Genomic DNA, 240,279 nt, shown 5'->3' with positions numbered 1-240,279 from the left:
AATTCTAGCTGATGATGCTTCTTCAAACTCCCGATTGTGCTCCCAATTATGCCTCTCTTGTGGGTCCCTCCAAATTTCCTGACACTTATGTCTCCCCCTACTCCTCTGGGCTCTTTTGGAAGAAGGAGCCAGGGTCCCAGTGCCATGTAGCATGGGGTTAAACAGTGAGCAGGCACCTCTCCTGAGCTGGTCTTGACATCCTATAACCTCACTGATGAGCTCTGGGTGAAAAGGTTGGAAGTTAGAAGACATATGCCAGTTGGGGTGTCCCTGTGGATCAGAAGAGCCTCCAACCCCCAAAAAAGAGAAACACTGAAAGTTGTTTCCAGATACTGACCCCGCCTTCCCCCCACCCCCCAACACCCACACCTGCCTTCTTGCCTCAGGATGATCTTCATGATCCCTTCTAGTACTCTCTTCCTTGTTTCCTAGGAAATAATTGAATAAACTCAGTCACCTTGAGTGAGAGAATTTGAGGGCTGGAAGCCTTGTCACCCTGAAGTCATGGAAACTGAGGCCAGGAGGTTAAGTGGTACATGGACATCACTTAGCACCACTCCCTGCCCTACCTGCCTGAGAAGAGACTTCACCTTGGCTTAAAATGTTTTCCTCACTAGCCCAGAAATTCCCACCATTAATCATACTTTGGGGTAATTTACAGCATCAAAGGTCACCATTAACGCAGAAGCTGTCTGGAAGAGCCCCCTACAGGGCTGTTGCCTGTACCAGGCACACCTCACCCCTGTGGAGTGCCTCCAAGTCTCCAAGCAGGCCATTTCCCCCTCACAGGCCCTCAGGGGGAATTGGGAAGGATGGGTTCACAACAGAATTTTAATATTTATTTGAAATAATGCTACCATGGAATGGAGTCATAGATTTTATTTGGGATAAATCTACAGGGCTTGATGGAGAGGGGATTCAAAGTGGTTGGTAGGGCTCAAAAGGCTGAGAACAGCTGAGAGAATATTTTTGTACCAAGTTATTTCCTGAAGTGGAATTTTGGGTCAGCAAGTCCTAGTTAAAGTATTTTCATGGTGGGGGGGGGGAGTGGCGGAGGAAGGGTAATGTTGGGAGGATTTCCGGAAATTTAAGTTTGTTGTTTTTCTTTTTTTTTTTTTAAAGATTTATTTATTTATTTATACAAGAACCAGGGTACAGGCCAGATTTGCGGGAGGGTGGAGGATTCACCAGAAACAGTGGGGAACAGAATAGGCAGAAATACACTGCTGAGGGGAGCAGCAGGCGTGACCCAAGAGGTCTGCCGCAACATGTAGGACCCTCGCTGGCCTGCCAGGCTCGAACTGGCGCTGCAGAGGCTGCAGGCAGCTTCACAGCGCAGTGCTCAACTGCCTGCACCACCAGGGAAGGCCCCAGAAATCTTAGTTTTATCCTTGCCCAGGTGAGAGCTGTAGGAAAGGTGTGTGAGAACCTCAAAAGTGCTAAAGGGCAGAACTTTAGTCCTGTCCGAGAAACTTTAGTCAATCCTGGATTTCTCACTCAGTTGACAAAATAAAACAAACATTGCCCAACACTGTCCCATGTGCCAGGGCCCAAAAAAAAATAATAAGTGTGTTGAAAAACAAAATTCAAAATATATATAATAATAAAAAAAGAAAAACAAAATTCATCTGGGTAAATTTTAAAGATCTCATTGCCTTTACTGAACACTTTAAGAGCTGGGCAGTGTCGAATCTCAGGATAGAAAGGACCTGTGAGGCGCTGTACAGAAGTAAGGACTTTTATAGGCCGGAGGGGTCAGGATGAGGAAGCTAGATTAGTGAAAATTGGATTGGTTGTGCCAAGGTCACTTTCCTTGGGAACAACAGGAGTCTGTCAGGAAGATGATCTCACTGCTGCTAACCAGGTAATGCCAGATTGTCTGGTCTTAGATTTCATTCCTGGGAGAGGCTACAATTAAGTTAGGGTTGAATCTCAGTTTGGTGACATGGGGCTTAGCATGAGTGACTCCATTTTAGATGCCAGACCTCACTCAGTGTCTGTTTCCGGGGCACCAAATGAAACACTAAAAAGTCACTCACTTGAGGAAAACAGGTATCTGAGCATATTTTTTTTAATCAAAGACAATCCATTCATTTCAAAAATTGCTCCAATCTATTGGTTTTATAAAGGTTGTGTTCTCTGGATATCAGTATACTGGGGATTCCACAAGGCACAGCTCTAGAAGATATCATCCCGTGGAATCTGGGTGAATGGGACTCCCGGTGTTGTGTAGCCTTATACCCTACAAGAGCCAGCATGGTGGCCCTCTTTGATTCTGGTTCTGAATGAGGAAGTTAGAATATGGGTACAGGCAGTCATTTAGGGTCAGGCCCCAAACCCAGGCACCCCAAGTCCATTTATCAAACTAAATGAGGAACAGATGGTTGGAGTCAACCCAGTGAAAAATTGAATGTTCAGAACACCAACACAATAACACAATGCCAATGCAATGGGCCATAGCTTGTTCTGGGAAAATAGACCGGGTAACCTGGGAAACTCAGTGGGCCTCAGTAACCCAGAAGACCCATGGGCCCAACCAATCAGCAAGAGACACAACGCTGAGACACCTAATAGCAGAACCCCCATTCCTTGCCTGCTATACCCATATAAACACCTGCTTCTTGCCCCCTCAGTGGCAACCCATTTGGGCCCTTTCTCTGCTCAGAGAGCTTTCCTGTTCATCTTATGTGTCCATAAACGTCTTGATTTTCTGCCTAATTCTGGTCTCAACGTTGAATTCTTTCCTTGCCAAAACAAGAACCAAGAGCTCCCTGGGTTCCTAACTCCGGCTCCTGGACCCCCAGGCCCGGTTCAGTTCCACGTGAACAAAGGCTTTGAAGCTGGCGTCCAAAGATTTTCAGTTCTCTCTGGCACAGTCTCAGCTGTTTGTGGCAACAGGAAAGAGCCTGCCCTTCCCCCAGCCTGGACCTCTGCTCCTCACTGGGGAGGGGCTGCCCAGTAGACATGCTGCCTCCAAGCTTGTGTGGATCTGCCTGTGGGAAGTTCTCTGGGAAGAGGATCTTGAAGGGCAAGGCATGCCGTCACCATGTGTGTCCCACTGGGAAGTGACTTTTTCTTTGTGTGTCTGGTTCTGAAATGTAGCGGTACAGTGGGAGCTGATTGCAGGCACCCTCCCCACACCCATCCCCTAATCCTTCATGACAAAAGGTGATTACCTGGGCAGTCAGCATGAATGAGTGGATGAGCTCACAGTTCTCTCTGTCGACCAGAGTCTAAGGGACCAGAGAGAACAGAGGTGGATAAACAGGAATTGCACGTTACCATAGCAAACACGGAAACTCGTGTGTACACAGGCTGTGATTGAAACCACCGTATTATTACAGTCTATGAAACAAACAGAGATGAAAGGTCATCTCTTTCTCTCTTTCCAGTGCCATCTTGGAGGGACTCCACCAGCATTTATCTTCATGATTTTTGCAAACTTCTTGTTGCCAGAAACTCCATTTTCCATACCTGGGAAAATATTCTCTAAGGTTGTAGAACAAGCACATGAACCTCCTGGTGGTTTATAATTTGAGATTTGATTGTTCAGTCTCTGCTCTTTTTTTTTTTTTAAGATTTATTTATTTATGTATACAAGAACTAGGGTACAGGCCAGAGATGATTCATCAGAGACAGTGGGGAGCAGAACACGTGGATCTACTGAAATACACTGAGGGGAGCAGCAGGCAAGAGGCAGGAGAGGTCTGCTGCACCATGTGAGTTGCTTCCTGGCTGGCTGGGAATCAAACTCATGCTGCAGCATCTGGCGATAGCTTCATAATGCTGAGTCTTTAACCCCTGCGCCACCAGGGAGGCCCTGCTCTTCTTTATTTTTAGCTATTTTGGTTAAAACAATACATACCCAGAGTAAAAATAATCCTAACAAGACAAAGAAGTATAAGAGAAGCAATTAAGAATCACCTGAGATCCCGCCATGTATAAATGACAACCTTTAATATTCTGATGAACATCCTCCTGTAAACACACACAGTGTGTGTTAATAACTGGATGTAATTTTGCTGCCCTGTCACCCTGATTGATTTGCTCACAGTATGTCATGGCAATGCAGTCCTTGTTATTCTTCAACCGTATGTTGGTATCACCCACTACCTAAAACAAGAAATAAATGATCCTGCCATTGTGAGTGACAGCTTGCATGTTTATAGCTCTTTGTAGCTAAAAAGCAGCTGTCCACCCTTGATATAATATGAACCTACAGCTAGAAGAAACTCTGGGGAATCCATCTTTTTTGTGTGTGTTGAATTTTAATCATTCCTCACACTTGTGTTAGTACTTTATGACTAAGAAAGCACCTTTACATGATTCTAATTGATGATCACATTGAGGAAATCAAAAGTAAGGTAAGTAGTTAATGCAATAATAACACATTGGTAATCAAAACTATATTTCCATCTCCATAATACATTAATAATACCTATAATTCTATAATACCTCTAGAAATCAGTGTGTGTGCTAGGCTCTGTGCTAGTCATAATGTGCATTGTCTCATGTAATCCTTATTAGCCCCACTTGGGAGATAATATAACTCAGGTTTAGAACAATCAAGTAATTTGATCAGATTTCCACAGTGAACCCAAGTGGAATTCTAGTCGGAGTGTGTCTGACACTAAAATTGTCTTAAGCCACTGTACCATACCGCTTCTCATAACAACTATCTTTCAAGCAGCACTACAAAACGCCCTAACACATATCATTCTCTCCATTTCATAGATGACGAAACCAAGACCAGAAAGTTTTGACCATTTGCCTAAAGTCTTCATGGAAGAAGGTGGAAGTTAACCTAAGGAGGAGATAGGGAGGGTTAATAGGTTCTTAAATTAGAGGTGGGGAAAGAGAGGATTATCAAGTCCTTACAGAAAACCAACCCAACCCAACCCCAAAGCAATAAATTCCACAAAGTAATTCCATCAAAGAGTAATATTTAAGGACAAGGCTTGCTCTGGAAAAGCGCAGCTCTTGCCGTGAGACTGCTGCCTGTTCGTGTCATGCAGGCATCTTCTCTTAATAAATTTGAAAGGAGGGCCTCCCCTCATGGCACAGGTGGTTGAGCACCACGCTGTGACGCTGCCCACAGCCTCTGCAACGCTGGTTCGATCCCGGCTGGCCGGCGAGGGTCCCACAGACCCTCGTGGCAGACCTCTCGTGTTACGCCCACTGCTCCCCTCAGCAATGTATTTCATCAGTCTGCTTGTTCTGTTCCCTGCTCTGTCTCTCGTGAATCCTCTCACCTTCCCGTAAATCTGGCCTGTACCCTGGTTCTTGTATTAATAAATAAATAAATCTTTAAAAAATAAATAAATAAATAAACATAAAGGAACAAAATTAAAGAAGAAATGAAAAAAGAAAACAAACTTGCCATGTGCTGCAGAGTGGAAATTATGCCAAATTCGTTCTCAGAGGGACCCAAGAACTCCACTCATTGAACCCCAATAGTCTGTCAGAATTTTTTTTTAAGATTTATTTATTTATGCATACAAGAACTGGGGTGTAGAGCAGAGGTGCAGGGGGTGAGACAGAGTGGGGAGCAGAGCAGGTGGATCTACTGAAATATACTGCTGAGGGGAGCAGTGGGCGAGACAGGAGAGGTCTGCTGCGCCATGTGTGTAGCTCCTTGGGCGAGGATCGAACTCATGCCACAGTGGCTGCTGATAGCTTGATAGCGCTGTGTCTTTAACCCCCGTGCCACCAGGGAGGCCCTAAGTCAAAATTCTGACTGTTTTGGTTCTACTAAGTCTGCTGCGGTTTCCGAGACACTGTTTCAGCCTCTTTTCACTAAAAGTGTTGGGTATCAAAATTCTCCTTCCAAGTGTCCAGAGAAGGAAGGTCTCTGAAAATCTTTCAAAAATTTTTTCCTGCTGCAATGAGATCTCTTTGGTCCTTATTTAGAGGGAACAAAGGGCAGCTCTTCCATGGAGACCATGCTCTTTGCCACGTCCCTGCATGAATTGGAAAGAGACAAAATTTGTGAAGCTCAAAATAGATTCAGATGATCCCATTTTCACAGCTTCTTGTGCTTTTGGTGGAGGGCGGAAGGGGTCTGCCCACTCTTTCCTTTCAGAAAGGAGGGGAAGACAATGCTTATTCTGAAGATACAAACCTGGAGATGATGAAGCCAAATGGCATGACATGCAGGGGAAACCATTTAAGTGCAGGGTGAGAGGAAGACACACACAGGAATTCAACAGCATCTTTGACTATGTGGCAAAGAGCTGGTTTGTGGATGCAATTAGGCCATCAAAATTAATATTTTCCTCTTTAAAGATAACAATTTTTATTCATAAAGCACTCCTTGCTGGAATGAGCTCAAAGCATTTAATGGGTGCTGGCTAATTACCCCACCCCACAAACAATCTGGCAGCTGGAAAAGAGAGAGATAATTATGCCCATTTTATAGGTGGGGAGACCGAGCCACAGATGAGGAGAGCCTTGCTCAAAACCAGCTCTCAAAGTGCTGAAAATAGAAGGCAAGCCTCCTAATAGCACCCTTCCAGCCCCCATGCACAGGGTTCCTGTTTCCAGACACCTCCTGAGGAAACGCAGCCCCGTCACTCCTGGAGAACTACAGCTCCCAGCAGACACCGAGAGGAGACAGGGCTGTGCCCCTGGTGCCCATTCCAGATTCCCAAATATGGAGAAGGACTGAGTTTTGGAAGAGGAACAGAATGCTCACCCTTGAGAGAGAGGGAGAGAGAGGGGGAGGATGAGGTAAGTTGGAATCCTTAACTCTATCACCTAAGCGCCTGCCAGGTCTGTGAAATGTAGCAGCCAGAGTCTTGCTCTTTCAATAAATCTTTCTAGATTTCACTTTTTCAACCAAGCAAGTTGCTTAGGGGGAACCCTGTTTTCTGCTAAGATAGGTATGTGCTGACAGGGGCAGCTGCAGTCCTCGGAGGTCAAATGCCCTTTCCTGATTTCAGCCAGCCAGGAAAGGGATGCTGTCCGTGGTGGGACAGGCTTCTGAGTGAAGAACATTCCAGAGGTGGAGCTCACTGAACCAAAGGGTCAGCAGCCCTGGGAGGACAAGAGTTACTTTTTTATTTATTTTTTATTTATTTTGCCTTTGGTGGCTGCTGAGCCTGCCCGGTGGGAAAGGCATGAAGAGCTCCCCCTGTCCCACCCCTTTCTGCTTTCTTTCTGTCAACAAGCATTTTTTTTTTTTTTTTAAGCACCTACGCTCAAGGCTAGATGCTGACGGGGCTACAAACCAGGTCTCTGTCTGTCCTCAGGACTGGGCAGTGGGGAGGTATGAAAGGGAAGCAGGAACAAAGGGAAGGAGGCAGGCTTGGCAGGACAGTGTATTATTTACACATTTCATACAACATTTAGATACCGGTCACCCACCGTACGGCGGGCTCTGTTCAAGCCACCAGAACACCGAAAGCCAAAGCCTCTGCCCTCATAAATGTTATGTTCTGGTTGTTGCTAGAGTCTGGGGGAAGGGCTCGCCAGGCAGAGGAAACAGCAAATGCAGAGCCTTGAAATGGGTATGAACTTGGTATGTTTAGGAGCAAAGCTGTGCTGCTAAGGGGGAGTGGATGAGGGTAAGAATGGAAAGTCAGAGAACTAGACTGGGGTCAAATCTCACAAGGCCTTATAAGGATATAACAAGTGTGAATTTCATCCTAATGGGGAGCCATTGCTGTCAGACCATTGTTTGCTGTGATCTCATGTAAAGGGCCAGATGAGGGAAGCAGGCTTCTGAAGGACGTTGGAGAATGTAGAAGTATGGCCTCGGATGCACAGGGACGGCTCCTCAGTAGGGTGGGATGGGCTGAGCTTCGATGATCAAATAGGATTCCGAACTAGAAAGCAGGCATTCGGCTTGGGAGGAGGCCCAGGAGGCAGCTGTGCAGCCAGGTGGCACGTGGCAGGTCCAGACCACTCATCTGCTCAGATGTGGGCATGTGGGGGAATTTGTGGATGGTGAGAGTGAAGAGAGAGGACTGGGGGATTTCAATCCTCTATGTCAGAAGGTTTTGAATCTTAAGAGTAATCGGGAGACTCATATACAAAGGATTATTCAATGTCTACTCCCAGATCCCATCAGATGGCCAACATTTTCCGCTAAGAGACTTGTTGCTTTTTTTTTTTTTAATGCATATAAGAACTGGGGTCTAGGTGAGAGGAGCAGGGAGTGAGAGGATTCACCAGAGAGAGTGGGGAGCAGAACAGGCAGATCTACTGAAATACACTGCTGAGGGGAGCAGTGGCTAAGACAGAAGAGGGCTGCTGCACCATGTGGGTAGCTCCAGGGCTGGGGATGGAACTCATGCCGCAGTGGCTGGCAATAGCTTGATAGTGCTGAGACTTTAAACCCTGCACCACCAGGGAAGCCCATGTTGAAGTGAAGGCAGCTGAGCCATACCCCTGCAGAAGACACCGCTCACATAGAACCGTTTGTGAAATATGCCCTGTAGCACGTGGTAAACCACAAGGCAGATGTGCCCGCCGCAGCTGGCGATAGAGGTGCTGATTAACATTCGGGTGGGTGAAGTGCCAATCTGCCATCAGATGACAAGTGGTGCTCTGAGAAGCTTCTGTCACCTCTAGGACCCAAGCCCAGCTGAACTGGCTGAGAGCAGGAAGAGGAGAGGGGATGGAAAGACTGGGTGAGAGAGAACTAGAAGGGAAAATGCAAGAGAGGGGGTAAAAGAGGAGGCAAGGGAGGCAGCACTTAATTTCGGTCTCCTTTTGTCTAATGAAATGTGAGAAGGAAGCAAAGGACCGGAGAGAAGTGGTGGCCAAAGGCGAGAGCAGCATTGCCCAATGCTGTCCCCAGGGGTCAAAGCAGAATAAACTCAAACGAGGACATTCCCTGCCGTGGCTGTGGCTGCTTCTTCCCCCAACCCTGAAGAGCCAAACAGGGAAGGGCGCAGGGGGAAACTGTGTGTGGAATGCTCCTGAGGGGAGGGCGGGGGGGGGGGGTTTGCTTGGGATTGGTGTGATTGCCACCCAGTAGGGGCCATTTAGATTTTCAGTAATAGAAAGGAACATTCCTTGGGCTGCCTCAGCCATGGTAGAACAGCAGAGTCACATTCCCAGATTCCAACAGTATCGCCCTCAGCTCTCATTTTTCCTCCCTCCCCACATAGTCACTGCATTTGGGGCTGCGTTGCCCTTTATTTCTTCCTGTGCTAAACACAACTGGCACACCACTGCCACCATAGCTGCTGTGCCCTGCCCCTGCCTGTTAATGCCCATTTTCCAGCAGCAGTGAAGAAACTCCTGGCTTCAGCGTGGGAGTCTCACCCTCAACTCCCCTGGCCCATCTGTTCTACTAAAAGGTTTGCCCAGCATCTCAGTTCAAGTCACAAAGCCTAGGACTTTGAGTAAATTATCCCCTCTTCTTGGAAGCCAGTTCCCACTTCCCAGACTGGCTAACTCCTTTTAACGCCCCAGGGTTCAGCTCAATTATCTCTTCCAGAAGATTTTCCTGAGTCCTTTCTACCTCTCTTGGGTAGAGAAAGTGCCCCCACTTCTCCCTATTCCTGGAACACCTTTAGTTCCTGGACCTGGCTAAACATCTGTTGACTTAAGTGAATCCTCCCCTAACTATTAACTCCTTCAGGGTAGAGAGTTCTGTGTTTCCAAATCCTAATTCAGTGAAGTGATCTGTAAATATTTGTTGAATGAATGACTGGTCAAGATCCCTTGGCCTAATACTTAACCAGGGCGCCAGGAGTGAGGTACAATAAAGGACCGAGGCCACGATGTCAGTATTTCAGGTCAAATGCCTGCCTTAATAACTAACACACACGCTGCCTGGAAAATTGCCTTCTCCACCCACCCTCTCAAGTGACCCTTTCACCTTCCCCCAGCCCTGCCCAGCTGTCACCCCACATCTTGCCACCATCTACCCTTAGACTCCCCTTCAATATTTGTCAAAGAAAACACGAGGGTCTTTCTGGGTTACCGAGAAAGAGCACTGTGTGCTCTTAGGCCTAAGTCCTCCTTTTCCCTTTCCAGAATCAGAACATTGAGGGCTTGCCTTTGTCTGGCAGCGACGGGTAAGTCTCTACCATCCGCTCCCACCTGAGCTGAGGAGAGAATACAAAAACTCGGAGAGGGTCTAGAGATGAGAGTAAATTCAATTTGAAAAATAAAATTTGTGCAAGCAAAACATAGAGGCTGAGATGATGGACATTTAGCCAGGAAAGCTGAGGGGGGTGTTGGTGGGACTCTCCTGGTCAGTCCCAGAGCTCTCTTGGGCGGATTGGGGAGAAGTCTGGAAGGAAAATGAAGTTAGTTATTAACTGGAGCCTCCTTGACATACTCAATGTTTTCACAGCTTCCCCTGCAGGGGGTGTCAGCTCGGAGTCAGGGTTGGGAGCGAGTACCAGACCCCTGGAGGCCCTTCCCTTCCTGGAATTCCATGCTCAGGGCTGGCAGTGTCCTTCCTGGGACCCAAGTTCCATTCACTGAAGCTATTTTTGATTGGCAGTAAGTTAGCTAGTCCAGGGAGGATGGGAAAGTGCCACTCCTAGGGAGGCAATTCATTAGGTCAGGATGCAGGATGCCCTGAGGCAACACTGTGAGCCCCTCAGATCCCAGAACAATGGTCTGCAGTGTTCAGGGTGCCCTGGGTTCAGCAAGTGACCTCCAGGGAGCCTGGCTCTTCAGCAAAGAGGAGGCAGGGCCTGGAGCCTCAGATAAAACTACAGAGGCTTCCTAACTCCCTGTAATAGCAGCTCCTTCTCCCTTTTCTAATGTCAGCCTGTGAGCCAGGCTTAATTACACCAACAATCCTTCCAGGTGGTTATTACTGTCCCATTTGACTGAGGTCAGAAAGGCTAAAAAATGTGACCAAGTTACCAACTAGCAAATACCAGAGCCAATCAGTCTACCCCAGAAATATGACACCAAAGCTTCCACACCAGCCACTCCGAATCTGAGGGTTCCTCCCAGAGGGACAAATTCTGTGCGCATGTTTGGAGAGGGGAACAGGGACATGACTATCATCTGGGCTCCATTCTTCTCTTCCCAGATGGGATGTGAGCGGAAGGGAGAACTCAGTCCTCCATGCCCTTCACTCATGTGATACATCTGAGCACCAACATGTGAAGCTCAAGGTATCCAGTTTTCTAGCTGGGGCAATTCTTCCTAACAAAGCCAGACCTTGAAGGACTGTGCAAGAAAAACTGTTGGAGGAGAGTCTCTTCTGGTCTTGAGAGAGTCCAAGCCAGGGTCCCAACATCCAGGGTCTTTTCTGGCTAATGCACAGTAAGTTCCTTACCTCTGATCTTCAGTTCCTTTATCAAAGAAAGGCATGCAGGTAGAATAGAGGTGTAGGATGAACAAATGCCTGCTGTTTTGGCCTCACTAAGTAATAAACATAAAATGCAATTGCTGATATAATAGAGCATTGAACAATGTAGGGTATCACAGGAAGTCAATAGGTAGTCATGCTTTATAAAGATGCTTAAGTTCTTTGTAGAGTTGAATCTCCAGCTCAAAAGGTTCTATAGATACTCTCAGGGTATATTTTTGGTGTCCAAATGACTCAGTCTAAGTATTGAGCCATACAAGGATTCTTTGTGATTCTCATTGGTCAAATCACCCAACCTCATCAAGAATTTGACAAAAACATTCTCTGCCCAGGTGTCCATTCTTGGCATCAACACCTCTATTCCACTTTTCTGAACAAGTCTTAACTTAAAATATTAGGTCTGGGGCCTCCCTGGTGGCGCAAGGGGTTAAGATGCAGACTTTGAAGCTGTCCGCAACCACTGCAGCACGAGTTTGATCCCCAGCTGGCCAGGGAGCAGCCCACATGGCACAGCAGGCCTCTCCTGACCTGCCCGCTCCTACCCCTCAGTAGTGTCCTCCAGTCAGTCTGCTGGTTCTGTTTCCCACTCTGTTTCTGGTGAATCCTCTCCCCCTCCCCACCCCACCTCTGGCCTATACCCCAGTTATGTATGCATAGATAGATAAATCTTTTTAAAAAATCATACACATGAGTGCACCATTTAAAATCAACACAACATAAAATGTCTCGAAAACTGCTCAATATTCTTCTATAACCCAAACTTAATAGCTATGTAATTTTCCCTCAAAAAAAAAAAGGATATTAGGTCTAATATTCCCATCCCCATGTCTTAGGTGGGCATTCAAGAAAATAGACCGTCTCTTATTCATATGAAATCTTCAACAGTTCGCGCAGCATGTAATACACAGCAGCATATGAGTTTCCCTCCGGTTCCTGCCCTGTCCCAACTTATTTTTTTATTGCTGTTGAGATGATCTTTCTGACTTCATCCTCTGGGAATACCACAGAGATTAGCTAATTAATGAAGACAAAGCTCTTCTTTATCCTTATTAACACTTTGTGTTAATGTTTAACAGAAACAGCTGGAAGTGCGGTGACCCAGCAGATGACATCAGACTGTCCCTATGTAGCTGTCCCTGGTCTCCTCCCACTGTCCAGACACACAGTGGGAGACCTGACCCTTGATCCTTACTATTCCCTAAGCTCTGCTCTTTCTCTTGCCAAGGCATACCCCCACTATCCAGCCAGGAGACTTAACCCCACCCCACCATTTCCCCGGACAGCGCCTCTCCCTCTGGGGGATTCTTCCTGCAGCTCTGGAACAACTTGACCTCTGGAAGCCCTACAGCATCTGGAGGCCCCAGTCACCTAACTCTGGCTCCTCTACCCTTGGCCCCTTCCCCAGGTCAGATTGTGGGGGTCCAGGAATATGAAGAAGGGCCATTGATTTGGTTCTTCCCTATGATGGAAAAATGGTGTACTCTGGTCACTGGCAGTGAATAAATCAAAGCAAAAGACCCATGCCAGCTGGAGACCACTGGGAAAAAAATCATCAACTCCATGAATTATCCTGTTTAACACCAGAAATAAACTGATAGTTTGGGCCTTTACTTAATAGATTGTGCCAAAATTATAGGCCATTCATGAAGACAACTGCATGAAGCTGTTTTAGCCCCTCCTTATTCATTGAAGCCTTCAGGGCCAAGGAATCATCCACTCCATGCCAAGTCTCACTATCATCCTGAGCAACTTCAGTGTCCAAACAGACAAATTGTTTACAAACTAGGGATCACAACCCATTAGTGTGTCATGAAATTGATTTAGAGGAGTATGGCTAAGGATTTTTTTTTTTTAAGGAACAGAATTGAAATGAAATATCAGAGTACTTCCACATGCAGGAAGGAGGGTTTTGTGGTAAGCCATCTACTTCAATAATACATGTGATTTTATGATAACATGTTATTTCAGTTATAATACATACACATATACTAGCTCCTAATATCAAATTCATTGATCAAGGGCCATAATTAAAAGTTTAAAAGAAGCAAGAGTACCTACAGTAGCATTCAGCCTTAAAAGGAAAGGAAATTCTGACACATTCTACAGAGAGCCGAAGCTAGAGGACATGGTGCTAAATGAAAGAAACCAGTCACTAAAGGACACAGATGCTGCAGAATTCCACTAATACGTGGTACCTTCAAAAATCACATTCATACAGACAAGAAGTAGAATGATAATCGCCAGGGGCTGGGTGAGTTGGGTGGGGGGGAGAGGAATAGGGAGTTAGTATTTTTATTTATTTATTTATTTAAAGACTTATTTATTTATGCATATAGAACAGGGGTATAGGCCAGAGGTGTGGGGGCGGGGTGACAGGATTCACCAGAGACAGAGTGAGGAACAGAAAAGGCAGAGCTACTGAAATACACTGCTGAGGGAGCAGCGGGCAAGACAGGAGAGGTCTGCTGTGCCATGTGGGTATCTCCTTGGCCGAGAATTGAACTCGTGCTGCAGTGGCTGCTGATGGCTTCATAGCGCTGTGACTTAACCCCTTGCACCACCAGGGAGGCCCCAGGGAGTTAGTATTTAATGAGTACAGTTTTACTTTTGCAAAATGGGGAGTTCTGGAATGGATGCTGGTGATGGGAGCACAGCGATGTAAATGTGCTCAGTGCTGCTTAATACTCTCGCTGCACTTGATGCAGTGCCCTAATACATCCCAAGTGTGAATACGTTGTGTGTATTTCACCACAATGTCTTAAAAAGCTGTATGAGAAGCCTCCCAGGTCCCAGCCCTCACCTTGGTAGCTTCACCTCCCCTTCCAGCTTCCGTTCTCAGGCCACACCTGCTCCTGGCCATTGTTGAGAACTGCTTATCTCCCCTCTATCATCTCAACCTCTTATCTTTCCAGTGTTCTCACTCTTCTAATTCCCACTGAACTGATGCCTCTGCCTCACTGCATCATTTAAACTCTGGGCTGCCCTACCTTTTCCCCTGATTTTGCCATTCTTCGCAAGACCCCTGCCCCTTCCATCCATGCTCTAACTGCATTAGGAGTGGCTTTTCAAAAACTTCAGTCTGGTCTTAACACCACCTATTTCATCTCTGTGGCCGTCTGGTAAAACCCGCCCCGAGGGAGACAAGCCAGTGGTGACATGGCGTCTGGTGAACAAGCCTCCGTTCTTTTGCATCCTGCAGGGCTGTGCTCAGCATTTTACTTTACTAGCAGCACTTACTTCAAGTTCACCAAACTTTCACTTGCTTCTGAATTTTTGTAACCCCTGCTCTCTTGGCCTGAGTCCTCCCCATCTCACTCTTAGGTCGCTTGCTGACGACTGTTAGTACTCAAGACTGGGTTGGCTATGGCTTCCTCTGAGAAGTTTCCTAGTGAGGGTAGACCTCAGTAGGCTGGACTGGGGGTCCTTGAGTGAGGCTTGGTAGGACCTTCCATGGGACAGATCCCAGCACTTCACCCTGCTGCACCTTCATTGGCCATTCGCTTCTCTATCTGCCTTCCGAAAACCAGGGGCTGGATCTTATTGTCTTTGCACTCCTGGCCTCTAATACCTGCCACATAGTAGGCACTTGCTGGGGGATGAGTGGGTGGCAGGACAAGAGGATACTCCAGTGCATGGGTTTCCCAGGTTTTGAAATTCACGCCTGGGAATCCAGTTCAATTAATACTTTCAGCTGGAAACACCTGTAATCCAGCCTTAAAGAATGGTTTATCCAAATTAGTAACAGCTACCATATTTGTATAATAGTCAACATTTATATAACACTGTCACTTTTTATATCTTATTTGATATATTTAATAACCTAAGAAATATGAAGGAAAGCCGTTATCATCACTACAATATAAATGAGGATATTATGGGTTGTTTGAGGTCAGTAAATAACAGACATGACAGGTCCTCGCCCCTCTTCTTTCCATTCACTCTGTCATTCTGCATTTATTCTTAGGAATGGGAATAATCAGAATAATTATTCCTGAAATCAGGGCTTTTAAAAGACCAGCAGTATGGACTTTTCTGGCTTCTACAGGGCCCTATCCAGTTCATAGATATTAGCCTATATTGACTAGCCCCACTGCAGCGAAATCATCCCTGATGTACCTTGCTTTTTTCCACATTTTCCAGAAAAAGCAATAAAACCAAGCACCATGGGGGCCAATGTCTAACAATTTCCTGGGTTTTTTCATTATCTCTACCTTCCATTTCTACAGTGGTGAATCAAACCCAAATTCTTTCATTTGATTCTCAGCAGAGAGAAATAAATAAAGCATGAATATTATTTATGTCCCATCTATATCCAAAAAAGAAGAAAAAGAAGAACTTATCACTCTGTTTTGTATAAATAGCCTCCTCCTAGGCCACCATTGGTCTAAGTTAAACAGCTCTTTTTTTTAAGATTTATTTATTTACATATACAAGAACTGGGGTACAGGCCAGAGGTGTGGGGCAGAGGGTAGGTGGGTGAGAGGATTCACCAGAGACAGAATGGGGAGCAGAACAGGCAGATTGACAGAAATACACTGCTGAAGGGAGCAGCAGGCAAGTCAGGAGAGGTCTGCTGGCCAAGTGGGTAGCTCCCTGGCCAGGGATCGAACTCATGCTGTGGTGGCTGCGGATAGCTTCATAATGCTGCGTCTTAACCCCTTGCATCACCAGTGAGGTTCCAAGTTAAACAGTTCTAATTGCATTTTGCATACGATCTACTTTCCAACAGTTCACTCATTTTGTTTGTTTTTCTATGGGCCCTGTCTATTTGTTCCCAGTCTCTTTTTCATTTTTAAAGCCAAAAATGGACATGGGTCATCAGTAAGATCCTGGTTAAGCCAAAAATAGTGGGAAGATGACTTCACGGGCTGTGGCCACATGATCACTTAGCGCATGTCAGGCACAAAATATCCAGCCAGGTGTGTGCACAGAGCAAGGTGGGTACCCCAAGACCCATCACCCAAGGGAGAGGACAGGAAAATCATTTAGATGACAAAGCATCCTTCCTCTTCCAATGCACCTATCACTGTCATTTTGGCTTCTGTCTGGATCAGTCACCTGCTGATAATGCCTTTTCAAAGGAAAGCAGATCAAAACCTGAAGCTCTGATTTCAGGGACACGGAGACAGCCTGGTGCCTGTGTCATCACAGTCCTAGAATTTACAGAATTATTCTGATCTGAAAAGTCCATGCTGGCTTGCCACGAGCCATCCAATTATCCTAGAGATTCCAACATTTCTATTTCTAAATTACACCTCAGAAGAAGCTTCTGACATCTAATACAATTTTTTAAAGCTCTGTTGGCTGATGCATCCAAATGTCTTATTTAAAAGACATGGTCAATGAATCCAAGCTTTTCAAAAAGCAGCATCCCACTCTGCTTCCTCTCACCTACAACTCCAGCTCACACGTCACTCTTTTTATCTTAAGGTGTTGTCAGTGCTACTAGTAGGCAAATATTCCCGGGAGAGATGCTACTTTAAACTTGGATCAGTCATTTATCACTTTGTGGGAATGCATTTTAGGTGCTTTTGATCAGGAGAGAAAAGGAAAGGAAAGCAAGAACGTGCGCCTAGGAGCATGCTTTTTTTGTTGTTACCACTCCCTGGAAGAGGGAACACCTTTTTCCTAATCATCATTCTCCCCATGAAATTTTAATACCATAAATATACCAGCTTGTTCATGTATTGTGTGCATGTCAGTGCTTTAAACATAAAAAAAGAAGATTTTTTTTCAGTCCTCCAAGAACCATTTCCCTGCTTGGGGCCATATTGTTGGACACTGAGAATGCAAACATGAGCAGCTGTTGTCCAAAGGGAGATCACACCTGTCACTAAGAAGTTGGGGACCCCCATGTCAACACTTCCCTGCTTTGCTTTCTTGGAGCACGCTGCCTCTCTACACCCCTGACTGCCCTTCCCACACTGCAGGAGCAGAAGTCAGCCGATAGAGAGTCTTTCTTCTGTTTTGGAGGTCCCCTGACAGTGCCAAGATTAATGGGCTCCTAAAAAGAGGCTACGTTACTGGCCATGTAGACGCCAAGTGGGTCCAGGGTCAGATGTCCCAGAGGGTAGAGACATCCAGAGGTCAGTGGAGCTGGGGGAGATGGTCTGTGCTTTTCATCCTGTGGTGGAGTCAGAGCCTGGCAGCAGGAGACAAGACTGGCAGAAAGGGACGAGGAATATCAAGTACCATCCTCCCCCAGGAGACAAGACGCTGCAAAGAAAAATCATCATAAAGTGTTTATCCCGAGTCAATGTTGGCTATTTTATTATTATTATTAATACTAGTTACTGCCTTGGTAACTAGAAATTACAAACTGATTTTAGAAGAGACGCACAGATGAAGGCTAAGCAAAGAAAAACAGAGGGATTAGAAATCCCGGCAGCCAAGAGCAATAGATAAAAGGCCGCCCCCCACCAATGCAAATCTAGATGGAGAAAAGGTAAACAAGATAATGCCAGTTAGGGTTGTCCAAGGAAACCAGAAGGATTCTATAAATAAAACCAGAAAAAAAACATTTGTCTTAGCTGATGAGATCACCGCACATGGCTCATGATAGGGATCTTTTGTTACTCCCTTAATTGAAGCTTGGAAGAGAGCAGAAATGAGAGCAGAATCAGACTACTGCCCACAAGGACTATGTTCCAATAAGTCATTCCACTTTTAATTAAACGCAGCTGAAGTCATTAAGACTCGATACCATCAATCTGGACCATGGCCTATATTTTCATTGACATGCCAGCCCCCACCCTCTCCACCCACTCCCATCGCCAGCACCAAACCGGCAGGTGGCTAACCCCACACTGAGAAAATGGGGTCAGAAACAGGAAGAAGGCAGGTGGTCAAGGGTTGGACACAGGCCTAGGGGAAGAGAAAGGCTGAACAATCCCGGCCCCCAGGGACGTCCTTTTTTCTCTGAAGAAAGTCACTGTGCAGGGCAGGGCAGGAAGAGTGCTGAAGTTCTCCACAAATATTCTGGCCCTCTACGTGTGAAGAGTGATACAGGCATAGAGAACACGGCAGGCAACAAGACAAGTCCCTACCGCAATGAGCTTACATATAGGACAACAGCGGGGTGTTAGAGACAGACGACCTATATAACGATTATATACGATGACTCCACATGTGGCTAAGGGTCATGCAGAACATGCAAAGGACATAGAGAGGGCCTGGCGGGATTCTTTATCTCAGGAGGAGGACAGACTTGCCTGGACAGGTGTTGCTAGCTGTGGCTTCAAAGTAAGGAGCAAAGACATGACAGAGGAAAGTGTTCTGGGAGGAATCATTAGAAGGGCAAGTCATTGGGTCATAAAAGAGCTTGGCATGTGGAGGGTACACGAAGAATGCCCGTCGGGCAGTGCCACGGGGACAAGCGGGGATGCAGGGGCAGGCAGGGCTGTATGTAGGGCATTGTAGGTCACGCAAAGGGACAGGATTCTGGAAAAAACTTTTTAAGGGGATGAGTGCTATGATGCAGTGTCTATTTTAGAAAGATCACTCAGGCTGCTATGTAGAGGCTGGACCAGGCCAAGAATGCAAAAAGATTAAGGAGGGGCAGTGGTCCAAGGAAGAGAGAGAATGGTGGCTCAGAACTAGTGGGAGGCATGGGGCAGTTGGCTGTGGGCCCTTGTGAAATCATCTTGAAGGGAATACAGAAAGGAAGCTTCACCATGAGATATAAGAAATAGCAAAGACTCCTAGATTTTTGTCATGAGTAAAAGGGTAAATAGTGGTATCGTTTAATAAGACAGAAGAGGGGCCTCCCTGGTGGTGCAAGGGATTAGGCGTCAGCACTATGAAGCTATCCGCAGCCACTGCAGTACAAGTTTGAGCCAGCTGGCCAGGGAGCTACCCACAGGGTGCAGCAGACCTCTCCTGCCTTGCCCGCTGCTCCCCTCAGCAGTGTATTTCAGTTGATCCGCCTGTTCTGCTCCCCACTCTGTCTCTAGTGAATCCTCTCACCCCCTGCACCTCTGGCCTGTACCCCAGCTCTTGTATGCATAAATAAATAAATCTTTTAAAAAAAAAAAATGACAGGAGACTAGGAAATAAACAGGCTCGGAGTGGGAAAGAACCAAGGATTCCTTTTTACACCTATTCAGTTTAAGATGCTTCCTGGACTCCAAGAGGGAATACACAGTAAGACCTAAATGTGAGTCTTGTGGCTCAGGTGGAAAGTCAGATTAAATGTGGCCATCATGACGTGTCTGTGACAACAAGAGGAAAGGGGATGGGAGAGGGAGAGGTGGAGAGACTGAAGACAACCGGAGAACAGGAGGAGAAGGACAGTGAGAGCCACAGGAGCTGGAGAAGGAGCAGCAAAGTGGGGAGGAAAATGCAGGGGGATGCCTAGAAAAGAAAGTGCTGGAAGAGAGAAGAGTGATGGCCTAAGTCAAGTCCTGCTGGAAGGCCAAGGGCAATGACGTGGGATCATTAACCATTGCCTTTGGCAAGATGTAGATCAATGGTCAGCTCCCTGGGAGCCATTAGGGAGGATGGGTGGAGATAGGAGCCAAATGGAATAAGATGGAGAGAGAATGCCAGGGTGAGGAAGTGGGGCCCTTGAGGATAAACCGGAGGCCTCTGCACTGCTGCTTGGGCTGCGCTCACCCCGCCCACACCCTCCTCCAACGCTCATTATTCGGTGCATATGGGAAGAGCTAATTGGTGAAGATTTAGGCAGAAAGAGAACCAGCAATGTCACGCTGCAGTCCAGCCACATCTTTCTCCCCTGACAATGGGGCCCACATTCTTCTTGCCCCTGGCACAACAGAGCAGCCCGTCTGGCCATTAATAATCATCAGCCTTGTCTGACTCTGAGGCCAGACTTCCTCTGAGGCCCTTAGGACCTAGCCCAGCCAAAGGGTCCTAAGAGACTCTACTGCCTCCATAAGTGGCAAGCTGAGGAGTGACTGGAGAGACTTGTGGCTGAACCCCAAAGATGTTTTCCTTGTTCCTTGTGGTGTTCCAGACAGAAGAAGCCAAGACTTGATCAGCGCTGGCAAAGTTATTTTTTAAACTGGAATTGCTGGTAAGGCTGCTTCCCTAAAAGGCAACTCAGATCCTGTCTTCTGCCTGCCCTTCCTGGAGCCATGGCTCCTTGCCATCGTCCTGCTGCTGGGGCTTCTCAGACTCTCTAAGGGATCAGCTTCTTCTGGTCCATTCTCCCCCATCTCAATCCCTTAACTCTGTACTCAACTTACCCTCAGCCCGTTGGTGATAAGAACTGAGTGTTTGGAAAGCATTTCCAATAATGCTGTAGAAAATAAAGTGCCCCTTGTTAAACTTACAGCCCACACTGGGAGAGTGAAGGATCTCCTGGAGTCACTTCCCCATGGGACAAGCCCACTCCAGCACACTTTAGATCCGACCTTCTGAGATATGACCTCATTTGGGGAAGTCACTGGCGTGTCAGATCACTCACAAGTCGGGCGAATTTGGCTCTTCTCCCTGTCCCTTCCTAGCGATGTGGAGGTCATAGAGAAGTTATCACAGCCTAAAACAAAGATGAGTTCCTAGAGTTGTGTCTATCTCCTTTGCCCTGCCCACTGCAAAGCAGATTTATGAAACAGAAGGGGGATTTGCCCTCCTCAGAGCTTCCATAAGGTCTGTGGGCCTCAGAGAAGAAACCCCATCTCCCCACTGTTCTCACTCTGCTTGCTGCTTTTTTTGACTTTCTTGCCATTTTTTCTTTCTTATTTTTAACAATGAAAATTTTATTGCTTTACAACAAACACCATATGCACTTCGGGGTTGAACTGAATACTCCTTGCCATGCCCAGGGGCGGTAGCAAGAAACAGGTAGGACTTTAAAATCCCCATAAACATGGAGCAACATAGCCCTTGGAGTATGAGGGCGAACAGGAAGGGACATCCATTAAAGGCGGTGTAGAAAGGGAGATGAAGATTGCAGGGTTGAGAAAGCAGATGAGTAAGAGGAGCAGTGTGAGATAATAGGGCTGTGAGGAGTGTGTTCTAATAACAGAGCCCCACTTGGTGATTGCTCTGTGCTCGGGGGAGGGCAGAAAGGCCCTTGTCTGCCTTTGGGTGGACGGGACTAGCATGCAACAGCTTCTAAGAAGGGAAGAGGAAACTCTCCGGGCACTGCAGGATGCCCACAGAGTGAGGGAACGTGGGCAGCAGTGAGAGCAGGCGGGCGCACAAAGCATGTCTGTTCTGGTCGTTGCTGGGGCCTGGTGTGTGGTCCTAAATCTGTCACTTGCTTCCAACATCCTTAAATGGTGGCGATCTGACAGCGATGTGTGTTAAATATGCCCAGACCCTAGACTTCCTAACACCTACATCTTCCCTTTAAAGAATTCCCTAACACCTACATCTTCCCTGTAAAGAATTCAGTAGGAGACTTGACTCTAGGCCGAACATGCACCAAGTTCCAGGATATTAGACACTTACTGCGTAGGTGATTTTAAAATCATTGTCCTTTGTGGTAAGGGTTAATGCAATATCAGAAAGGTGTAGCGTTTCCTAAGCATCATTTGTGGGGAGATGAGCAGAATAATTAACCTTCTGAAGAAAGGTCTCCGTTTTAACTCATTTGGCCCTTCAACTTGGTCTGTCTGTAGCTGCTTCTTTCTACAAATGATTATGTGATTTTAACCCAGTTGGAGGCCCTTCTAAATGCTGCCTAGGTAACACCCAATCTGTGGCGGTTATTCTCTTAAGACAATATGGCAGTGGCACAAGTTTTCAGCAGCATGGCTATATTCATTCTGAGACTTACCAAATCCTTAATTTATAGATTCACAGACAGTGAGTGCTGTCATGGAACATAAAATATGATGGAAGGTGGGGGGCAGGGAGAGGAAGAACTAGAGTCAAAATAAGGGGGTTGGGTGTAATTGTATGAGGAATATAACCAAAATGAAAATGCATACATTGTGCAAAGATGAAAAAAGATGTAAGAATTATATTAAATAAAATATTTAAATAAAAAAAATATGATGGAACAGGGGAGGAGCCAATGTCACTTACCCAAGGGCACACAGCAGACGCATGGCAAGGCCAGGATCTTTATTTCCACTCAGTCCCACAGCATTTCAGGCTAATTTGCAGATTCCATGATAACATGTAAGAGTTGAGTGATTGTGATGAAATTTGACTTGTAGAAAAAGTACATAAAAATAATTGTGGTTCAGCTTATCTAGAGAGAAAATGGCAGCCTCTCTCCCCCCCCAAAAAAATTGTTGTCAATAAAAAAATGGATTCTTTTATTGGGTATCAGTGGTATTTGACAAGTAGTAGAGGTTATGAAGTGGATGTCTTAGAAAAAGACAAAAGCTCATTCTGTGACCTTAAAAATATGCATTGAATTGTGCCAGTATTTTTAATAGTTGACAAATGTCCTTTTCACCCCCATCAGCAGGATGTGTTACATCTGTCCCTCTACTTTGTAGTAATGTTTTTTTTACAGGGTTTCTGTTTCTAGTATTTTTAATTAGTCACTTTTTAAATCCCATTCTATCCTTGAGAAAGATGGTGAGTGAAAATAACTGTGGGTGTCTTGGTGGTGGGCGAAGTGTGGTAACACCACCTGAGGGAGGAGATCCTTATGCTTCTAATATACAAACCGAGGTTATAGCAAAATAATAGTAGTAGTAATAATAATAATAATAATAAAATTAAAAAGTCAAGCCCTGGGTTTAATGAAACTGGCTTAAGATTATACAAGAAGCAAGTTGTGGGTCATAGTCTGGTAATAGGCTAATGTAATTGTACAGGCCTCAGGCCCGTGGTAGCACTAAGACTTCAGAAAGAAGTAGGAAGGGTGGAGGGGGATAAAGAGAGAAGAACAATGAGGGGGAAATTGTTCTGCTTCTCCTGGAGGCCTCCTAGTGAGGCCACCAGCCACAAGCAAGAACAGTGTGGCAGAGAATGCGCAGGACCAGGCAGACATGTTTTTGACTCAGGCACGTGTTGAGACTAAGGATTTCCTGAGCTGCTCCACATGTCGAGTGACACAGTTCTTACTGAGTTTCACCTTCAAGAGCTTCTCCTGCCCTGTCCTGCACCCCCAAACCCTGAGCTCTCCTGGACTCTGCCTGGCCCCTGCTTCGACCTAAGTAGCCCTTGGTGCCTGCAGGGAGAAGAAGAAGAGCTTCTTGTTTCCTGGGCCCTTGTGCTTCACTCGCAGGAGCTGGGAGGATAGGAGGGTGGGAAAGGGGTGAAGAGTAGGACAGGAGGAGGGTTTCCTTTCCCATCAGAGCACAGGCTCTGGTGAGGAGAGGGCCAGTAGGTGGAGTCTTACTGTTATTTTTCTGTGTCGCTGCTGGGGACGGGGATCTGGCAGCTGGCTTTGGCCTCGCTTTGGCCTTTGTTTCCCTCACACTCCTCTTGGCACCATCAGAAGCTTTCAGTGTTGTGCTATCAGGATCACATGGTTAAATCTTTGCACAGCTGCCAGGGGAAAAAGAGAGTGAGGGAGAGACTGAGACAGAGGGAGCACCCGTTCTATTCTTACCATATGTGAGGCTAAACAATTATTATTGGCATGACTAAAAGCCCATCAAAGCATTTTCTCCCTGACCCTTATCCCCAGTTATATAACAAACCTCCTCTCACTCTACTTCTGAACTGTTCACACCCATATCATCCTCTGCCTTCTACACACAGGCTTTTACCAACACATCAGTTCACTCTCCTTGAACATGCGCGTGCACGCATGCACACACACACACAACTGGCCTTCTCATATCACTTTAAAGTTTATGATTTATGTCCTTAACCCCCTCTTTTCAATATAAACTCTGAGCTCCAATGTTGTTTTCCAGAAACGCTTTGCCCTCCCTATCTGTAAAGTTACCTACTGTGATAGACTTACTAGTCATTTTGTTAAATCAACCCAAAGTCTACCTATCACACCCGGAGGAAGTTTTTCCCCACAATGCCCTGACCACTGCTCAGGTGTTTCTGGTGCTTTCCGCACCATAGATGACCTTTGTCTGTCACTGTCAGCAGCATCAGCTGATATGGGTAAGGGTCCTGGACACCCACTGTGCTGCTTCAGGCTACTTGTTCTATTTCCCTAGAGTCCCCCTATGAGTGAGACCATCTGATATTTTTCTTTTTCCTTCTGACTTATTTTGCATAGCATAATCCCTTCCAGCTCCATCCATGTTACTGCAAATGGCCTAAGTTTATCTTTTTCATGGCTGAGTAGTATTCCACAACTTTTTGATTCACTCATCATTTGGGGGCATTAGGTTGTTTCCATATCTTGGCCATTGTAAATAGTGCTATAGTGAACACAGGAATACAGGTTTCCTTTCAAATTAGTTTTTTATGTGCATTGGGTAGATGCCTAGGAGTAGAACTGCTGGGTCATATGGTAGATCCATTTTCAGTCTTTGAGAAACCTCCACACTGCTTTCCCTAGGGGTTGGACCAGTCTACATTCCCACCAATAGTAGTAAGAGGGTTCCTTTTTCTCCTTATTCTCACCTGCACTTGTTGCCGGTCTTTTTTTATGAGCCATTTTCAGTGATGCGAGATGGTATCTCATTGTGGTTTTGACATGCATTTCCCTGATGATAACCAATGATGAATATTTTTCATGTACCTCTTGGACATCTGTATGTCTTCTTTGGAGAAGTGCCTATTTAGCTCTTGTGCCCATTTTTGGATTGGGTTATTTGTTTTCTTTTTTGTGGAGTTGTATGAGCTCTTTATAGATCTTTGATATCAGTACCTTATAATATGTATGGTGTACAAATATTTTCTCCCATTCAGTGGGGAGTCTCCTTGTTTTGGTTACTGTCTTTCTTGCAGTGCAAAAGCTTTTTAGTTTGATGTTGTTCCAATTGTTTATATTCTCTTGTTTTCCTTGCTGTTGAGGACAAATCCACAAAGATCTCTCTGAGGCTTATGTCTTAGAGTGTTTTGTCTATGTTTTCTTCTATAAATTTTATGGTTTCAGGTCTTATATCCAATCTTTTACCCCTTTTGAGTTGATGTTTGTGTATGGTGTGAGATAGTGGTCGAGTTTTATATTCTTGCATGTGGCAGTCCAATTTTCCCAGCACATTTGTTGAAGAGGTTTTCCTTGTTCCAGTGTCTATTCTTCACTCCTTTGTCATAGATTAGCTGTCCTTATATGTGTAATTTTATATCTTGGCTCTCAATTCTACCCCATGGGTTTTATTTTTTATTTTTTTAAAGATTTATTTATTTATACAAGAACTGGGGTACAGGCCAGATGTGTGGGAGGGTGAGAGGATTCACCAGAGACAGAGTGGGGAGCAGAACAGGCAGACTGACGAAACACACTGCTGAGGGGAGCAGCGGGCGAGACAGGAGAGGTCTGCAGTGCCATGTGGGATTCTCACCGGCCAGCCAGGATCAAACCCGCGTTGCTAAGGCTGCGGACAGCTTCACAATACAGCGCTCAACTGCCTGTACCACCAGGGAGGCCCTCTACCCCATGGGATTTAAATAAACCTTTATTTAAACAGTCTCTTACTTGGAACACAGTCTCTTACTTGTTTACATGTTCTCTGGGGCTGCTTGCACTCCACAGCCAGTGCAGCTGCAACAGAGACCATATAGCTCATAAAGTCTGAAATATTTCCTATATGTCCTCTTACCAGAAAAACGTGCCAGCTCCTGCTCTGGAGTATTGCTTTTTAATCCCCAAATATCTTTGGGAAAGGATCTATATCGTTTAGGTATATGAAGGCTGAAATAGTGGCTTAAACAAGGGTTTCATTTTTTTTTTCCTCATGTGAAAGAAGATGGCAAATAAACAGACTGGACTTGATCGAGCATTCCTGCTCATCATCAGAGACTGAGGTTCTTCTGTCTTACTACTCTGCCAACTTTATTGCATAGTTTCCATTTTCAAGATAAACTCATGGGCACATAATGGTTACTGGAGCCACAGCCATCACATCATGACCCTGGAAAGCAGGAAGTAGAAGAGGGGGGAGACAGAACAAAGGAGCAGACCCCCCCCCACTGAATTAGCCCCCACTAAACACTTTCACCAGAAGTTGTACCCAAATATTCTTCTTCAATATGACTGAGCAGATCCATTTGCAAAGGAGACTGGGAAATGCTACCCAAATAAAAATCAGGGTTCTGTTAGTGAGGCACAGGAGAAATCAGATAATGGTTAGGCAATCAGCACTCTGTGCCCCAGGAACAAGTGGTCTCTCCATAACCTTTTCAGTCTATACAGCATAATCGTTTCTCATAAACATGAGTTCTTTTTTCTAGTACATATCTTTTTTGAACATACATCCTTAGTATTCTTTTTTTTTTAAGATTTATTTATTTATTTATACAAGCACTGGGTACAGTCAGAAATACGGGAGGGTGAGAGAATTCACCAGAGCCAGAGCGGGGAGCAGAGCAGGCAGACGGACCGACCAAAAACACTGCTGAGGGGAGCAGCGGGCAGCAGGAGAGGTCTGCATGCCATGTGGGACCCTCACCCAGCAGCCGGGGATCGAACCAGTGCTGCAGAGGCTGCGGGCAGCTTCGCAGCCCAGTGCTCAACCGCTGCGCCACCAGGGAGGCCCTACATCCTCAGTATTCTGATGTCTTGTTCTTTTGGAATTATATCTCAGATATACTGAGTCATTTAGTCTCATGAAGTCCAATCACTACTGGTCACTAGAGAAGATGTAGCACCAATAGAATTCAAGACCGGGTCTCCCACTCCAGATCTAATTGTTTTTTCCCACTGCATCAAAGCTTACCCATTCTGATGTCACAGACCCCCAACTGGTCCTTCCAATAGTACCTCTTATCTCTTGTCCCTTCTTCTCCCTTCCTCCCTGTCATTCCTACTACTTTGGCATCACCATGGCCCTAAGTATTTCATGCCTAGGCAGTTATTACAGCGTTCTCTTTCTGGCTGTCTTGCCTCTAATGTGTGCTTTTTTTTTTTTTTTTTTTTGCTTTATTAAGTTTTGTGCTCAGGTAATTTTTTTCTTTAGTATCTTTATACCAGTAATTATTAACCCCCACGAAACACTTTCATTAAGTAATTAATGAATAGTGACATAGCCTTATTCAACCATATATATTAATGTCCCAATATCCAGATACCAAAAAAAAAAAAAAAACAACTTACTAATAAGGATGTCAAACAAATGTGTGGTGTGGCTTTCATTTTCTGCCATTTTCCTTAGCTTGTAGCTAGGTTTATACTCGTTTGAGACTTTTATTGAGGGTTCATGAAACATTTTATTTGACCATAGTAGTATAATTATAAAGTCACTATTCATCTCATTTTATTGAGATATAATAACATATAATATTGTGTATGTTGAAGGTGTACAATGTGTTGATTCAATTCACTTTATGTTGCAAAACAGTTACCAACAAGTGTTAGCTAAAACCTCCAGCACATCATGTAATGAACATTTCTATTTAGTGGTGAGAACAGTTAATATCTATTCTCTTGACAACTTTAAAATGTATAAACACAGTTTTACTAACTAGAATCACCATGTTATACATAAGAGCCCCAGAACTTATTCATCTTACAATTAGAAGTTTGTACTCTTTTCATCTCCCCACTTCCCACCCCCACCCTTTACCCCAGGTAGCCACCATTCTATCTCTATGTTATGACTTCTGCTTGCTAAGATTCCACATATAAGTGAGGTCATCTAGCATTCGTCTTTCTTTGTCTGACTTATTTCATATGGTGCAAAGTTTTCATGGTCATCTATGTTGTCACAAACAGTGGGATTTCTTACTTTTATGTGGTTTCTCTTGACTGATTAATAGATACATGATAGAGATGGATGGATGGATGGATGGATGGATGGATGGATGGATGGATGGATGGATAGATACAGTCTCTCTCAGGCAGCACCCACAAAAGTTTGGGTGCAAATGAGTACAAGCTCCTTCCAGGTAGATACTGATCACTTGGTGGGGGACAGAGGGCAAGGGTAGGGGAGGTATCTGCTGGCTTCCATGGTTTCTTGGGAGGAGAGCAGTTAGCCCTAAATGGATGCTAAATTAGAACCCTGGCCTACAGGCAGCAACTTTATTTTTTTTTTATAAGATTTATTTATTTGTGCACACAAGAACCGGGGTTCAGGCTAGAGATGCGGGGGTGAGAGGATTCACTAGACACAGAGTGGGGAACTGAACAGGCAGACTGACTGAAATACACTGCTGAGGGGAGCAGCGGGCGAGTCAGGAGAGGTCTGCTATGCCATATGGGTTAGCTCCCTGGCCGGGGATTGAACTTGTGCTGTAGTGGCTGCCGATAGCGTCATAGTCTGAGACTTATAGAAGCGACTTTAAAGAGAATAGACGGACCTCACTCAGGGAAAGACTGCATGACTGATAGTTTTATGATAGTGAATCTTCAGATAATAGTGGCAGACATTGCTCACACTTGTTACATCTTCTTTGTTTGCAGTAGTACTACAGGTTTTGAGGTATTATAGATGCAAGCCCCACTGGCCTTCAGAGCTAGATATTTTGGGGGCCCATGTTGCAGGTGAGAATCTTAAAAACAAGGGTGATTTTTGTGGGGTCCAAGCCCTTCAGTCCTCAGGGATGAGCTGTGATTTATGGCTTCTCTAGGTGCAGCGCTGGGCGGGGTGAGATTTTATGGTAAGGGCGTGTCTTGACCTTACCTATTTGTTGCAGTGTAGGTATTTTCTCACTTGTCTGTTGTCTAAGAATCATTCAGCTCGTTCTGAATTTCTGTCAGAGGGAATTTTCCTTTTGAACTGTTCATTCAGTGTGTGAGTGGGAGGAGAAAAGTTTAGAAGCTTCCTATGTCTTCATCTTAAAGACCACTTGTGAGCAAACCTAAATGTATTCTTTGAAGTAATACAAAGTATAAAAGCATATCCAGAAAAGAGTAAGTCTCCTCATCTCTGTCCCAAGTCACCCAGATCAATTACCCAAGACAACTGCTTCTTGAATATCTTCACAGAGGCAGTCTGTGCATTTGCAAGTAAATATGTCTGAATAATATTTTCTTAGCAGAAATGTTAACGTATTAATACAGTGGTCTGCATATTTTCTTACTTAATAGTAAGAAAAGGTTTATTTTATTTATGTATACGTACAAGAACTGGGGTGTAGGCTGGAGGTGTGGGGGTGGGTGGTGGTGGTGAGAGGATTCACCAGAGAGTGTGGGGAACAGAACAGGCGGATCAACTGAAATAGGAGAGTAGCAGGCAAGACAGGAGAGGTCTGCTGCACCATGTGGGTCACCTCTCTGGCCAAGTATGGAACTCCTGCTGCAGCGGCTGCGGATAGCTTCATAGTGCTGAGACTTAATGCCAAAAGGGAGACCCCCTTAATGGTATATTTTAAGGATCATTCCACCTTAGCCAGATCTATCTAAAACTCAGATTTGACCACGTTACTCTGCCACTTAGAAACCTTTGATAACTCCCTGTTCTCCACAGAGTGAAGTTTATGCTCCTTAGCTTAGCTTCAAGGTCTTCTGTAACCTGGCTCCTTCTGGCCCTGCAGTCTTCTCTCCTACCGTTCTCTGTCCTCTTATTTTCTAGTAGGCAAATTGCTGCTCACCTGCCATTATTAGTTGGAATGTAAAGTGATGCAACTGCTATAGAAAACAACATGGAGGTTGCTCAAAACATTAAAAATACACAAATCGTTGGAATCCCACTTTGGGGTACATATCCCAAGAAATTGAGAACAGGATTTCAAAGAGATATTTTCACACCCATGTTCATTGCAACATTATTCACACTCATCAAGAAGTAGAAATAACCTAAATGTCCGTCAGTGGAGGAATGGATAAAGAAAACTTGGTATACACATACAATTAAATATTATTCAACCGTAAAAAAGAAGGGAATTGTGTTATATGTTACAACATGGATGAAGCTTGAGGACATTATGCTAAGTAAAATAAACATGATTCCACTTGCACGAGGTTTCAGATGCAGCCAGTAAGTCTCAAATTCTGGCATTTGAGACTTATACAGAACAAGGGGGAGGGGGAAGGAGAAACGGTGGTCCTGGAAACCCAAGGAGGGGTTGGCACAGGAAACCCTACAAGTTCTCTCTGGCCCAAATGAAATACCAGGGCGGGATTACAGAATTTCTTATATGACTCCATTCTTCCGACTTTCGATCTCCTAGAAAAATCCAAGAAAATATATATCTTGTGCGTCTGCTGGTTTAGGTTGTGTATCTGCTTATGTATGTGATGGGATTGATAAAGGTGCCTCTGCAGAGGCTGGTGTGCGTGTGTGTGTGTCACGCGTGTGTGCATATGCTTTACCTCAGGTCCTCCTTGGCTGTGTTTCTAACACGCTCTTGCTGGCGGGCCGCCAACTGACACATGACGTCAACTATAATCTTGCCGCTCCCCAGCCTTCCTCACAACCCCCTCACCCTGCTGATGAGGGAGAGTATCTCTATTAGACACAGTCTGATTAAAGAGGTGAGACGGTCTCTCTGCCTGCCTTCCAAAGAGGGAACTGGGGTGGGGGAGCCCTGCCAGTGGCTCAGCAAGAAGGACAGGGGTTGTGGGGAGCTAGGCCACAGGCAGCCTGTCTTTTGGCAAATAGGCCTTTAACTCACCCCCACAGACCTTCCTTTCAGTCAAGGTTTCTTCCTAGATTAGAGAAAGGCAAAGGATTTTTTTCCAAAATGGAGGGTTCTTTTTTTGTTTTGTTTTTTTTAAAGATTTATTTATTTATGCATACAAGAGCTGGGGCACAGGCCAGAGATGCAGGAGGGTGAGCAGATTCACCGGAGACAGTGTGGGGACCAGAACAGGCAGACTGAATGAAACACACTGCTGAGGGGAGCAAAGGGGAGACAGAAGAGGTCTGCCTTGCCATGTGGATTGTTCCGCGGCAGACCGGGGATTAAACTTGTGCTTCAGAGGCTGTGGATTGCTTCATAGTGCGGTGTTTAACCCCTTGCACCACCAGGGAGGCCCCGAAAGGCAAAGGATTTAGACAAAGACAGAAGTTTCCACTTTCCTCCAGGACACTCACTGCTCTCAACCAAAAGAACCCACAACTGTTTGCTTTCTTTAAATAATGGCAATAGGACTTCCTGAGGCTCACAGGGCCTTGGTCGACCTCTAGTTCCCATAGCAAGGTGATAAGAGGCCTATTTGGACATACCAAGAAATGTCTACCTGACCTTTTTGGGGTGACTGACCCCACACTATTTACATATTTCTGGTCAAAAATTGAAGAGAGGCACAAACTGATGAAACTATTATTGTTTATTTGCACTAAAATAAAAAGGAATTTATCAATAGTCCTTTATAATTTCATACCACCATTATATTTTACAGCATTTTCAGACGCAGTCAGTTGGTCCTTACATGCTTTTGCAAAATGAGGGACACTGATATTTCTATTCCCATTTGACAGATAAGAAAATATGTGTCCTAGAGAAGTTTATTGATTTGCTCAAGGTTACACAATTAATGGATGGCATAGCTGGAACTCAAACTTCATCTTTCTTATTTTAGTTCTGAAGACTTTTTATTTTATTTTTAAAGGTTTATTTACTTATGCATATAAGAACTGGGGTGTCTGCTAGAGGTGTGGGGGTGAGGGGATTTACCAGAGACAGAGTGGGGAGCAGAACAGGCAGATTGACTGTAATACACTGCTGAGGGGAGCAGTGGGTGAGACAGTAGAGGTCTGTTGCTCTGTGTGGGTCAGCATCCTGGCCAGGGATCAAACTTGTGCTGCAGTGGCTGCCAATAGCCTGATAGTGCTGTGTCTTTAACCCCTGCGCAACAAGGGAGGCCCCTCTAAAGACTTTTTAGTAGCATCCGTGGTTTCATTTATGCTTGCTCTTCTTCCCACTCTACAGCAGGTCCAGATCAGGAATGGAAGATGCGTAGCCCTTTAGGTCTGGCCTCTGTCTGGCTTTGGTCTCAGCGCATTTGACCAGGTCCAAGGCAGAGCCCTGGCTGTTTCTAGGCATGCAGGCTCATTGCATCCAGGTACAGAAGAGTATTGACGTGTTCACTTATTGCTTAGGGCCTAGGAGGCTCTCCCAACCCTTCAAGCCCTACAATAGTGAACATTCACCAGTGTGGGGATTTGTACAGCTTCAGACCATGCTTGGTGCCAATGACTCGACTGCTTACAATAAAGGAAAGGGGCTGACTCCTGGCTGTGTGGGAAACTGCATAAAGGAAGATGAGGTTCCCATGGGCACACCCTCTGTTTCTTCCTACCCTTAGGCTTACTGTGTCTAACAGGAACAGAAGCAAGAGCTGCCAGGCACAGACCTGCCCCCCTTCCACCCTGGCTTGAATATAAACATAGGCAGGGCTGGGTTCTAACCATGGCTCCACTTGACCTAAGATGTCATCATCCGAAAGTTCCAATTAAGCATCTACCTGCAGGTCAGAGACAAAGGAGTGATTTCTGCAACACCATGCCTTTGAGCAGCAACCCGGGCCTGCTTTTTTTTTTGCAATACTTTGGGGGTGGTTCCTATTATCCTGTGAGGGGTGGGGTGGGGGGGGTGACTGTGAAGGAAGTGTTGATAAAGTCTCAAAACTAAGTGTATTAAAATTCACAATGATTTAAAAATAAATATATACCATCTGGCATTTTTAGGGAAAAGGAGAGGGGCTGGGTTTGGGGAGGAAGAATTGCAAAGTGGCACCAAAAAAAACCAGGCTGTAACCACTCCAAACAGATGTGAGTCATTCTAAGGAGCTCAATCTTGTGTCATTCCAAAGCCCTGAGCCAAGCAGAGCTGGTAGCGCGAGCTGGAGCGCGGCCAATCTCAGTCAACTGGGCCGGAGAACAGAAGAGAGCAGGGCAATCTCTCAGCTGGTCTCCGGAGAACAGAGAGAAGCAGGAGGGATAGGGAGGCCTGTCTCCACCTGGTACCTTGCCACCAAGAAAGCAGAAGGCACTTTAGACTTCGGTCCTTCGGTGACTTGATTAAATAAGTACTTAGCGTGTGTAGAAACCTCGCTGCGAGACAGGACTAGTGGTTAGAACACAAAATCGAGAGCCAATGTTAGGTTCATATTCTAGCTCCACCCCTTAAATTCTCTGTCTCCATCTCCTCATTTGAAAAATAGAGCTGAGAGCAGTAACTCCTAAGTAGAGCAGTTGGTGGGATGAACACCAAGAGCTGTGCTGTGTTCTTAAAGGAATATAAATTTGGTTATTGTTAGTTCTGGGGAAGAAAGGTGGTGTTCTAGAGTTGCTGTAGTCCCCAGCACAAACATTTAAGATAGAAACCCTTTCTGAAAATATGAAGCCGTATCAAATGAAATTCTGGCATTTGAGACAAACTGCAAACCAAGTTCAGGTTAGTTCATGGGAGCAATATAGTTTAGGAACTATGACTTATAGCATGAGCACAATACTTCTACCAGACCCTGCAAAAATATAAAGAGAAAATATCTTAGTCCATCTTTAAGAAAAAGAATCATTCAAAATCCACTAAGCACCTACACTGTATAAGATACACTGGTACATGCTTTTGGAGTTAAAATGAAGTAAATGACTTGTTCCTGTATTAAGGACCTTGACATCCCATTGGGAAGTCAAGGTCAATACTAATATTGGTCAAAGCACAGGCTTCCTCTTCTGGAACAATAAGAATGTCTAACATCACACATCTCTCTCTGTGACCAGATTTTGAGCAACCTTGGATTTTAATTTAGTGCCCAAATTAAGCAGCAGCTGACTTTTTACCCAGAGTCTTTCTGGATTCAAGTTTTATTACAAGTTTTGTTTTTACACATATGTATTCTGAATTGTTTGGGGAATCTGAAGGTCCAAGTATTAAAATAATATCTACTGGAGTGAAATAAAGTACAAGAAAATTAATCTATAAAATTAACTCACAGAATCTTTTAGTTAAAGGAATTTAGAAAGCATGGAGTCAACTTTTCTCCCAAACTGGTAGCCTTTTACAAGAACTCTAATGTGTGAACCCCGGCATTTCCCTGGGTACACTTTCAGGCCATTCTCTTGTGAGTCAGCAATGTTGGAAAATTCACAGACTGAGCAAAATAATCTCCTATTAAGCTTCATCCCTAATCATCCCCATTTCTGCCCTATGGTGACATGAGACAATCCCTTACCTCTTCCTTTTTGACAGCTCACTGTAAGCCACCAACTGGGTCTTTCCACTACCCAGAAAGCCAGACTTTGAGGGCCTCCCTGGTTGTGAAAGGAGTTAAGTACAGCACTGTGAAGCTATATGCAGCCTTTGCAACACGAGTTTGATCCCTGGCTGGCCAAGGAGCTACCCACATGGCGCAGCAGACCTCTCCTGTCCCCTCAGCCCTCTGCTCCCCTCAGCAGTGTATTTCAGTCAATCTGCCTGTTCTGCTCCTCGTTCTGTCTCTGGTGAGTCCTCTCATCTCCCACACCTCTGGACTGTACCCCAGTTCTTGTATGCATAAATAAATAATTTTTTTTAAAAAAAAATAGAAAGCCAGACTTTGAACCACAAGAACCACTTTCACAAAGGAGTTAATTCTAGGTGACCATCAAGGGAATCAGAGGGATAAGTACCCTAAGAACTTGTCCCTCAGATTTAGGAAGTGCTATAATTATATAAGGGGGGAGGCAAACCAGGAGGTAGAGAACACAAAGGAAGTGGGGAGCTTCGCACTTCCAGGCCGAGGAGGTGCCGGGCAGTGTAAGTGTCAGGCAGTGTAAGTGTCAGGAGTCAAGGTGTGTGGCTTACCTGGCAGGCGCACCCTCCTCGGGCCATCATCCGGCATCAATCAGCAGGTGTCTGTTTCTGATGTCACTATCCACCCCAAAGGAGTGCAGAGAATTTTTGTTAGGGTTGTAACACAATCAATTTTCCAAGTTTCTGGGTATGCAGATAGAAATGCATTAGGGGCAAGTTAGAGGTAAATCACAAGGAGAGGGGAAGGGAAGTAGTTAGAATTTAATTCTGCTTAGTCCTAATTTTTTGCCTAGGGGAGTTTTTGTTAAATGGAGGGGATATGAGTACATGGACAGATATTTGAAGGTAGGAGTCGTGCCCTTCAGAAGACTCCAAGCGAAACATGCCTAACTGCTGTGGCCCTTCCTTGTGTGCTGCTCAGGATTCTCATCATCTGCTGGTGGATGAATTCCAGTTTACCAAGACCCCTCTTGGAACATGTGCCCTGTCCCACACGTAGTGATGCAGAGATGACTGGCCAGAAGCAGGTACCCCAGGTTAGTCACTCCCTGCAACATCCCTCGCTCTCTGCCTCTGTATACAGTCCCTGAGGTTGCATTAATGGTTTTAGTATCTGCTTCGCACTTGGGCCTTTTACTGAACTTGTGGTGGTCTTCACTCCCTCATCTTCTCTTTCACATAAACTTTAGCTAAATCAGGCCTGTATTATGCAATATATCTCTCAACCAAAAATACAGGTCATTGGATTTATCCATTCTAGGTGGACCATTTTTAATGTTTATCCTGCCTCAATCTGTTCCTATTAGCTCTCTCTCCTAGCTTTCTGTCATCTGCAAAGTTAATCAGCCTGCCTTTAGACTTCAAGATTACTACTAAAAGTCAGGGTGTCCCTGATCTAGTCATTTAACCTCTTTTGACCTCAGTTTTCGCATCTGTAAAACAAGATGACAAGGGATGATCTTCTACTTTCCAAAGAATTTCAACATATGCAAATTCAAATAAATGCAGTTGGTGAAAGAGGGGGAGGGGGAAAGGGAATGGCGTGATCCCTTTCACTTACGCCATAAATTGCTCCAGGAGGTTGTGATGGTTAATTTTATGTGTCACACTGACTGGGCATAAGGATGGCCTGTCCGCCAAGAAGGTATCACTTGATCAGGATTCAAGTCAGTGGACTGAATAAAGATGACCTTCCCCCTGTCCAGTCTGTGTCGTCTATCTGCTGAAGGCCTCAATAGAGCAAAAAGGAGGAGGAAGGGAAAATTCTTTCCCTCTCTCTTCTTGTACTGAAACATCTCTTGTCTGCCATCAGACATGCAAATTCTTGGTTCTAGGTCTTCAATTTAGGAATTTACACTAGCAAACATCTCCCCTTCACTCCCCATATTCTCAGGCCTCAAGACAAATTTACTGTCTCTCAGATTAGTAGATTGTGGGACTTCTCCACCTCCATAACCCTGTGAGTCAATTCTTAGAATACACACATACATACATACATGCATACATACATACCTAGGTCCTGTTGGCTCTGTTCTTCTGGAGAACCCTGACTAGTGCATAAATGTTCTGTGTTCAAATTCATGTATTTCACCTTTAAACCTCAAGCATTCTCTTATAGAAAGTAAGCTCTAAAAGCAACATAGTATACCTACTTCTTTACCTACAGCTCTAATCTGTTGAAGAGAAAAGGTGCAAAATTTTGTCAATTTAATTGCAAGAAATTTTGTTCCTAAAGTCTGTTTGTCATCTAACAGTACTTGGTAAAATATTAGTCTTACACTCTCCTTAGTGAAATCAGTGCTAAACATTATGGTTTTTTATATTCAGAAATGTAATACTGCTCAATAAGAGAATTTATGAAAGCTCTATTGCCACATTGCACCCATTCCTATCAATTTTGCAATAGCCTTTAGCCCTTTAGTCAAGAGCAAAAACCTTCGGCCTAATCTGGATTATAAGGTGCAGTTAAAAATAAATGAAGGGAATAGATCACCTTTTCACCCTGTCACACTTAACTTCTTCGGTGGGGGAATAGCAAATGTTTAAAAGGCTTAAAGATATTACAGGGGGCCTCCCTGGTGGCGCAGCGGTTGAGCGCTGGGTTGCGAGGCTGCCCGCAGCCTCTGCAGCGCCGGTTGGATCCCCGGCTGCTCCCGGGCCACAGGAGGAGGGTCCCACATGGCGCGCAGACCTCTGCTGCCGCCCGCTGCTCCCCTCAGCAGTGTACTTCGGTCCTTCTGCCTGCTCTGCTCCCCGCTCTGGCTCTGGTGAATTCTCTCACCCTCCTGCGCTTCTGACAGTACCCAGTGCTTGTATAAATAAATAAATAAAAATAAATAAATCTTTAAAAAAAAAAAAAAAAAAAAAAAAGATATTACAGGGCCAGTGTTGCTGCCACCTCCACACTCCCTGATGTGTCCTCTCCCTTTTGTCATATCCCCCCCAAGCAGGAAGAGAACCAGCATCAGGCAGGTTTTCCTTGCACTTCGCCTTGGCAGACCATCAGTCATGTCAATCAGCCTTATCTTCCAAGCCTCGAAAGGTCTATTACTCTAGTTGCTTTTCCTCAGAACTCCCCTCATCCAAGTCCAGCCCTCTGTGACAACATTACTAAGTTTACCTAATCTCCTGGTCAGTGCTAAGCACTGAAATAAAATGTGAGGATCGGAGGGAAATCAAGGGCAGCTTTTCTGTAACAGCAATGAAGCTGAGGCTACCAGCTGAGTCAATAGTGAACAAGTTCCAAGTTCCAGCATCCCTAACTTATCAGAGGCCCTTGTGAAGCAGACCAATTCTATCTTAAATATTTAGTCCTTACAGCCTCAGTGTTTAACTAGTTCATAGTTAGAGAACATTTTAGCATAATAAAGAGATATTGAGCTTTTTTTCTGAATAAACAAATCAAAAAAAAATCTGCAAAGAACTAACTCTAATTTCCCAAAGGGTTTGTGAGTAAACAAGGCAAAGTCACGTCAGGTATCAGGAAAGGTATAGTGGGAAGGGACTGTGCATGCCTTGTGGAGGGACAAGTGAGTCAGAAATGTCCCTAGAGAAGAGAATAAGAAAGTTTTAAAATGTTCACACCTTACATAAGCTCCTTCCAAAATGAAATGCTTAGGTATAAATCTAACAAAATATGTATAAGACCTATATGAAGAAAACCATAAAACTCTGATGAATGGACATTAAATAATTAAATAAAAGGAAATATGTCCTGTTCATGGATAGGAAGACCCAATGTTGGCAAGATGTCAGTCCTTCCCAACTTGACCTATAGATTTGATGCACTCCAATCAAAATCCCAGCAAGTTATTTTTTTGGTATCAATACACTGATTCTAAAGTTTATTTAGATAGGCAAAAGACCAGGAATTGTTTGAATCTTATATGATTTTATTTTATTTTAAGATTTATTTGTATTTATTTATGCATACAAGAACTGGGATGTAGGCTAGAGGTACGGGGAATGAGAGAATTCACCAGAGACAGAGTGGGGAGCAGAACAGGCTGATCTACTGAAACACACTCTGAGAGGAGCAGCGGGCAGACAGGAGAGGTCTGCTGTGCCATGTGTGTCAGCTCCCTGGCCAGTGATTGAACTCAAGCTGCAGTGGCTGCCGCCAGATTCATAAAGCTGACAGACATGTAACCCCTTAAGCTACAAAGGAGGCTCCTGAATCTTACATGATTTTATAATGCAGTGTTACATCAATAAAAAATAGAGAAAAATACCAGAAACAGTCAACACAATATTGAAGAGGAACAAAGTATGAAAATTGACAAAACCTGATTCCAAGACTAGCTACAATGTTGTAGTCATCAAGACAGTGTGATATCGGTGAGAATAGACTAGAAGATCAATGGAATAGAAGAGAGAGTCCAGAAATAGACTCACATAAATATAATCAACTGATTAACAAAGGAGCAATACAATGAAGCAAAGATAGCCTTTTCCAAAAATGGTGCTGGAACAATTAGACAACTACATACAAAAAATAGTAATAATAAATCTAGACACAGACCTTACATCTTTCACAAAAATAAACTCAAAATAGATAGTAAACCTATGTAAATTGCAATTCTATAAAACACCTGCAGGATTACATAAGTGAAAACCTAGGGCACGGCAATGACTTTTTAGATATAACACAAAGGCATGATCCATGAAAGAAATAATTGATCATTTATTTATCAATTTAAAACCTCTACTCACGAAAAAACAGTATCAAGAGAATGAGAAGACATCCCACAGAATGGGGGGAAATTTTTGCAAATGGCACATCTGATAAAGAACTATTATCCCAACATATAAAGAACTCTCAAAAGTCAACAATAAGAAAATAAGCAACCCAATTTTAAAAATTGGGCCAAGACCTTAGCAGTTGTTCTACATCTTATGCTATTAGGGAAATGCAAATTAATACAACTACAAGATTCCACTGTATACCTGTTAGAATGACCACTGACAACATCAAATACTGGCAAGTAAGCAGAACGGCAGGAGCTCTAATTTACTACTGGTGGGAATGTAAAATGGTACAGAAACTTTGGAAGACAGTTTGGTAGTTTCTTACAAAACTAAACATACTCTTCACTATACATGACTCAGCACCGTGCTCCTGAGTATTTATCTGAAGCAGTCGACGACTTACAAATTCACAAAGACCTGAAGACAGATTTTTATAGCAGCTTTATTTATAATTGCTAAAAACTTGGAAGTCAGCAAGATCTCCTTCAATAGGTGAATGCATAAATCAACTGTGCTACATCCAGACAACAGAATATTACTCAGTGCTAAAAAGAAATGAGTGATTGAGTCATGAACTGACATGAAACTTTAAATGCAAATTACTAAATGAAAGAGGTCAATCTGAAACGATTAAGTGCTGTATGAGTCCAACAATATGACATTCCAGAAAAGGCAAAATTATGGGATAGTAATAACGGTAAAAAAGATCTGTGGTTGTCTTGGTTACAAGATGAATAGATAGAACACAAAGGATTTTTAGGGCTGTGAAAATTCTCCATATGATGCCATAATGATGAATACATGTCATTTAATCATTTATCGAAAACCATAAATGTGCAACACCAAGAGTGAAGTACAATGTAAACTATGGACTTTGGGTAATAATGATGTGTCCATTTGCAACAAATAAGTCACTCTGATGAGTGATGTTGATAATGGCAGAGGCTAGGCTATGCATGCATCTGGGGAATCTCTGTACCAACCCCTCAAATTTGCAGTGAGTCTAAAACTGCTCTAATTGGAATCTTAGCTCTGGATAACAAAAAAAAAAAAAAAAAAAAAAAAATTGTTTCGATTTTAAAAAATGTTCCTAACTTTGACCCAACAGTCTACTTCCAGGACTCAATTGCAAGGAAACAGTCACAAATATGGGCAAGATTTATAGAAAAATATTTTGTTAGTTACATAGAATCAGTAAAAATTGGAAATTAATTCAAGTACTCAATATGTGTTGATATCATGAAATTTATGTTGCATTTAAACTAGTATTTTTAAAACCTTTAATGGAGGTTAAGGTTATTTTAAACAAAAAGCAGGATACAATGTGTGTGTGTGTGTGTGTGTGTGTGTGTGTGTGTGTGTGTGGAGAGAGAAAGAGAGACACTTTGGTTCATTGTCTCATTTGTATCATTCCACTGGGGCTGCTGTAGCAGACCATAAACTGGGGGTGGCTTCTAAACAACAAATTTATTTCCACGGTTTTGGAGACAGGGAAGCAGGGCCAAGATCAAAGTCTTGGCCAATCCAGTGTCTGATGAGGGTTCATAAACAGCAGCCTCCTCTCATGTCCTTGTCCTGGGAAAGGACAAGTTAAGGTCTTTGTGATTCTTTGATGAGGGCACTGATCCCATTCATGAGGATTATCCCCTCATGACCTAATCACCCCAAAAGGCCTCACCTCCAAATACCATCAACTGAGGACTAGGTTTCAATATATGGATGGGGTGGGCACAAATATTCAATCTATACAGGTTTTTTGTTTTTGTTTTTAATTTTTAAAAGAATTATTTCTTTATTGTAAGATTTTTATTTATTTTGCACAGAACTGGGGTGTAGACCAGAGGCGGGGGGGCAGTGAGAGGATTCACCAAAGTCAATATTCACATAGAGTGGAGAGCAGAACAGGCAGATCTACTGAAATACACTGGTAAGGGGAGCAGCAGATGAAACAAGAGAGGTCTGCTGTGCCTCGCTGGCTGGGGGATCCAACTCAGGCCATTGCGGTGGGCCTTCACGGTGTTAGCGCTGAGACTTAACCACCGGCCAACAGGGAGGCCTCAATCTATACAGTTTTAACCTAGTTTAAAGATAGAAACTGCCTAGGAGGTAATAGAAATATTAATTATGGCTTTCTTTGGGTGGTAGGTTTATGGATGATTTTTATTCCTTTATGTTTCTATATAAATTTTCTAAAGCAAACTTTTTTCTTTTAAAGCAGTGGGGAAAAAAAATCAGTAAATTCAAGGTGGGAGAAATAATCAGTGATTCTGGCTACCCTTGGAAATGTTCCCTAGTACCCATTTGAGCCATACCCACATGGCCTCAAGCCTTCAGTTATCAAAACAGAACTGGGTGGAAATTCAGTCTTTTTACTTGTCCAGCAGTGCGGTCTTACCTAGGCAAATAACTTATCCTTTGTGTTCTTGTTCTTAATTTATAAAACGGTGATGTAAAAATCTCACAGGTTAACAGGATTCTATGAATTAACCCACAAAAAGCCCAGGCACATTGTCAGAGCTGAGTAACAATGTGCTCCCTTCTGTTATGCTCAACTGGAGCAGAGCACCTGCAGAGGTGGGACGACATTAAGGCACAGTGGTGGGATGAGTCCCCAAAGATGAGCTGGGATCACCTCTGAGCCTCACCCCCATCCTGTCAGCTCCACTGTTCACATTCATGGTTACCCAGATGAGAACACTAATTGATGAAATACACAATGACATGATTTAGGACGCACCAACAGGGACAAGCAAGGGCCCCTTGTCACTGAGCCATCAGCCAGGGGTCAGCCCTGTTCTGAAGGTGGTGGCCGGTGCCCTTCAGCTTTGGACCACACAGCTCAGGATGTGCATAGTACTGAGGCCAAGGATCCCTGAAGACATCATAACCTCTGAGGCGTCTTTCCGCTCTGATTATAATGCTATGATTATAATCAGCAAACGCTGATAGGAATTTATTCAAATCCATCCCGTCTTCCATCTGATTTCCTTTAGTGCTTGGCAGATTGCTGTCAAATTCCATGGGCCATAATAATGGGGTGGGGGTGGGGGGATCGTTTGGAAATGTGAGCGATCTACTCAGACTCCAGCAGCAGATTTTCTGGGAGTGAGGAGAGGGGGTGTTAGCGAGTCCTTAGGGGAATTTTTGCAAGTGCACTGTCACCCCAGGGAGCCGAGCACTAATATGCATGTAGCAGGATTCCCTGGGGCCAGGGGCCTGGGTATAGTGCTGGAATTTCCAACCCCTAAAATGCTAGTGTCTGTGTTGAGGAATTGGGGAGGGGGTTTAAGGGGGGGGGAGAGTGAGAGGAAGAGGGGGGGCTGGGTTTGCTCCTGCAGAACAGACCCCCCGGGTGACACCATCAGGGACTCGGCTTCTCTCAGGTCTCCGGGTCTGCACAGATGCCCAGGAGCGCCCAGCACGTCACCACTGATCTCTTACCTTTTTCCACTGCCTTCCCCAGTCTCCGCGGAGTCGCCGCTCCTGGTTTCCACAGCAACCGTGACGAGTCCGCGGCCCGCCCCGCCGCCCCGACTTCTCCAGCCCCAGCCGAGCAGCCGCGGTGAGGACAGACACCCCGGATCTCCTCCGTCCTCGCTGCGTCGCCCGCGGACCTCCGCACCCCGGGAGGGACCTGGGAGAAGGGACACGGGGAGAAAGGGGGGCACGTCCCAACCCCCCGGGGCTGACCTCCTGCGGGCTCCGGCGGGAAGGCGAGGTGCGCGGAGGCTGTGCGCGGCGGCCGGGCACCTGCACCCCCGCGGCCGCTGACCCCCGAGACAGCGCTGGCCACGGAGCGAGGAGATGCCCTCTGAGCCCTAACCGGTGAGTGTCTTCAAGTCTTCTTTGGGTGCACGCATCTCCGGAGCGATGGGGTTATGCGTCTTGATCGGTGCATTTAAAAAAAAAAAAAATCCCATCTTTAAATGGCTATGACTGAGACATATTTTCCTTTCTGGCGTCTTTGGGCCTCTTGGAATTATTATTTTGTCTCCTTTAAGCTATTCCTTTAACCAGCGGGAGCTTCACCTCACTCTCTGCACCTCCGTCAGCGCACGACACCCCACCACAGTGCAGACACCGTGCACCACGGATGCACACCCCTAAACCTATCAGAGAAGCAGCAGGGTTCCCATTTTGCTTTATGTCCATCCATGTTGCCTTCTGCTCCTGTCCCGCAACCAGAGACACAACATCCCCAGGCGAACCAGCGGCGTGCCAGATGTCAGAGGAATGCCAGGAGTTCCTGGGGGAAGCCCTGTCCTCGCTGCTGAGCTCAAGGAAACGAATCCATGAGCTCCACCAGCAGAAACAATTGTTACCCGAGCAGGGACAGCTGCTTCCCCCAGCAGAGGGCGGCGGCGCTCGCCTGCAGCCGGTAAACAGCGCAGGAGAAGCGGGCGCGCGCCTCCAGCCAGTCCCCGGGGCTGCCATGGCCTCCTGCGGCGCCGGGGTTGGCTCTCTTTAACAAAAGGATGCTTACGTTTATTCCTTCCTGGAAGCGAAAGGGAAGGCTCTGATGCCTGCTTGGGGACTGTATCTTGTTTTAGAATCAAAATTTTATGATTTCATGCAAAATACTTTCTGTGTATAAAGTCCTCCCCTTGCCTGCCACAACACTCCCTTCTTCCTTGTTTCCCCACCCACCCCAAAGCCTGCTTACGGATCTAGCACTGCCATCAACTATTAAGAGTTTTCACTGTTATGAAGATTCCTTTCAAGGGAAGATTAGTTTCAGTGGAAGCTAAACCTCTACCCCCAACCCCACCCCCAGTACTATTCTTTGGTTTTTATCCCAAGCTACTCACTAGAGCACCTGGGGGGCTTTAAAAAATACTGATGCCTGGGTCCTGTCCCCAGAGATTCTGACTTCATTGTTCTGAGCTGCAGCCTAAAAGCTCTCAGGTGATTCGCGTGAGCTAGGTTTGCAATCCATTCTTATCAGTCAAGATGACGTTTTTTCCAAGTGGACGTGGTAAAAGCTTAGTCTATCAAATAGGCTGCGGCCAGAGCAGCATCTATAATTGGCAAGAATGGGGGTGCTCAAAGCTCAGGATGAAAGTGACACTTCAGAGGCGGGAAGAAGCATCTCTTGGAATAGCTCCCTCCTCTGAATGAGATGTTCTGATTTGTATTCCAGAACAAGGTGGAAAGGTGATGCCTGCCTTTGCAGTCTTTTTTTTTTTTTTTTTTTTTTATTTATTTATACAAGCACTGGGTACAGTCAGAAGCGCAGGAGGGTGAGAGAATTCACCAGAGCCAGAGCAGGGAGCAGAGCAGGCAGAAGGCCGAAAGCACACTGCTGAGGGGAGCAGCGGGCGGCAGGAGAGGTCTGCGCGCCATGTGGGACCCTCCTCTGGTGGCTGGGGAGCAGCCGGGGATCGAACCGGCGCCGCAGAGGCCGTGGGCAGCTTCGCAACCCAGCGCTCAACCGCTGCGCCACTGGGGAGGCCCTGCAGTCTTGTTATAGAGCAGCCCCGATATTAAACGGGTTCCTGGCTGTGGGTCCTCACCCGCGCGCTTTAAAGGGACTTATGAATACTCTACTACAGACACACACAAAAGGGTTAATAAAAGGTTTATTGACAAGAGAAAAGGAAATAAGGAAAATGTACAACTCAGGGAGAAAATAGGGAAATAAAGTCTTTAATGCGTCCTACCCGATCCGACGACCTGGAAACCCAAAGTCACTCTCAGAGCTGGCTGGACGCTGCGAGCTGGTGGAGAGCCCAAAAATGGGGTCCCCCAAAGCCCACGTGTCTGCCTTTTGTATCCACCTGGCTGCTTAACCCCACCCTCAGGTCCCAGCCACCTTCCCTTTGGTGGTGATGGGATTTGGAGTTCCCAGTGTCTTTGGCTTTGACCTGGGGTGGGGGTGGAGTCCACAAAGCCTATATGGAAATAGCTTTGGGACATCCTTTTCCCCCTAACAGTCTGTAGTGCGAAGGGTAGATGGCCCCGGGTAGATGGGTGGCCTCCATGCCTGTTAGTACTACCAGGGTGATGTGTGTCAGTCACGCCTGCTGCAAGGAGAATGGGCACTGAGGAAGGAGGACCAAGGAATACAGAGGTTATCCTGAGGGAGGAAAAGCAGAATGAGATCATCTAGGAATTATAAGCTGCATCTTCTTTCATCCTAAATCCCTTCAAAATGGCTTGAACTCTAAGCTTCAGGGAAATCCTAAAATCTTGGTTTTCCTGAAAATTCAAAACTTGGTTTTCCTGAAAATTAATCACACTCCAGGTGCTATTACAGAGTTGGAGGGATAACCAGTTGTAAGGGGTTCTTTCAAAGCTTGGCGTCTTAGACTATCTCGTGAATATTCATTAGTGCTGTGAAGCATGGAGGAGGCAGTAACTACACAACCAGTTCAAGTTCCTGGTACCTTAGGTGCTCAGGGACTTCAGGGGAGGCCTTACATGAAAAGTTAGCATTTTATACACTTGGAAGTGTGGTCAACCAACCTGGAGCCAGACTTCACCAGTGGCTTCTAATGCTCTTGTTTCAATTTTGGTTAAATAGAGAACAGCCTGCTTGGGAGAGTGGCATGAAAGTACTATATCTTCTGGAACCCTTGACAAGTTCCAGTCATTCACCTCCTAAATAGGCCAGAGACTGAAGATGTCTAAAGAGCAGGAAGTCCTCCTGGATGTGGATCTCAAAGCCTTCCTGGTGTTCCAGGACCACTGAGGCACCACCCCTGACTCTGCCACCTGATGTTCCTCACCCTCATGCCAGGTGCTGACCTCCACAGGCCCGTTTCCATGCGGCCGAGATAGTTGCAGCAGCCTACATCTTCCCTTTTGTCATTGTGTTCAGACTGCGCAAAGCTGCACACACATTATTCTGTCTCTTCCTGGAGTTGACCTGACCTCCAGAGACAAAGCCTCCGCTTACCAATCTGGGCCTCCCACAGGTCCAGTCCCACCGCCCCTTCAGCATTCCCTTGGCAAAGCCCGGCCTTGGGCCTGCTTCACCTCGCCTTAGCCTCTCTCTCGGCTGAACTAGATCTGCTTTTGGCCTCTCCTACCTCAGGTTCAAACTTCCTTTTTCTATGGGTCACCTCCGAGTTGGTCCACCTCACAGGGCAGGCCTGGTCCACTCTGCGAAGGCTGCCTGTCCACTAGATGGCTAAAGCTGGGCAAGGAAACCTTGTATCATTTCTCAGTGCCATTCTCCACCATGACCACCTATGTAGTCTCTGGAAAAGGGCCCCTTACTTCCCAGTAGTGTCCAGTTGATCTGGTTCAATCCATGCACATGAGTTTATTTTAGGCAGCATCAAAGCTCAGACTAGGAATACTGAAGAGATTGTGATGTGTTTATAAAATCCTACTTTACAAATTGTGGATTATGACTCATTAGTGGGTCATGACATCAGTTTGGTTGGGCATGACCAGCACTTTAAAAAAGAAAAGACAAATAGAACAGAAAATATCAGCGTGTATTCCCTACTATAAATGGAAGCTTTGCCTCCTGAAACTTGTGTTCCCATTCGCCATACAAGTATATTTGTTTGTATGTACCAGCTTATAATGCAAAATCTATTTCTTTCTTTTTCTTTTTTTTTTTAAAGATTTATTTATGCATGCAAGAGCTGGGGTACAGGCCAGAGATGCAGGGAGTGAGAGGATTCACCAGAGACAGAGTTGGGGAGCAGAACAGGCAGACTGACTAAAATACACTGCTGAGGGGAGCAGCGGGCGAGACAGGAGAGGTCTGCTTCCCCAGGTGGGTTGCTCCCTGGCGAGCTGGGGATTGAACTCGTGCTGCAGAGGCTGTGGATCTCTTCATAGTGTGGTGCTTAACCCCTTGCACCACCAGGGAGGCCCCAAAATCTATTTCTTACTATGGGTCATGGTCAAGAAAGTTTTAAAGGTCTTTGCCTTACTGTAAACACTGACAGAAACTAGAATCAAAATTAAATATTTAAAAAGTAATATATACATCATAGGGGAAAGAAACAAATTTGCTATATATCATACTTTATTATAATTTTAATGATTATTGTAAAAAAAGTCAAATTTTATAAGAGCTAACAAAAGAATAATTCAATGTCTTTTATATCTTTGGAGCATTTAGAAACAATAGAAGAATCCATGGCGGGGAGCAAGAACTGTTCATTGAAATGCAAAATTAAAATTTCTGTCAGTGAAAATGAATAGAGTAGAGGAAATATTTGCATTTTACATTACAGATTAAAAGTTAATATCAGTTCAACAAAGAATCCACTTCAGAAAATGGGTAGTGGGGTGTTGAATAGGGTACAACAGAGGGAGCTAAGAACTGACTTGGGTCTATTGAATGCCCACTTCTATAAGGCTTTTCTTCCTGGGTGTGGTGGTAGGAAAAAGGAGTGAGTTATAGCTACAACTTCTGTTCCTCCTACACCAGAAGGCTCTTTTATGATTCAACCAAACCTTTATTAAAGCATTTTGAAAACTACAAAAAGGAAATATTTAAAGGTTTTTAAAAGCTCATTAAAATTCCATGGGTAGCCACACACTATATGATGCCATTGATACAACATTCTGGAAAAGACAAAATGGAAAGGGAAAGAAAACAGATTAACGATTGCCAGGAGCTGGAGGTATGGGGGAGAGGGTGATGACAAAGGAAATTTGCACACAGGAAACTTTGAGGGATGTCAGGACTTTTCTGTAACTGCGTGTATTTGTTAAAAGTCAGGACTGTGTACAAGTCAATTTCATAATCTGTAAACTACCCCTCAAAAAACCTGACCAGGGGGGAGACACTCCATGGATAAATTCATAGTCTCTAAGAAGAAATTCACCTGAGAAAAGGAATGAGCAAACACACAATTTTGTGTTCATCTTGGTTACCAACCAAAAGCGCGGATCATAGCAACACTGTGACGTTGTGATAGTTACTGCTTGCTGATGACAACCAGTTTTAAGAAACAATAGCACAACATGCTATTAAGGGTGTAGAAAATTACATTGTTTTCTGGGAGTTGCATCATAAAATTTGGTCAAATTTGGGGGCGATATAATATGATAATAATAGGAAAAACAAAAACATCATCCCCAGGAACTCCTGCCATTGAAGTTACTTCAGAAAGGATTTTAAGATTCCAGATGGGGCCTCCCCGGTGGCGCAGCGGTTGAGCGCTGGGTTGCGAAGCTGCCCGCAGTCTCTGCAGCACCGGTTCAATCCCCGGCTGCCGGCAAGGGTCCCACATGGTGCGCAGACCTCTCCTGCTGCCCTCTGCTTCCCTCAGCAGTGTACTTCGTCAGTCTGCCTATTCTGTTCCCCGCTCTGGCTCTGGTGAATCCTCTCACCCTTCCACACTTCTGACTGTACCCAGTGCTTATGTAAATAAATAAAAAATAAATCTTAAAAAAAAAAAAGATTCCAGATATATGAAGAGTATCCTGTACCATGAAAAATAAAAGAAATAAGGCCTCCCTGGTGGCGCAAGGGGTTAAGCACCGCTCTATGAAGCAATCTGCAGCCTCTGCAGCACAAGTTCGATTCCCAGCCCACCAGGGAGCAACACACCTGGCGAAGCAGACCTCTCCTGTCTCACGCGCTGCTCCCCTCAGCAGTGTATTTCAGTCAGTCTGCCTGTTCTGTTCCCCACTCTGTCTCTGGTGAATCCTTTCACCTCTCAGGCCTTGGCCTGTACCCCAGGTCTTGTATGCATAAATAAATAAATCTTCAAAAAATAAAAGAAATAGATGATAAGTCCAACCCGTCAGTAAGAACAGTTAAAAATTTTGTGGTATACCTATACATTGGAATATTTTGTATTTATAACCAAAGCTTCATTAATTTCAGAGACATTAGAAAGAAACATGGGAAATATTGATGATAAGATGAACAACGGAAATCAAATAGCAAGCACACCATTTTTGTAACTTTAATCTGTGTGCATGTGGAAAGGCATGTGTGTAAATTGCTGTTAAAAGATTGTAGATTACTTTTAAGTTTTAAAAATCCATTTGCTGTTGCCTGTTGCCTTTTTAAAAGCAAAGAAACTTTAAACCAAGCCTTCAAGACTGGAAGAAATGAATGTGGAAGAGAAAAACAGAAATCATCATAGGGTTCAATATAGAGTATTTTCTTGGCCTAGAAACCAGAAAAATTGTGAGAGTCACAATTACGTCAAATAACTTCAAGCTGTGTGTGGATTTCCTTTCACTCCTGTTATATGCTGACTTTGAACAATCCCGTGCTTATGGCTAGTAGTTTGTGGACGTCTCTTGACTGGGTCTTTTATTTGTGCTTTTCTCAATCACAATCCTAGGAAAACCTGAATTTATATCTAAAGACGCATCTGAAAGCTTAATACTTTCTCACTAACTGTATATTGTAGAGGGATTTAAGTTTTTCCATCACAGAGAACACATCTTTGGGGAATCTTTTCCCCCTATTAAATAGGAATTAAAAAATACTTTAAGTAGGTCAGAGGTCTGAAGGAAATGACAAGTTGTGTAATGAATAGAGCTCTGGGGAAACTTTCTTAAAAATGTGCCCAATGGAGATGTTTAAATGATGAAATTGTCTCATTTGAAGTGGAAAAGGGAATGAGGAGAAGGGGGAACAAAACCAACCACTTGGGAAACCTGTTCTTTTTCTTCCTGGTTCTGATATTTTCAGATCGAATGGTCTAGTATATAACTCCTGGTTCTCCTTAATCTGGGTTTGCTGTGGAACCTCAAGAGAAACATTAGTGTCTCTGAGCCTCATTTTCATATCCTGAAAAGAAATGAAAATGCTTGCTCTCTTTCTTCTCCAAAGGCATGTTGGGTAGAAGGTCTAGATTTGGTGTAGCTTTATGTACCTCCCACGCGCTTTTTCCTAAAAGAGTGTCTGCATTAGGTCTTCCACAGAAGGAGCACAGGCCACAGATGGGGAATAGAGATATGAGGGAAAGTCCCATAAACAAAAAAAAATTGTGTGTGTGTGTGTGTGTGTGTGTGTCTGAGAGAGAGAGAGACAGAGAGACAGAGAGAGACAGAGAGACTGATGTTGTACCTGGGTCAACTCAGAAGCAATGACCTTTGTTTTAAAGTGTCAATTAATTTTGCTTAATTTACTATACATAGATGATTTTCATCTCTAGAGAAGGGACATTAATATATATTAAGTACATACTACAGGCAAGGTACTTTCATATAGATCATCTCTGTCAACCCTTAACAACTCTGCAAGATGAGCATTGGTTTTCCAGTTGAGAGATTCACTGATATTTACATGACCAGGAATTTTGTGCAGCAAGTGGGGAAATCAGGGTTTGAACTAATTTTGCTCTCATGACAAAAACTTCCACTCTTGTCATACCTCCATGTCAGACAGATGTGGGTTCAAATTCTGTGGTACTCACTAGTTATATCACCTCAGGGAAGTTTCTAACTTCTCCAAAGCTCAATTTCCTTATAGTAAAATAGGATAATAGCAAGGCCTAATGAGGACCTTAAGAGGGTCAGAGCTCGTACCTGCTGGGATTTCTTGGTTACGAGCAAGGGCTGACTTGGAGGAAGAGCGGAAATAATCATTAGAAGAATATGAATTATCTCATATAACTAAATGAAAGTATGTTGCCATATCCTGGGAAGAATGAGAACTAGGACAGCTAATGGGGGCCAGAATGTCAAGGTAACTGGTTTCCCTCTTTAGGGTATTGATGATTGAATGAATCAGCTCTGGTTATTTTCAGTTCTTACATATCTCTGTTTAACACTCTAACATTCCAGGAGAGAAGTCAGCTGGGTCTTGGCTGGGCCTTTTCATGCCTATGTCATGGGTGGAGAGCGAGACACCTTCCTGGCATGCCCACCAGACATGCTTGCAGGGGGACAAAAGATATCCCCATAAAAGAAAATGTAGGCGACCTTACCCAGCAAGAGGGCGGGCTGGGCAGGCCAAAGCTGCAGATGGCCACTGTGGCGCTATCTCCTCAAGCCTCCCAGACCAGGAGCAGGCACAGAGGAGTAGCAACATGAATCTGGCTGCTCTTGATGTTCTCACATCACATCCTCAAGGCCCCATAAATGGCAGTGTAACAGTGCATCTGGAAATCCTGGCTTGGCACTCTTCTCTGTGTGTGCTATGATACAGGTCAAGGGTGATATTTGAATGCACCCTGGAGTGAGCTGACAAGGTGCATCCCCAGGACCAGGTTAATTGAGTGACTCTGGCCACTGCTGCCTTTACCCGGCAGCCCTGAGACCTTGACATTGACATGGGGGCATCCCAGAGGGACACCATAGCAGGGAAGCTCAAGTTTGTGCTAGATCCTAATATACCTGCTATTGCCTAATCTCAACTTCACCTGCACCCCTCTCCAGACAGGAGAGTGGGGCTAGCGGTAATGACTGTCAGCTCCTTTCTGTCCTCTCTCCTTAGGGCTTTCAATGTCGGGAATTGAAGATTCAGGAAATAAAAGTAATTTCTTTCCTAGATAAGATTAGGGGATCTGACCCAAGGGGCCTACATTATCTTAGAGGTTTTAGCTCTGCCTGCTTCTCAGTGACAGCATTGATAAAGCCAAGGTGTTTGTTACGGTCTGCTCTGCAGGGCAGTTCTGACTGCACAGTGCACAACAGGGTGGGACCAAGGGCCTGTGGTTGTGGATTTCCAGAGAATCCAAAAGACTATGACATCTGGAAGAGACACAGATGTGGTTCTCATTCCATTTTCTTTCCCTTTTTTTGGGGTGGTTGCTATTCTTTGAAATATGTGATTTTTTTTTATCATTTCAAAGTTTTTCCAAAACCCATTCTTTCCCAAAATAAAAAAGCACAAATAACCAAAAAGAGAATAATTCTAAAAAGCCCTAAACCCCACCCATTCCTCTGTTTATCTAGATTTTTGACATGCTGGTATTTACCCTTTCGATTCTCTTTCTTTCTATGTTTCCAACTACCTCCCTGCTGGGGCAGTGAGATGTTTCTGAAAAGCCCTGGTCCAGCGAGGTAGAAACTCTCTTGTTCTCTGCATGTGGGAACTAGGACAAGAAAAAAAGGAGGCTCGCTTCTTGGAGCACCCTTTTTCTCTCTTTCTTTCGAAAGACCACTCGCCGGCTGCACTGCAAATTTCCTTTTCTATCTGTGTCTCACTTTCCTTGCTCTATTGTCAACTCCTTGAGGTCAGACCTTATGTCTTATTGATTTTGCGGTGCTGTCAGCATCCACAAGTGCCTTGCCCATCATAGACACCCATGATGAATGAATGAAAAGGAATCAGAGTTAAATCAAACAGAAGTTCAACAACCTCAAATGGAAACAAAGCATTTGGGACCATGTGTCCTTACTAGGTGTAGTGCCCCGGGAAAGCTGAACTTGTCCATCTAAAAGCTTGGGCCAGGGGCCTCCCTGGTGATACAAGGGGTTAAGACACCAGCCTATGAAGGTATCCACAGCCATTGCAGCAGGAGTTTGATCCCCAGCCAGGGAGCTGCCCACATGGCGCAGTAGACGTCTCCTGTCTCTCCCCCTGCTCCCCTCAGCAGTGTATTTCAGTAGCTCTGCCTGTTCTGCTCCCCACTCTGTCTCTGGTGAATCCTCTCACCCCCCACACCTCTAGCCTGTACCCCAGTTCTTGTATGCATAAATAAATAAATCTTTTTTTTAAAAAAAGGAAATACTAGAAAAGAATCATACAAACACACAAACCTTTACAGACATGGATGGTACTGAAGGTTACACACAACAATGAAAAATTGGAAACAATTTAATGAATAAAAATGGAGTCAACCTCGGTTAAATAACTTAAGTTATAGCTGTGTTTGCGACTATTTTAAAAATCACATTTTTGGACAAAAATGCAGAGCCATAGGAAAACTCCCTTCAGTTGTTAAGGAGAAAAGTAGATTGCAAAGCAGTTTGATCAATGTTTGTTGAAAACAAGACACATATACAGTTCACAAAAAATAAAGGAAAAAATATATCAAAATGATAACAGTGAGATAGTGGTAAAGATAATGGGTATTTTTTTTTGTACTTTTTACTATTAAAATTTTTAGCAATATGAACATGTATTGCTTTGGAGATAAGAACTGTTTTTTTTTTTTTTCCTTAAAAATAGACTGACTTAACACAATTCTTCCAATGGCCAGATCATGGATTTACATTATTCTCCCTTCTGTTTGGTGTGTGTCCAATTCTTTCTAGGTCTCCTCTAACTTTCCACCTTTCTTCCCAATACACGTGTCCATCTCCCCTACCCCTGCTCTCTTCCAGAACTTAGCCCTATGCTCCTTCTTCCGCGCTAAGGGTCAGGACATATCACCATGAGCTTATACTCTGAACTGGGTGTGGACTCATGTCACACATTCTGAGTCAGGCTGATCCATTTCTCACCAGTTGGGTCTGATAATTATCATCCTTGTCCACTCAGTAAATAGATTTCAACTGTGATACATCAGGATAATGCCACACAACCTGGCAGATCTTTGCACATCATAGGCACCTAATAAATGTTTGAATATATAAATAAAGTGCTCAAATAAGCAGGAATGTTTTAGAGCTCTCGGGGGATAAGACAAGACAGGCAAGTTATGGGAATGAAAATTAACTAGATTGACTAGGGAGGGGTCAGGCCAAGAGCAACTCAGAAGTAGTGACTTCAGGACTGCCCTGCTCAGGCTTCTTAATCAATATTAAGAGTTTAACTGCTCCTATACCATTTTGCTAGTGTGCTTAGTCCAACGAGGAGGATTTCAGCAGTTTAAAAGAATGAGATCATTAGCCCAGCTTATATTATCAGGGCTGTGTTACCATTGTCAGTGCAGCAAGATTTTACTACTAATAGCACATCAGAAACTTCCTGGAATGAGTGGGCAATAGCACTGTTTGTAAATGTTCCTTACTCATGGACCTGGGGGTTATTATATTTCCAGGCAGTAGAGGCAGTTTTTATTTTCTTTTGCTGTTATATTTGCCAGCTGCAACAAAGACAAACTCACCGACAGATTATAAAACTACAAATGATAAAAAGAAAAACAGTGCTTTCCCCACTTTCTAGAAATCTTCCTTGACTTGTTTTCTGCCCACTGTATGTTTTGGTATCATACTGCCTGGATCCATGGGATGGTTTTGCTATTTTGTATTTGTTCCCTTGTTGCTTGTAATTGTTCTTTACTTGTTGCATATAAAAGAGTTGTGTTCACTCAGGAGCAGGGATTTCAGTGGAAAACAAGGCTCCATTAGTTGCTAAGTTGGTGAGCCTTTCTGAGCTCTAGTTTTTTTCCTTGTCTGTAAACAAACTGTTCTCAACCCTCCTCAGATGATTATTTTGAGGCTGAAGTGATTATAGGTAAAAAATTAAATGCAAAACATATATAAGTGTGTGGCATTATTTTTTGCATGGAAGGCACTGGGTTCTTAGAAATAGAAGATAGTTTTGATTGTGGGGTTTTGAAAGCAGGCACTACAGTTAGACCTCACTGTGTGGTTGGGCAAACCAACCTCTCTGAACCTTGTTTTCTTTCCTTTCCAAAACAGGAATAATAACAGCACTTTAAAGAGCTGACATGAGGGTGAAATAATATATGCAAAGTACTTTCAAACAGTACCTAGCACATAGTAAGAGTTTAATTGCTGCTCCGCTGCTGTTGTAAATGACTGAGAGAGGAACATATGTCAATAAAATTGCATATGGGGCAGAATGCATGGAAAATCATCGTTATGGGGTTGCAGCACAGAGTAGAAACTGGAGGTCTGTAAGCTAGCTGCTTGTGGTAATCAATCTGGGAAGGCTTCCTGGTAGACCTGGAACTTTCTAGAACTCTTTCAATAAGAGTTGGAAGATGAGTTATCTGAACAGGAACTGGAGGTATTAGAAAAGGTAGACCAAAAACATGATATACCTTGGGAAAGGGTTGGGTGAGTGTTGAGTGATCAGATGATGGGAGGTTGAAAAGTTCTGGAAAAAGAAGGTGGAGTTGGTCTGAAGCTTGGTAGCCAAATGTAGACCTGGCTGACTGTATAAAGCCCCAGCAGAGAGCAGGCTAAGCCCTCAAGGGATGCTCTGAAAGTCTTGCCTTTGACAAGCAGTATGACTAAAAGCATAATTGGCCATGCATAGTTTCATGGTCTACTACAGACTTCAGAGTGAGACCAGTGCTTTAGCAACTCTAATGTGGACTGACCAGTGGGATTTTTTGCTGAAAGCAGGCATTCTGGAAGGTTCAACAGGTGAATGAATTATTAATTAAAGCTTTGCCTGATTATGTGGAGAAAGAAAGAGGTGGTTAGGAGATATATCATAGTAATAAGGAGATATTTGGAAGCCTACTAATAAGGAGATATTTGGGGGAGGTAAGTCTCCCTCACATAAGAGGAGTGTTCTGCTTTAAGAGAAGAGGGAGCTGAAAATAAAGTTGAATTTCCCTTTACAAAAGGTGGAGTTGGTGCCGTCTGTATAAGGGGTTTGCTGTCACAAATATCTACTTACTTTGAATCAAAGTTCTATTAAGATGGTGGAGCTTCCAAAAGAAAGGCTTTATGCAAATATTGCCAATCCCATACAAAGGATCATAGGGTCACAAAATATAAGGAAGACCATCAGAGATCAATTTTAGCCAATATGATCATTGGATTAGATGGGGAAACTGAGGCCCAGTGATGGAATTAAGTACCCCAAGTCACATACCTATCCGGTTTAATTCTCTATTTTCTTTTAGCTCTCTAATCCAAAAATATGAGGCTTCCCTAACTCTTTCCTGTCCGATAGGATAGGGAAGAAAATCCTAGTTTGGGGGACTCCCTGATGGCGCAGGCGGTTGAGCGCAGCTCTGTGAAGCTGTCTGCAGCCTCTCAGCGTGGATTCCATCCCGGCTGGCCAGGGAGATACCCACACTGCGCGGCAGACCTCTCCTGTCTCGCCCTCTGCTCCCCTCAGCAGTGTATTTCAGTCAGTCTGCCTGTTCTGTTCCCCACTCTGTCTCTGGTGAATCCTCTCACCCTCCCGCACATCCCCGTTCTTGTATACATGAATAAATAAATAAATGAAATCTTAAAAAAAAGAAAAAGAAAAAGAAAAGAAAAAGGAAATCCTAGTTTTGTATTGTGGCTGCTACCCAGCGCAACAAACACGTCCCCTTTAAACGCATCCTCTCTTTGCCCATCTGGCCGGCTTTGCTCTGCCCACCGATTTTTCCATTGGCCATTTCGTGTAACTCCTTGCCCCTTCCAAGAATCCCAACCAATCAGCTCCTCCCTGTCGCTCCCGGGCGGGGCTTTGAGGAATGTACCATCTGGACTTCAGGGGGGCAGCGACGAGGAAGGGAGTGGCCGCCGCTCATTTCTCTGCTGTTGCATCGCACCTGGAGGGTCCGGCGCCCCCTGAGCCCGCAGGTGGCCGCGCCGTCCTGCAGGGCCGGACCCACGCGCCGGCGCCCCGGCTCGTTAGACCTGCGCCCCCCGAAGCCGGGCTCGCGTGGTCTGGCCCGAGGGCCGCAGCCCCCGCCCGCCCATGTGCCCGCCCATCCACCCGCGGCCGCGCTGCTGCCCGAGCTGCGGCGGCCGCTGATCCCCGCGCCGGACGCTGCGGCGGGTGCGCTGGGCTCCAGGCTGCGGGGCTGCGGGGCTCGGGCCCGCGCGGGGCTCGGCCGCCCGGGCCGGCCACGGGGTCGCGGGCGCCGGGGGACACACCAGCATGTGGCGGAGGTGAGATCGGGGCTCCGGGGTCCCGACTGGCCCCAACCGCCCCGCGGGGGCCGCATCCCACCCGCGCCCCGAACTCGGGGCTCCCGGGCTGGCCCCGCGGGCGCTCGGCGTTCAGGACCATCGCGGCCGACGGTGGCCGAGGACCTCCGGCGAGGGCAGCCTGCGCCCCGGTCCCGCCGCGGCGCCGGGCGCCTCCTCCCGGCCGCCCCTCCAGCGCGTCCCTGCGCGCGGCGCGGACCGGCGCGGACCCCTCCCGGCTCCCCGCGGCCGCCCGGCCGCTGCCCTTGACCTCCAGGAGCTGGGGGTTCGGTCAGGCGCGGCCAGGCGGGCCCCGATCTCCCGGGGGGGCTGGCCCTGGGGGAAGCCCGGGGAGCCCCAGTATCCAGGGAGAGAGAGTGGCTTGGGCTGCTGGGGCTGGGGCAGGCTTTGGGGGCGCGGAGGCGAAGATCTGCCCTCGCCCGGGCCGGGATTAGCACTTGGGGCTGCGGTGCGCGCAGTCGGCCGGGCGCCCGGGCCACTGGCCTGCCCCTGGAGCCCAGGCAGGATCCTGGGGCGCACCGTAGCCGGGCGGATCACGGGCCCCCAGGGCTGGATTCCGCCTCCTGCCTTGGCCCGCAGCCCGGCGTGCGCAGGGGGTGGGCTGCTGAGGTCGCCGTGGGCAGGTGTGCGTGAGAGCAGCCCAGGTGCTTGCTTTTCCTTTTATTTTTTTGTCATAGCGGTGGACTGGGCGAGGGGATGGCAGCCGCTACGTCACTTATCATGAACCACCCCATTCCCCGACTGCCTTACAAGGTGACAGCGCTATCGGAGGTCTGCGTGGTACCCTGGAAATTCTTAATTTAAAAACCACCTCGACGTGGTTAGCACAGATGGGAGGCTCGTCTGCTGTTAGCAGAAAGCCAGATGTAGTGATAGCCTCCGCGTTGCAGGTCCTGGCACGGATGGTAAAATGGTCATGGGGTTGTTTGTGGGGAGGAACACGTCTTAGGTCAGGCCCCTCAGGCAAGGACTCTACCTCATCCCTAATTAAGGGGCAGGAACTAGTCCAATATCTCCCCTGATTTTTCTCCAGAGTTTTATGCAGGGAAAGTATTTCCAGGAATACAAACCACGTTGGTGCTCTTTTAATGTTGGTGTTTAACACTGTCAGTAATTATGGTTGATGTGAAATGGGTTAATGCAGTGGAATGGAGGGGAATTGTGAAGTGTTTTTTTTCCTAAGGCTTTTTACTGTTTTCTTTTTGTAGGGTGTAGACAATGGCATTGAAACATTAGGACACCCGTGTGTATTTGGTCCTGAACTGCTCCGTCTGACAGTTTGCTGTGCACACAATCAGTTGGGATGAGGGCTTATACCCCAGGGTGAAGTGAGTTGGATTTTACAGTGAGAAAGACTTACTTTGCTGGGATTGCTGCTGAGGTCAGGAAGCTTTGCCTGGCCACACAGGTACCATCCATTGTTGGGGTTGCTCCTGTAAGCGCATGGTAGAGGTTCTTTAAAAAGATGTTGTAAATTCCATTCGGCCTGGGATGTATTAGCCCCACAATGAGGTTTTTTGTTTGTTTGTTTTTTGTTTTTAACTTTATTAAATAGCTTGAGTTAATTCCAGAATGATTGGAAAAAAACCTGATTTGGTGTTCCTCTTGCAGAGAATCTTTAGGAACTTGGGCCTGGTTCCTAAGCCAAGATTCCTTTTACTGTTCACAACACTAACCGTTGAAATGTCTAGAACGTGACTACCAGATTTTTTATTCCCCCAACCCCCATGCTTCTCATTCAGGGCTGACTGTATCATGGTGTTTTTAGGTGTGGGAGAAAAAAAGGGCTTTGAGGATAATGTATGCAAAGCACTTAGTGCAGTTCCTGGCACACAGCAGATGTTTAATAAACATAAATTTTTTTTTCTTTTCTTTTTGGGTTTGGGATACCTGTGAATGAAGAAATTAGACACCGTTTTGACAGCAGGCGCCCTATTAAGTTAGGACAATTAGTCCCCACCCTAACTTCTAGCATTTACACTGCAATTTTTATGGTAGGCTAAAAATAAAACTCAAACCTCTGACCCAGAAGTTAAAATCAAACAAGGAAAAAATCGAACTCTTCCTCCTGGTTTACTTGTTGCACTTTCTCAGAAAGGAGGTGTGCCTGTGAGGACAGGAATTCCACCGCCCAGTGTAGCAAAGTACATGGTCAGAATTGACCATTACTTGGGGCTGTGAGTAGTCCTGGGTCAGGGGCAGATTTTGGTGGTTGTTGATTTAACAAGTCCTAGTGGAGCCATGAACCTTTGTTAATTTCCCCTGGCACTGGCATCTGAGCGGTGGGCTGGGTACGGGCAGGGCGAGTCTCACTTTGGATAGACTCAGCCTCCAAACTCCAAACTCAGGCTCTGCAGGAACAGCTGCTTAGCTCCTGCTGGATCAGGCTTTACAGACAGATTCAGCGACTGTCAGACCTAATGTTCTTGAAAGAGTAAGAAACATCACATTGTTTATGTTCTCCAATACTGGGTGTGACATTTTAATAATAATAATTTTAATAATAATCATGCTCAAGACTGACTGCTTTCTCTTTGAAGAAATGAAAGCCTTCTCATCAGCTAGTATCTATCTCATTGAGTCTTGCCTCTGAAGTCCTCCAAGTTCAATCCAGTGTATTATTCCCACGTTATAGATGAGGAAATGGAGATGATATGGTTTGCTCTAAGTTATAAGTGAGTGGGTGCTTCAACTGAACTTGCATTGAATTTTCCTTTTTTATATCACATTTCACTGATATTTTTATAGGAAAAGGAAAAAACCTTTTTTTTTTGAAAGCTTAGAAGACTTCGGATACGAGACTGTTGTGTTTTTCTGATTACTAGGCGGCTGGGAATAATTGGCATTTATTGAGCACTCATGTGTGGGAGCCTGTGCTTTGTGTATATTAACCTCATTGATTCCCCCACAACAGTGTACAAGGAAGGATTTATTAACAGCCCCAGTTTTACAGAAAACTATCTAGAGTTTGGGGGAACCCAGGTGGAGGGAGTGACAGAAAGCACTGCCTGCCCTGAAACCTGGGCTCTGTGATTCTGGATCTTATGTCCTTGATCCCTATGTTTGAGTGGTGACTAAGGCATGGACCTTACACCCCCTGACACCTGTTGCTGCTGCCACCCTGGGTCTGACGGGCTGTGGTTGTTCTGGACCTTTTCTTTTTTTTTCTTTTTTCTTTTTTTTAAAAATTTATTTATATAAGAACCGGGGTACAGGCCATATTTGTGGGAGGGTGAGAGGATTCACCAGAGACAGAGCAGGGAACAGAATAGGCAGACTGACGAAATACACTGCTGCGCAGCGGGAGAGACAGGAGAGGTCTGCTCACCATGTGGGTTTCTCCCTGGTCGCCCAGGATCGAACTCGCGCTGCAGAATAGCTTCACAGTACGGCCTCCAACCTCCCGTGCCACCAGGGAGGCCCTGGACCTTATTTTTCATTAAAGGAGAGTTTTCTTACCATGGACTTTTCCTTTGCCAGAAGCATTCCTCTTGCCAGGTGGAGAGTCATCGCTTTAGAAAAAATAATCAGAGCTGAAAAAATGGCTATATTTGGAGAGTGTGAGGTGTTTAATAAGAGCAGATGGGGAGACTAGAAACAGAGAATGGAGGTGGTTTATGGATGGAAGCAAATTGTGGTATTCTAACCCAGGGCCCATTTAACCCAGGCTTTTTAACTTAAGCTGTGGGTTGAAATTGTAAACCGGGACTGAAATCTGTGCGGTAAACACGGCTCTCAGTTTCTACTTTAGATAGCAAAGTCAAAAACTTGATTCCTTTTTGATCTGTTACCATCCGCAAATAATGCAGTACATTGTGGGAATGGTGGGGAGACAGTTCAGAAATTTACCTAAATTTACCTAAGTCTTGAGGACTTCCCCTTCCTCCAGTCCCCCGCTGTGTCATCATTGGTTCTACTTTCCAGAATTCAGCTCTGATGGTGTGGGATTGGGTGGAACAGTAGAGGGTGTCAGATGCCAGGTGCTGGACAGAACAGCACCCCTGCCCTGGGGCGCGGCCGGGTGTGACTAGCTGGCTTCACAGCTGGGCTTTAGTGTACTTTAGGTATGAAGGCTGCTGGGGTCACATGGCACAGAGCTCAGGGAAACTGTCACCTCAACCCCGCTGTTCATTGCCTTTTTGTCATTGGCCAGTCAGGAGCCCCAGAGGAGAGGATGCTGGTGCAACTTGCAAGAAAAAAGAGAGAGTGGTGATCAGATAGAAAACTGGAGAAGCAGGATGTTGGTTTGTGCCTTGGTGAAAAGGGATGAGGAAGGGCAGGACTTTGCTAAGTAGCAAGTTCCTTGGTAGCTACAACTGTCACCCTGCAGCCCTCTGCAGGACCTCCTCCATGCCCCCAGTAGGAAGGAGCATGCACCTTCTGGTGTGTGAGTGAGAGCAGGGAAAGGCGCATTTAGACTTGGAGGGAGGTCTGCAGAGAGCTGTGTGGGTGTGTATCCAGGGAAGGTCCCTCTGGTTCCTGCACAAGGTACACAGCGAAATAGATACCTGGAAGGAGAGGACAGCCCAGCCAACTGGTTAACTAGTAACTTGTATTGACTTTTCCTACTACTTTAAAAAAAATGATAACTGTGTAAAAGGCAAAGTGAGAGGTGGCTGGTTGGTCACACAGCTCTCCTGCCTGCCTCTGTTCTATTGTCCATTTAAGTGTAGAGAAGGGATTTGAGCCCCAGGGGCTTTCCCTGTGTCTGAGTTGGGGCTTGGGGGAAGGGAGCACAGTGATCCAGAGAGGAGAGACCGGGAGCACTTGCAGTGGCCTGGGCTACCACAGGAGACAATACTGGTGCAACTTAGTGAACAGAACGTCAGCGCAGACTGTTCAGCTAACAAAAAGCCAACATATAAAGAGGTTCCTCCCTGTCTTCCCTGCTCCCTCGACCCCCCACAGCTGTGCTGTTGTAACTGGGAATTGCTGAAAAGCAAGAGGAGTGGGGGAGTGGCATCACGGTGACGGTGACGTTGGCAGTGATGGCAGCAACAGACACTTCGAGACACTTGGCTGCATGCCACTCTGTTCTGAGCGCTCACATGTGTGAGCTCATTCAGTCCTCACAACAGCCATAGAGAGCTGGCACTGTGGTTGCCCCTGCTTTTTACAGGAGGAAACTGAGGCACAGAGAACTCAGGGGCCTGCCAGTGTCTATGAGTCGGAAAACGGTGGTGTTCTGCTCCAGACTCAGGTGTGGTCTGGAGTTGGGTGGCTGGCTTGGGTAGACTTATCTCCACCCTGGGGGTCTTCCTGTCCTTTTTGTGACTTCCCCACTTCCTTCACCATCTGAAATGTGACAGGTTAGCTGGCCTAATCCTTTAAAATGCAGACATCTCTTGGGACAGAGTTGGAAGAGATAATTCAAAAGCATTTAGGAGAGAACATAGGCCCAGGTGGACTTTCCAGGAGGGGCCGTAGCACGGTGGAGGGGCCTTCTAGGCCCCAGGAACCGGGCCGTGGGATCAGGAAAGAGTGTGAATTGTAGCTCTGCTCCAATAAGGTGAGGGAACATTTTTCTTTCCCTCTTGTTTACCTTGGGTTTCTGATTCTGAAGACCTTAAGCACACGCAAACCCTATCATTGCCCTAACTCAGCTACTTTATAGGTGATTAGTTAGGTTTTTTTTTTTTCTTTCTTCAAACCAGCTCATCTGTGATCCTAACCACTACTTGGAATAGAACCTTGTATCTAGTTTGGTCATGACTGGTCAGAGTCATTTATTTCCCTGAGAAAAGGGAAGTATTTTCACCAGTGACATGGGCATGTGTTAGTTTGTTTCCAGAACAGATAGAGTTTTCTCACAACCACTTGCTGTGGTAGTGTCATTTTAAGCACCTGTGGACAAGTGCATTGCAGCTGTCACTTCCCAGGCGTTCCTCTATGGAACTGCGCCAGACTCCACGCCAGGAGCTTCACGTGCACACGTCATTTCCTTGTTGCCTTCAGGTAGGTGCTCCCGCTGCTCTTTGACAACAGGGAAACTTACCTGAGAAATTCAGGTCCATAACCGCAGTCATTTGCAGAGGTGGATGACTTCAAGTCCTGTGCAGTGAACCACCTCACTATAGGTGATAATGGCACCTGGATCAGCCCCCGCTGTTTACTTGACAGGCCACTAACAATGTATGCTCAGCCTCAGAGGGCAGAGCAGAGCACAAAGAAGCCCTTGGGTCTCAGCCGCCCCCCAGGGAGCCAAGGAACACAGAAGTCTTGGAATCTAAGAGCTTTAGGAGGTAGCGCACTGCTGTCTTCTAGCACCTAAGTTTGTTTTTTTTTTTAATTTAGGTTTTTTTTTTTTTTTTAAAGGATTTATTTATTTATGCATATAAGAACTGGGGTAGAGGCCAGAGGTACAGGAGGTGAGAGGATTCACCAGAGACAGAGCGGGGAACAGATCAGGCAGACTGATGAAATATACTGCTGAGGGGAGCAGCAAGCAAGACAGAAGTCTGCTGCGCCATGTGGGTAGCTCCTTGGCTGACCGGGGATCAAACTTGTGCTACAGAGGCTGCGGATAGCTTCACAGTGCTGTGCTCAACCCCCTGCGCCACCGGGGAGGCCCTAGCACCTAATTTACTAAATAACTTATACAATCTAAGACCAGCACCAGATGCTAAGACACTATCAGCCTGCAAGATGGAGATCATCCTGCTTCTAAGGGAGTCAGACACAAATGTGGAAAACTGGCGTGTGTTATAATAAGTGACTTAACTGACTTAAGTGAAAAAATGGATACTAAGTGGGGTTCTTGATTCTGTTTTGTTGATTTTGTACACGTAAGCTTGAACAATTCTAGACTTCACCTACCCACTGTGACTATTGTTTCTGGAATGTTTGTGTTTTTGTGAGGATCCCAGGCAGCCCCTCTCCAAGGACCAGCACTGCACCCTGATTGCAGGAAAGGCTGGGGCCACCTCCCCTTCCTGTAGCCTGCCCTTCGGCCGCCACCCCCGTGCATCTGTGGGACTCAGAGAGCTTGTCCTCTCACAGTCGCTGCTGGTCTGGAGATGTGGGTGCTTCAGTGACTGGGAGGCCCCTGTAGAGGAGCGAGCTACTGGCCCTCGATGGGGAGGAGCCAACAGGGGCAGTCCTGGGCACGGAGGAACTGAACCAGTGCTCTGGGGACTTGGTTGACCACATTGCTCTAAGGCTCCTTTCTAACTCTGGGACATGAGACTGTGCCCGCAGGGAGCCTGGCAGTTGCTTTGTAGACGTGTGTGCCAGCCCCGCCGGCTCTTCCATCTTCCTTGAGTGTCTTTTTGTCATATGCTAGAAGAAGCTGATCTATTGTTAAAAAAAAAAAAAAAAAAAAGGCCTCATAGGATCTCTTCTTGATGGAATTGCTTTGTGAGATACAGTCTTTGCTTGTGTTTTAATCTTTCATTTTTACAAGCCCTTCGAATCACTTTGATCGGGTCCATTGAAATAGAAATTGCTTATGTGTCCTGGAAGTAAATTAAACATCTTCCAGTGTCTACTCCCTGCTGTATTTATTGAGTGGACTCAATTTGTTGGAAACATTGAGGGTCCTTTCCTGTGCTGCTCATGCAAGGGTCTCTTTGTCCATGCCCAGTGACCCTGGAGAAGTCGATCAGCTTACAGGTAGCCCTTGCTTTAAGCAAACCTGATGTATTGTGGGGCGACCTCCAAAATATAATACTGTGGATCTGTGCTTCTTGGCTTTAAATTTAATTTTTCACAATAAAAGAACTTTGCAACGGAATTCCTTCCCTGGGAATTTAAAATTTTACTTCTTTCTGCTTCCAGGCGGTCTGACCTCCTTCCCCTTGCTGGAATGACGGCCTGTCCCCGCCACGCCTCCTGCTTCAGAACCATCCAAGTCAGTGGGCTCTGCCTTTGCTAGCTCCCAGGCCTGTTATTTGGGCTTGTTGGCTGCAGGCTGAACCGAGTACTGTCATGGCTGTGGGGCACAGCCTGTCCTGGGTGTGCCTGGCTGACCGGCTTTTGCATGCAGCACTCATGTGCACCCCAGGAATCACCTGAACTGCCTTCATTTGGGCTGCCTCGCTCAACTCCATGTGCCTGCTTTCCTTTCATGCTTGTCTTCAGGCTATTGTCACAGGTTTTTATAAGGTCCAAACACTTGGACATAGCCAGAGGCAGGAAAATCCAGGGTGGAGTAGAGTCTTCCCTTGATGGGAGAGTAAAGGAGGTCAAGGGATTTGACTAAAATCCTCACTTATACCGAACAGTGGAAAAGGAGGCAAAGAAGCCAATTTATCAGGAACCTCCTAGATAAATGCTTGTGCATCCTTACAGCAGTCTTCTGAGCTTACTGTCTGATGCCCATTTAAACACGTTGGAAAGCACGAGACTCTGAGGTTAGATGACCTGCCTGGGATCTCTTGACTGGCAAATAGTGGAGCAAAATTAGATTTTAAAAAAACCACCAAAATGTGTGGTGGCTAGGAGCATGGCCTCTGGAACAAGACTACCTTTCACTGGCGTGTGTGGCCTGGGTGTGGTCTTTAACCCCCGGGCCTCAGTTTCTTCATCTGTGCAATGGTCCGGTTCTACTTCCCTTCTGTGTTCATAAGCACTTAGAATTCTGCCTTTAGTATGAACGCAGAGAGCGCAGAGCCTTCATACTATTATTGACCACTGCTTGTAAATCTCGGCATGGAATGCTGCCTTTGGGTTTGCTCTCACCCGGGAACTGTTTCCAAGGGAGCACAAGTGGGTCCAGGTAGACTGTGAGTCAGGAACAGTTTCTTTGCTGTCTTTGTGCCGGTGAGAGTGGCGCGTGCTGACTTCCAGGGGCAGGTCTCCAGGAACCCCGGCCCCACCCCTCCGCCAGGCCCCTCCCAGGCTGACCCTCTCCCCTGCTTCTTCTAACTGCCCTCATATTCTCCTCCTTGCCCTAGCCCCTCATTGGTTCACTTACTAGCAACTCTTTAGCCCTCAGCCCATTTATTAATGGGTCCCTCCTCCGCGTTCTGATACCCTGGGTATTAGGGCGAGGGGAAGCCCCTCCTCATGACCAGCCTACCTGCTGCAAGGGACAGTGGCTGGGAGAGGGACGACGGGCAGTGACATGCCACAGTGGCAGACAGGTGACCAGTGCTTGAGGAAACAAGGACAATAACTGTTACTTGACTGCCAAGCACTGGTCGGATGCTTGATGTTCTGTGCAGCCCTCCAAGTTATAGCTGAGCGGTGTCGTTCCTGCTTGGCAAGTGAGGCCCCAAGGTGGAATTTACTTGTCCAAGGGCGCACAGCACATGAGTGAGAGGAGCCTGCGGTTGGAACTCCAGTCCACACTGACCCCTGTGGGCCTGTGCGGCCTGCGCCCCAGGTCATCGGTAGAATTGTCTAGGTGAGGTGAAGAGGCGTGGGTGTGAGCCAAGCTTGAGAGTGAGTAGGATGCACTGGGGGGCAGTGAATGGGCCGGCCTGGCGGGGTTGGACTTGATGCAGTGTTTAGGGACAGCTGTGCCAGGTTTTGTCTGGGTGTTGGGAGATGAGTAAGACATGTTCCCTGCCCTCTGGAATCTTACTGTAGCTGGGGAGACAGACACACAAACAGATGATTTCAGCTCGGTGCGGTAAGAGCTATGATGAGAGTAAGTATAGGGTGCTGTGGACGCAGGGGAGAGCAAGCCAGGAAATGCCCCCCGGGTCTTGAAAGGTGAGTTCGTGGTGAGCTTGGCAGCAGAAGGCAAAGAGGGTTTTCTCAAAGGCAGTGGACGGCGTGGCCCAAGCATGGACTTCTGGGCTCTTTTTGTAAAAGCAAGTCTATGCACCCGGTCCAGTGCGAAGTTTATAGGCAACGGGGAGTTGACCAGAGGGCCTAGAGAGCAGAGCAGAGGTGCAGAAGCAGGATTTTGTGTCCCTTCGTCTGACCAGAGGGATGCCAGTCAAGCAAGACCAGTTGTGGAAAAGGAGTCAGCAAACTTTCTAGAAAGGGCCAGAAACTAAATATTTGAGGCTTCAGCGGGCTGTGTTGTCTTTGATGCAGCTGCTTGACTCCGCTGTTGTAGCGTGAAAACAGCCATGGAGAATTCACACAAGATTGGGGGCGGCTGTGTTCCAATAAAGTCTCTTTACAACCCCCCCAAATCTGAATTTCTTATCAGTCTCGCATCACTAAAGTCTTCTTTTGACCCACCCTCCTCCCTGACCCCGTGTTTAGAAATACACGGGGTTCTTCGCTTGCAGGTTGGATTTGGCCCACCCCTGAATGGTGGGAAATAATTCAGATGTGACATGACAAGGAACTGGAACAGGATGTTGGTGATCAAGGGACTTGATGCCAGAGACATTTTGGAAAGAAGACACTGATTAGATAGAAGAGATAAGGAGAGGGGAGAGCCATAGTTAACACTGGAGTTTCAAATTTGCTGCCTTCCCAGCCCCCCTCCTGGTGAAATGGGCCTTGTTTTCCCTGGACCAAGAACATGACTTGATTCTAGAGGAATCAATCAATCCCACCTGAGCTGGCATCTTAGGTGCTCCCCAACTTCTCAGCATTGTTCATCGTTTTGAGGGCCTGCCCCTCCGCCTTGGCTCCAGGTGCTTTAGTCAGGAGGCCCCTGGAGGGACCCTTCGTGCACGTGTGTGTGTGTGCACGTGTGTGAGCATTTGTTGGAGACAGTGGGCCAGTTTCACCCCTAAATACTTCAGTATGGATTTATCAAGGTTAAAGATAACCTCTCCCACAGCCACAGCGCCCTAGTAGACATCAGTAGACAACCCTGAGACAGCATTCCTGGCAGCTATTACAGCTGCTCACGGCTATTGTTTGGGACCCAGCCACCCTTGTAGGTTGCCTGTAGGTTGCCCGCCCTGTGTAAATGATGACGCTGCTGTTCTCTTTAACAGAGTTCCAGATGAAGGTAGGAGGCTGATGGTCTCCAGGCCCCACACTTGAGGCAGCACTGATTCCCCAGCACTTTCCTGGGGCTGCTCAGTGGGGTGTGGCAGGACCTCCTGTGGCGATACCCACAAGGAGAAGCAGCCCCAGAGCCTGAGGACCACTCCTTATCTTGTTCCTTCTCATAGCTCCTGCTGTTCCTGGCCAGCCTGCCCAGACAGCTAATCTCCTAACAGCAGCACGGCCCCCAAAGAGCTCAGCTTTGGTTATCAACACACTCTTTGTTTTCACGTTCCGCCCCTTCTCTCCTCTGCTGCATCTCCGCTCTCCGCCTGTGGAAACTGATTCTTCTAGATCCTGGACCATTTTTTTTTCTAGGCTTGATCTGGAAAATAGAGAAATTCAATTGGAGTCATTTATTTTGGAAGTAAAAATGAGAGGAAAAGTATTCTACTGTTTCTGACTTAAGCTAGCAAAAGGGATTTTCTGTTTGTTACTTTAAAAGACTGAAAGCAGAAACGGGGAAGTGTCCACCGCTTATTCTTTAATTCCGTGTGGGCCGCTGGAGCTTGGTCAGCCCCATGGGAACTGTGGGAAAAGGAACCAGCAGAGTCTGCACCTGATGGGAATGGAGTGAAGGAAGGTTTGTGTGAAGTATGACTCACTACATTCAGTTCCCTGTGACTTAACCAAAGTTCTTGGTCTTTCCCTGAAGCCTGTGTGAGATGCTGTTGCTGTGACCCAGGACATCTGAACCCCAAGTCAGAGTCCCAAGTGTCTTAGGCCTATCAGGCCCTGTTCTGGAGGGGCAGGGCGGAGGGTCACGTGGCTCTGGTGTCTCTGCACCCCCTGCTTCCTAGTCCACGGGCCCTGCATTCAGCCGCAGCTGTCTAGTGAGCGCAGGTGACTCACTCAGTGGCTCTGTGTCACAGTTTTGCTATTTGTAAGGTACAGACACTGGCTGTCAGCCAGTTTAAAGAGACATACTGAGATAAAGTTTGAGTATAAAGTTTGTGGGTGTGTTTGGAAACAAACTGCAAGTACCACTTGCATACTGACGTTGCTGTAGGCGCACCCCTAACGCAGATAACACTGCTTAGCCGAGCCGCAGAAGGCCTGACTGGGCAGGTGCCCCGAGCCGCTGACCTCCCGAACCTTGTAGTTTATGGAACCATAAGGCGAAGCAGACAGACTGAGTAAATATCAACTAAAAAAGTGCCAGGGACATACTAGGAAAGTAGAGATCACAGGCCCTGTTCTGAAAGTTCATAGTTCACTTGGAGAGTTAAGAGAAATAATAAAGAGCAGCTTGTGGAAGATGCAAAACCGGTACAAGCCAGCAGGAGCTTCTCTGATTAGAAGGCAGTTGTTACTATTTCCCTCTCTTCCCTTGCTCTAGTGCCCCTGGGTACCTTGGACACTTTACACATGCCCCTGCCCCAGGGCCTTTGCACGCCCCATTCCCTCTCCCTGAAACAACCTTTTCTAAGATGTAACATGGTCAAGTCCCTCTTCCTCTACCTGTCTTTGCTTAGGTGTTGTCTTCTCCATGACAGCTACTCATGCCACCCAGTTTAAAATGTCAGCATGTCCCCTCCCCCAGTACTACGAATTCTTTTTATCCTGCTTTACTTTTCTTTTCCCCAGAGGACTCACCACCCTTCAGCATACTTTGTTTATTGGGAGGTGTAGTGGCCCCGGGCCCTGGAGCCAGGCTACCTGGGTGTAAGTCTTGGCTTCACCACCCACTACTTATGTGACTTTGGGCAGATTATTTAATTCCTTTAGCCTGCTTTCATTTGTCAGAGTAATACCTAACTCAGGATTTTTATGAGAATTAAGTGCATTCATATTTATGAGATGTTTAGTATAATATTTGACATGGAGTAGGTGCTATATGTGCTGGGTAAATACAGCTGTTATCTGTTTCCTCTAAAATGCAAGGGAGGTCAAAGAACTTTATCTCTTTTGTTCTCTGATGTATCCCCAGCATTTAGAACAGGGCTTGGCACAAAGCAGGTAGTAAATAGTGTTGAGCAAATAAATCGTCTGTGGGTGAGTTGCTCTGGAAAGGGGGGGCGCGAGGTGAGGGCCAGCCGGGATGGCTGAGGCCGGCCTGGGCTCTCGTTCAGATCTGCACTTAGTGGCTGTGGGCTCTTGGACCAGAGTCTTAGTTTCTTCAGGGCCCAAGCTGTGGCTCCGCCGGCGGCGTGCTTAGCCAGAGTGAGCTGGAACAATACACAGTAAGTGCCAAGCGTGGTGTCGGCCTGGCTCGGAGCAGATGGTCAGTGGATGTTAGTTCTTTTCCTTCCCCGGCACCCCTGGAAGAAGTGAGTCAGTGAAGGAAGCGGGTTGGTAGGGAGGAGTAGGGGAAATCCTGAGTCGAGGTGTAGGGAGAGGCACAAAAACAAGCTGTTATTGGATAGAGGTGCAACCATCCTGGGGTGCTTGACCCCAGCTTGGATGAGAATGAGCTGTTCATTGTCAAACTTCGATGCAAAAATGAAGGGTTTAGATTTTTTGAGGTGACTTTATTTTGATAGAATTTCAGGAAAGTGCGAGAATAGTCCAAGTTCATGTTTACCCTTTACGCAGACCCACCTATTGTTTTCCTTCTACTCCATTGGTTTTTTTCACATGTTTCCCTTCTCTCTGTATATTTAGTGACATTGTGCCCTTCGGACCTTAAATACTTCAGGCTTTATTTCCTGGGAATAGTACTGCTCTCTTGGGTGTCCTTAGGGAGCCTTAGGTTCTCAAATAAGGAAGTGGCGTGATTTGGGGGGAAAGAATTTTGGGGAAAATGGGCTTGTGGTCAGGAGGGACTGCGGGCGGGTGGTTGAGAATAACTTCCATTGGAGGGCAGTGAGGACACATGGGTGACCAGAAATGGGAAAGGGGTGTGTGGGGCCTGGAGATGGAGTCTTGGGGATGTACTGCTCCAGGCTGGTGAAGACCAGGAGGAGAGGGAGGGGTGGAGGGAGGGAGTTCTTACTTGCTGTAAAAAGCAGCACTGCTTGCTGGGGAAGAGAGAAGCGTGTATAATGCGAGAAAGCAAATTCAGCTTTAGATTATACTTGGGAAAATGAAACATTACTCCCCACCCTGCTTTTTTAATCCATATTATAGTCTGCAGAAGCTAAAGGTGCACCAGATCCTGGCTGTTGCAGGTAGAGGCTGTCTCTGCTTTCTCAGGGGAGCAGCTGACTCCTCTGTCTGAAGCATCTGGAGGACGCTGATCTGAAGGACACTGCAGTGGCTGATAACTGGGGGAAGTTCCTGAGGCTTTGCCAGCAAGATAAGAAGGAGAGATGAGTGTGTAGGTAGCCCAGAGTTATTGGTGATAAAGACACGTGGTATTAAGGCTCTTGCTAGTGAAGTGGGAGGGAGGTGGGCAGCACGGGGCCTAAACCAGCCTGGGCCGAGGACCCACAGTCTCCTGGAGATGTGTGAAGACCAAAGAAAGATCAAAGGGCGGTTAGTAATATCGATGTAAAAAGAAATGCAATGACGCGTCAGGACCTAACATGAGCACGAAGAGACCCAGGCGCCTGTGAGTAAGCTCCCCGCTCATCTCCTTGCCAGCCCGGTGCCCTCTGGGGCCTGGAGAGGGACTTGCTGGGCTCTGTTTTTTCCAGAGCTGAAGCCAGAACTCTGGAGCTTTAAGGAACTCCCTGTGAATAATGCCACCCAGGGTGCTAAACCAATTCAGACTGTTGAAGGATTTAAAATTCACTTCCCAGCTGCCCAAGTGTTTCTGTGGAAGAAAAACCTCGGGGAGAATTTATAATTTATCAAAGATTTTTGCATTTATGCTTCTGCTGAGTATTAAGACACACCCCACCCTTCATAAGATAACATGTTGCAGGCAAGATTGTGCTGTTCTCTCTCTAGCTTTCATAATTCCCTTCTGTAGAAAAATCTTGTTGTAGGAAAGTCTTGATTCCCTCTGGAATGGCAGCCTTAGGAGGGAAGTAGATACAGGATGACTTGTCATTTCCACAAATATGCTCGTAGCACCAGTTGTGTGCCAAGCACCGGGAGCAGAGCAGTGAACCCCAGCCTGCCAGGGCTTGCTTGTGCCTCATTGTTGGATTTTCAGGAATTTTATGACTTGGTTGTTAAATGTAGCCATTATTAAAAATTAATTCTATAGACATATAACCTATTGTGTTATAAGCAAGGGTAATAAATACTCAAAACTCAGGACTGCAGTGTTTATTTAGCCCGAGCTGCGTGGGTTCTCCCTCAGTGTTGAGGGGTGGCCAGGCATGTTGGCCCCGGGCCACTGTTGCTCCCCAGGCCTGGCCAGTTACACCCCATGCTGCGAATCAGGGCTTGATTTGTTTTGCTCATTGTGTGAGAAAGTGACGGGGAAATGTTCACATTTGCAGTTTAAACATAAAGTATTTTGTTTTCCATCTGTAACCGCTGCATTGTAAACAGCACCCAATGGAGGGAATTATTTTCTCATATTTAAAAGCTAGGGTCTAAGTCAGCAAAGTTGCTAAGATCATGTTTGATCCAGATCTTCCTTTTTTTTCAGTTTTATTTTATGCCTTCAAGAAAATGAAAATATAACCAGTGTTCACCTGTTTATCAGTTCCACCCATAGGTTGGCCACAGATAGGAGTTAGGCAAATGTCTATGAAAGCAGTTTGTGACAATCAGTTGACTAGATGGAACTGACGAGAGAATATTACATATTTTTATTCCTATATACATTGTTGTTAAATATTTCTATATATTGCTGTACTAGTAAATGCTGGTGTTTATTGTCTAATTTTATTATGTGTAGTATTACTATATAATACAGTTTTTTACTGTGTATTTTATTGCTATTGTATACTATGCCTCTTTTACATCAGTAAAATGTGTTATATATGTACGAATGTTGGGAGACTAGGTTGTTCAGTATTTACTAGCACCCCACCATATGGAGTTAAGAGGCACTGTCTTCCTGGGGTTCACAGCTTAGTGGGGGAGATAATCAAAAAGATATCCAGGTGTGTCAAGTACACAGAGAAGGACCCGCACAGAGTCCAGGGGTGCTTAATCTGGGTGGAGGGGAGCACTGGCAGGCTGCCCAGGAGAAATGACACTCCAGGTAAGCACAAACTGCAGGTGGGTGGGGAGCAGGTGAATGTTCCCTGTGGCGGAGGGAACAGCTTCTGGGTGAGGCAGGGCAGGGGATACACGACTTGGGGAGCCAGCATGCACTTCCTATGATTGGAGCATGATGATAAGAGGGAAGAGGGTGGGAGTTCTGGAAAGAAAGATGGGTGTGGGCCAGATTGTGTGGGTACTTGCTGGAGGTTACGTGAAGGTCAAGTTAATAAGGATTCTGTTTTGCTTAGGTTGGCCACAGACATTTAAAGGCAGCTCCCCATTTGGCTGACGATATGTGACTGAAGAAAAGGGATGTGAGAATAATATTTTTTTGTGTGTAAATACTTAAATTTGATAAACATGAATTAGCCACTTACTGTGTGCAGGACTTGGTGCTGATGGTTGTCAAGGAGACATAAATAGACACCAGTGTCCTTGCCTGCTAGGAAGATATTACATGTATTGCCTGTACAATGAATTGTAATATAAGGTAGATTTGAACAAAATGTTGTGGAGGAAGCAAATTAATTCTGATTGTGGGTGGGGAAGGCCATGTGGACAAGGAAGTGGCAGTGATTTACAGTTGTTTACTTGGGGGACCCCAGAAAGTGTCTGTCCCACTTCTGACCAAAGGCCTTCACTATCTTTATTTCCTGGCTTAGTCCCCTTATCAGCTGTTCCAAAGCCTCTGCGTATTTCACAACATGACTTCTGCCTCTAAGCAGACTGCTAGAGAGGGACCAGGCCACACATCCCTTCTGTTCCTCGTGGCTTGACCAGGGCCTTAGAAACATTTGTTGGTTCTTGGTTTCTACCAGCAAAGCATCAAATCTCCAGGGGTAGAGGGGATTTTAGACAAAGACTATCAGCCTCATATTTAGGGGTATATTGCATGCACTAGGAGAAGGGGCACAAGGGGGGCTCCAGTTTCCTGAAGGCCGGGACTGTCTTGCAGAAGTCAGTGAATGCAGGGGAATTCCTTTAAAAATCTCATTGTGCAAGGCATCTATTTTATTAAAAAGTTTGGTGAGTATCTGCTGTGGGCCAGGTCCCGTGTTATTTATGAGAATCCGTGACACATTAGCCATGGTTCTTATTCTCAGAGTTTTTTTTAAGGCATCTTTATTATATAATTCATATACCATGCAGTTCATTCACTGAAAGTATAAAATTCATTGGCTTTTGGTGTATCCCAAAGTTGTGAAACCATCACCATCGTTGTGGAACATTTAAGCAGTCCCCAGAGAAGCCCTGTGGCCCTGGAGTAGCTCTCTCCTGTCCAGCCCCTCCTCCTCGCCCCGTGGCCACTGCTCTGCTTCCTGTTCTAGAGTTTTGCTGTCCTGGGCATTTCATGTAAATGGAATCGCCTAACTGTCATCTCTCGTGCTGGGCTTCTGTGACTTAGCATGATGATTCAGAGTTAATCCATGTTGTAGCTTGTGTCAGAACCTGATTCTTCTTTACGAGCAAAAATCACTCCATTTTATGATGATGGTGTATTTTCTTTATTCAGCTGTTGATGGACATTTGAATTGTTTCCACTCTCGGCTATTTTAAATAATGTTGCTATAAACGTCAATGTACACGTTTTTGTGTGGACATATTTTTCATTTCTCATGTACAGTCATGCATTGTTAAAAGGCGTTTCATCAGTGACAGGCTGCATGCACGGTGGTGGTGATAGGCCCTGCTGGCTGGCCTGAGCATGCAGTGGGCCACACCACCTAGGTTTGTGTGATTACACTCTGACATTTGCACAACTGTGAGTCACACAACGACACATTTTTTCAGAACATATCCCTGTTGTCAAGTGACATATGACAGTGTCTGCATACCTAGAAGTCAAATTGCTGAGTCCAGTTTCTGGCTGTTTTCCAAAGTCAACTGACTGTGCTGTCCCCTACCCTACCAAATACTTTAGCTGTTAATCTTCTTGTATTGTTCAGACGAGGCAAAGTAAGACGTTTTACTGAGATAACCCTTTTCCGTTGGCTGTCTCATTGCTAGCTCAGTGAACCACCTCACACTTCTGTGGCAGTCAGAGCTGCTTCCTGCAGGTGAGGGACCACATGCAGGGGTGCACAGCAGGGCCGCTGTTTGTCACATCACATAACCCACTTGCAGGTGGGATGCTGGATTCTCTTTTGGGGGGCGTGCTTGGGATTACTTGCACATGTGATTTCAGAGGCTCATTTGTTCTGTATTCAATTTAGCTCTCTTGATAAGAAATTCCTATTTCTAACTTGGGATGAATGAACACGATGGGTTGTTTTCTTTGCTGGTTATCTGAACAAATGGGTATAAATTATGTAGCGGGGGCGGGAGATGGAACAGAGGAACAAATGAAGGGCAGAGGAAGCCTGGGTCAGGAAAAGGAAGGATAAGAAGTTTTTTCTTCCCAAGTGCCACGAAGTTGTGGGAATTTATAAAACAGGAAGTGAGTCAAGGCGGGTATAAGACAACTAAAAAATCCCCAGTCTTGTTCATTGTTGACCCTGTGGCATCAGAATGCTTGGACGGCTTCTTAGCAAGTGTCATTTTGAAGGGAAGTGTGGTTCCGTGTGCCTGCATGAATGGAGCGGCCTGTGACCGAGTAGATGACAGTGAATGGTGGTGACACCTTTAGCTCCTCCGTAACTTAGTCTCTTGATGTTCACCAGGAGGACCTGAGATGGACAGTTCTTTCCAAGAAGTCACTTTTGCAATGTTTTTGAAAGCTATGACACTTTGCCTGTGTTGTTCTCCCAGGGAACAGATTTTCACACTTTGAAGATGGCAGTGATGTGCTTACATGTGGGTGCTCAACTCAAACCTGTCACAGTTCTGTCTCCTCCCTCTTGGAATCCTGAGTACACAGCTCCATTCCTGACTCTTCATCTCTAAGATGTGATTGCTTGTGAGGATGAAAATGAAATCTTGTGCAAAGTCAAAAAGCAGCACATAAAATGGTGTGCACCACATGAAAAGCCACAGGAATTGGTCTCTACTGTTAGTGTTGTTCTTTCTGTGAAACAACCAAAACATTATTTTGGGCCCAGCTCTTGTAAATGAAGTGAGTGATCGGGGTATGGAGAGGTATTTTTTTTTTTGTGAAACATGAAGTGTGAAAAGAAATAACAATACAGCAGTTTCCCCCTTATCCACAGGGGATGTGTTCCAAGACCCCCAGTGAATGCTGCAATCGCTAATAGCGAACCCCATACGTCTTGTGATTTTTTTCCCCCAGACATAGGTACCAGTGATAAAGTGACATTTCATAATTAGACATAGTAGGATCTTAACGCTACCTAATATTAAGACAGAACAGTTATAACAGTAACTTGTAATAAAAGTTTTGTGGCTATGGTCTCTCTTTCCTTCAGAATATCTTATTGTACATAATATTTTTGGGCAGTGTTTAATCTCAGGTAACTGGAAGCCAGGAAAGTGAAGCCACTGACAAGTGGGAGCTACAGGTAGTGAGTCAGCACGGTGGGGAGCTGACCTGGGGCGGGACAGCCGCAGGTGCACAGCCTCACGCACATGGCTGTCAAGCTGGGTGCGCTCTTGACTGCCTCGTCACTTTCTTTGTCTGCCTTTACCTCAGGATCCAGAGTTATAGGAAAGTTGTTTTTTGCTCCGCACCTACAAAATCAGCTACTGCTGCACGGTAAGGCCTTGATGGAGCAAAGATGACCTGGACAGAAACCTTTTTTTTGGGTGAGTCTTTGTGTTGTGATGATGGAGCTATGAGAAGGAGGACCTCAGGGGTCTTGCCTTTTTAGAGGGACCCTGATCACCTCTGTGTAAGCCAGGTAGGTGCTTGTAGGTCCTGCTCCCACAGACAGATATCCACAACCTGAACCACTACCTCAGGATGGGGGGTGAAGGTAGAAGGGCGCTGTGCCCCATCCATCAGTATCCCCATGTGGGCTGCTCGGCATGGGTGCAGGTCTGGAAGGCCCTGCCCGTGTCCTGGCCACTCTTGGGAAGGAACATGTTCTCAGCTACATACTCTGTGGACACAAGCCCTTCCCTTTCCACTTGCCCCCCTCCCTGCCTCGCTTTCCCACGCGGTGAGGTTAGGCAAGTCTAGGGACGCCTCAGGTTGTAGGAGAAGTGAGGTAGCAAGTAACCTCTCCTTCACACACACTCTTCACTTCTCCATGTCAAGGGAATGCAACCCGTTGACACGTTACTAGCAAAGGCTTGTATGTAAGTAGGTGTGGGGTCAGATTGAAGCTCTTCCTAAAAGAACTGGGGCCTGCAGGGCAAGGCTGTGGGCTCCATGCAGCCTGCTGTGGGCAGCCCATGTGAGCTTGCAGCAGAACATAGACAAAAAGGCCTGACACCACGGCCACAGGCCGCTGAGCAGCAGGTATGTGCTGGGCCTGGCTGCTGGGTAGGCGCGCCCGCGCCGAGCACGGTGGGTTGCTTTGGGTCTGGCAGTGCCAAAGACTACATACGCCGACGGGTCAGGTTACAGTTGCTGTGGGAACTGTGACCTTTGTATTTCCTGGCTTATGCATGGAATTTCAGTTGCATAATACTACAACAATTTGGATTTTTTCTTTTTTTCCCCTTTCGCCTTCCTTCTTGGCATTTAATTTTTTATCCCAGTGAATGAGATCCATGGCTGTCTGCTTCTTCTATTCTTGGGGCAGACAGGCCCACTCATTTCCCTTCTCGCGAGAGTGTGCCAGGTGGGATACGTGCCCTGGACCCTGGCCTGTGGGAATCTTCCTCTGGTCTCCAGGTAAGGCCCTGGGGATGGGGTGAGCCTCTTAGGGCTGGACTGCTGTATGTCTTAGGGTGGGCCCGGCTGTCCAATGAACCTAGACGTTGATTTCTATGCTGGCACTCTGTTTACACCTGGAGCATCCTCCGGACATAGCTGAGATAAATTCTCTCCCTCCATTTCTGCTTGGAGCTCCACCCTCTGGGAAATCTGTGTTCACATTGTAGCCTAAAGTTCTGCCTTCCAGTGAGCATACATGACTTGACATTTGATCAGATATTGCCACAGATGTTTTCTTGTCTCAACGACTCTGGTCATTTGGGGTGGAAGATGCCCTGTGGTGGTAGATAGTCTGGTTTCTTTTTTCTACAAACCGGATACTAAGATTCTTGAAGGCCAAGATTTTAAGTCATTGTATCGCCTGTTAAGTGATCACGGTGTGTTGTGATTTGTTGGGCATGTGTATGTACATGTTCTCCATGTCCTACCATGAGGCAGGCATTGGGCTGGGGCTGTGAAGATCAGAACAAAATAGGGTCCTTAAGCCCAGATTTCTTCAGACTCCGAGTCTGGCCTTGCATGGAATGGCCTGGTCTGCCAGGTGTCTTTCCTTTCCTAGTGAATTCTAAACCCACAGGCCTTGGTTCCTGGAAGACCCAAGTCTGTTTTCATCTGACCACCTGAGACCCAGAGCAAGCTCCCTAGAACCACTCTTCCAGTCTTAGGCCAGAATCTGACTTCATCACCAAGGCCTTTCCTGACCACCTACACCAAGGAGACCCCTTATGGTACTTTGTCTTAATTTCTGCTGTTCTTTCCCCACCACAAACCTTTTCACAGTATGTAAGTGTGAACTTTGTTATTTATGCATGGACATTTTTATACTAGTTGCTGTTTCTATTTCTGGGGACACAGGAGCCCCAACACAATGCCTGGTACTTTAGTAGACACAGAATAAATGCAAAATGAGTGTGTGTCCTTGCAGACATAGGGTGTCTTTCTCTAATAAGGGATAAGAAAAAACCAAAATGACTAGCAGTTTATCCAGGATGTTAAGCTGCTTTGATTGCTTTGCAATAGATCTGCCTTAAGGAACTACCTAATGTACCACTCTTGAGATAAAAAAACCTCTTTGATTTAGGCGAAACATGTGCTTTTTCTTTTTTTCCTTCTTTGTTTCTCCCCTCTCCCCTCCTTTATTCCCTTTTGATTCGTCTTAGAAATGATTTAAGGCAAGTTGGGCTCTTGATCTGTACTCTACTGTGAGGAGGGTGAAGCAGGACATTTATTCCTTTCTGTGGAATTCTGGACACTAATTTGGGGACCTTTGGGATACTCTCCTATTCTTAAACTCTCAAAATCATTTTTTTAGAAGCAGCCTGTGCTGCTGGCCAGAACAGCCAGAAAAAGCAGAACTTCTTGTCTCATTTCTTCACTGACTCCCCCTGGGCAAATTGGTCTGGGTCTATGCTTTTCCTAATCTTTTAAAGTAGACTTAATATCTCAGCTTCTCTGTGCTGGATACTGTCTACACTTGCCTGGTACAATGTTTAAATAAAGAACCCAAAGGGCCTAGTGAAGTAATGTCTCCAAAACACTTTGTGCTTTTGTCAGGGAAGAAAGAGGTGCTCTGTAAACTCCCAGTATAATTATTAATCATATTTTCCTTCGGTCCACTTCTCTGCCCCGCGTTTGCCTTCTGACTCTGCTCAGCTGCCAGCGTGAACACACGGAAAGTAACTGGAGCAGCTGTCCCCACCCCCTCCTGGCACAGGGGCCCGGACTATAGCTCAACACGACTCTGGGGACCGTCCCTGGTGCGACCATGCAATCTTCTGTCTGCACAGAGATGCAGAGTCCTCGGCTCCTCGGGATTCTCATGTCTCTGCCCACCTTCCTCAAGGCATTTCTGGCTACCAGAACACCCACTTTTCTCAGCTTGGCAAAATTGGGGGCGGATTCTCCTTCATTGGCCAGGCTGGTGGCATTAGGAGTGGACAGCCCATTCTAAATCTCTTTGAGTCCTTCCTTGAGCGAGCAGTTAGCCAGCCAGGAGCCCAAGCTTTGAGGGTCTCTTTCTCCACCCCTGGCCCACTGGCCAGAGTGCTCTTTGCAGTCACAGAAGGCGCCCCTGGGGTCAGAAAGTGGGAGGATGGTCTCACTTGATTTTAAGCTTTAGTTTTCTTAAAAAGCATCACATTTCAACAGTAGTAGCATGCATTTTAAAAAATCCCAAACTAGAATTTGATGATTTTCCCTCACTCCCTCTTCCTGTGTCTCCTTCCTCCCAAGAAGTCCTATTCTTCATGCCTGTAATATTCCCGGCACTCAGTAGGTGCTTTAATAGGCCTTTAATTGGGGTGTTGGGGAGAAGTCCTGAGTCTAGCTTACTTTCTAAAACACATAACTTAGCAGGATTAATAAAAGTATGGAAGAGCTTCTATTTATTATGCCTTCCTGTTTCTTATCTTCTATCTTATCCTCTACTTCAGCCCCACCCCACCTCGAGGCAGTGCTTCCTAAGCTGTGTTCCTTGAGCCATTAAAAAGTGTTCTAAAGAAAATTGAAATGTGTTCTTAATACAGTGAATTGAATTTTACAAATTCTCTTGGTATGGGAGGATTTAGTTATAAAACACTTAAAAAAATGATCATTCTCTGTGACAGTTCATTAAGTCTTTTATCATAAGACCGTTTGATTTTTGATGAATAAAATACACATTTCTCAAAAGATTGAATTTGTTTTGATAATTCAGAGGCGTCACAAAACTGCATCACCAGTCAGTTAAAAAAATTTTGTCCCGGGCCTCCCCGGTGGCGCAGCGGTTGAGCGCTGGGTTGCGAAGCTGCCTGCAGCCTCTGCAGCGCCAGTTCGATCCCCGGCTGCTCCCCGGCCACCGGAGGAGGGTCCCACATGGCGCGCAGACCTCTCCTGCCGCCCGCTGCTCCCCTCAGCAGTGTACTTCGGTCCTTCTGCCTGCTCTGCTCCCCGCTCTGGCTCTGGTGGATTCTCTCACCCTCCCGCGCTTCTGACTGTACCCAGTGCTTGTATAAATAAAATTTAAAAAAAAAAAAAATTTTTGTCCCACACTCATTTAAGTGTATCTAATGCATCTGGAACTCCTTTAGTGTTCTTTTCATAATAATTAATTGAAAACTTTTCTGATCAGGGCCTCCCCGGTGGCACAGCAGTTGAGTGCTGGGTTGCGAAGCTGCACGCAGAGCCTCTGCGGCGCCGGTTCAATCCCCGGCTGCTCCCCGGCCACCGGAGGAGGGTCCCACAAGGCGCTCAGACCTCTCCTGCCGCCCGCTGCTCCCCTCAGCAGTGTACTTCGGTCCTTCTGCCTGCTCTGCTCCCCGCTCTGGCTCTGGTGAATTCTCTCACCCTCCCGCGCTTCTGACTGTACCCAGTGCATGTATAAACAAAAAAACAAACAAACAAACAAATAAATAAAAACATGCCTCTATTAAAAAAAAAAAGATTAAAAAAAAAAAGAAAACTTTTCTGATCAGAACTAATTGGGGGTGCCGAGCTAACACGTGCAACCTGCCTTCCCGTTGGCCTCTTGGACTGTGGCTTGTCCTGGTCACCCTCTGCCCTTGGCACTGCAAAATGAATGACTTATTTGAGCCTCACCTTGCATCAAGATTCCTGTCCAGTAAATAGGATTAGATCTCTGTTTTACTGTGTGGAAAATGTAGACCGAGGAAGCCTGCGTTAATCACGAGACTTGGAGCTCTGTGGAACTCCAGAGTAGCCTGTGATCTTCCCACTGATGTTTGCCCTGGCATCTCTACTGTTCTTCTCTTAAGAAAAAATTAAGTTGGGCCTCCCTGGTGGCGCAAGGGGTTAAGCACCGCACTATGAAGCAGTCCGCAGTCTCTGCAGCGCGAGTTCGATCCCCGGCTGGCCAGGGAGCAACCCACATGGCGAGGCAGACCTCTCCTGTCTCGCCCACTGCTCCCTTCAGCAGCGTATTTCAGTCAGTCTGCCTGTTCTGCTCCCCACTCTGTCTCTGGTGAACCCTCTCTCACACCCCCCCCCCACATCTCTGGCCTGTACCCCAGATCTTGTATGCATAAATAAATAAATCTTAAAAAATGAAGTCATACACATTTATGTAACTTTGGGGGTACACTTTTCACCCCTCCATATGTGCACCTGCTTCACGCACCCTCCACCAAAACTTCAATCCCGCTGCTCTGTCCCTTCCCTTCTCTCCCTCCTCCCCCTCGTCCCTCTGGTAACCAGTACATTTTTCATAGAATTGGAGACTTATTTTTGCTGTGCTTTGCCAGTTTGTGTTCTTTGGTTATTTATATTCCACAAATAAGTGAAATCATCTGGTATCTGTCTTTTCACTTTCTGACTTGTTTCACTTAACATAATCATCTCAAGATCCATCTATTTTGTCCCAAAAGGCACTATCTCGTCTTTTTATATAGCTCTCTATTAATCTTTTGAGGAGCTGTGTACCTTCAGTATTGCAAATCTGAGTTTTGTGCCAAGGTCACTCTCCCTTTTAACCCAACGAACTCACAAAGGCAGGTTCCAGTAGGTTCCAGTACTTTGGTTTGCTGCTCTGTTTCTTTGTTCATGTGAATTCCCTCATATCCCTTCCTGTCCCCTTCTCCATGATGACCACTGCCATCTTACCCCATCCTGCAGGATCTCAACTCCAGCTATTCTTCTGTGAAAGAAGAAAGAAAAACCGACCTGGTTGGTGCCTTTGACCTATTTTCACAAGCATTGCCTTTTATTATAGTAATTAAATTAGTTAAATGTTTATAGAATTGAATTTGCTAGAAGTGAAGTGTGTCATTTCTCCTGAACAGTAGGTGTATGCCACTGATCTGTGTGCCAAGGACAGAGAGAGAGAGACTGACTGCTCAGTGCCCAGTCTTGGGAATCCATAGAGAAGATTCATCCAGCATCATAGCTTGACAGTTAATGGCATCTCTAATGTATATTCTACCTCCTTTTTGGCAGTGTAGATAGATAACTGTCATGATTAACAAAATATAAATTCATTGTCAAAAGTGTTGTCCAATTCATTGAAGCTTTTGATCATTAGGCATTTTTGTTAATCAATAGGTTGTAAGGAATAGCCTGTATCACATAACAATCAAACAGTTATTGATGGTGAGAGGACTCACCATGCCAGCAAAACCCTGGGAGCCGCTGGCTCTCCCATTCCCTTGGCAGTTATGTATTTCTTCTGTGTTCTGGGTAGTTCACGGGTTCCCTGAGTGCTCAGGCAGTAAGCCTTGCGAGCATAGGCCCTTTGGGCGCGTGCCCCTTGGGGTGCTTGATTTAGCCCTCAGGGCCTGTTGTCCTGTTCTGCCTGCACCACTCTGATCCTTTACTTTCTCGAACACCCTTTACGCTTCTCTTCCTGTTTCCACAGTGGACCCCTGGCCTTGGGTCATTTAGCACCAAACTGTAGCTGCCTGCCGACCTCAGCTGCATGGTCAGCAGCATCAGGCTAGACGGTGGGCAGGGATGGAGTAATTCTTTATTGAACTTTTTACCCGAGGTTATAGAAAATGTCTTAGGAATGCATTCTCTCATTTACTTCTACGAAATACCTGATAAAGCAGGTACTGTTTCCCCTCTTTTTTTTTAAAGATCTATCCATTCATGCATACAAGAACTGGGGTACAGGCCAGAGGTGCAGAGGGTGAGAGGATCCACCAGAGACAGAGTGGGGAACAGAACAGGTAGATTGACTGAAGTACACTGCTGAGGGGAGCAGCGGGTGAGCCAGGAGAGGTCTGACGCGCCATGTGGGTAGCTCCCTGGCCGGGGATTGAACTCATGCTGCAGTGGCTGCAGACAACTTCATAGGTTGCATCCTAACCCTTTCCCCTCCATTTCACAGGCGCGTTAAGTGGGAACTGGACTGAGTCAGGAGTCTGGCTTGGTCTGACTCCCAAGCCTGTGCTGAGAGGCCTTCTCTGCATTTGCGCCTCCCAAGGAATTTCCCAATGGGGAAACATACCATGGCAAACAGTAGTGCTTAGAAGTGAATAAGTACTATTTGTATCTATAAATGTACGTGTTTATCTATGTATAGGTGTATACACACACACACACACACACGCATGCATGTGTAAGTGCATAGGCGCTCAGAGTTGGAGGAGCTCAAGAAGGACTAGAGGTGAGGGGGCGCCTGTGTCAGACCCCAGCGGAAGACTGAAATATGGTGGAGGACGATGAGAGGATGGAGGTGCAGGAAACAGCATGAGGCAGGGCCCGAGTGAGGAGTGCATGCTGTGGGCACGGGGGCCGGGCTGGCCAGGGGAGGGCAGCGTGTCTCAGCGAGAATGGGTCTCTGGAGACCCAGAGGGACTTGCCTTCACACAGGTGACGTGATGCAGTGGCTAACCAATAAATCTGTGTAGTTTGGGGCGACACTCGCCAGGATAAAGGTTTTGTTGGAAAGTCAGGAGTTTGGCAGCGGAGGGCAGATTCCTCTTGGCAGCGTGAGCACCTTCGGACCCTTCGATCTGGTTCTTGTTTCTTCGTTCTCTCCTCCCCATGTGCCCTTGAGACTCAGTGTCACCTGTTCCAGTCCCAGGAAACATCTGTCTGCACAGAGGCCCCGTGTTGGCTTGTCAAACCACCCCGAAGTGTGAAGTGACAAAGTGCGGGCTGTGGTGGTCAGACCACGGTTGACTCCTGCAGTTTACTTGCTCCACCAATTCCCTAATCTTTCTTCACCCCCCACCCCACCATGTCATTTACAGGTACTAGTGACTGTTAGGGTTGTTTTGGGATTAAGATGATAACAGCTATAAGTACACAGGCTGTTTGATCGGGCAGTTGGGACTTCCTGAGGTCAGGTGCTGGCTAGATCCCTTGCTGTGTGACCCGGACAAGTTCCTTAACCTCTCTGTGTATCCTCCTCATCTATAAAATCAGGCTGATAATTGTACTTACCTCACAGCGAGGATGATGGATGGATGGCTAGACAGCCCGAAAACAATGCCTCACATGGTAATAAATACATTATAATCAATTAATTGTAGCTGTTGTTAGTAGCATCACCACCACCATCATCCCATTACTTGGTGCGGCTTCTGCCAACTTCAGGCTCTTTTAGAGACTTCAGGTGGTACTGAAACCTTTAAAAAGCCAGTGATTATTTTCTGACATAGAAGGACTCTTACAGTCACAGTTTTTCTGAGGCACAAGTATTTTCCCTTTTTATTTTTTTAAATGTTTTTATTTTATTTTATTTTATTTTATTTTATTTTATTTTATTTTATTTTATTTTATTTTATTTTTATTTATACAAGAACCGGGGTATAAGTCAGATGTGTGGGAGGGTGAGGACTCACCAGAGACAGAGTGGGGAACAGAACAGGCAGACTGACGAAATACACTGCTGAGGGGAGCAGCGGGCCAGACAGGAGAGGTCTGCTGCACCATGTGGGTATCTCTGCGGCCAGTGGGGATCAACCCAGCACTGCAGAGGCTGCGGACAGCTTCACAGCGCTGTGCTCAACCACCTGCGCCACCAGGGAGGCCCAGTATTTTCCCTTTTTAAATGAAAAGTGTGGGGGAGAGGAGAGGAGACTGCACAGATGAGCTTTGCCACTGTTTCCTCCCTGGTCAGAGGATTCCTGTCGCAGCAAGTGGGAGGCGCCTACCTGTGTGGACTGGGTCACCTGTGGAGCTGCCTGGGCTGAGTGGCGCTGAGGTGAGCCCTGCATCCACTTTCTGTCATTCTGTTTTGGAATGTTCCCTTCCCTCTGTCCACGTTTAGCTTTAGGGGTGCAGCACCTTCTTCCTGCTGCTGCTTAAGTCCCCCCAGCCCCCTGTTGTTGAACCAGTGAGTGTATTTGAGTCTTGAATTTATCTGCATGGAGCAATTCTTTTCTTTCTTTCTTTTTTTTTTTAAAAAACAAAACTCAAATCATTGGACCTTGTCCTTTGTAGATGAAGTGAGAGTTGCTTTCTCAGGACTGGTTCATACCAGAAACCAGCTGCTTTTAAACTGCTGCAGATCTTTAAAGGAACAGCTCATTTGTGGATCACATTCCCTGTGCAGAACCTTGTGTCTGAGGGTCCTAGTTATAGACGATGACAGAGTTGAGGTGGGTGACAGCTGACAGAGGCGCATGAGTTTGGTTTGGAGATTTTAATCTCAAGTAGGGTCAAAGTTTTGTGGAGCTAATCCCTCTGCCTCCCTCCTCCACCCCGTTATGGTTGTTTGTAAGTGTGGATATGTGCTGTGTGCAGAGATGGTGAACAAAACCCAAATGGGCAGATGATCAAACAAAATTACAAACTCATCATTTGGGGCCTCTGGCTCTGGCATTAGTGTCCTACGTGGAGCAATGTCCTGGGTTAGCAGTTATTTTGTAAATGGCAGAAAGACTGGCTTGTGCATGTTTGACCTCGACTCTGCAAGATAAAAATGCAATCACAAGGGTGTGATTGGGGAGGGGGGTACTGCTGGAGGAGGCTGGGTGCTGAGGAACACAGAGTGACAGAATGATAGCAACAAGTTGGCCTCCCTCCAGTCCGCCTGCCTTGGATTTTGCACTGGAGCTGAGGAGGAGAGGCTGAGGAGAGGCTATTTTCATTCTGGTTAGAACACAGCGCTCTCATTCCAATGGTAATACCCTTTTTCATTTTCAATATACCCCATTTATAACATTCTGCACATAGGGCTTCAAAAACAAACAGGTGTCTCTCTGCCTTTGGGGAAGAGGAACAAGGAAGTGTCTGTGAGTACCTAGGTTGTTCCTGCCATGGCATTTAAAAATCTGTGAGGGGCTCAGATGTTGCCATGTGTTACAGGCCAGGGTGGGGACTTGGTCTTTAAAATATGTCCCTAGACCTTGCACATATTGGACCCTCAGGTGATTGCCCAATGGATGAAGGGGCACCTGACTCTGAGAGGCTGAGATTCAGTCTGTGGCATTTGGTTTGGGAGTGGGTTAGGGTGGGGAAGGGCAGAAGAGATGTTTGTGGCTCCCAGTGCTGGTGGTTATAGTGAGTTTGTGGGGGATCCTGAGGCTCACAGGGCACTTTGAGAGTGGGAGGGGGCATAGATGAGTGATAAGTCTTCCTCGGTGCCAGGGGATCTCAGAGGTACCCTGCAAGCCTCAGTTGTCCTCATCTGCTCGGGCCCCACAGAGGAACAAAGGTGCTTGGCCATGCAGGTAAGGAATGGAGGCAGTAAGCCCATCGCATGTCAGCAGCTGTCTTGCCTTACTACTTAAGAGGACAGAATTCAGATCCCCCCGTTCATTAAAATACAGGGGTACAAAATGCTTGCCATGAAGGAATGCAGAAAGCTGTTAGTGCATCTCATGCACGTTTCCCTACGAAAAGTAGATAAAGTTAAGCCATGGATTGGAGTACGGACATGCTTGTCAGCCTTCCCAACCTTGAGCAGAATGCAGATAACAAATAAAGCCGGCAGTTGCTTTGTGTGTCTGCTAATCTAATCTGTGTATTCTTTCTTAACAATGTCTTTGGATATTACTTATCCGCAACACATAACAACACATAAAACTATACCTGCTATTGTTGGTGCTCAGTAGTTGTTAAAAGATTTTCTCTTTCTAAATTCCGATTCTTATTGCCATAGTCTAATCTGGTCCCTTTATCTCATGTCCAAGTGGTGGCCCAGGTTTCCTGTCAAGGCCTGGTTGCAATTCCACCTTCCTTGATCCTGCCCTCCTGGCCAGGCTCTTCTCTTTTGAAGGCTGGGCTGCTTCCCTGTATCCCAGATCAGCTCTCCTCCCTGGCTTCGAAAGCCCACAGGGAGCTGCCTGCCTGCCCAGCACCATTTTGCACCCTCCTCCTAGCCCCCCACCCCTACTATGCTAAGTCCTGTCTACACCCTTGTCTATGCTTTCTCTGTACCCAAAGGACCCCCTCTTACCTACTTATCAAATCCTGCTCATCCGTGCAGTGCTAGCCTGCCTGTACCTGCAGGAACTGCTTGCTGTAGCATTTTAGTTGTTTCCCTGATTGGACTGCAAGCTTCTCGTGGGTGGGGATACTCTCTTCCCTGTGGCCATCCTTAGTTAGTTGCCTTGGGAGCAGGTGGCAAAGCTTTTGATTGACAGACTGAGTACTCTCTTATAGTCATTGGCCTCAAAATGATCCGTAAAAGATACGTTCCTATCTTTGCCCATTTTGATTTCTTTTTTTTTTCTGTAGGTCTTATTGTCTGTCTCAGGATCTAGGTTGTATAGATCTGGCTAGGAAAAGTAACTCCAGACAGTTTTTAAAGATGAATCTCACAGAAATGCAAAGTCCCCTTTGCTGTTTGGAAGTTGTGAGCAGGTGGAGGAGAGGTGACGTGGTGGTGGGAGTGGTTTGGCACGGGTTGATCGGCCTTCCTTGCAACAGGAGATGCTCTAGAATGACTTGAGGGCAGGCACTGCTCTGAGAGTGAGCTTGGGGTACAGACCCTCCAAAATCTCTTGCTTTCCCTTATCTCCTGTTCTCTCTCATGCACCCCAAGTTGGAGATATGATTGCCTCCAAGGTAGAGCACACAGTGTGGGGAGTCAACTCAAACAGTTGGTGTGTGTGCTAAGGATATGGGCTTTCGCTTTATCGGGAACGCTGAGGAGCTGTTTTGGACCTGTTCAGGAGTGATAAGGAGCTTGAAGAGCACTTTGGGGGTGAGACCACTTGCTCGCCCCGCAGGGAAGGATCCTGGGGCCAGGAGGGTGAGAAGCGGAGTTGGGGTGAGAGGCTGGATCCAGTGATGGAGGAAGGACCTCTGCCCGGTGATTTTCCTCCCCAGGGGCTGACATTCCTGCAGTGAGGATGACGTGGTGCTGTTGCGTTCATTCCTCTGCGTCTCGTAGGACCCAACAGGAAGGAGGTTCATCCATTTGTTCCTTGGTTAATTCTTCATTTATCTTTTTATTTCGGCCAGCCTAAACCTTGGTATTATTCTCTTTTATTTTTAAGCTTATATTTTTTTTCCATTAGCAAATCCTGTAACTCCACCTTCACATTTTGATTCAGAGTCTGCCCACAACCTGCACTGATACTCTGCCAGGCCAGGCCACCATCACCTAGCCCCCAGGATTTTTGGAGTAACTTCCCTGCTCCCACCCATGAACCCCTAGATCTACTGTCTACACAGCAGCCATCATGGTGATGTTCACACCTTGGCTGCTCTTCTGCCATTCTTCAGACCCCTGTGTGGTTCCCCATTGCACCCTGATGAAAGCTGACCACCCCCAGCACCTCCTGCCCTCCTCCACACTTTATTCTTCACCCCCCTCAGTGTGTATTTCCTTCTGTTATGTCAGGCTTTACTTGTGTGTTGTCTGTTTCCCCAACTAGAATGGAAGCTCCGTGAGGACAGGACTGTGATTGTTTTGCTCACTGTTCTGTCCCCAGGGCCAGGCACATAGGGGGTGAACAGTCAGTATTTGTGGTTTTCATTTATTCTGCATCTTTGTGTACTAGGAACCAGACTCTCCGCCCCACCCCCAGGGATAAGGCGTGACCTGCTGCCCTCCAGGGAGCTCACTGCCTAGTGAGGAGTAAGGACAGCGTCTAAGAGCAGCTGAACTAGACGGGTGTGTGTGGCCAGGGGAGTAAGCCTGTGTGCGAACGGGGAGGGAACTAACCATGCAGGGCGGGGACCTGTCTGTCCTCTGTCACATCTTCTCACTTTCCGAGGAACTTTAGAACTAGCAACTTTTTTAGCCAATCAGTCAATCAGCAAATATTAAAGGTTTTTTTTTTGGGTTTTTTTTTTTTTTTTTGCTCATGAAGTACACTTCCAGGCTCTGGGTACTACTGGACCTTGAAGACAGGGAAGGTATTAGGATTTTTTTCATCTTCATGCCAAATGAGTCTCATTCCTTTAACCTTCCCTTATAAGGTCTGTCTTCTAGCCAGTTAATTTTTTTTCCTGTACCCTTTCTGTTAGCACCGCACCCCCTTTATTTATCTCTGTTTTTCTGTCCTAGAAAAATCAGGGGGAATTTATTTCCTTAACCTACCTAATGCCTCACTAGCAAAACAACTTTGCTCCCTCCTCCCTTCTCCAAGCTTAGGCAATCACTGCCAGTGGCCCCTGCAGCGGCCGCCTCTGGCACCAGGCACTGCCCGGCGCTCGGCCAGCTCCCCCCAAGCCTGTCTGCAGTCAGCTCTGGCCTGCTGGCTGCTGCGTGGGACTGGTGTGGTCCAGCCATGGCGGTCAGTTGACTTGACCTGTGAAGGGTTTTCTTTGGCCTGAGGGGAAGGGGCGTGCCTCGGTTCCAGCTTCCACAGGAGAAGAGGATGGGGGTGAGCTGTTTTGCTGGCACATCAGGCTGCTTTGGAGGGAGGACAGGCCGCACAGTAGGTGCTTTCTTTTTCACTCACTGCCACCGGCATATGTCATCATCACCATCGAGCAGAGTGCACAAGTCAGCCTAGTCCTTACTAGGCATTTGCTTTGGGGCAGCTTAACAGTGACATGCCTGAGGGCCCAGTGCCAGCGGGGGTGAGTCTGAGCCCCATGAATGAGCCCAAGGCTGAGCGATATGCTCGCTACTCCTGGTCGGCCCTTACTACAGGAAGCATGGGGATAACCGTCCCAACCATGAGAGAAGTAGACTGTCCTGGGGTTTGTGTGGTTTCGTTCCCTGAGGAAAATCCACAGGTGATGTCATCCAGGGTCCACCTCATGGATCATTTTACCCTGAGATTGCAGTTATGAGTAAACGTGTAATATTTAATTCCTTGGGGGTGAGCCTCCCTTCCTCCAGACTCCCCGAGAAAATCTCTGCTGTTTAATTAGTAGCAGCATTTGCTTCTTCAGAAACTGCAACCCAAGCTGTTTTCTATAAACAGGCGTCCACTGATGAGCTGCCGTGGCGGGGGCTGTCCTGTCTCCACAGAAGACAGCGTGCCACCTTAACTCCTTCAGTGCTGCCCTTAGTCAGTAAGGCTTCTGCTAAGGTGAGTGGATCAGTCAGGATTAGTGTGGATTGGAAATTACAAAATGCAGCTTGAGCATGCAAACTTCTCTTCTTTATATAAAAGAAGCCGAGAAGTAGGACTCCCACTGCTGGGGTGGCCAGCTCTGTGGCCACTGGACTTCAGTTCCTTCTCACTGTGTAGTTCTGTCCCCAGTAACTGTGCCAGACTCCACTCCGTGGGCAGGTGAGGGTCTCACCTCACTCCCCCCGGCACCTCAAATCAGACATCACTGTGGGAACCCTACCCCTCGCATTTCTGTCTCCAGGGAAAACTCGAGAGCGAGGAGATGGACAGACAAAAAGCTGCTCTCCCAAGTGAGACAGTTCCTTTAAAGGCGTCTTCCTGGAAGGCCACACACCCTGCTTGCATCTCACTAACCAGCACTTAGGAACCATGGGCACAGCTGGCTGCAGGGAACTAGGACACGTGGCTTTGGAACCCAGTGTTATGTTGGCCTGATAAAACTGGGAGATCTTTGCTGTCATCTGACTGCTTTGCTGTTGCCAGTGTGTCTCGTCCATGCTCTCTGCTTCATGTGAGTCCCGTCTCCCTGCCCTGTCTCTGCGGCCATCAGGAAGAGCTGGACATACACATGTAGTCATCCTTTTTCCAGACACACTGGCTGTCCTCGCATGTCCCTTTCAGCTAAATAATAGCCCAACTACAGGGGCTGCATGGAAGCCAGGTGGGTGAGGGTGTGATGTGTTTCTGTGGGTGGCATCTTGGTCAACAGCAGTGGAGGTGAGGCCTGGGCATACCTGGGAGGCTGCTGTTCTTAAGCCTCTGAACTCTTACCCCCTTTCCTTCTCTGAATCCTGTTTTACTTAGAAGCTGTGATCTTGGTGTGCGGCCTACTTAGCCTCATCACTCAGTTACCGTTGCGGGACCTCAGGGAGCAGGCAGTGGGGGAGCACGCAGCAGCTCTGGCGGATTAAGCCAGTGACCTCAGTGTGAGACACTGGTGTGTGTGTGCAGTTCTCTGCAGCTGCATCTTCCAAGAGCCCCGGCCACAGAGCACACACTATCAAGACTTCCTCAGCTCTCACTTTCTCCCCTTCTGCACATATACATTCACTGACACCGATTTTGGGTTTATAGTTAAAAATCTGAAATTCCTAGGTTCTCTGGACCCAAGTCCTTTCAAACACCTGGATCCTGTACTCAGCTCAGTGGGAGAGTTAGAGATCAGCTTGGGACTTTGCAGATATGATCTGTTTCCACCTCCCACCCCTGGCTGAGCTTGTCCAGGATATTGTCACTGACCCTTTGAAATGCAAATGGAATTGTCAGGAGAAGTGTGGGCTTTGTCTCAGAAAACATTCTTCTCAGCGGTGGCATGAGAAGGTATTAATTTGCAAGAATTATATTAATATATTCTGGGATGATGGTAGGTGGAAATAAGTGTGTGCGTGCATGCAGGAGATGGTGCTGGCTCTCAACTTTTAATTGGGTCTCAGCTGGGAACCTTTTTAGATGCCTTCTGTTACCCCTGCTGCTCGTAGCTTCTTCCAGGGCCGGCTAGGCCGGGGGTGAGCCCGAGTGGCCCCCAGCTCCTCAGTGTGATGATATTTGCATCCTCGCCTTAGCAGGGGGACAGAGGGAAGGTTCCCTGGAGATGGGGGGAATAGGTGCGCTTGGATTTCATAGGAACAAGCAGTACTGGGGGTGGGCCAAATGAGGGAGATTTTTGAGGAGTGGGACTTGGGAAAGGAGCTGATTATAGCTAATGACGGCCACTTATTGAGCACTTACAGTGTGCTGGGCCCCTGTGAGTGCCTAAATGCACTGGCATTTAATCCTTACAAGAACCTTGTGATGTGGATATTGAATCAGGAGCAGACGGCAGACCCAGCATCACCGTGGCTCACCGGTAGCTTTTATTCAGTATCTGCCCACCGGGCAGCATTTTCCATAGGTGACAGACAGCCTTTCTCGGTGGTAGGTGTTATCTTGTCCTCAGGTGCATGGTGTGAGCCAGGTCCTCTACCCTGTGGCACTCCTCAGCCTCTCTGGACCTGCCAGCCTGCGTGTGGACCTCTCCCGCCACGCCCCAACCCCCCAACTCCCCACCTTAACAGCGAATCACAAAATCTCAGATTTTTCCAGTGTGTGACTGATTGGTTGTTGAACCTCTTCTTTACATTGGATGTTTTCCTCTTTCTGCTCTTTCACCAAAAGGCACCCGGGTTGGCTTCCTTGTGTCTCCTTAACTCCAGAACTGCAGCCGGTTCGCAACGGCTGGGAGAGTGGAATATGGTGGGAGATTAAGGAGGAGGCACCTCGCTGCCTTTGCATGTCGGAGCTGGTCACTTACTCAAGAGGCGTATTATTATCTAGATGCTGGGATTTCCTTGGTGGCACCTTAGGAAACGAAAACGAGATTGTTGAGTGGTCTGGAGACAGGTGAATGGAGTCCTGGGGGCCACCTACCCTGATTCAGGAGAGCAGCTTTTACCTGTTCTAGAGCTTAGGGGCTGCCTGTTCACAAAAGGTTTAATCACGTAGCTAGCCCAGTCCTGTCTCTCTACAGAAAAGAAATCTGAATCCTTGCCCGGACAAACGCTCATCCAAGGCGGTGGAGGCTTCGTCGTCCCTCCAGTCAAGTCTACCCTGGGTTTTCATAGGTCAGGGAAGTGAGTTGAGTTCTCAGTGATTTGACTCTTCCAGGGCTCCTTGAGGAGCTGTCAAAATGGTGATTCTCTGGAGGGGAATTAGTCGATTGCGCTCTCACTTCCCACAACAGAAACACATCTGACTTCGCTGGCCACCCTTAGTAGTCGTTTCGTTCCTCCACAGCCACGCACGTGGTGTTTGGCCTTGAACACGGCCACGGTTTCTTCATTGAACTTTGAGTTTTTCCCTTCGTGAAAGGAATAATAAATAATATATTCGCAGAGCGGAAAGGAAGCATCACAAAGGGCCTCTCTGATTTCTCAGACTCCTTAAGAGCAAGGGATTTTGTTTTCATAGTACTTGACAGCTTACGAAGCATTTTCACACACATTGCCAAATTTGATCCACACCAACCACACAGAGAGAGAGAGAGAGAGAGAGGGAGAGAGAGAGAGAGAGAGAGGCAAATTGTGATTTCCAGCTCATAAATGTGAGAAAGGGTTGAGAGAGGTCGACGTGTCTTGCCGAATGGCGGAAGCTTGATTCGGGTCCCTGTTCCTGCTTCTGAATCCAGTCTCCTCTGCACTCTGTGTGCTGCGGGGCCTTTCCTTGCATCTGGGCACTCGCTCCTGTTTGCTGAGGGACTTCTTGGGAAGGGGCAGTGCCACTTTGTCTGAGACAGCAGAGGAAGTGACCCCGCCAGGAAGCTGGGCCACATCACCAGATGGCACAGTTGGCGAGACCACTTTCTGGCCCTTCTCCTGGGAGCCCCGTGTGAGGAGGCCAGCACAGGGTGGGGCTGACAGTGGGATTTCCTTTCCTGTTCATTATGGGATGGTAAGGATTTAAAAAATGTCTGAAACATTCTTTGGGGCTATGCCAGAGTTCATGGCTTCAAACCTCTGAGTGTCACCCCGTAGCTGAGCTCCCAGGGCTGCCTTCTGCAAGGTGTTTAGCCCTAAGTGTGACCCTTTTTAGAACAAACTGAAGCTATTCCCTACTTCAAACCTACTCTCAGGCCTGTCAGTGAGGAACTCAGGGCTCTTCAGAGGGAATGCTCATAATCCTTGGCAATCAAGCAGTGATGCAGCTTTGGAATATCTTTATCTTTTCTTAGACAAATATAGACAACTATGCTCTGAATGACCTGTGCATCTGTGCTTCTCTTTGCTTGAGTTCCCTCCCCTCAGGCCCCACAATCTAAAATACTACTCTCTCTCTTCCGGACACTCTACCCCAAACTGCTCCAGTTTTACTCAGTCCTCTAAAGAGTCTCTCTCTGGGCCTCCCCTGGTGGCGCAGCGGTTGAGCGCTAGGCTGCGAAGCTGCCCCCAGCCTCTGCAGTGCCGGTTCAATCCCCGGCCACCGGTGAGGGTCCCACATGGCGCGCAGACCTCTCCTACCTCCTGCTGCTCCCCTCAGCAGTGTACTTCGGTCTTCTGCCTGTTCTGCTCCCCGCTCTGGCTCTGGTGAATTCTCTTACCCTCCCGCGCTTCTGACTGTACCCAGTACTTGCATAAATAAATAAATAAATTTTTAAAAATAAATAAATAAATAGTCTCTTTCTGATTCATTTCTTTTGTAAATCACCCCATACCAGGTGGGCCATAGGAATCCTTTAGGTTCTTGTTGGTCAGCAGCGCTGACATCACTCAGCAGCTTGTTACAAAGGCAGCCACTCAGCCCCCTCCCAGACCTCCCGAATAGCACCTGCATTGAAACAGGATTCCCAGGTGATTTGTGTGTGCACAGAAGCACATTTGCTTATAGGCCTGGCTCATGTTGTATTAATCTACCACCTTTTATACTAGTTAACCATGTCACGATTTCTTTTGCTTGGCAAATTCATCCTTTTTCGGATGGCTTTATGACACCTAATATAATTTTGGCACAGAGCCCGCAAAAATCAGCATCTGTAGCTTGACAGGCAGTCACCATTTATTTAAAAGTTTGTCAGAGCGTGTAGAGGATGTGAGATGTGACATACATACTTATAAGAATTTATTACCAAAAGGGCGGGGGAAAGTGAGTGGACACAGTCAGTTGGCATGTACTGAATGAAGCGATGATCGTGGAGGGGAGATGGGCCCTGGAACCAGCCGACTCCTGGTAAATAAATTCTCCCAGCTCCATGGAGAACTGTCCGTATGTGACCTTGGGGGAGCTGACTATCTTCCCTGCTCTGTAATTTAATTGCTTGACCTCTAAAGTGAGGATAACATTATACTTACACTGTTATTCTGAAGATAATGCCGGGAAAGCATGTACTAAAGTGTTAGGCACATAAGTGCTTGGTAAGTGGTAGCTAGATGCTGTGAAATGAGTGTGTTCAAGGACTTAACCATAACTAGCATTTTTTTTAAAGCTACTTTAATGGGATTCTTGTTCATCTTCGAGATAGATACCTTCTGTTTGATAAAAGGGATAAAATAGACACATCTTACTAAAAGTTATGTGTAGCTATCCCCCCTTGCATTGTTTCAGGATTTCCAGGAGGGATCATAAACTCCTAAGAAACAAAGTCCCTGTCTTGTGTATTCAGTTTCCCAGGAACACCAGTCTCGGGAAGGAGTGTCTGGTATCAAATGATATTTGGCTGATGTGTGAGAACTTGGGAGGAGCCGGGGCTTGACGGAGGCCTTGGAACCTGTGCCCGTCCCCTCCCCCCAGCATTTGTGCTGCTACACACAGATGCACAAAACAGATCACAGAGAGGTGGAATCTGACCTAAATCACTGTCCTGGGAGCTTTCAGGAATATAGTTAGAAAGCCAGCAAGATTGTGGCTAGACAGGAGACATCCTTCCGCCCAGCTCTTGAACTTTGACTGCCTGAGGGAGCTACTTGCCAAAACTTGGTGCAGGTATAGAGGAAATATGACTGCTGTCTTTTTTATTCCCACGCCAGAGCTGGGCAGGAAGGGCTTGGCAAACTGCAGGACAGTTTCTTCTTCAATGGCAGGTGGCAGGAGGGGAGATGGATGGTACAGGAATCTGGTAGATCAGCTTGGGACCTGTTGTGTATTTTCTTTGTTGGAGCAGAGGCTTGAGAACTTGCAGACTTGAAAGTTGAGGTCCTGGATCTATACCATCATTGTTTTTCACTTTTTACTTTTTTTGCTGTGGGACACAGGATATCTGTCTGGGAGAAGGCATCGTATATGTGGATGGATTCACAAATGTTGATTTCTGGTGCTTTGAAGATGAAGATCATTAAGTTAACCAGTTGGACTTCCATTTCCTTTGCTCTTGATTTAAGATAGAGTATGTCTAACTTTTTGCATTGGATCTATTTTGGCTGCATCTGAATCTTGTGATAAATCGTTAAAGATTCTTTTTAACTCTTGAGGGGATTGAAGCTTCTTCCTAGACTTAGAATTTTACAATGACAAGTCAATGAAAAACCAGAATTAGTGGACTTCGCTTTTCAGTTCATGTTGGTGGTTGTGTCACAGCTGCCTGTGTATGTGATACTATGTGTGTTGTTCAGTAATAGTGCCTTATCTTGGCATTTAGGCTGAGGCAGATACCCCAGTGTTGTTATTTTCATTCCTGAAAGGATCTCTTTCCTCTGATTTACCTGCAGACTGGCCACTCAAAGGAGGAATGGTTGTGCTGGTGGGCGGCTTGGCCCTTCAGGTTGACCGGCTGACTTGGCTGGTTCCACCTGCCCACTGGGATGGGAGCTGTTAGACTGATGTGTGCAGTAGCCATGGGCTGGCCTGAAAGAACAAAGAGGCAAAGGTGTGCCAGCCCAGCCATGTGGCTCAGCAGCTCTGCTGCCATCGGTGGACACGACAACAATTTATGTACCACATTTCACTTCCAAAGTCACACTCCTACTTTCTTTGTGATTTAAAAAATTTCTCCCCTCCCACTTTTACTCCAGGCTCTCAGGTCCTTAGCCTTTGAAGTCCTGCGTGTGGAGAGGCAACCCAGGGCCTGTGTCAGGATCTTGTGCTCCAGCCAGAACAGCTTGCTGGAGAGCAAAGGGAGGGCCTTTCCCTGGGGAAGAGGGCAGGAAGGCCCAGAGGCTAAAAATAGGCAGCTCCTTAGAACCTGCTCACCGCTCCCAGGTTAGATGTGGTCTGGCTGGCCCAGCGGGGAGTACAGCGAGTCTTGGAATAAAGGCAAGAAAACAAATCAGACCTCATTAAAAGGCAGAAAGCAACCACCACTACCACAAAATAAGCTTTTGCTGTATGTTCTAGATAAGAGGAGCGCTCCCCATGGCCTGGTGGGGTGGGGCGTGTGTCCCTGTGTGTACTCGTGAGTGTGTGTTCATGTGTGTCCACATCTACGAGGTGCAGGGGTGGTTTGGCTTCCGGGTGCCGAGACACTGGGAAACCACAGGCGTGTATTCTCAAAGAGGCTTCCCCAAGAGAGCTTTCACACCTACCAGGGTAGACGGGCCACACTTACAGGGCAGCTGTCCTTAGGCTGAGTGGAAGACACTGCTGGGGTCCCACTGTGCAGAAAGGGCACGGCCTGGGGCTCACAGGAGGTGCCTGCCTGAGAGAGTCGGGAGGCCAGCTGTGCCAGCTGCTCTGAGACGACTGCAGGCTGCCTCGTTACCCCTTTTTCTGTTCTTTTAAAAAGTATTGGTTACCTCCCCCCCACCAACCACAGCTGATGAAACCTTCTGGTCCCCCGGACTGTAGGCAGACAGTGGAGCTGCCACTGAGTACAGCTGGGGAGAGGCCCGCACCCCAGGGACAGGCATGGAGCTCCAGGTACTTGAAATGCCGCCTGCTTTGGGTCATTTAAACCTGTTCCCTCCTCCTAATATTTAGTTCCCTGCTTTTACCAGGAGTGATTTTCTGGCTTTCCTTTTAGATTAGATTTGGAACAACATAGTCAGGTTGTTGCTTGTATCTCCCTCTGGGCTTGTTTCTGCCTTTTCCTATAATCTGAGAAAGTATCTGTGCTCTTGAGCAAACCACCCCCAGCTCTGAGCAGCCCTGACGTGGCTCGTGGCCGGACTGTCCTCTTGCTGAGCCATAGCAAGTGCTCACGGTATTGGCCTTTATGACTCATTTTATTCCTTTTATATTGGTCAGCTGGCTAAATATAGCCTCTTCTTTCTCTCACCCCTTCCTTCTCCCATCTTTGGGCAGAAAGAAAGCCTGGTCTGTGGTCTTGCATGTGGTGGGCTGGGCTCGAAAAGCATTCTTGGGTGGGTCGCGGCGCACATGTGGAACTGGGGCCCGGTGATGCTGCCAGTGGGCTGGTGTGGAAAGGGCACCCGCTGCCCTCACAGAGCCCCTCTCTGTGGGCGTCATGGTCCTTGACCACCATGTCTTAGGAACAGCTTCTCCAGTAGAAGAAAGCGGTTTCTCAATGTGAATCGTGTTGCTGTTCTATTTGGGGAGATGTGGGAGTGTGGATGCTTGAGGATCTTGAGTTGGTGCCATTGTTTTGGCTGTTTTTCCTGGAACAGGTGCATGTCCTGCTCACAGGACCCATGTGGGGCAGAGGTGCTCAGAGGCCCCCCCAGGTGAGTGAGCTGAGGACCCAGCTTCAGACCAGGCCATGGTGAAGGTGGGCATGAGCCTGCGTTGCAGTGTCCTCTGAGCCTAAGTTCGTATGGACATGAGTGGATGAGAGGAAAGCAGCTCATGTCCTGGGGTGGTTTTAAGAGAGGCCTTGAGCCGGCAGTGAGCTCACTCCACAGGCTTAGCTGAGCCAGGGAAGAAAATACGGAGACAGATGGCACCTCAGCCCCACACCAGAGAAACAACTCTTGGCAGAAAGTAAAGACCGAAATGGCAGTACAAGAGGAGAGTGGAATCTTCTCTCCTGGAAGAATTTCAGCTGACAGCAGACAGCCTGAAAGGTCTAGATTAAGTCTAGCCTAAAGTTTCTGTTGGCGCATATATTTTATTGGCTTAATCTGAAACTAATTTTACATCTAGTGATACTGTTAAAAAATAACAGAACCCACTGCTCCTACTCATTCATATTTAACGGCATCTGATAGCATGTTGGTTGTTGCAGGGATTAAGAACTAAGGGGACCTACTAAACATAGAGCTTCCATATGATCCAGCAATCCCACTCCTAGGTATTTACCCAAAGGACACAGAAACATCAATTCCAAAGAGCACCTGCACCCCTGTGTTTATAGCAGCACTGTTTACAATAGCTAAGCTTTGGAAACAGCCCAAATGCCCAAAAATAGATGACTGGATCAAGAAGATGTGGTACATATATACCATGGAATATTACTCAGCATTCAAAAAAGATAAACACATGCAATTTGCAGCAACATGGATGGCGCTGGAAGGGATCATGCTCAGCGAAATAAGCCAAAAAGAAAAAGAAAAATACCGGATGGTCTCACTCATAGCAGGAATCTAGAAAACTTAAATAAGGGACCAGGAAAATGAATATAAGAAAGTGAAAATCAAAATCAACAAAAAACTATGAACCAGAGACACTTTTTGGGGGGTGGGGGGCAGGAGGGGAAGGATTGGGGTCAGAATGGGGCGTTTGCAATTGTATGGGGGAATATAAAAATAAAATTTATTATTTAAAAAAAAAAAAAGAAAACACTCCAGAATAACACACATGAGACTGGGCAACTTCAGTCAGTACCGTAAGCTATGAACAATGTATCTTGATAACTTTCAGAGCCTGGTAATTTTAAGCTAAACACTCAGATATAATGAACTCTTTGGAAAGAAATCTTCAACCATAAAGTAAATTTATTTTTTAGAAAACAAAAAACAAAACAAAAAAAAAGAACTAAGGGGTATATGGTGATACTATTGGAAACAAGCTCTGGGGAACAGCCCTGTCTCACATAGTGTGGTGGGCCCCCTCAGGTGACGGGAGAGCAGCAGAGAGAACCTTGCTTCTCTCAACATGCTCGGCTGTGTTCTATTTTCATTTAAATATCCAGTTTCTCCTACATGCTTCTCATACCAGTCTGTGAACTGGGGTGTAGTGCCAGTCTCTTGAAACCTGGTCGCCATGGCCTTTCCTTGGAGCTGAGTGCCTGTCCCTGCTGCCCACTGTGCCCGGCGGCCCCTGCCAGTGGGTCCCCAGGAGAGCTGGCACACGCAGTTGCCCGGGCGAACTTCGCATGGAATGCTGCCCTTGTGCCATTAGCAAAGCGGAGGCTGGCTCGGCCCTGCTCGCCCTGCCTCCAACTGTATTGTTTGGGTCTTAATGTAATAATATGCTTGAACAGGCGTAGCGTGGCCTGCAGTTGTAAACAATATTTGCTCTGTGAGTTTTCTCCTTCACCCCTGCACCCCTGGAGCACTGTGCCCTCTGCCACTGCCACCCCCTCGCTCTTGCATATTCTAACCTTGGCTAAGTAGCTTCATTCATAAGATGGTTAATGTTTTCTGGGAGGAAAATGAACTGAAAATAACCAGATTCTGAGAACCTCTAGCTGTCATGCACAAATGAAACTGTTTAGTTTCTGGGTAGAGAGTTTAATATCTGAATAACCAAAGTATTTTCCTTTTATTCCCTACTCAGTCCTTGCCCTGGAACTCTGTTTGACAACACATACGCATGTGCGCAAGTCGTAAGAACCACCTTTCCTAAAACCTCAAGTATTTCCTTGCCAGGGGGCACCGGGGAGTCGCCATTCAGTGTGTCATAGAACAAAGGGTTTTACTGTCATTCTCAGCAGGAGTGGGAGGTGCAGAGGACCCAGGGATAGGTATATGATCTATAGCTTATAACTAGGGAATTTAGGGTGGTGGGTTCTGTCTTTTCCATAGAAAAGCTCCCCCACTCCCGCCCCAGCCCTGCTGCTCACATTCTTCTGTAGTTTAAAACTGGATAAAAGCAAAACCTACCTCACAACCTGCATTTCCCTCTGCAGTTTGACAGTTACAGAGATTGGTGTCAGAGACAACCTGCTCCACTTCCTTTGTGTTGATTGGTGGCTGATTATGTCATGCTATAAAACTCAAATGGCTTGTTTTCTCCATGGGCTGGTCCCTCAAAAGCAGATGGCAGAGATCTTGCTTTTTTCATGCTCTCAAACAAGGTGCACAAAGGTGGGAGCAAATCCTTGACTGCAGGTTGCTTTGATTTATTCATAAAGCTCAGGCAGCTAGAATAGGGTGGACTTTGTTTTTCTTTAGAGATCATAGTACTTTTTGCACTGAAGGGTCTTGGTCTTTCTGCCTTAATCTCGGTTAAGAAAAGGATAGAACCCTTTTCGAAGAAACCATGTTCTTCTGGTCCAAGAAAGGGGTAGGAGGAACTGTTAATTTCAGGAAAATAAATAATAATTAGAAAAAAGTTTACTTGGTTTCTCATAGAGCTTGGGAACCCTGGCTGTTAGCATATTTTCCTCATGGAGGTAGCTTAAGTATCATTGTATAATGACAAGTCTAATACGTGAGTTAAGGGAATGGTGTAAGCTCAGAGTTGTCTCTAATCTAAGGAGCAGCGTTACTTGTGAGACTCTTTCAGGTGCCTGAGGACATTTGCTTTTGCCTTGGACTCTACTGGGCCTACCATGGTGCGGGCAGAACAGCTGGGCCGTCAGTGATCCAGTAGAGCGGGCCTGTCCTGGCCTGCATCTCCCAAGGTGGTACCTATGGGACTTGAACCCAACAGGACTACCAAGGTTGACTTCATGGATTGGGCTCACCGGTACTGCCCAGCAGAGTTACTGGAATTACCTGACACTTGTCACCTGAAGTCAGATGGAGAGGCCTGCACAGGGTTTCTTTTTTTAAAAAATATTTATTTATTTATACAAGCACTGGGTACAGTCAGAAGCGTGGGAGGGTGAGAGAATTCACCAGAGCCAGAGCGGGGAACAGAACAGGCAGACTGACGAAGAACACTGCTGAGGGAAGCAGTGGGCAGCAGGAGAGGTCTGTGTGCCATGTGGGACCCTCGCCGGTGGCCAGGGATCAAACGGGCGCTGCAGAGGCTGCGGGCAGCTTCGCAGCCCAGCGCTCAACCGCTGCTCCACCAGGGGAGGCCCTGCACAGGGTTTCTACAGCAAATAGCACCAGAGGACAGGACACCCAGCTGCAGCTGTCTTTGTCATTGGCGACCCACTGGTCACTGTCTTCCACTTGGTAAGGGCTCCGGGCACCTAAAAACTTTTCTTCTTAAATTTTATACCATCATGGTCAAAAGCCCAAAAAGTTACCTCAGGGCACGGTGGTTTTTTTTTTTTTTTTTTTTTCCAACCAACGTTCATTCTTCAGACACATGGTCAGACCTGAATTAGCTCTGACCTTAATGACCATTTCCAAAAACCTTGACTAGGAAAGTCTGGTAAGTAGAGGAGGTGAGGTATGTCTGACAAGAGGCATCGTTGGAGAGACAGAAGGCACCTCTTCCAGCCCACAGAGCCGTCCTTGCCGGGGCCAGGCTATATTTACCCGTCTCAAAGCACCCAGGTCTTTGATTTGCTGGGCGAAAGGAAACTCTCAGGCTGTCCTAGCAGCCACAGTCACTCAACATATGGCCTTTCTTCACCCACTTGGATGTGCTTAATTCTGTGCTTCCCTGCAAACATACAATCACGGGGCTATCTTTAGCTGTGTTGTGGTGTAACTTCACCCCAAGAGAGACAGAACATTACAGCTGGTTTACATTTTCCTGAACAAAATATACACACTCAGAGATTAGGCAGATCATTTCATTCAGTTCTGTGGAATATTACTCAATTCTTTTGTTGGGCAACTCTTCTTTTGTTATTATTGGTTTAAGGTTGGGAAAAGTAGAGATTTGCCGAATACATGGTTGATGTGTGTAGGGGAGAGTGCCTATTTGAAGGTTAATCGGGCAAATGTGTGCTGCATTTCCAGATTCACCTGTTTCCCAGCCCTGGTGACACATTAGAATAGGACAGAAAATGGGGTGGGGGTGGGGTGGGTGGTGTGCCACACACCTACCCTCATGTTACCCCCAGAGATTCTGATTTGATTGGTCTGGGGTGAGACCTGAACATAAATGCCTTTTCAAGTTTCTAGGTGATTCTAGTAGACAAATAGTAAATCCCAGAATATATATGTCACAGTATAAAATATAGAAAATAGCATATATTTTCTTTTTCCTCCCTCTTATTTCACACACACCAAGTGGCACACATGAAGCACACAGTCATGCCTTTCCCTCATAAAAGTTTAAGTTCCGTAACTTACAATTACCTGAAGTTTATGAACAATGGCGACTTGGTTTTGCTGTGGCCTTTGAGGCTCTTTGAACTTCCATGTTTGCATCTACAATGGATGGACTCCTCAGCAGCCACTGAACTTGTATCCAAGCCCCAGCCATTTTCTTGTAAAAAACAGACTGGAGAGGTGCTTCCAGTGCTTAAGACCTTGACCTGCTGTCGCCATTCTCTTTTTCTTTTCTTTTTTTTAAAGATTTATTTATTTATACAAGAACTGGGGTACAGGCCAGATGCACGGGAGGGTGAGAGGACTCACCAGAGACAAAGCGGGGAACAGAACAGGCAGAGGGGAGCAGTGGGCAAGACGGGAGAGGTCTACCCCCGCCATGTGGAATGCTCCTTGGCCAGGATCGAACCCTCGCTGCAGAGGCTGCGGACAGCTTCACAGTATGGTGCTCAGCCGCCTGCGCCACCAGGGAGGCCCTGCTGTCTCCATTCTCTTGATTGAAAGGCTTCGTCTCCTCTCTTGAGATGACCGTGATTTTCAGTGTGGCTGACAGTAGCCATGAGTGCTTCTGTTCTCTGTTTTAATGGTGGACTCTCCCTGGGCAGAATCTTCTGAATCTTAGAGTAGTGACAGGCAAGAGAGAAATGGAGAGAAGAGCTCTGAGCCTCATACCCTCACTCCCACTCACCCCCAGCAACCAGAATGACTCACTGTAGGTCCACAGGAACCAGCGTTGTGGGACGTGGCCTGTGTTGAGTGAGCACCTGCTGTGCCTGTGATGAAGGGGCTGGAGCAGTACTCCACCTGGCCCCGGGCCCCTGTGGCTCTGGGCACACACAGCTGGATGTCAGCTGGGGGACAAGTGGACAGACCCTTCATTCTCTAGGGCTCTGCTGTCGGGGAGTGTGCATGCCTTTTGACTTGTTTTGTGTGATTTTACTACACCTTGATTAAGTAGCTCTCTGCAGACACTGGACACTGATCTGTCAGAGGCAGAATAAAGACTTTTCCTTTGAGGAATTAGTCCATGGATCTAGAAAATGTTCTTTAACTGCTTGAGTGTTCTTTACTTAAATTTCTACCCCTCTTCAGCCCAGTTTCCGTTCTGCGCTTTCGTATTTAGGCCTTCTGAGTTTATGCTGCCTCTGCCTCTTTCCTGGTCATCAATGTTATTCTTTATCCTTTCACTCCCATGGTTGTTATCCTCTTGGGTGTGTTTTGTATATTCCACCGTTGGACTTGAAGATTTCATGGAACTCGTCTATCCCTGTTCCCTTTGATCTTGGGTTTGGCTTGGCTTTTCCAAGGTGGTATTGTAGATTTATCAGCCTTCATTGGAACAGTACTTTTTTTAAATAGACTGACTCACATAATACATTTCACCTGTAAAAAGTCTTGTTTTTGACATTGTTTTCAGCTAGCTCAGAAAGGACAGATATCCCAGTGGAAGCTAATTGACACATTGGAAAAAAATCAGACCTGGGTCTGCAGTAACCGGGGAGGGTGACATCAGCCACTAGGACTCTGCTTGGAAGGACCACAGAAAATGTGCTTCGGGGAAGAGAGCTGAACCATGGTGCTGTGGAGGCTGGTTGTGCAACTCGGGACAGGTTATTTCATCTCCAACCCCTGTTTTCCGCATTTGCCAAGCACCTGCCTTCCATACTCACAGCATGGTGTGAGAAGTGGGATAATCTTACATGTGAGGGATTTTAGGAGCATGACGTGCAGCCGGCATATAGCAGTGGGGTTGAGAGTGTACACAGATGTCACTTCACTCTCTCTCTAGAGGAGGGTGGCATTAAGAATCAGCTAGAGAGAAACCTCTGAAACGGCTCAAGACTCTTGCCCTGCTTTTAAGTTACCTGCTCAGAAGAGTCTCTGTGACCAGAATATCTAGGACCACCCCTATTGTTCTTAGCCACTGTGATCTGCGTTTCCTTCCTGGCACTCACATTTTGTAATTCTATGCTTGTTTGCTGACGTGTTTGTTTGTGTCCTCCACTGGACAGTCAGCTCCCCACACAGACACTTGGTTTTCATTCAGTGTAAATTTAATGCCAGGCATATGGCCTGACATAAACTGCACACTCAAGAAATAATTTACTAAGTGAAGTAAAAGGCAGCAAGACACATTGGTCTTCTGCCTGGAAAGCAGTTCCCTTGGGGATGCCCAAATCCATGTCTTATTCTTGTGTGGGTGCCCAGATGTGGGGAGTGCGTGCACCTGAAGCTGCTCTAGCACCCCCAGATTCAGGCACTAAATGCCACAGATTGCATTTATGATTCATCTTGTTCTTTGCCCTGTATGTTCTTTTCTGCCCAAGAGAACCTAAGCTCACTGGCATTCAGGTGCACATTCAATCTGGCGAGTCCCTTCGAAAGGAAAAACTCCCTCTGGAGGATGGGACTCGCTTCCAGGGACTTGGTAGCTGCCGGGCAGGGAGCATGTGCCCTGTTTGCTATTTATAAAGTGCACCACCCTGGCTCTGGTCAAGGCCGCACCCTCTGGACTCCCAGCTGTCCCGGGGCTCATGCCAGAAGCTCTGTTGGCTTCCTCAGTACACGAGGGATCGTGTTGACGCTGTTCGTGTGTGCTGTGCGTGCCCCACGGGTTATGCTCTCTCAGGACACTTCAGAGACACCCTTTTTTTATTTATCTTGCTCTCTTCCCCTCCCTTAGTGGTTGTACATGTATGTCCTGTACACTTAAGTGCATAGACCTTAAGTGTACACCTTAAAATTTTTATATATTTAAGTTTCCATGTTTATCTGACAGATTTCAGTTGGGAGCTAAGTCCGCTGAGTTTTGGGGGGGGGGGTAAGGGATTTATTATAGGAATTAGACATAGTTGGGGGGCGTGGAGGTCCAGATAGAGAGGCTGGAGGTGAGAGAGATGTCACTAAGAGTCAGCCTGAAGCTTCACGTGGGTGGACAGGTCAGAGCTCAAGGGAGAATCTGAGGAGCCAGGCACTTTTGTTTCTTAAAATCCTGTGTAAGTTGCTTCAGTTCCATCTTCCAAATCTCATGCAAGTTCCTCTTTTGGCCAGTTTGGGCCTAAAATGCTAACTACGGATCCTGGGACACAGTTCTCAGCCTTACCACATTCACCAGCCCTGGCATTCCCTGTAACCACCTTCCAGATCAGGATTCCAAAGGCTGCCTTGGCCACACACCCCCATCCCATCCCCCAACCCCTTTCTGACTGACTTCGGTGCCACAGATAAGAATTTTGTTTGTTCTTGATCTTTTTATAAATGGGGTTGTGCAATGTGTTCTTTTTCACGTTTGCCTTTTTGGCTCCACGCTGATCTGTGAGTTTTATCCATACGGCCACGTGTTGGGTTAGTTCATTCTTCTGCCCAGTCGCATTCCATTGTACAACTCTAACTGCAGCGTATTTCTTATTTTGCTATTTTTGGTCATTTTGGTTGTTTCCACTTTGGGAGTATTATGGATAAAGCAGCATAACTGTAAACATTCTTGTACTTGTCTTTTGGTTAACGTTGGCATTTGGTTAACGTTTCTCTTGGATGTATCCCCAAGAATAGAAGCACGGAGCTTTAGGGTAGATGTATGTTTAGCTTTAAGAACGGCTGCTGAGCAGTTTTCCAAAGTTGATTGTCTTCATTGTCTGAGAGTTCTGGTCGTTCCATGACCATGTTCTTGGTAGTGTCAGTCTTTACTTTTAGTCCTCATGAGTGTGCAATAATATCTCCTTGTGGTATTGATGGACATTTTCCGGATGACTAATGATATTCAGATGCTTTTGGAGGTTCACATGTCTTTTGTGAAGTACCTGGTCAGATCTTTTGCCCCATCCCAGATGGTTACACCCTTTCCCAATCCCCCAACCACTGTTCTGACTGACTTCTGTACTGTAGATAAAAATTTTTCATTGGATGTCAGTTTCTTACTGGTTGGTACAAATCCAATATGAAATTTTTCTGGATATGAGATTTTTTTCTTGGTTACAGATAGCCCTTTGGCTTGAAGGAAGCATGTTGCTTCTGGAGCAGGGAACAGATGGGGCATCAGGCATGTCTGAGGCCAGAAGTCTGGGGAAAATGTAGTTGTTGCTCCTTTCTCAGGGAATTAATTACAGTGTAGGATTGGAAGTTAACACCCCAACTTACACAGGATTTTAAGAAACAAAATATTGGATCTCCAAGTATTCCTGTTGCATTTTAAAAATACAGTTTATTTTATTTTTTAAAGAAGATTTATTTATTTATGATATAAGAGCTGGGTACAGGCCAGAGGTGTGTGTGGGGTGGGGTGGAGAGAGTGAGAGGATTCACCAGAGACAGAGCGGGGCGCAGAACAGGCAGACTGAAATACACTGCTGAGGGGAGCAGCGGGCGAGACAAGAGAGGTCTGCTTCGCCATGTAGGTTGCCTCTGGTTGGCCGGAGATCAAACTCATGCTGCACAGGCTGCGGATTGCTTCATAGTGTGATGCTTAACCCCTTGTACCACCGGGGAGGCTCCTCAAAATACAGTTTAAATTGAGCAGATAAGGTGCATGTTCACAAACTGGAGACTTTATTCCTTCTCTAAAGGTTTGACTATTACTAGTGTGGTGGCCTCAGAGGAGCGTGGACAAGAGTTCACTTGTATAATCCTTTGTCCTTTGCTAGATTGGCCATGGGTTGCTCTTGATGGAGTCACTCTTCTCCCTGGTGCGTTTCCTCCTCCAAGCCAGGCTGACCCAGGAAAGCATGGTCCTGGCGTGAAGGGGGTGACGTGCCCTCCTGGTGGGCGTTCTGTTCAGTTGTATATTGAGACCTTTAGGTGTCTCATTTTTCTAATTTTCTGGTCCCCCTAACCCCTCGTTGCTTCTTTTTTATTTATATTCTACAACAGATTGACAGCTTTTGGCCACCATCAGCTTTGTCCACAGGTAGCATCCTTTAAGGTGCCTCTGCTTTTACGTTTGAAAAGAGAAAGTGTTCTTCTATCAATTTCATTTCTTCTGTTTGATCAGTTATTTGGAAAATCGGGGATTCGGGAGTCAGGAGCGTTTATGAAAGTATCCAGCTGTCGGAGGGAGGGCTGTGCCTGTTTCACTCTGTAACTGAAGTGCATTTGACTCCTCGGCCCTGTCTCCTCCTCAGAATCTGTCATGGTGAGGAGAGATTTGTGCAACAGTACTACTGAGACACTGTGGGAGATGCCAGGAAAACGTAAACAGAGTAGGGGTTCTTCACTGTCATGTGGGAAACCCTTCTTGGCATTACTTACTTTTAAAATAAAAAAGACTGTAAGCGCAGGCCCAGCCCAGCCGAGTGTTTTTAATGCAGAGCAAGGCAGCTGGGGCTGGCTCTCTGTGACCCCCTCCCTGAGTGCCCTTCATGTTGCTGAACTGGTAGCAACAGGAAATGGATTTGAACTTCTTTCTTCATATCAGTCACCCCCTCAAACCTGACAAAACCATAATCACCTTCAAGTTTGGGAGTTAGTAAAACCCGTCTGGATTGATGGAAATGTTCTAAAACCAGATTGTGGCAATGGCCGCGCAACTGGGCAAATTTTCAAACATTTGCTCTCAAAGCAGCTGACTCTTATATGAATTATAACTCAATAAAGTTGCTCCGAAAAACTTCCTGCCCAGAGGCTACTCTCTGGGGCATCCAGATGGCAGGTACAAAGTCCTTAGGCCTTCTAGCCGGTCCTGCAGGGTCCCCTGTCAGGAATTTGAGTCCTCTCCAAGGCCTCAGCCTCATATTCCTACCTGACCTGGTAGGCCTCTTATTCCTACCTGACCTGGCAGGAATATTCCCCAGGCATCAGCCACACTCATTTCTTTTTTAGGGCCTGAGGCTGAAGTGAGAAACTCACCAGTAACCCAGTTTGCGGTCCCAGCACTTGTTTCCCTCCTGCTGTTCAGCCATTTTATTGCTCTGTTAACGCCCAGGTTATAGGGCAAGCAAGTTTCTGGTGAACTTCAGTCTGCAGTGTGGCCATTTTGCAGCAGCCCTCCTGTGCTCAGCCCAGCGCCCCACCCTCTCTGTTTTGGGCACTTGTGGGAGTGGATTGCCTTCTAGATTCGCTGCTTGAATGATTCTGTATATTCTCAGAGCTTTTTATCTTCTTCTGCTTTCTTGCCATTATATAAATGATTGAAAATAAGATCGAAATATTTTCTCCACCTGTTATTTGTTGCTGCTGACAGGGATAAAGGATTTCTTATGAACACGTGGGTTAAGTTGCCCAACAAGAGGTCGAGCTGTCCGACGGAGAGCCTTGCTTTCTGCTGTCCTCCTGGCCTAATACTTACTGAATTTCCACTGCCCCTCGTTGGAGATGGTAATGCCTGGGATTCTGGTCAGATATCTTCTGAAATACAGGGTTGCTGAGTTAAAGTCCCTTAGCAAAATGTCTGTTTCCCAGTGGCCACTGTCTGCATCAGATACATATTTCACTTTGTCTAGACGTGAGTGACATTTCTAAAGGTGACAGACTCCGTCTTTACCCAAAAGGGGCTGATATGAAACCAGGTCAGCCTGGTCACACTTGGCATTGAGTGGACCTGCGTCACGACTCGGGCCCAGAAAGTGCTTCAGGGTGTGAGAGGACAAATGGCATCCTTGGGTCGCCTTCCTCATGAGGATGGCTTTCCCGGAGTAGAGCTGCCGCAGCACTAAGTCACACTTCATGCTGTCCCCAGGGAGCACTTGGGTTCTCCCAGATTTTAGATTTCAGTCCATACAGCAGGCCCATTTCCTTCTGTGTACCAGAGATAGCAGGCCAGTTTGCAAGCCCAGCCCTATAAGTTAGGCAAGGGTTTAGAACATTGGGTGGGGGCACAGGATAACTTGTAACCCGAGACCCACCACTGCCAACTAAGCAGGATGCCCAAAGTCAACCCTGGGCCCTTGGCCCTCAGGGGTGGCATTTTAGGATGAGGACAGGCTTGCGGCTGTACCACCTCATCTCACTGATGCTGACTTGAGTCAAGATTAGTTTTCTGTGGGAAAACTTTGGTAAATTGCTGGCTTTGAGCCCAGAGTAGATGGACTTCCAGAGCCCAAAGGTCTCGTGGCGGTTGATTTTTGGCAATTGGTGTTCGGCAGAAAAGAAACTACATTTTGGCTGCACTTCAGCAACCCATTGGGCCGGGCCAGGGGTCATCCCCAGTAAGTAGGGGGTGGTGTAAGGAGGGAGAAGTGGGCCATTACAGTTACACTATCAAGAGCCAGCCAGAATAGAGGGGGGGAATTTGCAGTATTCTTTAAACATAATAAAGGAGGAGCTGTTCTTTCCTTTCTTTGGATGTTTCATTTCTAACCAAGTGGGCTCTTCCCTGAGTGAAGGAGTTAGGGATCTAACTCACAGATGATAGCAGCTCAGCAGCATCAGACAAGATTGGCCTCTTAGAGCAGTTGGTCCAGAGAAGACTTTGGTTTCACTGGAGAAAGTGTGCCTGCGTGCGTCCATGGCGTTAAGGCTGATTTGGAAGGGAAAGTGTATTCTGTGGGGCTCATTTGTTTCGCCTTTGGAGAGAACAGAGGGCCCCCCACCCCACCCCCGCATGAAAATAGTTTAAAGAAATCATCACCTCGGAGCCAGCTCTCCCATTCTCTTCTGTGGCCCAGAGCCAAGGTGGATGTCCTTGGTATGATTGGGGACGGGTAGGGATGGAGGGGACACGTCTACTTCGTTAGCTGCCAGCCTCCCAAGACAGCTTCCTGTCACCGCTCCCGTTCCACGGCCGTCTTCCAGAGGAGTGGGCACCTGTGCCGGCTTCAGCTCCCCCACCCCAACCCCGCCTTGCTCATCTCCAAGAACCTGTGGGGCATACAGGTATGGGTACTTTTCCTTTATGCTGTCTACCCCCTGGGAGCCTCCGCATCACCAGCCACTTGGGGATGCTCTGGTATGTGGACAAGGTAAATACCATCTTGGAATGAGCATTGAAAACAATAGTCCTGTTCATAATCGGGCCCTGTCCAGAAACGCCTTAGGGCCTCAGCTTTGGCACTTCCTTGTCTTCTCTCACCCTCTAAATCAATAGCAAGTGAATAACAAAGTCATCAGCGCATAAATGCCTTTTCTCCTCGCCTGGACTTCTATGACATTGGACATGGGGCCCAGGTAAGCCTTTTTTTGAAAAATCTTTTTCACCCTGTGCCGGCACCAGCTTTTCCCGTCGAGTAGGTCCTCGGTGCCGGTCTGAAAGTGACTCACTTCCTGCCAAGCCGTGCTGCGCGGGCGGGTGGGCAGAGCGATGTGGACATACGTCCAGAGGAGGTGGCGCGCGTGGGGAGGGAGGTGTGCGCCCAGGTGGGATGGGACAGGAGGAGGGGGGCTGGGGAGACGGCTCCAGAGCCATCTGAGTGGTGAGTCACAGTCCCCTGTGGACAGCAAGGAAGGACAGACTGAGGAAGGAGAGTGACGTGAACCAAGTTGAGGAGGTGCGTAAAAGAGTGGTTTTCCCAGAAACTGCGAGAGCGACGTGAAAGCGACTTGTGTTTGGAAGTGGAGGAAGTAAGGCCAGAGCTAGAGCTCAGTGGGTTTTGCTGGGGGGTTGGGTGGTTTCCTAAATGCAGTGCAGGGCTATGAGGGGGTCGCATTGGAGGTGGAGTCACCTCTGCTCTTGAAAGAAGCTCCTGGTGCTCCTGTGGAGGGTGGATTAGAGGTGGGTGAAGGCTAAGAGGCTCGTTTAATAGTCTAAGTTAGAAATCACAGGTGCTTCCACAGAGACAACGGCAGAGAGATGGATGCCCTTTATAAACTAGCCTAGAGTTGGAATCAGCAGGACTTTGGTTTGGGTTGATTGGATTGAAGGGTGAAGAGCCGAGAAGGATCTGAGATAACCGTAAATTACCATTGGGTGAGTGGGTGGTGGTGGCATTTGATGACGTGAGCGGTGTGAGTTGGGGGAAGAAAACAGAGAGCTGTGGTGTTTCGAACCCCTTGGTGTGAGCTGCCTGTGCAATATCTAGAGGAAGGTGTGTGGTAGCTTTGGGATCTCAAGGGCAAGAGAAGAAAAGGTAAAAGTTTAGGGGTCACCCAATTTTGTAAGAGAGAGGGGCAGATGACTGAATTGGAGCCCTTTGTGAGAGAACTGAGAGCAATAGGAGCAGTAGTGGGGGCAGCCAGAGACAGGTTCCAGGGAGGGAGAGTTTCTAGGAAGAGCCACACAGAGGGACCGAGAAAGATAAGGACTGAAAAGTGTTGGAGCCTTTCACAACTAGAAAGCCATTGTTGACCTCAGCAGAGTGATGGAGACAGAAGCCAGATGGCAGCAGGAATGAAAATGATGGACAGAGAAGAGCCAGGCAGAGGTCACGAGGTGGTGACAGCAGGCATAGGCTGTTCTTTCAGGAGGCTGGTTTGAAGCAAGGAGCGTGAAGGGTGTGCAGGTTATTGTGGGGGGGGGGTGTGCAAAGATGAAAGAGACTCCAATATATTGGTCGACTGAGGAGAAGACACTGATAGAGGAAGAAGTGTAAAATGTATGGCCAGTGGGTGTATTTAAACTGTGTACTTAGAAATGGTTAAATGGGGGTTAATGTATGGGAGTGGTCGGGAGGCACATTCAGAGGAGAACAGCGAGGAGTGGCTGGACAACCTCTACTGGAAGAAACTTCTCAAGCAGGGGGAGGGGAGAGAGTCAGTGTGGTGATTGGAGAGCAGGAAGGTGAGGACCCCCAAGTCTCTCTTCTCTGCCCTGTGAGAGCCCGGGCATGGGGAAGGGAAAGGTAGGAGTGGAGTCAGGAGCCCAAGAACAAACCACTTCTGCAGGCACCAGTGGAGGTTCCCTAAAAGGATTACTGGGCAGTATTGTATCCCCACCAGTGGCCACAGCAGCCTGCACTGCTGTCAGTTTTTTTTCTAGCAGTTCAGAAGTCACTGTGACCCCATTCCAGGTCTGAAGCCGGCGTGTCGAGTGTCTCGCTGTCTGCCTCTATTTGCCAACCTCCCTCCCCGCCCAGTCTCTGAGCAGCCTTATCAGAAGCTGGTGAGAAGTGAAAAGTACAGCAGCCTTTGGCCCCTGTGTCATCCTGCTTTGAAAGAAGCCCTGCCTTTCAGACGCCCGAGGCTCATGACAGCTTTGTGGTTGTCTGACGCAGGTGGAGCATACACACGCACACCATGGAATTAGAAAAATGATGGGTCCTTCCTTCCCTTATCTTCTGGGGAAGTGGGCTGGGGGCTGCCTCGCAGCATTTCACGGCACTCACACCACTCTTCTTTTCTAGAAACCGGTTTCTTTTTATAGGGGACAGTTACTCTGAAACGATTTGGGTGTTGAAAACAAAGCTGCCTCCAGGTCTTGGCGCCTGGCCTGGCCTCTCCTGCTGGCAGGAACAGGTCCCGAGCTGGGTGCATGGGCTGCTGGGCAGAGCATGTTTAAATCAGGTCCAGAGCTGGTGGTAGTTGCAGAGGAAGGGCAGGGCTCCCGAGGGCAGAAACCACCTGGGTTCCCCTGTAGGATTCTGGATCTCTGTGTTTGTGTTCCTTCTTCCGACCAGGTGACTTTCCTAAAGACACTCAATGCATTTTTATTTGATATGACTACCGCCTTGTAGCCTTAACAGAATTTTGCCCAAATCCCCAGATGTCTGGGCAGGCTGGAGAAGTTTATTTACATCTCTGTCTAGCCTTTATCTGTCCATCCTTCCTTCCAGAAACTGGATGGGTGGTGGTGCCATTGGCTGAGATGCAGGATACTCAAGAAGACACTGGCTGGGCGTGACAAAGGGGATCAAGGATTGGATTTGTGTGTGTGAAGTTAAAGCTGCCTGTCAAGTATCCAGGAAGACATGTCAGATAAGCAGTTGGTCATACAAGTTCCGAAGAGAGGGCATCCATATTTGGGCACCATTACTATCTGTTATAAAATATTACTTAAAGCCTTGGAACTGAAGGAGGTGCTCCAGGACAGAGATTTTCTTTCTTTCTTTCTTTCTTTTTAAAGATTTATTTATTTATGCATACAAGAGCTGGGGTACAGGCCAGAGATGCAAGGGTTGAGAGGATCCAGCAGAGACAGAGTGAGAAACAGAACAGGCAGATTGACTGAAGTACACTGCTGAGGGGAGCAGCGGGGTGAGTCAGGAGAGGTCCACTGCGCCATGTGGGTTTCTCCCTGGCCGGCCGGGGATTGAACTCGTGCTACAGAGGCTGTGGATTGCTTCATGGTGCTGTGCTTAACCCCTTGTGCCACCAGGGAGGCCTTCCAGGACAGAGATTTTCAAAATAGATTGTGTTTCATTAAGGGATAGTGCAGTTAACATAGTGGGGACTAACAGGCTTTTAAAAATTAAATAGAATAGAAAACATCAGAGTACATCTGTAGGAAGGGTAAGTTTGATCTTGTGAAATTTTAAAGAAATATATAAATATATAGAAAGAGATAGCTATGCATACAGTTTGAAATGTTGAAACGCCCCTCGTGTGTAGGGAGTGAATGTGGAGTGAGAAGGAGGTGTGGTGACCCGCAGTACAGTTCTTTCAGAAATTGGAGTGAGCTCGTCAGAGGGGGTGGGACAGGGCAGGGTTTTTAAAGAAGAGACTTATGTTGATGGGAATAGTTCAGTTGGAAGCAGACAAGTCGAGCTGATGCAGGAGAAAAGGTAGACGGGGTTGAGTGAGAGAGAGGGAGGATCGGGTACACAACACAGATGCCTCGGGGTCAGCACGTGGATAGATGTTGCTTCATTGTCACAGGCAGGAGACATTCGAGGTGGGTATAGATTAATGATAAGAACTAGGAGATGAATGCTAAGGGAAGAAACTGAAAAACGGGTCAAAACAGAAATGGGGCAGGCTGAGCAAAATGGGTAGATGGCAAATATTTTGAGGGGCTTTTCCTGAAAGAGGACCTAGTTTTGCTTTGGATACTTTGAAGAGGTAAATCTTGGGCCAGCGGGTAACAAATTCTAGGCAGAATGAATGAGTCTGGTCTTCTAGGTAGGAATTAGGAAGGTAACAGTACAGCTGTTTGGAGATTGGCTTCTTGGTGAGAGTGAACGTTCCCTGCCATTGAAGCCGCTTGGGCGAGTGGACAGTGGATGACGGACGCAAGTGTGGGCTGGCTGGTCAGGTTAGATGGTGTTTCATGGCCCACCCAGCCTTGACCACGGTGTAGCTTGTGACTCACCGCAGTTGGTGAGGCAGACTAGACTGTGGAGAAACTCCACATTCTGTTCCAGGGCGGTCTCTTGCTAGTTGGTATGTTTTGGGCAAGCCTTATAAAGCTTTCACTGCAGGCTTTGTCCCTGAGAGAGGGAGGTGAGGAATATGTCCCAGAGTGCCTTTGTGGGAGCGCCCATTTTCCCTTAAAGATGAGCAGTCTTTAAGAGTTGTTCAGATCCCTTTGGCCTGCTGGAGTTTGGGGATTCTCTGAACCCCTGTGCTGTGCTGGCCCTGGAGGTCACCCCACACAGCCTGCTGGCCAGGCCACTCCCTGCATCTGCACAAATGTGGGTGGCTTTGAAGCCCCCACAAAACCTCATCGAGCACCTACTTGATGCTTGGAAGTGCTGAGCCAAATAGATCGGCGCCGCACGTAGAGAACAGCTTTTGCTTGGGGTTCTCCTTTGCTTGTGCTTTCCCACATCCCCAGGGGATGTCTCCCCTGCCAGAGGCCCTCGTCAGCCCAGGAGTTGAGACATAGCATTGCTTTCATATTAGTGGGGCAGGAAAGTGTCGGTCTTTTGGTCTCTCTGCAAATCAGCTCTTGTACCTTGGTTGTTGGCAGGGGGAGGTTTACTCACCTTCTGTCCTGCCCTGCGTACCCACAGCGATTTGAAAATGTTTTGGGATTGACTCCACAGAGGTGTGCTGATCGCCAGGGTGGTCATGCCTGACGAAGCATGCAGACTGATAAGTGCGGTGTTGGGACTATTTTAGGGGCTTGGCTTTTCAGCCAGGAGGAAGAATCACGGTGAAACCAGACCGCCCTTACTCCCTTTACAAAAGGCCTCCATTTCAAAGGAGCAGATGCAGCAATAAATGGGGGGGGGGGGGTGAAGGCGGGGGCAGGGGGAAGAAGCCTATATTGTGTGTCCTTGCTAAATTTACTTGAATCTGTTTTGGTAGGTGGGCACCTAGCTTCCAGCAGATGGGTCTGTCTGTATTCCTGTTGGTTCTGGTTCCCAGGCAGCCAGGGGCAAGGAGTGTGTAGTTTGCTGAGCTTTTTTTTTTATTCCTCCAGCTGTGGCCAGGGCTTTGCAGTAAGTCTATGCCAAACTGCACTGCGTTTTTGTGTGACCTTTAAACTTTTGTCAACTGCAGCTTCCCTGCCTGTAAAATGGAGATACAGATTCTACTTCCGAGGGTGGCAGCAAAGATGACATGGCAGGTGTGGATCTGACAGCCAGGAACTGCTCAGTTAACTCTTTCCGCCATGACTGATGGAGGTCCTTTTATCTTTCTCGTTTTAATAACTAAGTTTGTCAGGAGCTTACGATGCAGAGTTTATTCCTTTGGCCCCTTTCTCCCTCAATGCTATCACTGCATCTTCTAGAAACTAGAATGAATGGAGAGAACTAGAAGTAGTCTGGAGCTAGAATTCGATGGAATGGAGACGAAAAAGAGGGATGAAAAACAAGAAAAGTTCTGAGACATTTTTCTTTCTTTCAAAAAGCAATGCTATCTGAGCTTTCTCGTCTTGTTATATAAGGAGCCATTTAAGTAGCTGAGCATGACCTTTTGATGCTGGGATTATAAACTTCTAGACAATAATAACAATACTGCCTTTTATTGGTCTTGCTGTATGACTGACCTGCTGGACATTTTACACTCAGGGCCTCAACTCCTGCAAAACACTGTAATTTGTGGCTATTACTTTTACTTTACAAATGAGGAAACTATAAGACGCTGGGCCTCGGGCACTGTTCTTTCTGATTCCTTATTTTTCTGGGTTATTTGGGGGCAGGCATCAGCATCAGCTATTCTGCTTATTGAGTGTTTGGTTCTGGCTTGGACTTTCTAGAGTTTGGGGACAGTCGAAAGGCAGAGGTCGTCATTTCTCACAGGTGGGAGTGGCCTGAGCGGTCCTTGCTGCAGAAACACTGGTCAGGGACCCAAGGCATGTTGGCCATTTTGGTTCTTATCTCTGACACAGAATTTGAAGGCACCTCTGTAACCGAAAGTGCATTAGTCAGCAGACTTTCTTCCTAGGAACATCCCCAAAACATCCCTTCCTATAAGCCTGCTTCAAAGTTCTGTTTAGATAAGCCAGGCCGCCGAGTGGCGGGGAGAGTTTCTTAGATGGCCCTGCTGACGTGTTAATATGCTGCGTGGAGGAGAAACTCACCCAGCTTGGCTCTGCTTCATACTCTCGACGTACAATTCGTGTTTCGTTGTTTTGTTTCTCTTTCCTTTTTTTCTATTTTTAAATATAATTCTCCCTGCAACCCCTCAAATAACCACCCACCTATTCTACGAGCTAGAGATTGAGCGTGCTGGTAACCAGCCATGAGTCAGTGACAGCCTTTTACTCTTGTTGTAAATGGAAACATAAACCCTGTTCCTGCCCATTTCGTAGGCTGTGTCTCCAGCCCTTTCCTCCACAGCCAAGGAATGTTCAGGGCTTCTGAGTCAGCAGTCAGCTGCCATGGGGCAAAGCATGCCGGGTATTGTCAGCGGACGGGACTGGCCCCCATGCCATGGAAATCCGCACCACGTCCTCTTCCTCTTCCCTCCTCAGACGCCTCACTTCCCTTGTTCCTTCCTTCTACACCTTGGCTGTTCAGTCCCTGGAATTTCTGGCACCTTCTGACCAAGGTTCCTGGTTCCTGTGATTATAAATGTTGATTTTCCAGGATCTTAGGGTGTATGGCGCCCAGGGGTGGTTCAGGAGAGGCCAGGAAGGGCTGGTCTTGGGAATTGAGGGAAACGCATTCGTGTTGCCTCAAATGTAGCAGAATGCTGGGTGAGTTCCCTCCTCAGAGGAGACACCCTAGCCCAGCAGGCGAGGGAGCTGGGCAGGAGGCACCCTAGAGCTGCTCACTGCTGCGGCCATTGGGCTTGCAAAGCTGGAAAAGTGAGGCACCCCACGGGAATTCATCGTGCGTCGTCTTACCTTGAGTGCCTGTTGCATTGTTCCGGGAACCCGCTTACCTCCACTATCTGTTGTCATTAGTGACCTGCAGGTTGAGGTCTCCCTGACTGGGCACTCAGACTCGCCTCTCACCTCTCGGAAGCAGGCGGCTGGCGCAGCAGCTGAAACCTGTGCATTCGAGGAAGTGTTTTACCTCCACGGGAGGATTGGGGGCTGGTTATTATCAGGTGTCCCTCTGTGGTGGGGTTTGATTTGAAATGCTCTGTGCTGTGAGCCCCACTGTGGCGGTGAGTTATTTGTTTCAAGCAGAGTGGGCTGCAGCTACTAAGGGGGGGTCAGCTCACACAGCAGAACCCTTTGGAGCTAACTGCCCCGACTCTTTGCGGGAGGGGTGAGCACGTGGTAGGTGTGGCAGCGGGGACGGCCTGTAGGAGCACATGCTGCAGGATCATCCACTAGTTGGTTTCCCAGGAACATAGGGTGCCAAGCACTCCAAATCCTGGCAAGAAGTGGAAGGTGGCTGCTGTTTGGGGAAAAAAAATCTTTTTCTTTCTTGACTCCAGGCAGAGATCAAACCTGGTGTATGCAAAGTTCTGACTGTGGTGACGTACAAGTTGACTGAACACGGGTGGGGTATGCAGGGCCGACTGCACAGAGAAGAGGGGCAGAGCTAACAACCTGGGGCCTTTGCTTCTAATCGTGGCTGTTACCTGGCGCCCTTTGCGCTGACCTTGGAGAAACATAGCCTGTTTTTGCTGCCCCTGCAAGCCATCCTTTGACTAGCTACTGTTTCTCAGATAAGTCTTGTCTTATAAGAAAAACAAGGGGGGTCTTTCCTGGAACTTTCCATTTCTCATGCAGCTTTCTGCTACCTAGAGTAAACTTATTTAGGGCAAACTGAGAGTTTGTTCCAGTTAAACCCATTTCTTGCTGGATTCTTGCCGTGTGGGTCTGGGGATAATCCGTGTTTTTAGTGGTATAGTGTTTATAGGCAGGGCCAGGGGAGGTTGAGTAAGAAATACAAAGCAGGTGCTCAAAAAATAACGTGATCTTGTTTAACACCCTCTTGGTAAAATGTTGATGAGGGGAAAAATAGATTCCTGACCAGAACGCCCATCAGTGTGGCGTGTGCGTGTTCTCCCCGTGTCTGGGGGGTTTCTGGGCGCTCTGCTTCCTTCCCACATCCCAGGGCTGTGCACACGAGGCCCGTTACTGCTCCTGCACAGCCCCAGTCTGCCGGAGGGCGTGGGTCCTGTCCACGGTGGGCTCCCCCTCTCGTCCCGAGCTCTTGGAGTAGGCTCCGGCCTCCGGCAGCCCTCAGCTGGAGTAAGCAGGTTGGAGGATGACTGCTTAATATTGGAAGCCTTTTGCATCTTTCTTTAGCACTTTGGTGATGCTTGTGTAGCCAGAAATACGCTGTGGGAACTCAGCTCTTGCTGGTATCCGTGGTAAAATTGGTTTTGTCGTGTTATTTCCCTGGAAGTCAGTTTCCAAGGATCTGTTGTCGGTGGTAAGCGGGGGCTTGCTGTATTGCAGATGAGACACCGGGTGTTTGGGGTAAAGAGTGACCGTCTTTGACTCGACCTCAGTGTACTTGGAAGAACATTGTGTCTGTCGACAGAGAAAGCGTTTGGGGAAAATGGTCGTTCCTTATATTCAGTCATTACTTTCATGAGACTTCAGACACATCTTGAGTTGATTTGGTTTAACCTCCCAGTAGTATGCTGAGGTGTGGCAGAAGCAGAAGGTGTTTCACACACCAGAAGGGATTCTGTTGCTCAGTGACTTACCCAGCGTGAGAGCATCAGGCAGAACATGGGCCTCTTCCATGGCACCTGAGAGTTTATTTTCTCAGCACATCAGTGTGGTAACTCCCACTACCCTGGGTTCACTTGCTCCCACACCCCTTCTTACACAGCAGATCAGCAGCTCCCCTTTCATTTCCCCTTGCCCTGTGACACCGTGTCTGCCACGCTAGGGTTAATTTGTGACAGACCATCCTGGCGCGCTCCAGGAGCTGTGACTGCCAGGACTTCCTCAGCGCTCCCCTCACAGAACTCCAAACTGGGGAGCTGTAGAGATCATCTAGCCTCACCTCCTTGTCCTACACAAGGGAAAATTGAAGCTACTGAGGCAGAGTGAGGCACAGGGTCGCGCAACCAGTGCCTGACACGTGTGGGCTCAAAGCCAAGTTAGTGCTTGTCTCTTACCCTTCTCTGCTTCTCAGTTCTCCTGGGGCTTCGTCTGGTGTCTGGCCCTTTGCCTCCTCCCTCTAAGCAGCGAGGAGCAAGAAAACGCAGAATAGAGACGATGGCACAGCCAGGGGGTGAGCGGATAAAGGACCGCACAGGGGCTGCTCCCGTCTCGGAGCTGTCCAGCAGACGGAGGGTGGAGGGGCGTAGGGTCTGGCCAAGTGCACGGTACGGGCGTCATCATTGCTGTTACCTGGATTTGGGAGCCAAAGGGAGCGGCTGTGAGACCTCCCGCCCTGCCATGCGCTGCTGTGTGCAGGGGCAGCCCATTTTCAGACCTTAAGCCCTTGCTGACCTTGAGAGTTCTGAACTTGGTGGCTTGGCGTCCCTTCGGTTCTCTGCAGCCCTCACACCTCCGCATTTCACAGGGCTGTGGCGTCTTTCTCTGCCAGCCCCTGTGGGTTGCTGAGCCTCATGCTCTTCTCTTCCCGTGGACTCCCCTGTGGGACCTGCTTTCATAGGCTCAGCCACCACTTCTCTGCTGGCCACTCCCACATCTGGGGCTGAGTCCCCAGTTGTTCCCCTAAGCCCGAGGCCTGCCTCATGAGCATCCCAGACAGTGCAAATGGGACGGTTCCATCCCCCCTCACAGATGAAGTTTTGGTTCCAACTGTTGTCTTGTTCTCCATTCACTCAGGGGCCTGAGCTGCAAACCTGGGGCTTGTGACTCACTCTTGCCTGCCCCTCACAAGCCTCCCTGTTTTCTGCCTGTTCCTTGTCTTGCCCCTTCTCTGCCTGGCTACCACTCCCCATGGTTCATCTTGCAGAAGAACTCCGCCTTACTGCGGTCCAGCAGACGCCTCTCTGTCCCCCATGTCCCTGTGCCTCTCCCTCTCAGGTCACTTAGTCTAGTGCATTTAGCATTCTGTTCACGAGTCTAACAGCCTGTCCTACACTCACAGATAAGATCCTTGAAAGCAGACTCTGTCTTACTCATCTTACCACCTCCAGGAAAGCGGGTGGCGTATTGAAGACAGGCAGTGCCCGGGCATTGAATGGGTGACGCCAGCACCGAGGAACTCCACTCTGGAAAGGAATTACAGCTGTTGAAAACTGATAGACTTAAGTTTGGATTTGCTGACCATTCTTTCCTCTTTCTCTTTCTTAGATTAATGTGACAGTGTCAGGCGGATCAACAGCTGTCCCAGTGCCTCCTTTGCCTGGGAGGTCGCTGAGCAGAGGGAAGCATGGAGGAGAGTAAGGCCGAGACGACCAATCACGCTCATGTCCTCTTCGACCGGTTTGTGCAGGCCACCACCTGCAAGGGGACCCTCAAGGCCTTCCAAGAGCTCTGCGACCACCTGGAACTGAAACCTAAAGATTACCGCTCCTTCTATCACAAGCTCAAGTCCAAGTTGAACTATTGGAAAGCTAAAGCTCTCTGGGCAAAGTTGGACAAACGGGGCAGCCACAAAGACTACAAAAAGGGAAAAGCGTGCACAAACACCAAGGTAAGGGTTTGACACCCACCCCCCCCCCCCCGCAGGCCTTGTGGCCAGTGAAAAGGAAGTAGACCCAGGAAAAAGGAGGCAGACAGGGTGAGGACGAGGCAGAGTCCAGCCCCAGCCTGGTATGGAAAGTCAAGCGTGTGCCTAGTGGAAACGTGTGGATCCGGATCCAGTTGCTCTGCTCATTTGATGGACCGTCACGCATGTGCAGTGTGTCCCATGTGCCAGACCCAACTCAGGTGGATCTCATGTGTCACATAGTGAACAATCAGGGTTTCGCCTATTTAGGAACAGCCCTGAAGTCCAGTTGTAGAGGAGGTTTTTTATTTGGCCAAGACTATTTTGAATCTCACCTTAAGAGAACGCAGGTCATTTAGCAAATATTCCAGCCCTGTTCCCATCCTGTCTGAACGTGGCTTTGCGGTGCTTGACGAATCATCTTCACCGGGTCATCATCCCACACTTACTAACCGCTAAGGTATAGATAGTGCTTGCCAACTTGGCTCTCCACCACAGGCCTCAGACTGCTCTCCACCCTGTTCCAAAGGTCTGTTTTTGATAAGAAGGGTGGTGTGAACCAAAGTATTGCTAGAGTTTCTTTTCTCTCTCTCTCTCTCTCTCTCTTTTTCCTTCCTTTTTTATTTTCTTACATCATTACTCATTTTTGTACTATATTTGATTTTTCTCCTCAGATACAGTCCCCATAATTCTCCCACCACCGCAGAGAGTTTCCATGAAACAGATAAGCGTGGGCAAAGGCCTGGGGTGTGCTCCCCTGCACCAGGGGAGATGTGAGGACATGGGGTAGGAGCAGAACATTGCCTGCCTTCTTCCCATGGAAGATCACCTCTGTGAGAAGTTTGGGAAAAGCAGGGAAATGAAGTTGCAGCTGATTTTATGACTATAATATTAAGGCTCTTTCATGAGTTCTGATTTGCCCAGTCAGTGCATATCTACAGATATTCCTAGTGGGGTTTGCATTTGGGTAGCTATTCATCAGCAAAATTCAAGAAATTCTTTGCTAGTGTATAGATCTTCAAGATCATTTCCCAGGACTTTGCATCCAAAGTTGGTGATTTTAGAACTCTGTTTATCATACAAAACTTTGACTCTTGAAAGTCAAAGTTGCCTCCAAGTAGTCATTTGAGAAGACCCACTGCAGGCCTCTCAAGCTTGCCTGGCTTGTGTATTTACTAAACTGTGTCTCCTTAGAAAGAAATCTGCTTGACTTAGAAGCCTTCCAAAAGGCCTCTCCTACTGACCAAAGATGAGGTATGATTTTCAAATCATTGTTGACATGATAACCCATGTCAACATGTCATGATCTGCATGCCTTACCAGGCACCCAGGGTGAACATGTGCTTGGTTCAGGCCCAGCCCTCACAATTCAGAGTCTTTTTTTAATCCATAACAATCACTAGCTTTTCTCTCAAGTCATCACAGGTGTCCTACCATCACCCAGATGGGTTTAAAGGTTTCTTGGTGGTAGGAAGAATAGCCCTATTTAGGAATCTCGGGATGATGTTTGTGAGATTTTGAAACATTTAAAGAAATGTGAGTTTCCTCAAGAGGTGCTGCCTTTGCCTTGAAAGCCACTGTGTTTTTCAGTGTCTCATCATCGGAGCTGGCCCCTGTGGTCTCCGCACAGCCATTGATTTATCCTTATTGGGAGCCAAGGTGGTCGTCATTGAGAAGCGAGATGCCTTCTCCCGAAACAATGTCTTGCATCTCTGGCCATTCACCATTCATGATCTGCGAGGTCTGGGTGCCAAGAAGTTCTATGGCAAGTTCTGTGCCGGAGCCATTGACCATATCAGTAAGTAAAACCAGCTCTCGTCTTGAACCCACCCCTCCCCCTACCTTCTTGTTCAGAAGAAAGAGACAGGCAGATTATCTGAGGAAGTTACACTCTGATATCAGTAGTATCTACTATATATTAAAGAAACTCTGCTGGAATCAAAATCATTTCTGTAGCTACAAGTGGGTCTCCAGTGAAGTGAGTGTTGCTTAAGGATTCCTAACTTAGGTCTTGGATTCTAACTGAGCTCTTGCAGTGAGTGGAATAGGCCTCGGGGCCAGGCTAGGGAAGAGACTGCCAACTTGGTCGTTGACCCAGTGGTGGTTGAGCCCAGTGAGAAAGCACAGGCTCACTGTAACGTGATAGACAACTCTATTAAAGGCAGAACAAAATGCTATGGGGCACACTTCTAGGAAAACCACACTTAGAGAAGAACTAGATTTCTAGTTTGGTCATGAGAGGCAAGTCAGTAAATAATGGAATTCCTCTGTTTAGGTGGTTCTTGAGAGGCCTTCCGCCAGGACACACTTGCTGCACTCTTGTCCTCTCCAGGCTAATCTTGGGCCTGTGTTTTCGCAAGCTCCTATAGAGTTAATGCAAACAGTGGTTTTGTTTGCATGACTGCTAAGTGGCCTAACCAAAAAGCAATTCAGTGTAGACTGTGTCTGTATTATGAAGCTGAAGCCTTGTTTATTGATCATCATTAATAATTCCAGTGAAACCTTTCCAAGGAACTTTCCCCTGAGCTCCCCCAGATATGCCCTGTAAATACATTTCCACTGCAGAAACTTGTGCTGTTCGAAGCTGTTGTGCTAATTTATCAAACATTGGCTGATAGCTGCCACATTCCACTGGCAGAAGAAGGGCTCTGCCCAGCTGCCAGCCTGTAATATGTAAAGCATCCTAGAACCCATGGCCTGCAGATATAAAGTATGTGCTAGCATGGGATTTAGTGAGTCCTTGGGTGTGTGACTCAGAAAGGTAGTGATTATGGTGGTGAGCTGGGGAAAAAAGCTGCGGTGACTTAGAGGATTTGCATGCACTCCAGCAATTTAGTCTTGGGCTGCAGGTAAGATTGGTTTTAAGAGAAGACCAAAGGTCAGTAATTCAGTCATTTGTCTGCCTAATATGTGGCATGATTGGTTTTAGAGCTGCTAGATCAGGGACTAGATTTTCATCTCAGTGTGCTTGGGGTGCTGCCAGGTTGGGCACCTGATGGGTACTCCCTGGACAGCAAATTAATAAATAAATCTCATTATGATAATGAGCAAGTTTTTTCAATCACTTGGAGTTTTAGTTTCTAAAAGACACAAGGTTGGTTAGTTTCTGAAAGACACAGGTTGGTTAGTTTCTAAAAGAAACTAAGGTTGGATTGAGATTTCCCTGTTTCTCCCTATAAGAATGTGTGAAGATCAGTGAGGTAGCAGGATAAAGGAGAGCTTCTGTGGGATCTCAGCAAGCAGTCAGCCCTGCTTAGCACACCAGAAGGCACACCCCTGGTGCCTGTCTTCCGCAGGCTGTGTCAGTGCCATGTCCTAGCAGGATGCGGATCCGGGTAAATAATGGTGGTCCTGGCTGAATCTGGGTAAGATGGACAGGAGAATCCTATTGTCTCAAAGCTTTTGGTTGTTTTGAATACCTAACCCAAGAGGTAGAAGTGGCCTTGTATGTCTCTAGAATATCTCTTCCACCAAATTGTGTTTTCCTTTAAAAAAGAAAACAAGAAATTCTAGGTTGTACTTGGAAATGTCTCCTCTCCAGGAGGCTTTGAGAATCTGGTCAACTCTGTGTAGCTGGCCGGGTGGGAAGCTGAGCATTGCCTGCCAACTCGTGCCAGCGTGTCAGAGCCCTCACTGGTATGGTCCTTGTGTTCCCCAGGTATCCGTCAGCTTCAATTAATACTTTTGAAAGTAGCCTTGATCCTAGGCATCGAAATCCATGTCAACGTAGAATTCCAAGGACTTGTACAGCCTCCCGAGGACCAGGAAAATGAACGTGAGTTGGGTTACACGTGAGTTGAAGGAGGGGCAAAAGGGCATGGAACGGTTGAGAAGAGATGAGGTGCAGGGAGAAAACTAGAGGAACCAACCTATAGTGGTGGGGAACGTTCCTTTGTGAGTTGCCTTCAAGGCTTCTTTCTTTCTGTGGCTTGTACCACATTCTTTTTGACTTGGCCTTGTGCGCTATGCCTGCTTGAGTATGTAGCGAGGTCTCAGATATCTGAATGTGGCTAGGGTAATGACCTTCATTTTCACTTTGTTTCCCAGGGATAGGTTGGCGGGCACTGGTGCACCCCAAGACCCACCCTGTGTCAGAATATGAATTTGAAGTGATCATTGGAGGGGATGGCCGTCGGAACACCTTGGAAGGTATACTCACCTCTGCTCTTTCGCCTGGTTCATAGCAGAGTGAAAAGTGGCCCTCGCCCAAGCTGGGATGTGTCTGTCTTCGCTCTCTGTGTCCCCGCTCCTAAGAATCTGCTAGTATGTGTTCTGCCGACTCTAACTCAATGGCAGGCCCTCTCCCGCCTGGCCAACTGGGACTCCAGTTACGTCCTACACAGCACCCTTGTTAGGACACTAGGAGACAAGCTCTACTTTGAGGTTAGCACTGCAAGATTAAATCTAAACATCCATGAACAGGATGGAATCCCTAGTGCTGAGTAATCGTCTGGTTAGTCAGATTTCAAATTGTTAGTGCACGAGGAGCCCTACCTGCCTCCCTTCCTGAATTGTTCTTAGGTAAGTAGGTAGAGAAGAGCTACCCTAAAATCTTCCCATTCATTCCTACTCCCACATTCCCTTCTGTCTTCATCAACACCCCCTCTTGCCTGAAGTGATCTTCCTTCTGGCCAACTCTTGCCACCTCTGAACATTTCTTTCCTTCCAGGATTTCGTCGCAAAGAATTTCGTGGCAAACTGGCCATTGCTATCACAGCGAATTTTATTAACCGAAATACAACAGCAGAAGCCAAAGTGGAAGAGATCAGTGGTGTGGCTTTTATATTCAACCAAAAATTTTTCCAGGAACTAAGGGAAGCCACAGGTTGGTGTAGATGCCCCTAAAGCAATGAGGAAGAAATTTAAATAACCTCTTGATTTTTCTCTTGGAGGGCCTGGTAGGGTGGGAGGCATTTGGGATTATTGTGTATCGTCCACCCCTCTACTTTTCTCTTTGCTCCCATATTTTGTCCTTGGCATAATGCTTCCCAGGCAGCTTATCTCTGCCTCTGGTGTTCCTTGTTCTCGCCGCGGTGACTGGGACGCTCTGGATTGGGTTATTTTCTTATTTGCTCTGAAGTGTCATTTCTGCCTTCTTCTAATCCTCATCATCCCCTTCCTTTACGCTCTGGCCTTATGGGGGTGCTTGGTGCACTGCGCTGTTGGCTGGTAGTCCTCCGGTTTACTCAGCACCTGACTCTAGGCCCCGAGGCCGTAGTCTCCCTGAGCCCCACTGTGGGCTCACAGGTAGCCGCGTGCTGGGTAGGAATCAGGTGGTGGTATGATAGCTTTTGAACAAATGTGCAGGAAATTCCAATGCTCCATTTTCTACAATGTGATTTCTTTCCATTACATCTTTTTTTTTCTAGATGAGTAGAATTAAAAAGTCAGTACTTCACTCTCGGTTTCCAGCATCTAGTTGTCTCTCCTGTTCTTCGCTCAGCTTCCTTGAGTGAACTGGCCGAGGTTTTAGCTTGAGAACTAACCCGAATCCTCTTGCTAGAAGTTAGTCTTATCATCCGCAGATGTCTGCCTACTGCTGATCACCATTAGGGTGACTTGCGTGTCGACTGATCGTAGAGCAGTGCAAGGGGAAACAAAGCTCTCCTTTTCATCAACTGAATGCAGAAAGTGAGAATCTGGGCTCTGACATCTTTTTTATTTTCTTTTTCTCTACATGGAGTTGTACAACCCCAGTCTCTTTGGACCCACATACAGGATTTCTGGCTGCCCTAATGTCCCTTCATCTCAGCTAACTTACATACTCAAGTTTCTTTTCTGGTTGCAGGTATTGATTTGGAGAACATTGTCTACTACAAAGACGACACGCACTATTTCGTGATGACGGCCAAAAAGCAGAGTCTACTAGACAAAGGGGTGATACTCCATGTGAGCAATGGATTTCTTCCAGACCTCTCTCTTGTGCTGTACAGGTTAATGTGATCACCAGGAGAAAGATCGCTATTATCTGATCAGTTCTTCCTGCAAAGGAATGAAAATGAGCACCTAACACCTCTCCTGAGAGCATACTCTAATGTTATTTAACTTAAAAAAAAAATTATTATTGAGAATTTCTAATGTATACAGAAGTGGAAAGAATTATACAAGCCCTCGTGTGCCTGTTACCTAGTTTTAACAATTATGAACACATGGCCAGTATCGTTTCAGCTCCCCAACCCCCTCCCCACTCCTGCCTTTGGATTGTTTCAAAGCAAGTTGCAGATACCATTTCATGCGTAAATACTCAGTTTAGTCTTAGGGATGGTAGTTTGTGGTTATTGTGAATTCCATGTATGCCCTGTTATTGGCTGGATAATGGGTCCTCTTTTGGGAGGGTGTGATGCAGGGAAGGGGGTTGGACTAAGAAGTGATTATTGGTGTTTATGGGAACCTGACGGTGGTTCTGATTTTATTGCAGATTTGGCTCACATAGGTGGGGGTGTGGGAGCACTCTGCCTCAGGGTATGCTTAGACCCCCCCTTATGAGCTAACAGTAAGGGCTTCCTGTCCTTAGCCTGGTCCAACTCAGTCCTTGTGACTAACCATGTGACTTTCCCTGAGATAATGATCTGCAATATGGAATCAGACTCATAGTGTGGACGGCTCTGAAAGGAAGGGCTCCTGACAGCGGGTTTCTCAAGTCCTACTGAGCCTGAATATGAGAATTACTGTCCCCATGTGACAAGAAGCCTAGTAGGAGGCGCCAGATGTGCTGACTCAGGCCAATAACAGTTCCCACCAGCCACGCTTAACTGACTCAGGGTGTCCTTTGTCTCTGCAGATGCTGATGAATCAAGTCCCTTTAGCCTGAATTACACTGTTGCCTTATCTGGGAGTGGTGTGGGGGGCAGGCTGATGGGCACGTGGCGAGGCCCAGCCTCCTTTGCACCCCCATACCTTGTATGATTCTCAGTCTCGTGGTCCTTTATATGGAGAAACGGTACAAAGCAATTTGCTCAGCCCTTTCTGCCAAAAGCACAAGCAAGAGATATCTGATTGGATGCTTGATAAAATTGATTTGTTAATGATCTGGGGCTGTTATGTTGCTCTCAAAAAGAATAGCAAATGAATTAGCTGGCTTGTCTTAGCATTAAGTTAAGGCTCTAAGCTACCATCTTAGAATTATGGTTACCAATTAAAATTAAGGAGGAACACTCTAGGCTTCAAGACCTGATTTACTTTTCTTTATGTATTGATGGATTTGAGGAGAGCAGGGCCTGCCGTCTGTGTATGCCACTAGGTACTGACCCCACTGTGGCCACTTAGTGCTGAGCAAACGCTGTGTCCAGGACCAGCTTGAGTGTTTGTGTTTTGGCTTTTAACATCTTGTAGTGGTAGCTGGAAGTACCATCAGAGGCTCTTGAAACTTTAGGCCCCACTTCAGGAGAATAAAAACTTGGCTCCATTTGCCAGGAACCTCCGAAACAGAGAAGTTTCTAGTCCTTCTTGTGGAGAGCCCTTTTTCTCTCATCATTGTTTGTCTTTGTTGGTGGGTTTCTGTGAAGCCTTTCAGAATCTTATGTATTATTTTGAAAACCTTTGATCCACTTTTAGTATATTTTTCCCAGCCTCCTGGACTATCCTTGTTCCCACCTCCATGTCTTTCTGGCACAGAAGCTTTTGGGACCTTGCTATGGGTTTGCTGCCGTAAACAGGGTTGAGTGCCTTCATGCTGTCCCAGTTGTCCAAAGCTATTTGCCACCCAGAAACTAGTGATTGCCAATAATAACGCAAACTGTAAAATGCCTTTCAGATTACAAAATGCCATCGCGTAAATTATTTTATCTGATATTCAGAACTACTCTGCGAGCTGGATTAGACAGGATTGAAGTAGTGACTTACTCCACGTAAGTGAGAAGTCAGGACTGCTCATCTGTGAAGGAGACCTGCTCTTGGGGTGTGAGGAAATGTTAGGGGAAGGGAGTGGCTGGAACCAGGCTCTCTTGGCGTGTGTGGTGTGGCTCCGGCCGGTGAGGCCTGTGTCTGGACCTGGGCGTTTCCATCTCAAGCCTCCTCTCTCTCTGGAGACAGGACTATGCCGACACAGAGCTCTTGCTCTCCCGAGAGAATGTGGACCAGGAGGCTCTGCTGAACTATGCCAGGGAGGCGGCCGACTTCTCCACTCAGCAGCAGCTGCCGTCCCTGGATTTTGCCATCAATCACTACGGGCAGCCCGACGTGGCCATGTTCGACTTCACATGTATGTACGCCTCCGAGAACGCAGCCCTGGTGCGGGAGCAGAATGGACATCAGCTGTTGGTGGCACTGGTTGGGGACAGCCTCCTAGAGGTGAGTATTGTGGAGTCAAGCAGTCTGGGTTGTGGGGTGAACATCTTCCATGTTGTACAGCATCCACGCACCCCGCCACAGAGTCACATTCCGAAGTGGGGGAGACGAGGCTCCAGCCGGGACCCCAGCCTTGCTAAGTAGGCGGGCAGAGGTGCACCGCTGACTTACCTCTCCACCAGTTTGAAGCAGAGAAGCCCCGTGTCTGAACACTTGCCAAGAACAACTCTCAACAGCAAACTCTTTCCTTGTTCCTTAGTTTAGTTTCCCTCTTTTGAAAGGTAATTGAACTATTTGCTTTCTTTCCCCTGTGTAGCCTTTTTGGCCAATGGGAACAGGAATCGCTCGGGGCTTTCTCGCTGCCATGGATTCTGCCTGGATGGTCCGAAGCTGGTCTCTAGGGACAAGCCCCTTGGAAGTCTTGGCCGAGAGGTAACCCGGGCGTCCTTTCTGGGAGAATATGGGGAATAGTGACAAAGTTGTTACTTGTGTGGCAGACTGCAGGTTCGTTCTTCCTTCTTAATTAAAAATATTTTCGGAATTAAGACAGGAAAGGCCAGATACTTATTGTTAAGGTCATAAGGTCACAGAATAAGTATCTGGCCTTTCCTGTCTTAATGAAATTTGTCTGAATCTCTCTGTACCACTGAAGCTTGACACCTGATTCCTCTCTGACAGGTATAGATACATGTAAATAGCAAATTAAGTCCTCTTTTCCTTCAACTAGAAAGACCTCTACTACTGACATCAGCATAGTGGCTGAGGTACACTAACAGAAGAAATCCAAAGTGATTTGAATGCACAGAAACCACTAAAGCTGCTTGTAAACATTTCTCAAATTCCCAAATGTTAGATATTTTGAAATAGATCATCGCAAATGAATTGCACATCCGAGGATTTGCTGGCTGATGAAGAGCAAATGCCTCGGCCAGAAGAACTAGAGAAACAAAGTTTCCTTGATAAAAGTGGTGGTTGATAGTGTAAGTCTGCTACTTGAGAGACCCTGGGTAAATTTAGCGGCGAGTTCTTTTCCCATCTGTGATTTTCTTAAACACTACATATTGGCTCACTTGAAAAGACACAACAGTGCACCATTTGCCTTTCAAATCAGTGTGAGACATTTACCCCTACCCCACAGCGATGCTTGTTCTTGCTGATTAGTAGCTCGTCCAGGGCCTGTGGAATTACTGAGCTGGTGAGATTGGAAAGCAAGGGCTGATGTAGGCTTGGAGGAAACCTGTCGAGGAGGAGGATTTCTCATAGCCTTGGGTCATTGGGGCTTATCAGAAACTAGAAATACTGCCAAAGGTGAGGGAGATGTTGATGGCGCCATGAATGCACCTGGCGTGTCGTTGCAGGGAAAGCATTTATCGGCTGCTGCCTCAGACCACCCCTGAGAATGTGAGTAAAAACTTCAGCCAATACAGCATTGACCCTGTCACCAGATACCCCAATATTAACGTCAACTTCCTCCGGCCAAGCCAGGTAAGAGTTTGCGTTGTCTTCATCTGGGCCCATTTTCGGGATACATCTGACTTGAAATATTGAAACTTGTTGATTAATACCAAACAGACACACAGCACTTTTCCATAATCCAAGAACATGTAAAAATGAGATGGTTCACTTGAAAGATAGGAGTAGAAGATATTATGGGTCACTTTTGTACTACCGCGTTCTTCTCAGAATGTCTAAAACCTTATTTCTGTGTCGAGAATGACATTTTCACTAAGCGTAATGATCCCAAAGAGCCTAATAGTTTTGAGAGAGCAGCTCATTCAACACACATTTTTTATTCACTTTTTACCTGAAGTTTGGAAGCCTTAGGCCCATGTGTTGTGTGTGCTCAGTGCAGAGGCCTCCATGGCTGTTGCTGGACAACGTGAAGGGTCCAGCAGATGATCTGAGGGACCTTGTGACCAAGGTCTTCTGAGTTCAAATGTGTGTGTTCATATGTAAGCCCACCATGTTCTGGAAGGATTGAAAGGCCGTCGACATTGCTCCAGCCTACACGTTGCCCAACCTGCTGGCCCAGTCTTGCATCGTGGTCATTCTGCTCTCACGTGGGTCTTTGTTACTTGGTATTGATTTTCCTTCTCTGTGACTTTTTACCTTGCTACCAGGTGCGCCATTTATATGATACTGGAGAAACAAAAGATATTCATCTGGAAATGGAGAACCTGGTGAATTCTCGAACTACCCCAAAGCTGACTCGCAACGGTGAGTTTGGTAATGTTTTTTTGAAATGCAGGTAACCTGTTCCAGAAGAACCTCTACTTACCCCAAATTTGATCTTTTGGCATGCACAACTTTATCTAAGGCGGCGGTTCTTGACTAGCGGTGACTTTGCCCCCCAAGTGACATGTGGTGGTGTCTGAAGGCATTTTTGACTGCCATGAGCTGGGAGGGTGCTCCCGGCACACAGGGGTGGTGCTGACCTCCTACAGTGCACACGTCATTGCCCCACGACAAAGAGCTCCCCAGCCAGCAGCATCAGAGATACCAGAGCCGAGAAACCTTTGTTTGAGGTGTGATAGGGCTCAAAGATAAATGAGCTACAGCTGTTGTAGAGAAGTCGCAGAGCACATGGCACACATGACAACTGAGGCTTGTGAGGGTGGCTGCGACCTTGCCAAAATATGGCTCTTGAAATAAAAAACTGTTTCTTATTTTGTGTGCTTCGAAGGACTCCCGAAGGTTTTTTACGAAGGAGAGTAACGCTTGAGGCGAAGTGATGGAAGAAAGGGCCAGGGGCAGGACGCTGGCAGTGCCCTGCCGTGGTCAGGGTGGCAGCTGACCGTGGTGTTGATGCCAGAAGGGAGAAGGCAGTGGAGTGCAGTTAGAACCTCTAGCTCTGGCTGTGGAGCCAGATGCAGCTGGTCCTAGTCCAAGTTTTGCCATTTGTAAAGTGAGTGACTTCAACAGGAGGCTTGGCAGCTCTTGAATTTTGGTTTCTTCCTCTATGAAATGAGGGAAGCCGGTCCCTGCCGCGCTCTGTGGTCGTGAGGATTCTGTGACGTGTGTGGTGTGCTTGTTACCAGGCCTGGCATCCTGTGGGCAGTCAGCATGGCAGCCATTATGTCGTTGCCATCATTGGTTGTGTGAAAGAGAAGAGTAAGGAGCCGGACTGGGTGGGCATTGGCAGTTTGTTTGCACTGTGAGTCAAGAAACAGGTAGTCTAAATAAGGAAACGGGAGGGTAAACGTTTGAGTTCTGCTTGGGATATTTTGAAATGGATGTGCTATTGGGATAGCGAGGTGGCTGAATGATAACCCAGCAGGCAGTTGAAAACATTTTCGTCTTCTTTCTCTAGGGTGTCCTCTTGAAAGCAGAGAGTGTGTCTTTCTTTGTTCACTGTTGTATTATTTCAGAGCCTGGAATGTTGAGGTTGCCCATAACGTGTGAGGTGGATGGACATGCAGACTGGGGGGACCTTTGAATACAGTTACTTTCTGAAACCAGGACATTTCCCAGAAGGGATGCTCCATAGTTTCACAAAACATTGTCAGTGAGAGACTTAAATGTATGAGGATTTTTGTGACACATGGTTACATTCTCGGATCATTAAGTGACATAGTGTAAGGCTGAATGTTTTCAGCTGCTTTAGGTAAAGAAGCAAGACTTCCTTGGACACGACAGGAGTTCACCGATTCTCCTGCAGAGCTCTTCTGGTACAATTAAGAAAAAATGCAACAGGCAACCAGAGACCAGAGACATTCTGTAGGGGAGGGAGAGGGAGAGGGATCAAGACAGGGGTGGGAAGAGCACAAGGGACTATGGTGATGGAGCACGGCTGAATTGGTGATTAGATTTCACAGGATATCATACATTGTACAAAAATGAAGGATGATGTAATAAATATATGCTTATAAAAAATATGAACATTAAAAAATAACCAAAAAAAAAATAAAAGAAAAAGCAAAATGGATTTTTATAAAGGCCGTGTTTTAGAAGACATATCAGTGCGCTGGAAAGCATCCAAATATATGTTTGCATATTCCGTTTTCCAAGATGTGCCAAGACTAGCCGGGGGAGTTTTCTGATCTGGGGTCCCTGGCGGTTCCTGTGTAATCCTATGGAGTTTCTTCACTTGGCAATTTTCTCAATATCTTGGAAAGCACAAGAGGCAGGCTTTGTTGGCTATCGGTTTGATGTGCCACTGGATAGAATGGAACCTTTTCTAATCTAATCCTCCCAATGTTAGTTGACGGGAAGGAGCTTCCTCAGCCAACTGCCAGGCAAGCTGTCCAGGGAAATCTTAGAACTGTGGCAAGTGCGGGTGACAGGTCAGTAGGTGGCGCTCTTCCGTCTGGTCAGCATCCGTGAGTGCTGCAGGCACGGTGGGCTTCACGAAGGTCCAGGCCAGCCTGGTTGTGACTTGTCATTTTGTTAGGAGAATGGACATTAACTTCATGAATTGGTCTGGGTGAATTTCTTATCTATCTAAAATTCCACTGTTCTAATGCCAGTCACCTTGCTGCTTACTTTGCAAGAGCAGAGATGACCGTATTGTCCCCGCCTTCTGCAAATTTTCAAACCGGAGATGTGTACCACAGAGAAGATCTTGCATCCATGTGCTTGTCACCACTCTTCCAGTAATGATCTTGTTGTTGTTTTAGAGTCCATTGCTCGTTCGAGCAAACTGCTGGGTTGGTGCCAAAGACAGACAGATGGCTACGCAGGGGTAAATGTGACAGATCTCACCATGTCCTGGAAGAGTGGCCTGGCCCTGTGTGCCATTATCCATCGGTATCGGCCTGATCTGATGTAAGTCATTACCAAACTTTGTGTTTCATTTCTATTTCCTAAGGATCTCAGAACTACCCTCTTATCAAACAGCCAAACTCTGCACTTATTCCTAGAATGAGACACCCAGTAAGAAACTTTCTCTACAAGGCAGGGATTAATTTTGATTTAGTCCATACTTTAACTTCTGTATGCCAAGCATTGTGTTGCTCACCCCAGGAATGATTGGCTGAGTTTTTCAAACCTCAGCCTCACAGCACTCAGAAGGTTAAAAACTGGCTTTTAATACCCACCTGGACCGATTAATTTCACACAGGGAAAACTGTTGATTGGTCTCAGGTTGAATTCTTTGTTTCAGCCAGCTATCTCTCAAATGCTATTGGTCACAAGGAAAAGCCGGCTAGAACATTTGGCAGCCTGCAAGCAAGTATGTCACTACCAAGAAAACAAAAAAACAACTAACCCTTTCCCGATTGATGACGGTGTGTTGGTAATATCTTTGTTAAGGGCTACACATTTTGCAAACATGCTCTGTCAAAACTCAGTTCTCCTTACCCTCCTGTAGCAGCAACATCTCCTCTTTGGGCCATTGTCTACTCACCTGACAATCAGTGCACCAGGCTGGCCTCAGGTCAACTGCAGTGACCTGTGCGCTCAGATTTCCCCCATAAGCTTCCGTTACCATGGAAGCCAAACAGAAAGATTCAGAAACAGAAGCAGAGCTTGCTGATTTATTTTGGCTGCCTGTCCTTTTCTCACTAGGTCCACCTAAGCGCCCGGTTTTTGTGTGTTTGTTTTGTTTTAACGATTGCTTTAGGAATCCTAAAAGACACAGTCCTATTTATATTAACTTCTAAGTGAATGAGGCAAGAGCTAGTAAAAACAGTTCTGCACGGTGTGATTTAGGAATGGGGATTTCTGGTTCTTTTGGATAAAGGCAAGTGACCTGCATTGCTCCTGTCCCTTAGTTCACATGTAGGTGGGAAGGCTGGTAAGAGGTAAGTGAAAGCAGACTTATTCACCCCCACCAAAAAGCAGGAGGTGGGGGGCACTTGCAGAGGAGGGAGAGCAGCATAACACAGATTATGCAAAATGGCACAGATGTGCTTTAGAAGCAACTCATTTCTATCCCAAAGAAAAGCCGGTGGGGAACTTGAAGGCAAAAGCAACAAAAGGGAATCCAGTAGGTAGGCGCCACATTCTTGTCAGAACAGATGGAAGCCTGTCGGGAGAAGGTCTAGGGAATATTCTCGTGGCAGAACACGAAACAGCGAGTAGGTCATCTGGCGCAGTTTAGACGACCATGACTTCATCCGGGACGAGGCCTCTGTGGCTTCATACACTTAATCTACAGAGAAAAGGAATTTAAAAAACAAACAACTGCTGTGGAGTCATAGGTTAACCAAAAAAATAAGGCCTGGTTCATTAATCTGAAATCATCTCAAGAGAATCTGTTGCTCTTACTTGGCTAAATACAAGGAGCTAGAAACAGTGGGAAATGTTTGTTAATCACGATATTTGGGAAAACTCAGGAAATTCAGCAGTGGAAAAATCTTTTTAGGAAGGTCTTGGAATTTCCCTTGGACTAGAAGGCTGAGTAAGAGTTACCAGAGCTGATTAGTATGTCAGGTCCAAAGGGCATGGTGGGTGATCGCCCTAGGCGTGTAGAAGCAGTCTGCTCCAAATAAGATTTACAGCACTTTTAGGCCTCCCTGGTGGCGCAGGTGGTTGAGTGCAGCACCGTGAAGCTGTCCGCAGCCTCTGCAGTGCAGGTTCGCTCCTGGCCAGCCATGGAGCAACCCACATGGTGCAGCAGACCTCTCCTGTCTCGTCCGCTGCTCCCCTGAGCAGTGTATTTCGTCAGTCTGCCTGTTCTGTTCCCCCCGCTCTCTCTCCGGTGAATCCTCCCACCCTCCCACGCATCTGGCCTGTACCCCGGTTCTTGTATAAAAATAAATAAATCTTAAAAAAAAAAAAAGATTTACAGCACTTTTGAACATTAGTTTTATATGGAGCAAAAGAATACATTTTAAGATGATTTTTTTTTTTGATTCCTATTTTTGAGCTTATGTTTTATTTAATTGTTGTTGTTAAAGAAATTTGTACTATTGGGAAAATGAGGGATTTTTTCCTCTATGGGTCGATCTTTAATCATTTCTTCTCCTGGAGGATGAGTTACACTTCCTTAGTAAACGGAAGGAGACTGAGAAGTGAGATAAAAAGGTTTGTGCTCAGATTTCAGTCACACCCGACACCTAGGTCTGAGCCGAAAGCCTGGTAAATGCCGGTGACTCCAGGATGTCGTGTTTTCTGGCTTGGCAACAAGCAGTCCATCTTGATACATTTTCTCCATCCTGTTTCTCAGAGACTTCGATTCTTTGGATGAGCAAAATGTGGAGAAGAATAACCAGCTGGCCTTTGACATTGCTGAGAAGGAACTGGGCATTTCTCCCATCATGACAGGCAAAGAGATGGCCTCCGTGGGGCAGCCTGACACGCTCTCCATGGTGATGTACCTGACTCAGTTCTACGAGATGTTCAAGGACTCTCTTCCCTCCAGCGGTGAGCACCCGGGGTAGCGCCAGTGCCCCTGCCCCGTCTCGTTGCTTCCTTCCCGCCCTGTCAGTTGCTGCCACCAAGAGCAGACCTGTGCTTCCTCTGTGCTTGCTGGTCGGCCAGGGGCGAGTCCCTGCAGCCTGACTCTGTCGGTTTCCCCTTCCCTGCAGCCTGCCACTCATTCTCTCCCTCATATTCTCACGAAATCTAGAAATATGCAAATATCATTTCTACTAAAAATTATTTTCCTTGACTGTACCACCTCTTCATATTCCATTGCTCAGACCCAGCCGTTTTGAAAAAATGGCTCATGCTGGGGTCTGCCTTGGCTTCCTGGCACCTAGCATCCCATCCCCACTTCTGTTTTTTCTGTTGCCTAAGTGGTTCCCCATAGTCCTGAGGAACCCCAAATCCATACATGCTTATTTTCTCACTACTTGTGCCTTCTGCACTGCTCAGCACCACGGAATGGTCTCCTTTTTCTTGAAATTCTCCCCCCTCCCCTGGCTTCTGATACACCGCCCCAGTCGCCCCATTCTCCTTGTTCTGTAACTGCCCCCTCTCTGGCTTTTCCTTCTTCTCCTTCTTCTTAAAGTTTACCAAAAATCTTTCCTTGGCCCTCAACCTGCTGCTACAAAAAACATTTCTCTTGTCCTTTATTGTCCCATGGAGGAAGCTTAGCATCATGCTTAAGACGGTTGAGCATGGTACCTGGCCTGGATTTACATCCCAGAACTCCACTTGTTCAACCTTAGACAAGTTATTAATGTCCTGTGACTCAGTTTCCCCAGCTGTAAAATAAGGATAACATATGTAGTTAGACTGTGATATCCTGACAATGTTTGCAAACAAAACATGCTAGTATTACATTACTAGTTCTGATTTATATTTTGAAATTAGTAATGTTGCCAGTAAAACTTGGGGTCCACAGAGTCTGTGCCACCATTCTCCAGTGTCTTCCAGCCCACTTGCTCTTAGAGATGTCTGTAGCTTTTCATGATTAGCTACGCAGTTCTTAAAACAGAAATCTACCAAATCAATAGACCCAGTCAGAGAGGGTTCCCCAGTGTGAGGCTGAGTGTGTGCATGGGTGACCTGTGTTCCATACTCCCCTCCTCCCAATTTCTTTCTCTCCCTGAAATTTCTATTCCAAAGGTGAGGCTTCAACACTCTGCTTTAACTAATATTCACAGGTGGGGTCCAACTTGGGAGAATCAAGTTGGGGGTGAGGGGGTTGTTACTAATTTGCATTGGGGAAAAGAGTTGATTTTTATTTATGCACATAGAGAAAAAGAGGGTCAGTGTCAGCCCAAGTCACATTTCCTCTGTGGGATCTCCTACTGAGTGTTCTTACTGGAGTGGGTGAACCATCAGACATGAGGCTTGTTCTGGTCAGTGCTTTGAGGTCCCTCCAAAAAATATTTCTTCTTCTTCACAGATGCCTTGGAACTGAATGCTGAGGAGAAAGCAGTCCTGATAGCCAGCACTAAATCCCCCATCTCCTTCCTAAGTAAGCTGGGACAGACCATCTCTCGGAAGCGGTCTCCCAAGGTAAATGAAGAATGTGTTTGTTGATTGCAATATAAATCGGCAGAGAACTCTTAAGTTTTAGGTATGCCACATAATGGCTTGATAGGTACATATTTTGTGACATGCTCACCACAGTAAGTCTAGATAACATACTTCACCACACATAGTTACAAATTTTTTTTTTAAAGATTTATTTATTTATGCATACAAGAGCCGGCGCACAGGCCAGAGATGGGGGCGGTGAGAGGATTCACCAGAGACAGAGTGGGGAACAGAACAGGCAGACTGAGTGAAATACACTGCTGAGGGGAGCAGCGGGCGGGGGAGGCAGGAGAGGCCTGCCGCACCATGCGGGTTGCTCCCTGGCCGGCCAGAGATTGAACTCGTGCTGCAGAGGCTGCTACCGCTTTACAGTGCGGTGCTCAAACCCCTGCGCCATCAGGGAGGCCCCACAAAATTTTTTTCTTATGAGAACTTGTAAGATCTACTCTCTTCGTAACTTCCAACTATGCAATGCAGTGTTATTTTGGAGGAGTCCTTTTTACCAGTTGCAAAGCCAATGGCAAAATATAGTGACTCCTAATGCAGGCTTCTCCTTTCTTGCTACAGGATAAGAAGGAAAAGGACTTGGATGGTGCTGGAAAGAGAAGAAAGACCAGTCAATCAGAAGAGGTAAGAATTACCTGTGACTTGCTAGAATGGTTATATTAATAATTGCCTTTTTTCACTGAAATCCTTAATTTCCAGATCGCTTTTGCTAGATCTTTCCATTTTCATCTTTTATGAGAATTTTTGTAGGCAGGTACTTTTTCTGAGGCCTTTTGCCTTCATTTAATGTTTTGGAGGACATTTGAGGGACACACACACACACACACACACACACACACGGGCTCTCCTGCCTCTTTGGAATCACACAGTTGGCAGGCAGTGGCTTCCTGGTGTATGACAACACCAGCCTAATTCTAAGTGTCTTCCTATACAGTCCCTGCACTGAAGTCTGGCTGACTCCATCTTGAGATTAGAACTTTAACAGTGTTGTTAAGTTCAGACTAAAGCAACAATACCAGCCACTGTGGCAGACACTAACTGGCGTTTGAGGGGAGGGTGTCTGTTGAGCGGACAGGTTCTCTAACAGAAGCTGGGTCTTCGGTGGTCCCTGTTCATCAGGAGGACGCGCCCCGAGCCTGCAGAGGGGGACGGCCCACGCTGGTGAGCACCCTGACAGACAGGAGGATGGACGCAGCCCTCGGCAACCAGAACAAAGTGAAGTACATGGCAACCCAGCTGCTGGCCAAATTTGAAGAGAATGCCCCTCCTCAGTCCACCGGCATGCGGAGACAGGTAAGCCCATCTGATGCCCTAGCCCCCGGGCCTGGTCAGGCCATATTCAAGGGGGGGTATTTCCATGTGTATGGGATGGGCTGGTCACACCCAAGACTCGAGGGCTTAGACTGTGTCTGGTTTTCCTCTCGCCTGCCTGGCAGACAAGAGCAGGTCGTAAGCGCCTCATAAGCTTTCAGAGATGCCTCCTTCCACCAGTCGGGTCCAGCGTGTCTGTATCCCCAAATCATAGGGATTTAAATTATTTAGGTCTGTATCTGTGTCTCTGTACACACGTCTGTGCCCACATATATACATACATACATACATACATACATATGTGCTTAAATTAGAAAAGTACGTACTTACTGAGGAAAATGCTGAAAAGTATAAAAAAATTAACATACCTCTAATCCTTTTAATATTTCTCTATTTCTTCTGGTAGGTATTTTTTTAGTACATTCTTATCTTCATAGTTGAGGCCATTCTTAATAATACACTTTTCTGCCTTTTTTATGTAACTTTGGCATATGTCCATGTTGTCCTAAACTCTTCACAGGCATCTTCCAAAATGTGTGTCTGCTGTGCTTTTCTTGTTCTTTTTTTTTTTGTTGTTAAATTAAGGCAACATTGGTTTAGAGCCCTGTGTGGGACCCAAAGGTGCACTATGCTTGTCTTACCCCTCCCTTTGTTTGTTCTTCTTCCTTCCTGAGGATTACAGAGATAAACGGTCTTGTGCTAAAGTTTCTTCCATGTGTTCCAGATGATCTTCCTAGTCTGTCCTTGAACTAGGTTAAGAGTGTGAACATTTTAAAGATTCTTCATGGCTGTAGACTTGCATCCCCATGAGTCAAGGCTAAGGTGCTGGGTGGGAGCATTTTAGGTGTGTGGTGACTCTTGTCTGTTTGTTTGCTTGTGTAGAGGTCATGAAGGCTTCTTGTGTGAGAAGGTGCCCGGGACTGGTGTCCTCACTCCTCTGAGTTTCTTGTCAAACCCCCTGGTGACCTGAAGAGAGTATCTGGAGGAGAAAAGCTCATTCTTGTCCTGCTTTTCTCTCTTCATCCTCTCCATACGCATCAACCATTGTTCCTCTGCACCGTGGAGGGGGAGGGAGGCTGACTGTGCTTAGAGTCTGGCCGTAGTTAACTTTTTTTTTTAAGACTTATTTATTTATTTATTCATACAAGAGCCGGGGTACAGGCCAGATGCGTGGGAGGGTGAGAGAATTCACCATAGACAGCGGGGAACAGAACAGGCAGACTGATGAAATACACTGCTGAGGGGAGCAGCGGGTGAGACAGGAGAGATCTGCTCACCATGTGGGACCCTCGCCAGCCGGCCGGGATCGAACCGGCGCTGCAGAGGCTACGGACAGCTTCACAGAACAGCGCTCAACCGCCTGCGCCACCAGGGGAGGCCCCCGTAGTTAACTTCTCACATCTCATCCTTGATTATTAATCTTCACACTCTAGTCATTTCATGCTGTGGCTCACAAAAAAAAGATGATCATATATGTTGCTGAGCACTTGGGGTTACCTCTTGGTTCTCATAGCCCCAGGTTCTGCTCCCCACCCCTCAAGCCAGGAAATCTGGTGTGCACTCCATCCTAGGATGTTTGCCTGCAAGAGAAGGTTGTTCTCCTTGTTTTGAATGGAGAGATTTTAGACTCAGAGGATTGAGATGGGGAAAGGATAATGAGACAATAATTAGTTTCTATTTCCCTACTTTTCTCTTGCATTTGCTTTTGTTTTGGGGGGGCTGTGTTGTTTCCTTTGTAACTTTCTAGGAATTGATTCTGTCTCCCCCACTCCCAGCTCATAGATGTGTGCCCTCCATGAGCACCTTCTCCGTGTCTTCTCCTCTATTAATGTATTTTATTTTGTTTTGTCTCTATGTCCTGTCCCCCACCCACGCTTGACCCGTGTGTCCCAGCCGACACAAGAGCGTGGGGTCAGCCAGCCGTCCTGCTGCCTACCTGGGCAGGGTCGCCCTGCTCCCACCCCCCAGTGGAAACAGGTAAAGGAATTGCTCACAGGGGCCAGATGGGTGCTGCCCCCCTCCCCCAGTGCCTTCTCAACCCACTTCTCCATCTGCGCCTGCACTTTGACTCCAGGCTCACGGAGCAGAAAGTCCCTGTGCCCACCGAGTGGTGACTCAGGAGGGCACGAGACAGTGCTAACTGGCCTGTCTGACTTGTCTGACTCCGTGGGCTTTGGGAAGCCAGTTCAAAGGGAGGGCTGTCCATTTGGTGTTGCTGAAGCCTTGTGCTGTCCTGTCCCGGTACCACTGTCTTTGGGTTTTGCTATCATGACCTTTTGTTCCAAGTTGACTGTTTCCTAGTGTGTCCTGACTACCACTGGAGGGAGAATTCTGAGTTTGTAGTCTGAGAATTTGAGCAGTAGAGCCTTTCATGTTAAACAGGGAAGTGGCATCCAAGAAATAGTCTTTTTTTTTTTTAATTTTCTTCTTCAGCCAAGACAGCAGAAGGGATGGTTTATATGGTACACGTGTTACGTTCAGCCAGCTGAGAACAGAACTAGTCCAGAATGTCACAGGTCCAGGGCAAAGGATCAAAAGGGACTGGTTTTGGTACGAGCAAGGTGGGTCTCTCAAAGGTGTTCGCAGTGATCGGATGGTGTTGGATGTTCTAGATTCACTGAGACAAAGTGCTAGACAGTAGCCTGCAGTGCAACAATTTGTACCAGCATCTCTGGCCTCCGGCTTTCCTTATTTCTGCTTCTGTGGCTTCATGGGTGTTACTAGTTTACTTGGACCTCTGCCTCATCTTTCTTCTTTCGCGCTTCAGCCTGCGCGTTCGCTTCTTCCTCCACTGGGCTCTTATGGCACGGAGGCTTCGAGGAAGATGGCGCTAAGGCCAAGAGACCAAGAAATCGTCTTGAACTATGATTTTTATGTGCCTCAAAGCCCAAAGATGATCACAGATACAGTCTTGGTGTTTGTCTACATTACTCTTTCTAGAAATTTTCACCATAGCCTTAGCAGGATCTCCTGGAAAGCTCTCTCCCCGAAGCTGTATGGAATCAGACAGAAAGGAAGCAGGAACAGCCCCCGTCAGAGGGGCAGGGGCCTCCACCATGTTCCCTCCCTTGTCACACGAGCCAGTTCCTGCTCTAGTCAGTGCTGCCGGGATGCGCTGTCCCGTGCTTTGGCTTCATTTAAGACGGACGTTCTAAGAGGCCGGATGAGCTGACCTTGATCCGCTCCTGTGCTGTAGCGTGACAGCGCTGGATGGGAGGGCTGGGAGTGGCCGTGGGTTTTATCGGATTTATATTCAGGGCAAAATGTCCTTTTAATATGCCACATTAAAGTGAGGGCCCGTGATGCTGAGAGACACTGGGAGAAATGTCTAAACTCATGACACAAGCCAAGTTGCCACTTTCTTGGCCTGGGGAGGTCTTCCAGGGCGGGGGAAACCCTCACAGAAATTTACTTCCATTTGCCCTTTGCCTTGGAGTCTAGTTGAAGGCATGTTGAGCCTTTGTTAAAGGAGAAGGTGAACTCTAAGCTGGATTCTCCAAACTCTGGACTCTCATATTCATGAAAGCCTCCTGAATAGGAGGAGCCGGGGGAAGGGAAGTCAGTTGAACTGTGCAGATGAGAACAAATGGTTTCCACAGCCCGGGTCTGGGGCGGCTCTGGGTGGTGTTGCTGGGAAGTCTCAGGCCATCAGTATGAGCTGAGGAGCCTGGCTAAGCCGAGGCCTCTGTCCTGGAAGCTGGCACGTCGGCTCCTCCCTCACTGAGCTGTTCTGAAGGGGTGTCAGGAGCTCGTGTTCTCCTGTCTGTGAAGGGCCTGGTGTCCCCCAGCCTGGGGTTGGCTAACTTGTAATCCGTGATCACAGTCCCTGACGTGGGACACCACTGGGGTCCCCAGGCAGCAGGAGCCACCCTCCAGGGCAGACCTGGCTTCTGCAGAGGGGGCACCGGAGATTGGGAAGAGCAGCTGGGTAGTGAGCGTTGGTAAGTAGGAGTCTGAGCAATGAAGTCCCGCTCAAGTTTGTGCGCTTCATGCTGTGTGGAGCTGGGAAGTGTAAATTCACTTGGCTGCAGGGAGGCACTGCTGGGAAAGACCTGTGGCTCGCAGTGAAGTGATATTCACACAGAACCTTCTCCCCTCACTGAGTCAGGGAAGGATGAGTCTTGGCCTTTGTCTCCCGAGAGGCAGGCATTGGGGTGCAGGGCCAGGTGCTGCAGAAGCCAGGGGCTCTGATGGTGCCCTGGGCCCCTCTGCCTCTGATGCACCCTGACTGCTGGCCCTTTTGTGTCCCCTTAGGAGTCGGGGGTTGAGCAGCAGCACCTCCTCATGACTCACTTTGTGCTTCCCTTGAAGTGGTTTAGACTGAGGCGGGAGGGTGTGAAAGCGCCAAGCACGGCTGGGTTGGTGCAGAGACCAATTTCGACTTAGGTCATAGTATGGAAGAGGGACATGAATAACAACTCTGCTTGCCCGTGACTGCTCCTCTTTGCCTTCCCGTGTCAACACTGGCTCTTCCCTTCCCTTCTTCACCCTTTTGCCTTTGATTTCAGAAACGCTTCCTGCAGGCAAGCTGCACATTAGCCAACTTTGGTTTGGCAGTAGATTGTCGTGTGAGGGTGGAACAAATAGGAGCCCTTTCCTGGCTTCACTTTATCTTTCTCCCAGACTCTGCCCAGTGCTGCCCTGCACACTCTGGGCATCGTGATGCTGAGGCTCCTCCTACCCCAGAACGTGGTTGTTTCTTTTTGTTGTTGTTTTTTTTTTAAGATTTATTTTATTTATACACGAACTCGGGTACAGGCCAGATGTGCGGGAGGGTGAGAGGATTCACCAGAGACAGAGCGGGGAACAGAAGAGGCAGAAGGACCAAAATAAACTGCTGAGGGGAGCAGCGGGTGAGACAGGAGAGGTCTGCTCGCCATGTGGGGATCAAACCGGCACTCCGGAGGCTGCAGACAGCTTCACAGCGCTGCGCTCAACTGCCTGCACCACCATGGAGGCCCCAGAAGGCGGTTGTTTCTTAATCACTTACTGCAGTTCTCTAAGTCATGGACAGACTCACAGGAAGGGAACCCCATGGAGAGGCCCAGCAGGGAACAGTCCCTGGGCATATGCATGGCATCCACCTAGTGTCATTTTCTATCCTCTGTCCTGTCCTTTCTTGTATCTCCTTGGTAGTTTTCTGGAACTTTCTGAGTGCGTGTGAGGGGACTGAGAATAGAGGCGCAGAGGCAGGATGTTGTCATGGGGGAGGGTGAGAGCAGTGCCTTCCTGCATTAAGGGGTGGTCTCCACAGTCCCCCCAGATGGTCGGCCCTTGTGCCTGTTCTACTTACCACCACGTCCACTCTTTCTGTCCCCCAACTTCCTTGATAAAGACAACAAAGAAGGACACGCCGTGATCCCTGGCATTTAGAAAGCGCTGCATGACAAGCTCAGCTGCAGACATCACGTGTGATCTGCACCTCACAGGGTGCATCCTCCATGGAGGCCAGGGTGGATCCTGCCACCCGCTCTGATGACTCTGTGATTGGCTGTTGAGGATGGAGGGCCAAGCAAGGGACCTCTGGGAGGCCTTTGGCAAATGCCTTCCGGACCTTCTGGTACCAACTTTCACGTGCTACTGTTTCACCAATGTTCTCTTTGTTTGTGTCTGTTGGTGTAAAAGCGACGGGAAAAGCAGCATTCTCGGACCTGCCCCAAAAAAGTGATCACACTCTCTCCTCCCCCTCCTCTGCCTCCCTGTCGGCCGCGTGGCAGACCACAGGTGACCTTCTCTGCATGCCCCTTTGTCCTGCCTGTGTGCCCCCGCCTGCCTGTGCACAGACCCAGCCAGCAGTTCCCCTTCTCAGTGATCGCTGCTTAACCAACGCACCCGGGAGATCGCTTGCAGCAGTCTTTGTCACTGCAGATGAGCAGTCCCGATCGGGCCTCGGGATAGCACGGGGTACGTCCTGAGCCTGTGCAGTTGAGGCCACGTCCTGGGAACACAACTGTGCAGTTGCACGGTAACAGTTAAACTCTTATTTGTCACAGATCCAAAGTCCAGAGGCCCTCGACATCTACACATTTTTATACACCCCACTTAGAGCGGCCTTTTTTCTCTCACTGCCCAAAGAGAGCATTTTAACACAGTTCAAATGAACTTTCAGAGAGTTTTCATGGCGCGTCAGTATCTGAGTTTAGTCCCGCCACAATCTGAGAGTCCTGCCTCTTACTCCAGTTTCTTCCAGCAGCCCCCCTCCCGGCCATGCCGCATCTTCCAGGCATAGCGTTTGAGATCCACTTGATAGAGACAACAAGCATGCTTTTATATTTAGCATGTGAAAGTGTATTTATAGAATGGCTTTTTGACTTTTGTGGTACATCTCTATAAAATAAAATACTAATGTTAAAGGAAATACTGTTCCTCAATGAAGGTGACTTGTTTAAAAGGTAGCCTCGAGAATCTGACTTTTAACTGCCCAACTTATGTGCTTGGCTCTAAGAACTGAGCCACTGTGGGCTGGGTGACTTCCCTAAGCCTGGCCTCTACCTAAAAGCTAACGAAGGGACATTTACTGTGACCCAGACAGTATTCTTTTCTCAGCCAGTGCTCTCCGAAACCCTGCGAGGCCGGTGCTACACTTGTCTCCATTTTACAGATGAGGATTCTGAGAGTAGGGTAGGGACGCCCAGTAATTTGTACCTGTTCACATGCTAAGAAACAGGGCCAGGAATTGGATCTGGGTGGTGGGACTCTGGCCCCATGCTGCCTCAGGAGACAGGATGCTCATGGGCTCTGGGTAAAAACAGCTTCATGAGAAGCTTTGGGTCTTCTCCACCAGCAGAAGGCCAAGAGTGAACCCTTACCACTAAGTGTGACAGCAGCGGCCTTCCTGGTGCTGCAGCTGCTGAGTTGGTGTCCTTGGGTCAGCGGAAGCAGCGAGCTCCTGGCTCCCAGATTCCCATTCCCTTGTGCACACAGTCCTGTCTGGTTCCTGGAGATACTTCCAGTTTTTGCCCATGTCTTTACTCAATTATTCTTAGCCCCCATGTTCCTATTCAGGGACTGCTTCCCGCCTTGGAGCTTCCTCTGGACTGTTGTGATGGTCACTTCTTCTCACCAGTTTCCATCTCCTGCCTTTCCTCTCCAATGCCTTGTTGTGGAAAGTGTCCCTTTCTAACGTGCCTCTCCCTTTAAACCTGCCACTTGATGCTTCTGATTTGTGCCACTGTGTGAAAGAACTGTTTGTTCCACCTTTGTACTAACCCTAGTTCTTTATTGATCTGACTTTGCTGGAAGCTGGTGGGTCCTGGAGTGATGGGATTTGATGTAAACACAGTTGTGGATGCTTGGCAGGGGGTGGCGGGGTTGGGTTGAGCAGGGGGCAGGGGTTATGTGTTCAAATAAACTCTGAACTTTCGGCACTGTCACTTAGTAGGTCCATATAGAGTATTTGGATGGACCTTAAGTTTCTACTTTGTTGCCAACAGACATACAGGGATCTTGGTGCTGACAGCCGTGGCAAGCAGAGTGCCCGCCAGAAGAGGGTAACAGAGCATGAGCTGTGGCTTGGATGCTGAGAGCTGAACCCATGGGACACGCTGAGGGGCGGGGAGGGGGGGTGTCAGAGGAAAGAGGGGATCATCCCCTCTCCCTTGCTTTTTGCACACACCCGTCACCCAGCCAAGAGTCAGGATTCATTTTGCTAAGTGCTGACCCATGTGAATGAATAGCATCCCAGCAGGCTGCCGCCCGGCAATCAAACAAGATGCCCATCCTAAGATCCTGTGTGAAGGGGTCTTAATGACTTTCCCTTTGTCTCTACCTTTCCCATTTCAAGACCGTGCTGCTCCTATCCCCAAAACTCGTGCCAGTGGCGGAATAGCATTAGGTGAGCCAGTACAGCAAAGGAAGGCTCTAGACCCATAGCAGGTGTCATCTGCTTAGCTTTTTTTTTTTTTTTTTTTTTTAAAGATTTATTTATTTATTTATACAAGCACTGGGTACTGTCAGAAGGATGGGAGGGTGAGAGAATTCACCAGAGACAGAGTGGGGAACAGAACAGGCAGACTGATGAAACACACTGCTGAGGGAAGCAGCGGGCGAGACAGGAGAGGTCTGAGTGTCATGTGGGACCCTCGCCGGCGGCCAGGGACCAAACCAGCACTGCAGAGGCTGCAGGCAGCTTCACAGCCCAGTGCTCAACCACTGAGCCACCGGAGGAGGCCCTGCTTAGCCTTTTTGACAGTCAGGAATCTCAAGGTAGAAATGCCAAAGCTTTTACTGGCATGGGGTTTTTTCAAGTGTGAACAGAATGGAGACAATGAAGGTGATGACAGGATGGGGACACAGCGAGAAAGTCTCACTAGTGTTTTCTGAAAAGATTGGGGAGAGATCACTGACGCGCTGGTCGTGCTGTGATTTGATGGCTCCCGGCAGACGCCCTTCTGAAGAAAACCAGCTTATCTCATGAAACTCTGTGGTATTATTACCCCGGAGACAGGTCCTGAGTGGGGATAGCACTGCAGCGAGAGGGAAGAATCATCTCAAGTTGTTCATTTTAGATGAACCTTTTCCTTTTTACCTCCCCTTCTGCTTTTACTTTCGGGAAATGCCATGATGGCCAAGCAGAAAGCTGCTTACTTCTCCACCCCTGAGGAGGCTCGTCAGAGTGGGGGCTTCCTCTGTCCTGTCGCCGAACCAGAAGAGGCAGACGGTCTGTGTGTTGCCTGGAGCACCCGTGGACTGTGTGCTGGCTCGGGAGTGGAGGGCAGGACCGGGTGGAAGGTGGATGTCCTCGTCCCTCGCCCAGAGCCTCGCTCAGCTTTGGTTGCTGTGCTGGGGCCTCTTCCCCCCAAGAGCACAGCATGCCCGGCCTCTTTTTACTTCCTTCCCAGGCTATATTCCTTTCAAAAAGAAAGCCAGGCATTTTCACTGAGCAGACCCATTTTGGGGAAGAAGAGGAGTGGGGAAGTGTGTTCAATGCAAGGAGAATGTAGCAGAGGAGCTACTAGAAGGCTGGGGCTCTAGTGAAGAGGAGGAAAGGTAGGGTTTTGAGCTCAGGGAGCAATAAGATTTGCTGGGAGCATTATTTTCCAAATGGGCTAGTTTCTAGGTCCTTCAGTGCAGGGCTCCTGTCTGGACACTTTAGAGGGTCGCCTTCTGTTCTCTCCTAGAACTTTCCCCACCCTGCCATCATTCACGCTCTTCCCCTGCCCCATTAGCACTGGCTGATCTGCCAGCTGGGAGGAGTAGGGCATTGCGACTCTTCTACAGAGGACTTCCCCATCTCCCCCTGAGATGTTATGAGCCCACCCCCAGGACTGAGCTGAGGACTAGTGCCTGTAATGCTCCCCACTCCCTGTCATCACCCCTGGAGGCTCTATCACGTGGACTGAAGTAGGAGGTGCAGGGATGAGTCTGGAGCTGGAGGAGCAGAGGACTTCTCATACCATGTAGCTCTCCCCTGCCAGTTCTTCCCCAGCACCTGGTAGGAGACTGCAGCTCTTGCCCACCCCTGCTCACAGCCACCTTCTCACTCTCTGCGCCCTGGAGAGTTCCTGGCTGTACAAGCCCACCTTGAGGAAGGGCCTGGCTTGCCCGCTTTTGCTCCACATGCTCCACATGTGGCCTGCAGCCTGCTCCACATGCTCCACATGTGGCCTGCAGAGGACTTGGGGGCCTGAAGTCCTTTCTCTGGGCCACTGCTGGAATCCCACCAGCAGAGCATTTTTGAGCACTAGTCACATAAGCAGGAGAGGCCTCACTTGTCGCTTTCTGTAGCTGGAGTGAGTTGCACTGCACATTTGTGTCTCTGTTGTCTACTGTTTGTAAGGCTGATGCAGTCATGAGCTGATGATGGAATCTGCCGTGAGTTGAATTTGCCCGGGAGAAATCCCACATCAGGCCAGTGAGGGCTCCAATGGGCACAGAGCACGTCCCTAAGCAGACAGCACCTCCACCCTCTGTGTCTCCCTGCTGACGGCATCACCTGCTTGGGGTCGATGGATTCCCAGGCTAGAGAAGACCAGGCTTTCAAAGGTGCCCTCGTGCACCGTGCCATATTCCAGGGCGGGCTTCCTCCCATGCTTGAGAGAAGGGCAAGCTAAAAGGAGACCGAAACCTTCAGTGAGCCACCTGTGCTTCTGGAACTGCGAGTATTTCTTGACTTCATTTGTTATTTAGATCAGGGTCTAGAGCTAAAGGGTCTACAACCATCAGACTCCTTACATGTGGGGTGTGTAACTTTTAATTTAACATTTCCTTTGAATTTTTTTCTCCATCTTGTATTTTATAGCCAGAGCCTGAACCTTCTCGTCGATTTTTTGTCGACCAGTGGGAGCTTTCTCTTAGTCTCCGCTCCTCCAACCGCCCTGCCTCTCCCTCCTCTGATTCCCTCCGACAGGTAGCGCCGCCTGGGATGTGCAAGCTGTTTCCTCTCGGCCTCTACTCACTTCACCTCCACCTGCCATCTGCCCCAAGAGAGTTTGCAGAACTCTTACCTTTGGCCTGTCCTGTGTGGAGCTCCAGTTGTGTGTGTGTGCGCGTGTGTGTGTGTGCATGCACACGTGGTGTTACACGCTGTGTCTGTTTTGCACGTGAGGTCTGTACCTAAGTCAAAGAAGCTGGGGGCTTTCACGGAGCCGCATTCTGGCAGAGTAAATCCTTTGTATTTCACCTCCCAAATAACAATAAACATTTTCAGTCATTAGCATTTTAAACTCCAAATGTCTCCATATTAATATGTTAAAAAAAAAACAAAAAACAGAAGTCACAGTGTAACCAAGCCCCTTGAACGGGATGGTGAATATGTCGAGTCCTGGGGGCCTCCTGACTGTGATCATTTAAGAAACAATCCTGGCTATTCCCACCGTGGAACTGAACCAGCTGCCGAGTCCTTTCTTTATGGAGAAATTGGAGGGTCTTTGGCCCTTTTATTTGTTTTCTGTCCTTGCATAGTATCAGGTTGCAGTCCGTGTGTGGAAGCCTGTGTGTGGAGTGCAGTAGTGTAAGTCCTGCAGTTGCTACATTGCCACTGTTTCTGAAGAGTGGGGCAGAGAAGCTATCTGCTTTTCATGCCAGGAACAAATACAACTTGAGTCTCCAACTCTTGGGGGGAATATACTTGCCAGTGCTGTCACACTGCTGAGAACTGAATGTGGCAAATGCCTGCACACACTGGCAGCCCCGGGCTGAGGGTGCCAGTTTCTAGTTTAGAGACAGGTCCTGGCTGAGCAGTGCGGACCCAGGCCTCACTCAGGGCCCCAGCCTCATGTTTGACATCTGGTTCACGCTCTCACTTGTCTGCTACCGAATGAAAGGAGTGCAGTGCTCTGCTCCCGCGGTGTCTACCGAGCTCTACCTGGTGTCTGCCCATTTGAGGTTCCTTTGTTATCCCCAATCTAGAGAAAATTTGCATCTGAGAGATACTGGGTTTTCTCAGCCACTGATGGGTATAAGCTGTAGAGTTATACCCACAGCTTTTGGCACCATTTTAAATGGCAAATGGCACCATTTTAAACTGAGAAATAGCCACTCCTCAGTTCCAGTTGAACCTCCAAAAATTGTCTTCTCACCCTGTGCTTCTGTCAATCTCATGTTCACATAGCTAGTTTCTCCCTACCGCACCTCCCTGGTTTGACCCTGTGCAGCCCAGGGCACGCCATGCCCAGGGCAGGGATTCCTGAACATGGGGCTGTGTGTATTTGTCCATTCAAACCACTTCGCGACAGGTTGCTGCATCCCAGCACAGCTGCTCCTGGTGTATTTCTGGGTCAGAATTAGAGACTTGGCTCTTCAAACTTGATGGGGAGCCCCTTAACTCTTATGGTTTGTGAGAGAAATGTCACAAGCCCCCAGTGCAATGGCCAGTGCACGTGGAAGGTGAGGGGCACGTGGAGTCTGTTGAGCGTCACAGGCCTCATTGACCTCATTCCCTGGGGATGAGGCTGCCTAGCAGGAATGTCTGTGACTGAACTTAGGTGGTTTCCTCCTATTATTATTTCTTCAGCATTGCTAGAAAGAAAATTGAGTCGGTTAGATTATTTTCTTTTCTCTTTTGAACCTATAAAAAAATAATCCCACCTGGGCTAGAAACTCACTCTGACTTCCCAGGACGAATTGAGCAGCTTGTCTGATCGCTACAGCTGTTAGCCTTCCGCAACTTTAAAATGTCCAACTCAGTCTAGAAGGCTCTGGCCTGGGAGCCGGCATAGAACAGAGACCATGACTGGGAGCACAGACGCTTGCAGGCAAAACCTGGAAATAGTGGAGACATATGACAGTGCTTGTCGGCGAAGTATTAACAAGGAGGAAGTTACCACACGTTAATACTAGGCTGTTGGCATCTGTTACCCAAGTGGAGAGTCAGCGTTCGTAGGAACGAGCTTGGTGTCTCTCTCTACATGAGGAAATAACTTCCCAGCCCTCTCCCAGACCCTTGAAACACGCTGTCAGTCTGGGCACCTGTTGCCTGGATGGGAGTTGTTCCTCTTGAATTTCCTGTATATAATTTGAGGCTCTAGGATATTGACACTTCCTACTTTCTTGGGGATCTGCCCCATCCTATCACCCCTCCTACCCATTCTTCTGTATATTCCCAGAAGACGTGAAAGGCTGAGCTGTCCCATCCTGGATTTAGTTGTTCCTGCAGCCGTCACCCGCCCCCGTGCTGAAACCTGTGTGGACACTGACACCTCTTTTCTCCCTGCTTGTGGGCACCGAGTTGGCATGGTTTGCGCTGCACCTTGTGTTCATTTTATACCTTTCAAATATTTTTTTCCCTGTCTTCTCAATTTATTTATTAATTTTTTCCCTTCTCATTTCCCTTCATTCTGGTCATTTTATAATCTCCAACCAATAGAAGTATATAAAGATGTACACGGGCGGAGTGAGCTCATTGGCTGAGCAGATAGCCAATCAGCTTCAAAGGAAGGAACAGCCCAAAACCCTTCTAGACAAGAAGGAACTGGTAAGAGGATGCTGAGGGCACTGTCTGTCTAGCTATAACCCAGCTGTGGTAAACAAACCTGGTTTGTTCGAAGTAGCGATTAACATATACAGCCAAGATATGCCACGGGGTAATGCTTTTGAGGTTGTCTGAATTTTGAGAACTGGGTATTTAGGGCTCTAGAAGTTGTCAGATGTTATGTGGAAAAACATACCATATCTCTAAAAATGATCCCTGTAAAGTTCTCTTAGGACCGCTTGAACGCCGAATGCAGCTAGTTTTATTTCAGGGGGAGGGGGCGTTTGTTTATTTTCCTTTGTTGTTGTAATATATATTTTCATGCCACGCTCAAAACAAAATTCTGTCAAAAGCATTTGGTCTGATTGTTTTGAAACTCTGTAAATGAACTTGGATTTCCTGCTGGGGACTGATGGATACGAACTCAGGAGCCCCTTGGGCCGGGCCCGCGGGGGCACACGCGACCTGGCCCGGGCACGGTCCGCTCTGCTCTTTCTGGAGAGCGGATAGCTTGGCGTGCCCTCCCGGTGTGTCTGAAGCACCCTTGTTTGGTGGGGGCCGCTCCACTTAGGAGCAGGGTCTCGCACCCCCTGGAGGTAAGCCAAGAGCTGGCCTGACCCGCTCCCCTTCCCTCACAGGGCTCCATAAAGAAGGAGTTCCCGCAAAACCTGGGCGGCAGCGACACCTGCTACTTCTGCCAGAAGCGGGTCTACGTGATGGAGAGACTGAGCGCCGAGGGCAAGTTCTTCCACCGGAGCTGCTTCAAGTGCGAGTACTGCGCCACCACCCTGCGCCTCTCGGCCTACGCCTATGACATCGAGGATGGTGAGTGGCAGCCCAGGCCTTGGGGAACCTGCACAAAAATACTTGTGCATCAAGTGGTTGGCCCTTGAGGGATCTTCTTTCCAAGTAGACCTCATGGTGAAAGGCTACCTGAAGTAACCTAAGCATTAGGACAGTTAAGACACAGAGGTGAGCCATGTCTGCCAACCCCGATCCTTGGGGATCAAAGGCCTTATCCAGAGAGCATGTGTATCGGGACAGTGGAACAGAAAATCTGATACCTAACAAGAGGGCCAGGTGCCAGAGTGGCAAGAGTTGACCTTTCTCAGTTTACCTCTTTGGCTCTAACAGAGCTGTTGCTTTCCTGTTGTTTCTAACAGAGCTGCCTATTTAGTCAGTCAGGAGAGCCTGGCTGACTGAAGTGACCAGTACTAATCCATGGTGTCCCTCACCTATGTTACCTCACCTCACAGTCAGGCAACTGCCTATCAGTGTAATAATGGAATTAGCGCCTCCCCTACAAGGACTGACCCTCTTCGTCTATGAGCCTAGAATGCCTTAACATCTGCAGGAATGGCTGTAGGAATCGTCAGTGTCTTTGGTGACTTTGTAAGTTAACCTTCGAGAGTCTTCGGATGGTAGGCATGGCATGCTGGCCTGCCTCTGTCAGGCTTTGCTCTCTGTTTACCTCATTCACTATCTTCTGCCTAGCAAGTTTTTTCCAGCCTAAAAACAGTAGTTGCCACAAGAGGCCAGGGTGTGACCACCACAGTAAGTTAGGTTCTGGCCCTGTGCAGTAGACTCTCAAATCATTTGAGAGATGCTGATGCTGGAGAGGGGTGACAGCAGCGGGCACAACTCAGCCACCTTTCAGAAGAGCCTGCAAACCAGGGGCATAGGACTTAGTTTCAATGTGCAAGCACCAACCTTAGGCAAGAAATATGATTTTATGGGTGTGTGATTACCCCTTCTATAAAGTCAAGACAAAGACTTAACCGCCTGAACTCCTGCTTCCCTGCCTCCATCAGTTCCACCTTCCATCAGCTTCCATGGAGCAACCAGGGAGCTTAAATAGATGTAAATCAGATCTCATCTGTCTTCTGCTTTGTACCGTGATTACTCTCTGCAGTGTGTGTAGAATCTGCAATCTTTTTCCTAGACCAAGTTTTGCAAGTCTTCCCCAGCCTCATCTCTGGCCTCTTCACTGTCCATTGCCCCCTAGCTCTCTGCACTCCTGCCCTAGTTCTCTTGTTCATTCCATCAGCACGATTAGGCCAGTGTTACCTAAGGCCTTCACACTAGCTGTCTTCTCCTGGGAGGCACTTCCCTAGTCTTCACAGTCATTCACATTCCCAAGTACACATCCCTCCTGAGGGGCCTTCACCAAGCTGCCCTACGGTGCTGTTACTTCCATGCACATGGCCTGCTCCATTGATCAGAGACTGTCTCCTCGACCTGGAGGACTCTCAGTGGTTGGATTAGTATACTGAGAGTTGTACCGTGGCACACAGTAAGCTGCTGAATGAATGAATAAATGATCCAGTTTACCTTTGGCTTGCCTCTTAACTATCTGTGTCCTCCAGTTCCCCTTTCCTGTCCCTCCCATATTTAATTATTAAAATTCCTTAATTTATTTATCTAAAATCAGTAACTTGACTGAATCACCCATAGTTTATAGCCATTTCATAACATTAGTATAGCTGTGTTATTAATTAAGGCAGAATTAGCCCCTTGGGTAGGGGCTAAAAGTACTGAATCTGGAGTCAAATATCCTAGGTTCAAATCCTTTCTGAGAGTTACTGAGTATGGAACATGTTGACAAGACTGCTTAGCCTCTCTGTGCCTCAACTGGATAGAGATGAATAGACAACAGCAGTCCCTACCTCATAAGGTAGTTTTGACATTTAAATGATAGAATTCAATGATGATCGATCAATAGACATAAAGCAGTGTCTGTAGTATTTGGCACACAGTAAATGCTAGGTAAAAATTGAGCTTTTTTGTTACTGATCTACAATGTAAAAATAAAAGGTGCTATCAAGTTGAGTTTGAAAGGCATATGAAGAGAAACATTAATTGAACACCTACAGCATTTGGAATGTGATATATCATTCACTTATCTCACCCTTTCAGATGAGTGATAGCTCCAAATTCCACATGAAGAAACATGTTCCAAGAGGCTAAATAGTTCAAATACCTATTGAGTGGGTGAGTCAGTATTTAAACAGAGAGCTGACCTCACTGCTCAGGTTCCTTCCATCGTGTTGTCTGACTCCCTTGGAATTTTCTTGAAAATTACCTCTTAGTTAGGCTCGTGGAATTGTTTCTGAAACCTAAGCCTATTTCTCTGATTAATTTAGGGTACCATAGCAGAGGGCAAGGAGGAACACCTACTAAGTTACCTGTTGAGTTGTATTTTTGAATCTAGGATTCTGTTTTGGTAGAAAAGGCACATTTATAGGGAAAAAGTAGAAGAGAGCAAAGTAACTATAACTGACTGTAGTTTTCTGATCCTATAATAAGTAATAGAAAGCAGATTAAAGTTTAAACATTAGACTTACTTTTTCCTTCCAGATAACTGTCTCAGAGAAAGGTTGGTCTTTCCCTTTCACAATCCATCATAATCCTCTGGAGTGTCTCTGGTTAGCCTAACTTAGTCACATGCCGCCTCCTAGAATATCATATTGTGGGGTGGGCTGCTGGTGGGGCAATGGTGTATTCTGATTGAACATTTTGGGTCATATATTCACTTCAGAGGTGAGTAAATATGTGGTAGGGTAGCTCCATCAGAATCACATGGCTGTGGGAGAATTATCCATCATGGCCAAGTGGAATTTATTCCAAGGATGTAGCTTGGTTTAAAGATACAAATCAATCAGTGTCATTCACCACGTCATCAACATAAAGAAAGATAAAAATCTTATGTCATTTCAGTAGATACTGAAAAAACATTCAATAAGATCCAATACCCATTTATGATTAAAAACTCAATAAAATAGGGAAAAAGGAACTTATCTCAACATAATAAAGACCATATATGACAAATGCACAGCTAATATCATTCTCAGCAGTAAAAAAATTAAAGCATTTCCCCAAAGATCAAGAACAAGACAAAGATGTCCACTCTCATCATTGCTGTTCAACATAGCACTGGAAGTCTTTCCCAGAGCAGTTGGACAAGAAAAAGACATAAAAAGACTCCAAATTGGAAAAGAAAAAAAGTGAAACCGACACTATTTGCAGATGGCATAATATACATAGAAAATCCAAAAGATGCTAGCCTCCCCCAAATAAATTGTAGAAATAATAAATGAATACAGTAAAGTGGCAGGATACAAAATCAATGCACAAAAATCTCTTGTGTCTCTACATGCAAACAATGAATGAGAAGAAGATTTAAGAAAACTACCCCAGGGCCTCCCCAGTGGTATAGCGGTTGAGCGCTGGGCTGTGAAGCTGCCCGCAACCTATGCAGTGCGGGTTCGATCCCCGGCCGCCAGTGAGGGACCCACATGGCGCACAGACCTCTCCTGCCGCCCGCTGCTCCCCTCAGCAGTGTACTTCAGTCCTTCTGCCTGTTCTGCTCCCCACTCTGGCTCTGGTGGATTCTCTCACTCTCCCACGCTTCTGACTGTACCCAGTGCTTGTATAAATAAATAAATCTTTTTTAAAAATAGAAAAAGAAAGAAAACTACCCCATTTACAATCATACCAAAAAAGCATCATGAAATAGTTGGGAATAAATTTCATAAAGTGCTGAAGGACTAAAAACTATAAGACACTGTCAAAGAAAATAAAAGCAGACACAAAGAAATTGAAAAATGCTACATTTTCATGGTTTGGAAGAATTATCATTGTAAAAATGGCCATATTACCCAAAGCAGTTTATACATTCAATGCAATGCCTGTCAGAATCACAATAACATTTTTTGAGGATATAGAACAAACAATTGTAAAATTTGTTGAAATATTATAGAATGGAAAGCTCAGAAATAAAGCCACATAAATATGGATAGTTAATCTTTAACGGATGAGCCATGGCCACAATGGATAAGGGAAGCTTCTTTAACAAATGGTATTGGGAAACCTGGACAACCACATGCAGAAGAAAAATGAAACTAGATCATTTCTAGACTCCATACACAAAAAGTAATCCAAAACGGGCCTCCCGGTGGCGCAAGGGTTAAGACGCAACCTACGAAGCTATACACAGCCGCTGCAGAACGAGTTCCATCCCAGGCCAGGGAGGTGACCCGCTTGGAGCAGCAGACCTCTCTTGCCTCGCCCGCTGCTCCCCTCAGCAGTGTACTTCAGTCAGTCTGCCTGTTCTGATCCCCACTCCGTCTCTGGTGAATCCTCTCACCCGCTGCACCTCTGGCCTGTACCCCAGCTCTTGTATGCATAAATAAATAAATCTTTAAAAAAAATTAATCCAAAACAGATTAAAGACTTGGATATAAGATCTGACGCCATACAATACACAGAAGAATACAGGTGTACACTGCTGGATATCAACTGCTGAGATGTATTTGGATACATAACTACAGTGTCACAAGAAACAACAGCAAAAATAAATAAATCGAACTACATCAAACTAAAAACTTTTGTACCATGAAAGAAACCACCACAAAACCCAAAAAGGTTATGAACAGGGAGAAGATATTTGCACATCATATGCCTGGCAAGGAATTTACTTCCAAAATATATGAAGAATCCATATAACTCAACAGATAACCCAAAACAAAAACAAAACAAAACAAAAAAAAAAAAAAACAATGAAAAAGGCAGAAAACCAAAGTGGACATTTTTCTAAAGAAAGGATTCAGGTGGCTCACAGGCCTATGAAGTAGTCTTCAATATCATTTGTTACAAGAGAAATGGCAAATCAAAACGATGATGAAGTAATCCCTCATCCCTGTGAGAATGGCCTGTTTCAAAAAAAGACTGCAAAATGTGTTGGCAGGGATGTGAAGAAAAAGGCTCACTCACCCACTGTTACATCCTGCAGCCTCTATGAAAAGTGGTGTGGAGATTCTTTTTTAAAAAATAAAAATGGAAATACTGTGTGATTGAGCAATACATTTCTAGGTATTTGCCCAAAGAATATAAAAGCACAAATACAAAAGATTCTGCACTCTGTTCCTAACAGCATTATTCACCAAAGCCAAGCCATGGAACCAACCTGCATACCCAGCGGCAAATGACTACTTGAATGCTAGTTAAAAAAGATGAAATAATGCCTTTTGGAATAAAGCGGATGGATCTTGAGGTGATGAGGTTAAGTGAAAAATTAGGAAGTGAAAGATAGTTACTGGATGGTTTCACTCACTTGCAGAATATAAACAACCAAAAAACACAAACTAATTTAATTAATAATAATAAAAATAATTATTAGAATAGAATTATTTTGAGGATATGGAACAAACAATTGTAAAATTTGTTGAAATATTATAGAATGGAAAGCTCAGAAATAAAGCCACATAAATATGGATAGTTAATCTTTAACGGATGAGCCATGGCCACACAATGGATAAGGGAAGCTTCTTTAACAAATGGTATTGGGAAACCTGGACAACCACATGCAGAAGAAAAATAATTCTTAGAATCTGTGAAAAGTATACTGGTTACCAGAGGGGGTTGGGTGGAGGGAGCTTTGGTGAGGGTGAGTGATATTCGTGCTCAAATGCAGGTGTGTGTGAAGTTGTACTACCAGAATTAACGTTGTCGTAGAAATGATTGGCAGGTCAATACAATTTGAAAAAACCATAACATACAAATCTCACCAAAGTAAAATGTCTTTATACTCTTTGACCAGTGTCTCCCCATTTCTTCCATCCTATACCCCCTTGAAACCACCATTCCCCTCTGGTTTTCTGAGTTGTAGATTCCACATGTAAGGGAGACTTTGTTTTCCTCTGTCTTATTTCCCTTAGCTCATGCCTGTGAATGGCAAGATTTCCTTCTTTCTCGTGGCTACATAATATTCCATCATATATAGAACATATGAAGTATGTAAGATGTTTTTATATAAAATATTTACACATACTGTCTTTCTCCATTTATCTTTGATGGGGCAATGAAGTTGTTTCTATACTTTGGCTTCTGTGAATAATGCTGCAGTGAACATGGGCGTGCAGATGTCTCTATGAGATCTTAATTTTAACTTCTTTGCATGTAGTACAGAAGTGGGGTTGGTAGATCATAGTTTTAATTTTTTGAGGCTCCTCCATACTACCCATATTGCCTACACCAAATTGCATTTCCACCAGAAGTATACTAAGGTTCCTGTTTCCATCCTCACCGCCATTTAATAGATGACCACCACCTTATTATCTCTTGTCTTGTGAAGGTAGCCTCCTAAGTGCTGTGAGGTGCTAACTCTGGTTTTGATTTGCATTTCCCCGATAGTTGTGTTAAGAAGCTATTGGCTTTGGTTGTTCTTCTTTGAAAACTGTCTATTTACCTCTGCTTATTTGGAGCTTGGATTGGCTGCTTTGTTGATATTGAGTTGTAGACCTGGACCCATTAGCTCAGCTGTTCAAGGGTCAACTGTGTAATTTTCACAGTCATCATTTGTGATCCTTTTTGTTTCTGTGGTTTCAGTTGTAATGTCTCCTCTTTCATTTCATTTATTTAAGTCTTTTTTAAAATATTTTTATTTATTTTTGCTTAGAAGAACTGAGGTGTAGGCCAGAGGTATGAGAGGGTAAGAGATTCACCAGAGACAGTAGGAAGCAGAACAGGTGGATCTACTGAAATACACTGCTGAGAGGAGCAGCGAGCGAGGCAGGAGAGGTCTGCCGCACCATGTGGGTAGCTCCATGGCCGGGGATGGAACTCAGGCTCTGTTTTTCTGAGTTAGTCTAGCTAAAAGTTTGTGAATTTTGCTTACTTTTCAAAAGCTGGGCTCTTAGTTTCATTAATGTTTCCTATTGTTTTGTTTTTCTGATTAGGTCCTCTTGTTTTAACTTTGAGAACAGGAAAGCTCATTTGCCAAAGGAGCACTCTTTACAAACAGGAGTGATAAAATGGGGTTCCTCCTATTGCAACAGTTTCTATAGAGGGGCCTATCATTAATTCTTAAAGACCTCGGCTCCTCAAGTGGGAGTCAAGAAGAGTTGGGGGCCATGACCTACTGTGAGTCCCACTGCCAGTGACATGGGAAAAACCCATCAGTGTGTTTTAAACATTTGAACACACCCCCGGCAGGAAATACATGTTACATCAGGACGCAGCAAACACATGGAGACGCAGCTGAGGTCTGTGAGAAATCATACTTAACTCTAGTGACGCCACAACGTTCTCTAATGCTTTATATTCTGTTCATTCTGGTCCTGCTTAGTCCATGACTGAGCTTTTTGGATTCGTTTTGTGTTGTTTTTAATACTGATCCTGACCCACTCAGGGGTCATGAGCTGCTGATTGACCAGCGCTGGCTTGTGATTGGGACTTGAAGGGGGTCCCATTGGGGTTAACGCTCTGCAGCCTTCCCGCCTCCACCCCACTGCAGTCATTCTCGGTTTCCCCAGAAATGCTACTCCCAGCTTTTCATGTGACCATGTCTTTGTTCACTACACACTGCCACTTTGTTTGCTGGCCCTGCCATGCAAGCCTCACATCTTTACTCAGGACACTGATTGGGTGATGGCTCAATGGTCCTCACATACCCAAAAGGAAACCCCTCCCTTCAGGCAAAGGGGAGAGGCGGGTGGGATCAAAATTTATAGGGAGGGACTAGACCTCCTAGACCAGAAACCCAGGCCTGGGGAAGGCTGGAACAGTGGCGATGGCGCCCGGTGGCGAGAGGAGACAGACAGGAGCGCCCTGAGGCCTGGGAGTCAGGTTCGGGGTCACAGAGTCTTACTGCTGCGCCTCTTGCTGCCTGCAGGTAAATTCTACTGCAAACCCCACTACTGTTACCGACTCTCCGGCTCTGCACAGAGGAAGAGGCCGGCCATGGCTGCGCTGTCTGGAAAGGTAATGCTGATCCATCTGAGGGTGGGAAAGAAGCAGCAGGCACCATTTCAGTGAGGTGACGGGGCCCAGTGGCCTCTCCTGTGAGTGGAAGGGCTGGGCCTGCTTGTCGTCCCACTTGGGGAGGAAACCAACTTTCCAAGCACCATCTAATCTGCATCCTTCAGGGAATGTCCATGTACCACCTGAGTCCAGTTTGGGTGATGATGGCGGCAGCCCTCCCCTCCCTTCTGCTCATTCTCCAGAAGACACTTCTGCCTTCAGAAATAAACATCTCTCGGAGAAGGACCTGGACTGTAAATAGTCTGCTCTGCCTGCCAGTTCCTTTAACTCTCTTTATCCTGGGAATTACTGATCCCAGAACCTGGTGGGGCTTTTTTTTTTTTTAATAGAGGCATGTTTTAATTATTTTGTTTATTTATTTGTTTATTTATACAAGCACTGGGTACAGTCAGAAGCACGGGAGGGCGAGAGAATTCACCAGAGCCAGAGCGGGGAGCAGAGCAGGCAGAAGGACCGAAGTACACTGCTGAGGGGAGCAGCGGGTGGCAGGAGAGGTCTGCGCGCCATGTGGGACCCTCCTCCGGTGGCCAGGGAGCAGCCGGGGATCGAACTGGCGCCGCAGAGGCTGCGGGCAGCTTCGCAACCCAGCGCTCAACCGCTGCGCCACCGGGGAAGCCCCTGGTGGGGTTTTTGTTGATATTGTTTTTGTAATGAGAACAGCTGACTCGTCAAGGCAAACCAGGAGCTCTCTTCACTACAAGGTGTCACCTGCCCGAGTGCAGGTGCACTGAGGCTTCCTCGAGAGGCTTCTGCAGGCTGCAGAGGGATTCATGGGGAACGGTGGGTGAGGGCAGGTCTGGAGTTTGACTCCTGGTGGCTTCCTGGTTTTTTTGAAAAAAGATTTCTTGTGTGAGCTCCACAGCCCTGCGCTGACCGGTGAGCGCAGCAGGGGCCAGCCAGGCGCTTGGCCTCCCGAGAGCTGTGTGCTTCGGTGAGAACCATTCTTCCTTTCCTCGTGGACTTTTCTAGGAGGCCAGAGGACCCCTGCAGGACGGCCCCGCCGTGGACACAAATGGACGGGCCAGCACCGTCGCCAGCGCCGCCGAGAGAACTCCAGGTAGCCTCACTTCCTTGTTTGGCTGGGTGGCGCGTCACTCTCTCGGCCTCTGTGACAAGGCCAAGGGGATGAGCCAGCACCTCCAAAGCAACATTTCTTCGATTGGGCATCAAGTGGCCCAAAACCCTCTGGACTCCTTTTTCATGTGCCAACTGCTTGCATTCGGAGTCCCCTTTCTCTATGGCCTGTCGGAGGTGCTGGTACAAATCAGAGGGGAGTTTCACTGGCAGACCGTGAGCCAGTAGGGGCGCCCGCCACAGGTGCACAGTGTCACCCAAGCTCCAGATACGTCTAGCAAAGCCTCCATATGATTGCTGTCACCCAGGGCCTGCCCACACCTCACAGACCCATTGGGGTGGTCAAAACAGGCCCTTCCTAGTTAAGCAGGAATTCAAAACAGGCTGCTTTCAGCGCTGACCTCGATAAGAATGCAGAGTTGTAGGGCCTTCTTGTCATGCTTCATCTTGGACTTTGACAACATGGGATGGTGATGAGGCCCCGTGACCTGGATCTGTGTTCACCTGAACTTGAAATTCTTGCATCCCATTTAGACACCACTTAGTGGCCCCATTTAGACACCACTCAGGTGTCTAACTAAGCTGACACTGCTCTTCTCCTTGACTTGTAACCACTGAACAACATGCCCTACTTCATCTCCCGTGCACTAACCATTTTCTTGTGTGAGGAAGTGAACGGCACAGGGCCTACCTCTAAGAACACGTTTATCCTGGTCTCAGCAGGGCAGAACTGAGACAGGCTGGCGGCCACTGGGCTTGTCAAAAAGATCCGTGTTGCTTATTCCTTAAAATGACCGTTCCCCTCCATGTCAGACCAGCCTCTGAGATGTGTCCACGGTTTCCCAAAATTCTGGGTGGTCCTGATGCCCTTGACAGAACCCCTGATTGTTTGCAGCTCAGGGCCACTGTGCAACCGAGAGGTGGAGGCCACACCACCGTGTTTCTGTCTGTCACACATTTCCTCTTGTTCAAAGCAAATAGATCTCAAGCAGCCACTTACAAACTCATGAAAGGTACTGTACAAAAACTAGAGTACCAGCAGAAACTATGCCAGAAACTATGGAGAAGAGGTTGTTAGCGCAATTTCCATAATAGAAAAAGAGAAGAATTATCTGCTTGGCCTTCAAATGAGAAGTTCCCAGAGCTGCTTCTTTCCCTGTGCTTAGGAGCTAGTGAAAGCCTCCTTCTGGGAGAGAGAGAATGCCCAGAGTAGGGAAGAAGTAGTTCCTGGGTGCAGGGGTTTGGAAGCCAAGACCCAGAGAACCCAGCCGAGCCAAGTGAACTCCTCTCTATTGCTGTGCATGCCCTTGTCTTGACCTGGGGCACTGGATGTGTCCTGCAGCTTGGACCCACATTTTATAGCAATGTTTAAGCCATGAGTGACTTTGAAACCTTCCACAGCCTTGAAACCCCCTGTAATCCCTGTTCCTCATGAAATGCTAACAACCCTACCTGTTGGCCCTCTCAGCCCTGAGGGGATGCACCAGCAGAGAAAAATAACCAATGGGACCTAGACAGAGACTCCAGCCTCGAGACAGCTCGAGACCAGGTGAGAACAACACCTTTGTAAGTCTGGGCCATATTCCAGCAGAGATGGATTTTTCAAGAAATCTGGCTATTTAGTAAGACAACTCAAAGCAATCACACTTTCCTCTTGTAGGTATAAAGTATAAAACATTCTTTAAAAAAGAATTAAACCCAGTGACTTTCAGGTCATTCTTGAGCAAGCTGTTTGTTCACTTTCCCATCTGGTTCAATTTGCTACTTACAGCTCCTAAAACCCTGATTCCGGGTTTTTAGGCGTTCTTAAGAATTAAGGGTTCTATAGAAAAGAAGAAAAATATTCTACAAAGCAGGGAGAGACGATAAGAGATGGCAGTGTGGTTCAAGAACCACCTAGTAGTTCTTGATTCTGAAGGTGACTTGCTCTTAGATCATGAGGACTTGACCCTCTAAGGTGAATGAGACAGGCCTATGTGTACTCCAGCAGTGCAAGGCCAGAGAGCCTAGGGCCTGAAGCTTCTGGAAATTACAGCTGAGTCTGAACCTACTCCAAAGCACCTCCATCTCCCCCGGGACAGCATCTAATGTTTGTTAGCCTCTGTCAAAAAGGAACAGAATTATGGGCGGTATTTTATAGTTGCCATGAAACAGATTTCTTTTTCTCCATTCGTAAGCATTTCCTCCTTTAAACCTCTAACTAGCCGGTTGTAAGAGACTGGTTAATGAGAATTTCCTTTTGAGAAACTTTGGGGAAAACTCAGGTGTTACAGAGGCCCTGCATGGGTCACAGACAACAGCCACTAAGGCAGCATGGCACATCTCTTCCATTGCATCTAGACAAAACCAAAAGCTGTGAAGGAATGAACTGGATTCCGTGTAGATATAAACTGTCTTCCCAGATGCTCACCCCAGAGGCAGAGCAGACCCTAGCACTGTGCTGGCACTTGACCCTGCAAGGGGGCTCTGCCCCTCCTCTTATTTGTTGTATCTCCCCCTTAGCCACTCTGCTCGTTTCCCCTTATGCCAAGTTTACTGCTGTTGCTCAAATACCCACCACCCCCAAGTTGAAAGAACCTCCCCCAGGCCTGCTGTACCATGTTGTCTCTCTCTGACCCCTCGCCTGTAACCGCTGCCTCATTTAGTGTCTGCAGGACATTGTTTACAGTATTTTTGTTTGTAATGTGCATTCACTTGAGAAGCCCTGTTTTTCTGTTGTCAAAACTGTAAATGCTTTGTTTCCAAACTTCTTAGACTTACTGCTGCAGATTAGTGGACCTGGCAGACTGTCTTAGTTCCTCCCCTGACTTTAGGAAAAATGCAGAGAACAGACAGAGAAAGAGAAACCCCAAATGGAGTTTTTTTCCCTTGGATACAAGACCCTCAGTATTTCCAATCCTTTTATTTATCGAAAGGAATCCCCTTTACACCTCATAATGGGTAGCAGGAAATAAAACATGAAGGCAGTGGGACATCCCTGGAAGGGAGTAGAAGCTTTTCTCCCAGTATCGGTGACAGAGAGATGGGATGGGAGAAACTCATTTGTTGTCTGTCATTTTATAGAAAAGATGATCTTAACTTGAAAGCCTGCTTAGCAATAATGGGGGGCAGGCACCTGCTCCCCTGGTGTCCCCAGACTCCCCTCTTGTGGTCACATTAGGCTCCATAGTTGGCTGCTGTATGGGCCTTTGAGAAATGCAGGCATTTCCCACAGCAGCTAGGAGAGCCCCACGGTACAAGGAAAGCCCTGCAGTCCTGGGGGTGCTGCCTGTCAGGAGGAAATTAGGAAGACTTCACTGCTTTGAACGCCTCTCCACCCTTTTAGGCATTTCTGGAAAACCTATTAGTAGAGCAAAGAGAATTTTACAATCCAGCATAACTCCCAGCCCTACCGCAAGAATCTAGCTCATGGTGATGTGTGAATACAGATATATATTTATATAGGTTTAATTTCATATGTACAAGTAGATATTTATATGTTTTGACCTGAATAATAATAATAATATGACGCTTTTTTAAAGCTTCTTGTTCCCTGGCTCTGGAAGCCACAGGAACCTTTATATTGGGAACCAGGCCTCTGACCTGCTTAGTGTTCTGGTCAGGATTAGGGGGGAGCAGAACAGCCCAACACACCTATGGAGAGGGGGCTTTTGGGGGGTATCTCAGCAAAATGAGCAATAAATACCCAATCAGAAAGTTGATTCAGCGCACACTAAAAAACAGGTTTTGTGCTCTCATAGAATGCCGCAGAGAACCAGACACCCCGGCTTCCTCTGTTTGCATTCAGGCCATGTGCTGGCCTGAATGTCCCCTGCGCCTAGTGGGTCTCTGTAGGACAGGGGACCATTTCTAGCTCCTCCCATAAGGGGCCTCGTTGTGAACTTGAAGTTCTGACCCATAAATTAAGGGGTTCACTTTTTCTGGGCCATTCAGCTTGGGCCAGAGGTGCGGGTGGGGTGAGGGTGGGCTGTGGGACAAGGCAGTTGAGCAAGGGGAGGGTTGCTGAGCCAAGGACCGCAGCCCCTGCCACTCTGGCCTTCCCTCGAGTCTTTATTTTTGCCCTTGTTTTTAACCTGTGATGTTGTTTTTGGTGTGTTTCTTTGTGAGTTTTTTAATTTAATTGTGTAACTTTGTTTTTGCCGTTACTGTGAAACTAAGGTGTTGTGCTTTTATTTTTTTTTTTTTAACAAATGTTACCATTCTTATTTAAGAGAATAAATTCCAAACAACCTTCAGGTTTCTGAGTTTTTCTTTCCCTTCCCTGTTTTCTCGCTGGAGGGTGGGACAGAGGCCTCCCGAGAGGGCTCGCAGGCCTGGGGCAGGGCTCTCCCTTCTGCAGTTGGTCAGGGCCAGAGCAGACGTGCTAGAAGGGCAGAGGTGTTTGTACCTAACAGGTAGACTCCCGGGAACAGACGGGCCCTGCTCGCGGGGGTTGATGTGGTGGAAGACATTTCGCTCCGTAGCACCTGCAGAGAGAAGGCAGCAAGAGAGATGTCACCTGTGCCCTGCATTGTCAGCCACCGTGAGGGGCCTGCAGGCTAGATGGAGGCATAGAAATTCCACAAGAGCCTGTGTCTGCCTGGGGCCTTCCACCTCTGGCTCTGGCTCGAGCAGGCTGCTGTGGGGAACTGTGAGCTTTCTCTCCCTCCTGCCTTTAGTCTCCTAAAGGAGGGACGAGCCTGCCCCCTTCTCATGCCCACTGTAGTGGCACAGCCCAGCTTTGGTGCTAAATCGGGCTAACGCAGCACCTTGATGGGGGAGCACCTCTCTGGCTCTATTAATAGAATATTGGGTGTGGTGTCAATCACTAATAAGGCCTTGCTGGCTGCCGCCTCTCTGAAGCCACCCTCCTGGGATGCAGATTGTAGGCTGCCCCACAGAACAGACCCCCGCACATGGAAGGCTGCTCCCCGTGCAGCCCACAGCCCCGCAGGACGCTGTCGCTTGTATCGTTTTAACCTGCGGCTCATGCTGGTTCAGAATTGATCTGAACAGAGATTGAGTGGCGGTTCATTCCATCCACCCCGCTGCTGCCCGAGCCTGTGGTCTGTTGCTCCCCTCTCTGAAATAAGCCAGTTTCCTGGTGCCGCTATAAGGCTGGAGCTAAAGAATCAGGGTAGGAGGGGTGCAGCCAGAGACACTCCGTAACTTGGTTATTGGTCAGGATGGAGGGTAGATCTGTGTCTATATAATTTTCAGATTTTAGGGCTTTGCTGCTGTTGTCCCCATAATAGAGGAAGGGAAGAAGAGTGTCCCTGCGTAGACAGTGCCCTAACACTCCTCGCAGCAAGGTGGTGACAGCTGATGTGATTCTGTGCCACGCAGAGCGGACACCCTGGAGAACTTTTTTTCTTTCTGAACTTTCCTGAAATCCATTCTCTTTGCTCAGATCAATTCCCTGGTGAATTTTTTAATTTAGAGGCTCCCCAGGAGGCACCCTGTGGTGTAAACATGGAAGCAGCACAGGCGATGAAAATGGGCCACCCTCTATTTTCATATTGAAAAATAGGGCAGGATGATGGTCGGTGTGACACGGGTCCCTCCTGAGGGACGAAAGGGAAAATGCCCATGTGGGGTGGGGCTCTTAAATACAGCTAAAAAAATTTTCAGGAAGAATGATCCCCAAATTCTGCTCCCTTTCAGAACACTTACAAACTGCAAGACTCCAAAACTCGTCCTTCCCTTGCCACTCAGTGGCAGCCATCAAGTGCCAACAAGTTGATGAGTCACGAAGGGGTGAGGGGGAGGGAGGTGGGATTGGCACTCCCTCGAGGTCAGGCCCGGGGCTGTGTGCTCCTGTCGTCACTGCCCAGAATTTTCAGCTGACTCTATTGGCTGCTGACGCCTCTCTCTTCACAATTGGTCCTTGTGTCTCCTCCACCGATGTTGTTCTGGAGGGAGTAGGCTTTTGCGCAGAAATACCTTCCACACTCCTGGGCGGAGGCGGGGCCGCAGGCAATGCGGCTCCTTCAATTACTTCCAGGTTTCACGAGCCACGTGAACACCAGCTCCCTTGTACTTCCTGTAGGTCAACTTCCACCTAAGTTTGCACCGTTTGGGACCATTTTCTGCACATCTCTGAGACACTTTAATGGGTGTCCATTAAAGAAGGACGATGGGCAAGAGGTTGAGTCACTGCCAGCACCCAAGGCCTAAGTCGAGCTATCCAAACCCCACTCTTCTGCTGTCCTTCCCCTCCCGGCTGTGGAACGTCTACACGGCGACAGCCAGAGCACCTGCAAAATGTGAGGGAAGCTCCCACAACTCACCAAGGCCCCTCATCGGCATAAGGGGGGAGGTTGCGGAATACCTTTCAGCAGAACAGGAGTCCAAAGCCCAATTCTGTTTTGCCATAGAGCAGATTCTCTTGTGACTGTGCTAAGATCAGTTCTAGAAAAATCCTTACAATGGAGGCAGAATTCCTATTGGCTTCTTCTGTTTTCTTTTCTTGACTCTTCTTACCCAGCTTGTGGTGACCATACCACATGAAACAGTCCCAAGTGGCCCTCTTAGGCGAGTGAGCTCCTTATTCTGTACCTCTGTAAACATCAGGATTATTTCTACTTTATCACTACTATGGAGTAGCATAGCCTGATTTATTTTTGGTCTTTGCCTGGAATTGTAGGTCTTTAGTAATTATTTTATATGAAGTAGCCCTTATCTCCAGAAGAACTCGGGGCCTTACCCTGAGGCCCACCAGTTTTTCTGGAACCCCAGTGCCACCTTCCCTGCACCCTGTACCCTGTGTCCTGAGCCTCTGCCAAAGCCCAAGCCCTGAGAAAGTAAACCAGCTGATGGCTGAGGTAAGACCAGCACTCGTGGCAAGGACCTGAGGGCACCAGAAGAACTCGGGGCCTGTCCACAACATGACAAAACTGGGCTTTCACTAGCCAAGGCCCACGTCAGTGTGTTCGATTCAGTTCTCATGCTCTTTCAAGGGTAATGAATCCAGGAATACTAGGAAGTGAATTCCAGAGTGGGTAGTACTCCCGGCATTTGTAGGTCGCTTCATCTGAGTTCACATCTGAAACTAGCCGTGTGCTTGGGGGCCCTCTAGCTGGAGCCTCAATGAAGACAGTTTGTCTCTAAGGAGCCGAATCGTAGTGGTGTTCCTGCGCTGAGCTCAGCCTTGTAGCCAACGAATAGCTGGTACTGCTTATCATGGGATTATCTGACTTCGTTATTCCAGTTTCCATGTTTTCTAGAACTAAGTTAGAATCTAGAAAAGCCAGACCAGAGAGGGGAAAAAAAAACAGCTATAAAATTTCCCCCCACACTGTTTTGCCAACAAGAAACTTATTTGAATTCATAGGTTCTGGGTTGTTTTGTTTTTCTTACAAGTAAAAACTCTACCTCCTAGGGGTTGGTCTGGTGTGAATTACTCTGAACAAGCTGCCTGCCTGCCTTTTAGCGGGGTTCAGTTTTCTTGAGGAATCTGCCCTGGTGGAGGCCCAGGAACACTGGGGCATGTGCCAGGAATGTGGCTCCAGGGCAGCCTGACCCGTGGAAGGTTACGCAGAGGAGCAGGCAATGGGCCTGGGGTAATAGGGAATGAATGGGCTGTGGGAGATAAGGCAGAGTTTTACTGGCTTTGCTCTGTTGCTGAGAACTGGCAACTATCCTCTTTGCTGCTGAAAATACTGCTCCACAGGGCTATTTTTGCAACCAATGGAGCCCCCTTCTCTTCTAAAGTCTGTTTATCAAAATAAAAAGATAGTGGAGAACTTCAGTGTGCGAACCCCTGTCTTCCCTCCACCCCTCCCCCATGTGGCTCATGCTGCTTAGGTTATCAAAAGCATCCTTGTCCTACTCACGTAGAAAACAGTGTAGGAAGACACTGAGTCAGGACAAAGCAACCTAATAATAGCCAGCATGTGGCACTTGCTAGGTACGAGGTGCTAAGTGCTTTGTAGATCCTCATTTAATCCTCACAACAGTCCGTGAGGATGGGATCATTCTGTAGATAGGAAAACAGACACAGAAGTTAAGCACACTTTGTCCAGGCCACATAACTGACAGAAGCAGGGGCGGGATAAAATCCACATGGAAGATGCCGAGTGGTGTGCACCACCGTGCTGGCCCCTCGGCTCTCTCCCCTAGTGCTGTAACCTCACTTGTCAGTCCTCGGTAAGCAGCAAGAGAACAATGGGTTTCCTCCACAAATAAGGTCTTTTTCAACATGCGTGAGTACCCTGTATAAATCAGTGAGTCCACGTTTGAGTATTTCTGGGATATAGGTCGCCCCCACCCCCAGCTTTCTTTGGCCGTGATCCCAGGGCTTCCAGCGTGCCTTTGAAAAGACAGTAGATTAAAGAGCTAAGGGCTTCACTGACAGGGGAGAAATTATCAAAAGTAATCAAGGACAAAAAGTAATAAGCACTGAATTGATTGTAAAGAATGTGAAGTGGACTCCCTCTCCGTCTTCTGCCTATCAACTCTTTTTTTGGTCGGCACAAATAAAATCAATAGTACAAATCAAAGTTGTTTTATTAAAATAAGCCTAGAACAAGAAGGGCTCATGTCCCTCTAAACAGCAGCACCCCTCCCTCACCCCCAGCAGAAGACGGGGATGACAGGGTCGTTGGGGGGTGTTTATTGCTGTTCTCAGGGCCCCAGTACAACTACTTCTAACTTTCTAATCTGTGGGCTTATTCTTTCTCTACTGTCTTATTACGCTTCTTTGAAAGGCCACCATTGGTTGAATGATTTGGTTGACATCTCCATTCTCTCACTGCTTTTACAACTAACTACTGTTCACAGTCCTCATAAAAAATTACCTGCTCTGAGACCTGGGTGGGATATAAGGCAACAGAGAGGATTTTATGTCTCTTTTTGTAGTCACAGTTTGAGCCGAATCACAAGTGACAAGAGAAAAACATGGGAATGTTCATCCACCTGTAGGCCACTGGGACTCAACTCAGATAAAATGGCTGACTTTTAAATCTGAATGTACTTATCATTTTAATGAGCAGTTTTGTTTTTCCCTGTTGGATAAAATTGGGTTCGGCCACAGGCGTGCTTCGAGGGAGTCTCCCAGGGATGTGAGGACACAGCCTTGGAAGGGCGAGCCGTGCAGGGAGCCCGCAGCACTCTGGAAAGGTGCATTAGAAAGTGGGGGGACAGAGTCATGGACACAGAGGAAGATGTGTTTCCCCATGTTGTGTCTTCACGTTTCATTTTCTCCCCAGCCCTAAGTGACAGCACCCAGTAGGTGTCACAAGAATCTACCCACAGGCTTCTGGCATCCTGCTCTGGCAAAGCGAGTGAAGGGGGAACAGTGCATCAAACTCGTCTGTCTCCTGGAATCCCTCTGTTAGCCCAGTAGCGGGACTCACAGACATGGCAGGCGTGATGGGGTGGATGTATAGGGTGCCCTTGAGTGGGGTTGTGCCGTAGGGGGATGAGAAGTCCCAGTATCTCGTGGGCCATGGTGGTGGGTGTGCTTGGCGTGTGGCATCAGCAATAGCGCCTCGCTCGGCATCTGATTCTCCCCCTGACTGCCTCTGTGTGGACAACCAGCCTGTTCAGCACGGCAGTTCTCAGCTGGCCCCCTACTCTGCACTTCCATTGCTCCAAGGGGAAGGTCCATGAGCTCTGCCCTGTTCCCAGTGCGCCCAGGCCAGCCACGGCATGGCCAGAGCATGCGGTGATTGACCAGTCTCTTGAGAGCTGAGACATGATTTGATGTGCCCTCTAGGCCAGGGTCTCCCCAGCTCAGTGCTTTTGTGTTGCCTTGGGTAATCCTTTGTTGAGGAGGGGCATCATGTAGGCCTCTGTAGATATCATTACACTCTCTTCCCCGGGTTAGGGCGACTGATAATGTCTCTTGACATTGTCAACCCTCCCTTGAGGGGAGAAACAAAATCACCTTGGTTGAGAACCTCTGATCTGAAGTCCAAAAGAAAGGACGTGACATTGACATTCAGTCAACCTCAATGTTATTGTTGCCAGGAGAGCAGGAAAAAGCAAATGAGAACAAAAGTGATACCAAGGTATATTGAAATCTTACAGCCGTGATGTCTAAATCTTCCTGTTGACCCTGTTCAAATTGCCAGCATGTCCTTCTCAGTATATGTCCACTTGTTTGCATGGAGGCACCCCTGGGCTAACACTGTCGTGCCATAGGGCCTTTACAAATATTTCATAAGCCGCAGCTAAGAAATAAATTAACAGAAGTTCCAGTATTTTTTATTCCGTCTCCAGTGAATTATCCCTGCACCCCCAGAATGGCCTCATCCTTCTGTGGTAACCAAAGTCTCAGAGCATCGAGCTGGGTCTGAGTGGAACAGGTGTTGATCTTGAAAGGAGAAGCTGCTCCTTTGAGGTCCACAGAGCAGCCTGTTGCACTTGCCTGCCTTTGTGATGCATCTCTAAGCCTCTGATTCCTCATCTTATAAAATTATAAAAAGGAAAAAAAGCTGCTCGTTACTCTCTATCTCGTAAAGTTGTTGTCCAGAGTTGATAGGTGAAAATGTATGGAAGTTTGTTGGTTTAAAAGCAGTATAAGAATATCAAATGTGATCATCATTGGTAGGGATTGAAAATGCTAGAATAATTAGAGTGAAAGAGTGAGCCAGGACTATTTCACAACCTTGCTGATCTTCTCTCTGGTCTGTACCTCCTGTGGGGTCAGGGCAGGATGGCCAGTGGGGTGTGTTGCTACCCAGCAGAGAATTGGGGAACAGTAAGAAGGGCTTGGCTCGCTGGTCTACAGCAGAATGGGCTCGGGGGAGTGGACCTACAGGCCGTGCCAGCTCTTCTGAAGCACTGTTATCTCTCTGCAAGTGCTTGGCTAAATTTGGCATTGCTTTTTCCTCATCCTGCATGGATGAGATGTGAAGTCACCTACTAATTCCATGACACCCTGGGGGCTCTTCACTATAGTAACAGAGGGAAGGACAATCATCATAGAGTTCAGACTGGGCTAAATTTTCAGCACCTCGCTGAGCACCAGGACCGGGCAGGAGCAGGTTAGCTTTGTCTTGGGCAGAGCGAGGGCTAACACCTGTAACCTCTGTGCTGGTTTTACCCACAACCCCCACTCCCAAAGGCTTCAGTGCTGCCTCATTTGCAGGAGAGGGGGCTGATTTCCTCTTTTGGTTCTCCCCTCCAGCGCATCGTCTTGGTCTGAGGGTTACCAGAGAACAGGAGCCGCCCCAGGCTGCTGATGCTGTGGCATCACGCACTAGAAAGGCCCCTCGCGAGGCTGGCTCAGTGCTCTTGTCCTGTCAGCCTTCGAGGGCCACTTAGCACCATGTTTTTTCCAGATCAGGCTCAAAGAGAGTCCAGAAGTAGAGCCAACAGGTAAAATTGGAGAGCAGGAGGCAGAAGTGGGAGAGAAGGGCTGGTCTGGCTTACCTTGTCCACCTGCTGTTCTCTGTTCCTGTTCTTGCAATCCAAAGATCAGCTCCACAATTGGACTGATTTGATAGATGACATAGACACAGATGAATTACAGGATCTCCTGGTTTGTGAGGCACATTTATGACCTGATAATACTGTTAGCCCGAGCCACATTGCACATTGCGCAACTGCCCCTTCCTGAGATCTCACCCTCAGTTGCGTGAAGGTAGGCAGCCAGAGAAGAAAGGAGAGCCCAGATCATGGAATTTAAGAGAAGACACCACCAATCTCCAGGGGCTTTAGACATGCCCACGGCTTCCCGACACCAGAGAGGGGGCCATTTGCTCAGATGGCTCAGCCGAGTGTTCAGGATCAGCTGAGTTTTATTGGTGAGATACTACAACATATGAAAAATACGTAATCAGGAGAGCGATGTGGACTCACCGGCAAGATCGTTTTTAGTGGACAGTGTGTACTTTAAAAGAAACCTCTTGGCCTTGGCCAGATACAGTGCTGTGTGCCATGACTTCCATCTGTCAAAAATGTACCTTTGGGAGACATCATAACCTTAGGAAAATAACTTACAGGCAAAGTTCCATGGGACCATGCAGGTTAAGAACAAAGGGCTGTGGTGATGTCAGAGCCCCTCATAACCCCAAACAGCCAGGGAAGGCAGGTACCCTCAGCACCCTTGACATCACCCCAGTCTGCACAGTGTCCCTGTCCTTGTCGGGTTGAAAAATTGGAATCCCTACTCCCTCCGAGGAGGAAGTCCCGAAGAGTCTCTGGAACGTAGATATGCTTGCCATAGCAGTGCCTCAGAAACTTCTTCCTTTGCCCTCCAAAGCAAGGGGATCCCTCTCCATGCACAGCTGCAGTGCGGTACCCTCCTGGAGTAAGACGTGGCTGAAAGGCACACATATGGGAGCCCGTCAGAGTCTGCCGGGGCAAGTGAACCGAGGGCCTGAAAACAAGAAGTACCCAAATTGGTGGTTCCAGGAAACTTATAATAATCAGAGCAAGGCCTTTGTAAACTATAGGGCCTTTTAACTAGGTTGTGGTAAGTCAAACTCCCTGGATTGGTTCTGAACTGGGAGTGACCTCCTACTCATAGGCACAGGCAAAGCCCTGCTCCCACAGACACTGCATCAGCTTGATTAGCGACATGATGAAATCCCCAAGGCAGAGTGACTCATTCTGTTATTCCAGGTTTTAAGCCAAGATGGCTCTCAACTTGGATGGGGTTTGCCCTGCCCACCTTTGAGACAGCTGAGCAACAGCCCACATAGTAACCTTGGCTCAAAGCAAGATGGAAGGAGAGAACTAATTTCCAAGCTGATTCTTTATAGTCTTATGCCTGCCCCAGCTCAAGTCCCTGGGGTCCAACTACAGACTAATATATGGCAAGTGGGAGCAGACCCCAAGAACCAGTCCTCGTCCCACAGACAAAACCAGCTCAAGCCAGACAGTGGTTCTGTTTCAGAACAGCCACTTACTCAAATGGTTTCATCCGTATTTCCCAGTATACAAGTGAGTTTGCGAGTGGTAGCTGTTTCATTTCCAAACAAAATTAAGACATTGATTTCCCCCCCAATATACCCCTATGGCCTTGTAAAACTTGAGGAGGGGCACCCTGATTTCCAGGGGCGGTGAATGGGGGCGGTGAATCAGCCAGCCCAAAAGCCACCTTGACCAACACCCCTTGCCTTGTCTCTGGCATGTCGCTTTGTGCTGTCAGCCTGGGTCTTTCTGTAGGAGCATTCATCTTCCTTAGCATTTCCCCTGAGACCTTGTAGCTCAAATCTGTTCTGACTTGGCACTTTCCTTAGCATGAGATCATGACACACATGGCTAATCTTTCTTTAGAGAGAAACAATTAAAAAAAAAAAAACAAAACCTTTGACAAGGGAAACCAAAGTAAGAGAGGACGGTCCTCAGAGAGAAGCTATGCTCCAGAATGGCCAGCGTGTGTTTCTCCCCAGTGGTGCCAGTCACTTCAGATCAGAGGGCTGTTACCTGTTAGAACATGGCCACGGGTGACACCTTTTGACATCCTGGTTCTTGGATCTCTCCCAGCAAGTGACACCCATAGTCCATCAAAAACGCAGCACCCCAGGACAGAACTCTTGCCTGTTTTGCTCATGGGAGCAGAGCAGGGCCTGACTAGAAATAAAAATTTCATAATATGGTTTAAGGCATCCTACTATGGATCTGGTAAATAGGGAAACCAATGCAGCCCACTGTACCTCTCCCTATGGCCGTGTCAGACTTCCAGACTTCATTCAAGCTTGCCCAGGCTTATAAAGGAGGACGGGGCAACAGAATAGGAAAACAGGCCAGAAATGAATACGGGCAGAAGGAGTGGCCCTCAGGTGTCCTGCTCTCTTATGTGAGACCCTTCACATTTGCCCAGAGTCCTAAAGTGTCCTCAGCAGCTCACCCCACCTAGTCTTGGGGCTTTGTTACCACAGCAGGAAGGGAAGAGGGACAAGCAGCGCCTGCTGGGAGCCAGGAAGGCCCAGCCTCTTGGATCATCCATACCCCTCATGTCTCTTTAGGAATCAGGCAAATACAAGTAAAGGCTTTTGGCAGTTCCTGCACATCAGCAGAGAGCAGGTTGTCCTGATCAGACGATGTCTGGAGCTCAGACAGGCAGTGACTGTTCCAAAGCAGAACCTTAGGTCAGGCCCAGAGCCTTTTTTCCTATTTAGGATGTGACCCAGATCCTGGGAGTTTTTTCCTTTTGGTATGTGTGAAGCTGGAAGAGCCTCCAATGACCTGACATCTGCCTGCCCTGACTTAGTGAAGAATCAGCCTTAGAAAGGACTTCAGCCGGACAGCCCCTATGCGGCTGCTGTTGCTCTGAGCACGTGAGGTGGAGGGGCCAGGTGGGGCTGGGGCAGCTGGCCTGACCCCACTGCTTGTACCTTGACTTTCCAAATCAGCCTGTGCCAGTTATTTTTATATCTGCTCTCATACAGTCTCCTCTGGACCGTTCCAGTAGTTGATGAGAGAGGGAGGTTCTGTGTCTGTTGGGGTGTGGTAGCCACTGCCTAGGGCTCCTCCACTCTTGCTTCTTTTGATATCTTAGTTTATCTTAACCGTCTGACTAATCAGGCAAATAAATAGCCCTTGCTCAGGACAGCCTTGAGGTTGCAGATTTTTTTTTTTTAGTTTCCCATGGCGCTTGAGGTGTGGGCTAAGAATCTAAGCCTATAATGGTGGTTGATGAGTTTGCGGTACTTGGCCAAGTGTCCTCTGAGTACAAGTTCCCTTTGGGAAAACTGGACTCTGTGGGGACGCGCCCTCAGGGAAGAGCCTGCAGCGCTTTCCCGTGTGGACGGATGGGCACGGTCGGACCAGATAGTGAGGGTTCTCCTTCCCCCTCGATATTCACAAAGCTCTGGGGAGATACTCTGTCTCCCCGGTTTTCATGGCCCAGAGCACCCCTTCTCTGGGTGACTGTAAAGGTATATAAGTCCTTTCCCTGTTCATAATAACCAGCCCTGGGAGATGGGAATTGTCCTCACAGCTCAGGAAATTGGTTCTCAGACCTTATGTGATTTTGCCAAGACCTTTCAGCCGGCCACTGGCACAGGGCGGTGCTGGCCTACCTGTGTGCTGCGTCACGTTACATGAAAGAGTAAGTGATAGGCCTCCTCTGTCCAAATTGGGACAAAAAGGTACATCAAAAGGAATAGTAGCAATAAGGAGAGCCAGGGGGAAACTGTTCTAGAAGGGGGAGACCAAGGGAAGGTGCTAGTCAAATAAAGCATCTTTAGTAGAGAAAGTGAAAGGGGGAAAGTTCGTTTGCTACTGTCACCCCAGGGCCTCTCCTGGCTTCCACGAAACCCAGGACCTCTGATGGTGGGTGCAGAGGGGGCTCCACCTTTTACTGAAGTGAGCACTGACTGCCTTGGCGACCTGGCTCCTGCTTGCTGTCTGGGCACCCCCACTCCGCACCAGCTCCGTGGACCCCGCAGCTCGCGCTGCATCCCCTCGTTTGTCATCGGAACTTCGCTTCTTGATCTTGCAGGTTCGAGTGTGAATGGCCTGGAGGAGCCCAGCATCGCCAAGCGGCTGAGGGGCACCCCAGAGAGGATCGAGCTGGAGAACTACCGCCTGTCTGTGAAGCAGGCCGAGGAACTGGAGGAGGTGCCCGAGGAGACGCAGGCCGAGCACAACCTGAGCAGCGTGCTGGACAAGGGCACAGAGGAGGACGTGGGCAGCAGGTCAGCCAGCGTGCGGGCTGTGCATGCCCCACCCTCACCCCCAGCCTCCCTGAGAGCGGCAGCGTGCCGGCGGCTTACTCTGCAGCCTCTCCCCGTCCCTGATGAATCCGCCAGCGGAAGGCAGCGTGGCGCCCGGTTAACAGCTGGGCCTGACCCTAGACAAGACACAACCTCTTTCCCTCCATCTTCTCTCCTTTGAAGTGAGGTCATGCTTTGCCTTCCTCAGAGTGGGCGGGAGGGTCGATTCCACAGGGAGACTGGGCACCCCGGCGCTCACAGGTGCTCTGCCTGTACTGTCGCTTTGCAAGGAGCTGGTCTATGACGGAGCTCTCGTCCATCGCCTCACTTGATCCTGCCCTTGGGGATCCTGTTCTAGAGCCAGCACAGGGCAGGTTCACTTTCGATTCGAACAGATGGATAAAAAGAGTCCCAGGGCCCTCAGTGGATTTTTCAGGCCTTAATGCTCTCAGGTAACCAGGTCCACAGCACACCAGGCAGGGAGGCCAGCATGCAAGGAGGCAGGCACGGGCCAGGCGGGCAGGTGAGCAGCAACCAAGCCTCCCAGCACCCCCATGAATCTATGTTTTTTTGAAGATTTATTTATTTATGCATACAAGAACTAGGGTACAGGCCAGAGGTGTGGGAGGGGTGAGAGGATTCACAGGAGACAAAGTGGGGAGCAGAACAGGCAGATCGACTGAAATACACTGCTGAGGGGAGCAGCGGGCGAGTCAGGAAAGGTCTGCCGCGTCATGTGAGTCAGCTCCCTGATTGGGGATCAAACTTGTGCTGCAGTGGCTTTGGACAGCTTGATAGCACTGAGACTTAACCCCTTGCACCACCAGGGAGGCCCCCCACAAATCTTGACGCTCTCTCTGAGCTCTCTGGCCTTCTCTCTTTTGTGTCGTCTTGTGGCCTGGCCTCTCCTGTGGTCACGCCATTTGTCCTCCCACTGCTGCTGCTGCTGCAGCTTTTATCTCTGCCTCTAGGCTCAGGCGTGCACACTTGCACATGCGCACACCCAGGCTCCAGGAGTCCACAGTCAGGCCCACGTGCCCACGCCCACACTCCCAAGCGCCTCCTGTATTAACATGATCAAGGCCGCAGAGGCTAGCCACAGAGGCCAGTGACTCAAAAAGCCTGATTCATTCCTTTATCCTCCACCTGTAAAGTAGACAAGCTCATATCTCGCCCCTCCGAAATAAGGAAACTGTGGGGACTAAGACGAGGAGCGAGGATGGACCCCAAGTCCAGTTGCCCAGCCCAGCCCAGGAAGCTTCTCGTTTCCCTGCAGCCCCAGAGCCGCTCCCCCGTCCCATTGAGGTGCCTCATCTCCTGGCCAGTCAGCACCACCGTCCGTTTGACTTCACTCAGGCTCAGTATTCACTGACCCCTCTGCACTGAGCACTTGCTCTTCACTTCTCCTAACAGAAAAATAAGCCACAGGTTCTGTCCTTGGGTTGTTATTTACAAATGTACTGGAGGAAATAGTCCTGGAGCCGCAGTGCTGGGGGGGCAGCTGGTTCAGGGGAAGGAGCCCCAGGGTTGGAATCAGGGGTTCCTGTCTCAGCCACCAGGTCGCTGGCTGCCGGGGTTCACCTCTCCAGACTGTGTGTAGAGAGAGGAGCAGGACGCGGTGTCCCTGGGCCGCACAGCACGCACCAGCCCTGCAGCTCTTCCTGGCTCTGCTGTCTTACCCTGGAGTTCCCTTTCATTACCTGCCCGGGCCTGCCTGCGTCTGGAGAAAAGGATTCAGTGCGCTCAGGAGATTATCAAGGGCGCCATAAGGAAGGAGAAGCTAAAAAAGGCGGGATGACATCAGCATTGGCCAGACTTCCCGCTGGCCTTCTGGGGTGGGAGCAATGGCCCTGCCAAGTAGGGATCAACAGTGTGAGCATAAGAATTAGTCACAGGACACTTCTTCGCACGAGTAAAGAGATGTGTGGGGATGAAGAACACAGAACTTTCAAGTTCAGTTTTGAGTGTGTTTTTCAGTGGGTGTTTATTAAGCAAGGCCACTCTTGCTGTGCGCCCCACGTCAGCTTGGTACCAGACATGCTCCGGGGCAGCCTCCATGGTGCCTGCCTCTCTGCGGCCATCTCTCGATGCAGTCACTGTCACGTAGCTGCGTCTCCATCCTGGGCACCCCGGGAGATGCTCTGCTCCTGCTGTGGGCACGAGGGTGGGGTGGGGGCTGGAGAGCCTGTCGTCAGACCTTGACCTCAGGGGGACTGCAGGGAGTCTCTGTAGTAAGAGCTTTTCCTCCACTGTCATCTGCAAGCTGATGGGTAGCAGAGCAGCAAGTGGACATGATGTGGGCATGATGTGGGCAGGGCGTCCCGGGAGGGCTCAAGCTTAGCGTTTACAGCCGAGTGTGAGGAAGCAGGCCAGAAGACTCTGGCATCAGTCATCCTAGCTGATGCGATAAATGCACCTGTCTTAGGGAGGGCCAGGAGATCTGGGCACCAAGGTCAGCTCTCCTCATAGAAGGCATCTGATTTTGCGTCTGTAATGGTACGCTGGTGAGACGGCTGGATCTAGGTCAGCCTTCCCCGGACTGCGCTGTGTCCTGGGCCCTGGGCCCTGCCCCCTGACAGTGCTCCCCACAGGCCAAGCGCAGGCACTGTGCAGTGCCGCCCAGCCAAGCCTTGGGGGCCAGAGTTCTCATTGGCATTGGTTGAGTGCTTGATCACCACATGGTGTTGGTCAGCCTCTGTCCAGGTAAACTGACACCTGTTGGCCCAAAGCCCCCGCCCTAAGGTGCTGGTCTTCCTGGCGTGGCTGGCCCTCCCCCCACACCACGCCGCTGGGCCGTCCGCCGCCGCAGCCTCCCTCACCCCTCACTTCGGGGTGTGCCTGCTTCCCCGCAGCAGCTCGGAGTCCGAGATGGACGAGGAGGAGGAAGACGACGAGCCGCCGCTGCCCACCTCCGACCTGGGCGGCGTGCCCTGGAAGGAGGCCGTGCGGATCCACGCGCTCCTGAAAGGGAAGAGCGAAGAGGAGCTCGAGGCCTCCAAGAGCTACCAGCCCGGGGGCGCGGAGGAGGAGGAGGAGTATGAAGAGGAGGAGGAGGAGTATGAAGAGGAGGAGTACGAGGAGGAGGAGGAGGAGGAGTCCAGTGAAGGTCAGGAAACAGCCCCCCCCACAACCCTGCCCGGCCCGGCCCCGAGTGCACGAGGTGCTGTGGCCGGGGTGACGTGGACGTGCCCCCCACGGCCCCGTGGTGGCCCCTGCGGCCTCCGACCTTCCGCCCTCAGCGGTGGAGACGGTGTCCCTCGCGCTTCTGAGCAGAGCCTGGAAGCGGGGGGCAGAGGCTGGTGGGGGGACGCTATCGAGTCGGGTCACTCGGGGCCCTCTCCTCGCTCTCCCTTCTTTCCCCTTTCCTTTCCTTTGAAGAAACCGATTTTAGCAATGAAAGAGAGTGTGACTTTCTGGAGGAGTCCCGGCTCCTGGGATCTCTGTCAGCTCAGAGCTGACCCCGGGGTCCAGTCGTGCTCCACAGCAGCCCGTGTGCACCCCGTCCTGAGGAGATGCCCCGTAGCCCCTGTGTCAAGTTGGTGCACTTGTCTCTGGAACTTTCCTTGCCTTGCCTCGAGACGTTTCCCTCCTGGCCCTGTGTCTGGTTCTGTGAGACCTTGAGTCACAAGGAAGAACTTGCTGAGCCCCCTCCCCGCCTCTGGACGCGCCTCACTGTCTCCCTGTCCTGGCTGCCCAGGAGTCGGGTGGGAGGTGAGGAAGCACGCAGACCTGGTGGTTGTGACTTGCCCTGGGGATGGTGCCCTGACACCCCGATGGGAGCTCCCTCCAGGGGGCATGTGTGCAAGAAAAGAATGGGGGCCTCATAAGCCCCCATGAGCCCCAGTTCCCTCCTCCCTTGTCAGAGGAGCAGATGGAATGCCGGAGTTCTGGGCCTCAGAGACTTGATTCTGCTGCTTTTCATGCTTTTCTCTGCTTTTCCTGGAAATTTACATGTTCAGCCGCCGAGGCCCACCCCAGGGTCTGTTTTCTCTGGCACAGCAAGATGCTGGGGCTGCCCGGATGCAGAGTCCTTCCCAACGAAGGTGCACGCTGCTGGCCTGTCCTCCAGAAGCTGAAGCCCACAGACTACGGCCTGTGCGGCGGGGCGGGCAGGAGAGCAACCCAGGAGCCAGTGGCAGTGGGAGTGGTCAGGGCAGGCGCATCCTCAAGCCCCTAAGGGGCTTCTTTAGAGCTGGTTGTCCTGTGTAGATGAGGCCAGAGTGAGACCCACAGTGTAGAGACCCGCCCCTACCTCCTCACTCACCTGAGCGAGGTCTGGCCCTAGAGGTGCTGGCATTGGGCAGGGCAGTGGGTGCTGGTATCTGCTTCATGCTGCTGTGTCTGCAGCACCCTGACCCGCCCAGGGCTGCCTCAGCATCCCGCTTGTCAGGCGATCCTGTCCACAGCGCATCTGGGCAGAGGCATTTGTTGGAAACTGTCTCATCTGCGGATGAAGGCTCCGTGGTGTTAGCCCCAGCACAGCTGAGGGCCAAAGCCTGTTCCCTTTTCAGGAGGTTGGCCCTGCTTCCCTCATACAGACTTCATTTCCTAGACCTGGAACTGATATCGAGACCAAACCTCTAGGGGACAGATTTTAACTAGAGAAATGTACTGACAAGTTTGGCCAAGCTCTGGGCCTTTGTTCCTGGCCCGTGGTGTGTGTGTCTTTGGGCTCCAAGCCCATGTAGACAGCGGCAGGATGAGACTGCCTTGCAGCCAAGATAACTCTCCTTTCTGTTCTCTTCCCTCCATTCTTTATCCCCACGCGGGCTTCTTGGTGCTGTTTGTGGGTGTCTGACTCCCCCTGCTGTAGAAGGGGAGTATTGCCCCTGGGACAGAGAACTCCTGCAAGGCCAGTGGCTCCAGCTCCTCTCAAAGGAAGAAGACCCGGGTACATGTAAAGGTACCCACTGCCCTTACCCACCGCACACCCTGGCTCCCTAGCAGCCCCCAAAGCGTGCCTCCAAGAGCAGGTCCCACAGGAAATGATCTGTCTTGCACAACTGCCCTGGCAGGCCTCGGTCTACCTGAGCCCAGCCTTCATGGACGGTCATAGACAAAGTAGCACCTGAGACAAAAGCAATTCAAGGGGAAGCGGGAGAACATTCCAGAAGTAGCCTTATTCCGTTTGGCCCCACCTATGCCCCTTGTGTGTTTAGCTGTAAGTTCCCCTCAATGAGCTAAGACTTGATTCTTCTCTAATGTAGAAATCCTCAAGTCAGTCACGCTCCCCCGCGTGGCAGAGCTGCTCTGCCTGGCTCAGGGGTCCAGGCCTCCCTCCACTGCATCTCCTGACATCTCTCTGAGGTTAAAGGAGGGAAGGCTGACTGATAAGTCCCCAAGGCTACATTTATTAACAGGAAAGAGAAAACTCACTTTCCCTGTGCTGCTCACAAGGTGAAGAACAGGCCTACATTGTCCTTTTTTTTTTTTTTTTTTTTTTTATAGAGGCATGCTTTATTTATTTGTTTGCTGGTTTGTTTGTTTGTTTGTTTGTTTTGTTTATACATGCACTGGGTACAGTCAGAAGCGCGGGAGGGTGAGAGAATTCACCAGAGCCAGAGCAGGGAGCAGAGCAGGCAGAAGGACCGAAGTACACTGCTGAGGGGAGCAGCGGGCGGCAGGAGGGGTCTGCGCACCATGTGGGACCCTCCTCCGGTGGCCGGGGAGCAGCCAGGGATCGAACCGGCGCCGCAGAGGCCGCGGGCAGCTTCGCAACCCAGCGCTCAACCGCTGCGCCACCGGGGAGGCCCTACATTGTCCTTTGACTTAATCCTCCTCGGTCCTGAGACATTGAGGCTGTTTGGTGGGACTCAGCCCCATCCAGCACCATAGAGGCCAGTCGACCTTAGGAAAATTCACTGAGTCTGTAGCGACCACAGCTCCAGTAAGGAACATGTGAGGGACCCTCCCCACTCACTGTCCCTCCACGTCTGGGGGTCTTGTAGGTACGTTCAGTCCATAGTACATTTGTGTTGCTCCCAAGTCGAGAAGTTATGCTTATGATGATAAAACCAAAGCCAGATTCTTCAGCTAGGTTGTGCGGGGCCCCGTCAGGAGGCCCAGGCTCCTTCAGATCAGGTGGCACCTGCTCTTGCTGCCTGACAAGCCACCCCCCTCACTCTTGTAGTGTCCCCACCCCCAGGTTGCTGGCTGTCCCTTGGTTTTAACCAACTGTATGGCATGGTCCAAACTCTAATTAGAGGGAGTCCCCAGGGCAGGGGCTGCATGCAGATTCCCAGGGCTCTGACCGCAAGAATAACCTGAAGGGGCTCCTGATGAGTTCTCTGAGGAACCAGGTGTGCTGCCTAGAGAGGGTCAAGGGGTCCCAGTGGAGTTTAAAGAAGGGCATTGACCTCAGGAAAAGCAGAGAGGTGTTATCTTATCCCTGCCCACGAACTGCCCAAGCTTTGGGGACTTATAGACCAACAGCTGCTTCCCCTAGCCCCCAGCTGTTGCCCCCCCCCCCCAACTCTGCCCTCTCCCCTAGCTGCGTCCCTGCCCGCAGTCCAGCATGCAGCATGAGGCCTATTGTGGAAGGGGGATTGCAGCTGCAGGAGATAAGGAGTAAAGTGCCAACAAAGCACCTTCCTGTCTGCATGAGTTAGCCGATTCACAGCAGAGTGCATCTCACACCTCTGTTATCACTCCGTTTAAGTCTCAAAGGAGAAGCCATTGATGTGTGCTGGGCCTCCCGCTGTGCGGGGCAGCAGAGTCAAGCAACGGTGACTCTGGAGGAGCAATCCTCCCCAGGCCTGCTCTAACCTGTTTTTCCCTCACTTGGCATCTGGGTCCTGCAAATGCAGTTTCGGATGAAAAGAGCATCAGAAAGTCTTCCTGCCTTGGACTTAGAATGGCTGGTTCTCTTCATTGACATGAACAGCATATGTGAAGTTCGAAATGACTAAATCAAGTTGAACAAGTAGAATGTGTGTGTGTGTGTGTGTGTGTGTGTGTGTGTGTGTTTGCACGCGCATGCGTACCCGCCCGCGAGGACATAGTCTCAATTTTTCCCTCTTATTTAAACCGGTAAATACTGTAACTTTTCTTTCTGTTTCCTCTCCTGTGGTGTCTCATTCCCTCCTTCCCTTGACTATTTATTTTCTCCTTGCTCACTCCCCTTCTCCCTTGCCTCTCCCGTCCCCATCCCCTTCACCTGCACCCTGGAACCCTCGCTGGCACGCCAGCCGGGAGACAGAGGCTCCAGCAGATCATAAATCCCGCGGATCCCTTGGAGATCCAGGCCGACGTGCACTGGACGCACATTCGCGAGAAAGAGGAGGAGAGAATGGTACCAACCTCTGAGTCCTCTACTTCTAGAGGTAACCTCTTCAAGACCCAAGGCCCCACGCCCCTCTGAGTGTCTGCTGTCCCCGGCCCCCAAAAGTAAGAGTCCACAGAACAGTCTGTTTTCCTGGCGTCAGTCATCGCCACCACGTTTGGCTCTCATCCAAGGCTATGTAAAGCTCGCTGTGGCTTCAATGGCTGTAGGTTCTTTCTCCAGTGATGCAAAGTAGTAAAATGAACTTGACTTTGGGAAAACCAAGAATTGGCTACTATTTCCGGGCAGGGTTTCTCTTTCTACACTTGGTAGAATGTTCTGATGCTTTCCACATGGCGTGTGTCTGAGTGTGAATGTGTGTTGGCAGACAGGGGATAGGGGAGGCAGATTTCAAACTGAAACGAAGCTTTAAGGAGGGATTTATATCACGGCGGTCTCCCGAGTAGCATAATCTCCAGTTTTAGGGCTTCGGTCAGGCCTGTGTTCCGTGGTAGGATAAAGATGGAATAGCGAGCAATGAAAGGCCTTAGTGAGCATTAAAGAGAACAAATAGAGACTGGGGGCTGTGGCAGCTGCTGTAGCATCCTCCAGGCCTCCTGTCCTTGCTGTGCTTGTCTTTCAAATACGGACCCTGGTCCCGTGGCCTCTGTCTCGCTCTCTTACCTTCACGTTCCATCAGTGCCAGCTGGGGCCACAACCCCTATGGGGCTTGACTTTATAAAAGGATGGTCTCTGCCTTCGTGAAACTCAGCATTTCATGGGACGTTTGCTCCTCCTCTGCCCCACGTCTTCACCAACCTTTTATTTCCTTTTATCATTTCATTTTTTAAATTGAAGTAACGGTGCATTATAACATCCTGTAAGTTTCCGGTGCGCATCCTTTAGAATCACCATGTCAGACCCACCTCTGTTAACAACTTTTGCAGCAACAGAAACACCCAGCAACTCTGCAGCCCCAGGCCGGTGTTGACCCCTCTGTGTCTGCTCTCCCCTCCTGCTTCTGGATTCCCATCACCTAGGTGGCCGGCCCTGCAGTGCCAGACAGGCCTCTGGCTTGTGACCTCGCCGCAGTTTCTCTTCTGTTTTGGACTTTAGGGAGGACCCCCCCCCCCGGCCCCCCGGAACACTTATTCTTGTGTAACTCTGTATTTATCGTCTGTTTTGAATTCAGTGCCCGACCTTCCCTCCATACGCCGCGCGGCAGTGCAGGCCTGGCTGGAGACGGTCTCTGGAGGTAGTCTGGTGATGCTTGTTCTTCCCCCACTCACCGCAACCACTCTCTCTCGGCAGCTCTGCTGGTACCTTAACACAAGAATTCGGGCCTGCGTAGTGCATGCCGAGGTTGGGGTGGGGGGGACACGTGCATGCCTCTCCCGCAGCCCTCCTTGCATGGGCCAGTGCTCCCGTGCCCTCAGGGAAGGTCCCGAGGAAGCAGCGGCACAGAGCAGAGGTCGGTTAAAGGACGAGCTGAGGGAACACTTTTAGCTCTGAGATACAAAGTCGGTAGACATCCAGCCGGGTAGTAGTTGAGTGTGGAAGCAGAGGAGACAGTGAGTATTCCACCAACCAACCCAAGGACCAGAGAAGGAAGCAGTACTTAGGGGGCCTCGTGGAGGCCCAGCTTATCAGAGGAGAAGGGAGAGCAGAAGATTAGTGGATTTTGTTCAGCTAAACACAGAGGGGCAGGCTGGCTGTGACCAGGGTCACAGCAGCTGGGTCTTCAGACTGAGGTGCAAGTCTCAGCTAAAGCCAAGAGATAACTGAAAACCCTTAGTTGTCCCCCCTAAACCTTTCTGGAGAGGTGTTTTGTACAGGGGGCTGCTGGCATATTTGGCAGCACAGTGCTTCCCTTGGGGACATTTAATGTCCCCGGCCTGTGCCCACGCAAGGTCAGTAATGTGGCCTCCACACACTGTCAAGCACCCCTGAGGAAGGGCAGCTTCGCCCCTGCCACTGTCCTGGCAGCTACTTCTTGGGCCAGGCAGGGCCAGTGCTCAGGGGTCCTTACCACCAGCCCCTTCACCAGCCCATCCCACTGTCCTCACACACAAGCCAGGAGGTACCCCACACACTAGGGAGAGCCGAACCTGAGGCATTTGGCTCTGTGAACAGAAGCGACTGGTCACCCTTAACTGGTCAGTTTGTACCCCCGGGATAGGTGGACAAGTCTGGGTGTCAGGACTTCCTAGCTGGCAGCTGAAATGAACCCAAAGCTAAGTATGTCAGCGATTCCTGGCTTCCATAGCTTGTGGCAGCTTCCAGCACCCCGCACCCCATCTTAACCTCAATTTAATCCCAATTCCACCCCCCAAGCCATAGCTCTTTCAGCTGCTGCTGCTGCACTGATATTTCACACTTGCTTGTTTTTTGATATGTGTGACAATTTTTCCTTTCAAGGTGTTCCCGAGAACTGTAGACTTCTCCTTCTGACTCTACAGCAGCTATTTCTTTGAGAAACTCTAAGTAGGAAAGTCATTGAGGCTCAGGGGTCAGTGTGCCTTGGGTGGTGCCATACACCTGTGTGATGGCTCCTGTGTCCTCACTTCCTGTGTACTTGCCAGCGAAAGCGTAGTCAGTGTCCCCAGTCCCGGTGCTGGCTCTCATCCGGGACATGGGTTGGGTCCAGCCAGGCCTTGGCCCTGGATGGCCAGGCAGGGTTGACAGTGAGGGAGGAGCGTTCTGGGGGAGGAAGAGACGCCTGTCTGTCTTTCTCAGGAATGGTGTGGGGCAACTGAGGACTTGCTGTCCAGAGGGAGAGCTTGGGCAGCCCTGAGACTGCTCTTGGGGGGAGCCCCAAAACTGTGTGCCTCAGAATTCCACTCTTGGGCATGAGCCAGCCTTGAGTGACCAGGAGTCAACCTAGAGAAATAACTGAGTAGTTTCTCCCCCAGTATTTTGCACAGAAGATAGCATCTTCCTAGCAAAATGTCTTAGCATCACCAGCTCTGTGAGCTGCTCTGGTATCTCGGGGGGAACAGGACATTAACTCTTGCCAGCCGGGACATAGCTGGAGCTCCCCACCCCCCATGACCTAGATTGTCTGGTCCATGCCAGACCTACTTGTATAGTTCTCCAAAAGCTGGACATGAGTCACCACTTTAGTTTCAGTAAACTGAGTATGCAAAAGGAATGGTAAGGTAAGGGTACAGCTTAAGGAATTATTAAAAAAAAAATTCTCATATCACTACCACTTAGATCAAGAAATCAGGCAGCAGCACATCCTGGGAGCGCCCCACCCTTTCTTCCCATCCCACCCCCTCCCAAAGAGGCCCCTTCTGGAACATCACTCTAGTTGCCCTTGAGCTCCGCTCCCAGTGCTCCTGCCAGGTTCGCCATTGTGTCCTCGGGGCTGGACATGCGGACCGGGAGCCTGGGCCATGAAACCCTGATGGTACACTGCGCCCGGCTTGATGCGTCAGTGTGGCATCTAAAGGTGCCCAGCCGTGCAGCTGCTGGTTCCTACCTTAGACTTTGGGCATCAAGATGATGTATGTGCAAATGAGGCGCAACCCCTGTTCCTGAATGGAAACCCTTTGGGAATGGTTTGAGGGCATCTGTGCTTAGAACCACAGAAGAAACCCTTGGGTCCAGCGAATGGACAGTTAGCCTCAGGCCTGGGCTCCACAGCCTCCTCCAAGCAGCGCTCCTCTGCTCTCTTAATTGCTTTCTCTTACTACAGACTGGTAGTGTGAGTCCTCCTTGTGCAGAGGTGTTTGTGTGTGTGTGTGTGTGTGTGTGTGTGTGTGTGTGTGTGTGTGTGTGTAGGGGCTGGTTCTTGCTCAGGGGAAATGCTTTCCATTGTGCCTGCCTCACTTTGTGCTGCTGCGGGGCTAGTTTTGAGCCCGGTTAATGAGCTTTACATATCCCCTCACCCCTCTCCCTTATGCTTCACAAAGGCTTCCTCTAAACTGTCCCCTAAAGAAGCTGCACTCCTCTGAAAGAGGAGGTTCAGCGCCCTTGGGTTCCTGCTGGTCCCTCATCCATCAGTGAACCCCGACACATGACACCAGCTGCCAGGCCAAGTTGTGTGGCCCTTTACATAATGTGGCGGCTCCTCTGGGCTGTCTGGACCACAGTTTTTCTTTCTCACCGAAAGAAAGGAATTAGCAAGAGTCCTTCGACTTGTGTTATGATGAGGATTGAATGACTCGCAGCATGACGTGCTCAACACAGGGCCTGGCAGATAAGCCCTGATAACTGGAAGCCGTTATTGCTGCTGTTTCACGGGTGGGTACCTGCTGGCTGGGCTGGAGAAGAGCCCCCCTTTCTGTCTTTCTCAACCATGAGGCCCTTGCAACAGCTGCTCGAGGAAGGGCTTAAACTGCTCTTCTCCTTCCTCTTGGCCCTTCTAGAGTTGAGAAAAGCTAACCTTGTGTGTTCAAATGGCCCTAAGCCCACCCCCATACACACTGCCTTAGAGAGGCCCCCCGTGTCCAACTTCTACCCTGGGGGTCCAAATCCAGACCCCTCAGAGCCCGGCTTCTCCCTTCTCCTCATGGGCTCCACGTTTCAGCCCTGAGTCTTGCAAAAGCTCGCTGTCTCTCTGCCCATCTTTCCTTTTCTTCCCTTGAACCTTTCTTCTTTACAGTCCCATTTGATGAGCATGACCTGGAGGAAGATGTGGACTCGGAACCTGCAGAGATAGAAGGGGAGGCAGCAGAGAATGGGGATACAGGGGACACTGGTGCTGAGCTGGATGATGGTATGGGGGACCCCCGAGCCTCCCCTCTGCTGTGGTGACCACCCTGTCCCCCACAGCGGGACAGCGCAAGAGCGATTTGAACCCAGGAAAGATAAAACAATGCGCATTAAAGCAAAAGCAAGTAGCGCAGAGGAGACGGCCATTTGGTCTCCTGGTTTGTCCCTTGTCCTGCCACTAACTAGAAGGGGGAGTCATCTCAGGGGCCCGTAAGCCACTGTTGGACACATGAAGTTGTGGTGGAGAAGCAGCATATTTGGGGCTTTCTACAGGGTCTCTCAACCAGTAGAGGCCTTCTGCAAGCTAGATAAGAGGAGAGGGTATTTTAGAAATTATGCTCTGGTTGGCGGGGTGGGGGCAAAGGGGCAGGGACTAGTTTGGGGAGGAATGAGAAGACAATCCAGGGGAGGCTGAGGGAGCGTTGGCCTCAGCTGTGGGTTGGGCAGCCGGGCTGGGAGTGCTCGGGAGGGACACGCAGACTGCCGGCGTATGCGTGGAGCCAGGCCTGCCCTCCACAGGCGCAGCTGGTGTTTCTGTCATGGCCTGTCATGTGTCACCGTTGCTGTATTTCAAAAAGAAAACTGAACTCTGCAAGAACTGAGAACACCATGTCGCAGAGGATGACATGCTTTTGGCCACTCAGAAGCTTGTGTGGGGTGGGGGCACAGAGCCAGATCCGCTGCAGTTGAAGCACCGGCTGGGCTATGCTCTCAGGAAGGTGGGGTCTGGGCGAGGGGCATGGCCTCCCTCAGGACACACAGCCCATTCCTTGCCCTCCCTTCCCTCTGCCAGATCAGCACTGGTCTGACGATGTCCCGTCGGATGCCGAGACCCAGCTTCGCCAGTGGCACCAGGCGGAGGCAGAAGCCGAGCTGGAGCTGAGGGTATCAGAAAATGAGGAGGAGCAGCCACTCACCACCCCAGAGCACCAGGGGAGAGGTGAGTCTGTTGGCAGGAGAAACAGCTTCCAGAATTCCTGTGAGAGCCACGCACAGACGAGACGGGCACCGAGGAGGCAGGTCTTCAGCGCAGGCGGCACTGACAGCAGCCTCTGGGGGGCAGGCCGCTCCGCCGCCCCCGTCCCCGCTGCCCGTGCACAGCCTCTGGAGCCTTTGGCCAATGTCCCCTTCCACGTGTCGTCTGGGGCGTGAAAGGAAGAAGGTCCCTCTCAAAGCTTAGACGCAGGTCACACTTGTGAAGAAAAGTTGACTGGCTCTTTGGACAGGGTTATGGGTGGAGGTAGGAACACTCCCTCAGCGCCCACTCCCTCTGGTCTCGTCTGACCACGGCTGGCAGGCCGCTGACTCCACTGCAGAACCCTCAGCGGGAGTGAGGGAGGTTCCTCTTGTCAATCCTGTGTCTCTTCTTTTCAGGTCCCTCCCAGGCCTCCAGCCCCATCCGCTCCCCTGCGGAACAAGCTGTTCTGTTCTCCCCAGTCTGTCCCCCCAAGGCAGAGGTAAGGGTTTGGGGCTCATTGTAGGGGACAACCGTTGAGACCCTGAGTACACATGTTCTGTTCTCTTTGCCTTAGGGTCCTTGGCTTGAACCCCACAAAGACTGGGGTGAGGTAACCCTCTAGCATCCTTGTTCCCGGGAAACTAAAGCATTTGTTTTGCTTCTTGTGCTGAGGGAGGCTGCTGAGGACAGGAGTGGCCTGGGGTTCTAGCTCCATCCCCACCAGAGCAGCATCTCCCACGCCCATCCTGTACCGATCCCAAGTCCTCCCTGCGCGCCACACTGTCATGTCCACCAAGCACACCATTTTATTTTTTTAAAGATATATTATTTATGCATACAAGAACTGGGGTACATGCCAGAGGTGTGGGGGGGTGAGAGGATTCACCAGAGACAGAGTGGGGAACAGAACAGGCAGACTGACTGAAATACACTGCTGAGGGGAGCAGCGGGCGAGACAGGAGAGGTCTGCTGCGCCATGTGGGTCGCTCCCTGGGTGGGGATCGAACTCATGCTGTGGTGGCTGCCAATAGCTTCATAGGTTGTGTCTTAACCCCTTGGGCCACCAGGGAGGCCCAACCACACCATTTTAAAAACGCATCTATTACTAAGACAGTAATACTTGTGGAATCATTGGTTCAATATGTCAGGTGCCTTTTTCTTAATATTATATTAAAATGAATGTGTAACTGGAAATTAAAAACATTTATCCAGATTCTCATTGGTGTGTGAAGCACACATTGGCAGATGCTACATAAGTAGATGGTGAACGTGGTTGGGAGGTACTATCTGAGGACCGATCAGAGAGAGAGGCCAGACCAAGACGCGGACCTGTGTGGCTGTGTCTCTGGGATTCTGAGAAGCAAGATGAAGTTGTTGATTTCATCTCTGAAATGGGGGAGCTTCATTGAGCTACTGGGGATGGGGAGATACAAGGATTCACACAGGAGGGACAATTTGTAATAAGTAGCTATTTTAAGTCTTCAGTTTGGCCCATATGTTTGTCCATTGGAGATATTGGGGCCCCAGGGAATTGATGGTGGGGGGTAAGGGCTGAATTTATTAGTGTTCTTTGGCCAGAGTTCACCTCAGTGCACAGAAATACAGGATTAACCAAGCCCTCGAAGCCAAGTCTATTCTCTAAGTAGAGCAGTTCTAAAAATGGAACAAACACAGCAGAAAGTGAGAGGGCCTCTCCTGAAGCCACTGGAATCTGAAGGGATGGCGGATTTGTTTCTGTGAGCACAGCCCCTTTAGGGGGAAGCTCTCTGGGGGAGGCCGGGGGTATTGTGCTGATCAGTAAGCCCTGACATCTGAGTGCCTTCTATCCGTCTTGTCTGTAGGAAGCCGGAATCCCACTCACCCCTGTTGCTACCAAGGTGAAATCACCTGAGGAACGCTTTTTCCCTGAGCTTTTGCTCCCCAAAGAGAAACCCAAAGCAGAGGCCCCCACCGATGAGAAAGCCGTGAGCTCTCCCATCAGATCTCAGCCCGTGGCTCTCCCGGAAGCCAGGACGCCTACCTCCCCAGTTAGCTCACAGCACTTGTCGCCACTGCCTACCTCCACCACCCCCTCCAGCCAGTTCCCCATCTGCTCCCAGCCGCAGCCCTCCTCCGAGGCCACCATCCCATCCCCCACCAAGTCCCCCATACGCTTCCAGCCTGTTCCAGCCAAGACATCCACACCCCTCATCAAGCACCAAGGAGACACCAAGGACAGGCTGGGCACCCCTCTCACTGTGGACGAGGCCCTGAAACGGAACGACCTGGTGGCAGAGTTCTGGATGAAGAGCGCCGAAATCCGCCGCAGCCTCGGGCTCACCCCCGTGGATCGGGGCAAGGGGTCTGAGCCCAGCTTCCCCTCGCCTGCCCTTAAGCCAGCACCCCTAAAATCCTCTGCCATTGAGAAGTCCCTTCAGGGTGAGGGGCTCAGTCTTCTAAAACCTCCATCTGCTCCTAAGAGGCTGGGCCTGCCACAATCGGATGGTGACTCGCCCTCCCTGCCAACCCCCAAGTCCCCATCTGACAGAGAGCTGAGAAGCGCCCACGAGGAGCGGAGAGACCTGTCCAGCAGCTCTGGGCTGGGCCTCCACGGGAGCTCCTCCAATATGAAGACCTTAGGCAGCCAGAGCTTCAACACCTCGGACTCCACCATGCTCACCCCACCTTCCAGCCCTCCCCCGCCCCCACCCCAGGACGAAGAGCCCGCAACTCTCCAGAGGAAGCCCTGTCAGACGGAGCCTAAAGAAGCAGAGCCCAAGGCCTCGGTGACCCCACCCCCACCCCCTCCCAGCTTCATGCGGCCCCCCCGGGAGCCAGCCCAGCCCCCCCGAGAGGAGGTGCGGAAGTCATTTGTGGAGAGCGTGGACGAGATCCCCTTTGCCGACGACGTGGAGGACACGTACGACGAGCAGACCGAGGACTCCAGCCTGCAGGAGAACTTCTTCACGCCCCCCTCCCACTGGGCCCGCGCCGAGAAGCCCCCCCACCCACCGCTCGCCAAGGAGAACGGGAGACTGCCTGCTCTGGAGAGCGGGGCCCAGCCTCAGAGGAGGGGGCTGCCCGTAGTCTCCCCAGAAGCCAAGGAGCTGGCCGAGGAGCGCATGCGAGCCAGGGAGAAGTCTGTCAAGAGCCAGGCGTTGAGAGATGCCATGGCCAAGCAGCTGAGCAGGATGAAGGAGCAGGAGTTGGCAGCCAGCGCCTCCCGCAGAGCCTCCTCCATGCCCTCCAAGGGCAAAGAACTCGGCCCTGACTCCCCCAGACGCCCGGGGCTCAAAGGCTCTGAGGAGTCCACCCGGAAGCACGAAGCCACCAGCGAGGAGGTCTTCTCCCCTCCCTCAGACTCGGGGGGCCCAGACGGCTCCATGACCTCATCCGAGGGCTCCAGCGGGAAGAGCAAGAAGAGATCGTCGCTCTTCTCCCCCCGCAGAAACAAGAAAGAGAAGAAGTCCAAAGGGGAGGGCCGGCCCCCGGAGAAGCCCAGCCCGAGCCTGCCCGAGGAGGCAGCCGCCAAGCCCAAGTCCTTGTGGAAGTCAGTCTTTTCGGGGTACAAGAAGGACAAGAAGAAGAAGGGGGACGACAGGTCCTGCTCCAGCACCCCTTCCAGCGGGGCCACCGTGGACTCTGCCAAGCACAGGCTGTCTCCCGTGGTGAGAGCAGGTACGGCGGCACCAGGGCCCGGCTGGGGCAGAGCCTGAGGTGTATCCTGACGAGCCGCTGGCCTTCGCTGCTCCCCCGGGGTCCTTAGGCGCTGTGCTGACGAGGTGGAGGGAAGCGGGGCTGCCCAGAGTGTGTTCCACTCAATAGACTTGTTCAGAAACCAGCTTGAAATAGTGAGGGCGATGGGCGTTGGTGGGGCCTCATGGTCCAGAGATGGGCATCATGGGCAGGGCAGTACCGGGCAGGCCGTGCCGGGGGCACAGTGTGCCCACCTACGGCCCCTGGGCCAGTGTCGGCGTCCACTGCTCCTCGTTGTGGGCAAAGAATCACTTGAGCTGGGAACAGATGAGACCTCGCCCACCGCCCTGTGCGCGCGTGACGTGGGTCGGGAGTGCGCGTGGTGCTGACAGGCTGGTCACCATCCTCCCCCTGCCTCCTCTCCCCCCAGAGCTGCAGCTGCGGCGCCAGTTGAGTTTCTCGGAGGACTCGGACCTCTCCAGCGACGACATCCTCGAGAGGTCCTCCCAGAAGTCCAAGCGAGAGGTATGTAGGCCCGGTCAAGAGCGGGGCTTCCGAAGGGGCCCACACCCTGCCCCTCATCCGTGTTTAGTGTTGGTCTTTGAAGAGGTGAAAGGAAAGGGGCAGCTCCCCCAGCTGCGCATGCCAAGCCCAGCCCAGCGGGACACGGGGATGTTTTGGACTTTTTCATTGAGCAGCTAGAAACCCTTTGGGGTTAATTGCTTCCATGGCAAGAGTCCTGTGCGCAGATCTACAAAGAAGCCCAGCTCAGAGTGTCGCTATGTATGTCTCCAGGACACAGCGCGGTGTTGTCCATCGGCTCTTGTTGTCTCAGAAATCCTCAGGGAAGTAGCATCCCCCAGGCCCCCTGAACGGATCTGGTGGAGGCTGGGATGGGAACCTAGTCCCTGAGAAACGTACCTGTTGGTTCTCCTGCCCTGCACGTTTGTGGGTCAGAGAGGATTTCTTGCCACTTGAGAACAGGTCCAGGAAACTGCCCTGGGTTCTGTGCTGAGCGTTAGGGAATCTGCACCAGGCTTAGGAGACCAGGGGCCTCGCTCCAGAAAAGTGAGGTGTGTGTGGAGGGTTCCTTTGCCACTAACCTCTCTTGCTGTGTTCAGTCATTTATGTTTCAAGAAACCTTGTGGCTTTGGCAGGGAGAGGGATGGAGAAAAGTTCTGTGTCCCAAGGCAGTACTGGGGTGGGGACAGCAATCCAGAAAGGTTGGGCAGCGTGCAGGGGTGGGAACCAGGGTGGAAGTCCTCTCCATCTCCAGTGTCTATAACTCCCTTTTCGGAATGAAAAAGTTCCCCCAAAACATCAGGGGCCTCCTTAGCAAGGTATCCCAGGACCTGAGTCTGCCCTCCATGTTGACTTCCTCGGGGCTACAGCTCCGTCTAGGCCGGAGCCAGCACATGCATGGTCAGTACAGAAGATCCTGCAGCCTGTTTCTAGTTCTCTCCTGCTGGGCTGACCCCATCCCGCTTTCAATCACTTGGCAAACTGGAGGAAACAGTCGTTGTAGTTCACATCTCATTCTTGGTTGGTTTGTCTCCCTGGGCCACTCCAGCTCTTCATCTGTCCACTCTCCTAGAAGGCCTCTTGTCTCACCTGACCCCGCCTGCAGGACGGCTTTCCCCATGTCCCCTCCGCCTGCACTGAGTTGCGGTTGGATCCCAGGTGCCCTTCCTTGGGACCTGGCTCCCCACGCCTCCGGTCGGGTGCTCCATATGCTTTCCCAGGCAGAAGCATGGATATGAACTGAGGTGCTTTTGGACACAAATGTGGGGCGTATTTAGGGCCCCACATTTGTGTCCAGAAGCACCTCGGTTTGGGACTGGACCACCAGAGGAGGTCCTGAGGCATCTGTGAAGGAGGATGTGGTCCAAGGCGTGTGCCTGTGTGTGGACGTGCAGACACTGAGCAGGTCATCCTCTCAGTCGAAACTTCCACCCATGATTGCTTTTGTGGTCAGGATTAACTAATGACCCATTCCGGCAAAATGCCAAGTGGCAGCAGCCCAGGCTGGCTATGCCAAGGCCATTGTTGTGGCCTTCACGCATCACTAACCAGAGGGTCCCCCTCAGCCCCAAACCCCACTGGGAGCTCCTCCTCCTCTCTGTGGACGTGGTCCTCACTCCTGGAATCCCAGAACCAGAGGCTTCCCGTGCACTCCACGCAGGCAGAGCCCTCTGCTCCGGGCCATGTAGGGAATAGTAAGGACACATCTGAGCCTAGGGCTCCTGGCTGGACCCCTACTGGGGTGTGGTGTCTGCTGAGTGTGCTGAGCAAGAGCAGGGCCCTGTGAATTTACAGACATGGGAGCTAACGCAGGAAAACTAACAGCCATGAAGAACACTTTGGAATGTTCTAGAAATTTGACCATTATTATATGCATAAAAATATAATATCTCATCAATGCCAAGGTCCCTGTTTAAGTTCCCAAGTTAAGGGACAGAGTCATGTAGGGAAATGTTCTGTTCTTAGGAAATACATGCTAAAATTTTTAGGATCAAAGGTCTTGATTTGGGGGCAGGGGAAGGGGAATGGTATAAAGATTAAAATGCTAAGATCTAGCAAATCCAGGTGCAGGATGCCCAGGTTTTCATTGTCCTCTTTCAACTTCTCTGTAGGAGTGAAGAGTTATAGGGTGAGTAGTGTGGGGCCGGGGGCACCTAAAGTGAAAATGGAGTTTAATTGACTCTGGAGGGCCCAGCCAGCAGCTAGAGCAGCAGCACACTTCGGAGAAGGGGCTCCCCTTCATCAGAGACCATCCCTAATGGTCTGTGAAGCAAGCACCTGTGTTTTGTTTCATCTTTTAGAAAAAAACTAAAATACCTTATTTTTATTTAAAATCTTTGTTTAGAAAAACTAAGATAGTACAGATTTTTTGTACACCTGTAGCCCTACCAACAAGAGGTAATGCACACGTACCTCCTTTCTTTGCTTCAGTCTGACTTAAAAACAGCTGGCGTCACTGCTTTGTGGCCTCTGGCGGGCCCCAGAGCACGTTTGCCCTTGAACGGCCTTGGTGTCTCTCAGCAGATGCATGTCTGTCTCCCAGCCCTCCCGTGCTCCTCACTCCGCACAAGACAGACGTGCCCTGATGTCACCCTTCTGGCCACTGCCTCTGCCAAATTGGCATCTCCCCTCCCCCAGAAATAAGTCAAGTGCTTCCCCACCTCCTTCTAATATCACCCTCAGGTAAAGGCCTCAAGCCCGACTCGTTACAGTTTCTGGGGAGCTTTCACTCGCTACCTGGGGGAGTCCTCCCTCCTCGCCTTTTGTTTCACTTGACTTGTTCCGATGCTGAAATCTGTCCTCTCGCCACTCCGGGGTGGGAGAGGTCGGCCTATGGCAGTGGACATGCGCTCCCAGTTACATGCCATCACGGAGGCAAGTTTGTTCTTCCCTGACTGTGGTGGCCCCGCTGGTGCACAGAGGAGCACGCACTGGAGGGCACCCCCTAGACCCCCAGCGCCTCCCACCTCCCTTACTGCCACTAGCCGATGAGCAGGGCTGTAACCATGGGGCTCTGAGCAATTCGCCTCTGGTCTCAGGAAGTGAAAGGGGCTAAACGGAAGGCCTAAATGTTCTTTTTTTTTTTTTTTTTTAAGATTTATTTATACAAGAACTGGGGTACAGGGCAGATGTGCGGGAGGATGAGAGGGTTCACCAGAGACAGAGTGGGGAGCAGAACAGGCAAACTGCTGAAATACACTGCTGAGGGAGCAGCGGGCGAGTCAGGAGAGGTGTGCTGCACCATGTGGGTATCTCTGTGGCCGGCCGGGATTGAACCCGCACTGCAGAGGCTGCAGACAGCTTCACGGCGCTGTGCTCAGCCGCCTGCACCACCAGGGAGGCCTAAATGTTCTTGGTGAAGATCAGTTACTTATGCTTTTTCGGACCCCTTCTACTGTGTATAATTAAGAAATGACCCCCACCTTCTGCCCCAGGGTTGCTGGGCAGCCTGCTAGGAACCCGCCTGGCCCTGTTGAGAAACGCTGCCAGAAGAGGCTTTAGTGAGAGAACTTGAGGTTTCATACTCCCTTTTCTCTGTGGCGACAGGAATCACCACCACCTGCCCCACATCCCAGGTCCCTGTAGCATGCAGCTGGGAGAAGTCATCTGAATTTCCACAAGCAAATGGAGACTAAAGGAGACACACTTTGTCTGCCAGCATTTACTGAAACAGTTTTAATCTATACCCAAGGCAGACTGGGAAGGGAAAAGAGCTAAGATTCGGGGCACAGTCGGGAAGATGCTGACTTCTCAGCAGAACTGCGAGCCCAAACCTTATTGAAAACTGAGGTTTGCTAAGATGCTGCTGGTAGGATCTTAACCCCAGGCTCCTCACTGACGCAGTCCTGTGTGACATTGTGAAAAATAATCATGTGTTTTAGTCCTGTGTATTTGTTTTAAGCTTCTAACTGATTTTGCTCCATTTCTGTGTTCTAGTTTTAATTTTTAAATTGTTATTATTATTACTATTCTGTTTTGTTTTCCGTCGCCATCCCCTTAAAAGTCGATTTATGTACCACACGCCTTGGCATTCAGGAGATCATATGCATCAAAGGTAGTGTCTCATTCCCATTGGCTGGTCATTGTTGCATGCGTGTCTGTGATTAACCACCGGAGCAGCCCAGCCTGGCCCTCCAGCCACGTCCTCACTAACGGTGTTCATACATGCATGGAGCTGTAGTAAATACTGGCGGCAGAACTTTCTAGAGCTGTGCCATGGCAGAGGAGGGTGAGAGGCCCTGCTCTTTGCAGGCTGGAGTGCATGTGGTAATTTTGCTCCAGGTGCCTGGGGGAGCGGGGCTGGGGTGGGACAGGGCAGCCCTTTTGGGACTGGGCACCACAGAAATGGGGAGTTCTCGAGCCCTCGACTCTGTGATCTGCCAAGTGAGATGCTTAAGACACCTCCGACCATTCAGGGACTGCCTGTTCCATTAGGCCTGTGCCATCCCCTAAGCTCTCAGAATAAAACTTGTGAGATTCTACTCTGAGTTAAATTTGAGGTCTCCTTTAAAGTCTTAAAAGTCTCCATTTTTAATTTTCTCAGAAGCAATAAAGAGGGCCTTATGAACCAAGGCAGCCTCTCCAGCATTTACCTCTCAGTGTTAGCCATGTTTATTCAAGGCATGCGACATGCCCTGCCAGTCACCCTTAATGCCCCCACTTGCAGGTGGATGTGCCAGTTCTTGAAGGCACTGACTGAAACAACCCACCAGGCCTTTCTTCCTTCCTCTCCATCACTGATGGCGGCCTCCCATGCAGACCCAGTCAGTCCAGGGCTGCTGCCGTATTTCCTTCATCAGATACATTAGCTTGGGTTCACTCAGACTTCAAATAGAAGCATCTTTCTTTACCTCAAATGTTACTTCTTAGCGGAATCCTACACACACACACACACACACACACACATCTATTTTCTTGTTTGGCATCACAAGTCACTTTCTTCAGAATGAGTGATATCAATATCACCACAGAAGATATCACTCATCTGAAGAAAGTGAGAAAGTGACTTTCGATATATATATAATATATATCATTATCACTCATCTGAAGAAGTGATTTTGATGTCAAGCAAGAAAATAGAAGGACCCTGGTTTTCTTTGTCTTTTCCCTATCCTCTTCCTAGAAGCAGGAGGCTTGAGAATCCCTCACCAGTGCTCCTCCCCTCACAGCACCGTAAGCGGAGCACACGTCCTTCCATGGGAAATAGTGGCCTCCATGAGTGTGTGTCCTGTTGACATTTTAACTTCCTAATAGTCGGTCCCCACTCAGCCTCCTGTCCCTGTCACAGCAGGGAAGTGTCTCACTTGTAGATCTTGAGGTGTACCCTGTGGCATGTAGGGCTCCAGCAGAGACAAGCACCATCGAAGCCACAGCTGAGCTAGCGCCAGGTGCCCCACACAGCCGCGCCCACAGCCGCGCCCACCGTCACCTGCCGGCGCTCTGCAGAGGAATGGCTCTGCCTCAGCGACGGCACTGTCCCTGCCCCTGCCGCTTAGCGCCCCAGCCTCTCTCTAGCCCGCGTGCAACTGACCGAGGAACTCTCTCTCCTTCTCTCCAGCCAAGGACCTACACAGAGGAAGAGCTGAATGCCAAACTGACCCGGCGTGTTCAGAAGGCAGCCCGGAGACAGGCCAAGCAAGAGGAACTCAAGCGACTGCACCGAGCCCAGGTAGAACCCCAGAGGGCCACTCACCTGTCTGCAGGCCTCATGCACTCTGGACTTTATCTAACCAAAAAAAAAATTATATACACAAAATATGAATATAAATACAATACGATTTCTAAAATGAGATAGAATTTTCTTTCTAAAGATGAGTATGCTGATCAAAAGCTACACAACAATGAGAAACATGAACAACAAATCCAAATACAAATGAAGCCATTCTGCTGAAGTGTGTCTTGTCAGGCATTAAAAACCAATCTCTTGGGCCTCCCTGGTGGCGCAGCGGTTGAGCGCTGGGTTGCGAAGCTGCCGGCAGCCTGTGCAGTGCCGGTTCGATCCCCGGCTGCTCCCCGGCCACCGGAGGAGGGTCCCACATGGCGCGCAGACCTCTCCTGCCGCCCGCTGCTCCCCTCAGCAGTGTACTTCGGTCCTTCTGCCTGCTCTGCTCCCCGCTCTGGCTCTGGTGAATTCTCTCACCCTCCTGTGCCTCTGACTGTACCCAGTGCTTGTATAAATAAATAAATAAATATTAAAAAAAATTAAAAAAAAAAAAACTTACTTTAAAAAAAAAAAAAAACCAATCTCTTTGTCCTTTTCTCTTTATCTGGTTGGGTCACTGGGTTTTACTTCATTTGTGGCATGACATTTTCCACAGACCTCTATACTGGCTGCTGCTAGAAGGTGGTACATCCTTTTGGTACCTTTGTTAGCCGCCCAGAGCCTAGAGAAACTCATTGTGTGATTCTGGGCAGATTCTGGCTCATTGCTCTATTCTAGATTTTTTTTTTTTTAATTTTTTATCTTATAGAGACAGGATTTCTGCTGTACTCTCTAAGAACCCCCGCTAGTGCTTCAGCAGCCTCACCATAGAAAGGCCCTGGGCTTAGTACTTAAATCCTTCCTGCAGGTGTTTTCATCCACTTCCTTTCTTCCTTTCTTCCTGCTCCAGAGAGAGGCCTGTGTCTCCGCTGATGTGCCCCCAGGCACCATGGTGCTTACAAATAAGGGGCCCCGGGATCTACACAGCAGGTGAGGCCCAGCTTACACTGTTGTTGTCCCATAGATTATCCAACGGCAGCTGGAACAGGTGGAGGAGAAGCAGAGGCAGCTGGAGGAAAGAGGCGTGGCTGTGGAGAAGGCCCTCCGCGGTGAAGCAGGTACTGTCTGGGTTTCCTCTATGAGGATGTTTGTCCCTGAAGGAAGCCCCCACCGGACACCCCAATCTCCCACATAGGCTAGTCTCGCAGCACCACATCTGGACCTCAGCTTCTTTTCCAGCAGGATTCTCTGGGGCCCTTCGTGCCTGAGATTTGGGGCCTCCTGTTAAGCAAAGGGAAAGAAAAGCACCTCTCTTTGCAACTGCCCCAGGCCCAGCACTGTTGCTTGCCATTTACCTGTAGAATGACCTCTCAGTCTGTTTCATCTGTTAATGGCAAACGCTGGGCCTTGTCTACCTTTTCTCCCCGCTCCCCTCCCACCCCGTCATTTCTCTAGGAGAAAATAACTGGGAATGAGGGACTGTGCCACAAGGAGCCATCACAGAACTGCACGAGCAGGGCCCCCAACCTGCTCCTGCCTGCCCCCTCCTGCCTTTAGCACTCGGGCTCCCTCTCCTGCCTGAGCCACGCAGAGCACGTGAGGACATGCCACGTTGTCCTCACCACCTCCTGCAGACGCACACGCAGATTTGCCAGTGTGAAGCCAGGCTCTGTGTTCCCTGGAGGCCGGTTACTCGGGGCAGGCAGGAGAGGCTCGGGGAACTGTGGTGAGCCAGCACAGAGCAGACACTGGGGCGTGGCTCTGAGGCCATTGCTTAGTGAGCCCTGTTGCTGGGGCAGAGCTCTGGAGCACGGAGGGGGCTCAAGGGACCCAGGGCAGGGGTGGGGGTCAGCACGTTGGGTACAGGGGAAGCATGGAAATGTCTGAGTCACCCTGGAGGAGCCTTGTTGGTTCAGGACCTTGAAAACTCTGGGCTCACCCCAACTGTGCAGCTGTACCCCAACTCAGGCCTGGAGTGACTGGTCTCTGCTTTCTCAAGTGTCCCTGAGTCTCAATCCAGTCTCAGGATGGGGAAACCGTTTCTTTGTGGCCTCCAGCTCAGCCTTCAAATCGCCAGACTGGGCATGAAAAACAAGCAGTGACTGGATTTTGCAGTAACCCCTTGTTCTTGTGTGGCAACGGAGAGAGGGCGGAACACCTTCTGGCAGGCAGGCTGTCTGTACACTGCAGACGAGCCGTAAGCGGGAGCCTGGAACAGGGCCCGTTGCTGCCATCGATCTTGCTGGAAAACTGGCTGGTGGGCTGAATTCCTATAATGTGCCTGGGGTTGAGATGAATTCTGGGGTTCTGTGGGACTGAAGCTCATGTTGGGGGAGTCAGTCACAGAAGTAGGTCTCCTTCCTAAACCCTTCAAGGCCTAAAAATTGCAACTTAACAGTCAACTCAGTGACGATCTTCTGGTGAAAAGATGGAATGGGGAGAAAATGAGGGAGTAGATGTTCTTGACTTTGTCCCTCACCTGCTGCTGGACTTACTGCGTAAAGCCCAGGCCACCAAATGACATGCAAAAACTTGACCCACTGAGCAGACTCTGAGCCAAGAAACCCAGGACAGCGAGGCAAGCCCTGTGTCAAGGAGTGGAGATTCAGGTTGACCTAAAACGTGCCCCAGCTTCCAAATGAACTGTGATGGCCCGCCCATCCTTGTTCTGTCTCCAGGCCTGCAGGCTCTCATTTGGCCTCCTCTGTTAAGTCTGTGCACCTGGAGGGAGCTAGCCCGGACCCACCAGAGAGGCCCAGCACCCAACTGCTTTCTCTCCTTGCAGACAATACTGGAGGGAACTGGGGCCCATCATCATTCCATCATAGCCTCCCCAGAAATTACTGCTAAATGTAGAGTGAGGCATCCATTTCTCAAGACATACAATAAGTGAGCAGGCATGCATCTGCATTTCATAGTGTTGAGTCCTCCAGGAAGACTTCTGGCTCCTCCTGCTCACAAGGCTCTGAGGTCCTCACGTAAAGCACTCGCATGCCTGTTGTCTGCTGTACAGTTTCAGTTTGTGACGGTGCCTCAGTATCTCACGTTACTTACGCCGCCAACTGGCCAGGAGTCAGAGAAAATAATACCCTTGAAGACGGGCATAGGCTTTTGCCAGATTTCTTCCTTCCAGTTATTGAATTACCTTTTCATAAACCTATGACTTGTCATCTAAGTCAGTGATTTTCAAACTTGTTTTTGACAGCAGAAACCTTTTTATAAGCAAAGCCATGTTCAAGTTTAAAATTAAAAGGAGTTACTCTAAGATGTTAATGCAGAGTTGTAAATACAGGTGTGGTAGGCAACTGTAGGTGTGAAGTCTCAGCATCCATTTCACCCCAGGGCACAGTGTCTGATACACACAGATAATTGCAATAAATAGTAGCATATTTTTAACAGCCCTCCAGGAAGCATCTATGTGGTTTCAATGATCTAAATGTTAGATGCTTTTTTTAAAAAAAAGATTTATTTATTTATGCATACAAGAATTGGGGTACAGGCCAGAGGTGTGGGGGGTGAGAGGATTCACCAGAGACAGAGTGGGGAGAAGAACAGGCAGAATGACTGAAATACACTGCTGAGGGGAGCAGCGGGCGAGACAGGAGAGGTCTGCTGCGCCATGTGGGTTGCTCCCTGGCCAGGGATCGAACTCGTGCGGCAGTGGCCGCGGACAGCCTCATGGGTTGCGTCCCAACCCCCTGCGCCACCAGGGAGGCCCCAAGATGCTAGATGCTTAGAGGACAGCAGTGAGCACTATCTTCAGAGTTGAATCACAAACAAATCAGACTGTAGTTCATATTCTTTATAAAGACAAGATCTCAGTACAAGCTTCCAAACACACTGTAAACACAAAATCAGCTGTGCCGTGATAGCTAGACACGTGTTACCCAGCTCCAGCACCAGCTGTGACAGGAGCTGCTGAGAGGCTGGTCCCACTGGCTTTCCTGGGTGTCCGCTGGCCAGTGGTCCGGGCGCACCTATGTATTTAAATAAATAAGAAAAATATCCTCCCCCCCGACACATTTATAGGGTGTGCAGACACTTGCACAAAAGAGCAGAAGAAACTCTGTCCTAGGGGCTCTCACCAAAATGAGTTTACCTGGTAGCAGAAAGTGAGGTGTTGATGGCCTTCAGCGGGTTAAAAGTTGGCATACATTTGGACCTCTTATTTATACTAAACGAGTTAAAACTATTCACACACCAGATATTTGGGAGACTTGCTGAAACACTCTGGAAGAAGCCCAGGTCCCACAGAACAGTTTAGAAGCCACTGTTCTAATCCACACTCCTCAAGGCGTCACCAAAACACCTTTGACCAAACCCAAATCTGTGCTGTTTTTAAAGACAAGCTTTGGCTGCCCTGTTGGGAGATTTCCCCGTGATGCACTTGGGAGGTTCTCAGGACTTAATGGCTCCTACCATGGGACTCTGTTTCCAAATATATAATTTTCTTTTTCTTATTTTAAACACATCACTTCCAAGACTGGCCTTCTGCCCGAAGTCCCAGGGGCCTTGTCCTGCCTGGTGGCCATCATCGTGAGGCCACACTGTGCTCTTGGCTACTCCTCTGTCTCTCCCATGTCTGGCTGCTGCTGGCTGAGCTCTTACTCTTGAGCATGATATCTTGAGTCTCCAGCAAGGGCGAGTCAGCCCCTTTCCTGAGGGCACTCGGCTGACCACTTGGTGGGCTTCCCACCTGTCTGAAGGTCAGCGTGTTTGGAAGAACTCTGACGCGGACCTGCTATCCCGTGGAACTCAGCCTGTCTAGCTCACCAGGACGTGCCTCAGAGCCTTCCAGCCAGGGCAAGACCAAGACTTAATGTGGTTTCTGGTCTAGGGCACCCCTTCTGTTATGGAACCCTGATTCAACTTAAATGGTGGGGTCAGCTTTGAGTGGACATTGAAAGCCTCCTGGATTGTGTTTCGCCTTCCGTGTGTCCGCCCCCGAAGGGGACCTCACCTGCCACACCAGCTGCGGGATCAGCATTCAGATTGTGAGATTTGGAGAAGGGACACAGGGGCAGCTGACTTTGTCACACTCTGCTTTGTTTCTGATTCTGGGAAGGTGAGGACCACCCGCTCCACCAGCCCCCGGCAGTGCCCAGTCTTGGGGCGCAGGCTGGGGAAGGACATGACACCCTGACAGGCTGGGCGCGCCCGTGGCCAGCTGGCCTCTAGGGTCTTTGGCAAAGTCACAGCTCATGCCTGCTTTTATAGTGAAGGCTGGCCAAAGTGGGGACCTGAACCCCAGAAGAATCAGGACCTCCTTCATCTCAGACCTACCCATCAACAGTGGCTCTGCAAGGAGTTGGCATACTCAGCTCTGGGGCTCCGGGCTGCGTCCCTGGCACCTGGGCTAGCCTTTGAGCCTAAAGACTGCTGCTCTGGCAGAGCATTGTTAGGAGTGTCACATCCTGCCTTCAGCTCCTCAGTCTGGGGCTTCTAATACTCAGTGACTAAGGATGTAAATAGCCCCTGGTTGGCCCTTGAAACTTTAGTCTTCCTGGGGAGGTAAGATGGAGGCCCAGCAGGGTCTGGATTCCCAACAAACCCCAGGCCTGCTATCCTAACCAATCCAATGTGTGAACAGGCTTCACACTTGACTGGTGGATGACTCTGCCATCCGTGGTGTTGAGTGACCCCCAGAGCTGCACAGCCACAGCAAGCGTGTGTGATGCACCTGCAGAGAGATGCATGCTTTCCAGCTGTCCCTCTCCACCCTTTTGCTGTATCTCTGCTTCAGATCATTGATTGCTTTGGATATGGGGGCCATGGAGGGGTGTCTGATCCAATAACTCTCTCTTCACCAATTCCTTGTTGTAGACTATTGGGGAGAGTCTTATTACAGTGACCTCATCGACTTGCATCTGGGTGGTATGTATAGCAGCCTCTGGGCTGGCACTAACCTTGCTGACACCCTCTCCCACCCGCTCTCCCCAGTCCCTGCTCACAAATGACCAAAGCACAGGCCCTTTTCCAGTTCAGCGAGAGGCAGCACGCAGACCTCCCCATGGAGACTGGAGCTTTTGCTGCCTGGAGATACTTTACTTTTTTACAATAAAACCTCCTCTCCTCCTCCCTCTCGCCAGCCTTGATCAGCTGGCGTCGACGGCATCCTGTCTGTTTGGCAGTGTGCTGTTTGGCAGTGTGCTTGTATGACAGTAACAGCATACCACACGTGCACACATGTGCTCATGCACACGGGCACGCACATACTCTGCCTCTCACTCACAACCGTGCCCTCTCCAGCACGTCCTCTGCCTGAACCTCATCCCTTCCAACTTGTAGGTGCCACGTCCACGACACGCTCCCAGCCAGCCATCCTCACGAGCCAGCGTGTGGGGATTCAGCCCCAGCCCCTGTAATTAAGTGTGCTCACCCTTCCCTCAAAGATTTCAGAGTGTCATTTGTGATTTCTGTGCAAATTCATCAAACTTGAGACTCTGTTGACAGTGCCTATGACCATGTTCGTCCCTCCTCGCTCAGTCTTGGGCCTGGATTGTTCTTTTCGGTGAAGACATCAGCTCTCTAGCGCAGCATCACCTGAGACCTCATTAGGAATGCAGATTCTCAGCCCTGTTCTGGTGCCCCCAGGCAGAAACTGCAGGCGAATCCTGGTTATGTGGGTTTTAACAAAACTTCCAGGTGATTCTAAAACAATAGAACCACTCCCTTAAAGGAAGGAACTCAGTGTTTTTGATGTCTTGCTGTACAAAGCTTACCCCTTGTATTACTTTGGAGAAATCGCCAATCCATGAGTCTTGGCAGTTTTTCTTAGGCAAAGCCGACATTTCCCAGGGGAGCCAAGTGATGCTTCTGGAGCTGCCCGGTGTGGACTCGCACCGTCTTGGGGATCCAGTGTTCCTGCCCAGGCTGTTAGACCACTTAATCGCCCCTTGCCTAGAAGAGCTGGCAAAGCACATTCTCTCTCTTTTTTTTTTTTTTTAACCATAACCCCTTCTTTTTAATAGAGTTATTTCTTAGCCCATTCATTAAAAAACCAAGGGCATAATTCAGTAGATTTCTATTATAAAACCGTGCTGCATTCTTAGGTGAGCCTCCCCCGTAAGGAGTGGGCTCTTGGCCCTGTTGGGGGGTTGCCTGCCTGTGGGTCCTGGCTCTGTGCACCCCCACCCCATGTTCCCATGAAGTCCCCACCCTCGACAGACTCCATTGGTGCCCTGGAGCTTCTGCTGTGCTCAGGATGTCCACCCAGAGGCCAGTGATGCTGTAAAAGGGCTGATGCTTACATTCCAATTAACAAGTCCCACTCCCTAAATCCCTGACTCCTTTTCCTGCCTCCTCCTAACCCTCTGGGAAATGTCTGTCATTTCTAAACAAATCTCAATTTTTTTTTTAATTCAAAATCCCCTGAAAGGAGCTGTCAGAATTCGTTTCTTTAAGATTACATTCACCCTCCTCTCCCAGATCCCACATACTGTTGCTACACGGATTACCTCATGTGTCTATTTTTGTCTTCTTTACCCCTCCCTTGTGATAAAATGGAGCTGGCTGTTTGTGTTTCTGCGTCCCCAGATGGCAGCTGTAGTCTTTGAATTTAGAACTTTAACAAATTCCAGCAGAAAATGAATGGTGAAAACAAAGCTCAGTTTACCCTCAGGGTTAGAGGAGGCCCCGCCATCCAACACCTGCTAACCCTTGCTCCTGGGTTCTCAGCGACTCCTCACTTCCTCTTTCATCAGTTCATTATGACTTCTGGGTAAAATTTAGACTTTTCCTGTGGGTTCTGCTCACCGCACAGAGGCAGCCACTGCCCTACTAATGAAGCATGAGGCAAACATCCATTTTGAAGGGACTCATGTGCCCCAAATCAAGGGTCCCCTGGCCCTGTTCTCCTCAAGCTCCAGAAGGGAATAACAGATCCTTTTCCAGTTATTGCTGTTTGAGTCCTGGAGTATTTGGTAATAGTCATTATTGGGGGATGGAGGCAGGGGGGGGATTTCCCTTTTGAAACCTAGAGCCTAAAATGTAGAACCTTATTGCTTCTCTATTTTCATATCCCCAAAAAGCCACTCAGAAGCCCCACTTCTGGGCCTGGCAATCCATCTTCTTTCTCAACATGGGTAAGACAAAGCTCCAAGCAGCTCTCAGGTATTGGGAATCCAGACCCCTGGTCCCTGCTCTGGGTATCCTGCTGCTTCAGAGGGCCCCTCAGTGCCTCTCAGCCAACAATTTAAAGGCCCCCAGCCTATACAAAAAGTCTCTTGACTTTTTTTTTTTTTTGTTTTTTTTATAGAGGCATGTTTTATTTATTTGTTTGTTTTTTTTTTTTTTGTTTATACATGCACTGGGTACAGTCAGAAGCACGGGAGGGTGAGAGAATTCACCAGAGCCAGAGCGGGGAGAAGGACCGAAGTACACTGCTGAGGGGAGCAGCGGGAGGCAGGAGAGGTCTGCGTGCCATGTGGGACCCTCCTCTGGTGGCCGGGGAGCAGCCGGGGATCGAACCGGCGCCACAGAGGCCGCGGGCAGCTTCGCAACCCAGTGCTCAACCGCTGCGCCACCGGGGAGGCCCAAGTCTCTTGACTTTTTGAATCAGAGAGTCTAAGTTCCCTTCTTCACATTGCTCAGTTGTATGATTTCAAAGGAAAGCAGGCACTGTGCTCATCCTGAGCCCTGGGCCAGAGAGGAAGGGTCCCCAAGTGACCCCACCCCACCCCCTCTTCCCCGACACTGAACAAGCTCACCCACCCCTGTACAGCCACCAACCTTTGTTGCTCCAGAACAGATAAATGATCAGATAATTTTTTTAGATTAAAACCATATCTCTTCTGAAGAGCTTTTGATTAAAATATATACACCTAATTGCTAGTTTTCAAAGGTCTTACCTCTTGATAGGCATGTGTCAAAGGGAAATTGGAAGGACATGAACGGTTTAGAGATGGGACATAGTGGACTGAAAGTGCCCTTCCATTTTCACTGGTGAGTGGGGTGGGATGCCCACCCCAACACTGTTTACTTCCCCCCTCCACACCCCATCTGAGTCTTCTTCTAGTAACTTCCCTTAATTTAATTGGTAGGTTAGTAAATTGGGGTTTGTCTGCTTGACTGAGCATTAGCCTGGTGCTGTTTTTTGCTTTCAAAGTTTAAAATCCTTGCAATTTCCCAGCATTCCCATGTGTGTGTGTGTGCGCGTGTGCGTGTGCGTGTGTGTGTGTGTGTGTGTACACACATGTGCATATGCTGCCTTGTTGGATCTCAACTCACACGCACCTTTGTTGATCTACCTTTCCCCTGAGGGTTAGAGATTCTCTACCAAGTCCTCGCACTGAGTCTTTCTGACATGGGCCTCACCCTAGCTCTGTGTTGTGTGAGTGGTCAGGACTACAGGGTTGTCCTTGCCCCTGGGATGGGGGCTGGGCCCCTCCACCTGGCAGTGCAGAGGCTGCCTTGTGTCAAGGGCATGGCATTTGCTCAGTATGGACTGAGCAAATACGCTTTCTGGGTGGAGGACTCAGACTAGTAGGGTGTTGTCTCAGTCAACAAAACATAGGATCAGTCTTCCCTTCTATGTAATGTGAACATCAGAAAACAAAACCAATGAAGTCCCATTTCTTGTCCATGGACCACCCAGAGGCCCTGGACATGTGGCTTTCTGCCTGCTCTGTCTGGTAGATTGAGTTTGGACATGAAAGGCAATGCCCCTGATGTTTCTTAGGAAAAGATGAGCAAAAATCTGGTAGTGTCCACCGTGAGCCTTGAGTTCAAAGGTATCATTGCAGTGCTGGGTCAATTACTTGTGAATATAGTGGCATTAACTGCCCAAAACTAGGTGGGAAATGAGAGTTACCTAAGCAAGACCAGGACGGCACAAGTTTGGTCCGCAGAGGCCCACCCAAAACGAGACTGAGAAATAAGTGTACCTCTTTCCTGTCTATGACCCCATGGAGCTGCTTATTCAGAGGCACAGGATTTTCTGAAAGTATAGTTGGAAGGGAAGTAAAGTACCCTGGGGTAATTTATAGATTGTTGTGCAGCAATCAAGCAGCAATTTATGGGGGTGGGGACACTGCAATTGAGAGCCTGTGAAGAGACAATGTTCTAGAATGTCTGTGAGTTGATAATTTGGAATTCTGTACTTCAGTGTGGAAACACAATTGTGAATGGTGACTCAGCTCATCAAAAGCCCTTGTTCCTCATACTGTGTCTGGTGTACACTTTGAGGGTCTGACATTCTAGAATGTAACCAGTGATTCCCTGGGGAATGCAGCCTGACAAACTGGGACTTCTGGAATCCAGAAGTCTAGCAGGCCCTCCCCATGGTATCACAGGCTCTGACTGTGCAGACACTCTGCTTTAGGCCTGTGGAGAAGGCTCCTTTGTCCAACTAGAAGTGCTGGGAGCCTGGGTAGTGGGAAGGTGCCTGAGCCAGGGCAGGTCCCCCCACTTCTCAACCCCCGAACAGGTGCCTTGTTTGTTCAGAAGGCCTGGATTGAGGCTGCCCCACCAACTCACTCTCCTGCTGCAGCTGCCCTGTCTTTTGCTTCCAAATAGAATCTTTTTTCTGCTTCAGCTCTTAAAGAAGCCAGGGCTGTTACAGAGCTTGCCCAGGGCCTGGGATATCAGAGGCCCCTGATAAACGCTGCTTGTGTAACTTACTCTTAGTCTCTTACATTGTCCTCAAAAGAGTCCAGATCCTCCATGGTATTTTTTTTCCACAACTTTCATTTTTTTTATTTTTAGGTTTTTAAACACTTTAGTCACCACAGATAATCTATGTTAGTTAAATTTGCATTTAATTTAGAGATTTACTTTTACACTAGACTGTGTGAGTACCAGTGGAACTTTCTTTTACATCATCAAATGATGCTAACTTCTCTGTAGATAGGGGAACATTTAGGTAGAAGTTCTAGACCAAAATATGCCCCCATTAAGTTCATGGGGCTTCCCCCATGAAGTACCACTTTCTACTTCCTTTGTTCCTTATAGTTCAGTTGGCCTAACAATCCATAGATGTTCTCCATAAAAATTATTAAAATTGAGTATTTTTAAGATGATGTTACTATCTGCTAACATGTCTTGGCATGGTTTGGACATCCTGGTAGCTCAGATTGAAACATCTGAAATCACAGTGAAATTAACAGTGTATCTTCTCCCTCCCTGTGAGACACAGAGGTCTGGTAGGCTTAAATGTGGAGTGCTCTGAATAAAAAGTCCTTTGGATTTTAGAATATATTCTACCCTAAATTAGCCAACTTTACTGGTGGCTGAAGTACAACTTAGATTTCATAGATATTTTTAGTGAACTTGATGCAAAGTAGTACACCACATTTTGGTTACTTCAAACGGGGGTCATTCAGTGGGGACAAGGGGTAGAGGTAGACCAAAGCCTATTTCCATAGTAATGTCAGTCATTCAGAGCCACTTAAAAATGGAGGAGGGGAGTGAATTCTCAGCCTCTTTTCTTTCTCATTTGGTCCCCTGAAGCAGCCTGACTTTTGACATTACTAACAGATCATTGACATTACTGATTGATAATTTGGCTAAACTTTTTACAAATGCAAACCATATTGCTGTCGAGTAAAGCTGGCATTTAAAGTGACATGCTTTGTTGGCTTTGAAACCATATAAACCTTCTAAGGTATTTTTGATTGTTCTTGATCTTAGCCAGACTGTGCCACATGTAGCTTCTTGAGCCTCAGATCCCTTGTTTGAAAGTAGAAATGCTCGGGCCTCTGGGGTGCCACAGCAGGCTGCTGTCAGGATCAGGTGAGGGGCTACATGTGAGTGCCTTGGAAATGGAAAGCACTGGATGTGCTTACTGCACACATCTCCCTGGAATATGATGAGACATGCTTTACTGTAGGACAGTATCCAGCTGCTTTTCAAAGTTAGTGACATGTGTCACCTGTGTCCAGATGTCAAAGGGAGTGGGTGCTGAAGGACAGTGGCAGGTGGACACGTTTCCAAAGCAAGTGCTGCTTCAGAGAAACGACTCTGTTTACTGCCAAGGTGATGGGGGCGGTGCAGGTGAGCTGCAGAGAAGTCAGGATGAGGGTATAGACCTGCCAGGAGCAAGCCTCTGCCCAGGACTGAATTCTGGGGAAGCTCAAAGCCAAGGAGTCCAGTGGATGTGGAAATAGAGGAATGATAACTACACTGCCCATTAAAAAAAGACATTTTGTCTTGGCATTTGAAGAAAAACCCTTTGATTGACCACGAGCTTACAGCCTCTTTGCCCTTGGATCTAGTGAACCAAATCATCTATTTCTCACATCTCCATAAAAGGCAAAGAAATTATACTCAAAATCAGTACTTCTGTGTTTTCTTCACGTGTTCACTTCAGATTCAAGTCTGGCTTGGAACTCTCCTTGTTTGACTGTTTTTCCCCCTCATTTTCTTCCTTGTAAAATAATATTTATTGGGTGTTTTTCTGTTCACAAAAGTAGTACCCACTATGGACATTTTGGAGCTGCAGGAAAGTCAAGGACAAAGTCCTAGCCATGCCAGGGTCACCTGGCCCTACTCTTTCCAGAGGGGTGGGCTTCCTGCTTTCATTTCCTAGTTTCTGTCCTGAATATTATGTTATATTGCCTCCTGTATAAGAAAGCGTGTATGAGGATATAGTCCACACCGAAGCAGCTAGAAACTGTATGTGGTGATGTCCAGAAAGCAGACACACCTTTTATGTCCATGCAGGTGCTCGCTTCTTTATATGGGAGGAGTATTGTGCCGCTGTCCTTGCTGGCAAATCTGGATGCTGTCCCACTCTGCACCACGGCCTGTGTGCATGTAACATCGGTCCCGTGAGGTGCAAGAGGTTGTGCGTTGACACTGAACTTTGTGGGATTTCTCTGGGCTTCCTGAGCGCGACACTTTGAACCAAAGAACATTAAATGTAGCTGTAAGGCCAACTTGATTTTTCTTTTTTTAGGAAAGGGGCCTTCCTTCTCTACCTCAGCGCATTCGCTGGCTACAGTCATGTCCAGTTAGGGTGCTGGATAGAGTCAGCTTGTCATAGGCACTCGGCACAGTCGTCATGGAGCAGAGGCACAGAGCACCTGGAGATTTCTGGGACGGCCTTGAAAGAAAGAGAAAGTGTAGTGCCTGCATTCACGCAGTCACAAAGTAGAGGCACCTCTCAACCAACAGCTTGTCTGTTTGGCCCTTCTGTTGACCAAAGCCAGGTTCTTCCTTAAACCCCGCTCTGATTGTAAAACCACCTGCACCCCCACCTCTGAGGTGGTTCCCCCCGGCTCTGTGTCTGCTGTGTGTGCTCCTGTGGTTCTGTGATGGTCCCTTGCTGAGCTCCTCTCCCTCTTCCTTGAGTAACCGTCAGGCGTCCCTAAGCCGTAGAGAATGTCTCTGCTCTGTCTTCTCCCGGAGCCCCGCCCGCAGCCTCACCGGCCTTGTTACTGTGAGTTTTCGGCATGTCCTGTCAGCTCACCCCCTTCGGTCTTACAGTCCAAAGTGTGCCGGCCCTCCCCCCCGCTGTGGCCTGAACCCCTCTGTGGGGATGGAGGGCGGAAAGAAAGGGGGTGGTTGGCCCTCCCTGGCCTGAAGGGGGCATGACACCCCAAGTGGTGGAAGTCGCCTCAGTGTAGCTGTGTTTCCCCCAACACATCCTGGCTCTGAATTAGTCACCAGGCCAGGTGTGGCCCTTATACCCTCCGAGCTGCTTCCTGCAGGCCTGGCAGGGCCACAGATGCCTCCTCAGCCCTCAGCCCTGCCCCAAGGTTAGTTTCACCTCGAGCACACTCAGGTTTGCTGCGTGACCCCAGGTTTTCCCTTGAAACCTAAAGGTGTGATTGGCCACGTGCTCAGTGCGGTCTGTGGCGCAGAAGCAGACAGACCCGTCCAGGGCCTTTGGGCTGTTTGAGGAAGGAGCCCACTCGGTCACCCTCTGCTGATACCCCGAGGGGGCGAGAGGACGCAGGAGCCCCGGAGCGCCCACCGGCGCGAAGGGAGTGAGCTGGGCCTGCTCTTGTTCCGTCCCGTGCTGGAAAAAGGACTTAATTCATTTGTAGACTTTGTTCCCTTGTTTCTGCTTTTCCATTTCTTGTATTTTTTTTTTTCTTTTCCTCCTGTTGTTCCTTTCTCACTTTTTATGCTTTTTGTCCTCTGCTTGTCTTTTATTTCACCTCCCTGTCCCTCTCCACTTCCAAATTCCTCCTCCTTTTTCCTCTTCCTTTTTTGTCTTTCTCCGTCTCCTGCTCCTCCTCTTCCTTTGTTTGGTCCTTTTTGAAGTTGAGCCCAGTGGCGGGACTCCGCGGCGTAGACCTCTCTCCTTCTGCCCTTGCTGTGTCCAGGAAGGTAACGTAACTTCCCCAACCTCCTGCCCGCTGCCTCGCAGGGTCATGGCACCAGTAGCCACACAGGGACCCGACACCCCAGCTCTTTCTCTCTCTCTGACACCCGATCGCCCTGTTACAAAACCCCATGAGTATGTGGCAGTTCCTTACAAGGTACAGTATCCCTTTGACCGTCTCGGGGGAGGGCCGGGCGCGGAGCGAAGCCAGCAGAGCGCCCCATGGGGTGGGGCCCCCTTCGTGGGTGGACCCTTCGTCCCGAGTCCAGCAGCTAGAGGGGCCAGGCGTCCAGGCCGCCATTGCAATGGGTGGAGTCGAGGAATACTGTCCTTACAAAGACTGGTCTACACAAATGCCCCCGAGTTCTTTTTCAAAACAACCACTAAGAGCAAACTTCTCTCCCCCGTGTCTTGCCGAGTGTGCGTGTGTGTTTTTTTAAGTTTGTCTGATTTGAACTCTGTTGTGGTGACAAGATTGTCCTTGAAAAAGGCATGTGGGAAGGGCAGGGGAGTGTGGTCCTGACTAACCCTCACTAACCTCTTACTCTGCTCTCCATGGCTCTCACATTTGACTTCTCCCCACCCCACCATACACCTCTGCTCATCGGCTGTCAGCAACCTCTGCCAGAGCTCATGAGCGGCGTTCGGATGTCTCCCAGAGGGATCGTGGTCTTGGCACACAGGAGGCGGGCGGGAGGGGGAGACCCCCCAGTGCGTCCGGGGCTGGCCGCACTGACCGCTTGCATGCCTCAGGGCTTCATCTCCCCTGGCCATGAGGGCACACTGTGCAGAGACGCTCAGAAAGGAATGCATGGAACTGAGCCGCAGGCTGCTTAAAAGCCAAAGAACCAAGTCCATTGGGTTGGGTGAGGAGAACACCGGTCCCCAGACACCCCGGCCTGCGGTCCTCCGCCGCAGGCTCCACTGGCTGGGAGGGAGCGCCCATGCTTCAGAGTAGGGCTCAGGGGCAGGACTTCCCCCAGGGCACATGGCTGCATGTGCACCGGGCGCGGGGCGCAGACACTAACCCCCCGCTTGTGTGAACGTCCCCCGTTTCTGCCTCGCCAGAGTGTGGCCCTGTGAGAGACTAACTGGCTTGGGCCCCATGCATTTCTGGCAATCACTGCAGACAGAGCGCTGTCAGCAGTGTGCCGGCAAGGCCACGGGAACAACATAGGCCAGCAGTGAGGACGGAGCTTGCTAGTTGACAGTCGTCCACCTGAGGGTGTGTTCATATGCCCCCGGGTCTGGTCGTTACTGGACTAGAACATCCAACCAAATGACTCATAGAATGACTTTGAGAAACTTCCCTGGTCCAGTGCCTCTTAGCCCGGGGCCCATGACTGCACTTCAGGAAGCCCGTGACCACCCTGAAGTTCTGGACAAAATTGCTGGAAAATTACATAATGCACATGCATTTTTCTAGGAGGAGCATCCCTAGCTTTCCTGAGATTCTCAGGTGGGTTTGAAAGTCAGAAATATTAGGAACCACTAACATAGCCTCTTTTCCTTTGGGCAGACCCACACCATGGCCGTGAGCTGCTTTGTGCTCCAAGGAAAAGGAGTTTGTTCCCTCCTGGGTGGTTTGATTTCTTGGAATGTTCCTCCCATTTTCCTGTGGGAAGAAACAGTTTGCCCGACAGAGTCAGGGTCACGGAGGTTTTAGTATCAGCCATGTGTTGGCGCAGGACACCTGAGTGTCCAGCCCCAGAGCCACCACTGGGGTGGGCTCAGAGCAGGGGGTAGTCCCCTTATTTAGTCTCAAGGGTCTGCTGGTATTTCTCTGTTTTCTGAGAAACCTACCCGCGATGGGGTTTGCTGTGTACCCCATGCAGGATTCGCTGGGACAACATCCGTTGGCAAGCCTGCCCAACTGGCCACAGATTGAGAAGAGGCACTGCCCTGATCACGGTGTGAAGAGATGAGGCTTTAGTACCATTGGCCCCAGGAAGGATCAGGGTTCATGAGTGTAAAGGACGGCACAGGGTAGTTTATAATTCACCCTGGCCACGTTCATGGACTCGAAGACCTAATAGATAGCAAGTATCAAATATTAAATGAACAAAAAGGGGAAAAAAGGACAGAGCACTTAAAACACACCAAAAGAAAACCATTGAGCAGAAGAGGGTCAAACAGGCCACAACCGGGAACTGAGGGAGGTGAGGGCCAGGCAGAGGCAGGACAGAGGGAAGCGCAGACGTGGGGCCCCCCTCCGAGGCTGTAGGCAAACGTGGACCAGGCTTGGGAGTGTTCCCGCAGCATCTTGCTCGGCTCTTTGCACATTTGCCCCAGTGTGGTGACTCCTACCGGCCGGGAGACGGCAGACACTCCCGGGGCCTGACGCACCCTCTCTCTTGGCAGGCATGGGCAAGAAAGACGACCCCAAGCTGATGCAGGAGTGGTTCAAGCTGGTGCAGGAGAAAAATGCCATGGTGCGCTACGAGTCGGAGCTGATGATTTTGTAAGTGGCTTTAGATTGGGGACACAGCTAAGGGGGGGCGGGCATCAGCTCAGTACCTGTCACTACAAGAGCACAGCTCCTTCCTCATTTGGGGAGCGAGGAGAGTTGGCCTCCAAGTGACTATCGCTTGTTTCCCTCTGGCCCCCTCCAATCCCAGTGCCCGGGAGCTGGAGCTAGAAGACCGGCAGAGCCGACTGCAGCAGGAACTCCGGGAGCGGATGGCCGTGGAAGGTAAGGGGGAGGGGTGGGGTGCACCGGGGGTGCTGGGCATGCACCTGCTGCCCCCGGACCTTTCAGCCTTAATGTCTTTGGCTACTGCCCAGATCATCTGAAGACCGAGGAGGAGCTGTCTGAGGAGAAGAAGATCCTGAACGAGATGCTGGACGTGGTAGAACAGAGAGACGCCCTCGTGGCCCTACTGGAGGAGCAGCGGCTGCGGGAAAAAGAGGAGGACAAGGACCTGGAGGCCGTCATGCTGTCCAAGGGCTTCAGCCTGAACTGGTCGTGAGCTCCTGTCCACGCGCTGGCTGGCTGGCTGGTCTGTGGCATCTGCCTGACCCGGGCTGGGTTCTCCCAAACCACCAGATCCAGGATCTGAGAAGGCCTGGCACCTCCTGGGAGTCTGCACTCAAATGTCCACGTGCCTCTTGAAAGCAAGTCAGGCGTCACCGCTGTGGGGAGCCCCAGGCGAAGATGGTTATCGGAGGTGGATCGGCCTCCCTGGAGAGACCCATCGTGACTGCCCGCTCTGGAGAGAGAGGAGCATGGAGCGTTTGACTCTGCCATGAGAAAAGAAAAGCCTGCTCGCTCCCTGAGGACTCACGCTGACTAGCGCCCCTCTTCAGCTCGCGAGTTCGACGAAAGAAAGATGCTGCTCCCTCCCTGTCCAGACCCAGCTGCCAGAGCCCTCCGCAGAGGGAAGGGGCTGAGGTGCTCATGCTCCCTGCAGCGCCACCAAAGAAATGAAGAGGACACCCCAGGAAAGCAAGATGGGAATCAGGACTTGGGAGCAGGACAGTGGCGATGGGGCCATACCCAGGCCCGCCCCGCAGGGAAGCCGAGGGTGGACTGGCTCCAAATCCATTATGCAAGTAAGGAGACTCGAGGGGTCTGCCCCCCGCCCCACCCCACACACTGGACCCCAGTGGCCAGATGCCTTGGCCGAGGCCCGGGTCTGCGGACTGCTGCATTTTGCTTTTCACAACCATTTTGACACTGGAAAATCCTGACTTTGGGGGACAGGGGTGAGGCCCTACGTTGCAAGCCCCCAGCTGACGGACAGGCGTTGTCCCTGTTCAGGCTTCACCTGGGGCAGGAGGCTCTCTTTCTCCTTGGTGTTTTTCCTGTGTTTGCACATTGAAATGAAGGTGACAACCTGGCAAGACGCTCAGCTGCTTCAGGCCCTTTTTGTCAATTAACTTATTTTTTTAATACTTGAAAAGAAGCAACTTCATTTTTATATCTTTACTAGAGACACTGATCACCTGGCACCCAGGGTTGGCACGACAGAGGTGTCCCTGCACCCCACACTGCCCGTCCACACTGACAACGCTCATTACAGCCGTCTATTTATTAGCCTCCTTCGTGGTGTACTGTCCGGCTGGCGTCAGGGAGCAGCTGAGGCCCTCGTGTGGTCCTTGCTCCCGCTCTTCTGTCCCCTGGTGTGCTGTGCCGCCCCTCCTCCCTTCCCGGCCCCCATTCTCACTCTGGCACCAGACTCCCACACCTGCACCAGCCGCTGTCCAGAACACATTTTAACACTGTGTGTGGCCGCTCGCCTGCCTCTTCCTGGTGGAATCCTGGCTGGGCAGAACCCATTTCTTTTTCTCAGTGTTGGTACCAGGCTTTCACCTCCCATAACACATTTATTAAAGAAAAATTTGGGGTGCATCCTCTTTCGGGCTGGCTGAGACCATGCATGGTGGGACCTTGTGATCCATCTGGCCAATGAGGATTCCCTCAGCGCAGCCGCAGATCCAGCCGCATAGAAATGTGGGTGCTGGGCCTTGGCTGGGGCCTCACAAGCTGGTGAGCAGCTCTCGCCCTCTGTTCCTGAGGGCCTTGAGTACCTCCCCAGCCCCAGATCGTCATGGGGGGACAATGATAAGCACCATGTCACTAGCTCTCTGAGACAACCTCATCATTTCTCCTGGCTCACCCGAGGCTGGCTGTGTGCAGCTGGCAGCACCGCTGTCCTAGAACACCGAGCACAGAGAGCCCGTCTCATCCACCAACAGAATTAGCACAGAGTCTGCCCGGGGAGGATCCATCTGGGCCAGGACAACCTGGAAGGATCCTCCAGCCAACTCCTGCTGCAGAGGGGCCCGTGCAGAGAGAACAGAGGCCTGGCAACTCCTCGAGATGCCACAAGGGCAGGGCATAGCGGGGTCAGTGCAGACCTCAGAACCACACCGTGCCTCAACTTGAACTTTCACTCTGACTACAAAGGAACAAAGAGCCTGTCTGCTTCACTTTGTCCGAAAGCTGCCATCTCTCTCCTGTGGAAGTTCAGGAGACATGCCCCTGGCCACCTCACAGTCCTGGCTTCTTCACATCTGTTTTCTGATGAGGCAGAGTCTCCATTTCTCTTCTCTTAAAAAAGGGAGTGAGGAGGGTGTTCTTTAAACACTTTAAAGTGTTTTATCTTTAAACCCGACCTCCCATTAAAACCGAACTTGGGACAGGACCTTCCTCTCCTGCGTGGCCTTTTCCCCGACCCTTTCCAGCTGTTAAATGCCACCGTAGCTGACCAGGCCCTGGGAGAGCTGCCTCCATCTCCCGCTAACACAGAACAAGGAAGGCTCAGCTCCAAGTGGCCCCGTGGGCTCGGAGCACCGATACTGCCATCTGCCCCAACTGCCGGCCAGTCTTTAGCACCTCTGCATCCTTCCGAAACACACGCTGCTGCCGCAGTTGCTAGAAAGAGGCCGAAGAATACAAAGAAGCCTCACAAATCCGCAAGCCTGCAAAATGTCCCCCAGCTCTCCCCTCCCGACAGCGTGACGTCAGATCTGGCCAAGCACTTTCTTTCTAAACTCCCATTTGATGACCACTAGTTTACGGTTTATTTTAGTGCTCTGGTCACATGCTGCATGAAATGTTTTCTAACTCTGGAAATGCATGCATCTCCACGCAGGCTTTCCCCCAGGACTACATCCCCTTGAGGGGGCCTGGGAGAGCAGGGGGTATCTCTGAAGTGCGGGGTTTGAGGGAGGCCAAGCACAAGGCCAAGAGAGTGGCACCGAGCTTCAGTGTCGGTGGGAGAGGCAGTGGGCACCACCCCCGGTCCGAGGGTGGCCACCCGCCAGCTGATTCTGACCACCAACTATTCTTTACCCCTTCAAGACAGAAGACATTTTTCAAAGGGGCAAGAAAGAGAGAGTTTAAAGAGATTTTGAAGGTGTTAACAACGGACCTGCAAAGGGGAATGGTCCATTTTATGCGCAATAAAAAAAAACTTTAAAGAAATACAGTGTATTTCTGAAGTCACTTTTCTGGACTTGGCAGCAAGCCGGGGTGCGGTCCCACATTCTGCCACCTGCCCTTTTCAGTCATGATGTGACTAGCCTACGTGTGGGTGTCACAGACTTGTTTAAAGACCACAACTTTTGTTTTGGTTTGTGTTTGTTTTGAAACTCCGTGTTACCCCAGCTCAGCCATCGACTGCCATCACCTAAGAAAATGTCTGAAGCAACCCACTGTGGTAAGAAGCTGCTTTTCAAACAGAGCCCCAGAATCCTCTGGAAGAGAAGAAGCGTGTTCTTTGAAATTGGGTTTCTCCAAGACAGCGTGATCCTGCTCCCTGCAGACCTGCCGGGCTCTGTCCTTGAACACAACTGACCAGTGGTTTGGGGTTTGCAGTCACCACGCCCCAACCATTCAGGTGTCTAGGTGTCCCTCACGACAGTCAGTGCATAGGGGCTTGCTGGTCATCCTCTTGAGCCTAGAGTCACCCCACCAGTTTGAAGAGAATGATGCTGACCAGTTCTCTCTGCTGCATGAAGCCTCTGAACTGCCACGTAGGACTAGGATCGAGACACAGCCCAGCTCTCCTCAGCATGTTGAGCCATCAGGCGTGTGACTGACTGACCTGCCGTGGGGCTAATCCCAGCACCACGGTGCTTCTCCATAATGGGGACAGCAAGGAGAGAAAAAACAGCGATAGATGGTGGAGGTAACTGGCCTGACCCAGAGGTCGCTGCCATGGATACTGCGTTCCAGATCCGGCTGCATGACCACCTATTCCAGAAGGAAGAAGATGGCTGTGCCCACACCGATGCAGACATCTCAGGGTAGAAGAAACATAACCAGCTCGAGTGAATGCGCTGTGGCCCCAGATTCCTGGGAGGAAAGGTGGGTGACTGCCTGGCCTGTTGGGAAAGTCAGGAGGGCTTGGGGTCACCTGTGCTGACCCAGTCACCTTTCGTTCCTCAGGAATCACTTTGATTAGAGTTGGCAACAGGCAGGGTCTGGCTGTCCTTCACAGCAAGCTGGGGGGGTGGGGGGGGGAGTGTGCGGGGGAGGACATGCAGGCAGGCAGCGAGGAGGAATCTGTGGAGCCTGCTTGCAGGCTTCCTCAGATGCATACACCCCCTTTCCTTCCAGGAAACCCCCGTCTGATGCTCCGAAATCCCTCCTCAACACTGAACCCTGAATCTGCATGTTCCCTTCTTAGGAGTCAGAGTAAACATGGTAAAGGGAGAGAATGTACCATTTTGCTCCGCTTTATGAACTGTCTAGACCGTGGCCTCCTTGTGTCCCCCCGTGGTGCACAGTGAGGAGGGGATGAGATCCCTGCTGGTGTCTTGTATTCTACCCAAACTGCAGCACAGGGCGCCCGAGCCTCCCCTGTCACGGGGAATCCAGGAGCCTTAGGCCAGGCGCCCAGGGTCACAGAGGCCCTGCAGTAACAACACCCCGGACAGCCTGTAGCTGCTGCTGCTGAACTTTTCAGCTAGCATTCTGGGACCACCCCCACCTCAGGGTGCCTCCTCCTGAGAATCTCTCCATTAAGTTGCACAAACATGGGAGAGGTGACAGCATCCCTTGATAAACGCACACGCACACACGTGCGCACGCACACAATCTTACGTTCCCGGCGTGGCCCTTCCGAACCAGTGGGGACATCCAGTTCTCGAGCAGGCTGGATTTTCGCCTTCGGCCCTCAGAATGCACTGTGGGGGTAGCCCAGGCCCCGGGCTCAGAGTGAGCAGCCTGCAGTTATGTTGCATGGTCTCCAAAGTGGGCAGATGGCGCGCCCTCCAGACCCAGGGGAAGAGTCCCTGGAAGTGTCCGGAGCAGGTGCGGAGCTGCCTAAAATGAGATCCAGGTCACTGGCGTCTGTCCACAAGAGAGAGCGCTGGGGAGTGTGTTGGGCGACGTGGAGGTTAGTGTTCAGACATGAAACAGTAACTTCAGAGGTGGTCTTAGGCACACAGCTGAGCTGGTCAGGCCTCCCTCTTCCCCTCTAATCTAGGGCTGGAGACACACACACACACACACACACACCCATGAGGGCAGCGCTAAGAGACACACACACACACACACACACAGAGGCTCCCATGAGGGCAGCGCTTCGAGGGACTTGAGATTCTTGAACCAGGGCCTGTGTAGCTCACGGACATAGTTCATGATGGTAACCGATTTCACCAGGAAGGCAAGAACCCCTAGGAGGACTGAGAAAAAGGTGCTCCCACTGCCCAGAGGCACTTCGGGCCTGTGGGGTCAGCCAGCAGTCGTGCGCTTATCTTCAATTCCTTTAGATACTTGACTGAGTTCATTTCCTCTCATGAACTGAACTAGACACAGGTCACCGCAGACAGGCAGTGTTTCTAGAACATTCAGATAGGCGGCTGCTGCTGGGTGTGTGTGTGAGGCTGGACAGTGCTGGGCCTGGTCAGCGCTCAGGACCTTGCTGAGAAGAAACCAGCTCTCAACTCCGGGGGACACCCCAGTCTTTTCTTCCTGCTTTGGTTCTGCAGCCTGGTGCCCTCAGCCACAGCCTTGGGTGGCGGCTCCAGGCTGCTCTCCCGGCAGGGGCTCCAAGGACAGCTTTGGATCATGGGTCCTCCACGCATTGTCAAGGGCGTGGGGTTTAACCCTGATGAATGTTGGGGTGTGTTCATGTTAGGGTGTGTGAGCCAGAAGAACAAGGGATCTCTCACGCACCCCGGACAGCTGGCACGGCTGGGCGGGGGGTGAGGGAAACGAGCCTTTCTTGAGAGACAAATGCGGGTGACCAGCCGTGGCCTGGCTCTCGGCCTCAGGTGGTTGCCCCAGAGTCTGAGGCCAGATCTTTGCATGAGAAAAAAGAAAAGATAAAAACGCACCTGACAGCCAACAGCGTCCTCTCCCTAGCTGCATTTGATGGAACTTTTTTTTTTTAATATTTTTAAAGGATTGACTAAATACCATTTTAAAAATGTAACCAGGGCCAGACTCTCCTCGTAACGGTCTCATATTGGGACTAAATGACATTTCTGGCTCCAGTAATTAACGTTTGACGTTTTCATCAAATCGTCCTTCAGAAGAAATTTTAAATTGTTCTTAAAAACCACCTGTTCAAGTCTGGGTGGCGGCAGCAGGTGGGGTGCAGAGGGGGTGTGTCTGGGACTGGACGGCTGCATCTGACCAGCACTTGGTGCCTTACATGGGAACAAACCAGCACTCGGCCCCTGGGAACGCCTGACTCTTCCTGCGGCCTCGCCCTCAGCCTGGAGAAGGAGCCGAGTCCCCAGACCCAGAGCGCCCCGGGGCCCGGCCAGGCTCTCCGGTGGGAAGATCCTTGGAAGAAGGGGGAAGAGACAAGTTTCCTGAACACTGTGCCTGGGGGTGTGGAGGGGCTTCGCGCCTGTATGTGGGCAGCCCGCCCTGCTCATGACTTTGAGAGCCCATCACGGAAGCAAAGGGGGGCACAGAGCGGTGGCTTCGGTGTGGTGTGGTGGGCACACATTCACCCTTCAGCTGTTTGCTTTCTGTGGCCAACAGCCAAAATAAAGTCAGTGGTTATTTTTTTCTTCTGTGTGGAAGAGAATCATTTTTCCCCTCCATGAGCAAATTCACACCTTCAGAGGAGAGTGGGGTGGCCCGTAAAACCAGGGCCACAGGACGCCTTTCTTCCTTGAAGCCCCTGTCCGCCCAGGTTGATGGCAGCGAGTGGGGGGCCTTGCAGGGCTGCTTGTCATTGGGGGTTCCCTCTATGCCCCTCCCCGTGATCCTTGTGTCTGCCACCGTACTTGTTTTTTTTTAAGATTTATTTATTTATGCATACAAGAGCTGGGGTACAGGCCAGAGATGCAGGGGGTGAGGGATTCACCAGAGACAGAGTGGGGAGCAGAACAGGCAGACTGACTGAAATACACTGCTGAGGGGAGCAGCGGGCGAGTCAGGAGAGGTCTGCTGCGCCATGTGGGTTTCTCTCTGGCCAGGGATCAAACTCGTGCTGCAGAGGCTGTGGATTGCTTCATAGTGTGGTGCTTAACCCCTCGCACCACCAGGGCCCTCTGCCACCCTATTTGCTTTGGTTGGAAAAATGTCACTGCCAGCTAGTCAGAATTCTTCCTCTGCTATCCTGGGCTTTACCGCACATCTTAAAGAAGAGGGGCAGGCAGAGAATTGTCTTCCCAAGCTCTGTGCCCAGGCCAAGGATGGTCCCTCTTCCCACCACCCCAACCCATGCCAGGCCCAAGATTTAGCTGCCGCACAGATTTGGGTGGCAGTGTTCTGGGGGAGGAGAAGGCACTTCTGCTATTGGAGAAGGTTGGCTGGGAGGGGTCTTGAGAGCAATGAAAAGATGCCTGGACTCAGAACCCAGCTACATGATCAGGATGAAAAATTAGAAACCTGCCAGTTTCAAGCCAGGATAGTGGTAAGGAGGCCAACTGCGTGTTGGGCTGGGAGGAGGGCCCAACAAACAGAAGCAACGGGATGCCACTGAATAGGGTGCAGCCCTCCAGGGTCTTGAGGGATGGGAGAGGGCTTGTCAGTGTCTGCAGAAGGGAGCATCCGGCAAGCTCCCCCCACCACTACCACCAGCCTGGGGAGGGTGTACTTTCTACTCCCACCAGGTCAAGAGTTGGAGACAAGTGAAGAAGCTGGTCTTTAAAACAAGTGGAGTCAACAGGATGATGTCCGCTCCCCCCAACCCCAGGCCTCATCACCCCATTTCCTGGGTCTCCAGGGACCGAGGAAGAACTGAAACAACTGCTCTTAGAACTGTGTGTCAGCAGGAGCTGGAAAAGCTGCCTCCCTTGTGGGGATGGGGGGCGGGGCGGGGGGTGTAGGAATGGGGGGTAGGCTAGTGGCCACAAAGGACGCAGACAAGCCCTCCTCCTGCTGAAGTGGGGGCTGTGCCCAGATGGGACCCTGAGGAGGATGTAGGTGGAGCAAACTGATGTGGTTGGGTTCTCAGGGGCCGAGGAATTGACCCTGACTTTGCGAGCTGGGCTGTGAGTCAGGCCAGGGAAGGGCCAGTTTCCAGTGTCCACTGAAATTGAGTTTCACCACCACAGAGTCAGCAGTGCCCGCCTGGGCAGGCCTGCAGGTGTCTGGTGTCCTGGCCCCAAGGAATGTGGGTAGGTCCAGAGATCGAAATATCCCCTATTCTTTTACTCCACCCCCCAGTTTCCATTATGCTCCACCGAGAGCCCCAGCCCCACGCTACCCAGCTGGGGAAATTACTGGAAGCCACTTCCCCTGTGACATGAGCACTAGACCAGGAATCTGATCGGGCATCTGGCCCAGCTTGGCCAAGACCTGTCTGGCTAATCTCAGAGGCGTCTCTTCAAGTCCATTTCTACGCTTGAAACGTGACCATAACACTTAACACTCTCTTACACGAGTTAGTTTTAAGGCCAGGAAAAGATCAGAGATGCCAATTGCTCAGAGTTTTGTGGGTTCTGTGGCTGCTGAGTCACATGCCAGCCCCCACCAACGTTGAACCCCGGGCCGGTGCCCACAGTTGGATATGCCAGGTCCCAGCCGCGGTGGCTGCTCCCTCTGCAGCGCCCGTAGCAGGAAACAGCAGCTGCACTTAGGTTTCCAGAATTATGAAGAGCCCAAAACTTTATGGAAGGATAGTCCCTGGCCTCCATGACTCATACCCAGCTCTGTCCTTCCTTCCCTAGACATCGGTGGCCACAGTGACGTGCGCCACGCAACCCCTCCCCCAAGGAGCACTCAGGATGGCAGAGGCCACTGACCGCTGACCACCCTGCTCTTTCTAACAAATCACCACAAGACGTCAAGCTAGTCACAGCCAGGCCCTGCTCACCCCACCCCGGCCACCCTTCCCAACACCCCCGTGCCTTTCCAGGCTTGGTGTTCAGTCATCCTCCAAAGATGACAATCATAGAAAGGAAGGACAGCCAGGGCACCAGAACTGGCCAGCTCCTTGATCAGCTGCTGGAAGAGGCGGCCCCCACCCCCCTGGGAAATTCCCCTGCCTCTGCCCCTGGAGCCCATCCTGACCAGAGCCGGACTGGGGGTGGGGCAGGGGAGGAGTGTGCCGTTTCTGGGCCTCGCCAGGCTTTCTTCGGGAAGTCTCACGGATTGGAAGCCTGGGCGGGGGCCTAGCTGGCAACTGTTGGTTGTTAGCCCCATAGAAAGGTCTGGGGAAAAGGCTGCCTTAGGTAACGTGGGAAACCCCAGGCGCAGGTGCTGAGTCATGGCTGTGTCCGCCCCCACCTCGGCAGCTTCCTGTAGGCCCACACCACCCATGCATGCCAGGCCCCTGCAGAGCTCGCCTTCCGCTCTGGGGGTAGGAAGGTAAGCTGGGCCCTGCTGGTCCAGGCCCCGGGTCTAGCCATCTCCTTTCTCCTTCAGCAGGAATTTCTTCTCTTCTCTCAGACTCCCCTGCCTTCAAAAACCCACTTGTGTTACATGCTTAGACTCCATCTTGGCAGGAAGCCACCTTGGAGGTGGGGGAGCTGGTTGACCCCCACTCACGACTGGCCTTCATCTCCTTAGACCTCATGCCAGCCTTCATCTCCTTGGACCTCATGCCAGGACACTGGTGATGATAGTAGATGTTATTTTTTTTAATTTATTTATGCATACAGGATCTGGGGTGTAGACTAGAGGTGCTAGGTGTGAAATGATTCACCAGAGAAAGCAGGGAGCAGAACAGGCAGACTGACTGAAATCCCCTGCTGAGGGGAGCTGGAGGGGTGGGGCGCCACATGAGACAGGAGAGGTCTGCTGACCCACATGGGTTAGCAGCCTTGCTGGGAACTCTGCTGCGGTCTCTGCTGCAGTGGCTGGCTATAGCTTGACAGTGCTGAGACCTTAACCCCTGCAGCAACAGGGAGGCCCTGATAGTAGATGTTATTGACCACAGTAGGGCTTTGGTTGCTGGAATGTGCCCACAGGTAGGGTGACAGGTTCCAAGGCAAGCAGCTCCCTGACTCCAGCAGTAGAGGGAAGAGGGAGCAGCAGTTCCCTTGGGGGGACTGACACAGAGCTCCGTGGAGAGCGCAGAGGGAGTTCTCTGGCAGCTCTCCCTTGTTGGCAGGAATTCTGCTCTCGATACATCCCTGAAACAGCTGCATTCAGTCTCATAGAGCCCATGTGCGACGATGCTCATTGGAACATTACCGGTCATGGCAGAAGCTGGGGGGTGACCTGGGGTCCCGTGCATGGGCAACTTATGAGAAAAGTGTGGGGGTGCCACTGTGAGTACTCTTGACTCTTAGGAGCAACACACAAGCAGCTCAGAGGGGGCGTGCAAGCAGCTCTGTGTGAGGACATGAGATCAACCCTAGAAAATACGAGCAACCATGTGCTTTTTTACAAGACTTCATGCAAACATGTGCCATGTAACACACATTATGACTGTTGCCTCTCACGGAGCCATGAAGGGCATGGGACAGAGAATACAAGGAATAAATAAATAACCGCAAATTCCGCCACAGGGTGACAGGTGATGTGGGGAGCCGGGCCTGGCTCTTGCACACTTGCCCTCCAAAAAAAAAGAAAAGAAAAGAAAACACAAGTGCTAAAAACAGGCGAGCATGGGTCACACACTCCACTGTACCGGAGACTTGAAAAAAAAAATGTTTTTTTTCTATTCTAAGGCACAAAAAGTGACTTTTAAATCAAGATTGGGGAGATAATATCCGCAGCTGGAGATCTGCTTTTCAGCATAAATCAAAGGTCAGTCTGGGCCTCCCCCGGTGGCGCAGCGGTTGAGCGCTGGGCTGCGAAGCTGCCCGCAGCCTCTTCAGCGCTGTTTCGATCCCCGGCCACCGGCGAGGGTCCCACATGGCGTGCAGACCTCTCCTGCCACCCGCTGCTCCCCTCAGCAGTGTACTTCGTCAGTCTGCCTGTTCTGCTCCCTGCTCTGGCTCTGGTGAATTCTCTCACCCTCCTGGGCTTCTGACTGTACCCAGTGCTTGTATAAATAAATAAATAAATCTTAAAAAAAAAAAAAACTAAAAAAAAAAGGTCAGTCTGGCTCAGGGGAGGGGGGAAGCCTACAGAACTTCTGGGGGACCCCCCAAAAAGTGCCCAATTGAGAATAGTGTCTCTTCCTCTCTGAACGACCTGAGATGGAGCAGATTTTCCTTTTAGGGTTAGGGTTACCCACAACCCGATTGTCAGCCTGGGCCGGCCTCGCCCTAGAACGCTCCAGGCATCTGGAAGTCAGATGTCAGTGACCTCAGTTCCCCAGACTCCCCCTTGAACATGACAGCGTGCCTCACCCTTGGGTCGTCCAGCCAGTGCTAGGGTCACACTCAGGGCCATGCAGGTGCCTGAATCTGAGTCTGGGTGTGAGCGTGACCTGGCCCAGGGCCTATGCCTGAAAAGACCAGGTCATCACAGGGGTTCAGGGAGTCCCAACACCACACCCCAAAAGTCCCCTGGACTTGTCAGAAACAGACTTCAAAAAGGATCTTAAGGGACCCAAGCCTGTGAAAACAGGGAAAAGATTTGAATTTAGCTATAAAATGGTAAACTTTGACTTTGTCCTCAGGGCAGGACAAGACAGATGAGGCCTGCTCTGGGCCAGGAGCTCCCCTGGTGGGAACCCAAGCAGTAAAAGGGAAAGAAACCCAGGCCCCTCCAACTGAGCACGGTGACTCATAGCAGCAGTGGGCGTGTGAGCCTGCTGGGGCCGCCATAACAAGCACCCAGAGCTGGTGGCTTCAACAGCAGAAACAGATTTGCTCACAATTCTGGAGGCTGGATGTCCAAGATGAAGGTGTCGGGGCTGGTTTCTTCTGAGGTTCACCCTGGGGCCGGTAGCTGGTCGCCTCTCCTGTCTTCCTCACACCCACCTTACGGGTGCCTCTGTCCAGATCGCCTCTTCCTATAAGGACACCACTCAGATAGGACACGTGCCCCTCGATGGCCTGACTTAACCTTAATTACCTTTTCAAAGGCCCTGTCTCCAAACACAGTCACACTCTGAGGGACTCAGGGTGAGGGGGAATACAATCCAGCCATGACAATAACTTTAGAAACAATCTCCTAGGACCTTAAAGATGTTTTTGAAAATGCCAGGCTCTTTCTGCTTCAATAAAGGGAGCTTTGAAAGGGAGTTTGGGGGTTCACAGGAGGAGCAGCCCAGCAACAGTAAGGTATGTTGGAGAAAAGTGAAACTGAGTTCAGATTCTGACTGCTCAGTCGGTTACACCCTCGCAAAAAGTTGAATTGTCACCTCTGATAATTTCCCTTGTTGCCCTGCCCCTCCCGGGCGTCCATCCCCCCAGCCCAGGATTTGATTTCTGACTCTTACCTTGGCAAGAAGCATCAGCAAGAAGATGACAGCTTTGGAGCAAGGTGCCGGAGGCGAGCCAGCTGCTTGTGGGGTGCAGAACGGAAAGCCACTGTGGACAGCTGGCACTTTCTAGTAAAGTTCAGTGTTCCCGGAGCCTGTGACCCAGCAGCTCCATTCCTATGCTCAAGAGAAGGGAAAACATAGGTCTGCACAAAGATTTACAGAATGTTGGAGGCAGGGTGAATGGAACTGCCATGTCTGGGGTGCACAGAGAGGCGAGCAGACGTGTCCTCTGGGGCCAGAAAACAGCGTGGCTGGAACCAAAGCTACGCTTGACAGCACAGGGGTCCTGCTGGTGACCTTGACCCCCAAGGCACAGAAAAAATGACATATCCAGAGTCCTGTGTAAGAAGGCGAAGAAGTATGTCATTTGTCGCTGAAAGTTTAGCAATAGGGGGCCTCCCTGGTGGCGCAGCGGTTGAGCGCTGGGTTGCGAAGCTGCCCGCAGCCTCTGCAGCACCGGTTCGATCCCCGGCTGCTCCCCGGCCACCGGAGGAGGGTCCCACATGGCGCGCAGACCTCTCCTGCCGCCCGCTGCTCCCCTCAAGCAGTGGACTTCGGTCCTTCTGCCTGTTCTGCTCCCTGCTCTGTCTCTGGTGAACCCTCCTGTGCCTCTGGCCTGTACCCCAGCTCTTGTATAAAAATAAATAAATCTTTAAAGAATAAATAAATAAATAAATTGGAAGTATGCATAATGCTGCCTGAATTTTAGTTTAACAAACTATACCATTATGACATTTTTATTATAAAAGCTATTGGTCATTTAAAATGAAGGCCAGTCAGTTAAGAAAAATCAGAACACAGGGGCTTCCCTGGTGGTGCAAGGGGTTAGGCGCAGCACTGTGAAGCTGCACGAAACCTCTGCCACACAGGATGGATCCCGGGCCAGGGAGATACCCACATGGCGCCGCAGACCTCTCCTGGCTCACCCGCTGCTCCCCTCAGCAGTGTACTTCAGTGATCCACCTGCTCTGCTCCCCGCTCTGTCGCCGGTGAATCCTCTCACCCCCCATATCTCTGGCCTGTACCCCAGCTCTTGTATGCATCAAGAAATAAAATCTTTTTTTAAAAAATCAGAAAGTAGTAGAAAGTGGAACATCACTGACTTTTAGTATTTTACTGTGACCATGAGATGAGGTTTTCTATCCGTCCTTCCCAGCTTTTGCTTTTTTGAAGATTCAGTTTCTGTTCTTCAGCTCAGAAGCAGCAACTTCCTCGCCCCCTTGTGCTTCCTCATCCTTTCCAGGAACTTGCTTTCCTTTTTCTGTTTCTCTTTTGTTGGGGTCACGTGCCTTTCTCCCTCGGCCGGGGACGCACCTAGGTCTGGGGCGCGGGGGGACCGGCTTCCCCAGATCGCGTCCTCCTTGGTTGTGGGGGGACGGCCGCCCCGGGGCTATTCCAAAGCGCAGCCCGGGGCGTTCAGAAAGCAAGTGTCCCCCAGGCTCGTCGGGAAAGAGCCCCGCCAGGCTGGGGTGAGAGGCCGCCTTCCCAGTTCCACCTTCCTAGGCCCCCCCCGCCCCCACGCGAGGGCGCAAATCCGGGGGGCTGTGTGGGAGGCCGGGCGCGCCCGCCGCGTTTCGTCTTTGGCGCCCTCGGCTCTCGGCCCGTGGCAGCGGCGGCCGCGCTCGCTCCCCGCCCTCTCCCGCCTCTTTTGGGGTCTCTCTCCCGCGCGCGGGGGCGGGGCGCAGGGCGGGCCGGGGCGGGCTCTAAGTAAGGAAGTCGGCGCGCGGCGGGCGCGTCTCCTCGGCCCCCCGCTTCGCTCGTCCCTGGTGCCGGCGCGGGCGCCCGGCTGCGCGCCCTCGGCCTCCCCGCGCGCTCGGTGGGTGAGTACGCGCCCCCCGGCCCGCGCGCCCCCATCCCCGCGCCCCCCGGCCCCCGCGACCCCCGATCCCCGCGGCCCCGATCCCCGCGGCCCCCGGCTCCCGCGACCCCCGATCCCCGCGGCCCCCGGCCCCCCGCGGCCCCGCCTCGCGCTCAGCTCGAGCCCTCGGGGGTCTTCGGGAACGCCGGCCGCCGGCCCGGGGGTGCGAGCGCGGGGGCCCCGGAGAGGCACGGCCGCCGGTGCCACCCTGCCCCGCGCGCCCACCGCCTGGGGCCGCCCGACACCCCGCTCGCTCCTCGGCGGACCGGGTCCCGGAGCCCCGACTTCGCCGGAGGCTTCCGCCTTCGGACCCGCCGGGCCGGCCCCGGGGCGCAGGGGCGCGGAGAGCGGGGGAGCCCGCGCGCGGCCCCGGCTCCTGCCCGAGCGGGCCCTGCAGCCGCTTTGTCTCCTCCCGCGTGAGCCCGGGCTGGGGGGCCGCGAGGGAGCCCCCTCCCCGCGCCCTCCCCGGGGCAGGCTTAAGGGCCACGGGGAGGACGAGGCGAGGACCCCAACACTCCTCGTCCGCGGGCCCGTGGCCGGTTCTGAACGATCCAACCCCGGAGATGAGAAAACCGAGGAAAGGGGCCTCCCTGGTGGCGCAAGGGGTTAAGACGCAGCCTATGAAGCTGTCCGCAGCCTCCGCAGCGCCGGTTCGATCCCCGGCCAGGGAGCTACCTACATGGCGAGGCAGACCTCTCCTGTCTCGCCCGCGGCTCCCCTCAGCAGTGTACTTCGGCCAGCCTGCCTGTTCTGCTCCCCACTCTGTCTCTGGTGAATCCTCTCACCCCCCCGCATCTCCGGCCTGCACCCCAGTTCTTGTATGCATAAATAAATCTTTAAAAAAAGAAAACCCTCGAAAGGGACGCGTGTAGCGCGCGCTTGTAGAGCCAGAACCCAAATCCCGACGCAGACCTTGGCCTGGGTCTAGGGAACTTGCCCCCATACCTGCTTATACCTGCGTGGGTGTGACCAGAGCGCCTGTCCCGGAGGGTTAGGAATTATGTGCAGATACTGACCTGGTAGAAAAGTTTGTTGACTGACTTGGTGACCCCAGGGGAACTGGGAAAGCCCAGAAACCCTCAGCCAGCAAGTGGCTGAGCCGGCAGGGGTTCGTGGATTCATTCATCCAACAAACAGCAATGTGCTGGGGTGTGGGGTGACAGTGAGCGGATGGTTTGGCGGACAACTAGTCTGGAGAGCTGGCTTTGGGTTTGGGCCTGGGCCTTGTGGGACTGATTTGCCCCTCATCTGGCAGGCCTAAGAGGGGAGACCCAGCACAGTGCACCCCCACCTTCTCTGGCTGCCTCCCAATTCCACCACCCCGGGTCCTCTGCCCTTCCTGCAGATCTTACCTGCGGCATCTCCCTGCCTCTCTCTAGAAGGGAGCTGGGGGAAGCTGCACTGGATGTGGCTCTTCCACATTCCATCTCCACCCCTGTGGGCATATGGCAGGACTCTGTGCCAGGGCCCAGTCTGTGCCACTGGGGGCAGATCCTGAGCCAGGGCTGTGGAGTCCCCTGGGAGCCGCCAGTGACTGTTCCTGAAGAGAATTCGTTCTCTGAAGTAGGAGGAAAGCCAGGCCGGGGGTGGTATGGGTGCTCAGGTTTTAAAAGTTTAGATGGGGGCCTCCCCGGTGGCGCAGCGGTTGAGCGCTGGGTTGCGAAGCTGCCCGCAGCCTCTCACCTCTCCAGTGCTGGTTCGACCCCCGGCTGCTCCCCGGCCACCAGAGGAGGGTCCCGCATGGCGCGCAGACCTCTCCTGCCGCCCGCTGCTCCCCTCAGCAGTGTACTTCGGTCCTTCTGCCTGCTCTGCTCCCCACTCTGGCTCTGGTGAATTCTCTCACCCTCCCGCGCTTCTGACTGTACCCAGTGCTTGTATAAATAAATAAATAAATAAATAAATAAATAAATAAACCTTAAAAAAAAAAGTTTAGATGGGCAGAGCTTTAGTGAGGCCAGAGGACACCTGCCTGGCCTACGTGCCACGCAGAGAGGTGTGCACTTCTGCCTCGCCTGCCCAGGGGGTCAGGGCCGCAGGGAAGAGGTGTGTGACCAGTGCCGTGCGCCCCTTCACGGTAGGGTTTAAAGGCTTCTCTTGCTTCCTCGAGCACGTGGGTGCCTGGGCTGTGCTGGGCATGGGGTGTTCGTGAGAGTCAGGTGCTCTAGTGAGAATGGCAACTATGAGACGTTGGGAGGTGGGCTTGCTGCTGGGTGTGGAGCGCTCCGGGGACATGGGGTGGGCTGCTGGCAGTTCTGTGTGAGGAGGTCAGGCTATCTGGGGTGGACGCTGAAGGACGAATCGCCACTTAGTAGTTGGTGATGAGAAGGCATACTCGGGACAGGGCAGGGGTGATTGGACGGGGTGCCTAGGTGGGAAGGGCATTGCGTGCCCTTGACCAGGGAAGCTCACAGCCTTCCCCATCAAGGATGGTGCGCCTTGGTGGTGCTCACTGGACACTGGCTCTGGACAGCCGTCCCACGAGCAGCCTCACCCGGGAGCTGCAAGAACCCTCGGTTGCCCTGCAGGTGACCATGTGTCAGGCTGGGGCAGCGCAGGGGTGCAGGCGTGAGGGGCCCACCTCCTGTGTCTGCTGAGCAGCGCTGTGGCTGCCACACCTGGCTGGCCAGCCCCAGAGTCGCGGGTAACACAGAGCCGCCCACGGGCCTGAAAAAGACAGCTAATTGAGGGTGATCAGCCGTAACATGCGGAGTTCACGGGGCACCAGCTACAGGGACTCGTGTGTATTAACTCAGTTGGACATCGCGGTAATCCGAGGTTGTGGTCCCCCTTCTGCAGATGGGGAAACCAAAGCAAGAGGTTAAGTAACGTGCCAGGGTCCCATGGCAGGGAGTCAGACTCCAGAGTCCCGCCTCTAGCCCTCCTGCCTCACTGCCCCTTTTCTCCTTGGTCCGGGCCCCTCTGCTCCACCCGCAGGTGACACCTGGAGGGGTAAGGACTGAAGAATGACCTTGGTTTCCCTGCTGACTCCTCCTCCCACCCCTGCAGGCAGCTAGGGGTGTGTGCAGTAGAGGGTGGTGCCTCTGGTGGCAGCATCCTGTCCCTGGGATTTTCCCCCCAGAACAACCTGGCAGCTCCCCAGCCCCACCCTATCCAGGCCTTCCCCCCTTCTTTTTTTTTTTTTTTTTTTTAAGATTTATTTATTGGGCCTCCCTGGTGATGCAAGAGGTTAAGACGCAACCTATGAAGCTAATGGCAGCCACTGCAGCAAGAGTTCGATCCCTGCCCAAGGGAGCTGCTCCCCTCAGCAGTGTATTTCATTCAGTCCGCCTGTTCTGCTCCCCACTCTGTCTCTGGTGAATCCTCTCACCCCCTGCACCTCTGGCCTGTGCCCCAGCTCTTGTATGCATAAATAAATAAATCTTTTTTTCAGGTGGATCGACTGAAATACACTGCTGAGGGGAGCAGCGGGCGTGACAGGAGAGGTCTGCTGGGCCATGTGGGTTGCTCCCTGGCCGGCTGGGGATCGAACTCATGCTGCTGTGGCTGGCAATAGCTAGATAGCTCGAGTGCTGTCTTGAACCCCTGCGCCAGCGGGGAGGCCCTCCTTCCCGCTCTTCCTGCCTGTGTACATCAAAGTGGGGAAGTGTCAAATGCAAAGTAAATGTGATCATCCAGATGAACCACAAAACCATTTCTGGGGGTCCTGCTGCCTTAGTGATGGAATCTTGGTTGACTTTTGGATATGTAAAGAAGCCACCAACTTGGAAAATGAAGAAGTAGTTTAAGTTACCGTCTGCCCACAGTAATGGAGTGTGTGTGTGTGTGTGTGTGTGTGTGTGTGTGTGTGGTACGTGTGATGTGAGTGGAATTTCAGAGGGGAAGAAAGTGCCTTCTGAGTCACAGAGCAGATTTAAAGGGGACTGGTTACCCCCAGAAGCACAGAGAAACTGGATTGAAACCTCCCCTGTAGACCCGCTGCCCTGGTGAGAGCGCGTGCCAGGAGTGAGCTGCGCAGTTGTGGGGGCCAGCACGGCACCCCCTGCTTCTAGAGTGTCAGGACCACCGTGGAGTTTATTGCAAAGCATCACGCCTGAGCTCCCCCAGCCAACAGTTCTTCAACTGCTGCCCTGAAGGCTGCCGGCCAGTGGGCCAGCCAGTGTCCACCTCACACACTCGCGTGCTGGACAAACCCCCTTTCCTTAGTGGAAGGGAAGCAGGTGCTGTGGACTGGGACGGGACTCCAGTCTTTGGAGTTTGGATGGGACCGGGGTCCCACTTACTGAAGCTCCCCACACTGTCCCCTGTGGCCCCTGCTTCCTGAGATGCTCGTCTGAGGCCTGCAATGATGCCGCTGTGTTCCGCCCGAGGGCAGGTCTGCACTGTGTTTGGCTTGCTTTGTGTCACTGCAATCTCATTGCAGTCCTTGCCAGTTCTGTGGAGGCCTGTGATGTGACGTGGTGATGGTGGGGCTAAGGTGACCGCAGGCCTGGGTCCTGCTCGTATCTTGCCCCCCAAACCAAAGGGAAGGGTTGACCACCGAGTGGCCATTACCTATTGGGTGCCTTCCCTGTGACCTCATTTGCTCCTATGAGCCAGGGAATGTCCCTTGTTACAGATGGGGAAGTGGAGGTCACATGGCAGAACCGCTGCAACCCTCTCTACCTGGCTACCTTGTGATGGTCCCTCTCTGGGTTAGGGATGTGTGAGCTACTTTTTCTTTTCTTTTTTTTTAAAGATTTATTTATTTAGGCATGCAAGAACTGGGGAACAGGCCAGAGGCTTGAGGGGTGAGAGGATCCACCAGAGACAGAGTGGGGATCAGGACAGGCGGAGCTACTGAAATACACTGCTGAGGGGAGCAGCAGGGGAGTCAGGAGAGGTCTGCTGCACCATGTGGGTAGATCTCCTTGGCCAGGGATTGAACTCATGCTGCAGAGGCTGTGGAGAGCTTCATGGTGTTTCAACTTAACCCCTTGTGCCACCGGAGAGGCCCCCCCAGGGATGTTTGAGCCTCTTAAATGTTACTAGACCCTGGAAACTTAAGGAGTTGAATTTTTCTTGGACTCTGCCAGGGAAGGGCTCGGGGAGGAGAGCAGATGGCACCGGAAGGGGTGTGTGGCATGAAGGCTCCTAGGAGGCAGACTGCCCCTCGTGGGACTGAGTGGAGAGCAGCCCGGGGCTGAGTGACTGGTCCCATAGGAATGAAACGAGGCCTGAGGTCTCTGCCAGATGCCCCCGTTTGGGTGCTGGGTGGCTGCACCACACCCAGCCAGCTTCTCAGCTGGCAGAGCCATCTGGGGAGCGACTGCCTAACACACAGCTCCTTGGAGGCCAGAAAGAGGCTGCTTCCTCCGCGCTTCCTTTAGGGGAAGCCTGAGCTTCGGGTGCTGACTTCTGGTGGGGGAGGTCACTGAGGTTGGGCCCAGCTGGGCCCAGCTGCCTGGTGTGTGGTGGGGGGAGGGTGAAGAGGGGTAAAGAGGCCACAGCCAGGCTCACACTGGGGACACTGACTCAAGGGCCTGCCTTGCTCCAGGAGACAAACCTCCCCTGACTGGAATCTCTCGCTGGAAGCAGTTCCTCACTACCCTGGAGGGTGAGGTGGGGCCGGCCTGGCGGGCCCTGGGGCAGGTGACGGTCCAGCCTGAGGGCCTTGCCCTCTGCCCCCACACCCACCCCCTCTGACAAAGGTGTCTGCTCCTTCGCCTCTGAATTCCAGAGAACACGCAGAGACCACCAGACCTCAAGTATCGCTGAGTCTCCAAGAACCGTGTTTCCTCCTGGGACCCTTCCTGGGGTCCTGTGACATTAAGCTCCTGTAGCTAACCTGGCTGGCAGGCTGCACCTGAGGACAGAGAGGGATGGAGTCTGTCGAGTCAGGGATGCCAGAGAACCTTGTTGACTGTGTTCTTCGTCTCTTTTGAGCTCAATTCAGTTTAGAATTAGTGCCCACAGCAGGACCAGGGGCCTCCTGTCTCCCTGGGTGTCCTTGCTGGGAGCTAAGCAGCAGGGCTACCGCCCTGAGCTCCTTGTCTGCCACTCAGCAGGGCCGTGCCCTCAGCTGTACATGTGAACGTGCTTGTTTTAATCTTTGGAGATTTAAGTTGTGAAATGTTTTGATTGACCTGTGAACCAAATAAATGTTTATATAAATCAATATTTCTAAAATTCCCAGAAAATAAGGAAATTGCACTTGTAATCATTTATTTATTTAAAATATTCATTTTATTTATGCATACAAGAGCTGGGGTATAGGCCAGAGTTGTGGAGGTGGGGGTGTGTGAGAGAGAGGATTCACCAGAGACAGAGTGGGGAACAGAACAGGCAGACTGACTGAAATACACTGCTGAGGGGAGCAGCGGGTGAGACAGGAGAGGTCTGCTGCACCACATGGGTCAGCTCCCTGGCTGGGGATTGAACTCGTGCTGCAGTGGCTGCTGATAGCTTCATAATGCTGAGACTTAACCCCTTGCGCCACCAGGGAGGCCCTGCACTTGTAATTATTTAAATGCACTAGGCGTAAAAAAATTCTTCCAGAGACAAACTTAGAAATATTTCAAGAATACAGGCTCACATAATTAAGATAACTTTTCAGCAAACAAGAATTATCACTTTGGTTTAAAAAAGCTATGTTGATGGTGATGTCCTTTTTGGAGTCTGTGGGTTTGGAGGGCAGGGTCCTTGGGTTCACTCTGGGAAAGATTTCACCAGAGTTCCCCTTTCAGCGGCACGCAGCGAGTTTCCCAGGTGAGTTTCTCCACGAGACAGACACGATAGTTATATTTGGAAGAGCAGGCTTACTAGAAAAGGGACAGAAGAGTAAAGTACATTTGCATAGACACAAGCGGGCAGAAAGAGCCAAAAAGGACAGGTTTGCTAAGAAGCCTGCATGGTTGCAGGCGGGCGGCCATGAGGAGAGCTGCCTCCACTGAGGGAGGTCAGTGAGGAGAAGTCCCGGCATGGCGCAGGACACGGGCAGGTAGGAAGCTGCTGCCCTGTGGAGGGAGAGAGTTGGTGAGAAGAGGCACCTGCATAGTCACAGGTGGGCAGAAAGACTGCTGCACCTTTGTAGGTGGACGGTTTGTGCCTCTGACACTCCCTACAGCAGTCTGATACCTGCCTGGGTGTTGCACTTCCTGATCGAGGGACACAAGGAGGACCTGAATTAGAGAGGCAAATGACTGAATATATAAATGGCCAATAGCTGGACCTTTGGTAGAAACAGAAGGTCTCACAACCTGCAGCCATGTTCCCAGGAAATCAGCACCTTATCAAGAATAACCAGCCCAGGAAGGCAGCCTGGTCGAAATCAGG

The 240,279-nt window shown here is 49.0% G+C and overlaps 1 protein-coding gene and 1 long non-coding RNA gene across 9 annotated transcripts; one reads left to right on the top strand and one right to left on the bottom strand.

Annotated features, from left to right (window-relative positions):
• The first annotated feature begins 56,751 nt into the window (after positions 1-56,751).
• Positions 56,752-222,858, top strand: MICAL3 (microtubule associated monooxygenase, calponin and LIM domain containing 3). 8 transcript variants are annotated; one of them, XM_054696586.1, is made up of 35 exons: positions 56,752-56,800; positions 121,574-121,916; positions 123,522-123,729; positions 125,590-125,706; positions 125,979-126,080; positions 126,601-126,756; positions 127,720-127,820; positions 129,963-130,220; positions 130,534-130,649; positions 131,576-131,702; positions 132,338-132,434; positions 134,834-134,981; positions 137,326-137,522; positions 138,955-139,067; positions 139,656-139,718; positions 140,214-140,387; positions 142,299-142,382; positions 153,954-154,140; positions 161,987-162,075; positions 163,105-163,192; positions 178,589-178,784; positions 181,655-181,908; positions 187,256-187,318; positions 190,673-190,786; positions 191,576-191,722; positions 192,157-192,239; positions 193,582-195,397; positions 195,846-195,940; positions 199,941-199,991; positions 201,495-201,605; positions 202,663-202,756; positions 207,462-207,512; positions 218,269-218,368; positions 218,526-218,599; positions 218,692-222,858. In XM_054696586.1, exons 2-35 carry the CDS (start codon positions 121,653-121,655, stop codon positions 218,874-218,876), a joined length of 6,123 nt encoding a protein of 2,040 aa, XP_054552561.1. In that variant the 5' UTR covers positions 56,752-56,800; positions 121,574-121,652; the 3' UTR covers positions 218,877-222,858. The 8 variants fall into 8 exon arrangements, with proteins under 8 accessions (XP_054552561.1, XP_054552562.1, XP_054552563.1 ...); XM_054696587.1 differs by lacking the exons at positions 142,299-142,382; positions 187,256-187,318 and adding an exon at positions 185,990-186,124; XM_054696588.1 differs by lacking the exon at positions 187,256-187,318.
• A 6,816-nt stretch (positions 222,859-229,674) lies between these two features.
• LOC119248393 (uncharacterized) lies at positions 229,675-232,571 on the bottom strand. Its single transcript, XR_005125920.2, has 3 exons — positions 232,253-232,571; positions 231,105-231,263; positions 229,675-230,675 (listed from the first exon to the last, which is right to left on the bottom strand). It is a non-coding gene; the product is annotated as an uncharacterized LOC119248393 (long non-coding RNA).
• Between the last annotated feature and the right edge of the window lie 7,708 nt (positions 232,572-240,279).

The sequence above is a fragment of the Talpa occidentalis genome, unplaced genomic scaffold (genome assembly GCF_014898055.3).
Source record: "Talpa occidentalis isolate TD23 unplaced genomic scaffold, MPIMG_talOcc4v2.1 talOcc4.16, whole genome shotgun sequence".
In the NCBI taxonomy this organism is placed as follows: domain Eukaryota; kingdom Metazoa; phylum Chordata; class Mammalia; order Eulipotyphla; family Talpidae; genus Talpa; species Talpa occidentalis.
This window is presented reverse-complemented; position numbering and strand designations above follow the sequence as displayed.

Excerpts from the sequence above, each read along its gene's own strand:
- MICAL3 (XM_054696585.1), top strand. The coding sequence starts at position 121,653 with ATGGAGGAGAGTAAGGCCGAGACGACCAATCACGCTCATGTCCTCTTC. Across the intron at positions 142,383-153,953 it reads CCACCCCCCAGTGGAAACAG|GGCTCCATAAAGAAGGAGTT; the intron begins GTAAAGGAATTG and ends CTTCCCTCACAG. Across the intron at positions 192,240-193,581 it reads TCTGTCCCCCCAAGGCAGAG|GAAGCCGGAATCCCACTCAC; the intron begins GTAAGGGTTTGG and ends TCTTGTCTGTAG.